The sequence below is a fragment of the Miniopterus schreibersii genome, assembly GCF_964146895.1.
Source record: "Miniopterus schreibersii genome assembly, chromosome: 2".
NCBI lineage: Eukaryota > Metazoa > Chordata > Mammalia > Chiroptera > Miniopteridae > Miniopterus > Miniopterus schreibersii.
Window position 1 is genome coordinate 144,745,033 of NC_138102.1, and position 288,358 is coordinate 145,033,390.

General features: G+C 41.5%; 2 protein-coding genes across 10 annotated transcripts; one reads left to right on the forward strand and one right to left on the reverse strand.

Moving 5' to 3' along the window:
* Window positions 1-98,577: 98,577 nt before the first annotated feature.
* Window positions 98,578-229,875, reverse strand: PCED1B (PC-esterase domain containing 1B). 9 transcript variants are annotated; one of them, XM_081128088.1, is made up of 7 exons: window positions 229,638-229,855; window positions 121,110-121,279; window positions 119,702-119,816; window positions 111,268-111,472; window positions 109,417-109,591; window positions 106,443-106,521; window positions 98,578-100,229 (listed from the first exon to the last, which is right to left on the reverse strand). In XM_081128088.1, exon 7 carries the CDS (start codon window positions 100,179-100,181, stop codon window positions 98,865-98,867), a length of 1,317 nt encoding a protein of 438 aa, XP_080984214.1. In that variant the 5' UTR covers window positions 100,182-100,229; window positions 106,443-106,521; window positions 109,417-109,591; window positions 111,268-111,472; window positions 119,702-119,816; window positions 121,110-121,279; window positions 229,638-229,855; the 3' UTR covers window positions 98,578-98,864. The 9 variants fall into 9 exon arrangements, with proteins under 9 accessions (XP_080984214.1, XP_080984210.1, XP_080984216.1 ...); XM_081128084.1 differs by having other exon boundaries at window positions 106,443-106,577; XM_081128090.1 differs by lacking the exon at window positions 119,702-119,816 and having other exon boundaries at window positions 229,795-229,875.
* AMIGO2 (adhesion molecule with Ig like domain 2) lies at window positions 229,455-233,054 on the forward strand. The gene is made up of 2 exons (XM_081128082.1): window positions 229,455-229,853; window positions 230,232-233,054. The coding sequence occupies exon 2, from the start codon at window positions 230,294-230,296 to the stop codon at window positions 231,857-231,859; it is 1,566 nt and encodes a 521-aa protein (XP_080984208.1). The 5' UTR covers window positions 229,455-229,853; window positions 230,232-230,293; the 3' UTR covers window positions 231,860-233,054.
* The last annotated feature ends 55,304 nt before the right edge of the window (window positions 233,055-288,358 follow it).

The following is a 288,358-nucleotide window of genomic DNA, read 5'->3' on the forward strand; positions in this document are numbered from 1 at the left end:
TTGAGTGTGTCACTCGTGGATGTGGTAGGGTTGTAATCCAGCGTGGTCGAGTCTGACCACCAGGTGCACTGTCTCTGGGGCCTCCCGGGAGGTGCAAAGTCAACCTGTGCCAGTGCCTTGCCCAGGGCCACCCAGCATGAGCTACTTAGCAAACCGTAGTTGGCTGCTAGTTGTGCTGGGCTTGGAGGTGCCCAGGAGAGGCCAAGCTATGAGCCAATGCAGCTGCCGCTAGTGCCAGGCCTGGGGCCCCTTATCAAGCCATGTGGGGCACGATGCTGCTTGTTTGAGAGATTTTAGGAAAGTCCTAAGCATGAGGCTTGAGAGGCCACTTGCATAGAAAAGCCCCTGGAAATGGCCTGGATGAGCCTGCAGGTGGGGAGGGGCGGGGCTTCCGGGAATCACGGGGCGGGGCCAAAGGTATGAATCAGATGCTGCAGATTTAAATATGGCGCCTGCCTGCCAGCTGTGTGTGGGGAGGACTCGCCACGGGAGCAATGGCCTCTGCCAGCTCCTCTGCCTGGGAGGAAGCCGCCCCTGCAGCTCTTGCTGCGACTTCAGGCAGGTTAGTTCCTCCCCGAGTGTCCCAGGTCCTTTCAGGCTGCTGCCCGGCGCTGGGCTCAGAGGGAGCGTCCGAGTGAGTCCGTGCCGGGCCCTTTAAGAGGAGCTGCTGGGGCTCCCGCAGCCTCCGCGACCCTCAGGGACAGTCCCCGCTGGTTTCACAGCCCGGAGTTGTGGGGACGTCTCTTCCCGGCCTGGAGCCCTGGGCTGGGGGCCTGCTGTGGGGCTGGGTCCCCTCACTCCTTTGGGAAACCTCCACCGCTGAGATGTCCCTCCGGGTTTAAACCGCGGCACCGGGTGTGGGCCCGCAGCTGTGTCTCCGATTCCGCCCGCGTCTGCGCCCCTCCTCCGGGTCTCGATGCTCCTTCAGCTCCCTGGTTGTGGGGCTTCTGTGCAGCCAGATCTCAGGAGGCTCTGAGTGACGGTGGTTCTGTATTTTAGTTGTAGTTTTGATGTGGTTGCGGGCGGCGCCCGACGCAGCTGGTACCTACGCCTCCGTCTTGTTTCTCCCTCCGAGGGTATCTTATTAAAAAGATGTACCTGGCTGTGCTTTCATTGCTCTCCAAACCGCCCAGAAACTTGGTGACTTCAAACAACCTCCCCTTTACTTGTTCAGGGTTCTGCTGGGTCGTTGGGAGTCGGCTGGGTGTTTTTCGCAGTCTCCTTGGGGCCGTTCACGCAGGCCAGGCTGTGGATGGGCCGTCACATTCAAGGTGAGCACACGCCCATGTCTGGAAACTCGGGGCGGACAGTTGGCCGGCGGGAACTCCTCCCTCTTCGCGTGACTTTCAGGGCAGGGCTCGCTTGGGCTGCTTCACCTGCTGGAAAGGCCTTCGCTCCCAGTGCTAACCGACCCTCCCGCCTCGCTGCTCTCCCCTTGGAGACGGTCACTGCGGGCGGGGCCTATACAAGGGTGTCAATAGGGGCGACGTGGATTTCAGGGGGCCACCAAAGTAAAAGCCAAGCGCAGTGGCTCTCTGCTCATCCTTCCCTGGCGTCACTCTGCCCTGTAACTGCTGGTTTATTACCAGACCGCAAGTGCCATGGGTTCCTACCTTAGGGAAGTGCCCTCAGAGCCCAGGCAGTAGCCTGTCGGTGCACAAACGGGCATCGCGTGAATGAGCGAAGGGAAGGGACGGGAAACACGTGGGGTGATGAGACAGGGCCCTGCCCGGTGGAGTCTGCAACCTGGAAACACGAGCAGGAGGGGAAGACAACAAACACGTGAGTAAATAAATCAGATACTTTCAGATAACAGTAAGTGCTGTGATGAAAAGAACACACACAGCAAAATAAAAAGAAAGACAATAAATAATGTGATTGTAAAGAAAGATGGTTCTTTAGCAGAAAAATGAGAATGAGCGAGCCATTCATTCCAAGCGCTGGGGGTCTGGAAGGCGGCCTAGGAGCGGTGAGGAGAATGCTCCAGAAAGGAGGGACAGGTGCTAAGCCTGAAGGGGGAACGGAGCTTTATATTTTTGAAGGACGGAAGGAAGGCCAGGAAGACTAGAGATTATTGGAGAGGGACAGAATGGTGGGAGATAAAGTTGGAGGGTGGCCAGGTCATGTAGGGCTTTGGACACAGAAAGGAGTTGGGATTTTATGCCAAGAACAAAGAAATGGACAAGTCTGATGCCAAGGCACCAAATGATGTGATATCCATTTTTAAAAGCTCACTTGGGTTGCCGAGTGAGGAATGATTCTCTCTAGGCCATTGTCCTATCTTATCTCTTTAATAGCACCCATCGCAACCTGGAATTAATTTGCCTATTTATCAATTGCCTTTTTATTCCCCATACCCTTCACCCTCACACCAATAAGAGGTAACTGCCTAATGTGATCATTTTGCCAGGTTTGTTCACTGCTGCACACCTAAGTGTTTAAAATAGTGCCTGGCACATAGTAGGTGCTAAGGATTGCCTATCGAATGAATGAGTGAATGTATTTGCTCATTTAGATAGTTAAGCCCGAGAGGAGCGCCTGTGGCTTATGAGCGGGTGATGAAACAGGAAGCAATAAATACTTGGTGGCCCTTTTCTAGTTGTACCTGGGGGCAGTGACTCCCTACACACCCCTGCCACTCCCACGTTATATACAGATGCAACGTGATTACAATGAACCAGAAGTCTGTCCCTGGGGTGTGGAGACATACAGACGTATGTATGTGTCCCCACACCACTCGAACGTGGAGAAGCGTGGGCAGAGCAGACATCTGAAGCTGACAGGTCTGGTCCAAATTCCTCTTCTGGCTCCTGCCGGCTGTGTGATTTTGAGGAAGGAGATTAGATTATGGGTGGTAAGCACACAATAGAATAAACACAAGATGCATTATAGTATAGAATTAAAACTTATGCTATTAACCAACATTACCCCAGTACATTTAATCTAAAAATACCAGTCAAGGGAATGGCATAGGGAATATAGTCATAACTATGTATGGTGTCAGATGAGTACTAGACTTACCAGGGTAAAGGTATATAAATGTCTAATCTCTATGTTGTACATCTGAAACGAATATAATTTTGTGTGTCACTATAACTGAAAAATAAATTAAAATTTTTTTTTAAAAAAAGAGTAAATCGTTTTAAAACCACCTAAACCCTGACCTTATGGCTTACTCATGAATATTCTCTATGAGCAGTAACCCTGTTCTATGCATAGTAAATAAACAAATCAGAGACTTAGGTCAATGTTGCTTGCCTTCCCAATGTGAGAAGAAAAGGATGATAGGCCAGGTTATAAATCAATCATAGAGACAGCTATGAGATACTGCAGTGTGTTGGCACGAGATAAAATTTCCAGCTCCATCCTACCTTCTACACCTTGAGCCACTGCACAACACCCACCAGAGCATACTAGAAAGGATGACCCAGGCTGCAGAACCTGTGGGTTCCTGAAAAAACAAAACCAGGGATCATCATGACAACAAATACTCATTGAGTGTTCACTGTGTGTCAGGCACAGTTCTAGGCATCGCTCCTCTCAATTAACCCAATTATTCCTCATACGACTCTCACTTTGCTGTGCAGGTAAGGGAACGGAGTTACAAGGGACAAATAGCTCACGCCCTGGCACATGGATGGTGAGTGGCTGAGTTGGGATTTGAACCCGAACAGTTAGGCCCCAGAACCTGATTCTCACCCACTGTGTTCTCTTCCTTCCCCATGGCATGATATGTGGTCTGAAAAAGTGGATGGACAACAAGTCTATAACCCATGTCTGTGGTCACAAATAGTGCAGTAGCAGCCTCTGCACCCCCATAGTACCCACTGTTGGGACAGGCTTCTAGCCAAGCACACTAGAGAAGTTTACTTCTAGATTATTCCCTGTGTCCCATGGCCCAGTGGTTGCAGAATGGTCCCAATCTGTGACACACTGTGTTTACATTCCTCTTTTAGGTAAGGGAAAAGCACGTGGTTTCTATGACTGGTGTCTCTCTGGGTCCTTCTCCCTTTTCCATCTGCCACCTCCCCCAGGACAGCAGGGTCGCCTTCCTCAGAACACCTGTGCTGCCATCATAAACCAGCTTTTAGTCAATGACTTACTGTCTTATATCACGGAGTGCCTAGCACATAGCTCTCAATGCATGCTCAATGAATAGAAAAAAAGAAGGTAATTTCAGACAATGATGAAGAGCAATTACAGGAGTCGAGCTCCTGCCTCCTGCAAGTCCAGGAGCTGTGCCAGTTGAAAGAGCTGACGTGGAGCCATTGGCACAAACAGAGAAGCATTTTAAAGAGCAGTGGCAAATTTAAACATTAAAGCATGAGAAATATTTTTATGACTGCACCTTGCCAAATGGAACTGAAGCAGATTTAGATATAAAAATCGACAGGAAGCAGAAGTGGAATGAATAAAAATAGAAAAGAAGTTACCAAGCCTTGAAAGGAAGTACACGAGGGAAACTGAATTGAATCTACCTTGGCTGGAGGAGATGGCGCAACAATGAATACATTGACAGTCTATTATCAAGCAATACATCCACCATCTGTCTTTAGGGGATAACAAAAGAAATTTCTGTTATCTCAATGCAGAATTTTGGTTGATTCCCCCCCCATTAGCTTCTGAAAAGAGAGGTTTAGTTTTATATAGAACTAAGTGTTAGGCTTTGCCCCGTTGACTGGGGCGCACAGGAGTCTGCAAGGTGTTTCTCTCAAAATCTCCCTGGTGCAACTATTTTCTTTTTTTAAAATATATATTTTATTTTTTATTGATTTTAGAGAAAGAGGAGGGGGGAGAGAGAGAGAGAAACATCAATGTGAAAGAGAAACTTGGAAACATTGATTGGCTGCCTTCTGCACACCCCCTACTGGAACTGAGCCCCAAACCTGGGCATGTGGCCTTCATGGGAATTGAACTGGTGACCTTTTGGTGCACAGGAAGATGCTCAACCAACTGAGCCACACCAGCCAGGACTGGTGCAACTATTTTCTTGGATAAAATTTTCTGTGAAGTTGAGGGTGATTATCGTGTGTGTGTGTGCATGTGTGTGTGTTGTTTGGGGATTTGGGAGATGGGACATTCCAGAGTTGAAACCTTAGAAGTCTGATATGGCAATTGCAGACCCAATTAGGAAACAGAAGACCCAGTTCTTTCCCTGAAGCCCACAGTAACTTCTCTTGAGCAAATCATCTTATCTCTGGGTCTCAGTTTCACTAATTATAATATGGACATGCTAATTCCTACTTTTCCTACCTCATTTATGAGGATCAAATGAGATAATGGACATGAAAATACTTTGAAGAGTCTAAATACAATGCTAATGGAAAGAATTATTGTCATACTTTTTTTTCTAAGTGATAAAATTATTGTATGTGTAATTCTAAGATTGCAAAGGTTTATTTTGAAAAGTAGAGAAATAGCAGTACATAGTAATTCCTTATGTTTATACAATATCTTGTAATTTTAAAAGTCCACAATCTACCTTCACCTACCAGATGCACCCACAAATCCCGCAGCATAAGCAGCTCTTTGGACAGATGGAAACAGGCTGAATGAATTGCACAAGGTCTCTCAGCTCTAATATGGTGGAACCAGCACTAGAGCCTCCATAATCCCACCGCTGGTCTAAACAGTTGCCATGCCAAAGTTGTGCTGTTCTTCATGGCTGTGTGTGTGTGTAAATATAATCTTCTACTTAATAAAGACAATAAAAAAGTGAGAATTTGGTTCCATGCTTTCTTCCCCATGTCTTGTTCTTATGGACATAATATGTCTTTTTTTTTGGACACTTGGTAGCATTTATTCAATAAATGTGTACTATCCCAGACCCCATGCTGGATGCCAGGGAGACCTGGTGAAGAGGTCATTCTTTGGTCTTTGGGGAACTTCTGGTCTAGGGGGGAAGACAGACACATAAGCCGGCAAGTACATCACATGATGAATGTTAAGACTGAGGTAAGATAACTCCATGTGAGCACCAAAGAGGGGTGCTTGCCCCACCTGTGGGACAGAGGAGGCCTCAAAAAAGAAGGGATTCTAAGGTGAACAGGAGTTAAGCTGGTCAAGGAGGAAAAAGTATCAGGTAGAAGCAGTGCGAGTATCAAAAGCCTAAGAAAAGCAGGATATTTGGGAGACAAAATATTTTAGAAATGCTGAAGCATAGTGTGTGGAATTAAGGAGTGAGGAGTAGGAGAGGGAAAGCTGCTGGTGAGAGATGAAGCCGAGACACAAGCTCTGGGTCTTGATCAGGTTTATCAGGAGGGTGACCGATTGTTCTGGAAGTGTTTGGAGAATGATATAGATAAAATTCAGTGAGCAAATGAGATCAGTGTCTAGGCAGGAAGGTAATGGCCTGGACTAGAGTGGTGGTGTGGAAGGGAGGAAACTTGAGAGACATTGAACCAGTTTTGGAGAGACTGAGGAGGTACACTTGGTGACTGGAGGAGCATTTTGAGTATATTTAGAGGTTCACCTGGGGGACTCCATGGAGAAGTGATTACAAGGGTGAGGAGAAAAAAAGGGAGGAATCAAGGATGACTCAAAGTCTTCGCTTGAAAACTGGGCTGCTGCTGTTTTCTGAGTTGGAGGGTGACTGGGGGAGGAGCACGTTTGGGGGGAGTATTGATCAAATGTTTTGTTTTGGACATGTTAAGTTTGAGATGCTTCTTAAACAAAATCCAAGTGGGTCTGGAGCTCTGAAGAGCAGTCATAACATGAGTTAGAAATTTAGAAATTTTAGCCTGAAGATGGTTTTACTCTGTGGAGGGACAGTAAGATGTCACTGTTGAAAAATTCTTCTTGACTGTAAAAGGAGAAAGAAAGATTTAGTCCCCATACCAATTAGTATTAATCATGTATTAATACCTTTTGGCTCATCAGACTTTTACTGTGTCCCTGAGAACTTTTTTGAAAGTGGGAAATTCCTCTATGTTCTAAGGCAATTTCACTATAGAGTAAAACAAATAGTTTAACAAAATATATTTTTTGGATAAATTTTCTCTTCACCAAAAAGGATTAAATCACTTATCTATATGTTTACTCCAATACTTAACAATTTAACTGCAGTAGGGTAAATGCTTACTAGGCATGTGTGTGTGTGCATGTGTGTGTGTTTAACTTTAGGGGTCATAAGCACACTTCTACATTGAGTGAGAAATAGTATTTGGGAGTAGAAAAGGAATCATTTCAGATTAATCTCCCATGTTTGAATGTTGGCACCCATTGCGGGTGAATACTTGTTTTTCAATCAAGGATAGGAGGCTGGAATGCGGCCATCCGTGGCGACTAAATTGAAGAACAAACATGTGCTTCAGATATTTTTGCAATGAACTCACTTATATCCAACCTCTAACAGATGTAGCACTTGAGGGGGAAAAAATAATTCTTCCTTCATGCCTAGATTTGTCTTCTTATAATTCAACCATAAGGAAAACAAAAGATGAAATATGCATCATCGCCTTAAGAAGAAACAGAAATGTAAACAAAATGGCACGACGCGCAGACCGACAGAGGCCAGGGGAACCTGCGCCCCGGCCGGCTTCCAGCTTATTGGGCTGCTCCCTTCCTCACCACCTCCCCCCTCCCCTTTCAGTCTCTGGGCTTTGCCCTGACTTGAGTCCCTCCGCTCTTTCCCATCTCCGTCCTGATGGCTATTCTCTTTCTCTCGTACAATTAGTGTTTTCACATTTCCTCAGGACAGTAGTGTGAAATAAGATCACTTTTCAAAAAGGAATTCTATATTCTGCTAGCAAGACCACAGATTGACAAGTTGATGAGGGCCTAACTGAGATGATTCTCGAAAACTTAGACATGGACAGAACAGCGGCCTTTCTTTCAGGAAATGCATGGGCATGTTTTTAACCTCTGGGATTCTTTAGAGACCCAAAGATATAGGGGAGGTTGAAATAGGGTAGGTTTTACTCACAGATGGGGACCAAGTGCTGCCCATAGAACAATTGATCTAATGAGCTCTAGAAAAGTCACATCCCCTAAAATATGTTTCCTACTTGCTCTGCCTCAGTAGCTAAGATTTCTACTTGAGAACAATATTAGTAATGCCTTATACTTTATTGGTGTTGTGGATCCTGCTGTCGTAAATATGTTGTCACGTTGCACATTTATCTGGCTCATTGCTGCTTATGAAGTGCCCTCCTATGTGCCACACACCGAGCTAAAGTGTGGTGTGCACTGTCTACCCCGGTTCTCATAACAGCCGTGTGAAGAAGCATCATTATGTCCACTTAACAGATGAGGCAACTGAGACTCAGAGAGAACTTGCCTAAGTTGGGCCTCATACATGGCGGGGCTGGGAGTTCTGACTGCACATCTGAATCCTCCTTGCATGCTAACCCAGTCAGGGCCTCACTATTTTAGCTCTTCATTGATAACTCCTGCTAAAACACAGGTGTGTGACTGCCAGGATAGCTCTGGCTTGTTCATCAGACTAGCTGTATTAGAGAACAATATCTTGAGATGAAATGGGCTGGGTGGGGAGTAGAGGGCAACTCTGGAGGGAGGAGAGAGGGGCAGGTCCCATAGGGAAGGCCAAATTTGTGCCTTGGGTGATCATGAGGTACCCAGTGTTCTCCTGAATATAGAAGAGAGTGGGAAGGAAAAAAAATGGTGTATTTTTGCTGGAAGCTGGCCTGGATGAACAGTTATCTACACTTCAAATAAGGTGACTGACACTGTGTAAGGTCCTTACTAGACCTTGGGAAACCCACATTCCTTGAACCTTCTATGGCTTTATCTATCTATCTATCTATCTATCTATCTATCTATCTATCTATCTATCTATCTATCTATCTATCTATCATCTATCTATCTATCTATCTATCATCTATCTATCTATCATCTATCTATCATCTATCTATCTATCTATCTATCTATCTATCTATCTATCTATCTATCTATCTATCTATCATCTATCTATCTATATCTATCCTCACCTGAGGATATTTTCTCCATAGAGTGGAAGGGGAGGGGGGAGAGAGAGAAAGAAGGGGGGAGGGAGAAACACTGATGTGTGAGAGACACAGCGATTGGTTGCCTCCTGCACACGCCCTGATGGGGGTTGGGGATGGAGCCTGCAACTGAGGCACGTGCCCTTGGCTGGAATCCAACCCCGGACCCTTCAGTCTTGGGGGCTGACACTCTAACCACTGAGCCAAGCTGGCCAGGGCTAACCTTCCATGGCTTTAGTCCTCCATCTGGTTAGAGCAGCTGTTGTTGTCAGGGCCTCAGGGTATCCTGTGAGCTTGCTAGCGGGAACTCTCTGCCAGTGTGTGGGGGTGTGAGGGCAGGGAGGTGGGGGACCACGAAGCAATGATGCATCAGCAAAGGCCCCCAGCAGAGGACTAGTGATTGGCTCAGTGCTGGCCTTATCTTAACAGATCCTGCAGTTGCCTCTCTCAGAGACCCTCAATTGTGGGAGGAGGTGGCCCAGCATTCCCTCTCTCCATCTTTCTCTCTCCCTCAGGTCTCCAGTGCCCATGACCCCCCATGCCCTTCCCTGTGAATCCCTGTGCGATCTTTGAACTAAAGAACAGAGAATAACTTTGAGCTTTGTCCTACCCAAAGGTGGATTCCCTCCCTCCCTCCCTCCCTCCCTCCCTCCCTCCCTCCCTCCCTCCCTCCCTCCCTCCCTCCCTCCCTCCCTCCCTCCCTCCCTTCTTTCCTTCCTTCCTTCCTTCCTTCCTTCCTTCCTTCCTTCCTTCCTTCCTTCCTTCCTTCCATTTTCCTGCATATTTTATTTATTATAAGATTTCCTGTGTAAACTGCACACAAGAAACCTTGCAAAGAAAGAGTTTCTCACACCGATCACCACTTTAATGTACTCTTATATGTAATAAAATTTAAATCTCAAAACAGGGATTCCCCATAATTGCTTTATTTCTAAAAGTTTCTTTTTGTTGTGGATTTCATAGTGTCAACTGCAATACATGCTGGGACATGGGTCACACGTGGATTTGTCTGTGTGGCAGAAGCCTTCCCCACACTTACTGCATGAGTGCTCTGCCCGAAGGTTAATAGTATTGCCACCCTCTTTACAGGAAGAAGCTCCCTCTCCACTGTCTAGTCCCAAGGTGTGCCTTATAAGTTACCATTTCCCCCATTCACATGTTTAAATGATTTTTCTGTGCTAAGAATTCTCTGATGTCCAAGAAGGCATAGGTTCTGCCAAAAGGGTTTCCACAGCAATAACATTTAAATGGTTTCCTCCCAGTTTCTAGAGTTCTTATATAAACTTCCACACAGTCATGACATGTATAGGCATGTATTCTCATATGCATTTTATGCTAGGATTTTTTTTCCAACATGATTTTCCACACTCACTACATATAGGAGATTTCTTCACTTTCCTAACTTTTTATCTTTTCTAGTAACTGGGGTTTCACATTTAAAAGTCTTATAGGTGTATACCCATGTTCGCAGCAACATTATTGACAGTAGCCAAAATGTGAAAACAACCCAAATGTCCATTGATGGATGAATGGATAAGCAAAATGTGGTTCATACACACAATTGAATATTATTCAGCTTTAAAAAGGAAGGAAATTCTAACCCATGCTACAACACGGATGAACCTTGAGGACATTATGCTAAGTGAAATAAGCCAGACACAAAAGGACAAATGCTGTATGATTCACTTATATGAGGCCCCTAGAGCAATTGATAGAGACAGAAAGTAGAACAGCAGTTGCCAGGGGCTGGAAGGAGGGGATGGAAAGTTATTGTTTAATGGGTAGAGTTTCAGTTTGGGAAGATAAAAAAGTTCTGAAGATGAATGGTGGTGATGGTGGTACAACAATGTGAATGTATTTAATGTCACTGAACTGCACACTTAAAATGGTAAATTTTGTTATGTGTAATTTTACCACAATTTTTTAAAACAGTAAAAATATAGTTTTATAGAGTCGATTCAGAATGCTGGAATGTATCCAATTTCTTGTTTCACATACTCTTCTTCTGGTGGGGTTTTCTCTGCTGGATGTCTGAGTTGCTGGAAGCTGTGCTGCAGAAGGGCCTTTTCCTTTTCTTTTATCTCTGCTATCTTTCCAAGCTGCTCCGTCTTCAGGGGACCCTCTGCAGGTCTGGCATATGTCTGCACTGCATAGGCACACATTCTAGAGTGGATGGCTCCTTCTTGGTCTGAAGCACTTCAGGAAGTGCTACTTATGTCAAGGTTCCATTGGTCAGTACCAGGAACTGTCTTCTAGCTCTTTGGGAAAGCAGGCCCCAGGGTTCTTGCAATCCAGAAATCATAGCATCTTTGAAAATTGGAAACACCAGCGAGACCCAGGTCTTGTGATTCTCCAGCATCTCATCTCTGGAGAGGTCCTTCTGGGAAGGATTCAGAAACAACCTCTCCTCCCACATCCTCAAACTTTAAGGAATCCCCAGATAATTCATGCCCACTGTCAATGGCCAGTTCCCGGGAAAGGAGCTGGATGTAGCCTGGCTGAGAGTAGGCTGCCATTACCAAGAATCCCAGACTTTCCAGCAGCCTGGGAGGATCAGGTGCAACAGCTCACCTGAGGCCTGAAGTAATATATCAGTACTGAGACTTGAGGGAGCATGGGTGTCCTGGAATGCTTCTCTCTAGGACATTTGCATTTTAAGAAGAAATCAAGTCCTAATGGGGGCATTTCAGGCTAGAACCAGCAGGTGGGATTATATTTCTTCTGGTAGGGGTTTTGCTGAAATTATCTATTCCACCTGTGCCCCAGCTCCAAGTTACAGGTGCAAGTCCAGAGCTAGTCACAAGTTTTAGCCCCTGGCCTGTCGCTATCAGTGAGGCCTTGGAGATGTCATTTAGTTTCATGGGTCTTCTGGGGCTAGATAACATGTACCTGCCTATTGAGATTGATAGAAAGAGGACATGAGCTATTTCAGGAAAATAGGGAAACTCTATAGAATTAAATTTTGCCAATTGGGTACGTTCTGTAAAGCTGACCACCTGAATCATTTAGCACTGTTATCTGGTGCACATTCTGGCTGATGAGATTTTAGGGAAGACATAGGCAGGCATGGTTGGAGATGGAAAATAGGATGGGGAGGCTGGTATACAGTGTGCCCGTCGGGTAAACTGAATTGAGATAATTTTATCATGTATTTTGGTGACTTTTGGGGACAACATTAAAATGACATAAAAAGTTCTATACAACTGTCCACCTCATTGGTTCCAAGTGGGTATACAGGAGCCTGGACAGGGGTTGGGGGAGATGGCCTTACAAAGGTCCAGGCATGCTCTGCTGGAGAAGATGGGAACATCCTTGGTGGATCACAAGCCAGGCTATAAAATGCTGTGAATCGACAGGAGGAAGAATACAAGAGAGAGGGAGTAAGTGACACCCCATGTCAGTTTCCTATAGCTCTTGTGGTTCAAAACAACACAGATTTCTTCTCTTACAGTTTTGGAGATCAGAAGTCCAAAGTTGGTTCAGTGGTGTCAACAGGACTGGCTTCTTCTGGAAGTTCTAGGGAAGAATATGTTTCCTTGCCTCTTCCAAGTTCTCTGGCAGCCTGTTCCTTGGCTTGTGGTCCCTTTCTCCACCTTCAAAGTGGATCACTCTCCAAATCTCTGCTTCTGTCAAATCATCAGCTTCTCCTTTGACTCTGAGGACCCTCCTGCCTCTCTCTATAAGGACCATTGTGATGCCATTAGGTCCATGCAGATAATCCAGGAGAATCTCCCCATCTCAAGGTCTTTAATTTAATCATACCTGTAAAGTCCCTTTGGCCATGTAAAGCAACATTTACAGGTTCTGAGGATTAGGACTTGAACATTTTGGGATTATGTTCTATTATCTTACTACACAGTTATCCTTTAATCATTAGCAGAAGAGCAACAGAAAGAACTGACTGTGGATTAAGAACAGAATGGAATCTCTAAGACATTTTACACTAAATTGGTTTGAGATCAATTCACTTCATTGCAATTTCCCAATTACCAACTTATCTAACTTTTAAATTTTACTAATATCCAAAGGGTTGTCTCTTTTAATAATTTGAATGTCATTTTTCTAGTTTTCAGTGTTTGGTATTCCTTGCCAAATTCCTCAAACGGTATATCAGCCTTAAGTTTGAGCTCCCAGTATTTAAAAATTTATGTTACATTAAATCAAATGATAGTAAAGCAATAAAAGCTTAAGAAAAAGGGATAAGTTTTAACTGGGGCTTTTCAGTAAGAAACAGCAGATGAGAGTGTAAAATTTAAATTTAAATTTAAATTTTAAGTTCAAAAGCACCTGAAAAAAATTAACTGTAGTCCAAACTATCCTGATAAGAAATGATGACATTGAAATTTCTAACAAGAACCAATTAGGATAAAATAAACCAAGGCAGCAGGAAGAGAAAGGGAAGAAGCCCAGAAGAGTGTATTATAATGATTTCTATGACTAATGCCTTATTTGATATTTACTGACTGTAAATACAAAATTGTGAAAAGATTTTGCTTTAATGGTTTAAAAAAAGAATCTTCAAATGCTAAAGAGACTGGTAAAGTGAGAAGTGAACTGGTAGGTACAGGAACAACCATATCACACAGTAAATTTGAATTATTAAATTGTTAGAGCCCTGGCCAGTGTGGTTGGAGCATTGTTCTGTGCACCAGAGGTCTTTGGTTTGATTCCTCATCAGGGCACATACCTGGGTTGCAGGTTCAATCCCTAGTTGGCGTGTGTATGGGAGGCAACCAATTGATGTATCTTTTTCACATTGATGTTTCTCTCTCTCTCTCTCTTTCTCTCTCCCTTCCTCTCTCTCTGGAATAACAAAAAATTGTTAGAAAATTTGGGTTAATAAAGTACTTGAGAAATTGGAACAACAACCACAAATATGTTTCAGTGGGGCTTTGGTGCTCACCAAGTCTGCCCCTTGAGTGTCTTGTTTGTGGAGGTGGTAGGATTGTAATCCAGTGTGGTCTGAAGCTGTCCACTGGGTGTACTGGCTCTGGGGCCTCCTGAGAGGTGCAAAGTCAGCCACTACCTGTGCCTGCCTGGGGCCATCAAGCAGGAGCTATGGAGTGATCTGCGGACGGTTGCTACTTGTGTTGGGCTTAGAGATGCCCGGGAGAGGCCAAACTGTGAACCAAGTCTGGCTGCTACTAGTGCTGGGCCTGGGGCCACTTAGTGAGAGGAATGGGGCATGCTGAGGTCAGCCGCTGCTTGTTTCAAATATTTTAGGAAAGTCTGAAGCATGAGGCAAGAGAGACCAGTTGTATGGAAAAGTCACTGGAAATGGCTTGGATGAGCCTACAAGTTGGGTGGGGTGGGATCTTAGAGAATCACCAGGGGGGGCGAACAGCACGAGCCAGGTTGATGGAGACTCGGAAATGGCACCTGCTTGTTGACTCTTTGGAGGGAAGGGCTCAACAAAGGGACAAAGGCCTCTGCCAGCATTTTGTCTGGGAGAAAGCTGACCGCCTTTCCCTCCCAGCTCTTGCCCTGATGTCAGACAATTTAGTGCCTCCTATATGTCACTGGTTCCTTTCAAGCTCAGAGGGAGTGATTCCGAGTATGTCAGTGCACAGGCCCTTTAGGAGGAACTGCCTGGGCTCTGGCCCGTGTGCCTCAGTGGTTAGAGCACTGGCCCATGCACCGAAAGACTGCGGGTATAACTTCCGGTCAAGGGCATATACCTGTGTGCCTGCTAGGGAATGTGTGGGGGGCAACCAAGAGATGTCTCTCTCCCTTCCATTCTCTCTAAAAAAAAAAAAAAATCAATGGAAAATAGATCCTTGGGTGAAGATTAACCAAATAAATAAATAAATAAATAAATAAATAAAACATTTTTTTAAAGAAAAGAGGAACTTCTATTCCAGCAGCCTCCATCTCATTCAGCCACAATCCCCTCTGGTTTTACAGTCCAAAGTTATGGGGACTTCTCTTCCCAGCACTGGAACCCTGGGCTGAAGGTTCTGGTGTGGGCTTGGGACCCCTTGCTCCTCAGGGGGGACCTTTGCAGCCAAAATATCCCTCCCGATTAAAAACCACCACATAGGCGCGGGACCACCCAGTTCCACACTGCCACCCCCCCTACCAGTCTCAATGTGGCTCCATCATTAATTTTCTAGTTGTAGGACTTCCATTCAGCTAAATTTTAGGTGGTTCTGAGCGATAGTTGTTCTGAAGATTAGTTGTATTTTTGATGTGGCTGTGGGAGGGTTTGAACACCACGTTTGCCTACTCCACCATCTTGACCAGAAGGCATGCATTTCTTATTTAATATTTGAAAACCACCCTGTATTTGTTCCAGTAGTGATGAAGGGGGCATGGTTTTGTCATAAGAGAGTCTAAAAGGGCTGCTGGTGTAAAACCCAAGTCACATTAAGGTGAATTAAGATGATGATTTCAGGTTTCTATCAATATTTTCTGAACATTTTCCCAAAGGCGTTTTCCATGAATCCTTCTTCATGGTGCTGCAGAGGGTTGTGTACAGTTCTTTTATGGCACTTCACGCATGGCTCTTGTTATTATTTACTTGTTTCCCTTTTCACAGACTGCAAGGCTGCTTAGTGCACTGAAAGTGCTCAATCAATGTCACTGCCATGGACTAAAGTCAAGGCGGCTTTTTCTTCTCTATTCTTAATAATAATACCAATAGCTAATGTTTAGTGGCTACATTCTATGTGCCAGGCTTTAAAGCAAACCTCACTTAATGCATTGTTTCATTTAATCCTCACTGCAGCTCTATCTGTAGCACAAATATTCTTAGTGTCTCCCCTTTTTACCAGGAAGATAGAGAGGCTAATTAGCTTTTCCAAGGTTACACAGCAATAATGATAGAGTGGGATATGAACCCGGGTTGGACAAACATGGAAGCTCTTATTTTAACATTACACTATACTGCTAAGGTGTGTCAGTTCACTGTAACTTGAAACTGTTTTAAAAGGCTTCCTCTCTATTAGCATTCTTTATACATATAGTCCCAACTTAGGATGGCTCGACATAGGATTTTTTTACTTCATGAGTGCTTTCAACTGTGTGTTAATGGTGAGTGCTCACACAACCTTTTTGTTTTGCATTTTCAGTACAGTTTTCAATAAATTACAGGAGATACTTAACCATTTTGGTCTGTGTTATGGGTTCACATGTGTCCTCCCCCAAATTCTATATGTTGAAGTCTTAACCTCAGTACCTGAGAAGGCAAACTTATTTGGAGATAGGGTCTTTATAGAGATAATCACATTAGAATGAGGTCATTAGGGTAGGCTATCATCCAGGGGTGGGGAAACTTTTTTCTGCCAAGCGCCATTTGGATATTTATAACGTTATTTGTAGGCCATACAAAATTATCAACTTAAAAATTAGCTATGAAAAAAGCTCTTAGATTTATTAAATTTTGAGTCCCTCCTGCAGTTGCTGTGGCAGGGCCAGACCAAATGATTTCACAGGCTGTATATGACCCACTGGCTGGACTTTCCCCACCCCTGCTCTAATTAAGTATGACTGGTGACTTACAAAAACAAGAAATTTGAACAGAGGTACACACAAAGGGAAGGCAGTGTGAAGAGACATAGAAAGACAAGCCATCCACAAGCCCAGGAGAGAGGCCTCGTACAGACGCTTCCCTCACAGCCTCAGAAGGAACCAATGCTGCCTTTTGTTCAGACTTTTAGTCTCCAGAACTAGGAGACAATAACTTTCTGCTGTTTGAGGCATCTAGTGGTACTTTGTTACTGCAGCTGTAGCAAACTAATACAGGTCAGATAACTCCGTGGTGAGGAACTGTCCTGTACTTCGTAGGATGTGTAGTCGAACCCCTGACCTCTACCCACTAGACGCAGTAACAAGTCTTTCCCCCACTTGTGACAAACCCAAATATTTCCTAACATTACCAAATCCCATGGGGTACCCAGATTAGACTCTCTGTGGCCTCGAGACAGATGCTGGTCACAGACATTAGAGGCACATTCACTGCCAATTTCACAGCACTCCTCGGGCCCTGGGGATTTCTGAAGCAAAGCAATGTGCTTAACTTGGAACATTTAACTTCCTCTGAGCAGGGCCCCCACACAAATCACGCTGTACAATGGGAAAAAGATTCTAATCAAGATAAGACAGGAAATCCTTTGGTCATACTCAAGAAAAACTGATGGGATTTCACTTCCCTCAAATTTGGACAGGACTTTGTAGACGTCACCCTTTGTAAAAGTGCTGGTCTTGCCATCTTACAGGGGTAACAAAAGAAGGAGATGGTGCTTCTGTGCGATACGAAAACACAGGCCACTGCTTTAGCATGGAAGCTGTGGACAGGGAGCTAGTGGACAAGAGATAGAGAGAGAGTGGACAAGTATGTTACTATGTATTTACATGTGAGTAGTTAGTTGTAATGAATGGAGCAGGACAGAAACAAACAGCAGCAGGCGTATTAATGATGTGGCTAAATCCTTTTTACATCCTTTAATTTCAAAGGGATTCGAAAAGGTCACATCTTCAGAGCTGCCGTAATTATATTCTTCTCACAGTATGAACTCCTCCTAATGGCAGTGCAGCAAGCTACTTACAAGTGACGGATTCTTCCAACAGGTCAATGCATCATTTAAACAACAGAAAATGCTTTCTCTTTTGCTGATAGTTTAAACATGTTGACAAAGTCTAGACTATAAATCTGTAAGTGAGCCTTTTGAGTAGGGCTACATACAAATTTAATTGACTTCGCGATTTACCTGACAGTACTAGTCTGCAATCAATCAGACATTCTTTGCATTGCCTTTTTTCTCACATTTTAAATGTTTTTGCTTCTTTCTTTCCTCATGCACATATTTGCATACACTAGTATTTCTCTATGTCTGAGTCTTTGTTTTATCATGAGTTAGAACTAAAAAGACAGAGCCAGTCCAATCCCCTCCATTTCTTTGACTTGGAAGCTCCCGGATGTGACCTTGGTGACCCCAGGCTTATCTCTCTCATCACGTCTCCATTTGTAAGGGTCACCAGAGCAGGAGACAGAAAACGAGATTCAGTTTTGGCTCTTCGACATCAGGCTGTGTTTCTGAGCTCCTGCTTCTCCATCTCTGAAATAGATGCACCTCATAGGATTGTGAGAGTCAGATAAGACGACACACATAAAAATGGTTTGTAAAGCAGCAAAGTGCTTCAACATGGAGATATTATTGTCATTGTTATGTCTCAGTTAATAGGGAACTCAAAGCCTATGAAAAATTTGAGTTGAGGGGATGACTGACCCAAGTCCCCTAAGAGTCACCAGAGTTCTGGAAGCAAACAGGACACCTTAGAGACATGTCTCTTTGGGCCATCAGGATAGAATTTAGCCTTCTGAGATAGAAATTTATAGCCCTTTGCTTCTGAAAGAGCTGCTTTCTCAAGTTTTGTAATTTATGTATACACTGAGATAATCTGATTTCTGCTTCTCAAGTAGGAATGGCCTTACTTCTCAGTGTGATACAAACATGCCTGAATTCTCAGAGAGGTGCTTCGTAGACCACACACTTGCTAGAGAAGCACTTGAAAAGTTATAGACATTCCCAGGCAGAGAGAAAGGGAACAGGAGCTTTACAGAGAAGCCAGACAACCAAATTAAGGACAAAGAGGAAAGCTAGAGCAATGGGAGGTCCAGGCTGGGGATTCAGTGGGGTTGGCTGAGGGTGGGTGCTCATGTGGAAACAGCTGCAGGTCTCAGCCTTTCTCGTCTCCAGGCCTCATCAATCTTACCCAGCATTTCCAGTGTGGGCCTGTTTACCCCATCCAGTCCCCACCCCTGCTCTGTAGCAGTGTGAACACTGCTGCTATTGGCCCTTGACTGTTTTACTAGTACTCTCCTTATAGGCTGTGAAAGGCAAGTGTTCTTCTTTCCCCATTTTACAACAAAAGCTAGGGAAATGCAAGAGGTTAAGACCTGGAAAGCAGAGTGTCTAGGAGATATTTGCACACTCATGTTCACGGCAGCATGATTCACAATAGCTAAAAGGTGGAAGCAACCCGAGTACCCGTTGACAGATGAACAGATAAACAAAACATGGTACATACGTACAGTGGAATACTACCGAGCCATAAAAAGGAAGGACATTCCGACACATTCTCCAACATGGATGAACACTGTAGGTGTTACATAAGGAAATAAACCAGTCACAAATGAAAAATGCTGCGTGATTCCACTTAAATGGAGTGTATAGAGTAGTCAAATTCATAAAATGGAATGTGGACGATGCCTGCTAGGGCCTGGAGGAAGGGGGAATGGGGAGCTGTCACTGAATGGGCGCAGAGTTTCAGTTTTGCGGGGTGAAAACGCTCTGGAGATCAGTTATACAAGAATGTGAATATACTTAACACTATTGAACTGTACACCTAAAAATGGTAAACGGTAAATTTTGTTATTTGTATTTCACCGCAATTAAGAATTAAAATTTAAAAGGAAAGTTAGGACAGTGCTGTAAAGTCAACTTGCCAGAGTTAAAACTATTTGACTCCACTTCTGAGGGGAAGCCTGTACCGCTCCGCTGCTCCGCAGGGCAGTGAGAGAAACAAGGAAACAAGAGGGGGACGAGGCGGCCGCCCCCCCTCCTCCCTCTGCATTTCCGAAGAGGGGGTCTGTACCTGGAGGCCTCTAGAATAAGACTCCTTTCAAGGGGTGGGATTATAATATATTTCTTTTTCTTCCCTTTGTGTTAGTCTGTATTTTCCGAAATTTCCATAATGACCTTTATAAATGGAGGGGAGAAGTGCTGATTCTCTACTAAAATCAAACATGGTACATAGTCTCTGAAATGCTTGAGTTCAACAGCTGAGCAATATTCCCCAAGGGGGCAGTAGCCCCATTGTTTCCTGGGCGCCACCATTCAACCCCAGGAAGGACCTGGCCCCATCACACGGCTGCTCCGTTCTACGAAGAGAAAGAGACTCAGAAATGGCAAATGACTTTCCTCAAGCTCCAGGCCAAGTGAAGAAAGCAGGTGAAGAAAGCAGGTCTCTCAGCCTCCGCTCCAGTGCCCTTTGCCCAATCTGACTCTCTCTCTGAGTCTGAGGCGCTTGGTGCACAGTTGAGCTTGCATTTTGGTGCAGTTCTGCTTCACTTACAACAAGGTTTCTCACCAAATGGATACCAGTTCACATCGTTATTATTTACATGCATGAAAATAAGAAAAGAATCCATAATCTCTTCAAGCAGAAATAGCAGTTAACACTATAGTGTAGATCCTTCCAGACCTTTTGTGAAAATGAAATGTACCCTTCTTATTACAATTATAATTTTGTAAAAACAGGTGCTGATGTAGGGTTAGGAGAGAGTTCGAGGGCAGTAGGTTGACCACATGGGAGAGGGGGCTGAAGGGGACAGTGGACACGTCTACATAGATGCACCCAGACTGCCAGCTAATTGGGTAAATCAGAGCAGTTGTTGAGCTAAAGTAGAGAAACAGTAAAACTGAAAACCACTCTGAGTATTTTACTAAAGTAAAACATAAATACACCTTCATTTGCCAATATTTTGAAAAAACAACGCCTCTTCTTTAGGTACATGACAGCTGATTGGCATTCTATGTGGACTTCTAAGAATAAAAGATGACTTACGTTTCTAGTCCCAGCATCTTTAAAGTGGAGAGAGAACACAAAGACAGTTGGGAAACAATCTGAGTTCAGAATCTTCTAGATTAAACAAAACTTACCAATTATTTTACATTTGTCTCACCCATACTGAACTCCAAGATTTTGTTTTTGTTTTGTTTTAAGCTACTTCCCTTTACTATTTACTAAAAGTGTTCAGTTTGGATTTTATACAACAGCAGTTCTTTTCCTCATTCACATTTCATTTGTTTACATAATTATAAAAACAAGTACCACTGGCTAGACCAGTTTGTGGACAAACATATCTCCTCTTGGTTAACCTAAACTGTGGGAGCAGAAGTGCCCCATTGACCCGCAGTCCTGCTTCCTGGGCATGAGCCTTCACTCTGTCATTAGTATGTTCAATTGAGAGCAAGGCAAGCACTGGTAAACTCAGTTTTGAAGATTTCTTATATACTGTAAATCCAGAAAAATAACTGTGTCCATGAGGATGCGTTTGCTGCAAGGAACAGGAACCTTGACTCAAACTGCGTGTCTTTTTTTTTTTTTTAAAGAGATTTATTGTTTCAAATAACAGGGAGTTTAGAAGTAAGGCAGGCTTTACGACTGGTTGAGTCAGGGACTTACTGTCATCAGGGTCCCAGAGTAACCCCATCTCTCCACACTGTGGGCCACAGCATCAGTTTCCAACAGCTGGGACATTAGGCCTTTTTCTTGTCAAGTGTGAGAGAGAAAAAACCTGAGTCCACCCATGAAATCAGGTCCTCCCCCATTCCATCTGATTGGCATGGTTTAAAACAAAAGCATCCATGACTGAACTGGAGATGAGCTCAGTTTCCCCATCCCGTGGATCTCACGAACTGGGTGAACACCTGAACAAATGAGCCTCTGCTCTGCGAGAGCGAGAGAGGAAAGGACGCTGGGGGAGATGCGGTGACTCCCTCCCTACCCCAGTGTGGCCTCCGTCAGCTCTTCCCTCGGATGCGGGAAATGTACACCCCTGAAGCATCTTTGTTCCTATTAAAAGTTCAACCATGATATCATCAACTGTTAGCTAAGCTGAGGAGCTAAAAGTGACAAAATGAAAATATAAAAACTAGTCTAACTTTAACTCATAATCACAAACATGGATGGGCTCTATGCAGTGCCCGTGACCTGCCTACATGTCCTTGGTTGTTCACTGTCCCACTTCACAGCTTCTCTGTCCTTGACGCTCCAGCACCTGCTTCCTCCCCTCCTTGTATTCTAGCTGAGGCCTCTCTCTCAGGCTTTGCTGAGAAAACAGGAGCTGTCAGGCAGTCAGTTATCAACTCTGCCACTGACCTGCCTTTCTTGAGTGCTCGTCTTCCCTGTGGCCACAGCAGATGACCGGGCTCCTCCCTCAGGCCAACCCAACCCTCCACTTGTGCCCAGATCCCATCCCCATCACCTCCTCAGGACCTTGCTCAGCACCCAGCCCTTCTCTCCCCAATTCTATTCAACATACAAACTCTATCAACATAAAAAAAAAAAAGGCAAAAAACCTCTTCCTTGACCTTTTCCCTCCTGCTAAGGCCTCATTTTCCCAGAAGAAAACATTTTTAAAGTGTTGATCAGAGTCTCTGTCTCCACCATCTCAGTCCTCATTCCCTCAACTCTCGGTAGTTGAGCTTTTTACCCCATCACGCTGCTGAACCGGTTCTGTCAAAGTTACTAATGACCTCCCTTTGGCTAAATTGTCACTTGCCGCATTTATCTGACTTGAGCCCTCAGCACTCTCTTCAACCTCTCACGTTCTTCTCGCAGCCTCTATAGCACAGCCTCTCCTGGGTGGGCTTTCTCGGTGGATTTCCCTCCTAAATCACTCGCTATTTCTCACTCTCTCCCTTTGAGCACTTCTGAGCTTGGTTTGGAGCCTGATTCTTTCCCCCTCCCCTCCCCTCCCCTCCCCTCCCCTCCCCTCCCCTCCCCTCCCCTCCCCTCCCCTCCCCTCCCCTCCCCTCCCCTCCCCTCCCCTCCCCTCCCCTCCCCTCCCCTCCCTCTGCCTTCTTTCCTCCCAGCCCACCCTTCCACACTCATTCGCCCCTGCTTTTCTGTTCTACTCCCCCTGTTGAGACTCATTCATTTGCAGGCGATCCTCAGATTTGGAATTCCAACCCAGATGCACCCATCAAGCTTCAGGCTTATGGAGCACACTGGCTGCTGTGCTCTCTACTCGGATGTCCAGTAGTATCTGCAAACTAATATGCCCCAAACTGAGCTTTTGGTTTCTCCCCCACTCTGTCCCTCACACTATTTCTCCTCTAGTCTTCACCACCTTGGTCTACACAACTGCTAGTCTAATTTAGGGATCTTTCCTGATTCCTTTTATCCCATGTTACTCTCTTCTGATACTCCATCAGCAAGTCCTGCCATCTTTTTCCCAAGACAGCCTAAATCCATGCCCTTTTTTTCTCCATCTCTAGCTCCAACTGCAATCATCTCATTGAACCTCGGTGATAACCTGATACTGCTTCTATTCTTGCCTTCTGCACAGAGGCCAGAGTCATCTTCTAACAATATTAAATCAGATGATCTCACTCTCTTGTGTAAAAAACCCTTCAGTGGCTTCCTATTGTGGATAGACAAAATCTAGATACCTTATCAAGACCTAGGATGCCTTACTAGATCAGGTGGTGGCCCCTTTCTGACCTTATCTGGTGGAACTGGGCTCTCAACACCCAGACATTCTTCCTGCCCATGAAAATGCAAACTCGGTCCCACCTATGGCCTTTCAATGTTACAGTGTAGCAGTTTGACCAATACCATGAGAGAAGGAAACATAGGATGATGAAACTCAAGAAGGAGCACCTAACCCAAAGAGTTGAGATCAAGGAAGGCTTCTTGGAAGAAGTAGTTCCTAAATTATCCGGAGTCTTAAGAATAAATAAGTGTCAGCCAGGTGAAGAAAGGATGGATGGAAGGTGGATATGAACACTCTAGCACAGGGAGCAAGAGAGGCATGGAAGCCTTGGGAAGCTATGGGGGGAAAGCAAGGGGGTTAGAAAGACTAGAGATTGAGTCCAAGGAGGACAGGAAGGGGACATGGAAAAGTATGAGACTGAACAGGTAAGAAGAAACCACATTCTAAAAGGCCTTGCAACAATAACCACAGTAGTTAATATTCACTGAGAGCTCACTATGTGCTAGGCACAGAGTTAAGCACATTGCATGTATTATCTCATTTAATCCCCATGACAACCCTGGGAGGTAGATTCTGTCATTATTCTCATGTTACTGATGGCAAATGTTAAGCCACTTTCCTGAGGACACCAAGAGAATAAGTGGTGGAGTCAACCTGGAAGCCCCATGAAAGCATATTACAAATGCTTTCAAACACGAACCTGGGTCTCTTGTGATATTTCTTAATTTCTCTTTCTGGCTCTTAGTTTCCTCACTGGTGGAATGAGGCTGAGAGCTGGCCCTACTGCATGGAGTTTGTGGGGGTTCAGTGAGATAATTCACGTAAAAGCACTCAGCACCAAATCCAGCATAGTCACTACTCAGTAAATATGATCTGTTACTATTATTATTGATTTTGATTTGGAATGTTGAAAAAGGCTATTGTTAGAACATGGGGATGTTTTCCTTGTGGTGGAAACAGGACTTGACAGTTCCTAGAGATTGTGGCTTCTTCCCTCATAATTATTGGTGACTTCGTTTACTCATTTATAACATATTCTGAATGTCTAACTATTTTTTTAAATTTACTAATATCTTTATAGCTACAGGTTGACAGGTAAAAATATAAAATTGATATTTGCTTGGAAGGATTTGATGGTTTAAATCTTTGTTTTTTTGTTTTTGTTTTTAATCATAAAGTAATGCCTGCACAAGTTAAATTCCAACAATACAAACGGGTATAACATGAAAAGTAAAAGCCCACCTTTTCACTTACACCCTCATATATAATGTAATTATAGCTGAACATAATCATAGCTAGAATTGCTTTTTCCTAGAAATTTGTATGTATATATTATGTACATGTATAGAAATATATTTCTAAAATATGATCCTCGAAATTTTCATACCTGTGTTTTTTTTTTTCACATAAAATAATTTAGTTTGGACATTTTTTCATGTCAATACAGGTACATGTATTGACTGAACAGCTACGTAGTATTCCATTTCATAGAGCCACAGGAGCTTATTTAGTCCTCTGGATAAGCACTCGCATTTCCTTTAGCTTTTTACTATTACAAACAACATTATCACGTTGTCCCTGTACAGTATATATTTGCCTCCTGGTGCAAGTGTTTCTGTGGGAAAAATTCCTAAAAGAGGAAATTGCTGAGCTATAGAGAATATGCTTTTTAAATTTTAATCATTACTGCCAAATTGTTTTCCAAAGACATTACAGCAATTTACATCCCATTAGCAATATGCGAGACTTCATGTTTCTCATGCCCTTGAGTATGAGCAAAACTTTATTTTTGCAAATATGCTAAGTGCAAATATTATCTTGTTTTAACTTAGTCCTTGATTATTTAAGAAGTTAACAAATCTTTTCATGTTTACTGTCTATTTCCCCTTGTTTGCTGCAAACTGCTTAACTTTTGCCTATTTTTCCATTGAATAGTTCATTTTTCTCTTGCTGATTTTTAGATCTCTTTGAAGTTAAAGAAATTAACCCTTTTCTGATATAAATTGCAAACATTTTTTTGTATCCTTTTGTTTATCTCTTAACTTTGTATATGGTATCCTCTGTCTTGCAGAAGTTTTAACTTTTACAAAAATAAGTTTGTCTCTTGATCTTTCCCAGTTCAAAATTATTTTTAAAAGTTATCAATGATTTTTCATATTTGACATTTAAGTTATTGATCCACCTAGAAATGAAGTGAGGTACTTAGCAATTTTTCCCTCAATGGCTATTTGTCACAACATTTCTGAATTATTCATGTTCTCCCATTGACTTAAAACACCATTTTATTTATAGTCACAATTCTCAAATGTATTTGGGTCTATTTCTGGGATATCCATTCTCTGTTAATATCTTTGCTATTTCCCGTACTCTCTCTGTGATGCTGTTCCGTATTTTCTATAATTTCTCTACCTATAAACTTTTGTTAATATTGGGTAAAATTAGTTCTTCCTCATTATTCCATTTAATAGTTGTACTGACTATTCTTGCTCCTTTATTTTTCTACCTTAGCTTTATATTATTTTGGCAAATTCTCCCAAAAAATGCTACTGGTATTTTGATTGGAATTACAGCTGCCTCACGGAAAGTATGCTATCTTGTTTCATTTACGCCTATGTTCTTTGAGGTCCCTGTATTAATCAGGACAGGATGAACTATGCTGCAAGAAGAATTAAATCTCTAAGTCTCAGTGGGTTAATGCAACAAAATTTTGTTTCTCACTCGTACAAACTCCATCGCAGGTCATACACTGTCCAGGACAAGGGTCCTCCCTGCAGTGACCCCACTGTGCAGTCCATTTTGATCTTACAGCTCTGTTCTCGCAGCAGAGGCCTGTGTGAGCTGTGGCAGAGACATTTACTGCTCAATAATTATCCATGTGCTCCCTGGAATTGCCAGGCCTCTGTAGTTAGGCGGAGCTGTCAGATGAATTTCCGGTCAATGGGCAAGCGGAAGTGATGTCTCACTTCTGGACCAAAGCTTAGAAAGGTGATGTGAGTTTTCCCTGTGATCTCTTCCCTTATCGGCTGAGCCCATCAGTGGCGATTGGAGATGACAGAGCCAAAGACTGACACCGCCTCAATAACAGAGTCACTTCATGGAAGGCAGTTGGCCTAGAGACTCACCTGGCTACTCTGAGACCTGGGGTGTATATGAAATAATCTTTATTGTATTAAGGCCCCTGATATTCACTGTAAATTGCTACTACAATATTTAAAAAAAAAACTGTACCCTGACCAATACCAAAAAAATGCACGATACCAAAAGTGGCATACTGCTGAAAAAACCCAAGCCTTAAAATATTGGCTTATCAGTGGAGCAGTAGCAATGAGGAAACTGATATCAGAGGCTGGGAAGAAAGCCAAACATTTGTTAAGGGGGTTGCTTGTGATATACTGGAAGGCAGAGAGCATTTACCTTTCAGGGGGAAGATGTTAGGAGACATACCCTTAGTACTCTATGTGGTTGCTACTGGTTATGTCAGGCAAAGTGTTGAGAGAGACAGACAGAGAGAGGTGGAGAGGGTTGGGGGCAAGAAAGCAAAGAAATAAAGCTCATATAAAGAGTCCCTCAAAGAGAATACTGAGTGTGGTTCCTGGCTCATGGAAATGTCTGGAAGGTGGGGCCTAACTATGTTTTTGGAGAGAGTTGTGCAGCAGTGACAAAGAAACAAGCCTGGTCTAAAAAGCCTGGGGCCCCAACTTTAATTTTGGGCAGGAAGTGGGCTAGGAAAACTGTGTAGTCCTGCGGAGAGGCAACACCCCCATAGTCACATCAGCTGTAGCCAAGGGAGGTAATAAAACAGGAGAACTTCCGGGGGGGGGGGGGGCAGGAGCTCTGAGAACAGCCTCCCAGCCTGGGAATGGTCCCTGAAGCTGTGTTTATACCCATGGTCCTGTCACCTGTCGGAGTTGTTTAAATCAGCATAGGGCAGTTGTCTTAAATTTGAGTAATAAGATTCAATTAGATATTTGAGACGGACTGCGATGCTCCTGTTAATCTGCGATGTTTTCTTGTTCTGATGTAATGAAAACTAAGCATATTATGGCAGCGGCCATCTCTCACCCATCAAGTGTGCTGAGAATTCTGCAGAGAAAGCTGATCTTTTCTTTAGAGAAAAGAAGAAAAAAAAAGCTTCTTGTGCGGAAGCAGAGATAAGAAATCATATTTATCGGGGGAGGAAGGAAAGAGAGAAATATGATTCTGCCTCGGTCCCCGAGAGCTTTCTAGCCCCTCTGGCTGCCCCTGGCTGCCTCTGGCTGCCGTCTCCGTGGGGCCCAGCTGCATTCCTGCAGGTTCCAGGGGACACCCCTGCATCGTTCTAGTCCATCTCCTTTTCCTGTTTAAGTTTCAGTGAATTGGTTTCTGTGTCTTAAAATCACAAGGACCTTGATCGAGGAAGTTCCCATAACTTATCACCGGAAAACATCTCAGGGAAGGGGCCTCCCCTTCCTTCCAGCTGAATAGGTTTTGGTCACAGTCAGATTTCTCAACCTGGTCTGTTTTCAAGTCATTATGAGGGAAGCCAGAAAATTGGCTCATGCTCCCATCCCCACCCACACTGGCCAATTTTACGGATGGCCTCTTCAGTAATAACATTGAGAAAAACAACAATCATATTAAAATAAACATAATGACTCCAATTTCCTTGGCGGAAACTCTGCTCTTTGTGTCTTCATCAGTGTGCTCGCCTGCTCTCTGGCAAGGCCCTTTCCTACCATGTCCTTCCTTCTCGTACTTCAATGTCCCTCTGTCTGTCGCACTCTCAGTTGATGAACTTACTTTCTAATCCACTGAGAAAAAAGAAATAGCCAGAAAACAACGTTCTTATCCTTCCAGCGCCAAATGAGTCAACCAACCAGCAACTGTACCCACTTCCTCTGCGCTCTCAGTTCCTCTGGGCGTTGTCCCGGAGCTTCCGGAGATGACGGAGGCCTGAATCTGTGTCTGTTCGGTGCAGAGATGACGGAGAGGCCTGAATCTGTGTCTGTTCGGTGCAGAGATGACGGAGGGGCCTGAATCTGTGTCTGTTCGGTGCAGAGATGACGGAGAGGCCTGAATCTGTGTCTGTTCGGTGCAGAGATGACGGAGAGGCCTGAATCTGTGTCTGTTCGGTGCAGAGATGACGGAGAGGCCTGAATCTGTGTCTGTTCGGTGCAGAGATGACGGAGGGGCCTGAATCTCTGTCTGTTCGGTGCAGAGATGACGGAAAGGCCTGAATCTGTGTGTGTTCGGTGCAGTGTCCACTCTCTGCACGTGGCTACTGAGCACCTGAACTGTGGCTAGTGCAACTAAGGAGCTGCATTGTACATTTTATTTAATTTAAATTGAAATAACCACATGTGGCTAGTGGCTGTCCTGGAGGACAGTGCGGGTGTAGAGAACACTCTTGAAGAGTTTTGCTATAAAGTGAACAAAGAAACGGGGTGGAGAGTCACAGAGGGATGGGAGTCAAATCAGCATTTAAAAAAAAAGATGAATAAATGATATTTTAGCGTGGCTGATGGAAATGATTCAGTAGAGACAGGGGAAAAAAAGAAGCAGTAGAAAGTAGATTCTATTATATAAACAAAGTTGATTCTAGATAGCAGCAGGCCATTGTATATGGCTGAACTTTCTAATATGACAGCTACTAGCTATGTATGGCTATGTAAATGTACACTAATTAGAACTTAATAAAATTTTAAATTTAGTTCTCAATCACGAGTCACATTTCAAGTAGTTTCATATTGGATGTAATTTCCATCATCGAAGAAAGTTCTATTAGACGGTGTTGCTCTATACTTTCTGCTTTCATTTCATATTATCATTAATATTTTTAAAAAATTTTAAATCAAACTTATATATGTGAAAAGTTTAGAGAGCCAAAAATCTTTACAATTAACTTTTCATCCCTTTTCCCAATTTATACTCTCCAATTCTTTTAGATTTTAAAAAACTATTTGTGTCTATAATTCTAAATAATTTTCTTGTACTGCTTCTTCTTGATTGCATTCCAAGGTCTGGGCATTTCCATCATTCCTTCACAGAATATATGGATTTAATACTCCCCATACCCCTTCCTTATCACACTTACACACACATACACTTCCTGTCGCCATCTCTCAATAAAGTAATTGTTATGGTTAGATCAGTATTCAGTGTTTTCATTATTATGAAATGCCATCTGTTAGATTAATTAAACAAGGAGGTCACTAAATTAAGGTGGCTCTAATGCTACGATGGCTTATATAAGCGAACCAAGATCTAAGCCTATAAAGGCTGCAAGGTTATGAAATCAAAAAGCTAAGAACAAGGCAATCTGCCCCCAATAAATTCAATTAAAAAATAAATAAGTCAATAAATAAAATGAAAACAATAGAGCATGAAAAAAAAAAGAGGCTAAGAACATCCAGTCACAAACAGCCAACCAGGCCCCAAACTACAGCCAATCAATAATGCCTTTTCTCTGTAAGAGCCTCTCCCCAGCTCGCTGGTGGAGTGCTCCTAACCACTTCCCAATTTGAATTGATTTTTGCTCAAATAAACTCTTACGATGTTTAATATGCTTCAGTTTATCTTTTAACACACCATTCACAACTGAGCGCATGATAAGTTAATGTTTCATTAACTTCTAGTTCCCAGTGTCTTATTAAAAAGTCCACAGCTATTCTTATTCTCGAGCCTTTGTATATAATCTATTTTTCCATCTCTATGTGCCCAATATGAAATTTCTTAATGAGAGGCCTCATCGTGAGTCTATGTTCATCCACTATGCTAGGCTCTTGGTGGGCCTTTTAATCTAGGAAGTCATGCAGTTCAGCTTTGGGAAATTTTCTGGAATTGTTCCTTTGATTATTTCTTTACTCCCTTTGTTTCTTTTGTTCCCTCTTTCTGGAACTCCTCTGATTCAGGTGTTAGACCCCTCAGGCTGATCCTTTAATTTTCCCTTTTCTCTTTCTCTCTTATTTCTTTCTCTTTAACGTTTTGCTCTAATTTCCTTAATTTATCCTTCAATCCTTATATTAAGCTGTCATATTTTTAATTTCCAAGGGCTCCTTTTATTTTATTAATGTTCTCCACTTTTTTTTTATCATCCTGTTTTTGTTTTGTAGATCCAATATGTTCTCTTACCAATGCTAATTTGTTTTCAAGTTTTTTCTGAGCCTCTAAGTAACTTTTGCTTGACGATTTTATATGTATTTTCCATGCTAGAGACTCTCTTCAGATGGATTGCTCTTGCTGGGAAATTAGCCTGAGCCTCCTATCTATGTCCTGACTTCCCCACTTACCCCAGCCAGTCTCTGCACAGCAGCCAAATGGATCCTCTTACAAACATTAGACAAATTAGGTTACTCCCCTACTCAAATCCCTCTAACAACTTTTAATCACACTATAAAATCCAAAGTCCCTACCCTGGTGTGCCAGGCCCTCCTTAATCTGCCCTCTGGCCACCTCCAGATCATTTCCTACCTTTTCACCCTGGCTCACTGTGCGTCACCTACACTACTGCATCCTTGCAGTTCCTTTAGTATGTTTCTATTTGGAGGCCTTTGCACTCGCTGTTCCCTCTGCCTTGAACGCTCATCTCACAGGTTTTCACAAGGCTCACTCCTCAGGTCATTCAAATGTTACCTCCCAGAGAGACTGTCCTTAGGCACCTTAGTGGACAGAGTAACTTCTGCCGTTCTCTAGATCTTTACTCTGCCTTATTTAGTTTTCCATGGCCCTTACTATCTGGCCTTATGCTGTGTATCTGTTTGTTTATTCTCTGTGACCTCCATTGAAATGTAAGCTTTGTGAGAGTAAGGACTCAGAATTTTGTTTTTCACTCCGGTGTTCCCAGCACTTATGTCGTGCACACAGTTTATACTAAAAACTTATTTCTCAAATGTTTAAAAAGTGAGTGAGTGAATGAATGGGTGAACATAGCACATTGGAAACCGAGCCGATTTTTGCATTAGCCTTGGTGAGGAAAGTGAGTTCTGTCCAGGCAAACCCTGGGAACTGACGCCAGTGCTGGCACGGACCCGCTTTCCAGGGGCCAGAAAACTGTCCTGGGCAGTCAGAGGGGACGTTCTGACATCAGCTCCTTGGCTCCTTATGATAACCTCTTAGAAGAGCACAAAACAGCTTGTTTCTTTTTTCTTCAAAATTAATCCTGTTATGGTTAGGAGGTAACATAAAAAGTCCTTTTTCATCATGGATCACTGGTCCCTTGCCAGAAAATCACTGTGCTCCCACTCTCTGTGCTGGCACCGCTCTGACTAAGTGGGATGGATGGGGTCAAGTTCCCTGCCCTTCACTCAGAATTAAGTGTTATGGTAGCAGCTGTCCATCCCTCCCAGTAAACCGGAGGCGGTATTCAGTGCTGCGCCAAGACGTGAGCCCCACAGTCCCGAAATGTAACTCAGCCGCACTGTTACAGTCTCCATTGTTGATAAAATCTCACAGGCCCTGAAAGGGTACTTAATGATCAAATCTTCCTCGCTAAAAACATATATAGGTCTTTGTGGACTGTGTAATTCTAGTGACCTGTCTGGAATACATTCTAAAACCTGAAACAAAACACATTTTCAAAGGTAACTTCTGTATCTTTAGCAAATGTAATTTTATTTTTATTACTTAAGCAACATGTTTTTATTGTAGAAATCTTAGAAAAGGTGGCTAAACAAACAGAAGAAAATGGACAACACCTATAATTCTACTACACCGTTAACATTTATTTGTATGGCTTCAAGATCCTCCTGAGAATAGGCTTGATGTCTGCACGGCATTTTAAACAATGAAGCTTCACGTTCTTACATTGAGGAGGTCCTTTGCAAAATATGAGTTATATGGAAAAATTTACGCTGTTGGATAGACACCTTTTATCATCATATTTCTTAGCCATTAATGTCAAGCCCACTATTCACGAAAGTTCTGACACTGAATATTGCTTTAACTGTTTTTTAAATGAGACAATAACAAAAGTGTATACCAAGCTGCTGGTAAGTAGCATCTGTCTACATAAAATAATGGCCCAAACCGAACCCTCAAAGCAACGCATGTGGCTGGTAGAATATCTATGGTTAATAATGTTTATGTAATCCAAATAAAGTTAATGGGTTTTGGGACCAATTCCAGAGATATTCAAGGTCAAAGAGAATTAAATGGAAACCAGGGTTCTCCGTATCTGAAAAGATTGTTGTTGCAGATTGCTACTTAACCAGTCTCTCGATTATATCCATAATTTGAAGTCCATTTCCTCTCCTTAAAGTGGGGCGCTTGAAATAAAACTGTGTACAAAATGAGAGCAAATTACAACAGCCTCGTGACTGCAACCCAAAAGTAAACACTATCTTTGTTTAAAACAGAATGGCAGCCAGAACCAATATTTTCTCTTTATTTTTTTAAACAACTAGTAACTAGCCATTTTGGGTTTTCTGTTTGTTTGTTTTTCAAAATCAGTGTTTATTTACATAGTGCATATCTCAGAAAGTTGGGGGGGGGGAAATGAAGTTAGTAAGGCATTTTGAACTAGTTTTTCCCCCCTAAAGAAGTACTGAACGTTCAAATATCACCTGGACTGAATCTAAGCTAAACTCACAGTCCACGGTCCATTGATTTTGAATTTCTGCTCTTGGGATCAGTGAGACTCCACACAAGCAGAGAGGGGGGAAGGGCTCCTGGGTGCCGCTCGGGGGTAGCCGCTGAGCTGTGCCCAGGCACACGCAGGGTGACCACAGCACATACTCTGTACCCACTTCTGCAAAGGCTTTGGGGACATGGAGTGAACAACAGAGAGGCTTTTCACCCGCATGGAGTTCATTGCCCAGGAGCAGATGAACATCAAACAAACAAGTATTTAGTCCCAATTGTGATGAGTTATAAGGAGAACAAATGACTTTACGAGTGAATAATCCTTGTGGCCAGGCCTGAGGGGAAGCTCCCCTGGAGCACCGGATCTGTTTATCCAAATTCCCGTGTGTCGTGCGCTTCTGTGACCTAGAGACACTCAGATGTAACATGCCCAAACAGAACTCAGTAACCCACCCCCAGCCTGAACTTGTTGTTCCTCTTAAGTTCCTTTCTTTTGTAAACAACTGCACCATCTCCCAGTTGAATCAGGCTTTACCCTTCCTCTCCCTTACCTTCCACATCCAATCGGTCACTAAATTCTGCTGTCCTGCCTCTTTGACTCGATCCCCATCTGGTAGCAGCCCCACTGACGCCGTCTTACCCACTTACTTCTTTCCTGAATTGTTGCCTCCCACGATTCGCCCTCCTGCCGGTCTCGTCTCCCACCGACTCATGCTGTGCCCCGCCGCCGGGCCCATTTTCCCATCGCAGCTGCAACCACGCTTCACACTCTCCAGCGGCGCCTCTTTGCCGAGGACACAAGCCTCTAGGTACGGCCTACAAAGCCTTTTAACATTAAGTCCCTCTCTCAATCCTGAAAGGTATTTCTTGTCATTTCTCCTTCTTTCGTCTCCATCTTGCCCTGCCAGCACCATTCACGCTGAGCAAGGATGTCCAAGATATATTTGGAATACATATTTCTGGGTCACATTCTCAGAGAAGTATGTTTTTCTTGGTTATGCAGGACCCTCGTGTTTCTGGGTAGAAGGGAAGGTCCTTGGAGCCAGTGTAGCTGATGATGATCTCGCTCTGGCTGGGACTTTTCTGAAAGTTTGCCACTTGATGGAAGGGGCAGAGCTGTGCCTTCTGAAGGAGCCTGTACAGACGAGTGAGAGGAAAACCTGTTTTGTTTTCAAGTTCATTGTTTCCAGAGAAGTGTAAGTCTTTAGTTTGTAGTCAGAGGGTCTGCCTGACATTGAGAACTTCCCCATATCACTGGGCCTGCCTCTGAGATGCTGAAATTGTTTCCACAAAGAGACTTCATGGCTATCTTTACACTGGTTTAAAAAGCTTTCAACTGGACTAGGGGATCTATTTACTCTCACAAACCTAAATGGAGTACTAGCCCCATGAGCAGAAGCTACAGTCATGCCTGCTCATTCCAATAAAAGGGATCCATGTCTGGAAATTGAGCTGTCCAAAAAATGAATGGGCGAAGTAATGACATCCCCATCACTAAAGGCATCCAAATATAAATATTCACTCTGTGGTTATTAGATGTTTCAAAGGAATCATATATCCGAACAAGTGTTGAATCAAATAAGCACAGATGTCCCTTCCCTTTTCTGATATTCTTACTTGTCTCTGAGTCAAAGGATAATTACACAACCCTCTGTTTTACTCTGGTTGTGCAGACCTAAACTTTGGATAACAGATGGGAAGACAGACTTTGAAACAAATGGCCCAGGAATTATTATGTCTATTTCTGTCAGGTGGCTTTGTATGATCCTGAGATTCAAAACAATACTCAGGAGAAAGTGGTTTGTAGAATAAATTTCATCACAGAGAGTATGGTAACAGTAAAATATTTTCATAATCAGTATATTGTCAAACAACAAATGGTGAGCCACTATGATGAACACCTTTCAATGCATTAAATAATTTAGATCCATACTCACTGTGATGAACACTTTTTTCCCCTTACATTCTGTTGGCTTGATTCTGTGAAATGAGCAGCTGGTTGTATCTAGATTTTTAAAACTCTGGGTTTCAAAATAAAAATCATAGAGCAGCTTTAAATTAGTTTAAGGATTCAAACTCTGAAAAATTATGTATAGTATTAGTCAGGATCTATTTAGGAAAACAAATGATTTAGATATTCAAACAGAGGGAACTTATTATAAAAATTGGTTACCAGGATGTTGGAAAGGCTGAAGGAACAAGAAAAAAAGAATTAGGTTACTGAAAGATTAGTAATCATAGGAAACCAATTTCTCCCTGAACCAGTGCCACTGTGACTCAGACTCTGGGGCTGGCCCTGCGGGGCCACTGCAGCTGCTGTCACCATCCTGCCAGAGCTGTTGATGTTGCCGCTGGAGCTGCTGCTGCTTTCATCCCACACTGACATCGAGGAGGGAAGAGAATCACTTCTCCCTCCTCTTACCTTCCAGGTCCCCTCTCATGGTCCCCTGTAGCAGGAATTCAATAGGGAGCCAGGGGCAGGGGGCCTGGGAAGCACAGTGGGCAGGATCTCAGCGCTTTACCACCTAGAGCAGTGCACGCAAGAGCAATTGCCAAAGGGCACATGAGCAAATGACCCAAAACTAGTGATGGGTAAATATTGTCCTACTTTTCAAAGAGGGGACAAAAGTGATTTCTGTCAAGAGCAAACCAATTAGACTGACACCGACCTCTAGCAAGGTTCTAGAATGGGTGGCTGAGGGATTGTTTTGAGTCTTTACCCTGGGAGGAGAGAAGCCAGCTGGGGACTACTAATACCTCTGGAAACCAGATCATTGCAAGGGCCGAATGTTAGTAATTCAGAAAATAGAAAATATAATAATAATAAATGTCTGAGAAACTTGTTCCAAATCAGAGAGAGCAGATATTTTGTGAGCATATAGTCACCTGTTCCATTAAAGCCCAAGCGTATGTGACATTTCACAGATAGAGAAGCTTCTATAGGTTCAGAAGGACCACAGAGATAGCCTCCATCATGGTGGGGGCGACTGGGCCTCAGCACCACTGGGGGCCCTGTCTGAGGCCCCGCGGCTGGTAGCTGCGGAGCTGGACCGCAACGCCGCCCTCGCAGCTCCCCTCCAAGGATGGGCATTGCACAGCCGCCCATTGTCTTCGCAAGGATGACTGGTGTCTTTCCTGTTGGCATGGAAGATTTGCAGGGAATTATCCAAATACTCATTCCCTGGCCTGCTGTGTGACAGACAGGCACCGGTGAGGCACTGCAGGGGTGGGGACAGGGGTTAAGGAGTGTCCTTGTCACCTGGGCTGCGCCTAGGCAAGCTGGAGCCTGCTGGATTCCCTCATCTGCATATCTTCTATCTAGTTGGAGCCAGAAACAGTGCTTTGAAACCATTGTTTACAGCAAAGTTATAGCTTCCTCAATCTATTAAAGTTGACCTGAATAAATTTAAGCATCTCGACTTTTAAGCATCTAGTTTACCTCTAGGAGAAGCTAATTTAATAAAGACAACTTGGAAAGAAAACTGGCTGTGCCCACTGCCTTCATCCATTTGAGTTGCTATAACAAATTATCACAGATTGCGTGGCTTATAAACAACAGAAATGGATTTCTCACAGTTCAGGAGGCTGGAAGTCCAAGATTAGGTGCCAGCACCGTCGGGTGAGGGCCCTGTTCGGTCTCCTACTTTTCCCTATGTCCTCACGTGGTGAAAGGGGCTATGGAGCTATAGGATCCCTTTTATAAGAACATTAATCTCATTCCCGAGGGCTCCACCCTCATGACCTAAGCACCTACCAAACGCCCCAACTTTCAAAACCATCACAGAGGACACTAGCATTTCATCATATGGATTTGGTTGGGGGTGGGGGCGGGGGACACAAACATTGAGACCATAGCACCCCCTTAATTGCCAGTCACTAAATTACCACTTGTAAAACTGCTATGTGCCTGGCTCTGATTCTGCGTCTTACATGCGTTACTTAGAATCCTTACCACAGTCCCATGTGTGTATAATGTGAAGATCACCTCTATTTAAGGATAGGAAACTGAGGTTTAGAGGGTTGTCACACAGAGTAGGAGAAGGAACCTCAGACTTGAACCCAGTCCCTCTGACCCCAAAGGGCATGTTCTTCCGGCTCTGAGACCCACTCTTTGTTTATTTAACATTTACCTAGCAAATACATGTGAATTTTTGTCTGGAAAAGCCATAGAAATTATACCTCAAGTACTCAAAAAAGACATTTGTTAAAAAAAAGAAAGAAATCCAATTTTAAGCACAGGCCAATGCCATGTTCTAATAAAATAAAATAGGATTATATGTTCCTAAAGTGAACTACTCTTTCTGAAATATGGTTACCAGAGAGAGGTTATTTAGCCAATAATGAGGTCCTGAGACTTCATTAACCTCAATAAAGTCAGGCCTGGCTCTTTAAATGAAACAAGAATATGCAAAGCTGAGGACGCTTCTGGAGCAGGGCAGCATGCTGCCCGTGGCTGGCAGACACATCACCGTAATGACACTTTTGGAAAGGGCTAGTGAACATTTGCAATCTGAGGTTAAAGGGAAACCAACTGTAAGACTAATTTACTAGGGAACAATTCTATTGAAGATAAATGATTTCTTTGGGTAGGTATTTTAAGAAAAGAGATTACATTTTTTCTTGCTACATTTCTTTCCAAAGTTTCCCCTACTGTCTGCTTCAGAGGTCGCCTACTTTTCTGTAAAGAACAAAAAAGTAAAAATGTTAGGCTTTGCAGGTCATATGGTCTCTGCTGCAACTATTCAACTCTGCCACTGTAGCGTGGAAGCAGCCTCAGACAGCAGGTGAAAGAATGAGTGTGGCTGTGGTCCAATAAAACTTTATTTACAAATGGGGGCCAGGGGCGAGGGCTGCAGTTGCCCATCCCTGGGCTACAGTGTGAGAAGCCACCAGATAATAAATGTTGCTTCTGCTTATATGCCTAAGAGACTCTCAAACCAAAGAAGCTAAGTGACATTTATTAATTTTTTATCTCACTGTGAATACTGGAGCATTCAAAGCCAACACAGAAAGTGACATTTCTTTAATGTGAATGTTACCATACTTATTTTAACTAATTTGGATGAAATCTTTGGTGTTAATTTATCTGTTGTATGTCTTAGTGGCTTTGCATAAAAATAGAAAAGAATCTAGAGGCAGGTGATGGAAAGATTCCAGGATGAGCCTCGAGGGGTCCGGGTTCATACAACAAATGGCAGAGCTGGGTCACTGTTTGAATAGCAGGTGAGGAGTATCTCTCCAGCTTACATACTTTGTTCTCTCTGGAACTCCAGAACTGTGCAGATTAGCAGGCTAATTTCACTTGAATAAGTTACAAGAATTTTCTGTAGCTGAAGTATAGACTAACCCTTCTAAAGTATCGATCAAGATTAAGCAATTTTTCATGAAGGTTCCTGGCTCTGTGTTTGTGTATGTGCTCGCGCACAGGCTTAACCACTGAATGGAAGTATTATTTTTTAGATAGCAAATAATAACATATTCAACAAGGTTTAGTGAAGCTAATAAATTAACTCAATTACAAATCTTTTCCCTAGAGAATTTTTCAGGGTTATGTTTCTTATAAAAATGATACTTGTTTTGCCCGGCCAGCAGGGCTCAGGGGATGAGCATCGGCCTGGGATTCAGGAGACTGAGGTTCAATTTCCAGTCAGGGCACATGCCCAGGTTGCGGGCTTGATCCCCAGTGGGGGGCATGCAGGAGGCAGCCAATCAATGACTCTCATCATTGATGTTTCTCTCTCTCTCTCTTTCCCTCTCCCTTCCTCTCTCTGAAGTCAATAAAGATATGTTTTTTAAAAAAATACTTGTTTTATATATTTTTATTAGTTATGTTGGGGAACCTCAATGTCATGCACAAAGGATATAACCAACATTAAATAAATGCAGAGGTGGGAAGATCTGTGTGGCTTCAATAAAAACAAGTTCCGAGTACTAACAACATTGCTACACCTTTTTAAGGATGAAAAACATGAAATTATCCAGGAATGGCACATTTGACAAGAAAGAATGTGAAGAGATGATTCCTGGACCTAAACAAGAAAAGATGGTACCTGGACATTTGCCACGACTGACAATCAACACATATCACAGTATCTATTCCACCTCTTCCCTCTGATCCTGAATTTTCATCAATAAATCACTATAGTCTCCAGGGGTCCACATATTTTGTAAAATATTTTTTAATCAAAGTGTTTAGTTAGACAGGGTCTTGCAGAAAAAAATATTGCCTGGGTCCCCATATGATCCACATAGGGGCAGCTTTTCTTGGCTGTGACCTTTTGTTTTAGAAATAACAAGTATTCATTGACTCACTATGCAGTACCGTGTTCTATGTCGAATGCTGTGACGCTACACCTCACAAAAATCTGTATAATGCAAGCACTGCCCTCAAGAGCCATGGTCTTGCTAGTTACCCAAAACTTAGACATGTGAAGCCTGTCAGGAAAAATGTTAGACCAGACATTATATAGTGCTTAATTAGATACATCTCAAAACATATGGCAGAAACGGTTCAATGCTCAGGGATTGGAAGGGGTGAGCTCAGGGTGGGCTGGTATCTCCAGGGAGGCCTGGTGGCCTTGAGATACAAGCTGGATATGACTAGGCTCAGAAGTACAGAAACAGCAGCCTGGGCAGAGGCAGCAGTTGTGGGGGGGCTTGAGGAAGGAGCCCCACTTTGAAGTCAGATTTGAGGACATTCTGAACTGGAGAAGGAATAGCCTTGGCTTTCTTGGAACTAGACTCTTTCTCAAGAGCATTGAACTGCCCTGGGGTGCTAGTGGTGAGCCCTTAGAGACACCCTCCCCTACCCTGTGAGCAGGAGACACTGACAGAACACCTTCCGGGGCAGAAGTCTCTCATTAGAAATAATCAGGGTGATTTCTTCAATACCAATTACTTGACATAGACTTAGCCCACCGACCACACTCTCGCCTATCCCTCTCCACCCTGTTCCTCCCCGACCCTGTTGGCTCAGGTGTGATTTTTATACTTGTCTGCCTGCCATGTTCTTGAAGCATGAATCCTGCTCTTCACCTTGCACTCCTAACCAAGCCTCAGCTCTGTGCTTATACGACAGCATGAGCCCTGGACTTGACTTCATAAGACCTATGGCTGAGGCTGGCCCTTGGGCAGGTCACTGGAGGCCTCAGAATGTCTGTTTCTTTATTTACAAATGGACATAATGATGCCTTAATACTTACTTCATGGGCATTTTGGGGAGAAAATGAAGTACTTTAGCTTAAAATAATAATATCGAATACTTAAATAGAGCCCACTTTGTGCCAGGCAATCGTCTAAGTGCTTTAAGTATATTAACTATTCTTACAATAACCTTGTGAAAAGGAAAGTCCTACTATTGTCACTTACAGTAGAGAAGTTTGAGCATAGAGAGATGGAATAATTTACCAAGATAAACACACTTATTAAGGGTAAGAGCTGGGATTTAAACCCTGGAAGTCTTGTTCCAGAATCTGTTCCCTTAGCAATTGCATTATACTGTTCATCTAATAACAAAAAGCTCTAACACTTACATAAGGCTCACTATGTGCCAGGTATTGTTCCAAAGGTTCAGTCAACTCACTTAATCCTCACAACAGGCCTCCGAGGTATCTATGAGGCAGGCACTGTTATTATCAGTAGTAAAGTGATGTGTAAAGACTTCCACATAAGGGAAGGAGGAACAGATGTACCTTTCCCTAGTCCTCCCACTAAGTACAACTGAAAACCCTGCGCACTGTTTGTAAAACAAACATAGGAAGGCTCTGCAAGGTGGAGAGAAGAAGGCAGATGGATTAGAGATCTCAGGATCCAAAGAGCAACATGTATGTGTGAGTTCCCTGGGCTTTCTTCTTTTTGCCTTATGTATCCCAGACATGGAGCTAAAGAAGCTGGCGGCCTGAAAATGCCAATGAGTGTAGACCGAAAAGCCCCAACAAAATCTTGCTCTTTCTAGCTGAAGGAGCAGCCCAGCAAGACACAAACCTGTTAGATAATAATTGCTCTACTTCAGCCAAACACTGCAGAAAACCAGTGACTCTATGCCCACCCCAGGGAGGCTGAATGAGGAGCTTAGATTTCCACCCTCACGAGGCTTTAACAAGGAGACCAAACCTGTCTGCCAGAGGGGTTCCAGCAAAGACTTACTAGAGAGCCAGGACTTTCCTCTCTCACAGGGAACAAGGCCTCCTCCATGGAATGCCAGAGGAGGTCAGTCAGGGAGCTGGACTTCCATCCCTACCTCGCAGGCATAAGGCTCCCCTGTCCACTCCCGCTGGGAGGCGTCAGAGGAGGCCTTATGGAGAGTCAGGACTTTCACGGCTGCCCAGCAGTAGTAAGGTCCCCCCACATCCTACCATGATGTCAGTGAAGGTCATCTGAGGAGCAGTAGTGAGGTACCCTGTGCTGCCCAGCCAGGGAGGGGTCAGTGGAGGCCCAGTGAGGAGTCCGACTCCCACCCACACCCAGCATTGAAGAGGAGCCCCCACTTCGGGTGTCAACAAAGGCCAAGTGGGAAACCTGGACTTCCACCCTCGCCTGGCAGTGATGAGGTGGTCTCTCTTTTTTCCCTGCCAAAGTAGTGTCAGAAGAAGCCAGAAAAAAAAGAAAAAAAAAAAAGGTCTTATAACATTATACCTCAAATGTCCAGGATTCAAAAAACAAAAAACAACTCTCATCATACCAAGGACAAGGGAGATCTCAAACTAAATGAAAAAAACAATCAATAGATACCAGCACCAAGATGACAGAGATGTTGGCATTATCTGCCAAAGATTTTAAAGCATTCGTCATAAAAATGCTTCTGTGGCTTATCTCACTGAGCATAATGCCCTCCAGGGAACCCTTTCCTAGGAAAGAGACTGAAGAGAAAATTAGGTCCATGTGAGCTCATTTTTTTCTTATTTTTTCCTCTAATATCTTGGATAAATGTACTTACATTGACAACTCCCTGAAATATTGCATCTAAAGTGTTTTTTGAATATAATGATCAGAATTTCTCTAAATCCATTAACTAGCTCTCTTAACAACTCAGAATGCATGTTATAGAGGCAGTGATTTAAAGATATTTCAATGTTTCTCATATCCCTTTTTTTCTTATCAACAGTTCACTTCACACAATTTTACGTTTTTATTTTCCCAAAATGTCTCTTTCTGATTTTAATGACAGTGCTGTACCCCTGAGGCTTCCAATGCTAACCACGTTGTTTATCCCTTTTATGTTGTTTATTTTTTGGTCTGTTCCCACTGCTCATATAGATGGATTAGTGAGAACTCGGTGTTTTAACAATCCCGGCCATCATCAGCATCAGCAATCTCCTGTTTTCCTCCTGGCTCGATATCTGCCGTCACATCTTCCTCCCACGGCAATCTTGCTCTGCCTTCTGTTTTCTACTTTATTTCCACCATGGGATTTTGCGGATACCCTTTTTCTGTCACCACACTGGAAACTTATTATTTATTATTATTTTTATCTCTGGCCCTTGAGAATAAGAACAGATAAGCAGATTTCAACACCACAGTGCACTTTTTTCTTTTTCCCTAAATCGCCTTAGAACTAGATGTTTCACGTCGAGTGCCTTAGAGAATGGAAATCTCAAAATGAAATTTTGTTTTTGTTTTTAACTGACATAAAGGATGCCAGGGAGATTATATAGAACTTTCTTTCTCACGTACTTAGAGAGTGGCTTCTTCTGAACAGGAATAACATCTAGAAACAGCTGGGATTAACATGAGATCTGCGTGGGGTCGTGTATCTCGGAGCCGGCTGTGGCCTGCGACTTGTGATAGACAGTGTCCCGCCCGCCCACGCCCGTGGCTGGCGCCGAAGCCTGCGGGCTGCAGCTCAAGATCCCTCACCCTTCACTTTCCGGGGAGGCAGCCTCAGCCGAGAGAGCCTTGGGGAACCACCATGTCCCAGCCTTCGAGGGCTCTGGGGTATTTATTCATGAGATCTGAACCTATCCCCCCAAAGCAGGCCACAGATTCTGAGAGCAAATCCCACTCAAATCAGCCTAAGTACAAAGAACTCATGTTAAGATCCAGGGGGCTTCTGGAATCCTAGAGAAGTCGGACCCCCTGAGAGAGGAACTGGGAACTGGAAAGATGGGATCTAAGGCGCTCTCTCTGGGTCCTCCTCTCTCCTGCTTCTCCGTCTCCCTTTCCCTCTCTAGCCACGCGGCCCCTCATGTGCATGTAGGTACTTGCTCTCTCTCTTCCCGCCCCCAGTCTCATCGAATTCTCCTTCCTTTCTCTGTGGGCCTGTGGCTCAAAATGTCCAACAGCCCCAACATCTCAGCACCACCTCCCTCCCAAGCTCCTCCTCCAGCGGACTCGGTCTCTCAGAGTTCTCATTTCAAAATCCCCGAGGAAGAAACTTGGTCCTGAAGCTCTCTTTTAGAGCCATGCCTTAGATGTCCGAAAAGGTGGGCTCCTCCCACGGATTTCATCAGCGACCTCTGGGCTCTGGACTTCTCACTCACCAGGGCAGGGACAGTGGGCAAGATAAGATTGAGAAAAAGATGGGGCAATACTTAAAAATTCCTAGTGCTCTCTCTACGGATAGTTGTTTATTTTATCCTGGCAATACTTTTCAAAAAAGCTTAGTATTTGCTGTGGAGGGAGAAGTCACTTCTGCACAACCCAGCCTGATCTAGATAAGAACTCTTCACTCCCTTCTGCACTCATCTGTGGGAGCTGCTGGGGACTGGTGAGCATTATGGTACTTGGGAGGCTGGATACTGGAAAGAGCAATGGGTTGGTGGCTGGGAGTCCAAAGATTACTCCTGGGTCCCAACATGATCCTACTTTACTCTGTGGCCTTGAACAAATTGAATAATTTTCTGAGCTTTTTATTATTATTATTATTTGTAAAATGAGGAAGCTGATGTGAATCAGTGGTTCTCATATTTTTAGAGTATGCAAACTCTTTTTAATTTTACAAAGTTATGGATACCACACAATAATGGTGTCAGTTTTGTGGCCCAGGGAAAGAAAACACACACCCTATAAGTATATATGGGTTCCAAGACTTGAAATAACTCCAGAGTCTCTGTGAGTCGAAGTGCCAAGGCCGGAACCATTTGTCTAGATGACTTTCAGGTCCCTTCTGGCTCTGGCATTCTGGGATTCAAGTCAGGGGAATTTGTGCTCCTTAGAAAACAGTCACTTATTCAGGAGGAAAGCTGACATTAACTATTACCAGATCCAAGGGCAGCATGGGAAGTTTTTAATAGAGATGCATTAAGGTGGATTGCAGGATCTAAGAGCCTGAGCTGAGAGAGAAGATGGAAGGTGGGATCAGTGCTAACAGCAGGGGAGGCTGTGGGGTGACATGATGGGCATGAAAGTTACATAATATGGTTCATATCAGGAGGAGGGCAGATGCCATGGTCGCTAACAGGAGGAAGCAGAGCAGTCAAGCCCAACTCCCAGGAAAGGCGGATAACTCTTTTGGCCTTAAATAAATATATTATGCCATAATATATTAAATGTAAAATAATATAACAATATAATGTAATAATATATGTCATATTAACACATATAAAAGCTAGGACAGTGCGTGGTATATAGTGGGCTAGTTGTCCCCTCTCTTCCTTAATCATAATGACAGTTGAAGTGTTACTTAAAGGCAAACTTGTCTAAAGATTAGTACCAACTGAGCTGACATCAAGAAGTTATTGGCAACGTCTTAAGTTAATTTTTATGATATATGTACTAGAGATATGCTCACAGGAAAAATACATTCTTGGAGCTGGTCCCCACATTGTGACTTTTATGTTTTTCGATACTTCATATGTTGAATATAAAAACAGAGATTGATTCCCAAAGACATTCTGCCTTACAGCACTCTTGCTGAAGTTTTAAGGAGATCTGAACTTGACAGTTTCTATTTCCCAGAGTTAAAAACATACCTGGGTGTTAGACTGAGGAAATAAGGTCAGATTTCTACCCCAAAACGTCATCTAACTGTAATGACAAGCAAGACAGGCAAAAGGGAAATTATCAAGAGTTTTTAAGGTTATTATTATTTTAATTCCCATATTCCAGCAAACATTCCTTTAGGAGACTGGAAGCTCCCTCCATTCCTCTGGTAACCTCGACTGTAGAAGCTCTAAGAAAAACGTCAAGCTCATGAGAAGGTGCTGGTCTGAATACTGATCGCATTAACACACGTGCTGCTTTGAGCAGCTCAGGTGTAAGAAAAGTCGACCTCTAAGGTCCCCCGGGGGCTGACCAAGGGGCCTGGCGGAGGAGTTTTAGTTCTTCCTTCTTCATGAGTCAAGCTGCGTCACTTGATTCCAGTGAACAATGTTCATAGAGTCATGTGTTGTGAGCGATGCATTGTTTCCCACCTTCAGAATCAACCTCTAGACAAGCGTGTTTGAATCTCAACCTTAACATTTTGAATTGATGAGATAGCTGACAGATTTGAAGGTGGGGGCAGGAGGAATAAGTAGGGGCAACATAGGGGCTCCCCCTCTAACACAGATCGGGGTCAAGACCCAGACCATTACAAATGGATTGGTAAATAGACGTTAAGGACTTCTAGTTTTAAGATGATGGGGGAAAGGCATTTCTATACTTTTCTCTTTAAATAATCACCCAAAGTAACAAAAAGAACAAGAAACAGACTCCAACTCTGCTGACACTAGATAGGAGACATTTGTACCAAACCATGGTATAGAAAGGTGGATAGCAGTGCTTGAGCTATTTTACTTAATAACAGCACATTACCATGACTTTTGTTACAGTGCATTGTTATAATTATTCTATGTTATTAGTAGTTATTGTTGCTAGTTTCTTACTGTTCCTAATTTATAAATTAAATGTCAAGTATAAATTAAACGTCATATAAATTAAATGTATGAACAGGAAAAAACAGTGTATATAAGGTTTGGTATTATCCATGGTTTCAAGCATCCACTGGGGGGTCTTGGAATATATAACCCACAGATAAGGGGGTCTGCTGTATTCCTATAAGGTTCTATCAAAACAGCCTCTTCACCTCCTAACTCACTTCCAGATCTGACACTGTGGGTTTCCTCACCCCAGGCCAGCTGGCCTCAGCTACCAGGATCTTTGCAGAGACTGGCTCCAATCTGCTCTTGATGCACGAAAACATTCAGAACGCCTCTTTTTCTACTACTTGAAGCCAAGTCAACCTATAAACACTATCACGCCATCGTGAGAATTCTCTCTGCCAATTCCCAAACCATGGACCCATCCACACAGCGTTACTATCAGGTAGAGAAGGTGAGGCAGCAAGAATCTGCTTCCATGACAGCAAACACATGGGTGGGTGGGCACTGGGCCTGAGAAGCACTTAAGAATGCAGGCTTGAATTTACTATTTGTACAAACTCAAAACCGCTTCCTTACTTTATCCGGTCCCTGCTTTGCCTAATTTCCCTTGTATTTCCCCCAGGGTGGTCTTACAGTACCGTCTACCCCAGGGTCCTACCGGGCTCCCATTTCTACTTCCTTCCACTATCACTTTATTATTCCACGGGTTTTTTGGTATTCCTGTGTCCTTATAGCCTGCAGATGCCAGCAACTGTTCAAATGGTCACTTTCTGTACCATTTAGCTTTTGCTGAATAATGAAAAACTTAGTGACTTAAAATCACAATTATGTTTCGCTCATGTATAGCTCAGCAGTTTCGAATGGATTCATCTAGGTAGTTCTGGCCAAGTTGGCGGGGGGTTGGCTGGTTGGAGGGCCTCAGTTGAGATGGGTCAGCTCTACTTTGCATGGTTTCTCACCTTCCAGAAGGCTCTTCGGGCATGGTCATGGGGTGACTGCATTGTTCCAAGAGCACCGTGTAGGAAGCTGCAAGGCCTCTCGAAGCCTAGATTTGGAACTCATATGTGGCCACTGCCGCCATATGGTATTAATTACAGTAAGTCTTAAGACCATCCCAGATTCAAGGGGACCCTATCTCTTAGTAGGAAGAACGGAACAGTATTACGGTCGTTTTTACAGTGTCCTATGTTTCAATGGAAAACAACTGCAAGTAGGGGAAGAGAGTGATGGACAACTTTTACTCTTCATTTAAAATAGTTTTGTTTGAATTTTTAAAACCACATTACTCTTGTAATAGTAACAATAATAACAATATTAAAATATGACTCCAAATATTTCTTGTATTACCTCAGTTGCATGCCAGGATAATAACCCATTGACATTTCGAAGGACTGTTATTTTGAGTCAAAACACCTAATTCAGGATATATCTTCAGACCTCCTCTAACTAGAAGGCTAGGTAATGGCAGGTTTCATGAAATCCCCAGCCTGGAGCTCAGCACTTAATGAATCCTTAATAACTGTTTGTTCAATCTGAATCTGACTGAGAAAACAGGGGGGGGGGGGGGAGTCTGAATCAGGGAAAAATAACCTTAAAATCTGTCCTTTTTACTTCAGTGTTTATAATTCGCCTATATCATGACAACTTGGACTTTAATGGTCAAGAAAAAAGCTTTGATTTAACCTGCATACACCAATAGCGTGGGCTATTGGATGAAGACAGCAACATGTCCATGGCTGTAATCAACAGTCGCTGCGAATTACAGCCAAGGGCGGAATCAAGAGGGTCCTTAACCTCTGGTCCTTAACCTCCAGTCATCAATGTAATTAAGGAGTGTGTATCTTTACAAATGCCAATGGTGCTCCTCAACTGTTTAAGTGGGACCTTGGAGGGGCAGCCAGAGAAGCTATTTTTTAAAAACCTCCTTACTTTAGCATCTACCACACAAATTAGCAAGAAGTAGAAAGTAACCTCTGCATTTTGTTAAATAGACCCCACATTCTCTTTAGTCTGGTGCTCTTACCAGTCTTTCTGTTTCTCCAAATTAAAACTTGATAAATAAAAACAGTAAGAATACATTAGAGAAATTCTTGCCGATTTTTTCTTGGCTGATTTTTAGCTAAAATTTTTTCCTAAGTCCTACTTATTAAACAATCCCAAGAATAGGCTGGCTATTTACTTAATGACCATTAGAAACCACCCTGACCCTTCCCAGGAAGGTCAAAGAGTAGCCTGTTATTTGGATGACTAATTTAACTGGATGAAGGAAATTGCTTTCATCATTTTTACTTTGCCCTTCCTAATTGGGTTGAATGTCAACTTTCCACACAATGTTCCCCGACACACATTCATGTTCCTAACTGCAACCAGATTAGATCAATCTGCGTTTGTCTCCCTTGTTCCCTGGGACTGCATAAACTTCAGATACATATTTATTCAGTGGATTTTATTTCGATGTTAATTAAAACGCAAGTTCCTGGAATTTCCGTTCTGAGTATGGTAATCTTCTTTCATTGAGCGTGATGGAAATAGCTGCTTGCTGTTTACTTTAGGAAAGACGGCCTATCTAAGAAAAGGAGCCAGCAGGAGAACATCCATTTCTGAGCTAGCAGGTCTAGGAAAGACAATGGAAAGGGTAGAAAAGTCAAATAGTCTAGTGTTTTTGCAACACTCATGGTCTGGGATAACTTTCTTTGAGACTAGAGAGAGTGAATGCTGCCCAGTAGACAACTCCTTTGGTATCTTAAGACTTGATACAATCCTAAAGTAGCAGATGCTTTTGAATTTATGTCAATTAAGGGTTAAGTTTGGCTGCATATAACAGAAAACCCAGATGGCAGTGGCTTTTAAAATGGGCCTCTGATTCTCTTTCACTTGTCCAAGGTCATAGAGCATGTCTGTCTCTCAGGCCTCATAAAATTAAGTCCTTTCTTGTCATAATCAGATCCCTAACCCTTTGCTGTCATCCAGAGTTTTGTGGGATTTACTACTGTTTGTTTGTTTATTTATTAGATCTGAAATTACGGTCAAAGCAGCATCTGTCTCCAAGGACAGCAGTCCTTTCTTTGCTCTAAACTGTCTTCCTGCAGAGTTTTCTGTCTTTGAATATGAAGGATTCACGTACACACTTAAATTATCGTTCCCGTCACTCTCTGGGCTTGTGCTTCAACCCCATTCTTATCCACAAAGAAAATTTCAGAAAGTCACTTTCACCTCCTCTCCCTGAGAGTGTGGAATTCTTGCCCCAAAATACAAAGTTCCCAAAGCAGCACAGCAAGAAGGTAGACCTGTTGCAGTGAACTGCTACCTGGTACGACTGAAACAAAAAATTGTGGGCCATTGGCCAAAATCTTACTTTTCATTCAGCCATTGTAGCATCACACTGATGAAGTACAGGGGTAGAAATACAAATTATTTAGAAATGAGGAGATAGGAGCAAGAGGCGAGAAATAAAAGGCTTGTGGGCAGATGGGGAGTAGGGAGGACTGTTCTTCTCCATCGAAGCTTTGTACCGTTACTTGTATTTTAAACCGGGTACATATAAACCACAGTGATAAGAATTAATTGAAATATCTATGAGATGAGAAAACACCTGGAGAGGTTACTGTTTTTCTAAATTAATGCTTCTGAAGATTACACATATCTATCCATCAAGTATTTGCTAAGTCCCTGCCATGTCCAGCCGTGTCTCTAGGCCCTGAATACGGTGAACACAGCAGAAAAAGTTCTGCTCTCGGGGAGGTTATAACGGGGAAATAACGATGAATAAATTAATATCTAACACATGAAATATAGAAGTACTATATAAAATAATAGAATGTATAAAATTATATGAAAATATGTTACGTAAATATATATTATGTTATTATATATTAATAAAATAAAGAAATAATATTAAATGTTATATAAAACAATGAAAATATACAATCAATCAGGTAAGTGATGTGAAGAAAATCAAGTAGGGCCAAGGGCACTGGTGTACCTAGTATATTTGACACCCAGAGCAGATCATTTCTGAATCTCTTCCTCCTTTATGTGGCAAAATGATTCTGTGAAAAGTTATATCTAAAAATCATGAAATGAAACATATGGCAGACAGGCTCTAAGGGGACCCCCAGGATGCCCACCTTCTGCTGTTCATGCCTTGTGTAATCTCTTCCCCTTGAGGGTGGGCAGGGACTATGACTTGCTTTTCACCAACAGACTAAGGCAAGGTGATGGGATGGGATAATGCCGCATAAGGTTGTTACTCATCTCTCTTGGAGGTTCTCTCTCTCCTTGGCTTTGAGGAAGCGAGCACCATGTTCCGAAGGCCCAATGATAAGGAGCTGAGGGCAGCCTCTGGCCAACATCCATGAGGAACTGGATCCTTCCAACGACAACCTGGGCGTGAACCCTCCCCAGACTAACCTCAGCTGACACCTGGATGGCAGCCTGAGACCCTGAAGCAGAGCCCAGCCTAGCGACACCCTCACTCCTGACCCTCAGACACTGTGAGATGGTAAACATGTGTTCTTTTAGGCCACTAAGTTTGTGATAATACTGTTATGCAGCAATAGATAACTAATACAAAACATATGTTAATGTACAGAAAAACAGAGAGTGAAATTTTTGTTTTGTTGAATGTCATATTTATAATCATGCCAGTAAAAAAAAAATTAATAAAAAATAATGAAACATAAATAACTAAAAACATAAAAAGGAAAAAGATTAAAATTTTAAAAATATTAATGTATTTTTTAGAAAAGGAGGAAATGTTGGTCTGTCATGAGTGAATAAATTTGTGGTTTCTGTTTTTAAGCCTAACTTCTGCAAATTTGTCAATGATTTAATCAAAATGGATATTTTTTGCATATTCATGTTCAATAGAATATACAGTAGTCTCCGCTTATCCGAGGGAGATATGTTCCAAGATCCTCAGCTGATGCCTGAAACTGAGAATTGTATTGGACCTATGTATGCTATGCTTTTCCCCATGCATACATACCTATGATAAAGTTTAATTTATAAATTAGGCACAGTAAGAGATTAACAACAACTAATAATAAAATAGAACAATTATAACAATAAACTATAATAAAAGTTATGCAAATATTGTGTTATTAAGTAACATAAGGGTTACTTGAATGCAAGCACTGTGATACCATGACAGTCGGTCCGATAACGGAGAGGCTGATAAGTGACTGAGGCTCGGGGAGCTACTACGGTGTGGATACACCTGAAAAAGGGATGATTCACATCCCGAGTGGGATGGCACAAGACTTTATCACATTACTCAGAATGGCATGCAATTTAAAATTTATGAGTTGTTTATTTCTGGAATTTTCCATTTAATTTTTGGGACCATGGTTGACTGTGGGTAACTGAAATGGCAGAATGCGAAACGGTGGAAAGCAAGCCCTCAGATAAGGGGGGACTGCTGTTACTAGATTTGTCCATTGATTGCTGCCTATAGTTGATCCTTACATAGGAATATGTCTGTATCATGGGGGCTGGGATTCCACCTACCGCCAAAGCAAGCTCGAATGACTCTGGCCTATTACAGACTTACTTACAAACATGAGTAAGGCCTGTCTACTCATGTCAGGCGCCAACTGTATAGCTTAGAGTTCTTTAAGTTAACTTCCAAATAGAACACCATGTTTGTTAAAGGGAAAGTAATAAAATGTGCTAATTTAAAGTGTACATATAGATTTTTATAACTCAAAAGTAATCACAGAAATTGTTTAGAACTTAGACTACAAAGTCTGTGTTTTTTTTTCAGGAGGGTATTCCATCACCAATGCTGTTGAGAATTCCTGGAGCTTTAAAAAGCAGGCTGAGTTTTAGCCTGTCTTCCTATTGTTGGCTGTGCGCAGGCGCACTCTGCCCCATCCTTGGTGCACTGTGATGAAGCAGATAGGGAGTAATGAGAACCACTATTCTACAGGGTTTCCAGGGATGGTGGTCTCTGATGAGGTCACAGTTGAGCAGAGACTGGAGGGAAGCGAGGGAATGAGCTGTGCTACTCTTTGGGGAGAAGGATTCCAGATTCTGAGCCCTGAATGTAGCTGATGTGTTCAGGCAATAGCAAGAAATCAGGTGACTGAAGCAAAAGGAGTGTGGGATGTAAGAGTTGAGGTTACAGAAGTCTGGGGTGGGGGAAGGAACACAGGCATGCCTGAGGCTCCTAATACCTGTTTCCATCACAATCCTTCACACCGGGTGAGCGCTGGCCTAGTGAAATTACACTGGATTTCCTGTTGGAAAACCCCATTTGAATCAAATTTTCCCACTTAATAGAACTCAGTTTCCCAGCGTAGAAAATGAGGCTAATAAAACCTATCTTGCAGGGCTACCGTGCTATTAGACTAAGTAAGATAATATTTGTGAAAGTGCTTTGTAATCTGTAAAGCACGGTAATAAGGCCCCCTCTTGTTGCTAGTAAGGGAGGTTGATGTTTAAGTTCTCAAGAACCAGGGATGTGGAGACGTCTTCTTTCCTAACTGCTCCAGTCCCTTGATTTCCAGGGCCTTTTGCACAGCCTCTCCTTCAGCAGGAGGCCTGGGGGAACAGTCAGGCAGGCGAGCTTCTCAGCAGCATGACAGGAGGTGTATAACCACCCACGGCGATAACATTTACCCAAGCTAAACAATGTAAGATAACCTTCATTTGCAAAGCTGACGAGCAAAATTATAGGGTTCAGCTCTAATGGAGGGGGGAAATGAAGCTCAAGATCATTATTTCCACATCTAAGGTTAGCAGCTGGAAAATATCGTACATCTATAAAATGACAGTGTCAAAGATTTTGCGTGGCACCAGCATCCGCACAAAAGGGGAATCACTTCAGAGAGTAGAAATGGAGACATTGTCCTCCGAGAAGGTCAGGTCAGATGGGCATATCTGAGTGTTCGCCACATACCAGACCAGGCCACCATGACATTTGTTGAACTACTGATAAATCTGCCACCCCAAAGGAAAACATGAGTTGTCTTTCCATTCTTTTTCTCTTTCATAGGTCAGAAGAAAGTGTTCCTTGCCTGGAGAAATACTCCCTTATAGAAATCAAGTAGGGAGGAAGGATGAGTGGGGAAGGAATAAACGTAGGAGTAAGAAGTTGTCTCAGGAGAAATTGAAAAACGTCTTCCCTACATTTCCATGGGCTATTTATTTCTGCATCATTGTCAGCAATTTCTTGGGGGTCTTCGCTTCCAACAGATCTTGGCATGAAACCTTGTTGTGAGACCTGGGAAAGCTCTTTAACATTTTTTAGGTTCCCACTCTCATTCAAGAAGAGGGGATAACAAGAGTCTAGTAGGTAGGACTGTGGTGAGGATTAACTGAGAAAATGTATATAATGTACAACACAGTGATGGGCACATGATAGTGTTCAATAAATGCTAGCCATTTCCATTATCACTGGGGGGAAACTACTGCAATGGGTTTATCAGAGGAGAAAAAATATAAGAATGAGGGAAAATAGTCAACTTTAAAAATCATGCTTAGTTTCTTAGAATTTATCTAACATATATCTGCTATAACGGTTAGCCTATGTGAACTATTTAAAAAGACCAAAAAGGAGTTTATTCAATATAAAACATTTCAAGCCCGGCCGCTGTGAGTCAGTGATTGAGGGTTGACCCATAAACCAGGAGATCATGGTTCAATTCCCCGTCAATGTACATGCCCGGGTTTGGGGCTCGATCCCCAGTAGGGGGCATGCAGGAAGCAGCCTCTCAATGACTCTTTCTTATCATTGATGTTTCCATCTCTTCCACTACCTTCCTCTCTCTGAAATCAATAAAAAAAAAATATTTAATATGAAACATTTCAAAATATTCTTGGTTTAAGATGTCTTAATATATTAAGATTCAGGAGAGTGTAAATTACTATTTAAGAAAAACATACATCATAAAGTTTAAATGACAGTATTAATATATATATTTTTAATTGTAATTTTAATTTTTTTTATTGTTCAAAATATTACAGATGTCCCCTTTTCTCTCCATTGACCTCTTCCACCCCCTCCCCACACGCCTCCCCAGTCCCTCATCACACTATTATCTGTGTCCTTGGGTTATGCATATCTTTGATTAATCCCCCCCCCCCCCGCTTTCCTCTGAGATTCATCAGTTTGATCCATGCTTCCATGTCACTGAATCTATTTTTTCATCAGTTTATTAAGTTCTTTAGATTCCACATGTAAGTGAGATCATGTGATGTTTGTCTTTCTCTGCCTGGCTTATTTCACTTAGCATAATATTCTCCAGGTCCTTCCATACTGTCCTTCTTCCTTACAGCTGCATAGTATCCTATGGTGTAAATGTACCACAGCCTTTTATCCACTCATCTACTGATGGGCACCTGGGCTGTTTCCAGATCTTAGCTATTGTAAACTGCATTGCTATGAACATAGGGGTACATATATTCTTTCTGATTAGTGTTTCAGGATTCTTAGGATATATTCCTAGAAGTGGAATCACTGGGTCAAAAGGCAGTTCCATTTTTAATTTTTTGAGGAACCTCTGTACTGTTTACCATAGTGGCTGCACTAGCCTGCATTCCTACCAGCAGTGTACCACAGTTCCCCTTTCTCCACACCCTCACCAGCACATGTCATTTATTGATTTGTTAATGGTAGTCATTCTGACAGGTGTGATGTGATACCTTGTTGTGGTTTTAATTTGCATCTCTCTGATGATTAGCAATGTTGAGCATTTTCTCATATGTCTCTTGGCCATCTGTATGTCCTCTTTGGAGAAGTGTCTATTCAGGTCCTTTGCCCATTTTCTAATTGGATTGTTTGTCTTCCTCTTGCTGAGTAGCATGAGTTCTTTGTACACTTTGTAAATTAGCCCCTTATCAGATACATCCTTGGCAAATATGTTCTCCCATACAGTGGTGTTCCTTTGTATTTTGAGGCTGATTTCTTTTGCTGTGCAGATTTTTAGTTTGATGTAGTCCCATTTGTTTATTTTTTTCTTTTATTTCTCTTGTCCTAGGAGATGTATCAGTGAAAATTCCACCACCTGAGATGTCTGTGACTTTACTGCCTATGTTTTCTTCCAAGATTTTTGTGGTTTCATGACTTACATTTAAGTCTATTATCCATTTTGAATTTATTCCTGTGTATGGAGTAAGTTGGTGACCTAGTTTCATTTTTTTGCATATACCTGTCCAATTTTCCCAGCACCATTTATTGAAAAGACTGTCTTTACTCCATTGTATGCTCTTGTCTCCTTCGTCAAATATTAATTGACCATAATGGCATGGGTCTATTTCTGGGGTCTCTGTTCTGTTTTATTGATATATATATATATCTGTTGTACAAATACCAGGCTGTTTTGATTACAATGGCTTTGTAGCACAGTTTGATATACAGTAAAGTGATCCCTCCCACTTTGCTCTTCTTTCTCAAAATGGCTGTGGCTATTTGGGGTCTTTTTTGGTTCCATATAAATTTTTAGAATATTTGTTCTAGCTCTGTGAAATATGCTGTGGGTATTTTAATAGGAATTGCATTGAATCTATAAATTGCTTTGGGCAGTATGGACATTTTAATGATATTTATTCTTCCAGTCCATGAATATGGTATATTCTTCCACTTGTTTATATCTTCCTCTATTTATTTTTTCAGTGTCCTATAGTTTTCTGAGTACAGGTCTTTACATCCTTGGTTAAGTTTATTCCTAGGTATCTTATTTTTTTAGTTGCAATGGTGAATGGTATTTTTTTTAGTTTCTCTTTCTGAGAGTTCATTGTTGGTGTATAAAAATGCTGTCAATTTCTGGATATTAATTTTGTATCCAGCTACCTTGCCAAATTCATTTATCAAATCTAGTAGTACTTTGGTGGAGTCTTTAGGGTTTTCTATATACAATATCATGTCATCTGCAAATAATGACAGTTTTACTTCCTCCTTCCCAATTTGGATGCCTTTTATGTTTTCTTCCTGTCTGATGGTTATGGCAAGGACTTCTAGTACTATGTTGAATAAGAGTGGTGAAAGTGGACATCTCTGTCTTGTTCCTGTTTTTTAGGGAAATAGTTTTAGTTTTTGACCATTGAGTATGATGTTGGTTGTAGGTTTGTCATATATGGCCTTTATTACGTTGAGGTATGTTCCCTCTAGTCCCACTTTGCTGAGAGTTTTTAATCAAAAATTGGGTGCTGGATTCAGTATTAATATTTTTAGAGCAAATACTTCTTTTCATATCACCAAGAGAAATAATTATTCTCAATAGAGTAGAATCTTATTTATCTGGAATCATGAATAAATTAAGAGTTTATACCACACAACTAAAATTTCTAAATTACTAAAACAAAACCCTTAAACATCAAAACTCTAAAAATATGTTTTTATGTATTTTATGTTATTATATCTATTATTTATTATAATGTATATACACACATGTATAGACATACACAATAAGTATATTATATATATATATATACTTTTAGATGGCCATATTGGACAATTTGCCTTATTCTTAGCATTTCCTTATTGATTTTGCTTCATTGATTTGAACATCAATTACTGAACAATTCTGAACTGGGAACTGCCCTTGGGAGCCACTCAATCTCATAAGATAGAAAGTCACCAATCCAAATGGCTTTGCACTAAAGAATTTTTCAAAAAGTACAATTAGCATTCTTTTTTGGTATTTTAGAGGAGGAAAAACTTTTCCATGACCCTCTTCAGTCCCTGGCTGGGCCCCAAAATTAAAATGACAAAGAGATTAACAGGTGAAAAGCATATACATTTGTTTAACATGAGTTTTATGTGACTTGGAGCCTTCCTGAAGAAATGAAGCCCTGAAGGAAAGGTTAGCCTGATTGTTTTTATACTACATTTAATGAAGAGTAGAAAGTCATAGAAAATATGTGGTAGGACAAAAGAGTAAGAGCTCATGGTAGTAAACTGGGGAAAGCTGGCAAGGCCTGTTCCTTCAGGTTCCTCCATCTTCAGAGATGAGAATGCACTTGTGCCGCGTCCTCTCCCAACCATGTCGTCTGACGAGATCTGGACGTGGAGAGGAAGCTTCACGGAAGGCGTCTTCTGGGGAGAGGACGTGGCATGTGGGTGGGAGTGATTGGCTTAAGGGGAATATCTCTTCTCCTCCTTGGAGGGGGATTTTGGGTCGTAAAATCAATAACTAACCTGGGAATGGCAAATAATGATGTGTCCCTAAAAATCACTTCTGAAGAAATCCCGATTTCCCCAAGTCCAGTCACCATCACATGTGCCGGATGCTTTAACAAATTGTTATTAGAAGAAGCTAGGAAAATTCCCCCTGGCGCCCCCAATAAGGAATTCATGGAGGAACTAGAGCAAGCTGAGCTCACGCAGGCGCCTATCCTCGAGTGCCCCCGCCTATGATTGCAAGATTAGTCGAGGACAGGAAAAAGGCCATCGCCCCTCGCCTACTGCACAAGGACCACCCTGGGTAGCACATAGAATAAATGGCAGATTGTGGCATCCCCCTAAAAGGGGCTAACAGTATGGAAAGGCTACCAGACCCTCCTCTGCCTCATACAGGTGCTTACAATGAGAACGGTATCAAAATAGTTAATGTAAATGGAAGGCATGTTCAGTATGAAAACTTGCCCTTCATGAAACGCTTGGCAAGGCAGCGGCCACGCTGGTGCTTGCTCCCAAAGAAACAAAAGAAAAGCATTCTTAAGCAGTTAATCAATAGCTATGGCAAAAGACACTCTTTTCTTAGAAGAAAATGGCAAGAAGAATATAATAGCTTAAGAATAGGTCCATAGTTAAAATATAACCACAAGAAGTAGTAACCACAGGCAAATATTATATAAAATATCTGTCTCACAAGCTAATATATTACTGCTGCAAACAAAGCCGCATCTATCACTCTATAGGTCACTGATTTTTCCTTTCTCCTCTATTCTAAAAAATAAAAGTCAAAATTGTTCCGTTCTGATGAAATCGAAACTTGTATTGTTTAACCTATGAGTAGTATTCCCTGCTTTACTAATCACAGAAGTGTAATTGTAGCCAAAAGAGAAAGTATAAAAGATTATGTTGATTCTCAATAAAGTGGAAAGTGTCACACCACCTCCGAGTCGTGCAGTCTGCGTCTCCCAGCGCCGACGCCTTGCCCACCTTCGGGACCCCTGACTCCTGCTGCGGCCGGACCGCGGCGCACTTGCCCTCCAGGTACAGGAGGGGCACTTCCCACAAGAGGGTCTTACACCAGCTTCAGGGAGGGAGGGAGGTCAAAGAGACCTTCCTAAACCTGTCATTTCTTGAATTCCTTCAGCTTAAAATATTCACTATGCCAAGGTGCTATATTTGGGGTAGAATGTTGTAGACCCCATCAACATTCTTATCTTCTGGCTCAAAGGGGAGGAAAATAGATTATTTTTGAGAGACAAATGGGAAAAGTGAGGGGCACAGCTGCCCCTCTGTGGGCAGTTACACCTCCATACCAGTTTCTATGATCCAGAACTACAGGATGGCATGTGACCTCCAGAGCAACCCGATTGTCGTATCTGAGCTTCCTCCAACCCAACTATTGAGTGGCCTTTTCCTACACATAGGATTCACTAACAGGGAATGCAGCTGGGGGTGGGGGAGGATCCCGAATCTCTTTCCAAGTCTTTGCCTGTTAGAATCCTGCCAAGGTGAAAATCTGAACGGCAATCATAGGCCAGCACATTACGGTTTCCATGACCATGAACTACTACCATTAGCACAGACAGAAGAAAGTCATCAGTCCAAACGGCCTATGGCTTCTTAATGACAACCACAGAGCAGACACTCGATGTGTCTAAGCTGAGTTAAAGAGTGATCTTTATTTTTTAAGAAAAAGAGAATACACATTATAGCATGCACATTTATAGCGCTTATAATGTGTCAAGCAGTTTTCTGAGTGCTTTACAGGTGTTAACTAACTTAACCCTTATTTCCTGTAAAGTCCACAGGTATTGTCATTCCCATTTTACAGATGCTTAAGATTATTTCATAAAGAGAACTTTAGTAGTTTGCTCAAAATCATTCAAGCTATGAGATGAAATTCAAACTAAGCAGGATTCATGCTTTTATCGCTAATTTATATCAAGTCCATTTTTTATGTATTAAAACTAATGTATATGCACAGAAAATATCTGGAGGGTTGCAATATGCCAAATGTACATAGTAGTTCTATTAGGGTGGTCAATTTCCAGCATTCTTTCTTATCTATTTTTTAATTAAACACATTTTTTAATTTTGTACTTTTTTAATTGAAATGTTTCATCCTGGCCTGGATAAATGCAGTGATAGAATCTGGACGGAATGCCTGGAGCAGCTAGGTGATGATTGAAAAGCAAACAGTGGCAGAGGAGCAGGAAAGAGGACTGGAATTCAAAGTCCCACCAAACAGGCAGCCAGTTTGCTTTTTTAACTCTGTTTTCTCCTTGGACTCAAGCAAGCCTGAACCTGGAAGGACATAAACAGAGAGAGCTCCAGAGCCTTTTAATTCTGCTTGAAGAGCAAACATTGGGTTCCTTAGAAAGAGTGGGAAAACTCTTCCATTATTTTTTTTCTTTTCTTTATTTTCTTGCTCTCCAATCCCCCAGCAACCCTGCAGCAGCGACAGGGTCAGGGACCTAAAACTTTAAAGAAGAGGAAGCTTTCTCTCTGATTGAAGAAGCTGAGATCTCAAGAAGGGAAGAACAACCCCCAGTTGCTGTTTTTCCCTCTTTTTCTCCTCTGACTCCCCTCCCATCTGTACCCAAAGCAGATGCCCTCATTCGAAGTGCGAAGAAGGGCAGAGTAACTAAAGCCCCAGTTTTCTGGCCTAAGCACCGAAAGGGGGAAGCCTGGGGCACTTAAAGTGTGAGAGAGTGCCGAGAGGAGTTTTGGAATATAACCCAATAAAATTTCTTTATGAACTCCTAGGTTTACCACTGAACATGGACTTAATCCTAACACCACAACTAAGGGATAGACCTCTATTCAGACCCCAGACTGGCCACCATGTGGTGCAGCCACAGGACATATCTGAACAGCACAACAAAGGCTTTGGAAGGAGAACTGATGGTGAAACCACAACCAACAGAACTTGCAGCCTTAACCATTTGGGCCAATTATCTGCTAAAACAAAAATATCAACATTATCCACAGGATTTAGAAAAGGCCCAGAGTCTCAGAGCATAACATTCAAAATGTTCAGTATAGAATCCAAAATTACTCAGCATATGAAGAAACAGGAAAATCTTGCCTACATGGGAAAAAACTCATAAACACGAAAACTGAGATGGTTCAGATGTTGAAATTATCTAACAAATGGAACTTGCTTACCTCCCGAAGTTTGGTTTTCTCATCTGCAAGGTGAGGGGTGGGCTAAAAAGTGTCTTCTGCCTTGGGTGGGGCCAGCGCAGGGAAGGAACTCTGAGCATCAGCCAGCAGCCTCCTAGTCTGTTCTCAGCTTTAATTCAAACCCTTTCTGTTCGAAAAACAATGTCAAAAATTAGTCTTAATTGCCTAAAAGCATTTTATATAAGTTTCTTAGAAGATTATTTATAGAAGAGCCATTTAATGTCATTAAGATAATTCCATTTAAAAAAAAAAACTTATTTTAAATTCCAGTGATGGCTCAAAATGTCTAATTTTTTAGGTTTCACTTGCTTAAAATAATGCTTACAAATTTGAATCGAGGGGCTACAGAAATTTTTGAAAAACAAATATGGAATTAAGAGTGAGTAAAAGTTTCACAACTAAATCCTAATTTATATCATACTATGGAGAAAACATTAAGCTATGTAGGCAGCCTTCAGCAAAAGTGCACATAATAACCTCAACTTTTTTTTTCCAGAGTGGGAAAAAATGGCTTAAAGATTGAATTGTTATTATGGACACTCATTTACTCTAAAATTTATGAAGGTCTTCCTTTGGGAGCTATCTGGGGTTTTCTAAAGTATAATAGCTTATTTTTGTGTTTTGTTATACATGATAAAGTTTTAAATTTGTATGTAGTAAAATGTAGAATTCTCTTTTTTGAGATTCCTTTTCATCTTTTCTATGACTAGAAGGTAGTTTCCCATACATGTCTCATTCATCTAATTAATCTTATTTATTTACTTAATAAATATTGAGTGTCTAATATATGAAACATCATTCTAGGTATTCATCAGAAAATAAAACAGACACTATTTCTTGCCCTCATGGAACTTACTTATAGAGGAAGGAGACAAAAACATAATAAGTATACTGTATTAGATGATCTGTAGAAGGTAGTAAAGGCCATGGGGAAATATCTAGAGCAGGATTATGAGATCAATGGTGCCAGGACAGGGGTTGAGGGGGAGGGGGCTAGGGGATTGTTGCAGCCATAAACAAGAGTAGAACACATTTAAAGAGATAACATTTGAAGAAGATGCTTAAAGAAGTGAGTGAATAGGGCAGGTAGATATTTGGGGGAAGAGCATTCGAGGTGAGGTGGAGAGCGTGTTCAAAGGCCCTGAGGCCAGAGGGTACCTGGAGTGCTCAAGGAACAGCACAGAGTCCACTATTGCTGGAGCTGAGTGAGAAAGTGGGTCAGAGAGCTTGGGGGGTCTCATGTGACATTGTAAGAACTCTGACATTTACTCTGAAAAAAACGGGAGCCATTGGAAATTTCATGATCTAACTAAGACAGGATCACTCTGGTGTTGTGCTGAAAATACAGTAGTCCACCTCATCAGCAGCATTGCTTTCCAAAGTTTCAGTTACCTGCTGTCAACTGCAGTATGAAAATATTAAATGGAAGGGTCCAGAAAGAAACAATTTATAAGTTTTAAATTGAGCAGTGTGATATAATCTGTGCCTCCTGCTACATACTCCCAGGAGCATAAACTATAGCTTGGTCCACTGTATCCACTCTGTACATACCACCCACCCATTAGTCACTTAGTAGCCACCACAGTGATCAGATCGGTGGTCACAGTATCACAGTGCTTGTGTTTAAGTAACCCTTATTTTAATTAATGATGCCCCAAAGCACAGGAGTTGTGATGCTGGCAATTTGGATATGCCAAAAGAGAAGCACAGAGTGCTTCCCTATGTAAAAAGGTGAAAGTTCTCATCTTAATAAGGAAAGAAAAAAGAAATCATACGCTGACGTTGCTGAGATCTATGCAAAGAGTGAATCTTCTATTTGTGAAATTGCCTAATTTATAAATTAAACTTTATCATAGGCATATTTGTGTAGGAAAAAACCCGTATAAATAAGGTTTGGTACTATACACTGCTTCAGGCTTTCATTGGGGGTCTTGGAACGTTTCCCCTGCAGATAAGGAGAGACTACTGTATACTCTAGTGTGACAAGGGTAGAAGCAGAGAGACGTGCTAAGAGGCTCTTGCAATAATCCCGGTGAGATGTGCTGGTGACTTGGACTACAATGTAACCGTGGGAGTGGTAACAAGAACGGCCAGATTTTGGACCATGCCAAAGGCAGAGAGTAGGATTTCCAATGGGAGGATGAGTTAGCGTCAACTAAGGTGAAGAAGAGTGTGGGCAGACGAGGGATGAACAACATTGGTTCCGTGTTTGACATGTTAAACTAGGTGCCCATTTGCCATTAAATAACAATGTTGAGTAGTGTACTGGGTTAAATAGTGTACCCCCCAAATCATGTCCAACCAGAACCTCAGAATGCAACCTTATTTGCGACCAGGATCTTTGCATATGTAATTATTTAGATTAAGATGAGGCCATACTGGATTAGGATGGGCTCTAAACCCAATGACTAATGTCCTTATAAGAAGGCCATGTGAACACGCAGGGGAGAATGCAATCTGAGGACAGGGCAGAGACTGGAGCGACTTGTCTAAAGACCAAGTCATGCCAAGAATTGCCTGCAACCACCAGAAGCTAGGGGAGAAGCATGGAACAGCTTCTCCCTCAAAGCTTCCAACAGGAGCCAATCCAGCTGAAACCTTGACTGTGAATTTCTGGCCTTGTGAACTGTGAGAAAATAAATGTCTGTTTTATGCCACCCAATTCGTGAGCATTTGTTGTGGCAGCCCCAGGAAGCTGCTGTGAGCAGGCACTGACAACGTGAGAGCGCAGCGGAGGGGAAAGGTCTGGACTGGAGATACAAATGTGCATGTCAGAGCCCTACAGGCAGCATTTAGGGCCATGAAATGAAGTTTAGAGAGAGAGCGAAGAAGACAAGTACGGAGCCCTGGGGCTGTCACTGGAAGAGTTTGGAAAGATGGGAAGGACCAGGTAAGGAGTGTGGCCAGTGAGGAAAGAGGGCAAGCGTGAGAGTGACAGCGTTTTCCTTATGAGGACTCCGATGTGCACAGAAAAATAGTAAGGAAAAGGTCTCTATTTTCTTCCTGTTCATCTGTCGTATGTCATTGCATTTCTCAGGCCCAGCCACAGGACCTGCGAAGGCAGAGGGAAGTGTTTCCTCCCCAGGCTATATAACATACTCTGCATGTTGGGACCCTCCTGTCCTCCCTTCCCTTTCACATGTATTCAATGTACTTGCCTGTTATGATACCAGATGAAATTTTAAGATATTTTGTCAAGTTCCAAAAATGATTAGGTAGAGATTTTGTCTGGAATTATTCTAAGGATTTAAGTTAATTTGCAAAACAAGTGATATTTCTACAATACCCAGTTTTGCCATTCAGTATCTTAGCACACTTTTTCACTTATTCAAATCATTTTTCTCTTCGATAATTTTATAATGTTCCTTACATAGGTGCCACACATTTTTTTTCTTTCTTGGAATTTTTGATTTGGGGCTTGTTATTGCTGTTACAGATGTACTACTTTTTTTTTTTTTTTTGCCCCCTCCCCCACCCATTTCTAATTGGTGAGCTCTAGTATACTGGAAAGTGTTGAAGTTCTGTATATGAAGCTTGTATTTTCTCTCTACAACTTGTCAGGGACCTACTATGTTCCAGGCCATGTGCAAGTGCCAATCTTCATAACAATCATGAGGAAACTGAGATTAATTTATTATTTTGATAGTTTTTCAGTTGATTCCTTGAAGTTTTCTTTATATGCAATTATATCGTCTACACAAAATAATAACCATGTCTCTATCTTTTCAATAATTACATTTTTTATTTCCTTCCTTTGCCTTCCTTCAGGGCAAACTGAACATCATTTAACCTCTTTTAATGACTCAGGCACATCATTACGGCAATTAGCAATTCAAATAAATTATGTTGGGATGTTTTGCCCCTAAATGAGATTATTGCCACTGCTATTATTTTCTCAGGTATCACATCTGTTTATTAGCCTCTAGGTACTCTGCCTTACCTATTCTGTAGCTTCTAATCTGGTAAATAATAAACAGTCAAGTCAGTAGGCTTAATTTTAGACTAATTTCCAGTCTGTGTGGTTGGAGGGTTCCATTAGGAAGTGGTGTTCATGACAGCTAGTTTATGCTCACAGACACTTTCCTGCTTGCTCTGTTAAGGGGAGGCTATCAAAAGCCTGCCCTTGGGACAAGGGATGCTCTTGCATGACTAAATTTTATTTAAAAGTCATCAGCATGGATTCCCAGTTCTATTATATTGCAATACTTACCACTTCTGCCCTTTGGGTTTCATCTATAAAATGGTTAGGAGTAAGACAATATTAATATCGTCCATTTCTATAGGTATGTCACAGGTTTTTAAACTTTATTACACGCATTGTTTTATTTGTTCCTTCTAATAACTTTTAAAAGTGATCAGGTCAGGAACTCTCATTCCCATTTTATAGATGGGAGAACTGAAGCCCAGGAGACTGGATTGCAGACTCACAGAGGTTTCTGGAGCTTGAGTCTGAGCTAGAACCTTGGTCTGGTGTTTTCTAGTTCACTGATGTTTCCGCTACCTCGTGCTCTTTTTATGCACAGGAGCCTTAAGCTCCATCAAAGCATTTCCCCTTAGTATGTCTAGTTAGTAAACCTACCATCGATAGATTTTTTTTCAGGGTTGCAGGGGGATATAGAGAACATTGTCCCCCTGGCCCCCCACCAGCACCCTAAACTGGGGTACTCCCAGTCTCAGTATCGATACTCCCCTAAGAGCAAACTAGTTCCTTATTCCCAGGGCCTGGGGTTGGGAGGCTGCATGTGATGAATCTAGGGCCAATTTCAAGGTTAGAGGACAGTCCCCAAGACTGTCCTCACTTCTGACACTAATTTCAAATTTAAGTGGGTCCCCAAACCACCCTCTGGCTTGGTATTATCTAGAAAGACTCATAAATGCACTGAAAGCTGGAACATTGATAGTTTTGGTTTATTACAGGGAAATTATACAGATTAAAATTAACCAAAGGAAGAGACATCTGGGACAAAGTCCAGGAGGGTCCCTAAGGCAGAGCTTCTGTTGTCTTCTCCCTGGGGAGTCAGGACATGTTGCCTGACACCAATGCGTGACAATACACAGGGCACTACCAACCAGGGAAGCTCACCAAAGCCTTGGTGTTTGGTTTGTATTGGGGCTCCATTACCTAGACTGGATTGATTGATCAATTGCCTACGTGGTTGACTCAGTCTCCAGGCCACCAAGGCCCTTGCCCTAAGTCATGTTGTAGACCTTTCTGGTGTGGCCAGCCTCCACCATAAATCATATTGTTAGACTATCTCCACTGCCCCCAGGAGAAGAAAGGCACTAGGGATTACCTCCCAGGGGCTGAGGACAAAGGTCATATTTATTTTGGTGGAGATTAACTCACCACTATACTGTGCAGCTGACTTTTGTTTCCTGCGCACTTAGGAAGGGAGCTCTAGAGCTTCAGCTCAGGAAATCTGGACTTTGAAGAGAGTAGCTTTGGCTTTGCCTGAAAGGCACCGCTCTTTAGTTCTCTGAGGGAAAATGAACTCACCCCGTGCTGGGAAACTGCCCTTAACCAATCAGTAACACAAACAGAATACTCCAGGAGGCCTCAGTTCACTAATCAGCAACCTGAATCATGCTGAGGAAATTGCCCTTAATGTGTCATTCAAATTTTATGTAGACCCAAATGTTTCATTTAAATGTAAAACAAAGATAACAGAGTGTACCCTAGTGAAATGCACCTCTCTTCCCACCACGCTGCTCTTTCCCTGGCACTCAAACCCTTTCCAGCCAGCAAAACTCTCATCAGAGAAAGCCAACTGTTTCTGAAATGTTTCTTCAATGCATTTCACAAGGCTAGTCAGTCAATGACCAAGAACCTACGTGGCCGCAGGCAGCAGTTGGCACTGGAGAATTCAGAGGTGAACCAGCAGTGCCTCCTGCCCTCTGGAACCCGAGAGTCTAGGAGGACAGGGACACACACAGAACCGAAGGTGGAGGAAGAGATGGCACCACACAGACTTCTAGGGAAAGGAAATGAGAAGTTTCTGTCTCAGAGCCTGGGCAGAAACTTTCCAAGACTTTCCAGTCTGAGCAGCCTTTCTGTGTAACCTAGTCTGAATCAACTATTTCCCTTTGACATCAGGCCTGTTTTTGGAAATTTTAGCTGAAAAGTCCAACATGGACCCATTGAAATGCATTCCCACCGGGGGTCAGGTTTTCTTTGCCATCTGCTTCCTCTGGGCCTCAGCGTGTCAGCACTGCCTGTGGCAGCGGGCTCATGAAGACAGGCCAACAGGACTGGGGGTGAAGGAAGCCCTGGGGCTTTCTCACCTGAGCAGCTCACAGCTGCAACCCTGGGAGAGTTGTGAGAGACAAAGGAGTTTGTGTTTCTGGAAAAACAAGATGAAGCATTGAGCAGTTAGCAAAGATGCTTCCTTCTCCCTGGCTTCATGGATAATAAAATTAAGTTCAAGGGAGTGAATTGTTCTATTTATGAAATTCTTCAGTGGAATTTGCATATTAGACGATCTTTTTAAAAAGCCAAGACATGGTTTCGTTTTTCTAGTAATATAAAATGTGGGTAGGGTGAGACTGTGGAATGAGGCCGAGAGGAGCTACTGCTAGTATTAAAAACAAGAGACCCAGAAACCCGGCCTTGGTCCATATGCAAATTGTGGGAAGCCACTGAGCTGCTACCTCAGTTTTCCCATCTATAAAAAGCAGCCTATGACCAGGCCACCCACCCACCCCCACATTAACCATGCAAACAGCCACGTCGACTTTCCAAAGCCATCGTTTCCATTTGGGCCAGTCTTTGATGCTAAATGGCTGACAATATGTTTCCATCTCACAGCCTCAGTCCAGTGTTCAAGGCTGAGCCAACCTGCATGCTCAACCCCATAAACTGACCCAGTCCTACTGTAGCCGCATAGTAAGAAGCTAGGAAAATCCCTGGGCAAGTGGAATGGGGAAACTGAGACAAGAAAATTAAACAAGGCCAAACAGTTTGGGTACCTGTTTGGACTGTGGAATGAGGCTGTCCAGTTTGAGCAGCCAGCTTGTGAACTGCAAGACCTTATCTTCCCCAACCAAGGACACTTGAGAGCAAATGGTTTATAGCTCTCCTCCCCAACCAGAAAATATACAGCTAAAATCACCCTGGCCTGGGAAACTAGAGAACAAAGACCCAATTAATGCCATTTGTGCCAGCTGAACCCAAGGACAGATGAAGCTGGGGAACAACTAACAAAAACCCTGTTAAAGCCAGACAGGCCTAAGATAAAAGTGAAACAGTGAAACAGACCAAAGACTAATCCAAAACTCCCCTATACACTCTGAAACTCTCTCCTAAGATTCTTGCCTGCAAAGAAAAAATTGGATAAAAAGCCCGGGACAAAGACTCAATGTGGGCTCCCTCTAGAGCATGCCCATGCCTCTTCCTGGGCACGAACTTTTTATTTCTTCCTAATTTTTAAGGACCCCCATGAGACTTGCAGCCAGTGGAGAAGTGGGCAGCAGCAGCTTGACCGGGGCTCACCCCTGATCCTGTCTCCAAGGCCCCCTTTTCTCTGACTTCCCAGTGAGCTAAAGCAGCCCCGCCTTGGCTCACTTCTTTGCTATAAATTTCTAGAGAGCCAAAGCAGAGCACAGCCTAGGCTCTCCCCTGTTGTTTCTTCTACCCTAAGTCCTTCCTTTGTTTCGCTGTCCCCAGCCTAATAAACATACTCTCAAACCCATCTGGACTCATGTTGCAAAACCTTTCCTACATGAAGTCAAGGACCCACACACTACAGGCCGGCCTGAGGCAGACCTGCTCCAGGCCAGACCCTTTCCAGTAACGCTATCACCCAACCTCATTTTTCTGCACCCCTCAGTGTTACCCATTCTCACCAGAGTTGGTGTCCTCCAGCGTTGGTGCCCTCCAGCGAAGACCACCAGGAACAGCCCTGCACAGGCCCAGCTGAGTACTCCCAGCAGGGAGAACACACTCCATGGGAGCCGTGGGTCTCTCAGTACCAGGGTGCTAGAAAGACTTACAGGACTTAGGTTTGTGTTTGTTGATTTGGGGGAACATTCGAGGAAGCAGGGCTGCTCTGGATTGGATGCTGTCAGGAAGCCGGGTAATTCTACGATTGGTGTGGTAAAAATTGTTAGGTATTGTAAGGCCAGACTGGAGGGAGACTAAAGCTGTAATTGATAAAGAACAGCTGTCATCCATTTGACCTGGGAGAGATGGTTGGTCTCGCGTGACTTGGACAAGGTTCATGTTTTGTCTGTATTCAGACATGATTAGGGAATGGTCTTGTTTTTATCTTGATCCATCAAGATCACAGAGCGGCCTCATCTGATGCGGATGTTCTGTGAGATTGTTTTCTTTCAACGGGAGAACACCAAAGCCTAGCAGTCAGTGCCAGGCCAGCTCCAGCTTGATGTCAGGGCTGCTTTTTCCATTTTTGGTCCCTTTGCTCTCTTCTGACCAAGTCGGTTCATGCCCAACCTTGGAGCTGAGATTAGGGTGAAGCAAGAGAGGCAAGAGGTGCTCAAAATGGAAAGAGGTGCTCCTCTCAGGAACCAGCCATGCCCTGTGCGGCCCTGACAGGGAGAGCTTCCTTAAATGTCACACCCAGCTCCCCTCCATTGCCTCACTTCGGTCCTGCTCTGTCAGATCCTCTGCCCTTCCTTCTCTCATCCCAAATACTACTGAACCAGATACAGACACACCAAGACCAGTGGCGTGTTCAGGACATGCTATCCCCAAATGTGGCATATTGGATATTTTAAGCTGAAGGAGTTTGAGAAAAGGGTACAAACAGAACCTTCCTCCTGATTTTTCCCCTGAAACAGGTCATAAAATCTTCATGTGAGACGTGCTCTCCCTATACCTGGAGGAAAGGAGCATATTTCTCTCCAAAGACAAAGGGTCACCAAGAAGAATCCTAACAAACAGGCCCTGCTGAGTTTCCCCCAGTTTGCTACACTTATCTCACACTGTCTGACCTACCATCCTCCTCACAACTGTCCACTCTCATCAACCCAGCATGAAAGTACTCAGGTCTATTTCTTTGGGTCTTCATTTCCTTATGAGGGCTCCCATGTCGCATAAAACTTATACTAAATAAAGTTGTATACTCTTCTCCTGTTAATCTGTCTTTGTAAGTTTCATTTTCAGACACAGGCAGGGACCCTAAGAGGGTTGAGGAAAACTTTTTCCTCCCCCGCTCTCCCTCCTCTCCTTTTTAATCCCCTCCCCCGCTCCCCTCCCTCCCCCCTCCGCTCTCCTCTCTGACTGTTAATGTTTTCATGGCCATTACCCTGCAGTGCAGCACCTAATAGTTTGCTAATTGCCTCGTATGGTTTTGTTTTGTTTCTCCACTTGCACCGTCAATCTTAGCCTGATGGTGTTTCTCATCATTCATGTCTCAGCTTAAATATGCCCCTGAGAAAGCAGTCTCCAGCCCACCCTAACTAAAGTATACCCACCCTCAGTCATTCTCTGCCTTTAGTTTTATTTTCTCCATCATTGATCACTACCTGAAATAATTTTTATATATTTTTATGTTATTTTCTGTCTTCACAAGCCACTCCAATGTTAGTTCTATAAAGGCAAGTATCTTGTCTGTCTTGCTCATCTCAGCATCTCTGGGGCCTTATCATGTATATGTTTCAACAATCAACATGCATTTGTTGCAAGCCCATGTCTGAGATGTGGTAAGTACCCCTTGAGTATGTGTTGGAGGGCAAAGGAGAGACTTTGGAAAAGAACAACAGAATCCTTGCCTTTATATGGTTTACAATCCAAGTTTAATTGGTGCTTGAATGATTTTGGATTAAGCAACTAGGGTTACAGATTATAGCACTTGTTCATATATAAATACGGCTAATTGATTCCCTGATTGCCAATCATTTCAGAAGCCTGGTGATCCTTTTTCAAGTTTCTGCATATCATTAGTCACTAAATGGCACTTTAGAAAAGAGAATTTTGAAATTTAGGATTTTCTTTTTCTAAGTTTTCCAAATTCATGAGGTTTTAAATTATAAATTGGTAAGGATTCTATGCAGTTACAGTCCCGATTCATCTCTCTCTTGAGGAGGTTTAAGTGATGAGGCTGGAATGGAAATAACTGCAGAATAAAATTTTCATTTGTTTGTTTAGGTCCTCCCTTTCCTATTATCGTCTTGTGTGACTTTTTATAGTGTTTTGCAGTGAGGAAATATCCGTTTTCATTGGCTGACCTTGTTCTCTGTGCTTTTTCAATTTAGCTGCTGTTTATTAGGCAAATCTGTACAGAGTTCACTGCACCAAATGGGGCAGGAGCTGAGCCACGGACAGTCTCTGCTCCTGGAATAAGGGGCTATATCACCTGTGCGCCTTTTTCTATTTTGGCCAAATGATTCCTTTGGTCTTTGAATTATCTGCTTGTTTATCCTTTGTTGGTGTTCAGTATTGGAGTGGAAATTAGTTGCAAGTATTTCTGAAATGTGAAAAATCTTACCCATCTATTTCAGTTCAAATGGTTCTAGATGGCAAAGCACTAAATATGGCTATCCATTTATACAAAACAATAAAATGGAACTGTCTCTATGTATAGAAATAGGTCTGAAAGGCTTCCCGAATGACCTTTGGGGAAGGAGCAGGATTTGGAAAATAGAGCCAAAGGCAGACTTTGGTTTTATTTGTACTGTTTGAAATTTTCACAGTGAGAATGCATTTGGATGTTATTTCTGTAATTAAAATAATTTTGAAAAGTAAGTTTGACAGAGAAAATACATAACAAATGCCATATTCTCAGCTTCTATATCAAGGCTGGAAGTAAGAGAAAAATCTCAGCTCTCAACGAGATTGTTCACATTTTCATGAAACTCACAACCATTAGAAAGTGTTCCTGAAGGTCTTCAGTGATTCCCTCGTCAGACGCTCTCTGATCAAAGCAGATGTTTTATTGATAACTCATGGTCTGCAGCTCATTTACCCCAAGCACTCTCCTTTCCCTATCGGAAGCCTTTCTGTCTCTTGCCAGGTCTGCCTTACCCCCACTCTACACAGCTACCATCTTGTGTCATTGCTGTTTTATGATCTTTCCCTATAGCTGCTGACCTGATATTGATGGGACATCAATTTTCATTATTGTCAGTCACTGCCTGCTGCCAAGTCCCTAGCTGCTCCTAAAGGAACTAGGTGTACCCACAGCCCTCCTGGGGTGACAAGACCCAGTTGGAGCCCTAACTCAAGGGCAGTTGAAACCTATAGATTGGTTCATAGCTCATGAGATATTCTGGCATGAAAAGCCTTCCCAAACAAAGATTAATTGGCTTCAGATGCCTGGTTCCCAGAGTTAGAATTAAGAAACACTGAGCCCGGCCAGCATGGCTCAGCGGTTGAGCATCAACCTATGATCCAGGAGATCACGGTTGGATTCCCAGTCAGGGCACATGCCCACATGCCATCGATCCCCAGTAGGGGGCGTGCAGGAGGCTGTGGATCAATGACTCATCATTGATGTTTCTATCTCTCTCCCTCCCTCTCACTTCCTCTCTCTGAAATCAATAAAGATATATTTTTAAAAAAAGAAACACTGAGAGAACAAGGCAGTCTGCAGTGAGAGTTGTTCAGAACATGTAAAAGAAAGAGGTCTTGAAGTAGAATGGGGCCATGAGGAGCCAGGAGCAAGCTGAAGTTGAGAGGAAGTAGAATCAATTGGCACACAGGTGCTGTAAGAAAAGAATGTGGGTAAAAGGTAGGAAAGCCACAGATCATGAAAGAGAATCAGAGATGCCTAGTGAAGCGAACCTACAGAGAGTGAATGGGTCATGTTCTTGGTGGCTGGCCACCCAGAAGACCCAGAAGCACCATCCCCTGTGCTCCCAGAACGGTCTTGGCATCTAGATGGCTTTCTCATTCCAGTCTCCTTGAGCCTGGCCTTGGCACCATCCTACTCTTCCTAAAGTTGCATTGTTCTACTTTCCCTGGGTACTCTGAGGCTTGGTACGAGCTGACATCACTGTTTCCTCATTACTAAAGGAATGTGTATATACATATACATATACAGCACATTATTCATTACTTGTGGGGCTGAGTCTTATTCTTAAGATCGAGAGAGCCTAACTCAAATGGTCAGCTCGCCAAGCAGGTGTCCCTTTGCCACAGAAGATGGACACTCCTGAACAGAGTGGAAAAGGCACGTCTTATGAGCGGACTGGTGTGAGCTGCAGTCCAGGATCTGCCAAGTGGGAGCTGTGAGGCTTTGCGCAAATTCCTTTGCTTTTGAGACTCGTCCTTTCTACCTGCAATGCCTCTGGTTTAGGATTGCTGAGGCTCAAGAGCAGTTTACGCAAGCAACTGGGTGGTGCCTGACACGGAGCTAGCACGCAGTACAAGTTCATGCCCTTTCTTCTTCTCTTTGAATACTTCCTCTTTCACAATAAGGCCCAGCCCACCTGTCCTCCTTCGGTAACAGCAGCTATGGTTAAAATTGTCTGCTTCCTGTCTCCCTGGGCTCTGTTGAACTGTTTTGTGCTCACATACTTAAAGAATGAAAGTCAGTCTGAGTCAGAGTTTGGGCCCATTTAATTTGATATCTACTGAAAGTTCCTTAGAAAAATGGTAAGAAGCCCCCTATAATGCAGTCAATTGTGCAGAACGTGTGTGTATGTGTGTGTGTGTGTGTGTGGGGGGGGGGTGTTACTTTTTTTATGCCTATGCCCAATCAGCCTGCCATGGACAAATATTTATTGAACTGATATTATGGGCAAAGGTACTGTAAAGCTAGGAGGAGCACAACACTGCTTATAATAAAATTGTGGTACAAAGCAATTGAATCACAGTAAATTTATTTCAAGTTTCACTTATTTAGGATTTGCAAATGTATGCTGATATTTAAACAATGTAATAAGCATTGAAAGGGTCTTGTGTAGATCTCTTAACTAGATCTTAACTAGGATTAACTAGGCTTTAATCTAAGAATGTCTCCTGAATAGTGCCATAGTATCTTGCTCCTAGACAGGGCTTATTAAACATTTATGGACCAGTGACTCAGTAGCTACTCTAGATACTGCAGGAATCAGCAAACATCTGCAAATCTTGCTGAGCTAAACTAGAGTATTACTATGTAGGAAAATATATGGTGGCATTGTAATTATGATGGTACAAAATTACCCTAAAATCATAAATTCAAGAGACATCTAAACAGATATTTTCCCTGAGAAACTAATCTGCTTATTTTCCCTGCTTAGACTTCTTTTTTCTGTAAGCCTACAGAGTATAATTTTTGGAAAGGAATCTGTAGAAATCTTTCTGGAGCTGTTCACAATAAATTCTTGATTTTCTAATAACCTCAGAGAAGTGGCTTTCTGGGTCCTGCTGAACTCCTCTCGAAACAAAACAAAACAAAACAAAACAAAAAGAAAACATAAACCGGGAAACTGAGCATCTTGAATAATCAAATTAGGCAATGTGAAATATGGACATTCCACAAGCACTGTCAATTACATTTTTAGGCATAAAAGGCAAATGCAAGTGTAATTATTCCAACAACTTAAAGATCTACTTTGGAAAATCACAAACCACAGCATCAACAATTCTCTAAGGACAATGAAATAAGAAAAATATTTTATGAAAAAATCAATGAGAAAACTCAATAGATAAGTCACTCTTCCTTACCACACACAAATGTTCTTGCAAAAAATATGTAAGTAAGTCAGTATAAATTCCAACTTGAGTAAAGGATAATACGTTCTGTAGGAAGGTCACTGTGACTCTCAGAAAGTCAAACAGAGTAGAGATAAATCTAGAACCTAAAATGACATTTACTTTCTCTGGGAGCACTTGTCATCTGTCATGTCATATAAGCATATGTTCTGTACCTCTGTCTAGATAGTTGGGCAGAACCTGTTTAAATGAGCAAAAATGTTGTTAATTAAAAAAATGAAGTGATGAACGGACTTTTCACATTGCAACCTTTCATTTGAGAAGTTCTTCAGCAAAACAACCCAAAATATCTTGCCTTGATGGCATCAAAATGCCAGTACTGAAGGGGAGAAAATACCTCATCAAGAAAAGGTCAAGTTGAACAAGGGTAATAAGACCTGACGTATAATTACCACCTCCTGATTCAACATTTAGTTGCTAGGTAAGTACCGCCAGACAAGGTAACGGATAGAAAGGAACAACGTAAAAGAGGGAAGAATCAAAATTACCAAAACTGTTCAAAAAAAAGAGAATGACCAGATATGGTCTTTAGGATCCATGCCTTGAATCTGGTCTCCTTACAATGCTGCATTAAATGAAATCCAGTTATTTCTCATGACTAAGTGACTTGGGATGGGAACCAAGACATACCATTTTTTATTTCATTTATGTCATTTTTAAGAAGACATGTTTTCCTTCCATCATCATCATTAAACAAGTAAGAAGGAACTGTGTGGCCCTGGCCAGTGTTGCTCAGTTGGTTGAGTGTCCTGTGCACTGAAAGGTTGCTGGTCCCATTCCTGGTCCGGGCACATACCCAGGTCGCTGGTTCCACCCTTGGTCTGGGTGCATGCGGGAGGCAACCCACTGATGTTTCTCACATTGATGTTTCTTTCTCTCTCTCTCTCCTTTCTTCTCTCTCTAAAAAATCAATAAAAATATTTTTTTAAAGAAGGAAGAAGTAACTGTGTTTCATAAGAAGATGGGCCGGAATGTCTGCCTGCTGACAGTAAGGCTCTTACCCTGTTCTCTGATTGTTATTGTTCTTTCTTTTCTCTGGAACAGACCCTTCTGTTCCCTTTGACAATCCACCCTGCACTGTTTTAAGTGTGGAATGCTCCATGTGACTTCCTCATGCCTAAAGCAAGTCTGGGTCTTACGTTGGAGCCCTACTTTTCTCAACTTTTTCAGCACAGCCCTGAGCATATCATAATCTTTGGACAGACATCCATAGAAGTGAAATCAGTCAGACACATAGGCTCTTCTCTCATTAGGGACATTTTCCTTCCAGAATCCTCACTCTTCCTTTTCTGCGTCTCAGGCAACAGTAATGCCATGGGTCCCATCAAGAATCCATGCAATGAACCTTACAGAATTTTTTTTTCAGACAGGTCATCTAAGTTTTTCCTTGAAGTCGCTTTGTTTTCCTAGAAATCTTTTGTTTATGTTCCTTCAAGGAGCCTTAAGTAACTGAGCAGTGCATGCTTGCCTGTTTACTGTGCTGTCTCTACTGTGCCCACCTCTTTTCTCCTTGGAGCTTCTTTTGAGCTTACAGAATCATTGTGCGTGGACAGACACACTGCCTGGAGTGATGAAAAGCTCTGTGAAAGGCAGCTTTTATTTTTATTCAATGAGATTAATCTGATTAATTATAATGCTATCATTTTTTGAAATAGCACCTCAAGAAAACAGCAGAATGAGATAAGTAACACTTTATGGGGTTTCAGAGTTGCAAAGCATATTCACAACACTAGTCATTATTTCCTGGAAACTGAAGTTCAGCAAGTCGTTCTTTGCCTCCAAATTGCTGGATTTCCCTCCCCATCAGCCCATAGAGAACATGCCCTTTCCTCACAGAGTGTTCCCAGTGCACCCTCTGTCCATTTCTTTCTGCCTGGTGTGGTTATTTTTGTTTGTTTGTTTGTTTGTTTTGAGAGAGAGAAACATCGATTGACAAGGGATTGAACTCAAAACCTTGGTATAACAAGACGATGCTCTAACCAACTGAGATATCTGGCCAGGGATAAGTGTGGTTATTAATTAACTAATTAGTTCAATGGTTTGTTAATTTATTTATTCAATACCTGCTCCCAAACCCCACTGCTCATCCCCAAAAGAGTTTCAGGTAGATTGTCATCATTGATGTGAAAACACAAAAGGACAATATTGTTCCTCACCATTTCTTCACAGAGCCCTTTGTCCCCAAGCTGGGCCTCTGCTCCTATTGCTCTCAGCAGAGACTATGTTTTTGGAGATGGTTTTACCTTTCTCTTCTAGGGCAGCTTTGAAGTAGCTGGTTAGAACAGGAAGAACACACCCTCTTTCCCCTCTAGGACTTTGCTCTGAAAATAAATGGTTTATAAGTACAGCCATGTGCCTCTTAATGATGGAAATGCATTGTGAGAAATGCGTTGTGGGGTGATTTGTGGTTGTGAGAACATCATAGAATGCAGTTATACAAACGTAGGTGGTCTAGCCTACTACACACCTAGGCTGTATGGTACAGCCTAGTGCTCCTAGGCCACGAGCCAGTACAACATGTTACTGTGCAAAACAACATGAGATTGAATCAAGCACAAGAGAAGACGATGCACACGAGAGACTTGGTGAAAAAGGTGAAGGGATTCAGAATGCAAATTGGTAGTTAAAGAATAGTCACAGGGCTGAAAAGAACAGTGTAGGGAATTTAGTCAATAATATTTTAATAACTATGTATTGTGTCAAGGAGGTGCTAGACTTATGGGGTGATAATTTCGTAACTTATATAAATATCTAACCACTATGTCGTACATTTGAAACCAATATAATATCAAGTGTCAATTGTAATTGAAAAATTTTAAAAATTCTTTCAAAAGAGAGACTTGGTACACATGAGATACATGAGGCTGCTGCCGGTGTACACAGCATACTGTTTTACAGCAAACTTTTTTTATAAGTAGAAAGAGTACACTCTAAAATAACAATAAAAAATGCAGTATAGTAAACACATCAACCAGTAACAGTCACTTATTATCAAGTATTATGTCCTATATAATTGTATGTGCTCTACTTTTTACACGACTGGCAGTGCAGTAAGTTTATTTATACCAGTGTCAGCCCAGACACGTGAATCATGTAGCACAATGTCACCAGCTGATGGAAATTTTTCAGTTTCATTATAATCTTATGAAAGCACCATCATATATGCAGTCCATTTGACTGAAACTTTATTATGTAGCACATGACTGTATTTCCTCTGAGGTTAAAACCCACATGTACAAAACGTTTGACAAAGAAAAACAAATTTCAAGCAGCCTCCCAGTGGCCTTCCCTATTAACACATTAGGTGTCCAAGCATTTAACATGAATCCAAATCATGACAAGTTGAATCATGGGCTGGGCCCACGAGAGTTTGTTCACAGACATGGAAACTGACAAGCGGAAATTTATCTATACATTTTCCACATATGCTTGTTCATTTCATGTATGAGAATTCTGGAATGACAGCTCTTACAGAAATACGTGGCTTTTTAAATTTCACCCCTTTCGATGACCATAGTGAATTCTAAATTCCTCTTGCCTGAGATCTAACCGTACCGCACAACTTTCTCTCATGTCCCCGTCTGCTTTAGGAGAAAGCCTCTGGTTTTCTTGGGGATGGTTTTCCTATAGAAAGAATTCAAAGAAAGGGAACAACTCAGTTGATCAACGCAATCATCTTCCACTTCAGCATGGACATACTCTTGGCCATATGTCGGGAATTGTGGAGAGATTCTTTATCATCTCATTACGCTCAGCTGTTGTTTACTTTTTACAAAGTGAATGTTGACAATTATAGTTTGAAGGATTTTTTTTTTAACAGCATATGCTGAACAAGATAAAATATTTAGAACAACTTACTTTGGACTTAGTAATTATGCTACATTCTTTCAGCCCATTTATGACTAAATTAGAACATTTAGTAATGTTTGGTGACAACTCCCACACTTTGTAAGCACCAAGGGAAAAAAATATAATTTATTCCATTGGTTTTTTCATTTGGAAGGGAAATAACCCCATTTCAAGCATCTCAGTGTTAGGAAAGGCGCTGTATATTCTCCACAGAAATATGCAGATGCTCCTACATTTGGAAAATTAACATAGATCTTCCACAAGGAAACTTATGAAGGCGACTTCATTACATTACAGCCATTTCTTTCAGCCAAGTATTTTTTTTCAGGATCGCTACCAGTCGTGTTCTCTTCCCTTTACATATTGTTCACCAGAAGCCCTGAACTTCAGAAAGAGATGAGGTAATTAAATGGTGGTTGGTTTCCAGGGCCACCATGGACAGACGGAATGGCCTCATTCATTTAATAAGCACTTAAGGAATGCCTACTCTGTGCCAGGCCTGTGCTGGGTGCTGGGGCTCTGAGATGAACTAAATGTCGTCCCTTCTTCAAAGGCCTCATGACTTAAAGGCAGAGACAAAGAAGAACATGCACAATTACAATTCTGCAGGACAGAGGGAACACACAGGGCACCTTAATGAGCCAGAATGGGGAGAGGGAGGCAGCGGAGCAGCTGAGAAATATTACCAAGAGCAGATAATGTTTGAGCGAATAAGGGGAGAGAGGAGTTTCATGCAGTGATGCCTCCGCTGACCCAGATGCAAGAGAATATGTCCCTAATGGCTACTGGTTCACTGGTGAGCTGAGGGGAGAGGGGATTTAAACTGAAAAGTTAGGTGCAGAGCAAATGGTGCTGGGTTTTGCATTTGAACTTTTAACCTGAAGGCAGTGGGGAGCACATGAAGGATTCTGCATTTTCTCTGGTGCACAGTCCAGGAGCTGGACAGAAGGCAGTCTGTGCTGTATGAACCTGAACTAGGACTTGTGGCAAAGGGGTGCAGAGGAGACGACAGACGTGAGTGAGCTTTCAGGGTGGATCAATATGTTTGAAGTGTGGAAAGCCTTGTTTGTAGAAAGCCGAGGCAGAAACACTGGAGGAAAAACAAACAGGCCTCGTCCCCTTTCCATGCTGCTATGTCTGGGCTCCAGTCCTACAATGGAGGGACAAATTCTACTTGAATAATAAATGATTATCTTGCACTTAATGTGACCAGACCTGGTGCTAAGGACTTTATGTTACCGAGGATCAGGATATACCACCCCAAAATATACCACTTTGGCATAGGAATTACTTTGAGCTGAAGGTAACTGAGAATCAAGAGACACAGGAAGCCTTCTCTGCCCTCCCCTTGTCTGCCCAAAAGCAGGCCATAAATTTCTCTTTGTGAAGGGGCCTCCCTGCTCCAGAAGGGAAGAGCAACTCTAATCCCTGAACATGGAAAGCCAGCGTGGAGATGTCGCATAAACAGGCCTTACTAAAATAGCCCTTAACTTCCACTAATTTCCTCATGTATTTCCTACTTATTTCCCCACAATTCATCATCCCTTGAAGCCTAAACCTTTCCTTTGTTAAAATGGTACATAAGCCCCTGAGTCTATCCACTTCTTTGAGTTTCACTCCTTTTCTGTGAACTCCTGTGCCTGTAAATATTAATAAAAATTGTGGGTTTTTTCTCTCCTTTTAATCTATCCTTTCTTGGTTTTAATTTGCAGGGTCCCAAACACTGAACCAAAGAGGGTAAAGAAAATGTTTTCCTACCTGACAAAATTCATCGTCTTGTTGAATCTCCATTCCTCTTAGTGAGAAAGGTAGTACTATTATCCCATTATATAGATGCAGAAACCAAACTAAGAGATGTTAAGGAGCTGGTCTAAGGTCAAGAAGCTAATAGGTAGCAAACCTGGGATTTGGACCCATGCTTTTATGACCACATAGCCTGATCATCTAAAGACTATGCTGTAATCAGAGCATGACGGGAAGACGGCCTCACGGAGCCAGCAGACATGAATCAGGGTGCCAGGAAATCCATATTCTGATCCTGGTCCTGCCACCATCAACAATAAAGTTAACTGTGTACATATCAGTGTTGTTCTCTGTAGTTCAGACAATAAGGTCATGAAATGAAGTATAACTTTGAATTATGGGCTGAGTTGTGTCTCCTTCCAAATTCATATGTTGAAGTCTTAACCCCTAGTACTTCAGAATGTGGCCTTATTTGGAGATAGGATCTTTAAAGAGGTAATTAAGTTAAAAGGAAATAATTAGGGTGGGCCCTAATCCAATCTGACTAGTGTTCCTATAGACAGAGGACATTAGAACACAGATTTACACGCAGGGAAGAACCTGTGAAGACACAGGGAGAAGACAACCAATTACACACAAGAGAAGACGCCTCAGAAGAAACTAACCCTGCAATTCCTTGATCCCAGGCTTCTAGCCTCCAGAATTATGTGAAAGTAAGTTTCGGCTGTTTAAGCCACCCACTCTGCGGTGCTTTGTTATGGCAGCCCTGTAAACGGATACAACCATATAATCTATCTGTGTTTTATCAACGCAAGTTTTTAAGTTCCTATTATGTCCTCGGCACCATTCTCACTTTGTCACCTACGTTGAAATAGCAATGGTTACCACCCTCCCTCGGTGAGCCCACAGGCTAAGTCACAGATATTTAAACTCTCTGGTTCCAAAGGAAATGAAACTGAAATCCTCTCTGTTACATGCAAAACAAAAGCCTGCGCAGGCCAGGTGAGTGCTGCAGGGGCCGAGTTTTGGCTTAGGCTGTAACTAAGATGTCAGTTGCTGTAATTGGAGATAGGAGAGGTAAACAGCAGAGCCCCCGCTGATGACCTTATTTTGAGCCAATCTCTCTCCTTAGTTGGGTAACTGGACTGCCTCAGGTTTGACCAAACCGTGATGACCAAGTTGGTTACGTGAATACCATTTACCCACTTGCCCAGTCGCATAGCCCTAAGCAGTTGCCCAGGGAGGCCTGGGGAGAGCCATCTTTGATAGAGAAGGTGAGGAGGGGTCCACTGAAGTCCCCAGCTTACGAGCAGAGCTTTTGTGGAGGAGATTCTGAGAGAGGGATGGGGGAACCAAAGGACGAGAGGCAGCGGGGTAGAGACAGAGCTGAGAAGGGGAGAAAAGGTGAAGAGAGACGTGGCGGCTGCTGCAGGAGAGAAATTTGATGAAGAGACATTGAGAAAGGCGTTGGTGTGTGATTTGTGGTAGGAATTCCTCTCTGACCTATCTACAAAATTGTTGATAAAACTCTTCCGTGTTGAAGGTTGCGCTGCCTACTTGCCTGTTTACTCTCAGACCCTCCCCTGCCTGTGCTGTCTGACTGTTGTGAGCTGTGATTCCCAAGCTCTCTGGACCACCAGCTCCAGACTAGGTTTGCCAGTGAGAAGCACTGGTGGAGACTGGAGTTTCCCTCTGCCTTGGGAGGCATATCTGGCAGCAGTGGCAACTCCTGTGTGACTCTAGCTCTTGCCCCCAAAGGCCCCTAATGATGCCAGTGTCAACCAAGTGTCCCCAGCTCCTGGGCTCAGGTTACACCATCTTCATTTGTCCCTCCAACCCTAAGGATGGGTAGTGGCTTCTCAGCTGCGAATGTTTGGGATGACTCATCTACCCAGGTTATTCTTGCTGCTCTTCTAAGACCCTTGTGACTAATTCCTTGTGTTAATACCCTGTATTCAATAACTCTGGTGTGGGTTTTGTTTTCCAGAAGAACCCTAATTGGTACAGAACGGAGGCACCTTTTCTCCTCTCCTGGCTTCTATAATGAGGATTTCCCTAAATGCAGGCTTTGCCTCTTTTTGCCCCTTGACTCATCCCACCCTTGGGGCTCTGCAGTGAGTAATTTGATGAGAATTTTGGAAGAATTTCTGAGCCTGTTGGATCAGCTCTGCTTCTTCCTTTGCAGAGTGAACCTTCCAAGAGCACACAATGTCTCTCTGTACTGCAAGTCTTGCCTGTTCATGCCTCCCCTGATCTAGCAAGTATCTGCCTAAGGGCAAGTCTGCCTCATTTCAGTTCACTTGACCACCAGACCTAAACCCTAGTCTTCCAGACTGGTTTCTAGCAGTAACAAAGGTGATTTCTATTTGCTCTACGTTCATTGTATTTCCTCAACTGTTCAGAACCCAGGTGGGAAAGAGGAATGCTATCTATTGAGGCTTCTTCAGAGACCTTAACATTATTCATCAGTTCTTTTGTAACTGGGGTTATGGAGGAGTATGTGTGTGTATGTGTGTGTTAGATGCTGCAACAGCAGAGAAAGGCCTGAAGGCAGGGGAATCTGGGCTTACCTGATTAAACAATGTTCCTCTCCTCAGCAATTTCTGGAACACTCCAGTTAAGCTCACATGTGTCCATGGATCGGCCCTGCTTATGGTTCACTTCCCAACTCCTCTCGTCTGACAGTCTACAGTGGTGCCACTGAGCCAGAATATGTTTCTGAATGCTAGGTTGATGTGGCCAAAATTAATGTCTGCCCATGAGGTTGGAATGCCATCATCTGTTGCTGCCAGAAGTAGAGTCCTGCTGTATCTGGGTGTCAGTAAATCTGACTTCTAGTGTAAGGCTCCTCATTTCTAGAACCACCAGCACCCTGAGCTCCCAGGGCCAGAGATTTCCTCCCCCATGGTGCATTCTTCCTTAATGACCCTTGTCATTCATTGACTCTGTAATCTGACATTCTTTACACACACACACACACACACACACACACACACACACACACACACACACACAGCCCTAATCCCCTTGGATGTACATGGTTCAAGTCTTTTTTCTAGGAGGCTCCTCAGCTCCCGTATAAATCAGAGATCGAGGATTCAAATATATGTTCCAGGGAGGGTTAGTCCCAAACTTCACTCTCAAGAAGCATCTGAGTCTCAGCCATGGCCTTGTATCAATGTATATTTTAAAAGTTGAGCCCAAGGTGAAGAGTCCTGCTTCTAGGTATCCCCTGAGCTGTTTTTCCATTCTCCATTCTCTTTGATCAAATGACATGAATGTAATGGAGAAAATTTGAGCTCTTGGAATGAAGTCAGATAAGAATATCTTACAAAAGAGCATGTTTCTTCACAGTTTTATTTGAATGCCATGATGAGGCCAGGATTCCAGGACAAGAGGTAACTATATTGAGAAACAGATTAAGACTCTGCTGCAGAGCATAACTTTGGCTCCCAGAGTGATGGAATCTGAGATAAGATGAGGTCCTTTGTGATCATTCTACAGAGAAGCACCGCAGGCTGACTTGAAGCTCCCTGCATTTATGACAAAGTGCAGTGGTAGAGAACGACTTGCAGTGGGGACTCTCACTTCCTTCTTGTAGCTTTTTGCCCAGCACTAGTGCAGGGAGCACCCAGTAGGTGAGCAATCAATACAGTGCTCCTAACTTCCAACAAAGTATTTTCAACTGTCCTTTCATCTCCCATTGATGCTTTGCCAGGAGATTCATAAAACTGAGTGAATCACTCATTCACTTATTCCAGATAGATTACAGCATTCTAGTAGAGAGGCAGCCAACCCTGGTATAGCAACAAGACTATTTGTCTTTTTAAAAAATGCTAGTTTAGCCGTTTCCCTCTTATTTCTCATACCCTATATATTTTTTCATTCTCTTTACATCTTTGTCTTCTTATTTTACCTTATTTCTCCCTTTAGACTCTTATCTAAGGACCACAAAATCTTTGTTCTGTGATATGGCTGGAGAAGAGGGAATTCTCTTCTGGTTAACAGTCTCCAGAAAAGGTGGAGCAACTCTTCCTGCCACTACCATCCAGTCTGTCCTTGGACCAGGTGTTTATCCAAATTGGGACTCCAATTTCTCACCTCTAAGTGAGGTTAGTAAGAACAGTTTTATGAATCTCCTGGCAAAGCATCAATGGGAGATGAAAGGACAGTTGAAAATACTTTGTTGGAAGTTAGGAGCACTGTATTTTATGTGCTGATTATTGTTCCCAGTGTATCCAAAGAGGGCCAACCGTGATAACTGAGTGCAGCGAGAGCTTGTCGCAGTAGGTTTCTTTCTCTGAGGTCCCGGGGCCCCCAGAGGTCCTGTACGTTTGCATTTGTCATCAGCATCTCATTCTTAGAACAAGAGACACAGAAAAACCACCTCCACGAGAGAAACAGATGGGAAAAGTGTGGTTCTGATGACAGTTCAGGAAGGGAACGCCTGTTTTCCAGAGTAACAGGGGGTCACTGGGAGCTGGAAGGAAAAGGCCCTGTGTGGTCCTCATGATCTCCTGGGCAGGACTGTGTGCTGTGGCTGCTTCTTTATTGTAGGTGGAGAATAAATAACTGAGAAAGAAAAGTAAAAGATATATGTGAAATTGGGGGAAATTGATGGTGTCATGAAAATGAGAACTACTATTATCAAGTGTCTGCCAAATGCCAGTGTTTTACTAACTTTGTACTATATTCATCTCTCATCTTCCCACAGCACTACGAATTAGGGGTTATTATTCTTATTTTTTAGATCAGGACATAAGCTCAGAGAGGGTCCTTAACTTGCTCCCAGTTATATAACTACTAAGTGGTAGGACAATGATAATGAGCCCAGATCAGCTTTATCTCCTAAGCCTGCGGTTTTGATTTTGATTTTTACTTGGATAGACTGCAACTTTCAAGCTATACTAACTATGGAGGCCAGTCATCTTGGAAAGGAAGAGAGAGGAGAAAAGGGTGCGGGGGTGGCAAGCACACCAAGAAATGTTCCAACGCTTTCCAAGCGCCCACAGGGAGGAAGCTGTGTCTGTCTTTTCACTGCTGTATCCTTAGCACCTAGTCTTGGCACAAAATAGATGTTCAAGAAATATTTTTGAATGAATGAATGAGCAAATGAATGAAAAAATAAGTAAAATGTCACAGAGACTTCTTGAAGGGTCCAGAAGAGAAAATGAGGAACTTTGGATTTACTTTGCCCTGTTTCTTCTAAGTCTTGGGAAAAGATGTGAGGGCCTTAAAGAAGTAGATGAGATTCAGAATAGCCCTTTGGGGAATATGGTAGGGACTCTTTTTAAAAACATACCACAAATAATCACAATTATTTTAAAAATTAATAATTATTTTAATGACATCAAATATCCAGTTGATGTTCAAATTTCTCCGAATTTAATTTTTATAGGTTTTTAATCAAATCATGATTCAAATATAATGCATACATACACTGAAATTAGTTTATATAAACCTTTTAATCTGTAGGTTCTCTCTCTCAACTTATATATAAAGGAAACAAAATTTTTTATCCGTTGAGTTTCCCACAGTCTGGATTTTGCTGAGTGTGACCCAAGATGTCATGTAATATGCTCCTCTGGTCTCTTGTTTTATCTCAAAATGGTATATGAGTCTAGAATCTTGAAGTGATTTGATTTTTTGGCAAGTACACTTCATAAGAAGTGATGTGTGCTTCTATAGAAGAAAATTTAGACATCTTTTGTTGAGAAGTGTGCATCCATTGAAGATCATGGCTTAAATTAACTATATCATTGAGGGTTACAAAATGATTATATTCTAATTCTAGTAGTCATTCATTTATTAGTTGAATTCTCCTAGAAAAATAGATTTCTTCTCATCTACGAGTTATCCTGAGGTACAGTTTATACACATAAAGGCAGGATAAATGCTTGATTCTTTCTCAATTTGCCATTCTTAAAAGTAGTGGCCTAGTTCCTGGGAATCCTCCAGAGGTTACCAGTGAGGGTGTTCGTTGTGGCTGTTGTATTTGTTTGATTTTTGTTTTCTGAGAAGAGACTCTGAAGCCAGGCTGCCTGCAATCAGAATCCTAGTTTTGCCACATGACTCTGAGCTACACACTTAACTTTCCTGAGCCTCACGTTCCTCATTTGTAAATTGTGGATACTTAATGGTGTCTTCCTGACACCATTTAATCCTTCTGAGGATTAAATTAGAATATATACAGAGCAATTGGGGAAATGTTTGGGATGTAGTCATCCCGATATAAGTGTTTGCTATCATTAGAGTTGCTGTTGTTTTTAAGTGGTCTTGAGTGGATGCTAGGCAATAAGATTGTGTAAAATGTCCCCAAGTGATTTTCATGTGAACCCAAGGGGGAGAACCACAAGATTGCAAGGTTTAAAGAGATAATGTTTACAAAGCAGGGGAGTGGAATGACTATATTTGTATTTTAAAAAGATAGCCCAGAGATTGACTCCCTGCTGCTTCACTCACTAATAGTATGAGGTTTGACCGGCAAATTTCTGTCTTTAAGCCTCAGTTTCTTCATCGGAAATAAGATTAGTAATTGGCAGGGCTTATAGAGTGGCTGTGAGGATCAATAACTCTGTATACATCTGGTGCGTAGTAAGTGCTTAATAAGTGTCAGCTGTGATATGTAATAAAATTGCACCCCAGGTCTCAGTCCATGTGCCCAACTGACACTCCTCTCTCTGTGCTGGGATCTGTGTCTGCATAGAACTAGTTTGTTCTACCTTTTCACCATTTCTTTACTCAAATAAAAAAGGCAAGCACCAGAAAGTTGCGAAAAATCTATTCCACACAACCAGCTGCAACAGAAAGGTATTTGTACTCAGTGCAACGAACAGCTATGTAAACTTATACCCCAGTCGTTAATAGAACATTTTAATTTAAATGGTATCTTAGAAGAGAGAAACTTCAAACGGGCTAAGCACATAAATGAAGGCCGTTTGAACAGCTCCACGCTCTAGTCCAGATGGATTTTCTGGTATCTTATTTGTACTTCCTGCCTTATCAGATTTTTCCTCTCTCTTCCTGTTGCACAGCTTTCAGTCATTTGGTTTTGTTATCTACACAGCATAAATCTGGGGCATTTCATTTGAGACGTTGAAAAGAAGGTATTTTGTTTTTCCAATATCCTAATTCATAAAGACAACAGATAAGACAGTCTTTAAGAGACAGATGCTAAGGGATGAATTACTGACCAAACCATAAACAAGTTGGAAGATGAAATGCATTTGCTAAATCAGTTTTTTTAAATCTTTTCCAAACTGTTTATCCTCTTACTCTAGAGACATATCAATAATAGAGAAAAATGCTATATGCACAGGTAGGAACAACAGAGGCCATATTTTAAAGGCAGTGGTTCTAAATATTTTCAATACTGAGATCCCTTTTGATGATTTCCTGTCCCCATGGGTCCTGTGTTTTGAAAACAGAATATGCCAAACTGCATTTATCAATATTTAATTCATTTCCTAGTTTCTTAATAAATCAAAGTCACCTATAACTGCTAACCAGAACGTCCAATTTGAGACATCTGGCCTCATCCAGCATGAGACAACCTGGGTTACTATACTGTATTGTTACCTTTCCCAGCTAACAGCAAGAAAATATTTGAGCTGACACCATCTTTAATCTGAAAACACACTGTGTTTTCTCTCCTGGCCTGAAGAATGGGGATGACACTCCTGACACTCGGGGCCATTTAATCTTTGGTTCCAACCTAAGGGAGGTAGAATGGTCTCTCAGAGATGCCCGTTCCCTAGAACCTGTAAATATGCTGGATTTCATGACAAAGGAGAATTAAGGTTGCACATGGAATATCGTTGCTAATCCACCTGACTTTGAGATGGGGAGGTTACTCTGGATTACCCAGGTGGGCCCAATATAATCACAAGGGTCCGTAAATGTGGAAGCGGAAGATAGAAGAGCCGGTGTCCGAGTGACGTGATGATGTGATGTGATGTGATGTGATGATGTGTTGTGATGATGTGATGTGATGATGTGATGATGTGATGTGATGCGATATGATGTGATGATGTGATGCGATGCAATGTGATGCGATGTGATGCGATGTGATGATGTGATGTGATGCGATGCGATGTGATATGATGTGATGATGTGATGCGATGCAATGTGATGCGATGTGATGCGATGTGATGATGTGATGTGATGCGATGCGATGTGATATGATGTGATGATGTGATGCGATGCGATGTGATGTGATGATGTGACGTGACGTGACGTGACGATGTGATGTGATGTGATGTGATGATGTGATGTGATGTGATGATGTGATGTGATGTGATGATGTGATGTGATGATGTGATGTGATGATGTGATGTGATGATGTGATGTGATGATGTGATGTGATGATGTGATGTAATGTGATGATGTGATGTGATGATGTGATGATGTGATGTGATGATGTGATGTGATGATGTGATGTGATGATGTGATGTGATGATGTGATGTGATGATGTGATGTAATGATGTGATGTGATGATGTGATGTGATGCGATGCGATGCGATGCGATGTGATGAAGACTCAACCAGCTAGTGCTGGCTTTGAGGATGGACGGGTGTCGGGTGTGTGCCGGGCAGGGGCTGGGTGTCCCGCCCGCGGCCCGACCACCCCGTGCGTGGGCACGATGGCGCCCTGTGCAGTGCTGACCCAGCACGGTGCAGCCGCGCAGTGGCATTAGCGCGCTGCTGGCCGGAGTCCATGCAACCAGCACCGCGCACAGTGAAGAAGGAACCGTTCTCCCGATGCCGGCTCCGTGGGCCTTTTCGCTGGGGACCTCACCTCTAACACCCCTGGCAGCCTCCCTCCCCCGACAGCAGGCCCAGGAGCCATGGAATGTAGGAGTGTGAGCGCCTTTTGGCTGAATAAGACAAGAAAAAGCCTTCTCCTTTAGAGCCTCCAGGAAAGAACGCAGCCCTGCCGGCGCCTTGATTTTGACCAGCGAGACCAACTGCAGATTTCTTGCCTCCAGAATTGTAAAGCATTTGTGTTACCTTAAACCACCAGTTTGTGGCAATTTGTTACAGCAACCAAGAAAACTACTACATAATCTCTTTCCACAATTACTGACCTCTGTGCCCCGATGGGCCCTGTGTTCTGACCAAAGTGACCTCCTGGTGCACCTGGCCATGCCCCTCCACCTCCTTCTGGATCCTTGTTTGTGCTCCCTCTCCTGAGGCGTCACGCTCCCCAATGCCAGCCGAGGCAGACCCTGTCCACCTTTCAGACGCCGCCTTCCCACGAGCTCAGCGGCTCCCGCATCTGCCAGGTGCGCGCGGCCTCTCCCTGCTTCGAGCGCCTGCGGTGCCGTCACGGTCTCTCCGGGCGCTTGCTGCGCTGTCTCTTGGAACAGTGATTTGCGCACATGTCACATCTTCCCTGCTGGATTTTAAGCTCCCTGATGACAAAGCTAGTGTTTGACTGATTTCTAAATCTTCTACAATGCCTAGCCAAATGCATTTATGCTCTATAAACTTAACATATAATCATAGTCCTGTATGTGTGTATATATGTACAGTTTATGTAAATGACATAATAGAACCACCATATGCCCTCATGGGAAGAGGAGAAAAAAGAAAACTAAGGGTTTTTACAAGCTGTCACAAAAATGGTAAGGATCCCAGGCACACCTGTTTTTTTTAGGAATAACTGGAGCACTTACCCCTTCACGAAATGGAGGCTGAAGAACTAGTGAGTATGGGGGAGCAATATGCGTCTCCTCAATCTCCTTGATTAGAAATGGAGAGCTGTAGCTGAGATGCCTCTGTGCTCATACAGGGGGTTTGAACTGAGAGAGGGTGTGAGGTCCATGAGCAACAGTAGGGAGGTCTTGGTCCTATAGCCTAATTTTTAATTTTATTTGGAATCCAGCCACCAAAATAAAAAAAAAAAGCAAAACTTTTTTTCATGCAGATTTTGATCAGTATCTTTCTTTCTAGAAAGAACCTAAGAATGAAATTAAGCCACAACATCAAGGCTGATGGCACACTTGGCTTGTACATCTGCAAGACAAGGCCATTCTTAATATAAATGAATGAATGAATGCATGGCTTCATCTCCAAGACAAGCTGGTATCTTTGTGGCACCATAATTTCCAGTTCTGTAAAAATAGCAAATTGTTTTTAATATTTTGCCTGTTACAACAATTATTTTTAGCAATGTTTTAGCTTTTCTCTTTCTAAAATAAACATTAGAACATTAGTACCAGGAATACACATTCCTCCTAAGACTATTCTAATCCTGGTACATTTCAGTTCTTTTCTTCTGAGTAAGGAAATAATACATCACAGAGGCATTTTTAATTAGTTGTATTTGGGGGGGGGGGGGTGGTATTTATTACATGCCAGATATTATGCTAAGTGCTTTACAGATGTTCTGCCATTTAAACTAGTAAGCCTGTGAGGTAGGCACAGTTATTTTCATTTTAAAGTTTAGGTAGCTGAGCCATAAAGAGTTTAGGTTCTTGAACAAGCTCCCATCCCCAGTAAGGATAATAGACCCAACTGACCCTGAGGAGTTTGCATCCCTAGGCCCATGTTCTTGACCTCGATGCCATCCAGACCCCCTCTGTGGACTACTTCCCAGAAAGAGGGGGCAGCTACATTTCTTCTGAACACAGACAGTGGCTTCTAACCTTAGATACTATAATTATAAGAAAACTCTAGAGGACTTTCCAACGTTTTTGACAATAACCATAATAAAAATCATGTTTAACATCTAGTTGCAGAACATGCACACACACATGCCATGAAATAATACCATTACTACTTGATGCGTATTCTGATCTCTCTCGTTCTAGCTTATTTCATTTTTTAAAAATTCTGGTCAGGAAGAACTGGATTGTTTCCACAATTCACTAATGGGTCATTACCTTTATTCTGAAAAACATGGCACTAGCCTATAGCTAGTCTATCTTACACAATGACCTTTTGAAAGAGAGCTCTACCATCTTTGGGAAATTTAATTGCTGAGTCCTCAGTTTTCTCATCTGCAAAATGAGGACATTGGGCCAATTAGTGATTCTTAATCCTGGCTGCACATCAGAAATACTTAAAGAGCTTTTTATTACATCTATTTTAATAATAAAAAAGAAAGAATTATTTAGAGAGCTTTTAAATGCATGTATGTCCAGGGTTTTGCCCCACAATTTCTGATTTAATTGTTTTAAGGTAGGATCTGTGTGCTTGTATTAAAAAATAAAAACTTTAAAAAAGCAAACTCCTCAGGTTACTACATGCCACCAGTTAGGAATTACTGAACTCAATGGTTGCTAAATTTTCTTCAAGCCATAAAATCTAGGCTATTCTGATAGGATGAACAAGTTAAATTAAAAAAAAAAAAAAAAGTGTTTTTGTTTTTGTTTTCTTGCAAGGAGAAAAGGGCATTAACCTTGGGCAATATCCCTTCCAACATTTGTTTTCACATTCTGTTTACATAAGGAATTGGCCCACCCCCAGCAGTTCAGTTGTGTACATCCTGGGTGGGGCCAAATACTCTGCATTTTTAACAAACGCTTTAGGTGATTCCGATGGAAGTGGCCTTAGAAACACTGCACATCATCCCAACACCTGCCTGGAGTTCCCACAGTCTCCTTGCTTGGCACAGGCCTGCGGCTTGTGCTCTGAAATGCTTGCTCAGCGGCTGTACCACCAACCTGCCTGGGCCCTCTGTTGCCTTGAGCCAGCTCCACGGCTTCATGACCATTTCCCCTCACTTCTTAGATCCCTTTTCTAACTGAGTCCAAACATTCACATTCTCTTTTTTCTCCTACTCCAACCATAATTATGGTCTTAAGTACTCAAACTGCATTACTAATACACTGGGAAGTGATTATATGGTGGTATAGTTAAAACAATAAAATGACTTTGGAACAAATCTTATTTTAAATTTAATTTTATTTAACAGATATTTTTATAGTGCCAATTATATGTCAATTACAATTGTAAGGGCTTTATAAATATTAACTCAGTTGATGTCCTACTTTACAGCTTAAGACCCCAAACCCGACTGTATTTTGTAGCACTGATTTGACTTAATGTTTTGGAGAGCGTTATTTTTTAATTAAAAGAAATAATAAGACTGTATAGAGTTGAACACAGAATTTCAGTTAATATTTTAATATGAGGCATAAAATAAATTTAGTTTTTGTGGTAGCCTGCTGCAGGCTGACCTCCTGCAGGTCCAAATCTGTACATCTGTAGAGACAGATTCAGTGTACCTCCACCATTAGAAGTTTTTCAGTGGAAAATAATGGAGAACATACTATTAAGGGAATTACTTTGTATTCATCCAAGTAGCAATTTTCTCGAATAATCTTATGTAAGATGCTTATCTAAATTTTATCTCTAGCCTTGAAAATTTAATGTATTGCCCAATAAACACTTTTTGTTGAGTTAACAAATATTTCCCAATAAACTAGTAAGAGACTAGTATATTATTTGCCAGCTGACATACATACACAAACACCTTCACTTTGATGTGTATTTTGGCTGATTAGGAAAGATACATTCCCAAAATGAAGATGACTTCACAAGCAAAGGAGTATTTTACACTTTTAATGCCCCTTTATTAACGGGTTCTTTGGGTTGGTTTTAGTCTTACCCAGTCCTCCGTCGGACTTTACCTCCTTCCCATCTGCAAAACCAAGACCACTTGTTCTCTATCTGCAGGCTCAACTCCACCTGGTCTACATCCTTGCTGCCTGTCTAGCTCTGAGCTTATTTCCCAATATTGGGGCTCGGGTTGTTTCACGGACCTGACTTCTACCTAGAACCACATTTCAGATGATCAGTGTCACATCTTTTTTCCTGTGCCTGGTCCTTGTTAGTAGAGCACCAGGATATTGAGATGAGGGCGTCTGAGAGTAGACGCCAGTTGTACCCACTGTCTTATTTCACGGTGGCCAGGCTTTTCTGTAGGAAATGTATCTCAGAGTAACAAAATAGCTCTCACAGATGAAAAAAAAATCTCTTCTTTACAGAAGGATGTCAGCTAAGAAATGTACAAGGAATGGTAAAATCAGAAAAAATCATCAATTTTCCACCCCTACTGAAATCACCATTTCAAGAAAGAATCATCAACGGTGCCATTAAGTAAGAGATTGATGAGGACCTGGAACATCGACATGGTACCAATGCATCATCCACAGGACACTCACCGGTTGCAAGTGGGAAAACAGAACTTTGAAATGCAGGCTTCCCGCCCTGGCTGGTTGGCTCAGTGGTTAGAGTGTCGGCCCTCAGGCTGAAGGGCCCGGGTTAGATTCCTGCCAAGGGCACATGCCTCGGCTATAGGCTCAATCCCCACGTGAGTGGGAGGCACACAACTGATGTGTCTCTCTCACATAGATGTTTCTCTCTCTCTCCCCCTCCCCTTCCACTCTCTCTGAAAAGCAATGGAAAAAATATCATCCGGTGAGGGTTAAAAAATAAAAATAAAATGCAAGCTTCCAACTGTCACCCTTTACTTGGTGATCAATCTAGCAAAAAATATTGGGAAACTGGCTTATATACCTCTTGTTATGGCACAACCTCTTGCCTGTGACATATTCTACCAAAAATGTTTAACTTGTGACTAATCAAAACTTTGGACTTAACACTGACTTTATATGAAATACATGGGATAAAGTAAAAGTTAAATGGCACCATGATGAAATCATGAGACAAACTCAGAAAGTGGAATATTATACAGGACAAATCTTTTCAAAGAGTCAATGTCAAGAAAAAAAGAAGGGCATGTTGTGGGTTCTCTAATAGATTAAAAAAGATTCAGAGACATAATAACCGATGCAATATGTGATTCTTTAGTGGGTCCCAATTTGAATAGTTGTAAAAAACATTTTGGGACTGAGTACCTGTCTTAGTTTGGGCTGCTATAACAAAGTACCATAAACTGAGTGACTTATGAACAATAGAAATGTATTTCTCACAGTTCTGGAGGCTGGACACTGAGAGCAGGGTGTTAGCATGTTTGGATTCTGAAGAGGGCCCTTTTCCTAACTTCTTGTATCCTCGTGGGAGAGAGCAGAGAGAAGCCAGCTCTCCTGTGACTCTTATAAGGACTCTAATTCCATTCATGAGGGTCCATCCTCATGACTCATCTGATCCTAATTATCTCCCAAAAGCCCCACCTCTTAATTACATCACTTTATGGGGTAGGGTTTCAACATATGAATTTTCAGGGAGGGGGACGGGACACAAATATTCAGTCTATGAGTGTTATAGTCAGATGGTATCAGCAAGCTGTTAGTTTTGTTAGATGTGATACTTACCTTGTGCTTATGTAGGAAAATGTCCTTATTTCCCACACATGAAATATTTAGGGGATAAAATACTATGAATTTACTTCAGAAAAAAGATAAAGAAAATATGGCAAAATGTTAGAAATGGTTATAAATTTAGGTTATGGCCGCATGAGTAGAATTACACGATTCTTTTTACATTTTTGTTTCTTTGGTGGTTTTCAAAGTGTGACACTAGAAATGCAACATCTTGGGCCCCACTCCAGACCTACTGAATCAGAAACCCTGGGGGGAGAAGCCCGCCCATGGTGTTTCGACAAGCCCACCAGGATGCCTGACGCACTCTACATAAAGTTTCCGAACCACTGCGTTAGGACACGGTGAGGTCGGGGGAGAGTAGACGGTAGGGAGAAAACTCAGCCTGGCGGTGTGACGGCATCACTGGGATGAAACAGAACATCAAAAATGAGCCCGAGCTGTGCAGACGCGGGCCCAGGGAAGACAGGAGGCGGCGCTCGGAAGGCCGGGCATGAGCCGGCCTGGGAGCCGCACTGAGCAGGCTGGAGGCGCCGGGGCCGAGCCCAGGCTGGCTGTCACCGGCCACACGGAGGCATCTGGCTCTGCCACAGCAGCTCCTGCGAGTGACCTTATTCTTTGAAGCCAGGCACGTTGACAGCGATCCAGTCCTGCTCCTACCGACGCCGTGTCGTGGTGCCGGAGGGCGCTGCGCTGGTGGCCGCCGGCTGTTCCCGAATGCTGTTCGCTGGCATGTGCCCTGGGATGGCCTTTCCCAGGTCTCGAACGACTGGGGTGAAATGCCCCCACTCCACCCGTGCTCTGCTGCTGGACCCGACAGGCCCTGCCCAGTGCCTGTCATCAACCCGGGCCGTCCCAGGACCTCCCCCATCTCAGAGGACAAGGGCAATCATTCCCGCCGCTTCCTCCCATTCCGCCAACCAGCCAACCTCAGGCTTGCCCCAGGCTTACCTAGCGAATATTAGCTCGTATCTGGGCACAGCTTATTATAATGCTCCTTTAAAAAGCTCCGTATATAAAATGTCACCAACGAAACTTCTTTTCTCTTCATTTACCCATCTATTTTATCTGGCTTTTTCTAGAACAATATAGGGTGGGCAAAAGTAGGTTTACAGTTGTGAGCACACAAAACATAGAGTTTATTCTTGTATTATTATTTATTAGTTATTGTATTATTTTCCATGTGAACAACTGTAAGCCTACTTTTGCCCTTACATGTATTTCCCAAAACGTGTGTGTGTTTTTTTATACATCTTTATTGATTTCAGAGAGAAATCAATAGGAAGGGAGAGACAGATAGAAACATCAATGATGAGAGAGTCATTGATCGAGCCCGCAACCCGGGCATGTGCCCTGACCAGGAATCGAACCCCAATCACCTGGATCCCAGGTCACGCTCAACCGCTGAGCCACGCCCGGCCGGGCCCAAAACATGTTTTTAAAAGATCGTGCATATGAAAATGGTCTGTGGTTAAAATCCATCTGGGAAATGCTAAACACTTTAATCAAGTTTATTTCACTCACAACTTATCAGAGCCTCTCATCCATTAAAGCTCGTCGTGAATTTCCACATGGGGCAGTTACAGGATGAACCCCCCTTTTGGTAAGGACACATCCTTGCCCATGAATGAATGAGTAAAGATTATGATGGCTGAAGGGACGTGGTTTAGAAAATGTATCTTTAAAGATCAATGGGTAAAGTCTTGTGAAATATCTATAAATGAAGCATGCAGTGATAGAGGCCTTTCTTGAAGTGTGAGAATGAGAATATTATTTCTAGAGTTTATAGATACAAACATAGAATAATTTAAACAATAGTAAATCCTTTCTCTGACATGAGTCTTAATGATCTAAGTTTTCAAAACAACTCACCTTTGCCAAATTCACGAACATAAAGCCGTCAGGGACGGAGCCGTTACTGCAGACCAACTCCAGAACCTAATGTGACTGTCGCCTCCAGGGTCACATACCTCTAGGGCCCGGAGGGCAAGAGCTCAGTGGCTGACCAGGGAGAGGGGCCTGGTCCTGTTCCATGGCAGGATGTAAGATTCCATTTGTTTTCAAGTGCAGAGCTTTGCTTTGTTTGTACTTACGGAGAAATATAGTTACAGTTTTAAAGTTTCAGTCTTTGGTATAACATAGTTTACCTTATAGAATATTGTGAGACACATAAGCTGCTTGGATAATGTCAATTTAACCATTAATACTACTTTTGTTTTCTTTTTCCAGAAAACTTGATACAAAAGTCAAGTCAAAAAAGCCTTGAATGCTGTCATTTCTTGAGGCTGGAGAATAGACCGTAGAAGCTCTTCATTTTAAGACTTACAACAGAGCAATAACTTCTCTCGCAACCGTTGCATAATTTGTCTCTTTTCACCAGACAATAGCCTGACTGCATTGCTAGGTTTCCTGATTTAAAGAGCAAGGTGACAACAGCAAAAACCGGCAAAGAACAAAGCTCTAAGGTGGAAGATAAAGGCCAGAATATGTGTAGAATTAAATGCAAGCATCCACTACACTGTTATCAGCCTCTTACCTACCCTCAGTGGAGCTGGGAAGGTTAGGAGGACATTAGCCACCCAGAAGACTAAGGTAAAGTTATAGGAGAGTTCTAGACATTTTCTTAAGAAATGTAGTCAAATACAGCTTGATTTAATACGAACTGCCTTCTTACTTGAGTACACAATGTGAATTAATTCTGTTTTTGAACACCTAAATAAAGTAAATATGCTTGAACATCTTTGCCAGGCATTGTGCTAGTAGCCCCTGGGAATGCAACAGTGACTTATAGACTTACATTCTAGGAGAGACTAAAAGCACCTACTGAAGCCACAGCCGAGCGGGGTCTGCGACACAAAGGAAGTGAGAAGGACTGTGATAGATTGCAACAGCACCTGTAGATTAGATGATCACAGCAGGCCTCTTAGGAGGTGACTTGGGAGGTGTGGATGGGAGGATGAGTGAAGAGTTAGGTATGCAAAACACTAGCAGGTAGGGGATGTAGATTAGTTATGAAAGAGCTTGGCATGTTTTATGAACAGAAAGAAGTCTTGTGGGGTTCAAAGCATAGAGCAATGAAGAGAGTTCCAAAAGATTATGGTTGCACAACCATGTGAATGTGCTTCATACCACTAAACTGTGTGCTTTAAAAGATGGTTACGATGTTAAATTTTATGTTATGTGTATTTTACCACAATAAAAGTAAATAAAAGAAGAAGACAATGATGACAACATTGTAGAGGCACGTAGAAGCCTGATCATGTAGGACAGAGTAAGGGTTGTACTGTGGGGTCATGGATTTTGGACTTTTGAGCTCCGGAACTGTAAGAGAATAAATATGTCTCATTTTAAGTCACCAGGTTTGCGGTATTGGTTATAGCAGCCATAGGAAATTAACACACCTGGGAAGGAAAAGATAGTCCCTGTCTGAGTCTACCTGCCCTCCTGCCCATTTGTGAGAAACAGGACTGTTCAGAGATTGGTGCAATTTAACCCATAATAGAGAGCATTCATCATTGATTCGGTGTCTGGTCTTCAACCCTGTACATTAAAAACTCATTCTCCATGGTTCATCAAGTGTGATCAGGTTAAGGAGGAATACATACTAACTTAACTCAAGAGACATATAAACCACCACACCGGCTGATTGGTTTATTCATGGAAATGTGAACACTAAATGCATCAGCTTACTCAGATTAGCAACTAAATGCAGCTGTCTTGCTTGGGAAATGTAAAGTCAGAATAAAAGCAACTAACTAGCTCATCTTGAAGGTTGATGTTACCAAATCCCACAGCCTGGTGCACAAATCTCCATGGATTAGAACATTTAGATTGGTCAGACAGACAAGTCCCCTCTCTCCTGACTTTGCTGGGACATTCTGGCAAATTCTCACTGGTCACTACCTTTCTGGAGTCCTTGAAGGTCATCATAATGCTGTTTTGGCAATATTCCTTCAGATGTGCTACAATGACTATATGTCAGTTTATGAATCTCCTTAGAGACTTGGGTTGTGTTCTCACCCTGGAACATATTTACACACCACCTCAGATTCATTCACTGATTCATTCAAGAAACATCACTCAGTACTTACTAAATGCGAGACATTGCACTAGGAGTTGAGACATAGAGATAAGATAAAGGCCTTCCTTTCCAGGAATCTTATGATTTTTGGTAGATTAAAAGCTGCTGTGTATTTCTTCTGTAGGTAGCTGATCTCATCCACTTCTTGTGATTTCATGAACTTCATTTTTGCAGGACATTTCCTGACCCTCGTTGTCAAATTTAGAAATGGTCCAATTGAGGACCTATAAGCCAGTCAAATAAATTCAATTAAAAAACCAGACTCTTCCGACAATACTATTTTGATTAGCTTATCTAAGTATTCACATTTTACTAATCTAGCATGACAAAGGGCCCAGCATTTAAACACTCTACTTGATGTTAACATTCCTACAAAACAGAGGAAAGATGCCATGGCCATTTGTAAGTTGTGAACTGAGTGGTCCCTTCCAACTCAGTTTTATTTAATGGTGACTCAACTCATGTAGTCATTGATAGCAACTTTTTTCCTAATTTTTTCAAGTCCAAAACTCAAGATCATTCAAGAAATCATAAAGTCACAAGCATGTCATCCACTCTAGTTTACATGTATATTTTATTGCACATCTAACCACCAAACTTCTGATCATGGAGCTAGAGGGGTTTTTCTGCCTTGATTTTCAAAGAAGGACCATGTTTGGTAAACATTCCTTCTTGGTTTGTTATTACTGATGTATAAATCAGTCCTGCGGTTTGAACGTTAATATAAACTGGAAAGCAGTATAAACTAGGAAAGGCCAGTAGAGGAGTGATTTTCTGTGTGACCTAGAACAGGTCACTTACCTTTCTGGCCTGAGTTTCCTTGTTTGTAAATGGCAGTTAAATTTTATGCCTTTAGTTTCCAGTTCTAAAATACAACGATTCTTTAAGAATCTCTGGAAAATATGATCATAAAGTTAGTTTTTTGTTTATCCAATCTATGTCATGGAAACCTTCAGAATTATTGTAGACAAATTCACTTGGAGTAATTTATCAAGTAGAAGCCATGACCATTCAATCAGCAGCTATCGTCTTTGCTCTTACAAAGCTAGTTGTTTAATGGAAGGGAGAGACACCATTAAATACATACACACACAAAACCCACAACTACTTCTGTGAAACAACTTTTTAATTCCCATTTTCTGTTTACAAAAGGACAAAGAGAATAAGGAGAGGGGAAGCAGGAATAACACTTGGTCACCACCAGAGGGTGGATGAAGAGGCCATTGTCAACAAGATTGGGCCAGACTGCTCTTCCCTGCCATTAGGTAACAGCAAAAACGCAAAAGAAGTCCAATGTGGGTCAATGGCTAATGCTAACAAGATCAGTCAGTTTAGGCAACATTGGATGATCTGTGAAGTCCATGTCCATGAGAGGAAAAAGGCACAAGTCAGACTAATGGGGCCTTGGCTCCGGGTAAGCTTGGGCTTGTCTTCTGCAAGGTTTGGGCAGCTGTCTCCAGGGCACATAGGGACCACGAGGTAGATTCCGGGGAAAACCTCTATGAACCACAGGGGCCGGATGCTGATAATAGGGTGCAGGCAAGGGGGCCATTGGCGGCTGGGGATCAAACATAAAGTCAGTTTCTAATTCAAATCCTGTCTGGGTAGATGAGGGGACATCTGAACGGAAATAGTTTAAGAAGAATTGACCCGACTGGAAAGGTTGGTCTGAGGAAAAATAGGTATCTTGGGGACAGAACAAGACCTGGGGGCGCATGGCTTGGGGACAGGGAATGGGAAGAGGCTGTGAGGGCAGGAGTGAAGCCAGAGGTGGGCGGGGAGCTGGGTAGGGCAGCAGGGGGCCCTGCCTGGGAGGAGGCAAAGATGGGGGCAGGCGTAAGGCCCGTTGATTTCTGCTGCTCTGGGATTGCCTTTCAACTCCCTGGCTAGGTCCCGTCCTTGCAGGGTCAACCTTGATCCACTGGCTCATGGGTTGGCGCTGGGGCAGCTCTACGCCCCAAGCGTTGGCCACGTGGGCCAGCAGCAGCTGGGAGAGGTGTCGGTGGGCGCGCTCGTTCCAATGCACCCCGTCTACGTGCCGGTTCTTCTCTGCGTGGCGGAAGTGGAAATGCAAGTCCAACACATCAAAATTGTGCTTCTTTGCCTCGACAGAGCTGTAGAAGTTTGCTTCGATCACCTTTTTTCTCCGGGTCAAGAGCAGGGTGGGCTGCTCTGGAGGGAGGAAGCCCCCAGTGATCTTCTCGCCCAGGGGCATGGCCGTATTCCACACCAGGAGGCAAGACTTCGGCAGCACCCGGGCCAGGTGACTGAACAGGTTCTCCAAGTTCTTGCGGTAACTGCTAAAGGCGTCCTGCCCATACCTGAAGATGTCCCAAAGACAGGAGTTCATGATGATCACGTCCGGGGTGTGCTCGTGGGACAGTAGCTCTTCCAAGACGGCCTCGACGTAAGCACTGTAGGCGCGCGTGAGGAAGTAGAAGCGCACCAGGTGGTGGCCGGTGCAGAACTCGCGGACCTCGCGGTAGTTGGTGCCGTTGTGCATGGTCGCCATCTGGCCTCCATCCACCAGCTTGTCCTGTTCGAAGCTCAGCTCCCCCTTGGCCCTGAGCTGCTTGTAAGTGAGCAGGCAATCCTTCTGCAGCAGGAGCACCAGGTCCTTGTACACACACCTCTGGACGGAGTCTCCCAGGATCACGATGAACTTGTTGTGGAGCAGCTGCCGCACTTCAGAGGACAGCAGGTGGACCATGGTGCCCCGGTCAAGTGGCCCAGCTCCTTCCTTTGCACACGGGTGGTTCTGCAGATAGTTAGGACAGAAGGAGAGAGCAGCTGGGAGGAAGCCACCCTAGGCAGGCCTTCTGTGTGGGTAGGACTCAGGGCTAGGGATGAATTGGGGCCTGGGAAACCCGTAGGGTGGAACTCCACCACCTTAAGGCTGGGAGTGGGGCAAGAGAAAGAAGAAGGGGGCCTGGAGCCAGAAGCCAGAAGCCAGAAGCCTTGCTTGGCCTGGCCTCAGCTTAGGCCTGGGACTTGACCTCTGAACTGCCCGTGGCTGCTCTTGGAGGCCCAGTTTCCAACTAGCCAGGAGGGGCCAACCTGGCCCCGTCCCCCCCCCCCCCCCCCCCCCCCGCTGGAGGTACAAACTGCCATTGGGAAGGCAGCCCAGACGCCTGACAACTGCACAATGTTTAGGCAGACTTTGCAGCTGCTGAACAATGAGTGTGAGTAAGCAAGAACATGGAGAATGTTTGTGATATGTTAAAAGTTGAGGACGTTACAGACCATGTGTGCCCCACATGACTGAAACTATATGAAACAAATATGCATAGATAACATTGAAAAATATCTGCAAAATAGTTTTTAATAATAGGATTAAAGCGAATTGCCTTCCCCCTTTTAAAAAATATACTTTATATAATTGTATATTACTTTTAATAACTTAAAAAGAATTCAATGGAATGCAACAGAAAATAAGAGTACATGTGCCAATAGGTCTTGCACAAAAGAAATAACATTGGGAAGAATTTACATGTGTTTCCAGTGTAATACTCTTTGCTTTCCATTTGAAGATCAACTATGCTACCCCCAAACATGACACTTCGTCATAAGGATAACTTTGAGCTGAAGGCAACTAAGAATCAACAGACACTTCCCTTATCTGCCTAAAAGCAGTGCGTAAATACCCTTTGAGGAAGGTGGCCCTATCCCAACCAGAGAGAAGAGTGAAGAAAGAAGGCAGGGTGTTATCAACACCAAGATGAGGTTGCATGTAGAGACCTTACTAAAATGTAAAATAGCCCAGATTTTCCATCAGTTTCCTCATATATTTCCCCACATTTATCATCCCCTGAAGCCCCAGCCCTTTCCCTGTTAAAATATTATATAAACCCCTGAATTTAACTGCTTGTTTCAGTTTCATTTCTTTTCTATAATCTCTTGTGCACATAAATATTAATAAAAATTGTGGGCCTTTTCTCTTGCTAACCTGTCTTTTGTTAGTTTAATCACAGGGCCCCAGAGACTGAACCTAAGAGGCAGAGGAAAAGCTTTTCCTCACCAGCACATTGAGTAAAAGGTTAAAAGTTGTGAAACTCATCTTCAAAACTTCAGATAAAGTTTATTTCAAGCTGCCATTTACAACCACATCTACTAATGAATAAAAGGTAGAAACATACGTCAGTACTATTAACACATCTCAGATGGGTGGGAAGATGGCATCCACTTACACAGAGCCACTGAAACACTATGGCTTGATATTTGTAGGCTTTTATGCATTATTCAACATCTTAATAGGTGTGGGTGGATAGCTATTATTAAATGACACATTCAGTTTTTAAAAGCTATCTGATTTGTGGTTTCAAATGGGTAGAAGTACAAAAATAAAACCATGAAAATGAGTAGAATGTAAGAATTGCCCTAAGACAACAGTTGAAAATACTGGCTTAATTTCCCCCAAAGAATCTCCATTCAAATTTGGTATTTTATTGATGTGTGTATGTATGTGTGTGTGTGTGTGTGTGTGTGTATATATATATATATATATATATATATATAATGTAAAAGGATTCTTTCTCATGATGTGAAGAGCCTTAGACTTGGACTCAGATGTGTGAGTCAAATCCACTACTTAAAAAAGCAGTGGGAAATACAGGCACTTAAGTATACTGGAGAAGAGCAGTATTTGAAGCCAAGTTCTCTAGGTTTCAATACCAGGTCTTCTATTTGCTAGCTCTTTGTCCTTGGGCAGTTATTTAGCCCTTCTCTGCCTTAATTTTCCTCATCTATAGAATGGGACTTTTAGTACCCTCTTCACAGATTTGATGTGAGGATTAAATGTAGTGTTTAGAACAATGCCTGACAAGTAGCAAGCATAGATAAGAGCGGCTATTATTACCAAGCAAGTTTCAGAGCGCCAGGTCAACCATCCCTAAAAGGGGGATTGTAGTATTTCTGCTGCTGCTTGTCTAGCAGGGTTCTGTGAAGATCAAATGAGATGATGCTAGTGAAAAATTTTGAATAAAACAAAATTAATATTTATTGAATGGCTACTGGATGCTGGGTGCTTTACAAATGTTATCCTATTTATGAGGTAATTCTATTATTCAAGATAATTTTATTATTCACCTTTTATAAGGAAGGATATTGATGTGATGTGATGGAGCTAAGACAAAACCACTTACTCCCAAATCTGTCTCTGTAGGAGACCTCCTTTAGACCAGAATCCCCTGCGGGTCAGTCTGAATCCTAAAGCTTGGCTCATGTCACGGGGATGAGATAGGAGAAGGGTCTTTGGTGTGCCTCCAAACACAGGCAGGCAAACAGTTACTCTGCCTGCTCAGGAGAGGTGGTCATGTGTACCTGACTGTGTGTATGTTGGGGGTGGGGTGGGTGGAAGTGGGGGTTTAAATAAGAGTATATTGTTCTCATCCCATACCATAATCTCAAGCAAGAGACATGTAAAAATTAAAAGATCTGGATTTTAGGATAACCAAAACAAAATCCTACAGACTCCTGAGCTGCCCTGTATCCTGACCAGAAAACTTAACCCACCCAGATGCTGCTCCAAGGGCTCAGAGCCAAAAATCAGGCTTAAAAATGTCCATCTAAGAATGTACTGTTCTCCTGCAGTGGAACATGCAGATAGGACCATAGAAAAGAAGGGAAGGGGAAATGACTGGGAAGAACCATTCCAGTTAGAAGCCAAAGCTAAAAGGAAATTCATGAAATTCTTAATAAAGAGTGCCACAATTGTAACAGGGTTAACAAATCAGACACCCTCAGGACTACTGTTGTAGGGAAGAATCCTTTAAGCTAAAATGCCAAACATTAAAAACAAAACCAACCAAAAAAAAAAAAAAAAAAAAAAAGAAGGGGGACTTTTTGTGGGGGAGGGGTGAGTAGAGAATTTGGAGACCTAAATCTCTTCTCATCTTAAAAAATGGTCAGTTACTTCCATTTCAAAGCTCTATTTATAAAACTGAAACAAAAAAGGGATTTGAAAACAGATCAGTGGTCTTTTTAGCCTAGGCTTCTTTACTTGTTTCAAATTTGCTAAGCTCATTTATTAGTTTTGGTAGCTATTTTACAGATAGATTGCCTCATTCATTCATTCATGCATTTAATAAGGATCACCAAGAACCAGATACTGTGCTAGGTGTAAGTAGTAGAATAAAAATGCAATCTCTACTCTCAAGAGGAGGGGTATGGAAACAGACATGTAAAAATATCAAAGTAGGGGCTAGCAGCTAGAATGGATGTGTGTGAATGAAGCACCAAAGCCTGTCAGAAAGGTCAGTGGGGAAGAGAGAAGGTATCCCCAGATCACAGCAATCTGGGATTCCAACATTGAATGAAATCAGGTTTTCAGAGTTTCATGACGATTCCTCAAGTCATAATTATAAGTAGTGCCATGATTTTCTGTTTTCAAAGTACAATTTGGCTTTTGGCTAAAGTTCTAACAGAAAAATGCATTAATAGTGGCTGCTACTATAATAAATTACTTTCAAGCATCTTGCTTAGATTTCTATTTGGGAATAATTAATTTTTTAATAGCTTCATAAGCCATGACTTATAAATCATTGACTAGTGCTTTATAACTATTACAAACCAAACACATAGCATTTGTTTTCCATTAATCAATGTGTTGTAGAAATTAGGCTAATTTTTTTCTTTTCTTATTGATTTTTATTACAGGAAGAGTGACATTTAATAGGGCAGTAGCTCCAGAGACCCTGCAGAGAAGTCTTAAATCACAGAGGTAATCACTAACAATTAGGATGCTATTTCAATTGGTTAGTTAGTTGTAGGAAATACTTGTAACTAGTTTAGAAGTTTCTTGTATATGACTAACCACCTTAATGCAGCATTATACTGGGAATATAAAGAGTTCATTTCCTTCTAACTGCATTTTTGGTGATCAAGTCAATGCTTTGAACTTTCCAAGATCCCCTTAAATTTTACGAAATAGATGATACAAATAAGAAAATAATTATTTTTCATGAACTTAACTCTACAACTTAGCTATGTCTTGGCATTTGCTTAGTTTTCTAAATGGAATTTAAGCTTGTCAAAAATTAAATTGCATGTCATATAAAGTTTTCAGGGAAAGAAAAGCAAACAATTCAAGCTTCTCTTTGGGAAAGCTTAATGAATGGCCTATGGATTGGGGGTTGATTTGCGACAAGTCAATTAACATTCACTCCTCTATATAACCTGAAAATGGGGAAAATAATTCAGGCCTCCTATTTTAAAAAGTCGTAGGAGCAAATTTTTAAACATATATAAAAGTACTGTGAGATACTATGTTAAGTAATGCAACAGAAAAATTATTTCCAAAAAGTCATTGGAAAGACCGATTCCAATTCTGTACCCTCGATAACCGCACCTCTAAAACAGGCCTCAGTTCCGCAGCCCATTAAGTAATTCAGTAAAAATTTAGAGAACACCTGTGTCTATCCGGGGTTGTAACAGTTGTCTTTCTGCAAATCTGACTCACACCTCCAACAACTATAATGGTTCCTCTACCCCATCCCCAACTTACCCAACCCTACCTTACCTTAGGGCACATATTTCTAACTTGGCTGTTCAGTTAGTCCTTAAACATATCTAAAATCTCAGGTATATGTGGCATAAATGGAAAATTAAAACTGCATTAGTGATCTTCAAACTGGGCTCCATGTAACCACAAGTTTTTCTTGTGGAGACAGGAATCATATGGACATTTTCAGTATGAATCTGTACCATCCCTACCAGGCCACAGTCTTAAATTTGACTCTTCTGCAACAATGACAAAAAATCAACAGATGAATTCCACACACTTTAAGAGTCTAAAAATTACCAAGTTTAAAAATCCTTAAGGCAGTATATTTTTCCCAAGTAACGGTCTAATATAAAAATTTTGTCCTGGCGGGGTAGCTCAGTTGGTTAGAGCATTGTCCTGATACACTAAGGTTTCAGGTTTGTTCCCCGGTCAGGGCACAAAAATCAACCAATAGCCCGGCAGGCGTGGCTCAGCATTCGAGTGTCCACCTAGGGTCCAGGAGATCTCGGGTGGATTCCCGTCAGGGCACAGGCCGGGGTTCGGGCTCGATCCCCATGCGGGGCGTGCCGGGGGCAGCCGATCAATGATTCTTATCATTGATGTTTTTCTCTCCCTCTCCCTTCCTCTCTCGGAAATCAATATAAGACATATTTGAAAAAAATAAAATAAAATTCTGGAACTTTAACTTCTATTAAAAAAAATTCAACCAATAAATGGAACAACAAATCTCTCTCTCCCCTTTCCTCTCTATCTAAAAATCAATCAATAAAAATTAAAAAAAAAATTTCCTATGCACAAGAGAAAGAAATGCAGGAGACATCTTTATGAATGAAGTGGGGGTTCATAATAGCTGGTGTGCAAGTAACTTCTATAAAAACAAAAGATAAACTGTGGAGCCTTTAATCAAATAGCCCCATTAAAAAAACCTAACAAACACAAAAACACCCTTTTAACAAAAGGATTCCTTAAAGTGAGAAATCAAATCCACTCGCATAAACAGCATATGATGCGGGCCACGCACTGGCCACGGCAGACGTCGCATCGCGCCCCCAAACCATTCCTTCCTCCCTGTTCCTCTAAAGCGAGCAAAAGCCGTCGGGAGGCAGCGCCCTGGCTCCCACTTCCAGGGACACCGAAGTCACGCTTGAACTCTGGCCCTGAACAGCTGTGTGCTTGGGGCTGGCTGCCCGACATCCTGAGCCAGTTTTTTTGGCATGAAACTGGGGTGGCATCACTAGCCTCACTGCCTAATAGTGAAGATGAAGAGAGGCCACCTCAGTGCCTGTCAGGGGCCTAGGACGGGGCCAGCCGCGTGCGGGCACCTTTAAACCTCGGCCGGGGGACCGCTCCCTGCTGGGACTGCAGAGGAAACCCGAGTCCACCGACGGCAAGCACCTCGCTCTGTTCCCTCCCTCAAACCTTCAAACCCGCAGGCCCCCCTTCCTCCCTCCCGCGGAGGCAGAGCAGTACCTTCTCAGACGGGAAGGTGATCCTCAGCTCAGGTGGCCCGTCCTCAGTGCTCCTCGGGAACTTTGCTCCAGGATGTCCCCTGGAGAGGGGATAATTATGCATTCCAGTTTTCCTTCCCTCTCCACAGCCTGGCTCCTGCCGTAAGCATTAAATACATTCTAGTTTCTTTCTTCAAGAAAGAAAGGAAACTTCTTAGACTCCACCTCCAGGACAGTCCTATCTTTGGCCTCCCCTTCAAGGCCACTTTTTAAAAAGAGTTGTTGGCACTGGCTGTGTCTGGGTCCTCACCTCCCACTCACTCTTTTTTTTTTTTTTTTCTTCCTTTCTTTTTTCACTTTAATTTGGCTTCCAACTCCATCAAGCCAAAGAAATGTTTGTCAGTAAATCACCAATGATTTCCTTGTTGCTCCTTTCAATGGCCATTTCTTGGTCCTGGTTGAATCTGTAGATTGCCAGCTCTGGGGGCTGGAACACCGGCAATCACTTCCCTCTGAAAAACTGCTGAAGTCTGGCACCTTCCTCCCCTCTCTCACCTTCTCCGCATCCCTAGTGAATTTTCTTTCTTCAGCAATTCCCCAAATGTTGGTCTTTCTCAAGGTCCACTGATCGACTCCTTTCTTCTTTTCTCCAACATTCTTTCCCCGGTAAATCCATCCACTCTCCCAGAGCCCGTCAATAATGTGGCCACAAGGCCCGGTTTGCCCGAAACTGTTCAGGTTTACCCTTGTTTTCCCAGCATAATCAATAGCTCTCCCCACCCCACCCCACGTCCCAGTTTAGATGCAAACCAAATATACGCTTCCCTTATCTATTACCATTTGTATGCAGATGACTCCGAATTGAGGCAATAAAGCCTGTGGCTGAGAGGTGGGCCCTGGAGCCAGCCCCTGGGGTTTATATCCTGCTCCAGCATTCACCGGCCTCTGAGACCCTGGTTAAGTAATCCCTTTGCACTTCAGATTCCTCCTCAACAAAATGGGTATGACTAGGGATTTCTCTCGAAGAGAGGGCTAAATGACCACATCTAAAGTCATTAGCATGAGGTCTGCCACATTTTTAAGTGCTCAATAAATTTGGCCAGCCCAAACTTGTCTCCTGAGTTCCAGACATATCCAGGTAAGTACAATAAAGTTCCAACGGGGTGAGAGGGGAAGGGCAAGGAGTAGGTTAGCCTGTGTGGGCCTCTTATCACTTCTAAATTCTCTAGACGCCCATTTATCCCTCCAACAGACTGTGGCTGAATTCCTAAGATAATTCTTTTGTGCCAGCTGGGCATATGGTTAACTTTTTTATTTTCTATAAATTACTCTTAATCCTTAAGGAAGTGTCTTAGTTTGATTGAAATACTTTCTGAAATGGTATTTTTATTTTATATGTGTTTTCAAATTCCCTATCTTCACTTTCATTTGATATACTAGCATAACTCCAACGATTTGCATTTATAAACTTGGTTTTTTAACCTAGGCTCTGATCCTTCTGTGCATCTCCCCCAAGCCTGTGGGTGAATTGTAGAGCTTGTGTATACTCAAGAGGGCTTTTTCTCACCTCTTCATGTTTGCTCTGCAACTCAGCATTGAATGTCCCCTATCCCCTTCCTCTATTGAAATTCTGCTCATTTTTTAAGACCCAGTTTAAAATGCAATTCTGTCTGAGAACCTTCCCTATTTTCCCAGATAGAAGAATCTCTTGGTCCTCTGACGGGATGCCTCTATTTAGCACGTGGTTCCATTTTGTACTATAGTTAAATGCCCATTTGCCTTTCGACCTCAGTTTATTTCAGCCCTGGATGGCCAAAGTGGGTTTCACCCATCCTTGTACCACTCACAGCCCAGTGTTTTATGCATAATAGTTAGCATTCATTGAGCATTTACTCTACATCAGGCCTATTTTATTCTCACAGACTAATGAGGTAGGAGCTATTACTGTCTTCATTTTATAGATGAGTAAACTGAGGCTTGGAAAGGTTATAGGTAAGCAGCCCACGGTTGTTCAGCTAATAAAAGGCAGAACTGGTCTTTTACTGACTGAATCTTCTGACTGATTAGGTAAAACGAGATTTTGTTTTGTTTCTTTAGGAGGAAATATGGCTCCAGAGCCTGAGCTTTTAACCTCAGCTATAAATATTTGTTGATATTTTGAGGAAAAAAAGCCTTATTTAGAAAAATAATGTCTGCATGTAGTTTTTCTTTTTATTCCGTGTTGAAAAACAAAACAAAGCAAAGCAATATTTTGTGCACAGCTTTAAATTTTTTCCCTGAGAAAACAGCAGATATGAATTCAACTTAGGTCAATTTTTATCACTCTGATAGCTAATTTCTATTAATGTGTCAATGGAAAACTCAGCTACTGCACTAAAGCTATATTTTTATACTTATGCTGACTACTCTAGATTCTAATCAGTGGTTAAATAAAAAGTTCCCTTGGTTGAAAAGGAAGGGTGATGTGGAGCTAATGATGACTGAGTTGCTTTCAGCTGATGAACAGGTTGAATTCTGAAAACCCTGTCTCCAGGAATGGCCAGAAAAGCTCATTTAACCAGTGAACACCAGGCTGAGTCAGCAGGCTGGGGTTTCTTCCACCTCTGGAGCTCACTTCACCTGTTTTCATCCTTTTAAATGGGAGAGATGATCCCTATGCTCCTCTAAAGAGATTACACAGAAGAGGCGGGTTTTTGTTTTTGTTTGTTTTTGTTAATCCTTACCTGAGGACATTTTTCCCACTATTAGAGAGTGGAAGGGAAGGAGGAGAGAGAGAGAGAAATATTGAAGTGAGAGAGACACATCAATTGGTTGCCCCCCCAAATGGGTGTCCCAGTTTCTCTGGAGACGTAAACGCAGGTGGTCTAACTCCCAATACGTGGCTATACCACCGTGAGGGTGAGAGACACTTTGGTTCAATGAGACCGAGCCAATAACTCAAGTTCAAGAAGGGAGACAGAGACGAACATAAAGCAAACCACACAGGGTTCATTTACCAGTTCCCGATGGTTCTGGGCACCAGCAGGCCCCCTGGAGGATCCGCCGAGAGACACACACAGGTTCGGGGGTGCGGCCCCGACGGCGTCGGTCACTGCAGCCCTCTGGAAGTTCCCGCAGAGAGATGCGGGGCAGAGCAAGGCAGGGCAGCTTTCCCGGAGCTGGAGACGAAGCCTGTGGAGGGCAGACAAGCGTCCAAGGATGTGGCCGAAGAGCCCCTGCTTTTAACAGCTCAGTGGAAGGGTGTGGTGCATAATGACATCTTCAGTGTGTCTTATCGGGGTCCTACAGAGCGCAGGGCCTGGTCGGAAGCCGGGGCTACAAAGTGTTAATCATATCGTGGCAGCAGGCCTCACAGTTACACTCAGTCACACAAAATGGAGTTACTTATATCAAGTCTAATACACACATCAAACTTATCTTCCCGACTCTAATACACACACAAATCTATTTCTATAACAATGGGGCAGGGAACGAACCTGCAACTCAGGCACACGTCCTTGACCTGAAATCAAACCCAAGACCCTTCTTTCCGAGGGCCGATGCTCTACCACTGAGCCACACTGGCCACGGCCACTAAACAGCTTTAAAAATGGATATTATTTATTGTTGTTGTTATTCACAATGTAGTATCTGAATACTAAGTGCAATAGCGTTTCTATGGGGAAATAAAACTTTTAAATTAAATTTATTTATTATTTTTTAAAATCCTCACCCAAGGATATGTTGAGAGAGAGAGACCTCGATCGCTTGCCTCCCATATGGGCCAGGACTAGATATCGAACCCGCAACTTTTTGGGTGATGCTCCAACAGCCACCCTGCCAGGGCTTTTTTTTTTTAGTTTAAAATTGGGATTCTAAGAGCCAATCTCTGTCTGCCTTGCTTCCTTCCCATACTATTTCGTAGAAGGATCTGGAAGATCTGGGTTCCCAGTGCTGTGTGTGTTGGTAGCGGGACTGAGGATGTCCCCCAGTTTCAAGCCCTAGGACTGGGTACAGGAGGAGGGACAAGGTCCAGGAGGTGAGGAAGCTGACAGAACTAGAGTCTACGCTGGGGAAATAAATAACACCAGGAACTAACTTCTAACAGTAGGCTTTTCCCAAGTCCCGTTTTCCTCCTTTCAGCTCTAAGTTTGGACCTGTGAGCTTCTCCCTCAACAGCTCAGCACTGACTACCTTAGGGTGAATTGTGGAAATCAAAGGAAATGCTCCATAAACTCTACAAATGTTAATTATTGTTTTTCTGAGCCACCTTAGCACTTTTGGGGATGGGATTTAGTAGGTAAGGGAACTTTCCAGTAAATGAAGTATTTAAGGTATTACTGAGTAGCACCAATTTAACTTGTCATTTAGTGCCCACTCCAGCAGTATGGTACATGTTTCCCCTGCTTACCTATTTATTCCTCTTAAGAACCCTATGAACTTGGTACGTCCCCCCCTCCATTTTACATGTTCGAAAATGAAGTTTGGCAGATTGAGTCATCTGCCCAGGGTCATCCATTTTCTCAAAAGCAGAGCTGGGAGTCAAAACTGATGCCAAGCCTTTGTGGTCAACCACAACATACACGACTGTGTGTGTAACAGACACTTCACATCCTTTCTGTTCACAGCCCGCTGTTTCCTTTCACTGTACAGTTTTAGAGATTTAGTAGTTTATCAATCCTTCTTATTATAAAACAATACTTGTCTCTTTAGGGCTGTTCAGTTAAGTGGAGGTGGGATGGAGTGGGCTAGGATGGTGATTCCTTCCCCCTACAGAAAGTACTCAAGAAATGAGAATGCCAAGAAAGACTAGTCACAAATGCAAAAGTAATGCTTAAAATAAAATGGGAAAACTGGAAAGTACTTACTCATTAAAGAAACTGGTGATTTAAAAATGTACTTCTCAGGTGATTCTAGATCTTTTTCCTAGAGACTCCTTTCTCGGCTGCAGATCAGAGTCCCAGGTCGGAGAGAGAGCCCAGAACCTGGGCTACAAGGCAGATACGTTCACGTCTGGGTGCTGCTACATTTGTGAGCCAGCCTCAGGGGAGAGGATGCCATTTCCGGTGGCATCTGGGGCAAATGACACGAGTCAGCATTTATTTTCTCGCATTAGGAAGCGGAAGACTAATGATCGTCGCTTTAAGAGTTGGCAAATGTGAAAACGCAGACTGGTTAGCGAGTCCAAAATATAGCACCTTCCTGGAATTTGGCTCTGCACTTGTTTTCATTTCACGTGTCTCAGTCATTTGGGTGTAGCTTCTATGGACTCTTCCTTTGTTTTCTTTTCACAGTTCAAACCCCCTTCTCTTATTACCCCCAGCTTATGTGGTATGTTCACAGCTGAAAAAAAAACATTAGAGTGGGGAGGGAGGAAAAGATGGTGAGGGGAGAGAAAGGGGAAGTGAGAAAAGAGAGATTGGGAAGTGACAGGAGGAAGATTGCTCCTTTTTCTAATCAACTTTTTAAAAATCCTCATTCGAGGATATTTTTTCCATTGCTTTTCAGAGAGAATGGAAGGGAGAGAGAGAGAGAGAGAGAGAGAGAGAGAGAGAAACATCGATTGGTTGCCTCCCGCATGCACCCTGACCAGGGCTGAGGATCAAGCCTGAAACTGAGGTAAGTGCCCTTGGCTGGAATTGAATCCAGGACCTTCAGTGCAAGGCTGACACTCTAACCATGGAGCCAAACCAGGTAGGGCTCTAATGAATTTTTAGCAGTAATAATCCTGTACTTTCGGTGCTCCTCCCAACACCAAAGCTTCCGAAAACGACAGGCCTGAGCTTCCAGTTTCAGGTAAACACAGAAAGTGGCAGGCCAGGACCCTTCAGGTTCCTCCTCCAGTTTCATTTGACACCAACAGGTAACTAGAAGGGGGGGCAGGGAGTGGTGTCTGATTGATTAGATATAGATAAGCTTGGAACTTTGTTTTCATTTCTTTGAAAAGATATGCTTTGGAGGAGGAGGAATATCACCTCCTTCACAAATACCAAGATGAAAGAGGAGGAAATGAATCAGAAAAAAGAAAAAAAAATGAGAAAATAAACCTTTAAAAAAGCTTCTCTCAAATAGTGAACCTTCTATAGGTGTTTTAAACACTTTAGGAAGCAGCATTTCTCCATTACATTAATTGATATAAAATAACTAAAGCAAGAGGAACAGATTACAAAACAGTCCTGAAATGCATGCCCTTTGTACTTAGTTTTGTTTTGTTTTTAATATTATGCTATTTGGGGAAACTGGCCTATAAAGCAAACATGGTTCCCTTTTCTTGAAAAACGTTATTTTATTTTACTTCATTGACTACTCAATGTGTGGCTTAAAAATTCCACACATTAGACATTGTTTTTTGTGTGTGTGGTGTGTTTTTTTTAATCTTCACCTGAGGATATTTTTTCCATTGCTTTTCAGAGAGAATGCAAGGGAGAGAGGGGGAGAGAGAGAGAGAGGAAGAGAGAGAGAGAAACATCAAGGTGAGAGAGACACATCAACTGCTTGTCTCCTGCACGAATCCTGACTGGGGGTGGGAAGGGAACCCACAACCCAGGTACATGCCCTTGACAGGGAATCGAATCCGGGACCCTTCAGAGCGTGGGCAGACACTGTAACCACTGAGCACGCCGGCCAGGGCATTACACATTGTTTTTATTGTCTTATCAATAGTCACAAATCAAGTTATTTTGCACTTTTTTTTCATGAATTTTAATACAGTTTTAATTGTGTCTCAAGGAAGGACTTCATCTAGAGCCCAACTGATCACTCTAGTATCTTAAAATTTAGAGCAGTCTATTACATAACTTTGAAATTTTGCCATTATTTGATTCTAGCATTTCTGTGAGTCGCACAGCTTTCCAGTCCTTTAGATTCCAGCTGGTCTGTGTGTACTGTGAGAATATGAGGGTAATCTAGGGGAGAATGCATAATCGTCACAGGACCCGAGAGCAGGGAGAGCTGTAATAATGCAAATGATAATCTTGATTATATTCGCTGAACTTAAAGTTGTTTAGGGCCAAGCAACAGATTTTCTACTGATTTTCTTACTTCCAAGAACTTATCCTGCTACACAGACAGCTATCCTCCTGCTGTTCTGGCCCCATTTCATGCCCCGTAGCTCAGTGTGCCTGCTTGCTTCCTTACCCACCAAGCTTGGCTTTTCCCTAAAGGACAGTGAGACCTTCTGGATGTCTAATGTTCTGCACTTAGAATGTGCTATCTCACAACAGGTCCCCCTTCCTAATGTAAGGCGAGCTCTCACTGTCGTCTTTACTTTGCAGAGGTGGAACTGAGGCTCTGAGAAAGCGGGATGGCGCAGCTCAGGGACTTGGAGCCCTTCTGACCAGGGTGTCATTTTCGCTGCCCTCTCCATGGGCAGCCAGACAGGGTACACTGCCATGACCGTCATTCTTAAATTATTTTGCTTATTTTTAGAAGGCATTTAATGCACATGGCACAAAACTTCAAAAGGTGCGAGGGGTACGAGTGAGAAGTGAGTCCCCTCCCTTTCTTGTTCCCCAATGTCTCGTTTTTTCCTTCTGGAAGCAATACTGTCATGGGCTTCTTGTCTATTCTACCAGAAATAGTCTATACGGATATTCTGAATCTCTCTGAAATATTTTCTTCTCTCTTCCTTCCTTCCTGAAAGTGATATTAGCCGAGGAATGAGAAGTCTGATTCTGGATCTACTTTAAAGGCAGAAGTGATAGGATTTTCCCCGGGGAGAGGAGGTGGGTGTGAGCAAAGGAGAGGAGTCCAGGCTCGCTCCATGGTTTCTGGCCTGAGCAACGGGAAGGATTCAGTTGCCCTTTACTTAGATGGGGAAATCTGGGAGACACTGGTTCGGGGAGTGGAGGTCAAGCGTTAGGTTTTGGGCTTGCTGGGTGAGATGCCTTGGGCACATCTGAATTGAGGTGCTGGCGGGGATCTGGATAGGCCGGTGCGGAGCTGAGGGGGGAGGCTGGAGATATCAATTTGGTTTGGATGCTGTTGCCAACGGAGAAGGTGAAGCTAGAGCAGAAAGGAGGTCCGGGAATTGAGCCCTGGGGTGCTCCAGGCGTAGGTGGTCGGGAAGGTGAGGAGGGAGCTGCAAAGAAGACGGAGAAGGAGGGGTCAGCGAAGCGGGAAGAAAACTAGGAGCGCGGGAAGTTCTGGAAGCCCAGAGGAGAGAGTGTTTCAAGGGAGGTCGCACTGGAGGCTCTGTCTGCGTCAGATGGCTGGTAAGTCGAGGAGGATGTTTGAGCATCGGCTGCAGCATCCCGTGGACACTGGTGACCTTGATAGAGTGGTGGGGACAAAAGCCAATTAGAGTGGTTAAGAGAGAACGGGGGAACTGGAGACAGGACGCCACCCTCCATGAGCTTCGCTCCAAAGAGAAGCAAAGAGTGAGAGGTCAGCAGGAGGGGGAAGCCGGGTTAAGAAAGTTTTAACTTCTTTCATGGCGGGAACGATAACAGCATGTTTGTATGCTTATGGAGATGATTCAGTAAATAGGGAAAAACATGGTGCAGGAGGAATAGGGGGAAGTTGCTGGGGCCATGCCCTTGAGGTGGTGACGGGTGGGATCAGCGCCCAAGAGGAGGGTTTGCCTTGGAGAGGAGCGAGGACAGTTCAGGCGGAGAAAGGATGGGGAGGACTGGGCGCAGGAGCACGATGCTGGCGTACGGGTGGGTGTGGGTGCCAGCTTGGGGGGGTTCCTGGCTGTGTTTTGTTGGCGAAAGAGACAAAAAGGTCAAGGTCATCAGCTGAGAGTGAACCTGGGGAAGGTGGTGTTAGAGGTTTGAGGATCAAAAAGTAGATATGAAATAGTCGGCTAGGAGATGGGAAAGGCTGTAATCACTGAGCAGCATGCAGACCCACTTAAAGCTGGGCGCCCTTATTTGAACTGAGCATGCTCAGCATGGACGTTTGCTTTTCTCTAGTCTGTTTCAGCCACATGGGTGCAAGTCCACAGTAGGCAAAAATTATATTTAGTCAGGATTGGGGTACTACCTTTTGGTTTCTATTAGTGTATGTTAATATGCATTACAAATTTATAATTTATTTTAAGCCATAATTTACTTAAAACCAAACCCATAAAAGCCAAATATTTTAAACAGAAAAAAAAAATTCTAAACATAAGGGCAAACATGTTTCTTTACTATTAATAATCCTTTAATAATTCCTGACACCAATCAATTTAAACTTATCTTTAAAAGAGCTATTAGCACTTTATCCACATTTTCTATTTCAAGGAACACTGTTAACTTTCTGATGTTCTTGGAACAGAGAGCTTCAAGTGGGCCAGAAATCAGACCACTAAGTATTTACTTATAAATAAACTTAGTTCAGTCACCTGGTGTGTGTTTGTGTTCTATGCCTGGCCACCTTAAGAAAAAGGACAGAGTTTGGCAATCACAAAACAATATGTGTTTTACTTGCTTGTCTGACTTGAAACATTTTACATATTTTTGATATTTTCTCCTCAAAGCACTTGCATGTAGCACTCTTAAGCACATATGAATAATTTGTTTCTAATGGAGCACAGGGACTTCTCTGATAGTATATTAAGAATTTTGAGACTCGAGATTAAAACTTCTCATAAATTCAGTTTAGTAACTGAACTAAATCCTGTACTAAGTCAGTACATGCAAAGTTTTGTGCTGTTGAGCAGCAAGGCTGTTGCAATTTGGGAGCTTACGGGTTGACAAGAGCCAAATTGGTGGTTACACCAGGATGGATGGAATTCAAGAAGTGAATTTATAAAAGACCCCATTCTGTTAGACTTCTTTAACTTCTCCACAAACTTTCTTAGAATTCTTACATTTTATGCAAGTTCTATATTCTGCTCCAGTTTAGCTTAGGGTTCAGAGCATGGCCTTTGCAGGCAGAAAAATTTAGTTCAGAGTCCCAAGTCTGCAACCCACAAGCTGTGTGACTGGAAAAGTTACTTAATACTCTCTGGCCCAACTCTAGTTGTGGACATTGAATATGCAAAGTGCTAAGCAGAGTGCAAGGCATTTAATAAATGCTCAATTTATTCTAGGAACTAGTATACATACATCCATGCTTTAGTAATATAAAACAATTACTATATTACTAATTTAGCAATATAAAAATATACTTTAAATAGCTACCACTGAAAAAAATGTAAACACTGAAAAGTACCTTGTTGGATGGGCACAACTCTATGGACTGGTTGCTCCTATCTCTGCAGAAACAGGTTCTAAAGGTCGGAGGGGTGACGGATCATCCTTAGGCCAAGTTGAGGCTCAGGCATGTCAAGCGACCACCCACCCAAATCACACAGCCAGGCTTACCACTGAGCTTGGGTTAAGAACTGGCCTCCTGAGTGCCATAGTTCCAGAGCCACAGTTGAATTTCAGAGGGTGGGGGTGGGAGGTGAGGGTGGTTATAGACCCTTCACAAAGAATAATTTGCTACCCTAGGAGAATTTGGCCTTGAATTATTTAACAATGTTCCTCGCCTCTAAATAATATTACATGTTATTAGAAGACTCCAAACCACTGGCTTAGTTCTCTCCCTCTCTCTCTCTCTCTCTCTCTCTCATTACCATCTTAACCATTTTTAAGTGTATGTTCAGCAGTGTTAAGTATATTCACATTGTTGTGAAACAGATCTCTAGAGCTACTTCTTGTAGATCTGAAACTCTATATCCATTAAATAACAACTTCCTTTGTTCCTCTTTCTAGCCCTTGGCAACCACCATTCTACTTTCTGTTTCTATGAATTTGACTGCTTTAGATACCTCATAGAAGGAAACCATACAGCTTTTGTCTTTTTCTAACTGGCTTAGTTCACGTAACCTAATGTCCTCAAGGTTTCTCCATGTTGTAGTATATTCACATTGACAGAATTTCCTCCTTTTTAAAGGCTGGATAATATTCCACTGTCCAGTTCTCTAAGTTCACCTAATTACCACATATTTAAGAGCATAGCTTTGTAAAAGCCCAGGCCAGCAGCTCTCAGATACTCTATTTATATTTTATGTTACCAATTAGTTGATGTAGCTGTTTTTTCCTGTCCTCAATCCATGTTAGCATAAACTATGCAAATAAAAATCCTTCATCCTAGACCAGAAATATGCTAGGAGCATCATCTCTCTCTTAATCAGAGAGTCTGGCAAAGAATCTATGTCTTTCACATTCATGATCTGCATTTTTAACATTTCTCTTTAAAATGCCTTATCTTTTTCTTCTCAACTCGTCATATTTGAAAGTGCTATCCATAACACTGTCAGTTTTTAAAATATGGTATTTCAAAAAAATGCATGTTTATAAGTTATTACAAATTAATTCTAACAGTGGTAACATTATTTTTTGCTAAAATGCTAACCCTTCATATATTTGCATGGTGGGATTATGGATGCAATAATTTTCTTTATTTTCAAAGCTATCTGTAACTCAGTCATACTACATTTATAAAGAATAAGTTCCCAAATTTTAGGTAGTATTAATTGCTAAATTCCTGAAATACAGTTGCTTTGTCCAAGGAGGTAGAAATTGCTTAATGTTTTTGGTGCCCGCTACTTTCCTTTGTTTCTTCACTGGGTAAACCCTCAGTGAGCCTCCACAGGCCAGGCACAGTGGTTGGCACCCAAGATACGAGGTTGAGTGAGGCAGGGTCTGTGTGTTCAGGAGCCCACAGTCAGTGAGGGGAAAACACAGAAGCAGATGATGATAATTCAGTGTTGGAAACACAATTATTTCCTATGTTAGGGTATCACTTCTATTTCTGAAAGAGGATTTTTAAAATTTTACTGAAAACAGGGCTGTGAAAAGAGGCTTCTGGCCAGACTCTTTTCAGATGGATATTTGCTTTGTAAATATAACGACTGACCCAAATTGCATAATTTATTTTAAAAATCTATTGTGTATCACTATTCAATTCTTCTGGTAAAATACCAGCCTTTTAAATATTTTCCAAATTATTTACAAAAATTAATGTTACTGGTTACTTTCCTGTTGCTTTCCTCCCTCCTTTAGGACACCCCTTTTCTTAATATATTTCATTGTTGAATCTCTGGAATACATCTAAATAAATGAAGGAGTACTGTGAATTACTTTCACTTCTCTGACTGATGTTTACCAGTTTATTTAAGCTATGACTGTAAACCTTTGAATCATATGTCAGTGTTCTATTTTCTTAGTAATGCTTTCTAAGTGTTGCATAACTATAGGTTCCGTCGCCTTGCATATTGGTTTCAGAAAAAAGACTCTGTGTTTATTTTCCATATATGCATTTATTCTTGGTGGTGCATGCTAGTTAAATCATGGAGTAGTTTTAAAATACATGACAGCAATAGCTAAGCATAAAGAAATGTCTCTTTGCTGCTGATTGAATAAACGCTGAGACTATGCCAGGATCCAATTTAGAATAAATCCTAAACCAGTGATCTAGTCCTCGTTTCTCCTTTCAGTAAGGGAAGTCACTGTTCACCTAACTGCCCCTGGCAGAGCCGGCCCAGTCCTCTGTGATCCCTCCCTGGCCTCCGTCTACCAGGAGCAGAGTCGAGTCCAAATACCCTCTGCTCCGCCGCTTCTGTTCCTACAGCCTCTGCCTCTGCAAATCTGAAATCCTGCGGTGGCTTCCAGTTCAAATTCCCACACATGTTCTTTCCTTCCCCTACGCCATTCTCTAACCTGCAGTCCTTGCTCTTTCTCAGATGCAGATCATCTAATTTCACTTCCCTTTCACAGCGTGAATTTAACTTGTTAAATCATGTCAGAATCTTTCTGAAAACACCAAACCCTCTGCCTTTTCTTCATCAAGCATATTAGCCAAATACAGAGCATCACCTCAGTGAGGCCTGAAGATCCCAATGGACAAGGCATCTGGGTTCCCTTGGATCGAGTTAATAAATAACGAACACTTACTGAGTATACTGTTCCGAGCACTTTAAGTGTATTAACTCTTTTTACAACATCAACAATAATAATTATTGCTATCATTTATTGGGAGTCTACTTTATGTTCCTGACATCTTATGCCCATTGGTTGTTACCTTTTATATCACTCTGCAGGGTAGGTATTACTTTCTCCAGGAGGAATAAGAATGGAAGGAAAGGGCTTTTAGAGGGTTAGGTCTGGCCCCAGGCCAGTCAGCTAGGAAGCAGAAGGTTGGGATCCAGCCCATGTAGGTCAGGTTTTGCCCCTGCTCTCTGCCCATCCCCAGCGCCAGGCACCGTGCGGCCTCCTGGACAGGCACCACTGTTGGGGGCAGAGATGCTGATCATGCTGTTAACCGTGATTGTGAAAGGGGGAGGGCACCTAATAGGAATAGGACCATAGCTGTTTAATGATTACTCACCTTACTAACTATAGATAAGAAGTTTTCCTACAGACCCTGGGAAACTGGAGGATGTACTGCAAGCAGAAAACAGCTGTAAAAGTTGAGGCACCTTGGGGCCTGGATGGTTCCATTGCTTAGGAAAAAAAAAAAAAGCATTTTGAGAACAAAGAACAGGATGCACTTTGATTTGGTTGCTGTGCCTGGAGCCTGAACCCCCTCAGGAGTTTACCTCAGGAATGCCGACCATTCTCAGGTCCTAGGAACTGGCAGAACTGGGTTTTAACACCATTGATATAACTACCTTGTTATCTGGACTTCATGATCCTGGAAGGAGACACAGGGACCACAGACCCTGCGGCCATCCTCCCACTCAACTCCTTCCCCCTTGCGGGCAGCCCTGTATAACCAGCCAGGTAATAAAGGAAGGGCAGAGCAGATTTTATGGGACAAATCCCACTGCTCTCCCATTTGCCGGCAAAAATGGAATAAATGCTCCAATATGATTCAACCTTGTCTCTGCTTAATTGGCTGAAGTAGTGACAGGCAGCCAGGACCCATTGTGTCAGGTTTCACCATTTCTGTGCCTACTGTGGTGCCATATAGAGAATGGTGATGTAAATAGAAATGAAAACGTGGCAAAGGCAAGCAGGCTATTTGTTATTGCATGTAGGGAACAAAGGCTGGCACTGAGATGAAAGCTCCGAGTCCATCACCTAATATGTCACTGCTTTGGTTTCAGGCATGTGTCTGGTGACAGTGGGCTCAGGAGTCGTTGGCATTTGGTGGAGTCACAGAATCGAGACCCTGGGAAAATTTCTTATACCTCGTTTATTTAAAATTTTATCCTGATTTCGCCTGGCTGGGTGTGGCTCAGAGGTTGAGCGTCAAACTAGGATCCAGGTGATCAGGGTTCGATTCCCGGTCAGGGCACATGCCTGGGTTGCGGGCTTGATCAATGACTCTCTCATAATTGATGTTTCTATCTCTCCCTCTCCTTTCCTTTCTCTGAAATCAATAAAGATATATTAAAAAAAAAAATTATCCTGATTGCTTATACTCCTCAGAAAAAACCACCAAAACAATAAAATGCGAGATATTATTCAGAGAGCTATATTAGCCTGCAGTCTGAAGGAGAAACTGTCTTTTGCAGAGCTTGATTAACCACAGATTTAAATTTCAGGAGGAAGTAGGCAAAGAAAAACCTGCAAACCTTGCCTGTCATGTGCTTTAGTTTTAAAGAAAACTAAAGAGCTTATTGTTTCTGTAAATGGAAAAGCTTCATATAAAAAACACACACCAAAACCCCAAAATGTTTTGTCTGAATAAGTTCTCTCAGTGGACATCTTAAGAATAGGGGGCCCGGCTCACAAGTCTGATGCAGGTTCTTTACCTTGCAGTGTGTCTCCTGAGGAGGACGGGTACTTACATGTTTATGCAAGGGTGAACTCCTTGTTGGCATGTCCCTTCATTGCTCAGTCCAGAAGAGGAAGGGAGAGAGCTCAGTGGGCATGGCCCGCTGTCACCCGAGCTAAGAGGAGAAAAAGGCAGTTGGGAGCTCCTCTTGGCTGCTTGCCAAACTGCCGGGTCATTCTTGTCCTATCGGAAGAGAGATGGCACTTCTGTCAGCAGGTCTGGATGGGGGCACAGCCTCAGCCAGCTGGAGGGTATGCCCTTGTGGCCTCAGACTGCTCTGTCCAGGTGGCTCAGGGCTTCCTCTTTCAGAGCTAATTACATATAGTCTGCAAACTCCCCACTTCATCTCAACCAATCCAACATGCTTATTCAGACCAACACTGCTGTTACACCAATCATTTATTTTACATATTTGAGACGAAGACTTAAGCTAATTTAGCCCTCAGTCTGTCACCTTCAGGCCAAAGGCCTTCTATTTTTTGGAGTTTTGACCATGGGGTCTCACCTAGGACCTGAAAAGATTTTTCCCCGAAGGCCCACAGCTAGGAAACCATCAGGGTAACCTCATCTGCACCTTCTCCGAATGAGAGTTTTGGCATTATTTGCTAACATCCCGCTCAAAGCCCCTTCCAACATCTTGCTCCAATGCAATGAATGAAGTTGGCTCCACCTCCAGTTTTTCTGTGTGAGTCTGTCAGAGTCCCTCGCCATTCAGACACCCATCTGCTTATGGGGGGAGCCGACACTAGCTAAGCCATCTAGTCACCTGGGGGTGTTGGCATTTGGGGGTGCACAGTGGCAGGTGGGGTTAGAGGCCGCGCCCATGACCACACTAAGATCTATGTCCTCACTATCTTTTCCAACATACATGGTCCTTTAAAAGTTCTAGTATTTTTTTGCCCAGCCGGTGTGGTTCAGCAGTTGAGCATCGACCTAGGATCCAGGAGATTGCGGTTTGATTCCTGGTCAGGGCACATGCCCGGGTTGTGGGCTTGATCCCCAGCAGGGGGCGTGCAGGAGGCAGCCGATCAACGACTCTCATCATTGATGTTTCTAATTCTCTCCCTCTCCCTCTCTCTCTGAAATGAATAAAAATATATTTTTTAAAAAAATTATTGGATTTTAAAAATAATTTCATGTAAAGGGAGAGTACAGAAAATGGAAATGAACTTTTGCCTTGTCTCTAGGAGGCTGAAGGAATTACCAAGGAGAAAGGAGGTAGAGCAAAAAACCCTGGACCTCAGGCCAACTATTGATAATATTATGCTTACCATTTATTGAGTGTGGTTTTGTTTCTTCTTCTTCTTCTTTTTAAAAAATATATCTTTATTGATTTCAGAGAGAGGAAAGGAGAGGGGGAGAGAGAGACAGAAACATCAACGATGAGAGAGTCATTGGTCGAGCCCACAACCTGGGCATGTGCCCTGACTGGGAATCGAACCCCGATCGCCTGGATCCTAGGTTGACGCTCAACCGCTGAGCCAAGCCCGGCCAGGCTGTTTCTTCTTTATTCTCTCTCTTCCCCTCCCTCTCTCCCTTTCCTTCTTTTTCACTAAAGATAAAAAACAGACTAACGATTGGCTAAATTAGTTGATAACTATAACATAATCTACACATGACCTCAGTTACAAGGAAGATGAAATGAGTAGGGAGGAAGAGCTCACATATCCAGGTTCTTTTATACCCCAAATCACAGAATATAGAGCATTCATTGCTAAATTAGAAGGAAATGTTATGGCCCATCTATAGATATCAGCTTATTTGCAGACAATGAGGCAGGCAAATGAGAACCAATTAGAGCCATCAGAACCTTTACTTTCTAGGTGCCTCTCCTGGCTGCAGGCAGTAGTAGATTAAGGAAACTAGACAGCAAGCTAGGACTGGGGATAAACCCAAAGCATAATACACATTCTGAGAACACCTGGATGTCAGAACCAGACCTGGAATTACCAAACTCCAGTGGTGATAGGGGTGAGATATTAAATATAAGACAAAATGAGCAGGGTCTGTTCTTTGTTATGTACACTCACTTTGCATGTTAAACATGGAGAAATAGTCTTTGTTTCCTCCACAAATTATATTGTATATTTTTTTTTCTTGAAATTCTTAAAGCTCCTATTATATCTCTTGTTTTGCTACTTCTCCTGAGAAGAGAGAAGGAAAAAACAAAACTACGGTGGTAAATGAAAATTAATACTTGGCCTCAGTGTTGGAGCAGTAGGGAACAGAGGGGATTGTGGCAAACTGAGAACATATGTGCCACTTAAGTGAGCAGAAGCCACTCTGCTCTAGCAAATTGCTTCATGAGGAAATATGGCTTTAGTATTGCCAGCTATTCCAATCTTTCAAAAAGAAAAAGCTGTAAATATAGATTTTCATGAGATACATCCTGTTTTTTTTAAATGTTGGCTTTTTGGTAAAACCAAACATCTTTTGCAGTTACTGTTTTGCTTTCTAATGTCTGTCTCGACAGTGAGGGAGCCAAATTCAAGCAAACATCAGGGAATCAGAGACTACACAGAAACTGATCAAACTGGGGCAGTGGGTAGAAGACAGGTAAGCAGAAGCTACAGCAGGCCCAGGGACAGCTCTGAAGCATCCTTGCCTCAGGAACACTTTTCCTTCTAGCTGTAACAGAAGCCAGTTTCCCAGGCAACGGCCAGCCTGGCAGAGCCTGAAAACACGTGCTCCTGCAGTCCAGCATCGGTTCTGGATAGGCGAATGTTGGCACAGGTTCTCACAGTCTGACCAACTGAGAAGGAAGCTGAGATGGTGCTGAGTAGCAATTCCCTGTTGTGGCAAGTTTTATCCCTTCTGTTAACTACAGATTCCCAATGAATTTTCATTTCTTTGTAGATCATTGAAATCAGGTTCTCAACGCCTTAATTCTTCATAAGTACCTTTTAGTTGTTTTTATTTTATTTGTGGTACTTACAGTGAATATAGATAGCTGGATATTTGTAACACCAATATACTGATATTGTAGTTGATCTGATGGCTTTTAATATTTCTTCACAGTTGAGCAGAGCTCAATGGCCTGTTTTCAGGTAGATGCTTTGAGTAAGTTTATCTTACTCAAAGATAAACTTTAAAATATTTGTTTCCTTTGTTAAGGAATAAAAATAAAATACCGTTAGGGCAGTATTAATAATCATACTATTTAGAACTTTAAAAAGTCTTCCGAATAACTTCAAACAAATCTCTATTTTGATTTTAGGAACAGTAGGGAAATAGAATTCAAATGAGCAACTGTGCCTTTTAACCCACATCTCATGTGCCCTTGCCTGTTTGCGTCACTATTTTTTCCACTCTCTAGCGAGCTGAACTGAGAGGGGTTGAAGTTGCTGTTCTGTGTAGCAGGGGAATGCATAGGCACACTGTATCCTGATGCCAGAAAGGCGGTTGGTAACTCCTGCGATCGCGGCCCTATAAGAAGATGGAGAAGTATGTGTGGGCCGGATGACAGCACATTGCGGGGCGCTCATGGTCATCTCCATCCAATATTCGACGTGTTATTCAGCACCGATGTAGCAAATATTTATTTCATACTACAATGGACGAGGCACTGCTCTGGCTCTACAAATTAGAAGTGATTTGAAATTTTTTTGTAAAGGACACAGAGGAGCAGATAGAGGTTTTAAAGCAGGTACTCCCTCATACACACACATACACAAATTTATATATTTGTGTATAAATATATATGTAATTTTAAAAAAGATTACTCTAGCCTTGAGTGCAGACTAGATTTCATCACCAACAGTGGATATTGCAATTAAAAATAGTTTTAAAATGTCGTAGGTAAAACATATTATATCACCATATAAAATAATATATAAAACATATATTAATTAGGTTTACAGAAAAAATTAAGCAGAAAGTACAGAGAGTTCCCATATACTTCCCCACTCCCAAAGATTGCCCTATTATTAAATTTTGCATTAGTGTGGTACATTTGTTACAACTGATGAACCAATATTGATATATTATTTTGACTAAAATCCTTGGTTTACATTAAGTTTCACTTTGTGTTGTAAATTTTATGGGTTTAGAAAAATGTATATTTCTATCCACCGTATTTCATGATGTCATGTGTCATCATGTATCACTGTATCACATGTCCACCCATTACAGTATTATACAAAATGGATTCACTGCCCTAAAAATCCTCTCTGCTGCACCTATTCATCCTTCCCTTGGCTAGAAACCTTGGCAACCATTGATCTTTTTATTGTCTCCATAGTTGTCCTTTTCCAGAATGTCATATGCCTAGTGGGAATCATAGAATATATAACCTTTTCTGACTGGCTTCTTTCACTTAGCAACATGCATATGAAGTTGATCTACATCTTTTCCTGACTTGAGAGCTCATTTTGTCACTGAATACTAATCCATTGTTTGGATGTACCACAGTTTGTTTACACGTTCATCTACTAAAGGACATGTTTGTTGCTTCCACATTTTGGAAATGAAGCTAGGGCGTTCAAATACAGATTTGTGTGTGGTCATAATTTTCAACTTATTTGGGTAATTACCAAGGAGCATGATTGCTGGAGTGTATGGTAAGACTAAGTTTAGCTTTGTGAGAAACTGCCAAACTGTCTTCCAGAGGGGCTGCATTCCCACCAGCAATGAATGAGTGTTCCTGTTGCTCAGCATTCTCGCCAAGCATTTGGTGGTGTCACTGTTTTGGACTTTGGCCATTCTAATAGGTGTCTCGTTACTGTTTTAGTTTGCCACTCCCTAATGACTTTCGATATTGAGCATCTTTTCATATGCTTATTTGCCATCAATACCTTCTTTGGTAAGGCAACTGTTTAGATTTTTTGCCCAATTGGATTTGTTTTCTTATAATTGAGTTCTGAGTTCTTTGTACATTTTGGATATAAATTCTTAATCAGATATGTCGTTTGTAAATATTTTCTCCTAGTCTGTGGCTTATCTTTTCATTCTTTTAACAAAGTCTTTGTAGAAGTCTCATTTATCAACTTTTCTTTCATGGATTGTGCTTTTAGTGTTGAATCAAAAAACTCACTGCCAAACACAAGGTCACCTACGTTTTCTCCTATTTTATCTTATAAGAGTTTTATAGTTTCGTATTTTACATTTTTACTTTAGGTCTGTGATCCATTTTGAGTTTTTTGTGAAAGGTGTAAGGTCTGGATCGATTCCTTTCTTTCTTTCTTTCTTTCTTTCTTTCTTTCTTTCTTTCTTTCTTTCTTTCTTTCTTTCTTTCTTTCTTTCTTTCTTTCTTCCTTCCTTCCTTCCTTCCTTCCTTCCTTCCTTCCTTCCTTCCTTCCTTCCTTCCTTCCTTCCTTCCTTCCTTCTTTCTTCTTTCTTTCTTTCTTTCTTTCTTTCTTTCTTTCTTTCTTTCTTTCTTTCTTTCTTTCTTTCTTTCTTTCTTTCTTTCTTTCTTTCTTTCTTCTTTCTTTTTCCCTCCCTCCCTCCCTCCCTCCCTCCCTCCCTCCCTCCCTCCCTCCCTCCCTCCCTCCCTCCCTCTCCCTCCTTCTCCCTCCCTCCCTTTTGCATGTAGATGTCCAGTTGTTCCAGCACCATTTGTTGAAAAGACTATCCTTTCTCCATTGAATGGCCTTTGCTCCCTAGTCAAAGATCAGTTCATTATATTTCGTGGGTCTATTTCTGGGGTCTTCATTTTGTGCCATTGATCAATTTGTCTATTCTTTCACCAATACCACATCACTATAGCTTTATAGAAAGAATTAAAGTCAGATGGTGTCAGTCTTCCAAATTTGTTCTTCAATATTGTGTTGGCCATTCTGGGTCTTTTCCCTCTCCACATGAACTTTAAAATCAATTTGTCAATAGCCACAAAATAACTTGCTGAGATTTTTATTAGAATTGAGATCAAATTGGAAAGAATTGATATTTTGACAATATTGAGTATTTTCATCCATGAGCATGGGATAGTTCTCCATTTATTTAGACCTTTTTTATTTCTTTTGTCACAATTTTGTAGTTTTCATCATATAGATCTTGTACATATTTCCTTAGATGTATACTTAAGTATTTCTTTTTTTTCTTGGTGCTAATGTAAATGGTGTTGTGCTTTAAATTTCCAATTACAGTTGTTCATTGTTGGTGTAAAGGAAAGCAATTACTTTGGTATATTAACTTGTATCTTGCAACTAATAAATGCAAATAATTACTTATTAGTTCCAGGATTTTTGTTGATTCTTTGGAATTTTCTACACAGATAATCATGTTTGTGAGCAGACAGTTTTATTTCTTTCCTCCCAATTTGTATAACTTCTATTTCCTTTAAAAAAATATTATTGCATGAATTAGAACTTGTAGTACAATATTGAAAAAAAGTGGTGAGAGGCGACATACTTGCATTGTTCCTAATCTAAGAGAGAAAGCATCTAGTTTCCATTAAGTATGATGCTAGGTGTAGGTATTTTGTAGATATTTTTTTTCTTCAAATTATAAAAGAAAGTTTATTTAGAAAGTTTTACAGGTAGTAGAAGTGAGCCAGCTGGGCTGCATAGGCTCAGGAAACAAGTTACAGAAGGGCCCTTAGAGCTTAGGAGAGGAAAAGGTGAGGTAATGCGCCTGGGGGGAAGGAGAGGGGGACAGGAAAGGTGGGGGTTTTCCCCAGAGGGAGTGACTTGGTATTCCTTATTAAGTTGAGGGAGTTTCCCTCTATTCCTAGTTTGCTGATTAAAAAAAAAAAAATCATGAATAGGTATTGGATTTTTTCAAACGCTTTTTCTACATTTATTGATATAATCACATACTTTTTTCTTTACATTATTGATTTTCAAATGTTGAACCAGCCTCTTATACCTGGAATAAATCCCACTTCATCATGGTGTATCAATCTTTTCATACATCGTTGGATTTGATTTGCTAATATTTTGTTGAGGATTTTTGCATCTATGTTTATGAGAGACATTGATCTGTAGTTTTCCTTTATTTTATTTTTTAAATATGTTTTTATTGATTTTAGAGGAAGAAAGGAAGGGAGAGGGAGAGAGAGGGAAAAATTGATGTGAGAGAGAAACATTGATATGAGAGGGAAACAGTGATTGGTTGCCTCCGGCACACACCCTGACTGGGGATCAAACCCACAATCCAGGCGTGTGCCCTGACTGTGAATCAAACTAGCACCCCTTCAGGGTGATGCTCAACCACCTGACCCACACCAGCCAGAGCTGTAGTTTTCCTTTCTTTAATGTTTTTGTCTGATTTTGCTGTTAGAGAAAAGCTGGACTCACAGAATGAGTTAGGAAGTGTTCCCTCAGCTTCTATTTCTGGAAGAGATTGAAGAGAATTGGTATCATTTCTCCCTTAAATATCTGGTACAGCTCACCAGCGAACCCATCTGGGCCTGGTACTTTCTGTTTTGGAAGATTATTAATTACTGATTCAATTTCTTTAACAGATATAGGCTTATTCAGATTGTCTGTCTCTCCTAGTATGAGTTTTTATATATTGTGTCTTTCAAAGAAAGTCCATTTTTATCTCAGTTATAGTATTTGTGGTCATAGAGTTGTTCATAATATTCTTTCATTGTTCTTTTAATGTTTATGAAATCAGTAGTGATGAGCCTTCTTTCATTTCTAATATTAGTAATTTGTGTCTTCTCTCCTTTTTTTTTTCTTTATCATTATATTTTAATAGTTGTTTCTTATTTTTTTAAAATCCTCATCCCATGAGGTTATGTTTATTGAGAGAAACATTGATCAGTTGCCTTCCATACATGCCCTGGCTGGGGATCGAACCCCCAACCTAGGTATGCGCCCTGACCAGAATCGAACCCACAACTTTTTCGGTGTGTGGGATGACACTCCAACCAATGCAGCCACCCAGCCAGGGCAATACACAAGTTCTACTACAAGAGCAGATATGTTTCCATTTATCCAGTTTTATTTCTTTCATAAACTGCCAATGTATGTACTTTGCTTGTTTTTCTATTTTATCTAAGGCTTATTATATAGTAAATATACTAACCCTTTGGTCTCTCATACATGCTGCACATGTTTTACTCCAGCTCATTATTTTCCTTTTAACTTTGTGTACCTATTTTTTCCATACATAAGTTTTACATAGTCTTTAAATATTTTTTTAAATAACTTCTTCCTTTGCTGTTATGTTAAATAATACCTAACATTTACTGTTTATTTACTGTGTCGGGCATTGTATATAAAGTGATTTATATATATTACCTAAGTTAAACAGCAAACAATCCATGTAGTAGGTACTATTATCTCCATTTTACCTGTGAGAAAACTAAGGACTAGTTGGTGAGAATCTTGGTTCAGTAAAGCCAGGTGCTTTAACGCCAGAGACTTGGTCTTTAAGCCCTACTGCAGCCTAGCAATGTACTCCCACTTGAAATGGTATGATTTATGTACATTTTTTATGGTTTTGATATACTTTTTTAAAGATGCTCATAAACACTACTTTGAAAATGTTGAGATTTTCTAATGTCAAAACAGAGCTGTATGTTATAGCCCTTGCAAATCCAGAAGGATTCATTTTTTCGAAATTGGAGCTGATATGTTACCTACTTTGACTGACCTTGTAGAAAACTGGACTGATAGAATATTGGAAGGTGTGAGAGGAATTATAATAGAGACAATGAAAACTCAGCAATTTTTTAAAAACACAATTATTACCTACAGGGAAAAAAGCCAATGATAAAAAAACACACAAACCAAACAAACACAAAAACCAAAAACCAGCATAATTACAGTGCCTTCAACATTAAGTTGTAAATACTATTTGCATGGACATAATAAAGTGAAAAATGAATATTTAACTTCACACAAAAAAGTGAATGGAAGGTGTGGAATTGGAGAATGGAAAAACTGGCAACAGACAGCTCTGATGGACTCAGGTATGATTTTCTCAGATCTTCCGAACTTGCCTCAACATCTGATATTAAACTGTACTGGGCCTGCTGTGAGCAATCATCTTGTTCCTGGACCTCACTGCGACACACTCCAGGAACTACATCTTCCATAACATAATGCCCACCCCTCCTCGATCTACTATCATGTCGTTTTTCAGGAGTTGTTACCTCTAATGAGGAAGACAATCAGAGGAGGAAGGAGGGTAGGTAGAAGGAAGCGGAATAAACTTGGACCATCAGTTATTAGATAGCATTGAACTGTAAACATAATGAATGAGGAAAGAGACTATTTCATTTTCTCATGATCCTCATTTTCTCCTGAGACAGTCTAGCTCCAACTTTTCGAAGTATTCCTAACGGCTAATTCCAAAAGACTAAAACAGGTTTCTTTCTCTCTCATACAAGAACACATTTCTTCATTTAGCAAGTTAAATATATAATGCTAATAAATAATTCACAATACTCAAAATGAAGACAATAAGTTTCAATGGAATTACAAAACAGAATAAATGGCCAGTGTCATTGTTGAAGAGAACAATTTCATTTGCTATCTTATCTTGCCACATTGTACCTTTCCCTGCCTCATTAAAACCCTGGCCATACACTGCTGCTTGCCCATCTAAGGAACATCTATTCTTTAATAACACATGGAACTCCTACCAGTGTGACCTTTCTGCTTGGCAGGTCATCTGAGGATATTAACTAGAGTACTTTGTTCCACGGTTCCCAGAAGAGCAAGAGACCTTAATATTTGGAGAAGTGTCCTTGTTGAAACAGTCTGAGCAGTCTGCCAAATATGACTGACTTTCTTTGCTCTGAAGAAGTTTCTCTTGTGTTTGCAAGAGGTAGATATCAAAGGGACATTTATGGGTCTAAACTAGTTCCAGTGCTTGTAAGGAAAGCCATCCCTGAAATGAGGTAGGCAGTGGGGAGACTGATTTCAGGAGCATGGGAGGAAGTGATCTGAAGGGTGCTGGCAGCAAAGGGCAAGCAGCCAGTACTGCAGGGAGTCTAACACATGTGGCCAAGTGTCCCTACAGGTGGCAGAGCACAGCAAAAGGCATCAGAAGCATGTGATATTTATTCAATGTCAAGGTAGGGAGGCAGGAAACCAGAAGTGCAGCTTAGTGAGGGCAGGAGCAAGGCAAAGGCCTCAAGCCTGGAGGAACTGAGCAATGAAATGAGTTAAAAACAACCCAGGAAAACAAATGCAGTTATCAAAATTGGGTGAGAAACGGCAGACTCTGAAATAATCTGGTGAAATGCAATCAGCAAACGAGGTTAGAATTTTGGAGACTATTCCGTTGCCGCATATGACTTATTGGACTTGAGCAGCATGTGATCCCATAAGGAAATTTATATCACAAGGTGAAAATGAATTCTAACTTCCCAGTGAACCATGATTTAGGCTACTCAGGGCTGAGTGTGTGGAAGTACGTCATTGTCTCCAAGGGAGATGATAAGAAATGCTTGTTTATAAAGGTCTTCCATAATTTTTTATCTTTTTGTTTTGGAGGTCAGCCAAAATTCCAAATCTTTCACCTTACCTACTGTAGTAACCCAGGTGAGTGAAGATGGGGCAATCTGAATTATGGTGGTGATCGAGGGTGTGGGGACAAGGTGATGGACTGAACAATGGCTGGAATGGAGTGGAGTAGTAGGCAAGAGCCACGAACAGGGAAGTATTGTAGACAATGGTTCCTGGTGTTAAAAGATAAACTGATGCATATTAAAATTTTTAAGAGCTTATTTGAGCAAAAATCAGTTTGAATGGGGCAGCTCTAAACCAGAAGTGGTTAGGAGTACTCCACCAACAGGATCCCCTGGAGAGACTATAGAGAAGAAAGAAGCAAAGTAAGGACATTATTGGTTGGCCATAACTTAAAGCCCACTTGTCTGTGATTGGTTGTCCTTAGCATTTTGATTTCACAACCTTTATAGACTTAGAGTTTGGCTTGCTTAAGTAGGGTGCCACAGCATTAATCTAATGGCTTCCTTGTTTAGTTAATTTAACACTGGTTTCTAGATTGGTTTGGACAACTAAGTGGACCGTGATGCCAGCATAGAGTCGGGACAGTCTGATGCCTGGATCCAAACCTGTCTCCACTTTTTACTTCTTGTGTGAACTTGAGCCAGTTACCTAACCTCTCTAAGCCTTTACCTGTAAAAGCAAGAATAGTCCTACTTACAAAGTTGTTGTGAGGACTAAATGAGACCTTATACCACTAACTTGGCACGTATGTTGAGTGTCGACTAATTACCAAGCCCTGAATTCAAAGTGCTTTCAGTGTGCTAGGGGAGACATGCAAAAACATTTAACACACTACTGAGGCAGGTTAGTGAGAAGCCAGGAAATTCCTTGACAAGTGGAATGGGGGAAACTGAGACAGACAGTCAAACAGACAGTCGAGCAATTAACAGCCAGCTAATAAATCACAAGATCTTATCTTCCCTAACCAAGGACACAGGACCAAATGGTTTACACCTCTCTTCCCTAACCAGAGTGAGTAGCTTAAATCACCCTAGTCGGGAGAGAGACAACAGAGACCCAGTTGGTGCCATTAGTGCCAGCCAAACCCAAGAACTGATAAAGTTGGGAATAAATAACAACAACAAGACAATTAGAGCCAGACAAATCCCAAATAAAGGAGAAGTTGACCAGAGAATGATCCCAAACTCCCCTCCATGCGTGTTTGGACGCATCAGTGAATGTGTATCAAGAGACACGGTTGGAAAGTTGTTGAATATTCTGTTAGACTCCCCTAAAACTCCCACCTTTAGGAAACAGATAAAAACCATTAAGACAAAGGATGCCAGTGCTTGCTCTCCCTTGAGCATGCTCGCACCCCCAACGACCCCCTAAAACTCCCCCCTTCTTTCCTCAGGAGTGTATCTTTGCTTGCTTTCTCCTAAGGTCTAAAGGCTCCCATGAGACTTGCAATCAGGGAGCAGTGGGCAGCAGCAGCTCGTCCCAGGCTAAGCCCCTGAACCCATCTCCAAGAGACCTCTTTTGCCTCTGTAATTTGTTTCCTGAGTCCATGCATCCCAACATAGCTAATTTCTGTCTCTGTGACTTTCTTCCTAAAAGGGCCAAGACAGCTCTGCCTAGGCTTGATTCTTTTTGTGTGTCCTTTTTTATATGTTTTTACTGATTTCAGAGAGAGGAAGGGAGAGGTAAAAGCACTGATGAGAGAGAAACATCAGTCGGCTGCCTCCTGCATGCCCCCTCCTGGGGATTGGTCCCACAACCCTGGAATGTGCCCTGACCGGAATTGAACAGGGGACCTCCTGGTGCATGGGACTGCGCTCAACCAGCTGAGCCACACCGGCAGGGCTAGGCTCGATTATTTTCTTCACATTTTCAAAGGGCCAAGGCAGCTCTGCCTAGGCTCACTCCTGTTGCTGTGATCTTGCCTCTTCTATTTTAAGCTTTTCCTTTGTTTCACTATCTCCAGCTTTAATAAATGTACTCTCAAAATCATCTAGACTCGAAACTTGAAATCTTTCCTGCAAGAAGTCAAGAACCCATGCACTGTAGGCCCACTTTGGCTCGGTCCCTTTCTGGTGACACTACAATGGGAGAAACACTAAAATATCAGTGTAAGTGAATTATTAGAGGAGCCCAGAATCATGCACTCTGCTTGAAGATGTGGGGAGAAAGGAATGAGCATTTGAGCTAGCCTTGAAAGAATACATTTTCACCAAAATTATCCCCTGTGATCTTGGATAAATTAATCTCTGTGAGCCTGTTTCCTCAGCTGGGGATAATAATAGTACCCATTTCAAGGAAGGATTGTGAGGGTTAAGTGGAATAATGCATGAAAAATGCTCAGCACAGTGCCCAGTATACAGCAAGTACTCCATCAATGTTAGCTATCTTTATTAACACTACTATGGAGAACACTGGGAATCAATGCGTTCTGATGGACTCAATGACATGTCAAGGTTACAGCTAGTATCTGGGCTGCCAATTTTATGCTCAATTATAGTAGAGCTCTGGATTTATCCAATCCTACGTCTTCCACTGGGGATTCTAAAGAGAGTGTTGGCTTTGTAAAACACAGAGACTCCAGTAACTTTCCCCAAAGGAAAGTTTTGAAGTCATTTAACGTTTGAATGAGCTCATGTCTAAAAGGATTACCCACTTTGACAGGTAATCAGTCTGCCATGTGTAGATATAAATTCACTTTTGCTTACTAGACGTACTTGGGTTTTTTTTTCTTTTTTCCAGGCTACATATTTCCCTTACTTCAGCCCTTCAAACACCCTGTTCTCTAGCTTATTTGACTTTAATATCAAAGGAAAATGAAAGCAAAAAGAATACATTCAACTTGTAATCAGCATCCATTTACTGTAATTGTGGTTTAAAAACTCTTTGCTGGCACTATGAAAAGAGGCAAAGAACATAAAACAAAGCCTCCGTTACTGCAATAGTTAGCATTTTGTTAAGTAAGCCAGATATATATGCATTAGAAAATAATTCTTGAATAATGTGTTGTTATTCCATGGTGATAGGGGATAGCTTGGATACACAGAGGAGACAAAGTAAATTGGTATTCTATTGGGCAGGAGCTAATGAGGATATGGAGAGAAAACAATGATCTCTTTGGCAGGGGCTGTGCTAGATGTTCCAGACAGTATCTGGATGATTCTGAGTCAGCTCTAGAAAATGGTAATGGATGTGGGTTGGCAAAGAGAAAACCAGGCAGGGGTTCTTGTTAGAATCAGCTGGTACTAAAAACAAGCAAACAATAAAAAACAACCCCAGCCCAGCTTGGCATGGCTCAGTGGTTGAGCATCAACCTAGGATCCAGGCGATTGGGGTTCGATTCCCGGTCAGGGCACATGCCCGGGTTGCAGGCTCAGTCCCCAGTGGGGGGCGTGCAGGAGGCAGCCGATCAATGACTCTAATCAGTGATGTTTCTCTCTCTCTCTCTCTCTCTCCCTCCCTCTCCCTTCCTCTCTGAAAGCAATAAAGATATAAAAATAAAAAATAAAAAATAAAATAAAAATAAAAAACAACCCCAAAACAAGCCCACCCAGGCTCCACCCCCAGAGATTCTGCTGCAGTTCCCCTGGGGCAGGGACCCCAGGTATCCACACCTTATGAAAACTCCCAGGTGATTCTAGCATGCAACCAAGGCTGAGAACCTCTGCTTTAGGGCAAAGACCATATGACAAATAATTCCAAATCTGTGTGAAGTGCTGTAGGCTTGTGATGAAAACTTCTTTGACCCCGTTGTAGTGGAAACATTGCTTCTTCCAATTTACCTAATACGAAAGTAAAGTGAATGCACTGGGCTGTGAATATGCTAGTGTTTGCTTGGGAAAATCAAGGTGAGGATTTGGGAGTGGCGATCCTCTAAGATCCAGTAGGATTGCTGGAGGTGATAGTGGGGTACCAAATTGGGAAGACACCTCGGGATTTTAAGAAAAACTGTGTTTCCATGGATGGATTTCATTACATTTATGGCATTGTGAAGCTGTCAGAAGATAAAGGGGTAAAGGGAGTCTGCAAATAGGCAGCTCAGGGCTTTGAAGTCAGCTGGATGCTCTTGTAAATGTTGCTTAAATTCAGTCTCATCTTCCTCATTTGTAAATGGGCATATCTTAGTAGCTACCTTTCATGTTTGTTGTGAAGATGAAATGGGATAATAGGCGTAAAGCACAGAGTGCCATGCCTGTCACATAGACAGTAACAAGCATTAGTTAATATTACTGTTGTTTGAAAAGAATACAGGACTGTGTGAACAAATCATGCATCCCAAAGTCAGGATTTGGGTGGCTGCAGATAAAAAGGTTTCCCTTGGAAACTGGTATAGACATCAGGACCTACGTTTCTAGTACAAAGGGAGCTGGGAGAAATTGTTACCTAACAGGAATCAGGCCCCCAGCAGGTCTGCCTTGGGCCAGCCGATAGTGTGTGGGTTCTTGACTTAGTGCAGGCAAGATTTCACAACACTACTCCAGGTGATTTTGAGAGTATATTTATTAAAGCTGGGGACAGTGAAACAAGGAAGGGCTAAGGGTAGAAGAAGCAATAGGAGAGAGCCTAGGCGGGGCTGCTGGCTCACTGAAAAGTCAAGAGAAAAGGGAGTCTGGGATGAGCTGCTGCCTCCCATTGCTCCCCTGGTCACGAGTCTCATGGGGATCCTTACACTTAGGGAGAAAAAGTATGCCTGAGAAAGAAAGGGGGAAGAAAAGGCATGGCCATGCTCCAGAGGGAGCCTGTGCTGGGTCCTTCGTCTTAAGGGTTTTAAAGGCTGGTAGTTTAAGGGACAGTCTCAATAGACTATTCATCAGCTTTATGCTGATGCACCAAAATGAGATTTATTCCCTTAACTTCATCTGTCCTTGGGTGTGGTTGGCGCAAATGGCACTAGTTGGGTTTTTGCTATGTCTCCCTGAGTAGGGTGATTTAAGCTATTTGCCCCCTGGTTGGGGATGAGACCGTAAACCATTTACTCTTAAATGTCCTTGGTTAGGGAAGATAAGATTTTGTAATTTACTAGATGGCTGTAAACTACCTGGCCGTTTAGTAGCTATCTGCCTCAGTTTCCCTATTCCACTTGTCCTGGCTTACTAGCCTGTCTCAAAATCACTTCAGCCTAAGCCTGTAGGGAGCTGGAAGGAAGAAAGGCCTGGAAGAGGAAGCCAGAGTGAAGGTATGGGGGCCACGGTCTCGGAGACCAGGGCAAGAAGGAAGCGGGTCAGAACAGATGGAACTGGCATGAGATCTGCACCCACTTTGGAGGCTGAGACTCAGATACTGGGGCCACACTGGGGCAGGACTTTCACTTAAGCCTTTTTATCAACCAACCCACACTTTAGAAAAGGATAGGCTGGGATAGACAGTTTGAAAAATAATTGAATAATACTAGTCTGCGTTCATGCAATGTTGGATGATAATTTCAATTCAGGAGTACATGAACTAACACCTGTGGAAGTATTTTCTAAATAACAAAATACTGTGTGAATAAAGTCTTATTCTTGTTTTTCTGTGTGGAGTTTATACCTATAGACTTCCTCAAATGATAGTGAACTAATCTGTGTGTTTCAAGCAGGTTTCTGAGCATACTCCATTGAAGTGGGTACCTGGGTTTGCAGGGCGGAGGGTCAGAGTGACTAAAAGGAGTGCCAGGCGCGGCTGGAGGAACTGACCCAGGAGGTCTCTTCTGTGGATCTCAGGCCTGGAGCAGCAGAAAGTTACGCCGAGGGCTTTACAAACATCTTGGGAGCCTTCTTCTTGGAAATTTTAAGGATGCTCATTTTGTCATAGGGCTACCTGAAGCAAAAATGCTAAGCCGGAGAGAAACAAAAGATAGGAGTTTGGCTCACACTTCAGGCTCCTTCACTGTTTGCTGAAATGAAGACAAAATGTGCAGTGGTGGTGTAGCCAAAAAGAAGAGATGGCCCACCAAGTGAGTCCATGGTGTTTGGGTTTGATGTTATGGCAGCAGAAAGCCACTCTGTAGCCCTGAGTGCTGTTCAAGGACCTATAAACTATGACAACTGAAGAAATAAATGCACCCCAGGTCACCCATCCATTAAGTGGACTTTAAAGAGGAATATGCTCATCCTGACAACAATGGTCACTCTAACGATTTATTTAAGCAAGACTATGGACTCTTCTGAACAGGACTGTGTGGGGGAGGAAAGCTTTTCCTTTCTGCTCTTCTAGGTTCTTTGACTGGTCTATCAACTAAATCCACATAAGACAGATTAACTAAAAAAAATTAATTTCCTACCTAAGGGAGTCCATAGACATATGAGACTTGAAGTGAAAAAGCAGACAGCTTTTATGAGTTATGCACAAAGAAACAAAACATTTGTGAAGAATTGACAAGAAAAAGGGGTTTAGGCCTCGGGTATCAAAGTAATGAGAAGTAACAAGGTTTGTGTATATAGCCACCCTGGCTCTAAATTTCCTATCTCTGGCGATGAGGATGCCTTCTCCCCTCTTGGTACAGGGTGGGTACTTTTCACATGGGAGACTTATGTCCTGCTTTCAGGAGGACAAAGGAGGGTCAGCGTGTCCTTGCACTGGCTGTTTCTTAAGTAACTTTAATTCTAAATAATCACTAGGTCAAAGTGGCATACTTTGGTGCTCCCTGTCAACTGGACATTCTGGTTGGGCAGGTTGTTTGTGGCGCAAGAGTGAGCATAGACTTGGTCCTGAAGTCAGTCTGCTCTCTGCTCACCAAGCGTGCACCCTCCTGTGGGGCTGTACCTGCCCGGGAGGGAAGCCTTTGTCCAGTTTCACACAAAGGTGCCCCATGGAGAGGTGGCAGCTCGTCTCTGAAGGTCTGAAAACAATGCATGCTCTAAGGTCATATCCAGACTCTGGGGTAGGAGACCAATGATGTGACCAATAAAGTGGGGTGGGGGGTGGGGAAATGAAGACAAAAATGAGCAAAATATAAGGTAGAGGAAGCGAAATAGAATAGCAAAGGGAGGTGAATCATGAAGAATGGTAGGAGGTGCCGTGATGGGCGGAGGTTCCTCCCTCCATATATCTGGTATTGTGAATAAACATGGAGAGAAACTTCACAGTGACCTACTCAATGGCAGAAATCAAAACAGGGCCAAAGTCAATGTGGAGCTTTGCAGTAAGCAGCAACATGAGTCTGGCATCTAAACGCAGCAACTGTATAGCCAGGGCTGGAAAAAAGTCCATTTTACCAGCAATAAGTCTGCACTTTCATCCAAACTCCCTTCCCCCTCTGCCCATGCCAGCACCACAGTGGAACTGATGGCAACAGTTCATGTTTCACATTTCAGTTTGGATGATGAAAGTTTCTATATTATTTTCATATTGCCGAGGTCCTGTCACTCTTACCCCTAACTGCTATCTTCTGGTACACATTCAGAGAAGAAAGTCCTTAATTCTGGGAAGCAGTTTGGTCTTGCAGCTACCTAAGAAATGGTTCAAGTTCCTTTCTAAGAAAAACAGAATTTTCACATTAGAAATGGAGATCACAACACCTAAACATAGAATTTTGTAGAAATAAATCAGATTAGTTCAAAGGATTTTTGCCTTACGGCTCCCTGTATATCCCATGCTTTTCCACAGACCAGGAATATCTACAGCCAATACCCTTCCTGGATTCTTGTCCATATAAGACTTTTGTGCGAGACTTTACTGATCCTAGGAGTTCCAGCTGAGGGATTTATAACACAATCTGTTTCCCTTGGGATTAGCCTTCAATAATTTATTTATCCAACATTTAATTGACCCCCAACTATATTAGATGCTGGGAACACAAATATAACTAAGGCATGCCTACTTCCTTCAAAGTCCTTGATAAAGGGAGACAGGCATGTAATTTAATTAATGCCACAAAATTTATGGTGCTATAAAGAATGTATGTGGGAGGAAAAGAAGGGACACTAGGAAGGGGAGGTGCTCCCAGGCAGGGCAAACTGGAAACAAGGCAGCCATGGGTCAAAGAGTTTGTTGTGGTCAGGAAGCTACAGGTAGATCAGTTGGCCCATTAAAACCCTATACTGGAGCAGGTGGGATAAAGGATAGGTCTGTCAACGGTGGTCAGGGTGGCCTCTGGCCAGAGACAGTATTCTGCATCCTCAGTTCTTGTCATCTTGTAGAAACGAATTCAAATAAGAGACAACAAAGAGCAGCAAAAGCAGGAGAGAACTTATTTGCAGAAAAGGAATACACTCAGAGTCTGACCAGAAACTCAGCTGGCCAAAGCCAAACCAAGTGCCCTGCTCACTTGGGGGTTTGGGAAATTTATACGCCTAGGCTGAAGAGTCCCTAAGTAAGTCTCTCTTCCCTTATTTCTCAAAAAAATACATATCTTCGAGCTATAAGGCTCCTTCACCCAGGTGTTATGCCACCGGTTAGACCACATCCAGGAGGTGCTCTAAATCTTCTCACATAGGGGTCTGTTGCCTTCATTATCTAATGTTGGCTTGTCACATCTCACACGTATCCCCTCCGAGCCCCAACTGCCTTACTTAGCTCATATTTTTCTAGGTGCCTACTCTAACACTGAGGCTACAAGCATGAGAAAAAAAGTTTATAAACTAAAGATGGTGGAAAGGAAAGCTACGGAAAGGGTAGATGTCTGCCAGCAACCACGGACTTTTAGACCTGTTGATATATAAGAAAATAACCCTGAGCTATTAAGCCACTGCCAAGTTTTCTGTTACTTATACCCAAAACTACCCTAATGAATTTCCCTAGTTCATAACAAAATTAGAAAAATAAGTAAAGCAATAACATTTTCATAGATCTAGATTCATTAAATTCCAAAGTTATGCATTCTCACTTTTTTGTTATTAAAATATTCTTTCTTTTATGAAATGATGGTGATTGTAGATTGTCATTTGTTTTTCAGTGTCTTTGCTCGGCAAAGGATGGAAAAAAGCAAGGAATGAAGAAAAAGAAAGGAAGGAAGGGAGGGAGGAAGGGAAGAAGGAAGAAAAGATTTTAAAAAGTAGTCTTTCTCTAATTCTCAAGTATTCTTTTTTTTTTTTAAAGCTTGTGAAATCCAAAAGTCTGTGACATGAAGAGTGCTGGCTGAACTTGCCTTGAAAGCCTAGAATTGGTGGTGCTTTGGAGTCTCTGGCACTGGCTCATGAGAGCAGATGGTTAAATTTCCAGGAAGTGGCTTGGCATCACCTTGGTAGCTTGAAATCAGACATGGTGGGAGTAATTACACCATGGAAACCTGCAAACGCTATAAATCAACCCTCTTTTCCCCAGGCTGGTTGTTTTCCAGCACACCACTGCCCTGACCTTGCCTCTTGCAAGTGTCCAGGGGGTGATCACGTGAGGCACAACTCACATCAACTAAAATACACATGAGGTTGAGATGGACTTCATTAATTTAAATTTTTACAATGAAAAATATTCTCTCATTGCTTGTTTAATGATCTGATGGTCCATTTCCCTCACTAAATTATCAGCTCTGCCTTGGCAGGAACCATGTCTGTTCTACTCACACAATATCCACCCTGCCTATCAGCACGGAGTGAGCACAGAGACTCTGGTCTTCCTACGAGTCCTAATCAGAGATTTCGCAGTCATCAGAATGTCTAGGGGAGCAAAAGTATAATATTAGGATATTCACCAAAGAGAGAAGTCTGTAGACAATAAGTCCCTGTCCTCACGTGGTACATACTCTCAGATGGCTGGCTGAGTAAGAATATGAAAGTAACAAAAGTACGATGTAATTTCACATAGTGAAAATAACCTGGGTGTGAGTTTTAAACAAATCACTGTAGTATGCTCAGTAAAACACTAGTTTATTAGATGGTTTATAGGTGTTAAAAAAAATTAAATGGTAGCCAATTTAGTGTTTGGTAGCCAATACATTTGGGAAATGACGGTTAAAACAAGTTATTTCTTTATTGCTAAACTTCTCAGAGCCTTTAATATGATGCTGACATGCTTGTGAATCTTTACTTTGACCATGGAATCCATTTTTGAGTGCAGCAACTACAATGAGTGTTCTACAGAGCACATTTTAGGTATCAAGTGACAAAACTAAAACAATTTAGTATTGAGTTCGATGTTCTTTATTCAAAGGAAAAAAGGACATCGCAATCTCTGGAGTGGTGAGTATTGAAATCTTGTTTCTTTATATGTCCTCATTTGTTTGCATTCTTATGGACAGCTGGATGTTTCTGCTCTCAAGGCGGTATGTGCAGTTACTGAGAGCTGGGGCTCTGGGGCCACCTTGGGCTCAAGTCCCAGCTATTCTATTATTAGCTGTGTGGCCTTATGCAAGTTATGTAAGCCTCAGTTTTCCTCAACTGTGCAATGGGAATAATAGCAATGACTTCCACCTGAGCTATCAAAAGGCTTAAAAAAAATAATACATATAAAACACTCAATGTCAAGTATTATTATAATTTTAGCTTTTTCAGTGCTGTGGGTCTGTTGCTTACAGTGACCCCCTGCCAGGCACATTCGAATTCTTCTAAGTCCACTCTCTTTCTTACCCTACCAATTCAGAGAAATAAATTCAGTTCCTCTAGCAGCTCCTTACTGGGAGGGTCTCCCAAGCTTTCAGCCGCTTCAGCTGCTCTTTTCTGTACTATAATCAAGTTTAACTGATTCTCTTCAGTTTTAAGATTTCTAACGGAGCTCAGTCCTCAGAAAAATGCCTGCTCAGAGAAACAGAACCATTTCTGACTTCCAAATGACATCAAACTGTTCTTTGAAAAGGTTTGTGAAGCCTTCGGCTTTCCCATTATCAGTGGGAGTGAACTATTATTAGCACCCAGTTCTGCACTGATCTTGAATTTAGTTCTGATTTTGAAGGGAGGAAATTACAGGCTGTTTCTTGCAACAGGACTGAGATCGCAGAAGGGTTGTAATGGTTGGTAATGATGTTCTGTCCTCTGTTCAGCATTGACAGAAAGTTATTTTATTTTATTATTTTATATTTTATTTTATTTTTTATTCAGTAGAGGGGATAAATTAGACCAAGGGGGCAAAAAAAGTTCTAGATTTGAAAGACTTTAGAGATTCAACATTTTTTTTCTACTAAATATGGTTTTTCTTCCTCATTGTACTTACTCAAAAGAAATATAAATATTGAAGGAAAATACCTTCAATAGCCAAAACCTAACTCTCTGGAATCATGACTTAAATATGGGATGACCCAAAAAAATGTATACATACACTTTGAATAATTATAAAGGCAGTGTTTATTAAAATACATTTCATTTTCAAAATTGAGCTATCAGGTGTTACAGTGTATATATATTTTTGGGGACACCCTGTATATTAGAAATACTGTATATATTTCAGGAGAAAACATCAAATAAAGCTAGACTGACCTCAGCAATTAATAAAAAATCATCCACTAGGGTATGTCCTCATATAAGTCAGCCCGACCTCTTATTCCTTATACATATAACATTGCACTAGAATTTAATCTCCATGGAAGAAGAGATTTTTGTCTGTTTTCTGTTATGCCCTCAGCCTCTAGCAGAATATCTGGCATGTAGTAGACAGTCAATACTTGTCAAATTGATTGATGAATGAATGAAAACAATGTGCTTGGTACTAGGAAAATGGGAAGTGATAGTTCAGAATTATGAAGCAGAGGCCCTGGAAGGTCTGTGATTATGAACATAATATCAATCATGTCAGAATGGAACTCTACCTCTTAAAGCAAAGCAGTGGACTTGGAAAGGATTTAGAAAGATGCTGAAAAGTGCTGACTTAAAAAAAAATCAGAACTAATGTTTCATCAGAATAGTCCGCCAACTGCAATTAATTGAGCCTTTAAAAAAAATTATTTTATTGTTGAGAGTATTACAGATGGGGGCTTTTTTTAGAGAACAAAGGTGTAGGCACTGAGATTATGAATTACTGTAATCAGTGCAAACTGTGCATTTGATAATAGAGCTGTATGAAAATCTCTCCCTCAGCTAGCATTCCCAGATGGTCTGATGAGCTTTGATGGTCCCTCGATTCATCTTTGAGAAGACACTACCCCATATTAAACCCCATATTAGTTTTCTTGCATTTAATTGTGACTAACATTGGCACAGAAGGTCCCATATGAGCCTTTCAGAGATGGAGAAGATCAGAGGCAGAGAAAGAAAGATGGAGATTAGTTGTTAGGGTCTAAATTGTGGTTGCAACCACATGGTAAGTAATTGGGTACTTCATAAAGCAAATTATGTCAATACTTCTGTTTGTAATTTGTATCTTCTAGGTAAAATTTTATACCATGAATCCTCTTTTACAATGATAGTAATTGCAAGTTTTAAATGATGGGCAATTGCCTTGGGGGCTTTGTAAACAATGGTAAGGAATTTTTATATCACTCAGCATGAGGAGTCAGTCTTACATTAAATTCCCGATACTGAGACATTTAAGGTACCTTCTCCCTTTTCTCTTTCTTTCTTTCTTTCTTTCTTTCTTTCTTTCTTTCTTTCTTTCTTTCTTTCTTTCTTTCTTTCTTTCTTTCTTTCTTTCTTTTTCTTTCTTTCTTTCTTTCTTTTCTTCTTTCTTCTTTCTCTCTTTCTTTTTTTTTTGAGATGGTGGCAAGAGCCATGTGAGATATTCAACTGTTGTCACTCCATGATTTGAAAGTGCAAGCTTGGTGTTATCCGACCTCACCAGCCTACGGAATTTTCTGGGCCAGTACTCCATGTTATCCAACAGTAACTCAGCCACCCCCCACCAACTGCCCCTTTCTATTTTGGAGGCTCCCCAAAGAGGCGCTTCCCGTTTGCCCACAGACCTGTCTGTCAGACACAGGTACCACCCAGCGCCCACCTCTGCTGGCCGCACCCCTTCATGTCTGCCTGTCCGCTGCCAAGCGCCCTAGGGAGTGAGAGCGACAGGGTTCATCCAAAGGGGCCAGGGCTTGGGTGAGAGGTGCTGCGGGCGTTTTGTGCAGAGCAGGGAGAAAGGCCCTCTCTCTCCAATTCCCTGCTACACATGGTCATGTGGCCCTTTGGCAGATCTGATCGCATCCAGAGTCCTTTCTATTCTTCCTGCTTCTGGCCTTTACCCTCACTTGGAATCTTATAAAGTCTCTCATGAAAATAATTATGTGACTATCTGGCACTCATTCCTTGACCAGAGTCTCAAACATTCCTTTGGAAACATTCTCTGTTTCCAGTTGCCACCCCACTCCCCACCTCCCCGCCCCCGCCCCGGCTGGGCTAAGGCTTCAGTTGGGGCAAAGATGCCACAATCTCCATCTCTCCTCTCTCCTTTGGCACTCTCTCCAAGCAAACTCAGTCATGAAGCAGAAGGCTCCGCGGGCATCACTTGGCACATCACTTAGCGTGAGCGTGATGGGCACACGGTGAGGTGACAGGGTGAAAGTGCACAGGAACAGTCAGTCAGTTAAATGCTTCCTACAGAAGAAATATCCTTCTCCTGTTTCTGCAGCGATGAAACAAAACTTAACAAGTAGGGCTCCCCGCACACAACATAACTTCCTTCAGTGCCCTGTTCAGCTGGGTGCTGCCTACCATCCCTTCCAGTGCTTGGGGTTGGTCATCGCTTTATTGAATCTAAAGGGCCTTTGTGGAAATTCTTCTTGAAGTTCACAGCGGACACTGCATCTCAGACTGCTTGGCTTGTGCCTAAAGGACGGTCCTTTTATTTGTCTTCTCTCCTTCACTTCTTTCTTTACTCAGCTTTAACTGTATCTCTTTGCTATCCCCACTGGGGATAGCCCTGCCTTCTCTTCCTTATGTTTTTCTGATTTTAGCTGGTCTGAGATCCAGACACTTTTTAAAAAGGAAAAGTACTGAGCAATAATATTATCTAGAGAGCCAGTGGCTAGGCAGGCCAGTATTAAAAGGAACAAACAGATGGGTCTCTGAATTCCCAAATGGGATTCCTATACATTAGACATGTCTATGACTGAACATTTAAAAATCATTATAACAGTTTAGATAATGACCAAATAAAATTAATTATGAGGTTTGGCTCCTTTGGAAAAAAGCCTTGAATTAATTTAATTCAGGGATATGAGGATACTGTGTAAGTTAATATCGATTTACCAACTCAAATAATACGAGAGCCCAAGAGTAAATAAATACTTTTACATCGAACTTGGTTTTGTTGCTCAGATATTATGGGCACTTGGCCACTTTGCTTCTAGGATAATATAATGTTAACAAAAGAGAGAAAGGTCAAATTAAATTTCTAAGATCAGGTTCCTAAACAAAGCCAATGCCATATGTTAACTGTAAATATGCTGCTCAACTAGCAATTCAATTTCTCCACAGTTTGTGATTCATTCTCCTCTACTCAACATCAATAATGCGGAACTAGAGGATTTTGATCAGGGTTGTTAAAGGGACATCTTAAAATAATTATAAGTGTTATAGTATCTGGATATATGAAATTGTATAGTTTTATATACAAGGTACATAAAAAGGTATATAGTTATAAGTATTATAAGTAACAATAATAAGTATAATTTATTTAGGCTTACTAAATACCAGAGACCTTTTCAGAACTCTACTTACATTATCTCATTTAATCTATGCATTAGTTTTAATTCCCATTTTACAGATGAAGAAACTAATGCTCAGTGATACTAAATAACTTGCCCAAGTTAATACAGTCTGTTAGTGGCAGGCCCAGCATTTGAGCCTACACATGTCTGACTGCAGAGGTTATGCCCGTAACCCCTATGCTATGAGACGGAAAGCACAGGAAGCCACTTTAAAACAGGGATTAAATGTATATAAATTATTTCTTTATAGTACTACACAGAGTATAAATAAGTATATGTAAGTTACTTTTCTATCCTCTCATAAAATTGTCACATTCATTCAAATTAGCTATGCGTCTGAGAAAGTAAATGCTGGAAAAGACACGAGGAGCTGAGGAAGGGGTGTGGTGTAAGCGGAGACCAGTAGGCCAACGCGCAACCAAAGGCAGGAGTCTGAGTCAGGAATCAATGCAAAGGGCGAGGCGGGCAGAAGGCTGCTGCTGCGGGACGGTCACGCACAAGATCAGGGGCAGGAGGGGCTGCAGGAGGTGAGAAGGCATCAGGGGTAGCCAGAGCAGAAGCATGTACCAGGGAAGTTTGATTGTGGCTGTTTCTGTCTGTGCATCTACATTTTCGAAGAGTTCCCCAGTCAGTAGCCAGTCCCAGCAGAATCAGTCTAAACTTCTGGCATTGGAGTGGGAACAGGCGGCTTGAGGCACTAAGCTGAGGCAGAAGAAGGATCCACAGCATTTGTCCTCAAGAAAATCCTGGCTAAAGTCTGCATTTACAAGATACCAGGTACACTAAGTACTAGGACATAGGACATTCAGGGCTTTTGGCTTTGTTAACCCCCGATGTTCACTGCTTCTAGTAGATTATACCCACGTGTCTCCCAAGGTCAGAAATCAGCTCTCAGAGATGGTTCAATCTGAACCCACAAAGAAAACATTTTCGGAGCTATACTGTAAATTACAGGGCCCCCTCTCACTGGCTGCATTCAGTGAGTCACAAATTCAGTGAGCCAAGTACATATGACCGGTTAACCCTTATCTGTTCCCATCTTACAGGACGTGCTTTAACTGCCATTGGAATGTCGCACTGGAAACTACATGTTTCACTCTACACGTGGCTTGACCAGCAGCGAGAACAATGAGTGCTCCTTCCCTAAACCGCACCCTAAGCTTCTCTTATCATTTAGATTTTATTAGCATTGTAAGCCGCCACATCCCACTTGTATTGAGCTGGCAGCCACAGAAAACTGCTATACCTTTTCCACTTAAAGGGCAGCTATCAAGCCAGATATCCAACCTATATTTATGAAACCCAGTTAAAAACAACTTTTACATGGGTTTCTGCCTGGATTCCTGTTAATTTCTTTGTGGTTTTAGTAGCCCAATATTCCAAATTGCTAGGTTAAGGTTGCATTCCAGCTTGCTGATTATGTCATCGACATCAACAGTGTCAGCTCTTCAGGCTTGGTGACAGCTGCATGTATGGTTAATCACCTTCTATGTCTTCAGTGAACAATTTTTAATCAAAGCCAACAAGTATTTATTGAGCACACATTCTGAGTTAGCCACTCTTCCGAATGCGAGGATGAATTATACGTACTGATGATGTTTGGATGAACTAGGCTCATGGCACATGGGAAAAACAGGTGTGGATATGGCCAAGTACAGCATGTTATGGGTAAAGTTCTATGAAAGCATAGAACATTCAGCAACTTACTGAATTGCTTTAGTAGTTTTAGTTTCTTATGTATATAATAATCTCCACTGAATCTCTCTGTTTTCACATTTCTGATTGGTTAGTATGGTACCAATTCAATCTGACTAGGTCTTCCCAGAGCAACTGGACCAAGGGCTTGACTGAGGATTTTGTGTCACATGTGCCGATCACAGCAGAATGTGTGAATTTGATTTTATTAAGAATGTTGATGGACATGACCAGTATGTTAGAAATACACAAATACCTCATCATACCGTCTCCTAGTGTGATCTTAACGTTACGACAACAACAATGTGAAAGACAGTGCCCAAGAGAGTCATCCAGCATATGCTCTCTCCTCCAGAATGCAAAGATAACAAGGAAGCGGCAGGGAACGAGGGGACCTCCTTCTGCAGGAATGAATGCGCTCATGGTGAGGCGGCTCACTCGCTGCTTCACAGCCCCAACAATAATTCAGATATGCCACATCTCTAGATTTCTACATTTTGTAGCCAGTCACCATCCACAACCACACAATTTTTGGCAGCTGAAGCTAAAAGAATTATTTGGGTGGCTGACTAACTGTTCCTTTCTCTTGCTTTCCAGATAGAAGGAAGAGGAAGAGCGGGAAGAGGAAAGGTTTCTGCTCTTGGTGTTTGACTAGGCTGCCGAATTTTCATTGGCCTTGGCGCATAAACTAATCCGAGACTTAGCAAGAACAAGAGGTTAGCTACTCAGGTGGGGGGCTCTTGAAACTAATGACTCAAACCTGGACATAACTGAGAGGGGGAGAGAGTTCTTGCCTGGCCTCCAGCGCCTGTTCAGAGCCTTCCTTTCTCTGTTGACACCCTCTTAGGCAGGTGCCTTGACGGTGCCTTCCCCGGGCGGGGCCAGGCCAGGCCTTTCCTGCAGCCTGGGCCGTGTGTGAGGCAGGTGCTTCCTCAGCCAGGAGGCGGCCAGGGCCAGTGGCCCAAAAATTTGCAATTAACTTTCTGTTTTGCTTTTTATTTCCTTCTTCCGCCCCTTCCTTTCCAAGTCATTCAAATGTTTTATTACTAACGCTCAAAACTCAGTTCTTAGCCAATGCAAGTGTGAAATACAATTCCTGAAAGATATAATAAAGATAAAATAAATTGTTAATAGACAGCCAATAGAAAAAATGGAGTCAGGGAACTGAAAAATGGTGCTGGAACAGTTGAACATTCCTATGCAAAAAACAAACACCCCCCCCCAACACCACAACTCAACGATATTTTGAACAGTATATAAAAATTACTTTAAAAACCTTCGTGACCTTGGGTTAATCAAAGATTTCTTAGATATGACACAAAAGCACAAACCATAAAACAAAAATGATAAATTGAACTTTTATCACAATTAAAAGCTTCTTCTCTTTGAAAGACACTTGTTAAGAAAATAAAAAGACTAGTTACAGACTGAGAGAAAATATTTGCAGAGCACATAGCTAATCAAGGACTTGTAGCTACAGTATATAAAGAACTTTCAAAATTCAGCAATAAGGAAACAAACAACCCAGCAAAGATATGGGCAAAAGATTTGAAGACCATCAAAGAAGATATACAGATGTCAAATAATCACATGAAAAGATGCTCAACATTGTCATTAACTAGAGAAATGCAAATTAAACCACAATGAGATACCACCTATTATAATAGCTAAAATAAAATGAAACCGACAATACCACATGCTAAGGAGGTTGCAAAACAGCTGAAACTCATACACTCTTTGTGGAAATATAAAATGGTATAGCACTCTGAAAAACAGTTTGGCACCCTGGCTGAATAAAAATCATATTTACATAGAAACTTGTACCCTAATTTTACAACAAGTCTATCCAAAATTGCCAGAAACTGGAAACAACCCAGGTATCCTTAGGGGTAAGTGGATAAACAAGCTGTAGTACATCCATACAACAGAATACTACTCAGCAACGAAAAAGAATGAACTATGGATACAGCCAATGACTCGGATGAATCTCAAACATATTACACTAAATGAAAGAAGCCAGACTCAAAGGGAACATATTACATATGAGTCTATTTATATGAAAAGGCAAAACTATGGTCACAGAGAACAGATTGCCAAGGGTTGGGGTATAGGGAAGGGAACAGAACTACAAAAAGTACTGGGGAACTTTTGGGGGTGTCAGAAATGTTTGTATCTTTATTGGAGTGGTAGTTACATGGACGCATACATATGTGAAAATTCATCAAGTTGTACATTAAGACTTGTGCACTTTACTGAAGGTAAATTGTTCCTTAATTAAAGCACTTAAAAGATGAAGATAAAACAAAAATGTTTTCAGATAAATGAAAACAGAGAATTCATTGCCAGAAGATCTGCTCTAAGATAAGCTACTAGATGGGAATTTGGATCTTCAGGAAAAAAAGAGAGTGCTGAAATTGGTAAATATAAAGGTGAATGTCATTCACATATACGTATACACTTCCTCAGTTTTCCCTTTACCTGCAGTGGGAGCACGTAGAATACAAAATAATTACATCACGGAGGTGGAGGGTGATAGGGAAGAATTTTTTTTTTTTTTTTTTAAGAAATAAGGGGAAAGTCACTGAATCCATTAGGGATTTCTAGCTCCTAAAAATGTAATTCTAGCTTGATGCCACTATGCAGAGTATACTCAAATTAGGTCTTCATAACACCAAGAAACCTGACGAATGAAACAAATTTGAGCCAATTACTCTCCACTGTCACATGTTGAGCATTTGGTATCCATGACTTGCTGTTAACAGGTTTTAAAATGTTTTTTAGGTGATTATAACCTCAACTTCTAATTCAAGTCTTTTAAAAATTATTCTACAATAGGTAGAATTAGCAAACTGAGGCCCAGTAAAGGTAGGAAATGACAAAGGCATGGGCCAAGATATTAAATTGAGGTCAGTTAGATTCCAAATGACTGACACTGCACTGCGTTTAACCCTGACTGCGTTTTCTCATATGTAAAATGAAGGTGATTAATAGCACTTATCTCATGGTGATGAGGGTTAAAGGAGAATATGTCTGCAAAGTACCTGGCACGTAATGAGAGCTCAACAAATGGGAGTGTGCCCACAAAAAATATGATCTCTAGTTAATACGTCTTGTAGTCAGCCGAGACTTCAGTGAAGAGGAGGCTTGGAATCCCTTCCTCGGCATAGACCAGAGATGCCGTCTTTCTCCTGACAGCTTCCCAATCAACCATGCCACCAGGTAATCGTGGGCTTCTAAAAGGAGCAACATCAACGTCCTCCTTGTAACCCATTAAGCTGCACATTAAAAAAGGAATTTCAGCCCTGGGCCCTGGGGCTCAGTTAGCTGAGCACCGTCCCATGTACCAGGAGGTCACTGGCTCAATTCCCGGCCAGGGCACGTACCCAGGTTGCAGGCTCGGTCCCCAGTAGGGGGTGTGCAGGAGGCAACCCAGTGACGTTTCTCTCTAATCAGTGTTTCTCTCTCCCTCTCCCTTCCTCTCTCTCTAAAAAATCAATAAAAACATATTGAAAAGAAAAAATAAAACAGAAAGATGGAACGAATTCCAAATAATTGTCAGGCTGTCTCTAGGAGCTTAGAATTAGCATTGGTTACCTCTGAGGCTTACCCCAGCCACATTTTTGGACCAAAACCTGCTCTAAAGCAAAGTTTGTCTGATAGTACCTTGGATTAAATTTGGATACAGGATTTAATTGAATTCCCCTAACATTTACTGATCTTGTCTTTTGGCTGGACATCATGCTAGACATTTCCGCATATATATTTATTTTAATTTGTTTCAATAAGAATACTTTTTAAGGCGTCTGCTGCATTTCCCCCAGATGATTCCCTCAGTGTTTCAAAACATGAAAAATCTGAGAAGTATTTGTGAGCCTCTTATTACAGTTTTTCTAGGGTCTGAAATCTTTCTTTTAGAGTAATATTCCAACAATTGATGAAAATAGTCTGTTATGTGGGTATTACATTTTTCTTCTAGTATCTCAGAGATTAATCATGCTCATCCTAAAAATTAGTGATTGTGAATCTTTGGCAGTATTTCTCAAACTCCATTATAAATATAGACATTCTGTCCTTCCTACCACCACCATGACCATGTTCAAGGGGGAAATTTTACTTGTTCGTGTACAAAACTAAAGAAATAATAATTCTGAACTTCCCAAGGGGTACTATAAGTTACATATTAGCTTTAGGGGAGATCTCTTTACACCTTTTTCGATGGTTGGTTTCTTCTTTCTGTGACTTGCCATAGTTTAAACCATTCACTTTAACTCCTGAAAGGCCATTCTGTGCCGCTTGCCCTGTCTTATACATGGGTGGCCCTGAGTCAAGAATGCAAAGGATGGATGAAGGGGTCAAAAGGTACAAACTAAGTTATAAGATAAATAAGTATTAGGGATGTAATGTGCAACATGATACTGTATCGTATATATGAAAGTTGTTAAGAGAATAAATCCTCAGTTCTCATCCAAGAAAAAATACTTTTCTTTTTTTAAAATCTTTATGAGATGATGAATGTGAACTAGTTATTGCGGTAATCATTTCATTATACATGTAAGTCAAATCATTATGCTGAACATCTTAAACGTACACAGTGCTATGTATTAATTATATCTCAATAAAACCGGGCGACATGCAAAAGAAATCTTAATGTTCTCTTACTTCACTCTCTCAGTTCCTTTTCCTCTCTTTATTGTCCTGTCTTCTTTCAACAACTTGTCACCTCAAAAGCGGCCTCCACAAACACACAAGGACAGTTCGGTGCCTTCCCAGCCTTGTCCATTTCACTGATATCCTCTTGCCACTTTCTGGGGTCTCCGAGACAATTCCTCCCCTCCAGCATCACCAGGAAAGGAACGAAGGTAGTTCGCCCTGTGCTGGTGCTTACCTTCCATAAACATGATCTCCCAGTGAGAGCTCTGGAAGAAGCATCATTATATCCACTTTGCAAGATGAGGGTCAGAGAATTTAAGAAATTTGCCCACGTTCACAAAGCCAGAAAATCTAGAAACGATCACAAAGCTCATGCACGCAAAATGTATCAGTCTAGCACTCAGATTTCCATGATCAGGACACAATTTTAGACAGCCCATTTTATATTAGCCCAAAACTCCATCTAGGCTCACCATATGGCTTTCCTGATTTTATCTTAAGGGAACATGTACCTGCTGGCCTGGAACACCCTTCCCTCCTGTCCCGAGATTACCCATTCTTCAGGGCTCACCATGTTCATCTTCCATAGGACAGATCTGGACCCTCCAGTTCCAGCTTTTCTCTCCTAAACACTTGAGGAGTTTAAAAAATAATGTTCCTTGTCCCTCCTCCACACACATATCCAACTGCCTCTCCTCCTGAGACGACTCGTTTCTGCAGCTGATAGGATGGGAGCCTGGAGGATGGGAGCACAGCCGGGGTGTGAGCTGGGTTCGACAGAGAAACCTGGTAGCAGGTACAGGACTTCTGACCTCTCACCTCAATCAGACCAGCTGCAAGGAGCCCTGGTACTAACAGCAATCAGCACAGAGGAAATTTGTAGACCTCTGAGGGGAAAGAGATGGCACTAGCACACATGTGTGCTCCTGGGATGCCTGCTGGTGTTCTGGATCCTTCAGGTGAGTTGAATAAATGTGCCAACTCAGCTTCATCCCTGAAGCTGAAAGACCACTGGCATTTGCAGCCAAGGAGACAACCAGAATGAGGAAATATTCCTTTTGGTATCCTGGCTGGAGCCTGCAACTTGCTGGACTTGTATACCACCCACCTACCTGAGAGAGCCAACTGTAGATCTACCACTGGCTAGAGTGTCTGAGCATAAGGAATCCCAGCAGTTCAATCTGAGTTTTATCTAGAGTAGTGGTTCTCAAAGTGTGGGCCACGCACCAGCAGCATCAGCATCACCTGGAAACTACTTAAAGACACAAGTTTTCAGGTGCTGTCCCAGTCACACAGAATCAGAAACTCTCGGAATGGGGTGAGTAATCTGGTTTAACAAGCTTTCCAAGTGATTTGAATGCAAAACAAAGTCTGAGCAGCCTGGCTATTGAAAGTGAGGCCATGGACTAGCAACACTGACATGACCTTGTCAGAAATGCAGGCACTCAGGCCACACTCTAGATCGGAGTTTGAATCTATTTATTTAAAAAAAGCCCCAGAGTCTGGCCGGTGTGGCTCAGTGGTTGAGCATCAACCTATGATCCAGGAGATAGTGGTTTGATTCCCAATCAGGGCACATGCCCAGGTTGTTGGCTCGATTCCCAACGGGGTGTGCAGGAGGCAGCCAATCAATGACTCTCTCTCATCATTGATGTTTCTATCTCTCTCTCTCCCTCTCCCTTCCTCTCTCTGAAATCAATAAAAATATATTTAAAAAAATAATAAAAAATAAAAATAAAAAAGAGCCCCAGAGAAAACTGGACAAATACATGCAAAAAGGAAAGAAAAGAAAGAAAGAAAGAAAGAAAGAAAGAAAGAAAGAAAGAAAGAAAGAAAGAAAGAAAGAAAGAAAGAAAGAGAGAGAGAGAGAGAGAGAGAGAGAGAGAGAGAGAGAGGGAGAAAGAAAGAAAGAAAGAAAGAAAGAAAGAAAGAAAGAAAGAAAGAAAAAAAGAAAGAAAGAAAGAAAGAAACTAGACCACGTTCTTACACCATACACAAGAATAAACTGAAAATGGATTGAAAACTTAAATGTAAGACTCAAAATCATAAAACTAGAAGAAAATATAGGCAGTAAAATCTGACATCTCTCTCAGCAATATTTTTTCTGACATATCTCCTAGAGCAAGGAAGACAAAAGAAAAAATAAGCAAATGAAACTACATCAAACTAAAAAGGTATTTGCACAACAAAGAAAACCATCAACAAAACGAAAAGACAACCCACTGAAAGGGAAAAGATATCTGCCAATCATACATCCAATAAGCAGTTAATATCCAAAACTTATAAAGAACTCATACAACTCGACACCAGAAAGCAAACAATCAAATTTAAAAATGGGCAGCCGTCCTAAATAGACACTTCTCCAGAGAGGACATACCGATGGCCAATAGACATATGAAAAGATGCTCAATGTCACTAACCATCAGAGAAATGTAAATTAAACCACAACGAGATATCACCTCACACCTGTCAGAATGGCTGCCCTCAATAAATCAACAAACAACAAGTGTTGGTGAGGATGTGGAGAACACGGAATTTCGTGCACTGTTGGTGGGAATGCAGATGGGTGCAGCCACTGTGGAAAACAGTATGGAATTTCCTCAAAAAATTAAAAATGGAACTGCCTTATGACCCAGCTATTCCACTTCTGGCTATACATCTGAAGAAACCAAAACGCTAATTTGAAAGAATATATGCACCCCTATGTTCATTGCAGCATTATTTATAATAGCCAAGACATGGAAGCAACCCAAGTGCCCACCAATAGACGATAAAAAAGTGGTGGTACATATATACAATGGAATATTACTTGGCCATAAAAAAGAATGAAATGTCACAATTTGCATTAGCATGGATGGACCTAGAGGGTATTATGCTAAGAGAAATAAGTCTGTCAGAAAAAGACAAATACCATATGGTTTTGTTTATATGTGGAATCTAAAAAACAAAACAAAACTGAAACAGACTCAGAGACAGAACAGACTGATGGTTGTCAGAGAGGAGGCAGTTTGGGGGACTGGGTGAAAAAGGTGAAGGGATTAAGAAGTACAAATTGGTAGTTATTTTATAACAGGGATGTAAAGTGCTGCATAGGGAATATAGTCAGTAATATTGCAATAACTATATATGATGCCAGGTAGGTACTGGAAATATCAGAGCAAATAATTCATAAAGTATATGATTATCTAATCACTATGCTGTACACCTGAAATTAATACAAAATAATATTGAGTGTAAACTGTAACTGAAAAAAAAAGATCCCCAGAAATATAATAAAATAAAAGACTTCCAGCTGAACCATATCATTGATATAGAAAACAAATGGCCTAAGGCTACTGAACAGCTGGTGGGAGGATATAATAACAAAACTTTCACTGTAGGAGCTCCCGGCAATTCATAACTGCTGGGGAAGGTGCAGAAACTTGAACTGGAAAAATGAAAGTGACTAAGAATATCACTTAAAATACTTAACAAAACAAAAACATCAACAAAAGAACTGAACAATAAAAAGCAACACATTATGTTTTAACTAAACAAATGAGTGAATGAATTGGGTGACTAGTGTTGCGCTCAATTTAGTGCCCTGGAAGATCAATTGGAAGAAGTATCTCAAAATATGAAATAAAATTCAAAAAGTTAGAAATCATGAGCAAAAAGATAAGAGACTTGGAAGACAGATCCAGGAGATCTATATACTAATACTGGAACAAAATAGAGACACATTGAGGAGAGGCAAAATTAAATACGTATTGGATTTCTCCAAGTGAGCAGATGCAAATGTATTACCAAGATCCACACAATTAGGCATATCCTGGTAAGATTTTGCAACTCTAAGGATAAAGAAAAAAAATCTTATAAACTTATAAACAGAAAAACAAATATCAAATTTTTTTTTGCCTTCTTTTCAGTTTCTCTCTCCGATCCCAGGGGAGAGGAAACGGGGATGGTGAGAGATCAAAAATAAACCTCTTATGTCAAAAAAAAAAAAATTTTTTTTTAAAGCAGCAGCATTGGACTAAGATAGAATCCCGTCATCCATAACTCTGGAACCTAATAAGAAGGACTGATAATACTGGAGAGAAAAGAACAACAGAAAGATATTATTATTCATTTGTCTGGAGAAAAATATTGTATATTTTTGGCTACGCAAGGATTCAGAGAAAATGTCACTCTCCTAGTTCTGCTTAGGGAAATAATAAGATCAGAGTTGAGGGTGAATAGGAGAAACAAAAATGGCAAGCAGCATGTTCTGCAGTAAGTATAGTTAAATGCAGATAGATACCAATAGAGTGAGATTGTAAAATATGAGAACTATCTAAGTAGTCTTTTTTTTTCATGGTATAAGGGAACTATCTAAGTAGTCTTTTTTTTTCATGGCATCTTTCATGGCAATGCCCTCAAAGATGACACTAGCACTGCTGGTTAAAATGAGTTTCTGAACCACAGCCTCTTTGCAAGTTTCAATGACGTTCTTGGTGCCAATGTCATTCACTTTATAAAAGAGTTCCTTGTTGTTACTGGATGTTGGGGGGGGATGCACAGTGGAAAACTATGCTTACTCCTTTCAGAGCTGAGTATGGATCCTATTGGCTACAGAGGTGGCCTAGAAAGAACTGCACCTGAGGATTGTGGAACCCCTACTGTATATTGAATACATTTACAGAGTAGTCTCTTGCCAGCAACTGCTCCACCATGTGCTGGCCCAGGAACCCAGATCCTCTGATCACCATTCACTTCTTGACTTTTGAATGTTTTCTGCCAAATGTGTCCCAGTGAACTGGTCTCTCATTGGTTCACCAACTGCTTATTCCATTGCAGCTCCAAATATGGTCCTGTTTGTGATCAACCCTTCTTTTCCTTCAGTAGATGTCCCCCTTGCTGGTCTCAGGGGGACTGCAGCTTGCACCCACTGAGCCATGGCCGTTGGCCCCATTACTAGTCTTTAACAGGAGGAATTTACTGCAAGGTAAGTCTAATAATGGCCTGAAACCCAAAATATTAAGCCATATCAACAAAACAAGCATTTGGGAGTAAAACAGATCTACCCTGTAGAGTAAAAACATTTTAAAGGTAACATGGTAGGAACAAAGGAGAAGTAAATGTTTCAGAGGTCTCATTTATTGGTAAGAATAATGAGAAAAGAGTGATTTGGTTGGGAAGAAATAGTATGTGGATTTCATATAATAGTCCAGAAGCTTATGTATGATAAGAAAGGGGAGATAACTACCAGTAAAATGGAAAAGTTCAGTAAAACTTCCAACTAACTAGGGGAAGCTGGAGAATGTGGAGTAACTTGAACAAATCAGCAAAAATAAATTAGGAGAAAAGAGGAAAAGCAAATTAAGACCAAGAAGAAACATTAAGAAAGATAGCATGACCCTTAGCCAGTCTGGCTCAATGGTGAGAGAGTCAGCCCATGGACTAAAGGGTCCTGAGTTCAATTCCAGCCAAAGGCACATACTTCAGTTGCAAGGCTTGATACTTGGCCCTGGTTGGGGCTCATGAGAGAGGCAACCAATTGATGCATCTCTCTCACATTGATGCCTCTCTCTCTCTCTCTCTCTCTCTGCCCCCTCCCCACTCTCTCTGAAAAGCAATGGAAAAAATATCCTTGGGTGAGGAGAAAGAAAGAAGAAAGAAAGAAAGAAAGGAAGGAAGGAAGGAAGGAAGGAAGGAAGGAAGGAAGGAAGGAAGGAAGGAAGGAAGGAAGGAAGGAAGGAAGAAGAAAAAGTTGTTGTACTTAATATGAACGTCCTAATTTTTTCTGTTGAAAAACGGGGATTGGCAGGTTGTGTTAAACAACAAAACTCAGCAATATATTGTTTATTCATTTATTTTTTTAGTGTTTAAAACAAAGTAATTTTTTTAAAAAGACTCAAAAATAAAGGGATGGACAAAGATATCGCAAAGAGAAAGCAGAAAATGTTAATAATTTAAGTTTAAAAATACCATTGAAGATAAAGATGAGAATTTTATTATGATAAAAAGTACAATTTATATAAAAAAGATGCCAGTCATAATCCTGTATTAGGTAATATAGTAGCTAAGTACATAAAGCAAAATATTAGAACTATAAGAAAAATCTCATTAAAAAGACAATTAAAAATTAATATTTTGATATATTTTTTTCAGATCTGGTAGACAAAAAAAAGTAAGAAAAATTAGTAGTAATGAGAAATAGAAGTTAAATAGTAAAATTATTAAACTGTATATCACTTGGTAGAATGCATTAAGTAGAAAATATTAATATTTCTCTTCATGGAGCATTACAACATTTGGTCATCTTCTTGTTTACGAAAACAACTTTAACAATTTTCTTAATGAGATTTTACAGGCTACATTCTCCGATAAGATAAAAATGACCCAAAAAAAAATCCCAAATATCTAAGAATAAAAAACAAAACAAAAAAACCCCACACCCACTTTAATAACTCTGGGTCAAGGAGAAACTAAAAACCAAAATTTAGAAATCAAGTACAAGGAACACTATTCATGTCAAACCAATAAGACATAAGGAAATCTTGGAGAGGAATATGCATAGTTTTAAATGCCTTTGTCATTAAAGGTTAAAGACTAAAAAGTAAATGACAGTCATACTCATCTTTTAAAAATTAGGAAAAGAAAAACAAACACAACGAAACAAAAGTAGAAAAAAATAAAATATTAAATAATGAAAATAATAAACAAAAAAGCAAAGAAATAAGTAAAATAGTAGGAAGGCTATTTAAATCTAATAAGGTAGATGAACAGCAATTTGATTAAGGAAAACACATAAAAACTAAGGAATAGGAAAGATACAATCACAGATAAGGCATTAAAACATTATAGCAGAATATTAGCTTCAATGATAACATTTTTAAAAAACTAGAGGAAATAAATAATTTTCTCTCAAAATATAAACTGACAAAATTGACCCAAAACTTAACTATGGCCATAGAATATTCATAGGAGAACAAATGCCATAGGAGAGAGCAGAAGAGATTTAAAAGAGCTGCTATTTTAAAAATCACCAGGACCTGATGGATTCAGAGGTAAGTTCTAGCTAATCTTTAAATCTAAACAAATAACCCAGATGATTCAAAGGTAACATACTTTTCCAGAATATAGAAAAAGAAATCTTTAGTATCCTCTTACATCACCCTCTTCATCATTTTTCCTCTGTTTAATGTTCATCTCCCCCTCTAGCTCACCCATAGCTGCCTCACCCCTCACCCCTCACCCCTCACCCCTCACCACGAACACACAGACACATTTAACTGCCTTCACAGAATTGCTGGTTTTAAAATTACTCCTTGTTCCCTCCCCAACCATCTCCCCTCATCAAAATGTGTCCTCTGGCGGCTGATCACGCCCAATCCTAGGAGGCCTATCTTCCCCTGCTCAGATCCACCGACAATTTCACCCCTGGAGGGGGGACCCTTGAGCTAAAAGGTCCCCCTTTCCTCCCTGGAGAACACTGCTTCCCTCTAGTGGGTAGGGTTTCTGCTAGTGGAGAGGGAAACCTTGCAGTACCATGTAGATTTGTGTCTCAATTAAGATGTTTCTGGCTTCAAGTAACAGAATACCAACTTAGAATGTCTTTAACAATAAGAAGATTTGTTATCTTACGTAACTTTGGGCAGGGGTAGGTTATAGTGGTGGTTGGTTAGAGTCTCAGTAATATCATTTGGAATCCGGTGTCCTCCTATTTCTCTCCACTCTGCTATTTATGCCACTAACTTCATGCTAAGGTTGGTTCCCTGGTTGCCATAATATGGTTACCAGCACAACTGGATCCACATGTGTCCTTGTCCATGAACAGGATGTGAACCCCACTGGCTTTTTCCTCAGACAACACACAGCTCATTGGCCCAGTCACAGGTAAGAGGCATGGCTTTGACAAATTATCTGAGGAGGGGCTGCTGAAGAGCCAGTGACAATGTCCACTTCAGCCCCCACCTCATCTCCCCCGTTGCAGCACAGCTTCACCCACCCCCCTAGAATGCACAACAGAAATAAAGTCATCACCAACAGAAAAATGAACCCTTTTGATAAAGGAGATGCCTGTATATTTGACTGTAATTCATCCTGATTAGTTACTTGTTTGCAAAAAGACTTCCCTCTTGGATTCTTTCATCTTATGGTGGGAATGATGGAGATGAGCAGAGCATTATTTCAAATTCTTGTGCTAATGGGTTATACATCACCTGTTGTCATGAATGTGGCCGGAGGCCATTCTACTATAATTAATTCAGAGATAGTTGCTATTGATATGTTTCTGAGGTGAGCTAAAAGTTTCTATACATCCATATTTTAATTGGTTTAGTTTTAGTTTGGGGCTGGATATGTTAAAGAAAAACAAAGTTGAACATTAGTTAAAGGTGGTAAAGACAGACTTTCTTGGGTGACTACTGCAATAGGGGAAAAGACTTCAGTAAGGAACTGAGTTCAACTCTAATCCTGCAGAGACAGAGACCAAGTGGGGGCTTGAGCAAAGTCAGAAAGTGGAAAACTACAAAAAGCAGGTAGGGGGCGTTGGCCAATGTGATTAGGCCCTCTGGGTTTGTCAATGGGAGCTTATGGAAGTGAGGCTTCTACCCTCCCACAGGCCCTATCTTGTCAGCCTTGAGCTTTCCCAGGCAGGAACTTAAGGGGACCGGCTTGTCCCAGGGACTTGGCCTTGAGCTGTTTAGAAGCCATGCCAGCGTTTGCTCAAGATCTTAACGCAGAGGGATGGGGGAGGTGTGTGTATGAAATTATTAGTGATGAGAATAAAGGACAGTTCTCAGATATGTGACCTAAAGAAATATGCTATAATAATGATCTTAATATGTACAACTGTTACCATATGATTCCTCTTTGTCGCGAATTTAAAATTTCAAAGTCAAATTAATACTACGTACTGAACTTTTTAATTAAGTCGAGGACCAACTGCACATTATGCCTCAGTGGCTTCTGAAGACATTGCTAAGTAACAGCATAAGATGTACATAAACAGCTCCAGAGCATGGTCTTGAGTCAGCCACCTAAACAACTTTTTAAAAATGGTTTTGTGGGTACATAACCCAAATAGTCACCTTTTGCCCACCAACTTTAAGTGGTGATAGAAAATCAAAGAGTTAGTCACAAAAGCCTATACTTAGGCACTTGAAAAAGTAAACATAGGGTGGAAAGTTTTAGCCTCCTGAATTCTTTCACTGTAGAAAAATTATTCAAACAACTGGCAATAAATGATCTATGTTCTCTCTGGAGTTGTAAAAGATTATGTGCCAAATTAGTTATCAGAATGTTTTCCCAGGACACATACACTCTGGAAATATTTATGTGAAAATATGAAAACCTTCATAAAGCTGACAAAAAATGAAAAGCAATTCTAGAGAAATTGCCCATCATTCATTCACTATTGGTTGTGAAATTATTTTATCTTTGCAATCACAAGAAGCACTACATGGGATAATAAAGCTATAGGGAAATGAAATAAATGTTTCAATAAATCAGATATTCCCCTGGCGAGGTTGTTTCTGTACTGTATGCAGAAGGGCCAACAAGAAAAAATAAAGTCATCTCATTACAGATCACAGTTGGGCCCAGATGATGCCTGCAGATCTGGGTGAAAATTAAAGAAAACAATTCTAGTTAGGAATTTGCAAACCCATAGTCAAATATTTACTGCCTGGAACACAGTAGGCATTCAGGAAATAAATGTTAAGTGGAATTTTCAAAATGTGTGTTTTGGCCACATGTAACTAAAATATCTAAGATATTGAGCAATATTTACATTTCACCCAGTTGGATCACCTCCGTATAGGCATTTTTTAAAAAGAGATGACAAAACGACAGCTGACAATGTTCAGTTAAAAGAAGCCATATTGTCAATGTCATCCTTTCTCACCATTACAAAGGAGCATTTAATGCAACTGGATACTCCCAGCACCAAATTTCCCATCTAAGAAACAGAGATGAGAGCAAAGAAAGAAGCAAGAATGCCTTCTGAAGACCCAACTGAGGGTCCTGGAGTCAGAGCCAGCAGGTTTGGAGTCTTTATCATAGAAGAAACATCCTGAGCCCCAAATCGAAGCTTATTTAATCTCATTTAGCACAGGACTTAAATAATTTTGTTTATCTGGTTTCTATGCCAACAGGTTAGAAGGTTTTTACACAATGCTAATTTCCTGGGTAAAATTTTAAAGCAACGATGCTTTGAGAAATACTAGAGCCTACTTTGTTTTTTTTACAGATCACTTTATTTTTTATGATTTAAAAAAATATATATATCTTTATTGATTTCAGAGAGAGGAAAGAAGAGGGAGAGAGAGAGAGGTAGAAACATCAATGATGAGTCATTGATCAGCTGCAGCCTGCAACCCGGGCATGTACCCCGACCGGGAATCGAACCCGATCACCTGGATCCTAGGTCAATGCCCAACCGCTAAGCCACACCCAGCCAGGCACTAGAACTTACTTTGAAACCTGTTTACTTTTATTCTCAGGACTTCCTCCTTTCCCCAGCTGACTCTTGTATAACTGTTTACAGATCTATCTTCCCTTTCAGGCAAGGTTCTTCCTATGCCCAATTAATATTCCTCTTTCCTTCAAAATCATTCCAAAACACTTGCACACTGTAGGCACACAATAAATGCTGATTAACACAATGAATCAAAAATAGAGAATTAGAAGAGTTGGTGTCTTGTTGGAAGCAGCTCAAAGTCACCTATGGCAGTTGACAGTGTAGAAAGAAAACTAAAGCAGAAGGACCGATACAGGAGAAAGCTGAGCCATCCAGGACCTTTCAGTGTAGGGACAAAGAGCTGTGCACACCTCATGAGCCCCAGGGAACTGCAAGGAGATTCAGAGGGATGAGCTGCTTGATGCTCAGAATGTCCACACCGAGTCATCTGGTTTAAATGAAGAGCTGTGTGATCAGTTTACAGGGGGTGGGGGTGGGGGTGGGGTGGAGAAATGAGATATTTTTCATCTATCAAATTCGCACAATGCTTTCTTAAAATAAAATCCAGTGCTGACAAGGGCACTGTAACATGGGTATCTTATAAACAGTTGGATGGTGGGAACAGTCCTAGAAAAACCTTTTAAGAACAAGGCAAAATGCCTGCAAAGTCGTATGACACAAGGATGTTCGTTGCAGTATTAGCACACACTATGAAAAATTGCCCATCCATAGAGAAATCGTGCCAACAAATATTCTTAAAAGTTAAATTAGAATAGGCGAGTATAATACAAATGTATACATGTTCCTAAAAAGATGATGCAAGCGTGTGTGAAAAGAGATACACTAATGTAGTAACAGTGGATGGTGGCATCACAGCTGGTTTTTATATTGTTCCTTCTAATTCTGTGTTTTCCAAATTTTCACCAACAGTTATAAATTAATTTTTAATTAGAAACAAGATGGGATTTTCGGTGTGTGTGCTCTGGGGTAAGCTTTAGTTCTATGCAAATTCATTGATGTGTACACTGCAGAGGAACGGATCCTTGAGCATACTGTGTGAGACTGCTGGGAGATGCCCGCCACGTGCCTGGTGTTTGCCAGGTCCTGAGTATTCAAAGCACAAGCTGTGGGACCGGCCGCCCTGGAGCTTGGACTTTAATGCGTGTGGAACCTTCACTGGTACTAAGCATTTTACTGGCATTTCTCATTTAATTCCCACAATAATTCCATGAAGTAGAAGTTATTATTATTGTCCTTTCACATAGCAAGAAACAGGCTGAGAGAGGTCGAGTGATTTGCCCAAGGTCACGGTCAGTATGTAGTGAAGGAGAGTTTCAAATCCAAGCAGACCGGCTCGACACTTTCTTCAAGACTGTCCCGAACAGTATAATCAAGAGGCTATGCGCTAAGACGGCCGTAAATGCAGTGGCGGTGGAGCACTCGGGACATGGTTCTGACTCATCGTGAGTGGAGGAAAGGCCGGGAAGGCTTTCTGGAGGAGGTGCCTTCTTCACAGTATTGAACATGAATGGGGGTTGGGTCTAGGGTGGGTGGCACAGTGTGTTCCAGGCAGAAGAAGCCACGTGTGCCTGTGCTCAGAGGCGTGAGAGACATCGGAACACCAGGCCTGTGCATGTAGTTCCTGTGGCTGGAAAAGGGTGGGAGGGGGCTTGATGACCCAGGGAGCAAGGCTGGGACCTCATTACAAAGAGACAGACTTGTCACATCCAATACTGTTGTGCAAAACAAAAATATTTTCTTTCAGTCTTGCACTGCTAGGTAAGAAAAAGGGTTAAGCAGGCTTTAAAAATCCTACTCCTGTTTGAGTGATCACTGCCATGGTAACCCAGCAGCAGCCAGCACTTGTCAAGGCCTCTTCTCAGGATACAATAATAAACAGTGATAAAATATTACCTCAAGGCTTTATATTTTTGCCATCAGTTAAAATTCTGTTCTCGGCTATGGCAAACACTTTTTCAAATCAACCCTCCCTCCCCAAATGAGGTACATTTTAAATAACGTACTAGAAATACTTAATGCATATGCTTTAAGAATTTGAGGCCCTTACATTTCAGGTCCTTGAAAAGGCCAAAACCCCTGTCAACACTGAGAGCTGTGAAAAGGCTTTCTCAGTCCTCGGTAGAAAGACTTGACAGAGGTAAACAGTGAAGCTGCACCTCCTGGCTTCACAAGCATTCGCCCCATTATGTCCGTAGTGATTTCTGTGCAGGTGAGTAGCCACCCCCTCACCCCTCCTTTCACTTTTAACTCTAGCTGAGAGAGAAGCACTGAGTCTCACAATTATTGCTGTGTGACAGCTGTGTGATGAGTGGGAAGTTGTTTCTACAACAATCCACAAATATTTAGATTTGGTACTGTTCTCAAAGCCACTCTTACCTCAGGCAGCTTCTTCAAAGAGACAAAGCCTTAGAGTAACTGAAAGCTTCTTGGCTTGGAGACGAGACTCAGCTGGATTCAAATTCCAGCTCCCACTCGGTACCTTACCTAACTTCCAGGAGCGCAGGCTCCTGCTTTGTGAGATGGGATTTACACTCCGTCTTTGCAGCACAGCCCAAAGGACTGGAGATAATGAGTGTAAATGTGGCAGGCACATAACAACTGGTCGTTATTATTTGTTCAGTGCCACAAACTCAAGTGATAAGTCAGATAACAAAACACTGCCAAATGGCCTAGGCGAAAAGTTTGCAACCCCTGATTTACGTATCATATTTCATCAGTTCCTAGATGCACTGGGTTTTGCATTTTCACACCTCTGAAATTGGGATGTGTCGTATAATACAGGATGTGTCATAGTTCAACTGGCAATGATTTTTCCTTCTTTGTGGATAATAAAATAATGGGGCATTTAACAGTGGAGGAAATCTTAGGTTAGATGAAGTGGGGTAGTCCCTTTCACCAGACAGAGCATTTTACTTTGGTTGCAGGTGGACAGATAGAAGGAGCCACCCCCCCCCCCCCTTATTCAATAAATCTCTGACAGAAAAGATAAGATTCATAGCAACTATGCATCTCATCTTTCTGAGCTATTGCAACCTGGCAACACATCAGTCCCTAGGAGAACATCAGAATCATCCATCTACTCAGTCTCCTATGTGATCTACACCATCTGGCACCACCTTTCCCTGTCTCCTCAGCTGTCCTTGCCCCATCACAGGTGCTGCTGTTTGACTTAGTCTGAGACTTTCAAAGCTGTTTCTAAAATGAAACAGGCAGGAATGTAATGAAGTAATTTTCTGGGCTTGCAGAAACATGTTGATCACAGCGGCAAGGCTTACTGTTGGGGGAGGAAGTGGGAAGATGTAAACATCCACTCACCACCCCCCACACATCCCTCCTCTGTCACATACTATGAAGTTCTGCCCTAAGTCTTCATATGACCCCCGAAACCAGAGTTCTAAGGGAATGTAGGTGATTGGGACTCTAGAGTAGCTGGTGTCACCTGTTTGGAAATAGGAGGCGCGCGCGCGCGCACACACACACACACACACACATTTCTTTCTTTCTATCTATCTATCTATCTATCTATCTATCTATCTATCTATCTATCATCTATCTATCTATCTATCTATCAATCTATCATCTATATCTATCTATCATCTATCTATCTATCATCTATCTATCTATCATCTATCTATCTATCATCTATCTATCTATCATCTATCTATCTATCTATCTATCTATCTATCTATCTATCTATCATCTATATCTATCTATCATCTATCTATCTATCATCTATCTATCTATCATCTATCTATCTATCTATCTATCTATCTATCTATCTATCTATCTATCTATCATCTATCTATCTATCATCTATCTATCTATCTATCTATCATCTATCATCTATATCTATCTATCTATCTATCTATCTATCTATCTATCTATCTATCTATCATCTATCTATCTATCTATCTATCTATCTATCTATCTATCTATCTATCTATCTATCTATCATCTATCACCATCTATCACCACGATTCACATTGATATCTCTGATTTTAGTCCAACATGTGACAGGGTTCACTGTAGTCTCCTGCTTTCCTTATCTGTAATTTCTTTCTCCCTTATTAAGATACCTGGCTCTCATTATCCAAGGTTACTTACTTACTTGCACAATCACAATCCTATAATGCACATAAAGTAGTTTCAGAGTTGCTAACCCATCCTTCTGTGAAAAACAAATTTACCAATCCAAATAAAATATTTCTGTATAGTTCTTTTTGAGTTTTAGCCTTATAGTATGTGACGGTTAATTTCATGTGTCAACATGACGGGACCACGGGGTGCCCACATGTATGGCTAAACATTGTTTCTCTGTGTGTCTGTGAGGGTGTTTCTGGATGAGATCGACACTTGAATCAGTAGACTGAATAAAGCAGATCGCCCTTCCCAATGTGGAGGTCAAGAGCAATCTGCTGAGGTCTGAATAGAATAAAAAACTGGGTAAGAAAGAATTCTTCCTCTCTGCTTGGCTGTCTTCGAGATGGCACGTTGGTTTCCCCTTCCTTTTCACTTAGACTCAGACTAGAATTATACCATCAGTTTTCCTGGTTCTCAGGCCTTTGGGCTCAGGCTGAAGCTGTACCACAGGCTCTCCTAAGTCTCCAACTTGTCAACTGCAGATCCTGGGACTTCTCAGCCTCCATAACTATGTGAGCCAATTCCTTATAATAAGTCATAGATAGACAGATCGATAGATATCACACAGTATATTTACCTATATCTATATTTATATCTATATCTATTGTAATGGTTCTGTTTCTCTGGAGAATCCAGACTACTAATACACACTATGTAGTCAAAATACTCTTTTCCAAAATTACTTAGATTAATGCTTTTCTTCTATATTCACTCTATTTTAGTCATGTTGTTCATTTGTAATTGTCCATTTGTTACCATTTACATTCCTTTTAAAAATTAAGTCAGATCGTATCTGCACAAAACCCTCCAGGACTTTCCATCTTACCTGTGCCCTTGCTCTTTCCCAGATATCAGCACAGGTGAGGCCCCCACTTCCTTCAGGCTTCGGTTCAAGAGGTGCCTTATATATTTATTTGTCTGTCTTAGTTACAAGGATGTAAATCCCACGAGGGCTTCGCTCTGGTCACTGCCACACTCCCTGACCTAGACTAGTCTCTGGAACTTGTATATATTTGTTGTCGAATGTTTGTTGAATTAACCTGCGCCCTATTTCTTTAAGAAAATATTGTCCATGTTTTGGATGCCAGTGATAAGTGTCCATTTGCTAACAAACTGCCAGCTAAGGCCTGACAATCTGCCTTTCTGCCCTGAATGCACATGGCAGTAACTGCAAGTGCAGTATGTGACTCAGCCTTACTCATTGGAATGTTTGCCTTCAATACACTCCTCCACATCTCTTCTAAGAGCTGCCTTTTTCTCCTAGATTCTCCATAATGAACATGTATTATTTTTATAAGCAGGGAAAAAAGCCAAGACTGTGAAAACTACAAGTGCATGCATTAACGTGTAAGTCCTTGTCAGAGAATTATTGTGATACCTTCCTCACTTCTCATTCTCCTGAGAAATCCTTTATGTTGACAGGCTCCCGAATCAACTCTTAAAGCCTCTGTCTTTAAAAAAAAAAAAAAGATCATGAAGGGCTTCTTCACCTACCGATCAACCATCTACTGTTGGGTAAGCCAGCCTATAAAAAGGCAGCTATCCCAACTCATTTAACAAGGACAGGCAGAATGAAGACACCACAGAAAGCAGAAAGTGTGAGGCAGCTATTGTGCCAGTTTTCAGGGAACTTGACAAAGGGAGAGAAAAGTGTGAAGAAGAAAAAAAAATCGAGCTCTAATGGGGGTGAGGATGTCAGCGTCTCCTCCTGCATTTCAACACGGCCAAGGCATTGGGGCTGGAGCGGCTCCGGGGGGGAAACACTGAGGATTTAAGCGATGTGTGTTGTCAGTTCCAGGTTACAGTGTTTGAAAGCCAGACACAAAGTAGTAAATTATGAAAGCAATTGTGTGATTTCTAAACTGAGAAATAATAGCTAGAAAGTTGTTTCCACCAGTTGAGAGCACAGATTTGTTTCTGTAAATTAAAAAGACTGGGAAGAGCCAAAGAAAGAGTCTGTAGATTAATAGAGTCTTCCACTGGGATGTTACCAAACCTGAAGGTATGTGAGATGGACAATGACATGGGTGAGGGGGAGAGAAAAAAAGACAGAAAGTCCTAATTTGATAAAATCTCATGGGTTAAGGGAAAGACTCTTAAGGGTGACACATGTTGAAAACACTTGTGGTACTGCTTACTGGTAAGAGATATGTCAGAAATTTAATGGACTCCAGAATCTGGCCAATGAGGTATGCACATCTGAATGAGTGATGAATACATTTGTGAAATAAAGGGTGTTTTCTTCCTAGAGGGCTTTCCTTTGTGGAGGACACCTGGACAAAAAGTGGGAAAATAAAGCTTATAGGAGCAGCAGACATGGCTCTTTAGGCCTATGCTTTTTTCTGCCAAGAATCAATTAACTTCAAGAAACTGAGGCAATAAAGGACCCCTGGAATCTTGCATGAAGACTAGGGATTTCAGAAGCCGTGGAGAATGGCCTCTGACATGTTACTTTCTACTTTTGAACTTGCTGCAGCAGAAAGCTTTGGTTACCTGCCCAATAGCAATTCCCTACTCCCTCTCTTCTAACAGACCCTGAATTTGTTCTAGTATTTACACTTTTCCAAGAAACCGTGGGCTTTAGGGAATGTTGGGCCCATTCCCAGTCACAGGTGTTGAAGTTTAATTATACTAACCCAATGAAGAAAAAAGCATTCTTTGCCAGTGATTGGCTTAGGAAGAAGCAGTTTTGGCCATCAGAACATGAAGGGAGGCTGGTAGGGAAAGGTTTCTTAGCATTTTGAAATAGATACAAGGAAAAGTTCCACTTTTGTGTCTGTATAATGAAGTGTGAGGATGTGATGCCTGGACCTGCTGCAGCCATTTTTTAACCATGAAGAAAGCTAACCAAGGCACTCAGGACAGGAAAGCAGAAGAAAGAACTTGAGTTCTTGATGATGTTGTCAAGGTGCTTAAATGAACAACCCTGGGAATGTATAACCTTGGGGCTTCTTGTTATATACAACAATAAATACATTAGCTGTTTCAGCCATTGTGCGTTGAGTTTTCTGTTACCTGAGCCCTATTTCATTTTCTTACTCTTGGAATGAAATTTTGAATGTGCTAACAATAAAATCCTTACTTCAGAGTAGATTACTGAAGGTAGTAAAGACTCTCACCCTTTCACTCTGTGGGAGGTCTCCGAAAGTGGGGAGAGTGTGACACTCCCAGAATGCTGAGGAGCCCAAAGTAGAGAGATGGTGCTCCCAACATAGCTAGAATGAAAGGCAGCCTTTCCAGGTTCTAGTGGCCCACTGCAATAGCTGAAAATGCGCATTGGCTCAGGGGGTTGATATATGGATCAAATTTAGAAACTGGTTCTTAGGCCGACATTTGGGCTAGGTCTGCCTCTGCATTACCTCTTGCTGTGCTCTGATATCCTCAGGCTGCCCAGACATTACACCTCTGCTGTGCAGTAAAGGATTAGCTCAGCAGGCTAGAGGTGCTCAAACCTTAACACATTCTAAAGAAATGGCCTAAACATGTTCCCGGGAGTCCTTGGAATATCCTTCCTGATAAGAGTGTCTTTGTATAATTGAGACCTTGGGCCACATCAGATAATTTATGCTAACAATGTGATTTATGGTGAATACATGTTTTGTTTGCCTGGGGCCCTGGGCCACACACTGTATCAGTTTGACCTCGATTCCTGTAGACTGAGGAGTTAAGGTCAGTCTCTCGGGTGTTTCCTGCCTGCATAACAGAACAACCCTGGACACCAAGGCTCAGGGGAGCTCCCTGGTTGGCAATAACACTTTGTATGAGTTATCATGTTCTGGGGTGACCCATGACAGGCGACCACCAGAGTTTGTGTTTGAATTTTTGGAGCCTTTATTAGTTGCCAGCGGCTACAGTTGCGGAGTCTCACCCGTGTCAGAGCCGAACTGCAGCCCTGACCCTCAGTTCTTCTCTCACTTTATGCTCAGTAACCACAAAGGCACTGCAGTAAAGGGGTTTCCAATAATTTGTCAGGCTGTCAGCTTTTGGTAGAGGAAACAAGGGGGAACCTTTAGCAACACAAAAGGAACGATTTACACACAATGTCTTACAATGAGTAATGGGGTTATGCTTGGCTGAGTGTGACTGGTTTGTTCTTTCTATGGGAACTTGCGGGGGGGGGGGGGCAGCAATTATTGGGCTAGCTTGTCGGGGACTGTCCTGTACAGTAGGGATCTTGTTCTATCTTTACTATTAGTTCCTTAGGTATATTCTTCTGGCCATGGTGGCCAGAACAATCACACATTGTTGTTGGGAGAATTAAGCTCTGACTGTACAACACTGGAACAGGACAACTGGGAGCTTGTGCCCTATGCCTCTTTGCCTTTACTGATTTTAACCTATATCCTTTCAGTGTAATAATCCATCACCATGTGTATGACAGCTTTGTGAGTCCTGTGAGTTCTTCCAGTGAGTCATTGAACACGAGGGTGATCTAGGGGATCCCCAGCACTCCCATTACACAGAAACCTAAAACTCTGTTGGGATCTCTTTGATTCTTTCTATAGTCACTTATCAACTCAATATTATACTGGGTCAGTAGGTCTACTGTCCCATTTGGCAAAAGAGGACAGATTAGAGAAGATCTGTGATGTCCCCAAGTCCCTACCACTAGTGTGGTAGCAGCAGCAATGGGCAGCAGCAGCTACCACTAGTGTAGGGACTTGGGGACATCACAGATCTTCTCTAATCTGTCCTCTTTTGCTAAATGGGACAATATCTGCTCTGTCTACAATAATGGGTTATGTGAAGCACATCAGAAAACGTATGTGAAAACACTTTAAAAACTGTATGTGTTAGATGGGCCAGGTACAGAAACCTAGGTACAGTAGCTAGGGTACAGAGACTCACCAGGGCAGGAAGCCCTGGATGCCTAGCAAAGGGCAAAACTGGGAAAACAAGAACTTTGTCCCCAGGGTAACCTATCCTTCCCTAGCATATCACTGGTCATGTGGTTTAGACCTCCTGAGTGTTCCTCCCTAAAGATAACATCTTGGCCTCAGTTGTACTTCAGCTCCAGGCCCAGATAAGCAGCGAAACCTGATAAGTGGCCCTGTGGCTGACTCATGACCAGATACATTGACTAATGACCCTCTGCCCTGGCACCGACCAATCAGTGGAGACCACGACCCTGAAAGAGCACACCTGGAAAGCTGATGAATATTCTACTGAGACACTCCCCTGACACCTTCCCTAAGATTCCTGCCTCCAAGAAAGAGATAAATATGCTCAGGACAAAGGACCAACCCAGCGTTTGCTCCCCACTAGAGGGGAGCAGCCAGCACCATCTCCATCCCTCCGAGGGGACCCCACAAGACTTGCAACCAGGGGAGCAATGGGCAGCGGCAGCTCATCCCGGGCTTGCACCCTGAACCTGTCTCCAAGGCCCCTTCTCTCTCTGACTCCTCAGTGAGCCAAGCAGCCCAGCCTGGGCTCTCCTGTTGCTGCTTCTATGCTCTTCCTTGTCTCACTGTCCCAAGTACATTTTGCTGCCATCATGGACCCAATACCCTTTGACTCAGTGCTGTGTAGCCCTTCCCTGTGGATATCTCCAGCCCTTTTTAATAAATTTAATTTTTCTTTATTCACCTGTCTGAGATGGCTATTTAGCCTGCCCATGCACCACCGACCGTTAACCTTTCAGTATGGATTTTTAATTAGGTATTATATACTTTTAAAACTTGACACAAAAGTGAAATATCAATAGCTAACACTGAGTGCTGAATTTGTTTCAGTTACTTTACGTGTACTGGCTCATTTCATTTCCACTCTCTCATCGGCCTCATGCTATATCTTATGCAGACACTTTGTGAGGAGGAAATGAAACACCCTTCCCAAAGTTCTATAACTGGTAAAGAGCAATATCAGGACTCAAGCCACAGTCTTCTGATTGTATTATCAAGCAATCAACGCTTTTACATTGCAATTCCATCCTTTTAAGTACCTCCAGCAAATTCAGTCTCTTAAGTATGAAACACCTTCAAGATGTGTAGTCTGTCATCTGAGAGTACGGAGAATGTCTTAGAAACTGTCCTTAGATCAAGGCCACGCTAGGGTATGCACCAGTTTTACCCAAGAAGGCTTTGTTTTGCTTTGGGTTAGGATATTCAGCAAGTAAACATGTCTTGGCATGCTTAGGGACACACCGGTCATTAACATATAAGACGAGGGGGATTCGCTGTCCTTGCTCCCTCTCCCAGCTTATTCTGAGTATTTTGGGCAGATTTTCCTTTTGCATACAACCCTCACAATTATGACTAGGGGGAAAAATCTCTTATATCACCCGTCAAATACATGAAGCATTTTTCACAACTTTCTGAGATAACTGATCTCTTGGTTGTGTTTTCTATGTGGGTCAAGATGGAGGCGGTATATCCTTTCATTTCACTGATTAAATGAAGAGAGAGGTTTTGGGTACGGATATTAATGCCTAAAACAGAGTTGAAAGTGACAACGTATTTTCCTGCCCTTGACACTCTGATACACATTTCTTGGCAGCCCAAGATGCCAGGGGTATAAGAGACTCAATAATATAGGTCAAGAAAACTTGGGCTTTCAAACCCACATTCCTCCCTCTACCCCCACCACCTTTTCCCCCACTGTGCCCTCTACCACCTCCACCCATCCTCCTCCACCCCTGCAATCACCACACTGTTGCTGTTATCCATGTCCATGAGCTCTCTCTTTTTTCTCTCTCAATTCCTCCACCCCACCAACCCAACCCAACCCACATTTTTACCAGAATTATAAACAAATAAATCTTCTAACTCTGTACTTATTTAAAATGTGGTATGGATTTGATATGGAATCTGTGCTTTGTTGCATTATGAATTTACAACCGGCTTTAGGTATTAGATTTCAAAGGTCATGATGATGTAGCAGAAGCAAAACAGTGTTCTTTCTCAGAAAGCATCACTGCATTATCTTAAATTTGGATTATTTCAATAAGCAAAATTCTATTAGTACCCAAGAACATATGCAAGGTGGTCTTTTAATCCTGTGAGCTTGTTCAGAAGGAAACAATCAGAAATAGAATGTTTCTTTTCTTTTCAAGCTGGGGTTTCAAATACCTTGGCAGGATGAATTTGGCCAGCTTTTGTTGTAACAAGAGTTGTAACTTAAATACGCATGTACACCACCACACACATGCACACACACACACATAAACACACACGTGCATCATCTGAGGGCATTTGCCACCCCAAAATATGCCGTTTTTTGGATAGTGATTATTTTAAGCTGGTTATTTTTTTAAAAAAGTGTAGGGATTCAGAACGAGTCCCCAGACCACGCCACCCTGGCATGCAGACTATTTTGAACTAAAGACAATTAAGGCCCAACAAACTCAGGAAGAGCTTTTACCACCCCCTTACCTGCCTAAAGGAATTCAGATGGAGAAACCTGTTCCAGGAAGGAGCTATCACCTGTGCATAATATGAAACAATTGTGGCAGACAGGGAGGCACTTAGCAAAGTGTTTGTGAGACTCCCTCTGTGTACCATGCGTACCATTGTTTCTGGGGAGCTCAGCAAGAATTTGTTGACCAAGCGTCTGCTCTTTCTCATCTACCTGCCAATTTCCTTCCTCCCCTTTGAAACCGAAACCACTACCTCCCTTTCTCCTTATATGCTCGAGGGGGCATATGAACCTGTACTGTCTTGCCATGGAGCCCATCTTCTTATGGAACCACCATATGTAAACATGCGGAATTAAGTTTTGTTATTTTCTCCTGTTAACCTGTCTCATGTCAGTTTAATGATTAGACCAGCCAGAAAAACTAGTGGAGAAAAGAGAGGAAATTTTTGCCCCTCACTCCACATGTACTCCCCGGCCACGCCAAACACATGTGCACAAGCTACACATCATACATATGTACACATCCCATGCAGAGCATATCACACAGTCACTACACATACTATACCACTCAGATCGGCTCCCCTCTCTACCAAGCACAGATAAATATACGACATACATACACCACACCATTGCAAACACATCAGAACACACACACATATATCTCACATCAAGCACACACATACACACATCACACCCCACAAACACAAGATTTCATCACACATGCACACATGTGTGTACACCATACCACACACATGTTCCCTCTCACACCAAGCACACATACGCTCCCCCATCCTCACTCCCCACAAAAGTGATTTGGCGGCTGGCTACCTCCCAGCCTAGTTCCTAACCCTCCCTCCCGTTTACTGCTTCAACCGCACCCTCTTCCTTGCCATTTCCTGAGCACGCCAAACACACTCCTGTCTTTACATCTGCAGTTCCCTGTGCTGAATTTCTCTTTCCCTGGGTGTGCACGTGGCTTCCTCAGCTTTCTCTCCAGGGCAGCATGCAGATCACTCCCTCTCTGTGTTATCTGCCTGTCCCCATCGCTCTCCAGACTGGTCTGAGTTATCCACAAGATGTGAATGGTCCTTAGAAATCATCTAGTCAAGTCTAATGCTCTTATTTTGCAGACAACAAAATGGGAATCCATTCAGCAAATATTAGTCAGCTCCTTTGTGCCAGGCACTATTCTAGATACTAGGTATGGGAACGGTAAAAAAAAAGGGCAACGAAACTTACATTCTATTCAGGGAGACAGGTAACAAACAAATAAATACATAGTGTAATGTTAGGTAGTGATTAATGTTTAAAAAATAAATAAACAAAAAGCAGAGAGGGAAAAGGAGGCAGAAGAAAGAAAAAGCCAGGAATAGTTGAGAAACATTATCCCAAGGGCACTTGGAAGTATAGCCTGTTGGAAATTATCCAGATGTGAACACATCTGTTCATTCAAGGTGGCAGGCTAATTTGTGAATGCAGGGGGTTTAGCAAGGGGTTTCTTTGGATTTGAAAAGGAGGAGCAGCTTTTGAATGTTAGCCAAGGCAAGAAGAATATGAAAGACCTTAGATGGTATAAAGACTTTCCCTGCAGCAATAATTGCAGTTAAGATAAATGGCGAAATCTAGACTGAATCCATTCAAAACATTGTGCATAATGAACCATCTTAGAGTTCAGATATTATCAGTTACTGGTAGTGGCTAGAGATAACTTGAAATCCAGAATCACACAGAATCTTCTGAGAAAATAACAGCCTAAAAGTGGAAGCCAAAGGCTACTGAAATTTGGGAGGTCAAAGGTGGTCATGCACAAGGCAGGACCAAAATCTGACTACCCATCTAGGAATGTCCCAATCTACACTTACCCTAAGATAAAAAGTTCGCTGGTGCCATCAGGAGATGAGACAAAGTAATTTAAAAGCTAAGAAGGGCAGACCAGATCTGAAAAAAGAGACCAAGGAGCAACAACTCCTGAGAAAATAACCTACCAGGAGCTCAAGGATTCCTTTTCTCGCCTCATGCTTGAGGTGGAAACATCTGAGAGTGGGTGCATGCGTGTGTGTGTGTGTGTGTGTGTGTGTGTGTGTGTGTGTGTAAAAGAGATGAAAGAGTAGACATGTTTTGGGGGGTAGTCCTTACATGTTTACTCATATGTCCTGTCTGTCACGACTGGTACATTTAACTCGTCATCTTTTTAAGAAAATTCTCTTAGGAACAGCAGCCTGGGTTTTTATGCTATATGAGCCTCCAAATGAGGGCTGTTTCTCAGAGCAGCAGGACTGTTCACTGGCAATCTCCACAAAATGGGCCATTTGCACTTAAAAAATAAGGCCCTCTTTGGTGACAAGCTTAAGTGTTTCCAAGTGAAGTTTCAAATCTCTAAAGTGGCCCAAACCTCTTAGTTTCAATATAAACATTTCCGGGTACAATGTAGATTTGGGGACTATACAATCCTTATAATTTTAAGCATTAAAAAGATTCCCTTTTTTTGAAAGACAAAAAAGCTTTTCCTAAATGTTTAAAGATTAGAATAAAAACATTTTAGAAATACTTCTTCTATAGAAATCTAATATCATTCTTGTAGGTTGTACTTTATAGAACTTAAATATTTTATTTCCTATAACATATAAATTATTTTTGCAAAGGACTGCTTTGAATTTGTTGATGATTCCAATTCTAACCATTGCTATATTTAAGATATATATTGACCATGATAAAATAAGAAGGTAAAATGTACACATTTAATCAAAAAATGTCATTGTTTAAATACGAATGAAGTAAAATGAAATTAAGGCTATGTTTGTGCCCACTTCATGGGAAAATTTTATGTTAGGTTTGGTAAGCAGTATCACAATCTTTCACAAGTCAGAGAACAACCAGGAAGCCAGTGAGACTTTGCTGAACATAAGAGACAGATATGTTACTTTCCAACGATTAAAGTAATTGAGTTCTTTAATTTCACAAACCATGAGTTCTTTAATTTCACAAACAACCTATTTGATAGGTAGAATGTTATTATTCTCTTTCTTTCTTTTTTTTAAATGTTACAGTTGGTTTTATTTTATTTATTTATTTTTAATATATCTTTATTGATTTCAGAGAGAAGAAGGGAGGGAGAGAGAGAGAAACATCAATGATGAGAGAGTCACTGATTGACTGCTTCCTGCACACCCCCACTGGGGATCGAGCCCACAACGAGGGCATGTGCCCTGACCAGGAACTGAACCTTCTTTTCCTGGCTCATAGGTCAATGCTCAACCACTGAGCCAAGCCAGCCAGGCGAAATGTTATTATTTTCATTTTATAAATGAGAAAACTGAAACACAGAGAACCCGAGGGAGTTACCCAAGGGTTATATGGCAGGAAAGTGACAAGAGACAAGTCTAGAATCCAAGTCTATCCACCCAAGTCATGATGACCTTTCTATAACATGCTGTATTATGCCTTGTCTTCTAGTATAAGTTGATATCATTTTAACTTTAAAATTTTCTTAATACTATTTTGCAGTGATGCTGAAATGCTCAAAATGGAACTAAAAATTTGTCAGCAGCATCACTTACAATTTGGAAGATTCAGGATTCTGAAAGATATTGAAAATCTACTTGAAAAAGTACAGCAGAGGAAATATAGTCAACAAGATTGTCATAACTATGTATGGGTACTGGAAGAATCAGGGAGAATACTTTTTTTTTTACTGATTTTAGAAAGAGAAGAAATGGGGAGGGGAGCTTTCCGAGGGCGGCTACGGGGTGTGTGAAGCCGCCCTAGAAGCCGGAGCTGTCGTATCCCCTACTTTTCCACTTGCCGTAGCAACCAATAAAGGCCGTTCTTACCGTTGTAGGAAAAAAAAAAAAAAAAAAATGGGGAGGGGAGAAACACTGATTTGCTGTTCCACTTATTTATGCATTCATTGGTTGATTCTTGTGTGTGCCCTTACCGGGGGCTGAACCTGCCACCTCGGCGTATCAGGATGATGTGCTAATCAACTGAGCTAACAGGCCAGGACTCAGGGAGAAGCCTTGGTAAGGTATATGGTTGTCTAACCACTATGCTGTACACCTGAAACTAATACAAAGTAATATTGAATGTAAACTGTGTTTGAAAAGATTTTAAAAATTAAAATATAAATAAATACTTGGGGAAAAAAGAAAAGCTACATGAAAGAGTCAGTTAGTTCATTGAAGTTCTTGTGTGTAAGATTCATGCAGATTATAAAGGCATGAATATTTGCTTGCTTCCCAGCTCTGCTGGATCAAATTTTCCTTGGGTACACCATGCCGCCGTCCCACTGCCTACTTATCCTTTAAAGTAAGTATTAGTTTGGCCTCTGTCATCTCCTATATCTCAGTTTTAAATGGATCCAGGCTGAATTTTTTTATAAGAGGGCTTAATAATTCCACCTGCTATGATGAAGAAAGATGATTTATTTTTACCATTAGAAATTTTGACAGATGGACAGGCTAATTTTCTTGATTTACAAAGAGCTCATTCAAATAAGTTAAAAGGTGAGCAAACCAGTAGACAAATGGGCAAAAGATACTATCATGAATCTTTTTTTCTTTTTTTTAAATTTTATTATTGTTTAAAATATTACAGATGTGCCTTTCTCTCCCCAATGACCCATTCCACCCCGTTCCTTCCCCTCCCCAGTCCCTCTCCCCACCATTGTCCACGTCCTTGGCTTGTGCATATATGCATATAAATTCTTTGGTTACTCTCTCCCCCTCCACCCACCCACCCTCCTCCCTCCCTCTGACATTCGTCAGTCTCATCTATGCTTCCATGTCATTGAGTCTATTCTGTTTATCAGTTTATTAAGTTCGTTAGATTCCACATATAAGCGAGATCATGTGATATTTGTCTTTCGCTGCCTGGCTTATTTCACTTAGCATAATATTCTCCAGCTCCATCCATACTGTCCCAAATGAATCTTATAATACAAAAATATAAATGGCTAATAAATATATGAAATATGCTTATAATAAAAGAAATGACTAGCAAAATAATAAAATACCTATCAACTTGGGGAAAAAAGTTAAATGGCACTCAGTCCTATGAAGTTTTAAGAGAAGGTTTAAGAGAAAAAAGGCTCTTGTGTCCTATTGATAGAAGCATAAATTTGAATACCTCCTGGAGGGCAATTTGTCATTATCCACAAAAATTTTAATTGCACATATTCTTTGAAGGAGCAATACAATTGCATGGATCTTACTATACGGATATATTAATAGAAGTTCACCTAGATCTACAGACATCAAAATTCATTAATTACAGCATTATTTTTAATGAAAAAAGCTATAAACAACCAATTTCTGTCAGTAGGGAACTGAAGAAATAAAAGAAAGACAAATACATAATGCAAATACTGGTTCCTAAAAGAATGTAAATATATATTAAACAATTTTCAATATTTGGTAATAAGTAAAAATACAAGAGGTGATATAGTATGATCCCTATTCTATAGTAAAAAGTAGAAAAATAAATTTATAATCCATATGAACATATGTACATGCATAGATGCATACATGTATTCTTTTGAGTCATAGATGAATCACAAGACACTTTTAAATAGATGTTATCTGTGAGGTGAAAGATTGGACGGGGAGGAGTCAATTTAGCAGGTGAGAGGTGGCTTGTAATTTCCATTTTGTATAGTTCTTGCCCTGTTTTAATTTTCTATTTTCTAATAGAGACATGAACATTTTCCGTTTGTTTTAAGTGTTAATAAAGGATGTCTTCTCTGCCTTTTACTGAATTGGAAAAAAAGGGAGAAAAGGGGAAGGGAGGAAGGGGCTCCATTTTAATAAGGAAAACAGATAAACTGTCCTATCTACTAAGTAAATTGACAGTATTGCCTGTCCTAATCTACTAAAGGCCTTGCATTTTCTTTTTCTTTTTTAAAAAATATGTTTTTATTGATTTTACAGAGAGAGGCAGGGAGGGGGAGAGAGAGAGAGACACATCGATCAGCTGTCCCCTGCATGCCCCCTACTGGGGATGGAGCCCGAAACCCAGGCATGCGCTCTGACCAGGAATGGAACTGGCGACCTCTCGGTGCATAGGACAAAGCGCAGCCTAGCTCAGCCACACTGGCCAAGGCAGCCTTGCATTTTTAAAATCTCCTCTTTCTTGTTCAGTGTGGCACAAAATGCTCATCATGTTATAGTAAACATTCTTGAATATCTGAAGATGTCCTCACATCTGGATAGACTAGTCACATCACGAAGCAGTCAAGGATCTTGGCTGCTGGAAAATGCATCTTAAAAGTCATCACTAGGATTTCCTCTCTCCCTTGCCCTGACAAGTAAGATACCTGCTGTGATGTACCTTATGCTTGCCTGTGACATTGGCCTTCAAGGAGCTATGATGTACTTAATATGCAATAAGATTTTATTAATGCATACTCTGAGCCATAGCAAAGAATCCTTCCTTGACCAAATTCTAGTCGGGCCCCCATGAACCCTCTGCTGGACCAGACCTCACCTTTGGCCTATAAAAACTGCAGACTCTCAGCACGATTTCATCCACTCCTGCCCCATTTGAACCGACACTAGCACAGTCTCTAACAGCTCAAGGCTGTACTCCTAGGGTGACTCCAGCTCCTCTAAAGTACCTGCCTGAAAAAGCACACACTTCCAGAATTTACTGTCTGTTCCAGGCCAAAACCTGGTGATAGGTGGGTAGGCCCCCAACCCCCTCTTTGAACAGATATTTTAGAAAGCTTGCAATTACAAATCCTTTTTCTACCTTTGAGATGTAATTCTACCACCCAAAGCAGTTTTTTCCAAAGACCGCAAACATTCAGGAAGGTAACTCTCCCACAGTTCTGTAGGATGATCAGGACCTAGCTTCCACCGGTGCCTTGCTTTAACCCGCACCACTGTCCTTAGAGATAGGAGACACTTGTTTCTCTTCTGGATGAGCACCAACTAACATACCTGGATCATCCAGCCACAGGGACCAGCCCCTTTAACACCCTTCAGCCCTTTCCCTATGCACACCCCAGCCTTAAAAAAGCCTCCTTCCTTTGGTTTAGGCAACGTTGAGTTCAGTTCATGCTGGGCCCTGTTCCCTATTGCGATGGATTATTAGTGAATAAAATCTCTTCTCACTGTTTTACCTAATGTCTGGTTTTGTTTATCTTTAACAACAGGTGTCAGTAAATGATCAGGTTATCCAGCTCAAACCCAGAACTCTCAATCATTCTTCCAAATCTCACTGGCATGATGTCCTGCCCTCTCCTTTCACCCGTCCCCTCCCATAATTAAACCTAAGCCATTATTATTGAACTGAAAATTACGTAACTGCTTTTGGTCCAATCATCTGCTCATTTTGTTTCTTTTGTTTCAGGGCCTGGCATTAAGGATGCCACATCAGGGCATCCAGCAAAGTAAACAGTTTTAGGACAGGGACAGAGTCGTCTTTCACCTCTTAGTGCTACAGAAATCCTGGACCTGAGGGACTTGAAAATGTGTTTGCTGATGTTGTGTTGCCTTTTTTAGTCTAGCTTATCAAGGACTGAATTCCACAACTTGTGTGGATTTATAAATATGTGAAAATAGTCAGCAAATAATACTTGTGTCTCAGTGATTTAAATTAACTTTATTATTTTATGGAATGACATGTATAGAGAATATTCTCTAGATCCTCTTTTACAAGAAAGAGGGAGAAATCAAGTTTTAAACTATGTCTTTACTCTTTAAATATAAAGCTTTTAAACATATATAAAAGTAGAATAGTATATTGAACAGCTGTCTACCCCCCAGTGTTACACGATTACCATATTGTCATATTTCTTTCATCTTCTCCCTCCCTCTGAATACTACTATATTTCTAATGATAACCGTTAACAAAAAGAACTTCTAACTTAAACTGCACAGATGCTGACGGGGCACCAGATGGGTGTCGGTTCTCCTTTGGTAGTGATGCTGTTATCCAACTTTAAGAGGATGTTACTCGCCAGCCTCTGAAGGTCACGATTTGGGTTTTATTCCAGTAACAGTGATACATTTGGGCTGAGTCATGTGCAGTGTCCTCCCCAGACTCCCTTCTAACTCACAGCACAGTTTCTGAAGTAGATGGGTAGGGTTAAGAGTGTAGTTAAGCCATCGACTTACAACACAGTTCAATGGCTAAACTGACGTTAACTGTCAGATTTCACCGTCACCTGCCCTTTAGCCTAATGACCTCACATAAAACATTCATTCACTCTAACAAGTTTCTAGGAAATAAGACTAGTTGAATAATTTTCTGCTTAAACCAGAGATACTCTAAGGTTTTGAGAAGAAAAAAAGGAAGGTTGTTGCCTTGCATTGGTTAAAAAGAGCATTTGAGAAATAATAAATAAATACATACATACATACATAAATAAATAAATAGGCATTTGGGGGGCCTCTTAAGGAGAAGGATCTGGGGATGTATTTGCTCAGCCTAAGGAGTGGAAGACTTAGAAGAGAGTTTCGGATAGTTTTCTTCACCATGTCAACAAGTAACATCGGCTTGACATTTTTGTTGGATGAGTCATCTATTAAGGAAGTGACAGGTATTGGGATGTACTCACAGAATAAGGACATGGTTCTTCAATTTAAAATGTAATTCATTTTTATAAATACCATCAAGATGCCTTCAATTAAAAAAAAAGGTCTTGGCAGATGACCATTCCATGCGAAAGACGGAACATAACAAATAGGATTGTTATAATAAAATATAATGCATGCTTTGATCTAAAATGTATGTTATGTGTGTGATTGCTGTGATGTATCCCAATTCATCATAAACAGCAAACTTACTGGCAATTAAATAAACTTTTACCCTGATGTGGCAGTTCTGCATCTGCAAACACAATCAAGACAGCTGCAATATGTTATTTTAACACTTTGAATTTGTAATCTGTTCATTGGTATAAAAAATTTTATCCTACTCATCAAATATACTGACAATTGTAATTAAACAATTTCCCATGACAACATCCAAGACACAAAAACACTTGAGATGAAGAATATAATGTTAAATAACCTTATTCTATTTTCCCATTCATCCTTCTCAGAAGTTTTTGACAGAAAAACTGGGTAAAAATTAGCAAGTTTTCTGTAAAAAGTGACATCTTTATTTCATTTTTATCTTACTAACTCTTATTAGTCTTTAAAAGTGAAAGTCTCACTACTTAAAAAATATTATCCAAACAAAAGTTTTTGTGCTGCTATAGCTCAGTGGCACTCAGTTCACTATTTGTGAAGCGTGGAATCTTACCTTTGAACGAAATTTCATTTGAAAATCCAGTATGTAAAAGTGAAACTGCTCTGGCTTAAAAAGGGCAGAGGGGGCTTAGAGTCCTACCTACCAAATGTCTCCTCAGGGGGAAAGTTTAAGACTTTCTGCCAAGCACAGTCTGAGAACCATTGCTTTAGCCCATCATGAGGACATTTGTTCTTCATTGGACATCAAGCAAGCCCAGCCAGTGTACACTCTGCGGCTGAAGACGCCGGTGGCGGACAGGCCTGGCTCCCGGCCTGCGAGGTGCACTGCCCCCTGCTGGGGTTCTGCAGAGTCCCTGCCCACACATGGTCCCTTCTTCATCCTTTGTACCTTGTGATTCTGCCACCTTAGCCACAGGTGATTAGGCTAGGGTTGGGTGCCTGACCTAAGGACAGCTACCTATAGGATGCCCAGGGACATTTAAGTAACCTGAGAATACTGCCCAAGGGGACACTCCATTCTGGAAGGTCACCGGTTAACCTATCACTCTCTGGGGATTTTAAACTTGAGATGCACAGAGAGGGATGTAGCGAGGAGATGTACAAAAAGAAGGCAGAAAGCAGGAGCAGTGAAAGAAAAGGAGTTCTAACGATGGCAGAGCACCGGAGAAGAGAATGAAGGGCACCTGTTTCAGAGCTCCGGGCCCAGTCGCTGCGGCGACTCACATGCCACAGGCGAAACACTGAGATGGCTCCCACACTTCCTCACTTTCCCATGTATTCTGATAAAAATCTCTGTTTTACAAGGTTACTTAAGCATTCTCTGTTGATTTCAATTTTGGAAAGTCTAACCCCACTGTATAATTTTCCTACTTTACCAAACATGTAATTCAACTCAGGAGATAATCACATGAAACCAGGTTTAGACACCGGATTTGTCAATATCTCAATACCAAAAATATCAAATGCATGGCATGTGCTCCTCTAGTTCCCATACCTGAACCCCAGCAGACATCAGTAATTGAACATGAACCTTTATGTTACTGCGGAGACAGGAATCAATTTCAGAAATTTTGTCAAACAGCTCACTGGGCAGTTTACTAATCCATATTGTTGATGAGAAGTTGAAATCTATATACCACTCAACTTCAGTATTTTGAATGGCATTATGTTTTCTTTTCTTGTTTAGCACAGTATTTGGGTAGGTCCATGGTTTTCAATATTTTCCATGGTGTCTGAAGGCTTCAGCTAAGGTACATCAGGGATTGCCTCAGCAGGAAGGAGAGTGAAGCCCAGAGTGAGGTTGAGCAATTGGAGTCCAGATAAACATGAAATAGCTCCACTTTTATCTGCTATGTGTATTGAAGTTTCTAATAAAATTTTATTTGAGGAAAGGTTTCTACAACTAAGAAAAAAATTGAAGTCACTAAAACTATTATATTGTCAGCATTTGGGTCATAGTATTCAGAGCATTGAATTATTTCATAGATGGATCTGACTGAAATTGTCAACTAGTATAATCAGTCAACTATCTAAACATCTTATTTCAAGATCTAAATCTGCAGAACAACATTTATAAGTACTGTTTTCAGTTTTCTTAATTAATGAAGTATGCTTTCATACCTGAACGATACCAAGATTTTCCATATGGCATTCACAGCATCATTCTCTTTCTAAGCATTAATGAAACATAAAAAGGTATCAAATGCAAAAAATGTACGTCCACTCTCTCAATAATAAATAGACCTAATAGACAGAAAATAAGTACATTTGACCCTGAACAATGTGGGGATTAGGGGATCCAACCCCTGTGCAGTTGAAAAACTGTGTATAACTTTTGACTCCCCCCAAAACTTAAGCTGTCCCTTGGTACCCATGGGGGATTGGTTCCAGCACCCCCTCATCGATACCAAAATTTGTGGATGCTCAAGCCCCCTGTATAAAATGGTATAGATCAATGCATACAGATGAACCTCCCCATATGCAGACTCCCAACTGCTGGTCAAAAACAGTACACATATTTAGTGGAAAAAAATTGGGTATAAATGAACCCGGGCAGTTCAAATGGGTGTTGTTCAAGGGTCAGCTGTATACAGAAACTTGAACAACACTATCAACCAATTTGATCCAATTGTAACTTACAGAACACTTCACCTAGCAACAGCGGAATATACATTCTTTTCTGGTGCACATGGAACATTTACCCAAATACACAATATTCTGAGCCATAAAATATGTTTAGATAAATTGAAATGGATTTAAGTCATGTAAACAATAATCTCTTATCACAACCTAAAAAAAGGTTTTAACAAAAAAACTTAGAGCTAACATCATACCTAATAATGAAAGACTGACTGAATGTTTCCCCATAAGATTAAAAACAAAGTAAGGATGTCCATTCTCACTGCTTCTACTCAACATTATACTAAAGGTACAAACAATGCAATAAGAAAATAAAAAATAAAAATGGAAAGGAAAAAATAAAGCTGTCTTTATTTGCAGATGTAAAAAATCTTATGTAATCTATTAGAAAACTAGAAGAACTAATAACTGAGTTTAGCAAAGTTGTAGGATACAAGAACAAGGTGTAAAAGTCAATTGCATTTCCACATAACTATAGACAATCAGAAATTAAAATTAAAAATGCAATATAATTTATAATAGCATGGAGAAATATCAGTTACTTAGGGATAAATCTGATTAAAGATGTGTAAGACCTGTACACTGAAAACTACAAAACACTGCTGAGAAAAATTAAAGACCTAAATAGATGGAGAGATATATTATGTTTATGTATCAGAAAACTCAATATTAGTATAGTAAGATGTCAATTATCCTCAAATTCATCTACAGACTCAACACAACTTAAATAAAAATCCAAGCAGGTTTTTTTGTTTGTTTTTTTTTTTGGTCAAAATTGACAAGCTGATTGTAAACTTCATATGGCAATGTGAAGGACCTAGGCAAACACTTTAGAAAAAACAGAAGTAAAGTGCTAACACTACCTGATACTAAGACATATTATAAAACTACAGTAATCAAAACATCATAGAATCATCAAGATAGACAAATAGATCAATGGAAAAGAATAGCAAGTCCAGAAAGTCCATACCCACACATATACGGTCAATTGATTTTTTACAAGGTATGAAAGCAATTTACTAGAGAAAAAATAGTATTTTCAACAGTAGTGGAACAGTTTGCAATCCACATGCAAAGAAAAAAACAACAAAAAACTTCATTCCATACCTTGTACAGTGTACAAAAATTAGCCCAAAAACCTATCATTTACCTAACTGTCAAACCTAAAATATTAAACTTCTAAAAGATAATATAGTTACCCTGAGTTAGGCAAACTTGAGTCTCTCAAGTACAACACCCAAAATATGATCCATACAGTAACACTTAATGAATTGAACTTCACCAAAATCAAGAATATCTGCTATTTAAAGAATACTGTTTTAAGAACATAATAAACAGCACCAGCAAGTAAAAAAATAAAAAAATAACAGATACTGTTTTGTTTGGCTGAAAATACAAGCCAAAGACTGGGGGGGAAATATTTGCAAATCATCTATCTGAGAAAGTATCTGTATCCAGAATATATAAAGAATTCCCAAAATTCAGTAAGAAAATAATGCAATAAAAAAGGGGATGGGGGAGACTTAGACAAGCACACTACCAAAAATGATAGACAGATGGCCAATAAGGACATAAAACATTGTCCAGCATTTTAGCAAAATGCAAATTAAAATTATAATGTAATATTACTATACCCTATCTGGATATCCTGGTGGACTTATTATAGGACTTATTACAAAATGTTGTTTTGTTGATTTTAATAAAAATATGTGTCTGTTAACCATAGATCAAATAGGACCTTTCGAGGGCAATGTTTTTGCAATCTCTGTTCCCCATAGATACTTGGCATCATAAAAAGTTAAGAACATGGATAAAATCTGACTATGCCTGGGCAGACTTATATATATATATATATGGCTGTGTTTACACACCACTTAGGAGGGGCATTCTAAGCTCAAATAATACGGTTATAGCTTTAGTATTCAGAAACATTAAAACATTTGTTTTTTTACCTAATAAAAGTTGTGGGAAAGTTTTTTCAACTGCTAATTATAACTGAATATAAATTTCTTAAATGTGACTGCTGTCAAAGGTAGCACCTTGTTTTGCAGAAAACTAATTAGTTTCATATTTGGTCAAATAATGTAGGCATGACATAACTGTGTCATTAGGCTAGAAAGTAGGATTTTTCAATCGACAAATGTTGAATTCTTCATTCTATTCTAATAACTTTATTTTCTGCTTTCTGCTTCCCATACTATGGTATGCTTCCCTTGAAACTCAGATGTTCCCCACTCTGAGAAAATAACAAAAGAAAATGGGCATATGGTATTTGTCTTTGATTTAGGAGGTTATAATCTCCCGGAAGTCAGTGACTAATTCTTTTGTGACTTCTCAAAAATGGACAGTACAATGCAGAGCTCTTAATAAATCTTTAATCATTGAACAGGTTTTTGACAAGATTTGCACTGTACCGCCAAGCTCGATAAGTGGGGACAAGATAAACTTGTAAATCAATTATCATCCAAGCACCAAGGATTATACCTGTCTCCAAGTTTTTATTTTCGAGATTTGAGGCACTTAGCCACAGCCTACAGAAAAACTGCTCAGTGCCTTGGGGAAATGTTCATTTTCTAAATAAGAATGGTGGTTGTTGAGAACAGAGTCAGAAGGACAGAGGCTCCATAAACCTAGCTTTCATACTATATATCTTGACTAAAAGATAAGCAGCTGCAAAATTATTTAGTGACTTTCTATGAATGTGAACATAAGGAAAGCATTTGTTTGTTTAATCTTCATGTGAGGATATGTTTTTTTATTGATTATTAGAGAGAGAGGAAGAGGGGAAGAGAGAGAGAGAAACATCAATGTAAGAGAGAAACATCAATCAGTTGCCTCCTGTATGTGCCCTGACGGGGGATCAAACCCACAACCTACGTATGTGCCCTAACCAGAAATCGAACCCGCAAACTTTTGGTGTATGGAACAGCACTCCAATCAACTGGGCAACCCAGCCAGGGCGAAAGCATTGGTTTTTCACACAACAAAATACAGTTTGAGAACTTATGTCACACCTCAACAAATGAAATATCAAGTTCTGGATCCAACCGTGTGCAACTGTTTTTCTGCCCATCATTAGGGAAACATCAGCTCAAATTACAAGTGAAGCCAACTGTCCATGATATAAACATTGAAGTCAGTGGCAAATCTGCCATGGAGCTTAAAAAAAGTGGCGGGGGGGGCAGGCAGAGTGAATCACTAGATTATATGTTTTTCTCCAATAGAATGTGTATTAGGCCAAATGATGAATGCCTAATTAAAAATAATAATGATGATAATTATTTAAAGTGCTTATTATATACAAAGTGTATCCATTTTATTTTTTCCAATAATTTTTTTTATAATTTCATGATGACTGGACTATAATTATACCCGTTTTACAGATGAAGAAAGGAAGGTTGAGAACGTCATTTTATAGCTTATTTTGACAGAGCCAGGACAGACGCCCAAGTCCATGGATCTCTTAACCACTTCTCTACTGGCCCCTATCAGCAGGCGAGCCAACTTAACATCTTAAACATTCTCTTTGAATGTTTCATTAGATTAAATTATTGACTTATCAGAAAATGTATTAGAACATGTTAATCATGCATTCTTGTTTTATTTTTAAATATATATATATCTTTATTGATTTCATAGAGAGAAAGGGAGAGGGAGAGAGAGAGAGAGAGAGAGAGATAGAAACATCAATGATGAGGATCAAGCCTGCAACCCGGCTGTATGCCCTGACCGGGAATCAAACCATGATCTCCTGGATCCCAGGTCGATGCTCAACTGCTGAGCCATGCCGGCCAGGCTGCATTCTTGTTCTTGAATGTTGAGAAAAATGACAAAGGAAGGTTTCTTTAAAAAAGAAAACTCTAGCCCCGCCGGGCGTGGCTCAGCGGTTGAGCATCGACCTAGGATCCAGGCGATCAGGGTTCGATTCCCGGTCAGGACACATGCCCGGGCTGCGGGCTCGATCAGTGACTCTCATCATTGATGTTTTTCTCTCTCTCTCTCCCTCTCCTTTCCTCTCTCTGAAATCAATAAAGATATATTTAAAAAAGAAAGAAAACGCCAATATTTTAAATTAATTTAAAGACTCAATTTACTATGGGCTTCATTTTACTTATAATATTTATAAGATCTGGAAGTCGTTTGAAAAGAGCCAGTGGTTTTTTGAGCAGGTTCCTGCTTACAGGACAATAAGTACCCACTAATAACACAACTTTGCAGTCACGAAAAGAACCTTGGGAAACCATGGTAGAGCCCCTAACTTTTGCCAAAGCTTCATTTACAGACCATCCCCCACAATGTATCACCATGATGGTTTCCTTCCCAGTGTTTAAAGAATACATTTTTTTTCACAGCTTTACTGAGATATAATTTACATAGCATATAATTTATCTGTTAAAACTGTACAACTTAGTGGGTTTTAATGTATTCACCATATGTGAAACTATCCACAATTTTATACTTTTATTGCTTAGCTTGTACCTTTTAACAATCTCCCCTCTATGACTCCAGTTTTCCCAGCCCTAAGCCACTTCTAACCTACTGTCTGTCTTTATAGAGTTACCTATTCTGTACATTTCATATAAATGAAATCATATAATAATATATGGTCTTTGTGACTGGCTTCTTTGACTTAGCTTAATTTTTCAAGGTTCATCCATGTTGTAGCATATATTATTACTTCATTCTTTTTTATGGCTATATAATATTCCACTGAACAAATATACAGCATTTTGTTTAACCATTCATCGATTGATGGATATTTGGGTTGTTTGCACTTTTTGGTTATTATGAATAATGCTACTGTAAACATTTACATACAAGCTGTTGTGGGGACATACATTTTAATTTTTCTTGGGTATATACCTGGGAGTAGAATTACTGGGCCATATGGTAACTTTATGTTTAAATGTTTGAGGAACTGCCAGATTGTTCTCCAAAGTGGCTGCACCATTTTACATCCCATCAGAAGTGTATGAGGGTTCTGATTTCTCCATATCCTTGTCAACATTTGCTATTATCTGACATTTTTACTCTAGCCATCCTAGTGAGTGTGAAGTAGTACTTCATTATAGTTTTGACTTGCATTTCTCTTATGACTGACTATTGATATTGAGCATCTTTTCATGTGCTTAATGGACACTGTATATCCTCCTTGGAGAAATGTCTATTCAGATCCTTTGCTTATTCTGTAATTGGGTTATTTGTCTTTTTACTATTGTGTAATTAGGGGTTTTATGTATTATGGACACAAGTCCCTTATCAGATATATGATTTGCAAATATTTCTCCCATTCTGTGTGTTATCTCTTTGCTTTCTTGATGGTGTCCTTTGATGTACAAAAGTTTTTAGTTTTGATGAAGTCTTATTTATTTATTTATTTATTTATTTATTTATTTATTTCTTCTATTGCTTATGCTTTGGGTGCTATATCTAAGAATCCATTGTCAAATGTGAGAACATGAAATTTAACCCTATGCTTTTTTCTAAATTTTATAGTTTTAGCTTTTTAGTTTAGCTCCTTGATCTGTTTTGAATTAATTTTTATATACAGTATGAGGTGAGGGTCCAATTTCATTCTATTTCATGTAGCTATCCAGTTATCCCAGAACCATTTGTTTAAAAGATTATTCTTTTTCCTTGAATGATCTTGGTATCCTTGTCAAAAATAAGTTGTCTATAGACATATTGGTTTACATCTAGACTCTATGTTCTATTCCATTGATCTTTAGGTCTATCTTTATGCCAGTATTGTTGTTTTGTAAAGAATAAGACTTCACAAACAGTCATGGTTGACACAGTCCAGGACCTCACAATTCTAGTATTTTCAATAAATGATTAACTAGCATTTAAAATGGCAAATAACTGGGCTCAAATGATCCAACTACCTACTCAAACCTTCCATCAGCAGTAAACTGTTTTAAAGTTGCCTGCTATCTGCTATGTTTAGGATAAAATTTATATGACAAAAGTAAGTCAAATTTTATCTGATTGTGCTATTTGAAAATAAAATTCTCAAAATACAGTAAATTATACAGTTTTGAAACTGGAAAAACGTACACATTATCTCTAGGCCAATCTATTTGTTTTGGTCTTGCTTTTACAGATTAAAAAACAGACCTTGACACTTTTCAAAATAAAAACGCCATCTTTTCCCAAACTGTAACCTAAAAAGTATTTCCTCTATTAAATTTTTTTGCAGACTAGAACTAATTCAGGCATTTTGGCAGAGTGCATACCTCTCTAAAGGGAACAAACAATAATTGATGTGTAGAGGGCTCATCAACATCTCTTTTGTAGTTAAGACCCATTACATAGAGGATGTATCAGCAAATATTTAGGTGAAATAATTCTGTATTTGTCTTCTGGATACTTGGTACCATGTAGACCTACAAAAAATCTTATTAGTTGTAAAGGTAATTTTAAAATAGAAACATATTGAGAAAATAATTGTCATATTCTGAAACAAAACACTAAAGAAATAACTAATAAAATCATGGGGTGATTGATTCAGGAATGTTTTCTTCTTCTGTATATATTTTTTTCATTTGTCTATTTAACATAGATTTCTAGTGTGTTAACTTAAGGGTACACGTTTGGACTGATATTGAACAAAAGCTCAAGTGCTCTGCTATAGACTGAATTGTGTGTCCCCAAAATCCTTATGTTGATGTGCTAGCCCCCAACATGACTATATTTGGAGACGGGGTCTGGGAGGAGGTGATAAAAGTTAAATGAAGTCATTAAGGTCAAGCTATAACCTAGGAGTGGGGAATTTTGGATATTTATAACATCATTCGAGGGCCATACAAAATTATCAACTTAAAAATTAGCCATAAAAAAAGCTTCTAGATTTATTGAATTTCGAGTCCTACCTGCAGTTGCCTTGGCAGGGCCAGACCAAATGGACATTCCCCACCCCTGTGAGTCTAATCCAATAGGGCTGGTGCCCTTGTAAGAAGAAGAAGAAACACCAAAGCTCTCATTTTGCCATGTGAGGACATACCAAGAGACAGCCATCAGCAAACCGGGAAGAGGTTCCTCACCAGAAACCGAATTGGCCAGCAACAAGATATGCACTTCCCAGCCTCCAGAACTACAAGAAGCAGCTTTCTGTTGGTTAAGCCATCTAGTCTGTGGTATTTTGTTATGGCAGCCTAAGCTGACTAATATATGCTCTTAGATGCAAAAAAGCCCCACAAGCCAATTTATATAATTTCTCTGGATCAGAACATAACACAGCAGCTGCACATAAGGGTTATATAAAGACATAGAGGTATAAATCAGAAAGGATGCCTTCAATCTGCTGTCGATAACCATCATATCACTTAGAGAATAAAAGTTTTCACAATGGGTGAATATAAAACTTGATCTCTATGATGAATAAGGAGACTCAATTTGTACCACTTTTTTTTTTTTTAACAGAAATGAAACAGATTATTTTCTAACAAATATTTCTAGAAGAAGGGGAGAAGGAAATGGAAGAGGGGGGAAGGTAGTGGAGACCAAGAAGAAAAAGGGAGAAAATAAATAACTTTTTTCTTATTTGCTTGTAGACATCAGATGGCTATGCCCTTGAAAAAGTTAAAGAGTACATTACAGTATTTAAATACCATTATAGGAGAGCTGACTCAGTAATATGTATAAACTCAGGCTAAGAACTTAGAAATTCCATGTGCGCTCATGCGTGGTGAAACAAAAGAGCCCCACGGTTATTGAATATTTTTAAGGAAATTTAATCAACACTAAGAAAAGGAATTTTAATCTTAAAAAAGGAAGCTATTTCTGGAACTACAACAATGTAGTTGAACTAATGCAATCGAAGAAAAAAATCTTAATAATCAAAACTCTGGGAGCTAAAAAGCCATTGAAAAATTCTTTAAAATATTAAAGATGTTAAAATTCCCAGTAGGCATGTCAAAGGAATTGGAAGACTGCAGGCCAATTGAATAATGCCATCCTGTATACCTTACTTAACTGCTTAATTTCTTCACCTATTAAGCCATTCATTTATAGACTGTTCTGGGAGACTCTTGGTCAAATTCCCTTTTATAGGCCTGACTCCCTTAACACATATGACCCAATGAGGGATTATCTTTCCCCTTGTGAGAAACAAGTGGGATTAACAAGTGGGGCCGCTATAATTGCATTGAAGACTCACTAACACTTTTCCAGAGGACATTAACAATTCCTACAACATACAGACTTTGCTATGCCTTTAAAATTCCTATGAGAACTCCCTTAGTGTCCAAGTGAGGGCCTGCTCATTGAGCCTACCTCCAATGAGGCAAAAGAATTCTGCCCAAGAGGAGGTCATCCAGTAATCGCAACACCTTCCTTTTAAAAAGCTGTTTGCAGTTGTACCTTGTGAGCGTGGCTATGGCTTTGAGACAAAACCTCTCACGTTTGCCCCCTGAAAAGTGCAAAATGGAAGGTCTCGATAGTGGCAGCTGTTGCAGGAGGAGCAGGGGGTGAGGGGGATAGAAACCACACCATCAGAGGCCAGAATGGAGTGCAGATACCACGGGAAAGTGGTTTAATACTGGTTTCGGCAGGGAATAAAGGAGCACACAAAGAGGCTTTTAACGGCTCTCTGCTTCTTGTGTCTGAAATTTCCTCCATCATTATTATAAAGATTCCAAATTAGGCCTAATCCAGAGAGCACTGTCACCCTTGGTTTTGACAAAGTCCTTTTTAGTATATGTGCTGCTGAAGTGAGCACAGCAAAGTCCTAAAAGCACTATCCATCTATTCATTTATACAAACATTTACTGATAACCTATGTGACAGGTTTTGAACATCACGTTATATTCAGACCACAATGATTCAGAGTAGAATTGATGTAATTTGCTGTACTTTTTCTTTTTTAAAAAAGATGTTAACTTGGAAGTAATTCAAACAAAAATTACAGCCTTAATTTTCACATAGTCTAAGTTCCCAAACTTTCCCACCTGTATCTCCAGACTATGTCATTAAATCTTGCTAATAGACAGCAGGAAATATGGCAGCAGAATTTCTGAAAAAAATTTGCTGTGTCTTGGAGTAAGCTGATCACGATGGAACGCCAGGTGCTGACATCATGCAGTTCTTGAAAGCTTACCCTGAGGCCTGTCCCTTGGTGGCAGTCCCTGACAGTAAGAGCCTCCATTCCAGCTCTAGCTGGAGGCTTGGTGGCAGCAACCTTAAGGCTTCTGGCATAAGTACTTTTTTTTTTCTTGAGAAAGCCCTACAGGTCAAACGATAGCAGAAGTTGCAGGCTGGCCGCCTTGGCTAACCCAGGGCAGCCTAATTTTGAGCAAGACTGTACACACGTGCTATGAGCCAGACATAGATCTGTTCTCAGGAATAAAGTTCTCTGTCTCTTGCCTTGTGTGCTAACAGGACAAACCAGAGTGCGGAGAAGGCTGTATCAGCAGCTTTGAAGGGCCAGATTGTATTTAGCTGAAAAGCCTCTGCCCAGATCTCAAACGTGTCTGCTTTTAAGGCATAAGCTGCACTGAGTTTGAATCTAAGTTCCACCACTTGCTATTTATCAGGGCCTCAGTTTCCTCATTTGTCATTGGGGGTCAGAGAAGAATTAGCATCTAGCTCCCAGGTTTGCTATGATGATAAAATAGTAAAAGGTAATACTGACACTCAAGAAGGTATGCTGCATCTGAATTTTGATCATTTCTCTCTCTACATAAGTGTGCTTCTCTATTATGGCTTCTTATCTCTTCCTGTCCCCAGAAAAATCTTTAGTTAATTAACCAAAGTCCCAAATTTAGTTTTTTTCTTTCTAACTGGAATCACAGGAAGAAGAGAAAATGATGCACACGCAAAGGGTTTCACCAATGTGCCTCTCTAAATAAAATATGTGACTCTCAAAACCACATTTTTTAAAAAAATTCACATTTTGGCTACCCTTTTCCCCACATATATTACTCTGCATACATGTCCCACAAATTTCTGATGCAAACTAGAAGGCAGTTCAGATCTGGTAAGAGTGGATTGTCTCAAGCCTTCCAATCTTTCCTCTTCTTTTTTTTTTTTTTGTGTGTGAAGGGTAGGATTGGGGTCAATGACAGGACATGAAGCAGGAAGTGTTACCAGCAAGGAACAGTGCAGTGAAAAGCATAAAAACTGAGCAATCACACCTGGACAAGCCTCAGTGTCCTCATTTCTAAATTGGGGGTAAAAATGCCTAATGGGTGTGAGGACTGAACTAGATAATATATGTGAACTGCCTAACACAGTGCCTGATACACAGAATATGTTCAAGAAAAGTTGGTTATTTTCACTCCCCATCTGTGAATCCTAAATTCAGAGATCTGCTTATCTTTTGAATCCCCGTAGCCTACTCTTATAACACATATTATACCCTGACTTGTATTATAGTGATGAAGTGTAAACCTCTCTCTGTTCCTTTAGGATGAGGACTCCATCTGATCCATTTTAGGACATCCCAGAGACGTACCTCAGTACCCAGCATTCACTTATGGGATAAATAAAACATCCTGTTTAACTGGGAGGAGACTATGTGTGATAGTAAAGAAAGCAAGTTCTATTAGCCAGTTTCTGGTAATAGACTATAAAGACAAACCTACCACAAGTGGGGGAATGTTAGTTAAGAGAAAGGGGAAGTCTTGAGATGCAGGGTCAAGATGTAGAGCAAGTAGATCTTGAATTTGCCTCTTCTCACAAGCACATCAAAATTACAACTAAATATATAGCAACCACCCCCGAGAACCACCTAAAAACTTGCTGAACAGAACTCCTATAACTAAGGATATAAAAGAGAAGCCATGCCGAGGGTAGGAGAGGCAGAGACATGGCCTGGTTCAAGTGTAGCAATTCACAAAAGGGAGGTATAACACAGCTGTGGAGGTACTCCCAAGGTGCGAGGGGTTCCAGTTCTACAAGAGGCTCCCCAGCCCAGGGCACCTGTTCTGGGAAGAGGAGTCTCCCTAACATCTAGTTTTGAAAACCAACAGGGATTATGTCTGAGAGAGATGAACAGTCATGGGGGATGGAGATACTGCTCTTAAAGGGCTCAATGCACAAACGCACTTGCTCTAAGCTCCAGCATAGAGGCAGCAGTTCAAGAAGTGCCTGGGTCCTATGGGGAGGAATTGAATGGACTAACATTAGGTAGAGGGCTGCAGGGGCAGAGATTGGTGAGAACTCTCTCTGGGGAGGGAAGTGCTGACAGATGCCATTGTACCTTTGTTTCTTTTGCTGTGCTCTCCTTCCACCTGACTGACCTGGAGCAGGAAGGAGCCAAACCTGTCACTCTCCATTAACCTGGCTAATACTTCTCACTCCACCCCAGCATTTCTAAGATCCTGCCCCACCCAACCTGCTAACCCCAGCTGGAGCCTTCCCCAAGTGTGTTCCAGACCCTCCACACAAGCAGTGCTGGCCTCAGGTCCAATCATAGCAACTACCAAGTGGTCACAAGTCCAACACAAGCAGTGGCCAGTGTAGACCAGCACCAGAGCCCCACCCAGTGGCTCCACAATAGACAAACCTAACAGAAACCTGGGCCGGCACTGGAGCCAAAGCAATTCCTACTCTATGGGGTCAGCCCTGGCACACCAGGTCATCCATAGTAATCTTGGCTGGCCCTCACAGTGAGTCACCTGAGAGTCAACCCCACCCACCAGGACACCTGCAGCAACTGAAGTCCAATGTGGGTTGTGTGTACAGGAGCACCTGGCTTTGGTGACCAGGGGGGATTGTTCCACTGGACCCCATAGGGCAACTTCTTTATAAGGCCACTTCTTCAAGACTGGAATATGTGGTGAATCTACCTAACATATAGAAAGAGAGAGAAAGAGCCAAGAGAGGAATATGTTCCAAACAAAAGAACAGGACAAACCCAGAGAAAGAACGAAAGAGAACAGATAAGCAATCTACCAGATAAAAAGTTTGAAGTAATGGTTATAAAAATGTTCAACAAGCTCAGAGGTAGATAAACTCAGAGAGAAATTCAACAAAGATACAGAAAATATAAAAAATAACAAATCAGAATTGAAGAATACAATAACTGAAATGAAAAATACTAGAGAGAATTGACAACAGATTAGATGATGTAGGAGAACGAATCATCAATCCAAAAGTTAAGGTAGTGAAAATCACCCAATTAGAACAGCCCCCCCCAAAAAGAATTTAAAAAAATGAGGATACTTTAAGGGATCCTTAGGACAATATCAAGTGTACCAACATTTGCATCATAGAGGTTTCAGAAGGCGAAGACAGAGAGAAAGGGACAGAAAACCTATATGAAATAGTGGCTGAAAACTTCCCTAACATGGTTAGGAAACAGACATCCAAGTATAGGAAGCAAAGAGAGTTTCAAACATGTGAACCCAAAGAGGCTCACACCAAGATACATCATAATTAAAATGCCAAAGGTTAAAGACAAAGAGAATTTAAAAGCAGCAAGAGAAAAGCATCTAGTATGTGCAAGGTATCCCCCATAAGAGCACTAGCTGATTTTGCAGCAGAAACTTTGCAGGCCAGAAGGGAACAGCATGATATATTCAAAGTGATGAAAGGGAAATGATAACCAAGATTACTCTATCCAGCAAAGTTATCATTCATATTGAAAGACAGATAAATAATTTCCCAGAGAAGCAAAAGCTAGCAGAATTTTTTACCACTAAACAACACTATAAGAAATGTTAAAGGGTCTTCTTTAAGCGGGGGGTGGGAGGGGCCGAGAAGCTAAAACTAAAAATAAGAAAATATAAAAAAGCCCTGGCCGGTGTGGCTCAGTTGGTTGGGCCTTATCCTGCACACATCAAAAGGTTGCTGGTTCCAGGTCAGGGTACATGCCCAGGTTGTGGCTCGATCCCCAGTAAGGGGCATGCAGGAGGCAGCCAACTGATGTTTTACACTCACATAGATATTTCTCTCTGTCCCTCTCCCTTTCTCTTCTCTCTAAAAAAATCAATAAAGATATTTTAAAAAGATAAAATATAAGAAAGAAAACATCTCACTGGTAAAGGCAAACATTCAGTAAAAGTAGTAGATCAAATTAGTAAGATCATGTGTAACTACAATAAATGATTAACGGAGACACATACACACACAATACACACACACACACATACTTCTGGGTATTTATCTGAAGAAATTGAAGACAATAATTCAAAAACATATCTGTGCCTCTATGTTCATCGCAACATTATTTACAGTAAACAATTATGGAAGCAACCTATGTGTCCATTGATAAATGAATGGATAAAGATGCAGTACACACACACAGAGGAATATATTACTTAGCCAGAAAAAGGAATGAAATCTTGCCATTTGAGACAACACAGATAGACCTAGAGGGTTTTATGCTAGGTAAAATAAGTAAGACAGAAAAAGACAAATACTGTATAATCTCATTTACATTTGGAATCTAAAAAACAAAACAAACACAACACAACTGAAACAAACTCATAGGTACAGAGAACAAACTGATAGTTGCCAGCCAGAAGGGAGAGGATTGGGGACATGGGCAAAAAAGGTGAAAGGAATTAAGAAGTACAAACTGCCAGCTATAAAATAAGTCATGGGGATGTAAAGTACAGTAAAAGGGATATATAATATTGTAATAACTATGTATGATGACAGATGGGCACTAGATTTATCATGGCCATCACTGCATAAAGTATATAAATGTTTAATCACTATGTTGTACACCTAAACTGATATACTATTGGATGTCAACTATAATTTTAATTTTAAAAAAAGATAAAGAAAAATTTCTATTTGGTTTTGCACCCAGCAGGGCAGTAGGATGTGCCAGGGGCTGATCAAAGACTATCTCTTGTAGAACCAAGAAGTTCTCTGTACCGTAGAAATGAAACTTTTATCTCCTAGTTAAAGGGAGAAGCATTTGAATATCTCTTACTCCCTGGAGGCCAGGGGAGAGTTGGGGGCTCTTTTAAAGGGCATAAGAGAAAGGCAAGTATTATGTCTGTTGTGAACATTTACAAAGAATGTGACTTCACAAATGTTTGTTAAAGGCATTGTGGTAAAATAATGTACCTTAGAAGTGGTTTCATATACGAATTAAACACAAATTTCTACTCAGTTGCTTCACTTCCTGCACTAACACCATGGGAAAATGGGGGGGGGGGGTATATTTTCCTCTAAGACAGAAACCTACTAAAGTATAGTGAAATATGCCCAGAGACTCTTACTGAAATAGCACTTACTTAAAAAAAAAATTGTATCACTGCTTTTGAAGTTTAAACAATCAAGGCTCTGTATTTGAAAGGCCTTAGGAAATAAGCTCCAACCCTCTGAAGCAAGTTTGGCCAAAGTGTCTCTTGTGTAACAGAGACTGTATTGAAGAATCCCAGGTTTATGCTGTGTTTGGTACATTGTTGGCTACATAACAAGTGTTAAATAAAATAATAGCAGCATGTGACATGGAGAGCCTGAGCCTCTCATTCTTACTGCTGAGCCCACAGACCAGATGGTTAGACACACCCGTAATCCAGTGCGGAGCCGTGTGGGCCGGGGGCTGGCGAGGCAGCTCTGAGTCAGGCCGCTGCCTTCTTTTCCCCTGTGGAAGAGCTTCACAGCCTCCACAAGCGGCCACAGGAGCAGTGCTGGGGCTTTTGAGAGCTCACAGAGCCTTGGCTGTGTCCAGACAATTCATGAAGGATTTCGATTTCCCTCAAGTATGTGCAAAATGACATCTTATCAACTCCTTTACCACCACGAGCAGTGACTTTCTTTTTTTAAATCCTCAGGGCTGGGTATGGAGCATGCAACCAATGTACCCGCCCTCGGCCGAAATTGAACCCAGGACCCTTTAGCCCACAGGCTGATGCTCTAACCACTAAGCCAAACAGGCTAGGGCAAGAGCAGTGACTTTCTAATAAGACCTGTAAATAAGCTGGTACACCTCATGCAGAACAACTACAGTTGGTTGTTTATGAAACACTTGAAAGAATTAGCTCTTTAAAAACAACAACTCTACCTTGAGGACATTATGCTGAATGAAAAAAATCAATCACAAAAGAACAAATACTGAGTGATTCCACTTAGATGAGGTCTCCAGAATAGTCAAGTTCATAGAGACAGAAAGTAGAATGGTGGTTGCCAGAGGCTGGGGAAGGGGGGATGGTGAGTGAGTTTAGTGTGTACAGTTTCAGTTTTACAAGATGAAAAAGAGTCCCGCAGGGGGATGGTGGTGAGTAGTAGCACACTTAGAAAATGGTTAAGATGGTAAATTTTATGTCATGTGTATTTTACCACAATTAAAAATATATATAATACACCTGTACATAAAAATCTACTAAGCATCTATTCTTCTGAGGGTCATGAAAACCAGGAAGATATTCCTTCTCTCATGAAAAGAGCAGATGCATTTTGAAAGCAGTCTTCTTTCATGTTGGACAGGTGCTGGTTGCTCCTAGGGACTGAGCTCTTCTAGGACAGGGTCTTTCATCTCTGTGTCCTTGTGACTCAAAATATGAGGTTCACAGTGTCCCTGGGCTTAAATTATTAAGATAAACAAAAATTAATTTTAAAAAAATCAGACTGCTTCTAAAGCAACTGAATTCAGTGGGAGAAGAAATGTATTTCTCTTTGAAATTTGAAGTTATATAAGTTAAACTTCAAAGAACGGCAGCACATTCTCTCATGCTGCATATGGCTTTTGAACTGAAGAGCTCAGACCTTTGGTGCTCTAACCTCACGTTCCCCCTGCCTCTGGAGCTGGGGAAATCAAGCTTCACGTTGGACCAACCTCTGGTAAGTATCGGTTGGTTATTGACTCAGCAGAGATGAGCCTGGTCAATAATTACCTGAAAGAAAACAGTCGCTTGATCTAAAAATGAAGCTCATGTTTTTGTGATCAAAGCAGCTTCTCAGGAAGCCTGTCAGACCCTTTCATTGATTATGCTCCCAAATGGTGACTGAGAGAGCTCCCGAAACATTTCTCACTTGAAGTCCAAGGTAAGACGGCTTCTTTGGCACTTACGGTCTCTGTCATGACATAAAGAAGAGTGGCATGGAGTATCTTTGCGTGTCTTAAAGGTGTTGTCCTCCCAGTAACATAGTTCCTTGTGCAGCAGAAATATCATATTTTGTTAGTAAATTTGGGCTGCATCCTGTGTTGGACACATCGTCCTTGTCAACCACAAACTGTTACTGGATGCTTCCTGAGTGAAATGTGCTTGTATGTCATAACTAATTGGTTGATTGAATGGCCATTGATTGCACAGAACTTTTTTATGGGGTCTTATTTTAACCATACAGTCCTTTCCTCTTCATTGGCAACCATGTCTGCAGAATGCACGTTATACCTGCCAAACCCAATGTTTTTGTTTTTAATCTCAAAGCGGAGGCAGAAGTGATGTTGGCTGTCATCTAGGTTAGTGACTTATATGACGACTGACCATTTATTTATCCCTCTCTGTTTACCTACTTGAAATTTTACTGTGGTAAAGTACACATAACACAAAATAAATCATCTTAACCCTTATATTTTTGGACATGGAGAAATATATATCTGTGGAAAATCTTAACCATTTTTAAGTGTGCCAGTGAGAGGCATTAAACACATGCTATATTATTGTGTAACCATCCCCACCATCCATCCGCAGAACTCTTTTCATCCTGTAAAACTGAAACTCTACCCCCTAAACGATAACTCCTTACCCCGGGCCCCCTGCCACAAGTCGCTGGCAACCACAATTCTACTTTGGTTTCTATGATTCTGACCCTTCTAAGTACCTCATATATGGGGAATCATACAGTGTTTGTTTTCTTGTGACTGACTTACTTCACATATAACATCCTCAAGGTTAATCCATGTTGTAGTGTATGTCCGAGTTTCCTTCCTTTTAAGGCTGAGTAATATTCCATTGTATATATATATATCACATTTTGCTTATCCATTCATCTGTTGTTGGACACTTGGGTTGCTTCCATGTTTTAGCTATTGTGAGTAATGCTGCCATGAACACGAGTGTATTTTCATTTACTTTTTAGTTCAACAAAAGCCCATAACAATGTTTCATTTAGAGGCATGAACACCAGAGGAGTGGGAAAATCAAGAGGACTCATGAATGACTTCAGCCACTAGCAAGCGTCCTACAAACCATCTATTTTGGCCAGTTCTAAACACCATTGCATTATGTGGATAAACAAAGTAGAATCTCCATTTTACTAGATTAAAAAATCACTGAAAGGTTTGATACACTGCCCAAATCCCAATATGCTTTAGCATCACAAAGATGTTTGCTACGAGGGCTATTAGAGATCATCAGGTTTTTAGTTGCACATCAAAATCACCTGAGACTCTTTAAAAAAATACTGATGCATAAACCCCACTCCTAGAGAGCCTGATGTAATTGGCCTGGGATGGGCACCAGTTGTTCTTGTTTTTGTTTTTAAGTTTTTCAGGTAGTTAAAATGTGTAGCCAGGGTTGAGAATCACTGATATAGCTTAACCCTCTCACCCGTTCATTTCCATTTAGAGAAAAAAGGAAATGACTTGCCGAAAGTGACACAGATAATGGAAAAAAAAAAAAATGCAAACAGAGATTTAAAAATCCCAAATGTAGTACTCTAAACTTCCTGAAACTTTTTACAATATTTTTGCCTCTAACTCTGTTCTTTAAGAAGTGCAAAACTAAAGTATTATCAAATAGGTGATTTTTATTCAACCCAGACTGATTTAAATTGAGATTAAAGGCATGCTGGGAAAGTTTATTTTAGTTTTCATTTCAACATCTGAATCGTGATGAAACCAAATTTGAAAGAATTCTACCTATAATCAGAGACCTGCCGAAGGAAGACAAAATCTGTGTGAGCCCTGAGATGTTATATACACTTCTAAAATTAAATAGAGTACTCAGAGGCATAAAGTTTAAAGAAGAGAAGAAAATTGAAATAAAATAACAGGGCTGATTCTAAAGAAGATTCCACTCTATTGTAAAAGTCAAGTAATGGAAACCTAAGAGGAAATGCAAACGGCCAATAAACATGTGAAAAGATCCTCAGCCTCTTCCTATGGTCGCAGCAAGGTGACTGCTCTGACTTGGGACACCTGGCACAGACAGTCACAGTTCTGAACTTTGAGAATCTTTCACAAATATCAATCAATAATGAAGACTTTCAGGACTGACTCGACCCTCCTCCCCCAACCAACTCAGAACAAAGAATTAGGATACTCAGTGTAAGGAAATTTTGCTTCAAGGAGATTAAGCAATTAAATCAGAATTTAAAGGATTTCATTTGAAGATATGCCCAGGCAGCCCGGCACGTGGAATAATCCATCCTAAGAAATATTCACAGCATTAAGTACTTGCTTTCTGTGTTCACATGGACTCATAGTTAGCAAGTGACAGAAATTGACTCAAACTCACCTGAGCTGGAAATAAGAGTTTAAAGTCCCCTGTATCCAAACCAGAGATACAGTGGGGAGGTTGAGGGGAGAGGGGAATGGGCATTTCCTCCGCTCCATCACCAATAAGGGGAAAACCTTCCCAAGAGCTCTACTTAGAAAAATCCTGGAAAAGGGTTCAAATAGTCCTCTTTTGAATCATGCAACCATCTCTAATAACTGGAAGGGGCTTTGTTGCAATACGAAAGAGAGGAGTGCTGGGCAGAAAATAAAAAATGGCATGGCAATTCTACATAATGAATAAGTGTTTTTAAAATATACATTTATTTTAATTTTTATCATAATTTTTAAAAAAGTTTAAATAGGTTTCCACAGAGAGTTCCAATTGAGAAAATTGTAACTATTGGAAGGTGTCGTAACTTATTTTTCCTGTATCTCATTTATCACAATTTTAATTAGGTACTTATTATAAGGATGATCATTAAAAAAATTTTTTTTACATATGTTTTTATTGATTTCAGAGAGAGAGGAAGGGAGAGGGAGAGAGAAATAGAAACATCAATGCTGAGAATCATTCTCATGGAGATCGAGCCTGCAACCCGGGCATGTGCCCTGACCAGAATCGAACCGAGATCTCCTGGTTCATGTGTGGACACTCAACTACTGAGCCATGGTGGCCAGGCCTGCCTGATCATTTGATTATTGCTTATCTGCTTAATTAACAAGAATGTAAACGCCATGAGGGCAGAGACCCAAAGTATTTTTATTCGCTATGATATCCTCAGCACTTAGAACATTCTTGGCATGTAATTTCCATCCAACACATCCTGTGAATGAGTGAATGAAGAATCAATTCAGCCTTGATGCTGCGTTCAGCATGATGCTGGGTTCAATATGATGCTGGATTCAACATAAGTCAGCACCAGATGATTCCAAAGTTAAAGAATCGTAAGTTAAGAAAGACCAATGGAAAGAGAGAGGAAGTGAGGAGAATGACTAGAAACAGAAGGTCCAGCTATCCTCACCATTCGCGGCTTGACAGGAATCTACAGAACAGAGACTCGATAATACCGAGGAGTAAGTGTCTGATGAACCAAACATCAAAAACTGAAGCCAGCCATAAAAGGGAAAGGCTCAAAGTTCTAGCCAACTCTGAAAAAAGGAAAAGTTTACAGAAAAAGTGGACATTTATAATATGTGAAGGACAGATCTAAACTTAAGAAACTTACCACCCATCACTATATCTTTTTGACCCAATTTTGAAATGGAAATATCGTAAAGCCAGGCATCCAGATAGACATCATCATTGGCCTGTTTCACGGAACAGCATCCCAGTGAAAACACGCTAGTGTAGTAAGGCCTCCGGCAAGTCACTGGCAGATTCCGGAAAGTGCAGTGGGACTCTGCACAGCAAAGCCAGTCCTCCCACGGCTCATGGACGTGAACAAGACTTAAGTTTCCACAGCACCTCATCAACGCTGTAACAAAACACTGAAGAAATGATGTCATTTGAGGACCTGCTGTACTTGCGTACCTCACTGGGTTGTGCTAACAATGATGGCCTTTCAAAGGCCTCAACTGCACATTTTCTTGCCCTATGTACACTTGAACATAATACAACTGTTTGAGTTTCTGTTCATTAAGCCCGCAGCTTTCCTTGAACAGGACTCCCTGTGCCTGATGCTGGGCCGGGTCACTGAGATGGTGGAAGACAGTAGCAGTTACCTTTGAAGGTTCTTAGGGCACCCCCTCCCCAGCAAAGGCTCGTCACATACAGAGGGAAGCAGTTCTGGGGGAGAAGGTGCCATGGAGAGGAGGAGGAACCAGGGCCCTGAAGTATGTGCGCCTATGGTGGAGAAATGCAACGGCACCTGGATGAGAGGCAGGGCCCGAGAAAGAAAACAAGCATGCGCTGACGCGATGCATTTATTTTTTCTTTAAACTTTTTCTAGGAAGGGTAGACAACAGGGAATTGAGGCTGATGGGTGCCCTGTAGGAAGTGGAAACTTCTGCAAGGACAAGAGGAGGGGCCCTGTGATAATGGGATTTATAATAAGAAATATATATTTGTTTTTCATCCCCAGTCCCTGATGCAAGGCTTCTAAAACCCTTGTAAATTCCTAAGTGATAAGAGGACTGGGAGCATCTGTTTTAATGAGGTGACTCTGGGTGGGCTCCTGGATGAGGGCTGGGTACCAGAAAAATGAAGTCATAATTAGAAATCTGGAATTTTTAGCCCCACCCTCCACCTCTGAGGAGGGGAGAAGAACTGGAAATGGAGTTAATAAGTGAATAATTGATCATGCTTATGTGAGAAAGCCTCTATTAAATCCCAAAAGTATAGGGTGGGGGTAGGGGTTGGAGAGCTTCCAAGTGGGTGAACACCTGGAGATTTGGGGAGAGTGGCATTCCTGGAGAGGGCATGGAAGCTCTGTGCCCTTTTCCCATGTCTTGCCCTATGCATCTCTTCCATCTGGCTGTTTCTGAGTTATATCCTTTTACAATAAACCAATAATCTAACAAGTAAAATGTTTCTCCGATTTCTGTGAGCTGCTTTAGCAAATTAAACAAACCCAAGTAGGTGGTAGTGGCAACCTCCAATTGGTGGGTGGGTCAGAAGCCCAGGTGACAACCAGACTTGTGATCTGCATCCGGAATGGAGGCGGGAGGCAGTCTTATAGGACTGAACCCTTAACCAGTGGGATCTGATGCTATTTCCAGGAATTGAGTTGAACTGTAGGATACTCAGCAGGTGTTGGAGAACTGGTTGGTGGTTTGGAGAACCCTCTCCCATGTTGCAGCTGGGACTAGAATCATCTTGGAACCCCTCCAAGAACAGAGAAGAGACTCACACAGAGGGAACGGTGCAGCGAGTGGCTTCTGTGACTCCCTGGCAGGGGGCTCCATGCCTCTACTCAGAGGCCTGGGATGACAGTCCGCATGGCACATGTGAGTTTCAGAGACAGTGGTTCGCTAATGCTTTGTGAATTCACCTTGCCCTGAACCCAGGTTGAGCAGGCTGGCCAGAGTACTTTCCTATAAACACCCACTTTCCTTCCCTCTATGCACCGACCCCCCTCTTCCCCCAGGGTTAAGATATCTTTAACAGAAGGATTACTTCACTGTTAATTATTTAATTCCACAAACAGGAAAAAATTATGCAGTAAGGAGAAATGCAAGGACTATATCCAATAAAACAGTTCTTAATTTTAGAAAGAAAAAATGGAAAACACCGACTCTTCTGTATCAGCAATAACATGGCCTTTGGGGATTCTTGGAGCAAAGCAGAAAGAGCACTAGACCAGGAGTCAAAGCCATTACGTTCTAGCAATGAGTCTGGCACACACTGACCGGGTGGGTTTGGGCGAGTTGTTCACGCTCTTGTCCTCTCTCCTCTTCTATAAAAGGATGAAAGGATATTTAAGTTCTCTTCCAGATTTAATTTGCTAACTTCCATATAAGTTTTTCAATTAAAAATGATAAAGCTTGTTAACTGCATCATTATTAGTATATTTTCTCTACACTTTATTGGAAGATATAGAAAGTATTTTCCAATATTGATGAGGGAATAAAATAGCTACGAGACAGTACCTTCCCATTAAGCATCAGCTCATGGTGTGTTCTTTTAAAAAAATATGTCTTTATTGGTTTCAGAGAGAGGAAGGGAGAGGGAGAGAGAGAGAAACATCAATGGTGAGAGGGACATGGATCGGCCGCATCCTGCATGCCCCCTACTGGGGATCGAGCCAGCACCCCGGGCATGTGCCCTGATCAGGAATTGAACTGGAGACCTCTTGGTTCATGGGTTGACACTCAACCACTGAGTACACCAGCCGGGCTGATGTGTTCTGTTGAGAGACACCATCACTTTGTTACTCTTTCAGTCACTCATGCTTCACTCACTTTCCCCTGTGACTTCTTTTCTTTCGGAAGCAGCTTTCAAGGGTTTTCCCCACAAAAATCCAATCAGGATTTACTGAATGAGAGTTTTGGGTGAAGCATTGACAAAATAAAATTTAACCTAATGCTTTCTCAGCAGCCCAGCTACCATGACTCCCTTACACAGCCTGTGGTCCAGGCTCCGGGAAGATTCCCTGTTCGTGACTCATCCCAGACCCTTCCCACTTCGCTCATTCTCCTCACTGACTTGAACGTCTCCCCTCCTTCTCTCTGGCAATCCGAATGCTACTGGTCTTTCAGAATCCAGACGCGATCCCCCTTCCTCTATAGAGCTTTCCCGAACCCTGCATCCTGCAGGGTGCTATCCCTACTTTGTACAGACCACTGCCTGGCACAGCAAAAGAAAATGACCACGTTAGACTTGGAGATAATCCCTCAGGGGGCCGGGACTTCCTTAGTAGGGCTGAGTCCACTTTTGGTCAGCACGAGCTTCAGGTCTCCCTAAAACAGGTGAGACCGGAGGCACAGCACAGAAGAGGCCCCCTGACTAGTCTCAACAGAACAAGACTGGGAGGCATAGGGTGAGCGGCTTCCAGGGAGACGGGGGACCAGGCAGGGCAGAGGGATCTTCCCTCACCAGGTGTGCTCTTCTGAGTCCCATCCACTGTGTCTTTCTACCGCCTCCATTCTCCAAAAAATCTTTTCAGAGTAACTTGAAATCCCTGAGGCCCTAGAGGCATGGCTACCTCTACCTCATGGGTGTTTTTTTCTCTCCAGGGCCTAACGTGATTTAACCTGAATCCTTGCCTCAGTGGGTCAAAAAGACCCACAAAGTGAGTCAAGTTAATGTAAACAATTCTCTAAATTGGTTATTATTATTTCCAGTTTACAAAAAAGAAAACCTTTCAGGTCAAAAGGTTAGCTGCCTTTCCCCATGTCAAAGAGCCAGTGAGCGGCAAAGACGAGCCCAGTAACTGTTTCTATTTTCATGTTGTTTTGTATTAATTTCATGGAAGAGTCTTAGCTGAACCTTCTTTATCGTGAGACCAGAGAAGAGAAACCCACGTGCCTGCAGGAAGGAGAGTCTTCAACATTTTCCTGTTTTCTCACATGGCCCCTCTAGGATCTTAGGTCCTCTCATTATCTGACATATGAAAATGGCAGGCGTTTAATTATTCATTTTCCATCACCCTTAACGAGGGGATTAACTGCCATGTGAAACAAAAGGAAATAGTCTGACCTTCAGGTTGTCGGGATGTGATAATTAACTAAAACCTCATGTCAGTTTAAATGGACAAATGAAAGTGTTTTACTGATCTTGACACAAATGGGGCTATCAGGGTCCCTAACGGGAGTCACAAGATGGAGCAATGACAAGGAGAAAATAAACATGTGCTAAAAATAGACATGTTTTCTTAATTACGGTCACAGGTGCTCTTCAAGAGTTTCCAATACTCCTGACTTACCTGGTCCCAGGGTTTTTCGTGGCGGGGGAGGTTGCAGGGAGGACGGGAGGGAGGCTGTGCAGGGGGCAGTCAGTTCAGTCTCCAACACAAGGAAGCCTCAGGAAAGTAAAGACTAACTGGGAGACCCATTAATCACAGCTTCAAGACCAACGGGTTGGTTTTTCATTAATTGGCTGGTCGAGTTGACCAAGCGTTGCTGTGGGAATGATTCATGGAACCGTTCTGCACGGCATGTAAACACAGCCTTCTAATCTAGAGCCTCGCTATTAAAATGGTCATAAATAGCTGCGAATTACTACTGTTGTGCAACTCGTGACTTCACTGTGGCTCTGGCGGAGCAGATGGGAGCCGAGTTCCAGGCATTGCTGCAGCCCCCAACTTTCCCTTAGTGTTTCACGAGTGCAGCGTGGCAGGTGCTACGCACAGGACAAAATGGCACCGTCCTTGCTCTGCTCTGTTCCAGAGGAGCGCATTTTTCAAAAAGCCATTGAGCCTTGAAAGCCTCGCACACACTGTATGAAAGATAAATATATGACTGCCCAAAATATGGCAAAATGAGCCACTATTAATAACTCAGAGTCATGGGGATTCAGGCAGTCCAATTCGTCTGCCAAGAGTTCAGAATGTTTGCTGGGTGCTTTTATTTTTTTTAAAAAAACTCTGTTCTTCATTTGCTTCAGTACATTTCCTATTTAGATATTCCACCCAGTATGTGTCAAATTTTATCTGTGACCTTACTAGGACATACCAGAGCATTCGGGACAGGAATAGCAGGCCTTTAAAGCTACTGGGGCTTTAAAAATTATGCTGGCCTAACATTTTCCATTTCTCTCCATCGCAGCAACCATCACCTTCGCCATATATGCAGAAATTGCTAAAGAGAAAGTGAAGAAGCTCCCTAAACGACTTACATTGATAATGATGTTGCGTTATTAACTATTTGTGAACATTTACGATTGCCAGACACAGTGCTTCTAGACGTCATTGCTAAGCCTCACACCAGCCCTACAAAGTGGGTGCTGTTCCCATTTTACAAACCAAGGCACGCCTGCAACTTGGGGCTGGAATTCACACTCACAGCTCTTTAGCTTGAGCCACACGAAACTGCCAGTAGGCAATCCTTTCTGAGCGATAACGTTGATTTTATGGTTCAGCTACTACAATGCGCTGGCCCTGAACGGAAACCTAGAATCCCTTCCTGATGTCACAAAGACTACCTACAGACTGGCAGTGTGCTAACTGGAAAATTGTACAATGCAGCCCTGAGGGGAGCAGTGGGGAAAAAGGTAACACAATCTATTATCTTTGCACCATTTATTATTATTATTACAAGCTGATGAAAATAGCACACGAAAAAGGTAAACCATGTAACAAATGCTTTAATCTACTTATATTCCCTGATAGATTGTCTCTGAAAATCTCCATATGTAATCATCTCACCAGACTTTTCCAAGCATTGAAATTGTTTCTAATGTTTAGAAGCTAATGCTGTTAAAATGCGCTTTTGGTAGACCGTGTGTTTTCATGAGCAGGTAGTCTATGAGTCTATAATACGAATATATTGGAAAGATAATTTGGTAAGAGCAGTTTAGTTTTTTGGGAATTACCTGGCAGTCAATAGCATAGTGGTGTGAGATAGAAGCTACTATCTATGACAAATTATTTCTCTGAGTTCTTTTCTTAGAAATAATGCATGCTAAACCCAAACCTCCCTTTTAATTCACAGTTTTTTCCATTGATATAATCAGAATGGGAAATATTAAGGCAGCTAATAAAAATTATCACATTTAATATATAATGGCTACTGAACAGCGGATTGTTAAATGCATAATAATTAGGAAGATTTATTGTCACAAGTGTGGGTCAAAAGATAAATAAAAAGGAAAGGGTCGATGAGTCTTAGAATGAAATTTCAGTCACGGGAAGTATCCATTTTACTAAAGGGAAAACTGAGGTACAAGAAAACCAAATAAATAACATAAAGTATTCAACTCATTGGTGATGCCACAGTGACTAGTATTCAGTTCTCTTGACTCCCAGGCCAGTATTATTCCTGCTAAAATTACTGGTGGCTCCAAGTAACATTTTGTTCCTTACTACCTACATTCTGTTTTTCTTTGGAGCCATCTGGAACACACAGTGGTACCTTGGTTTCTGAATGTAATCTGTTCCAGAAGACTGTTCGAGTTCTGAAACGTTCGAAAACTGAGGGATCCACAGCCGACAGCCAGGCCTCAGGATCTTGCCCTCAGCGGAAGCCGTGTGGCGTGTTCAACTTCCGAGGCGTGTTAGAAAACCAAAGCATTTTCTTCCAGGCTTACGGTGTTTGTAAACCGTAATGCTAGTCAACAGAGGCGTTTGAAAACCAAGGTACCACTGTATAATAAAGGATATGCCTCACAAGTTAATATATTAAAATGAACTTAATATCGTAGGTGATTATATTTAAGATGGGATAACTACATTCTTCAGATTTATTGAAACAAGATCATCAAATGACAATCAAAGTCAACTGTGAAGGATTTAGCACCAGAATCTAAAGAGTAATTGGCCTTTCTCAGACCAGAAAAAATTTTCCTTTCTATTCCACCCTTTCTAGACTCTCTGTGTATCTCCCACATGGAAGGCATCTCATTGGAGACACTGGAGGATTGTACGTGACTCATTTCTGACTCAATATTATGAACAGGAATCTGAACCAACACACAGTTCATGATAGCTTTACCGTATTACTTGTAAACCAAACAAAACAACGAAAGGGGAAAAGTACTTCAAAGGAAAACATTCCCAATATCGTTTTTAGTAAACTAATAAACACAAGAAAAAGAAAAACAACTATATTGATTGATGGACAGATGATTCCGCTGGTTTCTACATTAACAATGACTCATTCTGTAAAAATTGAAATGTTTAGAAAATAAATACTATTGTACCAGAAAAGATAAATACATAATATGCTAGAGAACCAACATGCTGAAAACATAATTTTCTTTTATTTCCATATAGGACTTTTGAGGGTTCTGAATATGACTCTTGCCTTTAATGACATAGAAAAGGGAAATAAAATGTTAACAGTAGTCTCTCAGCAAAAGCAATCCTTTATGCATGAGGATAATTTTTCTAAAATAGTATTTTTTAATAGTCCTGTATTCGAGAGTTTATATTAAAAGCCCTCATTGGCCTTAATTAAGATCTGTGAGAATGCTCTGTTTGCTAAGGAAAGAGTTGAACAGTGCACAGTGCAGCCCTTTGCAGCCACTGGGTTTATATGCTGATACCTACATTGATGTGAATGTGCAGTATGCCTGCTGTGTCTTTATCAGAAAGTTGATGGTTTTATGACTGGCATGTAATGGATGTGAGCTTGTGAATTTGGGGGCCAAGTGTTGGGAGTGCCCAGATGGAATGAGAGGTTGTGCAGTTGGCTCAGAAAATCTTTCAATTGCCTATACTGGCTCCTTTAATTATGACTTTATGAATGTGGCTGGGCCATCACTAAGTCTTCTTGTCCTGGGCTAAGTAAAGGCTGATACTGCTTTCCTGTTTTCCTTACCTTCTTCAAACAATTCTTGCAGAGCTCACATAAGTCCGAGGATAGATGAAAGTCCAGAAGGAATGGTAAAGGGAAAAGGGGGGTTTCCAAAAAGGTGATAGCTGAATATCAGGCCCCGACGTTCTCAAATATTCATGAGAGGTAGAGAAGGAATATTTGTTCAAATTACACATATGACATGTATCCATTCAAATGAATGCTATAGTTGTTAGACACTGTACTAAAGTCCTAAGTATGCAAAAGTGGTGGAAACATAAGCCCTATTTTCAAGGCACTTACAGTTTGATAGAAGAGCTGATATAGTATTACGTGAAGTGTGGGGGACTGGGAAAGGTTTGTCTGTAATAAGTAGCCTTTTTAGGCAGAATAAGTGGTCAGCTCCTAAGATCATAGAAGGTACTCTGGGAAGACTCCTCCTAAAATATATCCCAACTGATGCTAAAAATAGTATCATGAGTTGTTATTCCTTAGTATCAAATGTTGCCTTCTCACTGCAGTGCTTTTCTAAAATGCTACCAGAAAAGTCGGCAAACCAAGTATTTGCTAGTGAGAAAGGTTTTCAGATCACTTTTCTTCCTCACAGCAGAGAGAAGGGCTCACCAAAGCACTGGGTGCCTAGGGAAAGAAGGGAAAGAGATTGTTTGTGGCCCTGGCCAAATAGCTCAGTTGATTAGACCATTGTCCTGATATGCCAAGGTTGCATGTTTGATCCCCAGTCAGGGCACACACAAGAACCAACCAATGAATGCATAAATAAGTGGAGCAACAAGTTGATATGTGTGTGTGTCTCTCCCTCCCTCCCTCTCTCTCTAAAATCAATAAATTTTAAAAAAATTTAAAAGAAGAAAAAGAGATTGTTTGTTGGTTGCTAGGAATCTTGTTGGAATTAACTCAAATTAAAAAGAGGAGTTAACTGTGAAGATAAAGCCAGCAATCTTACAGACGTCCAGAGCAGGAAACAAAGTCCAGATGGACTTCATAGCGATGGAAGCTGGGAAACAGAAAGTCAGAAACTCAAGTCGGTTGGACTCTGATTCCTTCTTTCATTTTTTGACTCTTCTCCTTGCCTTTTAAAGCATGCCTAATCTTTTCTCTAGAGACTTGGCTTCCTCTGATTATTTATAATTTTGTTCTCAAATAACTTTGGTTGTACTTGACTTTGGCGTGTCCTGGAGCCAACCTCAGCCCCCCTTGGATATGAGCACTCAGCGGTAGTCCTTAACCACTGATTGTAGTTTCTGTAATTTGGCTCAAACTCTTGAGAGAGTCTGATTGTTGTCCATGAGTCTGCTCCTAGTCTATTCAGAATAGGGTGAGGTGGACCCGGGTTGAGTCAGGGCCATTTAAGCCTGTCCTTTATAGTGGAGACTGTGAACAGCAGGAATTCTCAGAGACAAGAAGTGGGAAGACAGCACAAATGTCCCAAAGCATGTCAACTACGACCCCAAACCAAATGCTTTCTCCTCCTTACTTGGAGAGGGTCAGGACCCTGTCTGCTATAACATCATTGGAGCAGCAGTTTACTGTCTGTTAAATTTGTAGTAGGAGGAGAAGTTGGAGAATCAGAAACCAAATTTTATCCAAACACTATCCTACTTTGTTTTGTGTCAGGACTTTGGGTAAACCGAGGAGATAGAGGTAGATACTGAGGTATTTTTCATTTGTTTAATTACCCTTAGTAAGCACCTACTCTGCCTTATGCTAGATGAGTAGAAGAGTCTTAATGTACATCAAAAGTTTATACTATTAATGGCTCTTTATGGTACATGTTTGTTGGCTCTCCCCTGAATACAGTCTAGATTTCACCAGTGAGAAGTTCCCAAAATAATCTTGGAATCAATTGTACCTAAAAATTTCTATGAGCAGAGTATTAATAAATTTAGATACATAAACAATCATCATTTCTGGCTCTGAAAACCAAGTTCAGTCCAGTGCCTGGAAAGGAAAACTGAGCAGAAAGACTAAAATAAACATTGTGTTATCAGCCTCACTTTCCCTTCCCCCATTACGCGTGGCTTTAATGTGAGTTTCCAGTCATGAGGAAACTCACTATGTTTGCTACAGGCAGATGTTTATGTATATTTCAATTTTTAAAAATCAAGTGATAAGGAGCTATAAAAAGCAGGAAGAAGGTGGTCATTTAAGAAGTTCGAATTAGCCGGGCCGGTGCCGCCCAGTGCTTGAGCATTGACCTATGAACCAGGAGGTTGCCGGTTCAATTCTCTGTCAGGGCACATGCCTGGGTTTCAGGCTCAATCCCCAGTAGGGGGTGTGCAGGAGGCAGCAATCAATGACTTGCTGTCCTCATTGACGTTTCTCTCTCTCTCCCTCTCCCTTCCTCTCTCTGAAATAAATAAAAACATATTTAAAAAACGAAGAAGTTGAAATTAAACTGTGTGTTTTGAGGGATGTATTTTCTAGAGGCACATTTATCTTTGTAGATGCAAGTTATTTGAGGTATATTTTTAGTTGAAACAGATAGAGGACTTAACTAGGCATGAGGGACTTGAGTTCAATGTAAGGTGTGTAAATGTGGGCAAATCCCTTTCCTCCCATTATTCCTACTTCTTTGCCGAGTTGGCTTATCCATCAAGTTATTAATGGGATCAACTGAGGGCTGAATGTTAATGCTCTTTGAAAACTGCAAATACTACTCAGTAAGTGTTTGAGTTTGACTGAGTAAACTCAGTACTTTATTGAAAAGTCAGTATTATTGCCTGACCTCCATACTGAAGTTGTTTTACACAAACTTACCATCTATTTTTGGTGATTATATTTAATCAAAATTTCATCTCAAATGTATTTAAACTAGCACACTTAACTTACATGGTGGCTGTGTTGCAAGTTTATTTCCTAAGAAAATGCAGGAGGAAAGTAAAACATTGAAAAGGGTAAATATATGGACAGTTATAAAACATCATTGTCTGTACGAAACAATAATTGTAATGCCGTTTGTAGTATAAAAGCTACATAGAACTAAAATGCCACGCAAGAATAACACAAAAATCATGAGATTTTTAAGTCCAAAAGCTGTGTCTTTGAAACGATTAACAAAATTGATAAAACACTAACAAGAGTGATAAAAATAAGTAGAAAAAACACAAACTAGCAACAGCAATGAGAGCAATGAAACAACAATATCACTATAGATTGCACTATAAAAGTATTATTAAAACAATGTTATACAGGTAAATTTGCAATTTGAATGAAATAAACAAATTCTTTGAAAAATACAACTTACCAAAGCTGACAGAAGAAAGAAAATATTAATAGTTCTGTATGTATTAAAAATTTGAGCCTATTATTTAAAAATTTGTCCTCAAAAGCCCAGGCCCAGAGAACTCATCAATGAATTCTTTCAAACAGTGAAGGAAAAATAAAACCTGTTTTGCATAATTCTTCAAGAAGATAAAAACAAACGCAGAGCTTTTCAAACACTTTAAAACATAAAAGCAGCATAAACTTGGTTTTAAAAATCTGACAAGCATTCTAAGAAAGAAAGCTGAAAACCCACCTTTCTTGTAAACCTATTAAAAAGTTCTTAACAAAATATTTGGAAAATCAAATTCAGTGACATAGTAAACTGAGTACAGTTTATCATGGGTGTGCGAGTTTAGCATTCAAAAATCATAAACTTTATCACATTCACAGAAAGAGTAAAACTACATGATCATCTTAAATGCAGAACAAGTATTCGATTAATTCAACATTCATCTGTGATGAAAACTTTTAGTCAACTAAGAATAGACCTTCCTTAATGTGATAAAGAATATCTACAAAATACCCACAGCAAACATCATTCTCAATGGTAGAATACTGAAAACGCCTGCATCATATCAGGACTGAGTCAGGAAAGGCCCCTGTAACCACTTCTACCCAACATTGTAACTGGAGGTCTGGCAGCGCAAAAGGCAAGAGAAAGAAATAAAGGTCATGGCAACTGAAAAGAAAGAAATGAAACTCTCATTTCCAGAAAATAAGATTGTGCACATAGAAAATTTCTGAAGAGTCTATAGGCAAATTCCTAGAATTAATAAGAGAATATAGGAAGGATACTGGATATGAAGTCAACATACTAAAATTATTTGCATAGACTGACTGTGTGCCATCCAAAATTCATACTTGAAATCCAATCCCCCAAAGTGATGGTATTAGGAAAGGGGGCATTTGGGTGATGATTAGTTCATGAGGGTAGAGCTCTCATGAATGGAATTACTGCTCTTATAAAAGCCACTGTTCGTGAATGAAGAAGAGGGTACTCATCAGATACCAAAGCTGCCAAACCCTGATCTTGGATTTCCCAGATTCCAGAACTGTGAGGTACAAATTTCTGTTGTCTGTAAGCCACCCAATTTATGGTATTTTGCTACAGCAACCTGAGTTGACTATATTTGTATATATTGGCAATGAACAAAATGGAAAATAAAACATTTTTAATAGCATTCACAAACTCACACACCTAGAAATAAATCTAATTCAAAATGTGCAAGGTCTGCTGAAAATTACAAAATATTTTTGAGGAAAAAAATAAAAAAGAGCCAAATAAGTGAAAGTATACACATTATGATGGATTGGATGAGTCAATATTGTAAAGATGTAAGTTCTCTCCAAATTAATACATACTTTTATGCACTCTCAATCAAAATCCAAGCCATGGGTTGTGTTTGTTTGTTTTTACCAGAAATTTACAGTGAATTCTAAAATTCATATGAAAATGCAAAAGGCCAAGAATAGCAAAGGCATTCTTGAAGAAGAATGTGGAAGACCTAACACTATGAGATATCAGGAACTGTTATAAAGCTATGAGAATAAAAACTGTGGCCCTGGCGCAAGAACACATAACTGTGCAATGAATAGACCCACACGTATATGATCACAGGATTTATGACAAAAGCGACCATGCGACACAGGAAGGGAAAGGGTGGGCTTTTCAACACATTGTGCTGGGTCAACTGGATATCTACATGGAACAAACTGGAAATCCACATGACTTCTACCTCACATCACACACATGAATCAATCTATTCAGGCTGCTATAACAAAAACACCACACGTGTTGGTGTCTGGAAAGGGAGTGCTTCCAGCTCTGTCCTCATATGGTAGAAGGGGACAAGGAATCTCTCCCAAATGCTCCATCTCCTAATACTATCACCTGAGAGGTTAGTATTTCAATATATGAATTAGGGGTGAGGGTGGGGACACAAATATTCAGACCATAGCAAAATGGATTGGAGATACCAATTGACAGGTAAAACAATAAAGTTTTTACAGGAAAACATCTTCATGACCTTGGAGTAGGCAACGCTTTTTAAAAATAGGAAATATAAACAAACAAACATAAACATGTACGAAAAAATGTGATAAACTTGACTATATTAAAACTAAGAACTTCTCTTCACCAAAAGTGAGTACAAAGGCAAACCACAGGGTGGGATAAAATATTAAATATATATATTTACTTTAAATTATTTTTATTTTTCAATTACAGTTGACATACAATATTATATTAGTTTCAGGTGTACAACCCAGTGATTAGACATTACATAACTTACTAAGTGATATATATTTATACATACATAATATATATGATGAAAAAAATAAATTCAGAATATATAAAAAAAAGTCCTACAAATTAGTAAGAAAAAAACCCAGACAGCTCAACAGCAAAAGGGGCAAAAGATTCATAAGAGAGGATATGTAAATGGCCAATAAACATGAAAAATTACCCCAGTTTATTACAGTTGTCCCTCCTTATCTGCAGGGGAAAACATTCCAAGACCCCTAGAGGATACCTGAAACCATACATAGTACCGAACCCTATACATATAAAATATATACATATTTGCTGTTCATGTCTTCCACCTGCAAATTTAACACCTTTCCATCTTAATTAAGCACTTAACACATACTGTGACTATAACTCTTGCAGTTTGAGGCGCAACAGCAAAGTAGCACACATTTCTTCTCAGTTTCACAGATAGAAGACTCGTTCTGACTGTTCTTAGCAACCTCAGCATATGATTTTTTCTTTCTTATTAAGTCGAGAACTTTCACCTTTTCACTTTTTAGAAAGCATTTTATGGCTTCTCTTTGATATTTCCAAATTGCTAGCATCACTACTCTTGGGCTTTTGGGGCCATTATTAAGTAAAATAAGGGTTACTTGAATATAAGCACTGATACCTCTCGACAGACAAACTGATACGCAAGACGGCTGCTGAGAGACCCAGGGGTGAGGGGCCCCCACAGCGTGGAGACGATGACAAAAGGGTGAGTCACATCTGGGGTGGGACGCAGCTGACAACTCGAGATTTCATCACACTACTCAGAATGGAGGGCAACCTAAAATTTATGAATTGTTTATTTCTGGAATCTTCCATTTAATATTTTCTGACCATGGTTGACAGTGGGTGGCTGAATCTTCAAAAAGCAAAACTGTAGATTGGGGATGGGGTGGGAGGGCTACTATAGTCATCAGTGAAATATAAATTGAAAGCACAGTGGACCACTACCACCTACCTACCAAAACTGTTAAGATAAAAGAAGATAGAAAATATTAGGTGCTGACAAGGATGTGGAGGAATAGGAATTCTCATATACTTCTGTGGGACAATAAATTGGTACAACCACTTTGGAAAACTGGCGGTTATTACTAAAGTTGAATATGTGCATAACCTGTGACCCAGCAAATACACCCCTAGCTACATACCCAGTGGAAATGTGTGATGTGTTCTTTTTCAAAAGATGTATTAGAATGTTCATTGGCACCAGTACTTGTAATAGGCAAAAATTGGAAACTACCTACACAAACATCAACAATAAAATGACCAAATAAATTGTGATTTATTTAGTCACCCAGTGGAATATTACAGAGCAGTGAAAATTAGCTACAACTACATGCAAAAATATAGATGGATCTCTCAAGTATGATGCTGAACAATGGAAGCCAGACACAGAGTACGTATTTTATTTATATAAAGCATAAATGCAGGCGGAACTAATCTATGTCATAAGAAGTCAGGAGTGTGCTTATCATTGGGGGGTTAGTGACTAGAAGACACATAGAACTTCGAAGTGCTGGTAAATGTTTGTTCCTTATTTGGATGACATTGCCCTTGTTCTGCTAATCTTCTTCTGTGCCTGTTACATGGTTTTTGTCTCAAGACTGTCTTTGGTGGAATTTTTTTTTTATCAGAATGGTTGGACAGAACTCAATTTCTGCGTATGTAACTATTCAGTTTACTTTCACTATACATATTTATCATTATGTTTTATTGAGGTTCTACAAAATGCCTGCTTCTCAGGACTGGCTTTTCTCTCCAGGTGGCTCTGCAGCTTTCTGGTATCTCTAGTACGAGTTCTGTGTTCTCTCTCCATCTGCCTCTCTTCTGCATGGATCGCCATTCTACCTTACTTATGATGTTGTCCTACCTTTGCATTTTCTGTTATTGTACTGATGAAGGACGAGGGAGAGACTGTCTTTAATAGAAAGAGTAATTTTCTGATTGGGACAGAATCATGATGCCACTGTATTTCTTGTATAAACTAAGATTTCACTGGATAACTGCTTGGCACTTTCTGCTCAGGGATGACAATGCCATATCCAACCAACCTGAATATGTGGTCTTATTGGCAGACATAGTGCTTTTGTGGCAATGGATCTGTCATGCCAGAATAGCTTGATGCCGCTAAACATTAAGTTAATCAAACTCTAACTACATATTCTTCTCAGTTTTCCCACTCACCAAACATTTATGATTATAAAGTTGGCTTTCCAAAATTTTCTGACATGCAGAGAATATGATTAGGTTGATATCGAGTTCAGACCCACTTTATTTTTGCTTTAAATTTATAAGTAGGTATTCTTTTGCTTTATATTATAATCATTCTACATGCATCAAGATAACCCTGAGATATAAAAAATATCAAGTTTTTGGACCTGCCAAGCTGGCCTATATTGATGTTATCAAGGTGACCTTGGAGAGCCCACCATTCAGCTTTACCCCAGACATACCCTACAAACAAGCAAACAAGCAAAAAAACAAACACAAACATTTTGATACTGGGTCAACGCATATTCTGCTTATGACAATATAACTAAGATTCTCAACGCATATTCTGCTTGTGAAAATATAACTAAGATTCTCAGTGCCTTCTCAGTAAAGGGAATTTAGAAAAGAGGAATTTAGATGTCTAATAGTTTTAATAAATATAATTGAGTGGATGAAAAATTCTACTTTGAGATAAATGTGGACAGCTGCCACAACAGCATATTTTCTTTCCATCATCCTGCTGTTTGTGTAAAGTAGGAAATGTCAGTGAGCAGACTCATCCTCTAGCAACTTGTTTAGATTTGCGCCCGACCTCTTCTGCGCAACAGCTTCCAAGGAAACCTTCCTTGGTTTCCTACCATGCATTTTTATCACAACGCAAGAGGCAAGCAGAAGCATGTCAGAACTGTTCTCCAGAGAGAGCAATTATTTTTATTTATTTATTTTGCCTTTTTCTGTAGTTCAGAACCCCTTTGGGTACTCTCCAGTGTAAACTGAGATTGCCAGTCATCGCTCCTAACCAAAAGTCTCCACCCAGGATGTGTCCCCACAACATGCCAGCTTCAAGAAGCAGCTTTGAGAAGCCCAGGCATACAGCCCTGTGCCTCCCTCCAGCACGCAGCAGCTGAGAGAGCACCATGGACAGTAAGGCAGGGCTGAGCCAACAGGAGGTAATCCAGATGAGGACACAGGACCTGCTGTACTCTGGGACAACTGGGCTTGGGAGAGCCACATAATTAGTACAAACATCATTGTGGAGACACTTCTCCAGCTCTGTTTATTTTGTACATAAACCAGGCTTCGGTTCCATTAAGTTCAACAAACATTTGTTAAACATTTGTGCGGTGTCAGATCATGTCCAAGGCACAGGACAATAAAGATGAATAACACATGCTGGGGACTCACTGTAATACCCTTTTACAGCTTTATAGTTCCTGAAGCACTTTTCACATGTGTTATCTCAGTTAACACTGTGAAATCCAACGGTGCATATATTGGTGCTGCTTTTCCATTTGAGAAGTGGGGAAGCTGATAATCTCAAAGACCCCAAATCATGCACACAGCTAATAAATGCAAGTTCTGGCACCAGAACCCAAAGATATGACTCTTTATTCAATGCTCTATTTTTTTATGCATTGCCATTTGGCATATAATTAGAGGATGTTTAAACCCTTTTTATGTGCCAGGAAAGAAATACTACTTTCTTTCCTCACAGTTCATCGTGATGGTCATAGATAAAATGAGCAATAGGGTTCACATTATCATTACTTAATTCTGAGGTTTCTTTTCATCCCTGACCATTCAAATGGTTTCTCCCAGGTTATATTTTCATATGCATACAATTCACTTTGTTGAGTCAGATACTTGGTGAACAAGAAATGAAACAGATATAAAATTCTGCTTGTTTTGGAACTTTTGAATACCTAAAGTACATATTTTCTTTTGCAAATATTTTGGTTCTTGGTTATATCCAATTTGAAATTGAATTATATACTGTCTTATATCCTATAATGATTTCAAATAAGACTACAAGTTCCTAGAGGAGAGCAACCCTATGATGGCTCTGGGCATGTGGCCAGGACTAAGAATATTTACTGAATGGAATTTACATGATGGCCGACCCTTCTACTCCCTAATGGGAAGCATTAGAGCTAATCGTTCAGTAAGAGATCGGAGTGAGACAGACTTGGGTGAGAGATCTGGTTCTACCACTAATCCTGGGCAAGTTATAGAAACCAAAGCCCCACTGCCCTCATTAGAAAACAGGGATGTTAATGGCATCTCTTTGAGCTCGTAAGAACTAAGTGAGAAGTCTGGTGCATAGTGAGAATGCAATAAATGTTGGGTCTTATTACCAAGTCTACTTTCTTGGGTCTTTCCAGAAGTCCTTTTGCCTTCCCCTATAGGAATGTAATGTTTCTTTTCACTATCACATTCTGAAAGAAAGGTCGGAGTTCCAGAGCCAATTACCCATGGAACATCCACTACAAAGGCCTTGTATTTGCTGAAAATAATTGAATAAGTATTTGTAATAGTGCTGGCATATAAGAGTTTGTTATTTTTCTCTCTCAATTTTATTTTACTTTATTTTGTGTTAATGTTGGCTAATAATTAATGATGGTTTCAAATCAGATATTTATTTGAATAATCAGATGTCACCTTTACAAAAGTATGATAAATTAGTTACTGTTACAGGAAAGCATTTTTTTAATTGACTTTTTTCTTTTTAGAGGTGGGGGAAGGGAGAGAGAGTGAGAGAAACATCGATGTGAGAGAGGTACATCAATTGGTTGCCTCCCGTACAATCCCCAATCAAGGATCAAATCTAGGTATGTGTCTGACCAGGAATCAAACCTTTGACCTTTGGTGCACAGGATGATGCTCCAAACAATGAGCCACACCAGCCAGGGCTGAAAAGCATATTTTTTAAAGGACATAAAATAGGAGTCAAATGCTGCATCTACTTCTCTAAGCTGGGTTTGTTAAATATTATCTGTATTTATCAGAGAGATAAAATTTGTCTCAGTTTTGAGAGATATAATAGCATTTAGGAATTCAATTAGATGATCCCTTCAGGCTAATAATGAGCAAACTGAAAATTAGAACACCTACTACTTATAACCAAAATCACAAGAAATGACTATAATGCTAGATGCATAGCTTTGACACACGGAATTCTATAAAGCAAATTTTCCTCTGCTGAGAATTCCAGAGTATTAAAAAAAAGGTCAGCTTGTTTCTCTCATTACATAATTATGACAAAGAGAAAATCATCTTCTTGCAAACTTCTCAGGTTCCTCACCGAAATGGATTTATTCTTTGAGCAGAAATGTAATTTACCAGTAAGATGAATGGCATTCTCTGGTTCTTTACGTTTTTTCTGTATCTTGCAATTTTTCTACAGTGAGCACATAGGATTTTTAGAATAAGGAAAAAAGGTTTTCAGTTATTTTTATTTTTGTTTCTCATTGAAAAACAAATGGTGGTGTGGGGCAGGGGACCATGCCACCTTCACAGAAGCTAGTCTAAGAATGTGTTGTGGGAGAGAATTCAGTTGCTGGGAGGTGATCCCAACCAAGGATGTTGAGTCCCAAGCCTGGAAATGTGGATAATTGGCCAATAAAAAAATAATGTGACTATATGTGCCTCATTCTGGTAAGACTTGTGTGGCTAGTGTACATTATGTGTTGCTATGATTCTCAGACTAAAGAATAGTGCCCAGCACATAGTAGATGCTCAGTAAATATTTGCCAAATAAATGACTGTATTGCTAAGAGGGAACAGCAATCACTGTACCTCAAATCAGGGGAAATCAGAGTCACTAGCTGCCTGAGAAGTAAGAAGAGGGTTTTGCTCTCTGAAACTACAGGTGATGAATATTAAGTAGGAATCCCAATAAAGCAGAAATATTGATGCACATGGCTTGGTCATAGGTAACTTTAGACAATTACAAGTTCTCCTTGTGCTTTTTCTTATCACAAAAGGAAATCAAAATACAGATAAGGAAAGAGAAGAAAAAATTTAAAACCGTTTTGACATAGGTATGTACTCTTTCAGATGATCTTTTATGCATATATATATGTATTTTATTTTTTTACAAAAATTGAAATAGTACCTTTTTGTAACTTTTACCTGTGTCACCAGATATTTCTCTGACATTATTTTTAATGACAATATAGTATGACACCAGATGGATGTACACTAATTTATTCACCTACACACCTGTTGCACATTAAGGGTATACCATATATATTTTTTCTGTTAGAAATAATGCTGCAATGAACATGTGCTACCCCATCATAATAAAATATTTAATAGAGTAAAGCGATATCTCAACTATAGAGAACTTGCCCTAAGTTACTTTTCTGGGAGCAGCGGTGGGACTGACACCATTCACCAAGAGGAGCAGGAGGAGCAACTATCTGACCAGTGCAGGGATAACTGACCCAAATGAGGGACTGAACCTAGATCTGCTCTAACTGCTGGTACCTGGGTTCTAACACTTTGTGTTCCTGGGGCCTGGAAGCAGCAGACACACTGTTATCAGGAAATCAGATTAATTTTTTGAAGTTGAAAGGAACTTAAGAAATCATTAATTGTTATATCCTTAATTGTTTCTTGGGGTTTATGGAGAGATGAAAGCATTTTTTCCCAAGACTAGAACATAGATCTCCTCAGCTCATAAAACTGCCAGGTCTCTGCAATCTGCACAGGGGGTCAGGACTCTTATAATTGAAGACTCTGGGTAAATGGGACTTTGGGCCGAGACTGACAATGATAAGGGGTAGATGCCCACATTCTAAGCTCAAGTGTAGCTATACCAGCTGTGCAGGACTTTCAAGGGGATGACCCCAGCTGGTTCTACAACATTTAGCCGAAGAACACAAGCTGAACCTTGAAAACATCTTGCTAAGTGAAAGAGGCCAGACACAAAGGCCACATGTTGTATGATTCCATTTGTATGAAGTGTCCAGAACAGGCAAATCCATAGTGACAGAAAGTAGGATAGTGGTTGCCAGGGGCTGAGAAGTGGGGCCAGGAAATGGGAGTGACTGCTTGCTGAGTATAGGGCTTCTTTTGGGAGTGATGAAATTATTCTGAAATGAGTGGTGATAGTTCCACAATAATGAGAGTATATTAAAATCACTAAATAGAATACTTTAAAATGATCAAATGGTGAATTTTATCTCAACTAAAAAATTTTTAAAAGAGCTTATCAGTGAAGTCCTTGGGGAGGGCATGTGGGTCTTGTACCGCCCCCAAACCCCCACCCCATCCCATCCAGTACTAGTCTATGTAGTTTCCAAAGAACAAAGCCACAAGTCGCCATATGCCTCCTGGAGTTCAGACAGCACAGGCGCTGGAGCTTGAGTCTCCATACAGTGAGAAACACAGTACTGGGTGAGATACGGTTCTACCATAAATCTTGGGCAATTTAATAAATAAGCTGGAGCAGGCCAAAAGAAGAGGCTGTTGCAGGATTGGAGTGGGCAAAGGTGTGTGTTATCTATGGGCCAAGACTCCTGCCACATTGTAAAACCCTACCAAAATTGCCAGCCCAGGGTGAGGACACCTTAACAGAGAGCTCCAGTGTGCACTGTCCAGTGTGCTCCTGCAGAGCTAGAGACCCCAGTGAGCACTGTCTCTGAAGAACACTAATGTGCCCCCAGGTTACAAAAGAGCCAGCATTAGCTATCAAACGGTGTTCCAACTACACCTGATTGCAGGATGCATGCTATGATCTAATGGGATATGGCATATGAAAGCCCTTCACAAGATAGAAAGTGCTATTAAAGTGTTCATTATTAGTAAATGACTCAGAATTATCAGCCTAGTGCTGTAACAATTTCTTGTCTCATATCTCTAACTTCTTAACTTTTTTAGTGCAACCTGAGATATTTTGTAAACCAAAGGGCCAGAAGAACACCAGAGATTTCATCTACTCAAATCCCTGCTCCCAGGTGGGAGTTACTTCCAAACCCAGTCAGACACTCCCATGACCCACCTTCAACACACTAGATTCATACATCAAACATCAATCCACTTTCTACTGTCTGTTGGAGTCATCACTAAATGGTCAAAAATACCAATAGATTGTGCCATGTGGGAAAGGCCAGAGGAAAACCTATCTGTCCTATTTTAAACTCCTGAGAAGGCAACTCAACCATCTGTCTTAGCAATCCATTCCAGGCTGGAACCACCCTGTCAGAAATTTTTTTTTTTAATTTATCTTTATTGTTGAAAGCATTACAGCTATTCCCCCCTACACACACATTTCCCCCAGAAATGTCTTTCTTCTATATAATCTAAATCCTTCAAATGGAGCCTCAAGCTAAGTTAGTCTCATTCCATTTTCAAATAATTTGGAACACAGTTACCATCTGGAGTATAGGATTGTACACTGTCACAGGTTATGGTGAGCAGTAAATGAAATAATGCCTGTAAAACACAGAGCACTGTCTCTGGCACATCATTACGTCCCAATACATACTTACTCTTACCATCGTTATATACTAGGACTCTGTCAGCACAAGTGACATAAACACACTCAAAATCATCTGGGCCAAGAAAAGGGAGGGAGTGGAGGATGTCATTTAAAAGGAAGTATATTGTGCAGTGGCCTTCAGGCTCTCCTGGATCCAGGACTCAAATAATGTTTGCAGGGCTTCTCTTTCCCTCTCTTCCCCTCCACCTTTCACAGAAGCTTTTGAAGTACAGAGAGCAGGATGGCAACCAGAAGACTCAGGTGGAGTAAGCCTAGAATAGGTTCTCTATTTATGAGTTCATTCATCAAAAATTTTGAATGCCAAGTAAGTGTCAAGCAGGGTTCTAGGAACTAAAAAAAGCAGTGACAAAGGCAAAATTTCTGCCCTCGTGGAATTTACCTTCTGGTTGAAAGAGTAGACCAGGTAGGAGAAGGTGAAGGGATGCTAGAAAGATAAAAAGTTATCCTCCACAAAATAAGGCCACACCTCATACCATTATTAAGGTGAACTCTTAGTTTTCTCTTTTCCAAGCTAAGTGAACGCACCCTTTTTACAACTCCTTTCCCTTTGACAAATGTGCAGAATCCCAAAAATCAGGTACTCAAATAGAGAAATAAACTTGGCTGTAGATTTTGAGTGCATTTAGTCTATTTATACTGTGTATCTTTGCATGATGTTTCTGTGATGCGCCTGCAGCTATAACATAACCTTCTGCTTCCATTTTGAAAGTCACTATTTTTTTAGACTGTTTTTGTAAGTCTTTCACCTTCATGGTTTCCTTTGAATAAGATGATAGTAAAACACTGCAAAAACCTTGTTATTTATTAGTCATTTAAAAATTATTCCTCTGAGTAACTCGAATTCTATTTCTCTGTATTAACCATTCTAACTGTAAAAATGAAGACTTAGAGACCAAGTTTTTTGAGAATCCCAGGAAGTGTTGCCTGACTTGAGAAAAATCTCAACTTCTGCCTGTCCCCGGGGAGCTCCCAGTGAGGAATGCTTTCATGAAGCATTTAAGGCTGTATAATCTTTTTAGGGTAAAATTCAACTTTTCAAGAAACTGAAACTCATCTGAATCAAGCTGCTCTCACCTGAAAAATCTTGATTTATCAGTGCTATTCCAGATTTATTACACAAACAGGCTCAATTAATAATGCACACAATTCTCTTTAAAACATGGCATTGGAGATCTGTGCTACCACGTGAATTCCTTCATGGGCAATGCAGGGACCAACTCTCATTAAATTCACGTTGCTCTAGTGTGCGTGGAGGAGAGGGAGGGTTGGTTGTCATAATTTTTATTCTTTTAAGTAATGTTACAAGTTATATGCCCTACCCCCAATTGCTTTTTCAATTGGTCCTCTTTTCAGTCTTCCCTGCTCTCCAGCTTTGGCTCTCTTGTCTGGCCAGTAACTTCTTTTAATCAGGATAAAATAGACAAATGGGCCATTTGTCCATTTGACAAATCCCATCGTTAAGCTGATCTTGGAATTAAACAAAAATGGATTTTTAACCTAAAAGCTCATCAGCCCCACGTCCTCCATCTCATATTTGTCCACCCCACCCTGTTTTGTTGTTTTTTGTCTACCCGGGCTTGCAGCCCTCCTTGCCCGCTGAACCAAAGCACGCTGGAGTCAGGCGCCCCTGTCCCCACGCGTCTCAGGAAGGGATGAAGAATCTCCGAGCCGCCACTCCAGGGTTCAAGAGCAGGATACGTTTTAAAGCTTAATACCCTTATCTTTGCATTGCAGCCGGAAGGTTGGCTCCACGCCGTTTTTCCGGCGCTCCTCCTTCGGCAGTTGGGCACTATCCCTGATGCCATTTCCCGAGTTAGGAAAGGGAGAGAACTTTTCCTGGGAGGACCGCAGCGTCCCCGCTGAGCCTTCCCGGTTCCTCAAGTGGGGATCCCTGTCGCACTGCAGCGAACGTGCCCGATTTCCCTACCTCACCCTCACCCCCACCCCTCCCCAATCGTGGGCGAGACCGAAGGCAGCTTCAGTGTTTATTTTGTAAACCTTTAAAACCAATAGCACTTAGCGCCGTGGAAGCCCGCTTGGCCCTCACTCAAAGAAAGACGCCAGAGGTCAGGGAGCACAAGGGACTTGAGGGCAGCGACTAAGTGGGGTTTTCAAGGGTGCTCTCGGACTGGGCATGTCCCCCTAATCTCCCAGCACCTGCCCACCCCCCGGTTCTGCCCTGGACAAACGGACGCACTTGGCGGGAGTGGGCGAAAGCGTCCTCTCCCGGGGGACTCCAGCCCCGGCTTCAGCGCGGACCCCTGCCCCGCCCGCGCGCCCGCGCGCCCCCGCGCCCCCGCGCCCGCGCGCCCCCGCTCTCCGGCGTCCGGGGAAGAGCCGGAGGAGGAAGGCGGGCGGCAGCGGGACCGCGGGGTGGGCGGCCGCCGCTCCGATTGGCTGCGCTGTCGTCCCTTCCCGCGCCGCGTGCCCCCTCCACGCGCCCAGCCCGCTCTCGCCCCCAGCCTGGGAGCTGGTTCCCGCAGGAGGGAGGGCGCACAGGGGCGGGACCCGTCTTCCCGCCCCGCACCCGACCCCGGAGCGCGCGGGGATAAAACCGGGCGGCGGCGCGCGGGAGCCCGGGTCCGGCAGCCTCCGGAGCGCGGAGAGGCGGGAGCCCGGGTCCCGCAGCCTCTGGCTGCGCGCGCCTCCGCCCCTCGGACCGGGCTCCGGGAGCTGGGCTCCCGGCGGGCGGGCACTGGGCGGCGGGAGCGCCGAGACCGTACTTTCAGCGGAGCCATGAAGAGAGCCCCGGAGAACTCACCGGAGCTGGCGGAGACGCTTCCTGCGCCCGGGGTCGCTGCCGCCGCCGCGGCTCCTTAAAACTCCCAAAGTTGTGCGCCAGCGAGAGGCTGCCGCCCGCCGGGAGCTAGAGGGAAAGGAATTCGGAAGATGCGACAGTGACAGACAGACGCACAGACCTTCGGAAGACACCACCGTAGGCAGCCTATCCCCAGAGTCCGTGAAGCTTCTCAGCTCTGTGAGTTGTGTTCTGGACGGGTGGCTCGCTAAGTATTTCCGTTTAATTGTTTATAGAATGCGTTTGTGTATTTTTGCGTGTGTTGGAGGGAGTTAAAAAAAACAAAGCAGGATGCACCTTAAAGCAATATTGAATTTCTGATGTTGAGACGGTTGTATTGATAGATTGTGGCTGGAACTGTCCGTAAGCAAGAGTAACCCAGGAAAAATTGCATTTAGCAGTCAAAAGGCTGCGTAGGCTCCCCAGTGTGAAATAAACCTCCATTTCCAAAGTTACTGGAAAGAAAGCATTGTGTGACTGTTACGGGTTAATTGGTGGTAGTTAACTTTGCTTTTTTTTTTTTTTTTTTTTTACCCATCTTTATATATTGTTTATTAGATTCACTGGTGGGAGGCCGAGCTGGTGGTGAAGAGCCTAGAAGAGACTGACAGGCGATCATAATGTCTTTGCGTTTACACACACTGCCCACCCTGCCTGGAGTTGTCAAACCTGGCTGCAGGGAGCTACTGTGTTTGTTGGTGATCACGGTGACTGTGAGCCCTGGCACCTCTGGGGTATGCCCCACTGCTTGCATCTGTGCCACTGACATCGTGAGCTGCACCAACAAAAACCTGTCTAAGGTGCCTGGGAACCTTTATAGACTGATTAAGAGACTGGATCTGAGTTATAACAGAATTGGCCTTCTGGATTCTGAGTGGATTCCAGTATCATTTGGAAAGCTGAACACCCTAATTATTCGTCATAACAACATCACCAGCATTTCCATGGGCAGTTTTTCCACAACTCCAAATCTGAAGTGTCTTGACTTATCCTCCAATAAGCTGAAGACTGTGAAAAGTGCAGTGTTCCAAGAGTTGAAGGTTCTGGAAGTGCTCCTGCTTTACAACAATCACATTTCCTATCTCGATCCTTCAGCGTTTGGAGGACTCTTCCAGTTGCAGAAACTCTACTTAAGTGGAAACTTTCTCACACAGTTTCCCATGGATTTGTATGTTGGAAGGTTCAAGCTGGCAGAACTGATGTTTCTAGATGTTTCTTATAACCGGATCCCCTTCCTGCCAACACACCATATAAATTTAGTGCCCGGAAAGCAGCTGAGAGGCATCCATCTTCATGGAAACCCGTTCGTCTGTGACTGTTCCCTTTATTCCTTGCTGATCTTTTGGTACCGTAGGCACTTTAGCTCAGTGATGGATTTTAAGAATGATTATACCTGTCTCCTGTGGTCTGACTCTAAGCACTCCCAGCAGGTACTTCTGCTCCAGGATAGCTTTATGAATTGCTCTGACAGTATCATCAATGGCTCCTTCCGTGCACTTGGCTTTATTCATGAGGCTCAAGTTGGGGAAAGGCTGATTATTCACTGTGACGGCAAGACTGGTAGCTCAAATACTGATTTCCTTTGGGTGGGTCCAGATAACAGACTGCTAGAACCAGACGAAAAGGAGGGAAACTTTCGTGTGTTTCACAATGGAACGCTGGTGATAGAAAGTCCTCGTTTTGAGGATGCTGGAGTGTATTCTTGTATTGCAATGAACAGGCAACGCCTGTTAAATGAAACTGTGGATGTCACAATAAACGTGAGCAATTTCACTGTAAACAGATCCCATGCCCATGAGGCATTTAACACAGCTTTTACCACTCTTGCAGCCTGTGTGGCCAGTATCGTTTTGGTACTTTTGTACCTCTATCTGACGCCGTGTCCCTGCAGGTGTAGAGCCAAAAGACAAAAGAGTACCCAAAACCAAAGCAATGCCCATTCATCTATTCTCAGTCCTGGCCTGGCTAGTGACGTCCCAGCTGATGAACGGAAGGCAGGTGCCGGTAAAAGAGTGGTGTTCTTGGAACCCCTGAAAGATACTGCAGCAGGGCAGAATGGGAAAATCAGGTTCTTTCCCAGTGAACCAGTTATAGCTGAGGGCATCTTAAAGTCCACGAGGGTGAAATCCGACTCAGATTCAGTCAATTCAGTGTTTTCAGACACACCCTTTGTGGCATCCACTTAATTTTGTGCCTGTATTTGTACGATGTAGTCACTTAATCTTTCCATCTTTAACTTTGTGTATAGTCTGCAGAATAAACGGCAGGACTAAAAATGATTTTTGGGTTTTGAAATATAACCAAATGGTCTTTTACATGGTTGACAGGAAACGTGGTAAAGCACTTTGGTTCCTTGATGTGCCAGAGAAAGATGGGGTTGTTTTCCAGTGTTTAGGTTCTAGATAACGATATCTTAGTCTTACCACTACTGATCATTTCAAAGCTGACCTGGAGGTGATTTGACTGACATTGTCCTTTTATTCAGAATTCTTGAAAGAAAAAATAAACTGTATTATTGTTCTTTAAAAAGAGACTTGACTAACTTAGGACCAAAGTTAAGTTATTTTAAAGAGAAGTGCTAGCTTCCTATTTCATTTAGAAGAACCAAATAAGCATTATGTATACAGCACAAAAAAGTTAGATTTGGAAATAATTTAGCCAAATTCATCATTTCAGACCAGAGTAAACAGACTTCACTGATAAAATTTACCGGGTACTGCTACATCCCATACGATGTTAGATAAATAGTGCAATAAAGGTACATTTGTTTGTCTTCTTTCCATTCTGTAAATTTCCTATCCTTGTACAAAAGATCTTATTGAAAGTTTAGTCATCATTATTTGTTGCCATAAATATGTAGGTGTCAATACCAAGATGTCTGAGTAACTTCTTACACCTTTGTTCTAGTAGACTAATATTTGTTTATATGCTTGTGTGTATGTAAACCTTAAATTATATTAACTATTACATCGATCTTACTGTATTGTGCTTTGGACATTTGAATTAATGTAAGTATATGTATTGTGTAACTTAATGTTCTGTTTTATTTCACTATTTAAAAACATGAATCTAAGATGTTTTATGTGATCAGATTGTTCTACTTTGTTTAAAGCACCTGCTTTATAGCAAATATCTCTCCAGAGTTCTTGGAGTTACAGTATTGAGTTTATTTTTTTTAAAGGGGAAAAAAGGCTCAATTTATACCTTCTATATCGCATTTTACTCTGATACTATTATGCATTTCTACCAGGTTTGGAAGACGTGAGCTCTGATTTTGTAACATGTGAGAGCCCAGGAGACTTCTTTTTCTCCATCATCTGCTGTGAGGTAATAGAGTAGCCACTGTGGACCTAGGTTTCCTCAATCATAAAATGAGAGTTTCAGATTATGATGTTTAAAGTTCCTTCCCACTCTGGAAGTGATGATTTCCTGGTGGTCTTAGCTCCATCACAGATTTACACTGGCGCTCTGAAGCTGTACCACATGCTGATAGAATACAAGAATGAGATTAGGATAGACTAGCATAGCACTGCAGAGCTCGAAGGGACAGTTTGCATCACTGTCCACCTTCCCTTTCTCAGGGACAAATGAGGCCCACAGAGGGTTGTGGGTTGGCCTAAGTTCACACAGTGAATTAGGAGGGCTCGGGTTTAAGCTTCCTGCCAAAGATAAGAGAGTCAAAGAATGGCCATTTTTAACAGTGGGCATGCAGAAGGAATCACAGAATAATACAAAAGAGGGTCAGAAAATGGCAAATGAGATTCAGAGATGTGTTGTCACTGGGGCTAAGAAAAGAGGGTTTTTAAAAGATGGAAGTGGGCCCAGCTGGGCGTGGCTCAGCGGTTGAGCATTGACCTAGGATCTGGGAGATCGAGGTTGGATTGCCTGGGTTGCAGGTTCAGTCCCCAGTCAGGGCCGTGCAGGAGGCAGCCAATCAATGATGACTCGCTCATCATTTATGTTTCTCTCTCCTCCCTTCTTCTCTCTGAAATCGATAAAGATATATTAAAAAAAAAAAAGAGAGAGATGGAAGTGGGCAACAGTGACAAATACTGCAGGGAAGTAGTAGATGAGGAGGGAAACCTGACTTGCAATGGTGGTTTTGGGAGAACAGTGGGCACTTGGTGACAGCTCAGCAAGTGCCCAGCTGGCTCCCAGTGGCAGACACTGGTCAGCAGAGGATTAAGGAGTAAGTGGCAACGGTATGTGCCTTAGGGAATAGGCCGCAGAGCCACTGCTCAGTAGTGTTGAAAATTCTCTGTTGTTTGCTGTTAAAAAATTACTGCCTCTGCCTTTTCAACACAGACCTCACCCTTAGATAAGATCCTTCAGTTCCAAAGATGTTACAGGCAAACATTTTATTCCAGTTACTGCCATGTAAGTAATTAGGAAGAATTCTGTGATTTGCATAATCTTTAAAATCATCACTCCTCTCAGAAGTTTCTGAGGTTTAATAGAAAAACTCAGACTTAGAGATGCTGTGATTTGTTCATCTTCACACAGCTGGTCTGGACACAAATAAAAATTCTTGAACCACTGACACTCTCTGGCAAGGGGAGGGCTGCATCCAGGGCCCATGAGGACCCTGACTTGGGGAGTGCAGCCAGCAGGGCCCAGCTGCTGGCAGGAAGGTTACAGAGCGGATCTCTGAATTAAATCTTTTCTGGACAGATCTCTAAAGTCCTCCAGCCCTCAAACCATCGATCTTAGGAAACGCCTGTTGTGTTTGCAGGGGAACGTGGATACTGCTGAGTGGGGAGTTTGTAGGGTCTGGTCTTGGCTGGTCCTAATGAGCCTTGAGTAAAGGACAGGCTGAACTGAGATCAAAACTAACACGCTTATCACCAAAGCAAAAGAAAACCCCAAATCCTGAATACTGAAAAGAAAGCTGCATTTTGAGTAAAGGTAGGAAGTCATGGTGAGGAAAAGGCTTCAAACTGAATGTTATTCTGTGGAATTTTAAGTTCTTCAGTGTATCTTTTTTCGGTAGGAGCTTGATCGTGTGTTTTATTTATTTATCTATTTAAAATATATTTTTACTGATTTCAGAGAGGGAGGAAGGGAGAAGGGGAGAGGTAGAAACATCAATGATGAGAGTCATTGACCAGCTGCCTCCTGCATGCCCCCTGCTGGGGATCAAGCCTGAAACCCAGGTATGTGCCCTGACCAGGAATCAAACCTCCATCTCCTGGATCATAGGTCGATCGATGCTCAACTGCTGGTCACTGGCCAGGCAATCACATGTATTTTAAATACAGGACCAGAACGAATATGTGCTTTATAAATTTGTTCCACTCAAAACTTTTATATAATTTTTGTTCCAAATAATAATCTGGATTTATGTAACTGGGTTATTCTTTTAAACTGCTTAGTATGTTTTATTTCACAGTTGTGAGGTGAATACTCTTTGGAGAAATTAAGCAAATATAATAGACAAGAAATTTTCCTAGGCTTAGAGTATTTTTCCACTATAAGTAGAATATACTGGTTTATGATAATATACTCTTTAATTAATTATGGGTTAAATTTCTTAAATATACATTTAAGATTTATGATCTGAAAGAATGGCCTAAAACAATTTCTTATTTATAGTTAACTTCTGCATTAATCCTCACTGTTTGGCTGGTAGAGATTTAAATATATTTATTTTTAGCTTTAATTGTTTGAATTATTTGTCAAGAAAAATGTTTTTTTTTATTTTTCTAAATAAACATTTTTCTAAAATGTTAATCAGAAGGGATGTAGGTGAAACTTCTGGGGGTGGAAAATAAGAGAGACAAGAAGACACACTATCAGTCCAAATTCTAAAAGGACATCTGACTTGGATCGTCCTGCTAAGCACTGTTGAAACAGGATACAGCCTAGCCCTGGCCGGTGTGGCTCAGTTGGTTGAGCATCGTCTCATGCACCAAGAGGTCACCCGTTTGATTCCTGGTGAGGGAGCATGCCTGGGGTTGCAGTCACAATCCCCAGTAGGGGGCATGTAGGAGGTAGCTAGTCAATGTTTCTATCTATTTAAAAAACAATAAAATGAATACAGCCTAAACATCCTCAAACCTTGTAGCTTTTCCCTTGCCGTGACTGCTGCTTAATTACTGTCAACCTTCAGTGTCATCTGGTTTGCCAAATGACCCAGCAATAGGTCTAAAACCAGGCTTATCTATAGAATCACGGGAAAGTTAGACGAGCAAGGATTTCTAGTAACCCTCCACACATCCCCTCACCAGAGATCTGGTCCAGGCAGGCTGGGGTAAGCCTGCCCATCATATAAATTTTTTAAAATTTCCATGTATTTTTGATTCTGCCTATTTTAATGAAATACATACTAAAATGAGACCATAGTAAATTGGTGTTTGGGCTATGTGACAATCCATTATTATTACTTGCCACTGGATTTATTAATAAAAAGAAGTCTCGGAGAAACAAGATGGCGGCGTAGGTAGCAGCTTCGCCCACCGCCTCCCGCAACCACATCAAAATTACAACTAAAATACAGAACCACCGTCACTCAGAGCCTCCTGAGATCTGGCTGCACAGAAGCCCCACAACCAGGGAGCTGAAGGAGCACCGAGACCGGGAGGAGGGGCGGAGACACGGGCAGATCCGGGCTGGATCCCGGAGACGCGGCCGCGGGCCCACACCTGATGCCGAGGTTGAAACCCAGGAGGGAATCTCGGCGGTGGGGGTTTCCCGGAGGAGGGAGGGGTCCCAGCCCCACAGCAGGCCCCCAGCCCAGGGCTCCAGGGCTGGGAAGAGACGTCCCCATAACTCCGGGCTGTGAAACCAGCGGGGACCGTCCCTGAGGGTCGCGGAGGCTGCGGGAGCCCCAGCAGCTCCTCTAAAGGGCCCGGCACGGACTCACTCGGACGCTCCCTCTGAGCCCAGCGCCGGGCAGCAGCCTGAAAGGACCCGGGACACTCGGGGAGGAACTAACCTGCCTGAGATCCGGGAGAGAGGTGGAGGGGCGGCTTCCTCCCAGGCAGAAGAGCTGGCAGAGGCCATTGCTCCTTTGGCGAGTCCTCCCGGCACACGGCCGGCAGGCAGGCGCCATGTTTGAATCGCCAGCACCTGACTCCCACCTTTGGCCCCGCCCCGTGATTCCCGGAGGCCCCGCCCCTCCCCACCTGCAGCTCATCCAGGCCATTTCCAGGGGCTTTTCTGTGCAAGTGGCCTCTCAAGCCTCATGCTTAGGACTTTCCTAAAATCTCTCAAACAAGCAGCAGCAGGCCCCATACGGCTTGATAAGGGGCCCCAGGCCTGGCACTAGTGGCAGCCTGCATTGGTTCATGGTTTGGCCTCTCCTGGACACCTCCAAGCCCAGCACAAGTAGCAGCCATCTACAGTTTGCTGTGTTGCTCATGCTGGGTGGCCCTGGACAAGGCACTGGCACAGGCTGACTTTGCACCTCCTGGGAGGCCCCAGAGACAGTGCACCTGCTGGTCAGACTCGACCACACTGGATTACAACCCTACCACATCCATGAGTGACACACTCAAGGGGCACACTTGGTGAACACCAAAGCCCCACTGAAGTAAATGCTGCTCCATAGGGGTGTCTCCAGCACAGCAGCTCTTTGGCTGTAGTTGCAGCTGGTCCTCACAGCTGATTGGTCTGGGGTCAATTCCTCCCAGTGACCCCCAATAGCAACCAAGGCTCAACTACAACAGGACAGTGCACACAGCCCACACAGGGGAGCACCTAGAAGGCCCAGCTCAGGGGACTGGGGAGGCTGAGCCACTGGACCCTACAGGACACCTACTACACAAAGCCACTCTACAAATTCCAGGAGACATAGCAGCTCTACCTAATACATAGAAACAAACATCTGGAAGCAGCCAAAATGTGGAGGCAAAGAAATATGTCACAAAGGAAAGAACAGAAGAAATCTCTAGAAGAGGAACTAAATGAAATAGATCCAAGCAAGCTAACAGATACAGAGTTCAGAATTTTGTTTATAAGGATGCTCAAGCATATTAGTGAGAGCATTATGAAAACAACTGGGAAAATCGATGACATAATAAAGTACCAATTTAAAATGAAGGCTACACAAACTAAAATGAAGAATAATTTACAGGGAATCCACAGTAGAGTAGAGGACTCTAAGAATCAAATCAGCAATTTGGATCATGAGGAAACAAAAAAACACCCAACCAAAAGAGCAAAAAAAAAATAAAAAAATCCAGAAATATGAAGATAGAATAAGGAGCCTCTGGGATAACTTAAGAGGCCCAACATTCATATTATTGGGGTGCCAGAAGGGGAAGAAAGAGACCAAGAAATTGAAAACCTATCTGAAAAAATAATTACAGAAAACTTCTCCTACCTGGGGAAAGAAATAGACTTACAAGTTCAGGAAGCACAGAGGGTCCCAAACAAGAGGAAGCCAAAGAGGCCCACAGCAAGACACATCATAATTAAAATGCCAAAGGTTAAAGACAGAGAATCTTAAAAGCAGCAAGAGAAAAGCAATTAGTTACCTACAAGGGAGCACCCATATGACTGTCAGCTGATTTCTCAACAGAAACCTTGCAGGCCAGAAGGGAGTGGCAAGAAATATTCAAAGTGATGAAAAACATAGAACTACAACCAAAATTGCTCTGCCCAGCAAAGCTATCATTTAGAATTGAAGGTCAGATAAAAAGCTTCACAGATAAAAAGCTAAAGGAGTTCATCACCACCAGACCAGCACTACAGGAAATGTTGAAGGGTCTTCTTTAAGAAACTAATGAACAAAAGAATCTGATGAACTAAATAGATCCAGAGACATTGACACATGCAACAGATGATCATATTTCAGAGGAAAGAGGGAAAGAGGGTGGAGGGTGGGAAGAGATTAATCAAAGAAGTTATATGCATATATGCATAACCTATGGACACAGTCAATAACGGGGTGAAGGCCTGAGGAGGGGATGGGAGTTAAGTGGAGGGGGTCAATTGGGGGGAAAAAACGGGACACCTGTAATACTCTCAACAGTAAAGATAAATTTAAAAAAAATAATAAGAATCTTAGTGCTCTCTTTAAAAACTAATATGTTGGGAAAACAAAAGTTTGATTTTCTGACACTAAATGAACTCAAGAGTAGATTGTTGGCTGTAAGTTTTGATTCATATTTTTCTGAATTATGAAATGTGGAAAAATTACTTTGCAATGACTAAACCTCAGATTCTTTCATTCTTTAAACTATTTTTGGTTTGAAAGCAGCTCAAACAGCTTTGAAGCTTTCAAATTTGATTAGATCAAAGTGAGGGCATTTTCCAAGGATGTTTGAGTGTAGATCTACTCTACGGAGAACCAAGCTCCTTTGTGTGTTTTTTAACATATGAAAAGAATGTTGTTTTAAAGAGAATACTAAGATTTTTTTCATGGTTCTCTCTGCCCTCAGGCCAGCCCCTAAACCCATTTTTTTTTTTATAATGTGAAAGTGAGTGTGGATGACTAGTTTGCCCTTGAAAGTATTATTGGATAGTAATACATAAAAAGTAGAACTAAGAACTCTTATAATAACCTCCTGGATAATTGAGGGGACTGCTTATGGGACCACTGTTGCTTGTGGGCTGATTCCAGGGAGGGGAGCATTTACAGTGAGGAAGAGTCAGTGGAGTGTAGAAAAACAGACCCTTGGCAAATTGTAGAATGTGATATATAGGACATTTATACTGGCTTTATTAAGTACCTACTAAGTGTCAAACACACTGTGAGAGGTGGTGTTTGTTTATTATTCTCATCACAGCGGCCTTGAAAGACAGGAAATATTACCCCCAGTTATAGGTAGGAAGAAGAGGATAAATCATTTTCAGCAGGGATAAATCATTTTCCCAGGTGACTCAGCTAATAAGTTGTTTTTATCCTGATAATCATTTAAAAAATAACTCTCGCCCGGCCGGGCATGGCTCAGCGGTTGAGCATCGACCTAGGGTCCAGGAGATCAGGGTTCGATTCCCGGTCAGGGCACATGCCCGGGTTGCGGGCTAGGCAGCCGATCGATGTCTTTCTCAGCATTGATGTTTCTATCTCTCTCTCTCGCCCTCCTTTCCTCTCTCTGAAATCAATAAAGATACGTTAAAAAAAAAAAAAAAACTACTTTAAAAAATAAATATATAAAAAATAACTCTCATGGTACTCTTACAGGTGTTCTACCGATAGTATGACTTTGTAAAGTATGGGCCAGCCATAAATAATGTCAGATTATGAATGAATTAATGCTCACAGCAAATCTTGGAAGAAGGATGGAAGATCAGGGCATCGTAAGTCATTCAAGCATAGTAAAGGTGGAAATGATTTTTTTCCCTTTGTAAAACACAATGCATCAGAAGTTGTGAAATTGAAAATCCTGAGAAGGCCTCCTCCAGTCAGTATACTGGCTCTTCTTAGTCTTAGACATGCCCTTTACACATGAAATTGCTTAAAATGCAAAACAAATGTCTGCTTTATCATTATAAGCTACATATTCAAGATATTTAAATGATTAAATTCAATAGTTTTTAAATTAAAAATGACCTAAATTTCCAGGGTAAATAGTCCTATGGGGGGGGGGTATCTAAGAATTTGTTCCAAATTTCTAGAAGAGTGGTGGGGACAATTCAGACCCCATGGGGAGGGGGATCCAACTAATTTTAAAATTAGATTTCTGAAAATAATTTTAAAATTATTTCACAAGGGAGCCTTGCTAGCTTACCTGGTTAAATTTCTCTGTTAATATGTCCGCAGGATATCAAATATCATACTCTCAGGGAATTGTGTAGTGTCTACAGGACCTTAGTGTCATAGGATCAAGGGTCAAATCCTTGGTGATGAATAGCCAATGGTAACCAGGAGAAGATCATCGAGCTTTGCTAAGCTACTGTGCAGGCCATAAATGATGTATATAATATCCACTCTCTTCCTTTAAAGGAGATCACAGCACAACTGGGGGGGGGGGGCGGACACATAAACTTGAAACAATTCAAAAGGAAGAAACTGATTTGTCCACTAGTGACTATATTGCCAAATAGGAAATGAGATAAGGAAGATCATTGGCAGAGACCTTGCTTTACCCAACTGGACAAATGGCACAGGCTTGAACACGAGATAGCCATCCCATAGATACCCCGAATGCAACATTAGCTGGGATCCTTACCTTCAGAAAGCTGATATCGCAGGGAGGTGGTGCAAGCTAGTTAATAGTACTCTGATACGAATGTCAGCGGTGCTATTCAGAATTCTACAGCTGACCTGTTATCATCTGCAAACAAATCTAGATGAGAAAGGGACCTTAAAATTTTACAGTGATCCTCTATTTACACTCACAGCCGCAAACCTCACCTCCAGCACAGGATGAAGCCTTCTAAATGTGTCCTAGCCGTGTCATGAGGAATGAGAATCATAGCAATAGCAACAGTAATAACACTTTTGTATGTGAGCTCCATGCTCAGGGCTTTACCTGTTCTGTCAAGGCTTAGGAATGCTGCGAATCGCCCAAGGAACACGTAGTAAAGGAGTCAGAATTTGAACCCCGTTTTGTCTGGATACATCAGACCCAGTCTCTTAATGTCTGCGCTGTGCTGTGCTGACCCGCAGTGCTTTTCAGCTCCCTCAGAGGCTTCGTCATCCCCCCTTTTCCTCCTGCCTCCTTGTATCTGCTTTGGGCTGGCTTTCCTTCAGGGGTCTGCCTCTGCTTTCAAGATTCTGTTCCATACCTTGTCCTGTAACATGCCCCTCTGGCCCAGGCAGCTCACTGCTCTTGCCCTTATCAATGCTGGGCTTTTACTGTTCTGCTTCTCTTTACGTTGCCTGTCCTTGTGCCCAGATCCTCAGCTGCCAGAGACTGTCTCCTATCTCTTTACCCAGCACCTAGCACCTAACAAGTATTTGTATGTCTTAGCTTTTCGGTTATTTTCATTCATTTCTTCAACACACAGTATTGGATACCTAATCTGTGCCAGTCCCTGAGCTTCACCTGGAGACCCAAGACCATCAGCCTACACCCAGGCTTTGAAGGGGGGCAGACAGAGTTTTATCAAGAGGCGAGTGTGCTGATCTAGAAATGCCCAAGGCCAGGGAGGCCGGGGAGAGATTCCTGGAAGAATGAATGTCTGAGCGGAGACATCAAGGAGGTCCCTAGGTTTAGAGAGGCCTAGTTTGTTTTCCACAGTGGGACACACAGACACAGGTGGAAAGTAAGACAGCAATTGTGCCCCGGCCCCTTGGGGATTTAACTAAAGTGGCTATAGGAAACAGGATGCTGGTGCCTGCGGAACTGCCTCGGAACAGGTCCCTTGGGTAGCGTGGTTCCTAGGCCCTGTGGACGGGTCCAGTGTGCACCTTCCTCGTTTCCCATCCCGCTCTGCCATGTAGTCGTGCGTCAGAGCTCTTCAAGGACGAGACAGATGAAACTGACTCTTGCAGGTGCTTATAGCTTATTTTATAGGTTAAAAAGTTCGAAATATTAGCTTCTCTTGTGTAACAACATGAGCTTAATACCGTAATGATGAGATAATCCTGTTTAATTCAGTTATCACTCTATAGACCAAGAAATGTCTTGGAGCCAATGTTTATCCAAGCCTCATGTAATTAAATTTATATTGCTAGCCTAGATATTGATTTGACTAAGCCAATTTTATAAGAGTGAATGATTTGGGTGGGAAGAGACAGAAAAATGTGATTTCTAAGGGGGAAAAAAACAACACATCAGAGTGAACTGCAGAATTAAATTACAATAGTTCAGGCTGCTTCGTGAGCATTTGTGTATATTTTTGCCCCAACTCTGCTTGGTTAAATACTTCTTCACAGCATTCAGGCTTAAGTGAATTTTTCTCGAAGGCGAGATTTATAGAGTTGTTGCACAGGTTTTTAAAAATATCCTTTTTAAAAAAAACCATATCCCTTTTTGCAAAGAAAAGTATTTTGCCTGAGGTGGAAACATAACGAAAAGCCTGTGATGTGAAAGCCTAAAAGAAGTTGTTTATTTTTTTATATGTTCTTAGTTTTTTAATATTCATACTTAGTTACAACCGTAGGGAAGCCTTCAGCTCTCAATCTGACCTACTTCAAATCAGTGGAGAACATAGAAAATATCTCCCCCAAGCAACCATTTATAATAACTTTGGCTTTTTCCTAAAACCCAGAGGAAATGTAGTTCTTGATCCTGGGCCAAGTTTTTCAGGAACTATTTGTGTTAATAAATCTTATTCATAAAAGGATTCAATCGAAAAATCATATCATTAATTGTAACATAAAATGTGTAATAAGGACCATAAAAGACCTTAATCAGTGATATAATATGTAATGATTTGAATGACACATGTTAATTCCTTTTTTTTTCTTTTCTTGTTTAATTGGTCAACATTAACCATCTTAGGAACTTGGCAGGGCTTTTGAAAATGTAATCATATGCAGCCCATACAGAGTCTGAGATTTTCCTAAAGAACTGGACCCAGGCGTTGCTCTTTAGGGATTTCTGTACTCATAACAATGAGGCAGCTGACTAGCTCCCCTGCTACTTGCCACTCAGGGTATTTCCTAACTCTGTTTTTAAGTACTGCACACTCAGGGAGATGGGAGAGTCATCTCTCATCTCATCCAGTGGCAGACTTCCCATACAGCTCTTGAATTTAGGGGCAGTTGCCAGGAGTCCTGCCAGGGAATGAAGTTTCTTCCCATAGGGTCTAAAGATTTAGAGGAGATGGAGGCAGAGGCATTTATGGGAAGTTTTTTCTGGCTATGTTTTCATCTCCTCTACTTATTTCTGGAAAATGCTTGAAACACGTGTTTATTACTTCCTAGCAAACCACCTTAAAGATACTCAGTGATAGAAACTTAAACTTGCCCTCCAGTCCACACACTTTCTCTTAAGAGTGTTACTGACCCCTGGAAAGTGCCAGGTGCCAAGCACTTTACTGTCTATGGGCATTTCCATGCAACGTGTTTGCATCTGACCTAGAAATGCCTCTGGATTGTTGCATAAATGTGGTTCTTCCCGTGGTCTTTTTCATCTCAGTCAAATGGCAACTCTATCTTTCTAACTGCTCAGGCCCAAAACCTTGGTGTCACACCCTATATCCGATCAATGGGAAAATTCCCTTGGCTCTACCTTCAAAATATATCTGGAGTCTGATCTCTTCTCGCTACCTGCACCCCATCCCCACCCAAGCCACCAGCATCCCTCGCTGGGTTATTGCAGTGGCCTCGTTGGCCTCCCTGCTTCCACCCGGCCCTCCTAGGTCTGTTCTTAAAACTGTAGCCACCATGACCCTATTCCTCAGCCGGCTCATGTCCTTCTTCTGCTCAGAACTCTGTGTCTCTCAAAGCCTGACTACCCTCTGGAGGTGCACAGGGAGGTTTCAAACACATTCCCAGGCCCCACTCCAAGTCTACCTTCCCTGCCCTTTCCCCTGTTTTATTTTCCTCCATTGCATTCATCGCCATCTGATATTCTATGTATTTTACTTACTATGGAAGTTCCCTGAGGGCAGGAATGTTTATGTTTTGTTTTTTTAATCCTTGCCTGAGGATATTTCTTCCATTGCTTTTCAGAGAGAGTGGAAAGGGGAGAGGAGAGAGAAACAGCAACAGGAGACACATTGATTGGTTGCCTCCCATATGCGCCCAGATCAGGGCAAGGGATTGAGCCTGCAACCGAGGTAAGTGACCTTGGTCGGAATTGAACCTGGGAACCTTCAGTCCGCAGGCCAGTTCTCCAACCACTGAGCGAAACCAGCCAGGGCTATCAGTTTTATTTCATGTTGTGTTCTCAGTGCTGAGAAGAGAAGCTAGTCCAGCAAATAAACATTTACCCAGTGAGTGAAACACACGCAGGAAGGAGCTAGAGGACTGTCCTCTGTAATGAGCAGGAGTTGAGGCACGTTTTCTGCTTTGTCCCACTGTTCGCGACGCTGTTCTTTACCCCTCAGAAGAGCATGGGAAGGGATTGGCCATCTTCAGCGGGGAATAAACTGTCTAAATACATCTAAGTGCCCGTTTCTCCTGTAGTTCCCACTTGTTTATGGCTTCCTGTTTTGTATTTATGAAAAGATGTCATGCTAAGTACCCAAGAATCAGGAAGCTGGTGCCTGTCTCCTCTCGGTGTCTGCTAACAGAGAAATGCCAATTAGCATGTGTCAAGGGCCTGAAAGGAATCAGACTGGGCTTAAAAGGTTAGCAGGCGGTAGGCCTGACGCAGATTTAATAAGCTGCCTCCTACCTTTGGAGCAGGTTATTTCGGAATCTAGTTCTGTCAAGGGAAAGTCTGGCTGCTTTAGTGGATAAAGAGCAGAGAGGCTGTGATTACTCGGTGATATCGAGCGCAGTCAATGATGACCCCTGTGGAGGTTGTGTGGTGTGACAGGCCAATTAGCTGTTCTCCTCGTCAATACGTGGAAACTTCCAGCAACCTCCATGACAGCATATTTTCTGAATTAGTTCCCTGTATGAGGAAAAGACCACACAGAAAACCAGGCAAAAGAAGAAACCTGAAGGGGGCAGGATGCATAACATGAGGGTGGGCTGCTCAGAATGCCCACCTGCTCCAGGTGAGGGTCAGGTATGTGATAGTAGATGTGAAGAGCTTGGTAAACCATGGAAAGCAAGATGACAATGGTTATTAAAAATGGTAGCTAGGCCAGTTTCAGTGGCTCACGGGTGGGTCACATCTGCTGATTGGCCCTCTCACCTTCCTCAGTGTTTTCCAGAACAGCTATTGCTCCTGTCCTCCACCTGGGCCCCTGTTTCTGTTCCACTGAGAGTCCATGTAAACTCAAGAGAATAGGGCTCAACACACTGCTTTCTGTAGGTCCTCTTGCCATATTATGCTTTATATTGTTCAATCAGTTTTTCACCTCTGTTTCACTGTTATCTCATGGACTAATTTCTGGCTGTTAATAATATTGATGAATAAGAAGTGACAATGAAAAAATGAACACTCACCATGTGCCAGCCACTGTTTTAAGGGCTCTCCGTGAGCTAATCCTCATGGCACCCTCTGAGTTGGGGGTTACTGTGAAAGCCATTTGACTTTCGAGTAAACTGAAACATAGAGAGAACTTAGAAACTTGCTCAAGGTCACCCAGCTAGTCAATGGAAGAGCCAGTATTCATACACATTATTGTTTAGTCTAGACAAAAACACACTGAAATAAGTACTGTTGCTCCATTTTACATAGGAGAAAACTGAAAGAAATTAATAACTCACCCAAGGCCATGTGGCCATTAAGTACGATCTTAAGATCAGAACCCAAATTTGTCTGCTTTCGAATTCCCTAGCTGTGCTTTAATTAGCTTCTTGGGTATAGCTTACATTTTTTGATTCATTATTAATTTTCTAAATTTGGTACTAGCATAATTTTTGCTGAAAGTAGGCATCCAGATATCACTAAGTGTTAGATAAAGGTCTTACAATTTTTAGTTTCATTATAAACATAGCCAATCATCAAAATCTGAGCAGCGACATATTAGAGTTGCAAAGAATAACTGCTGTGGGCCCCAGTGACTGTGGTCTGTGTGTTTGGCACTGTGCCAGGGTGTGGCTTACGTAACTGCAAAGAAGTATGCCATCCTTGTGAGGTAAGCATTGAGAGATCTATTTTCAGATGGGAAAAACTGCCCAAGGTTACATAACATAGCTAGTAAGTAGCCCACATGGGATGTGATCCCACGTCCCTTGATCCAAAGCCTGTGCTTGGCCTACCATCCTCCGGCTACCAGTGGTCAGTGCCAAGGCCACACGCTGCCAGGTACCTAGGTAATTTATCCACACCATTTCCCCCTTTGTGATAGAAGAATTAAGAATGCTTGCCGTTGCATTGGGGAACTTTCAAGTGTGAGCTCAAGAGCCAAATCGCTCCCTGAGCTTGTCTGAGTCAATCCACTCAGACAGCAGCCTGGTTCTCTGGTCCCCCCAGGCAGCTCAGGAAGAGATGCTACTCTGAGCCCCAGGAAGACCCTTGAAGATTGGAGATGTTCATCATAAACCTAACCTTCCTGTTGGAAAAACAATTTTGAGAGCATAGCCTACACATACCAGGTCTAGGAGCACCTAGATACTTGTGCCAAAAAGTAGGCATTGAAGCTACTTAGTCCACATGCTCTTCTTTATGCTTACGGTGTATTAAGATGATTTATTCATTATTTAAAATATTCACATTCAATTCACCTTCTGGCAATTTCCAAAAAGTATTTACTGACAACTGGATAAAATTAACTGAATATGTGCAGTTAAAATATTTCTGAAAATAGGAGCAGCATTACCATTTAAAAAAAAAAAATGTTTTTATTGATTTGAGAGAGAGAGGAAGGGAGAGGAATAGAAACATCCATCGGCTGCCTCCTGCACGCCCCCTACTGGGGATCAAGCCTGCAACCCAGGCATGTGCCCCGACCGGGAATCAAACTGGCGACCTCTTGGTTCATGGGTTGATGCTCAACCACTGAGCCACGCTGGCCCTGCAAGAGCAGCATTATTGTTTTGACAGCAATTATGGAATTTGTGTTCATACATATTATTCATGTTTATAGTCTTATGTTTGCTTTTGTTCTCATAGAAATAGAAAACGTCCACTGAATTTGGCACCAAGTATTAAGTCAGTTCTTTTTCACCTTTTTCTTTTCCTTTCCCACGTATCTTTTTCATCCCTCCCTTTCTTTCTTCCCTCCCTCTGTCTCTCTATCTAACTTATTCTTTCTTTTTTTATTAAATCACTATTATTTATAATAATTTTTGGTTCCAGTTGAGAAAAGCTTTAGTACTACTCCCCCAGACAATTATATTCTTTAGAATCCCATAGTTTGGAGTCTGCTAACATATGCCATTATTAATCTGGAAACTCACTGTGTTTTACCCTTCGCCTCAATTTCTGACATCTAGTCATTGCCATCACCAGCCTTTCTTAGGTGGTGTGTTACCGGCACAGATTACTTCTGAGGCTGCTGCCCTTTCAGCAGATGTCATTCTAACGAGGGACGGAGGGAGGTAATCACATTCAATCCACCCCACCTTCATTTTACCTAGGCTTCAATGTTCCTTCCGGCTCATAAAATATCCCACAATATTATCACAACTCACATTCAGAATCATGATAGCTAATATTTAACATGTACCTGAGAAATAACTATATAACCTTAAACTAGTTTTACAAATTTTATAGATCATTAGCATGTTGATATTCAGATTTATTTTAATGGCAAGACATCTGTTGACTGGTTGACATAATGCAACAGCATGAAGTTCTTCAATCACTGTAGGTCTGGGATTTTAATCCAGGTATCGCCATTCTCAATTCATTGCCTAAAAAAGCCTTTAAAACTAACAACATAAACTATATTAATTCAATCTTTTCTAGTCTGCAAGTAGTTTAAAAATTAAAAATCACTCTTTTAATGATTAGCCAGTTGAAGATGATTCATACTATCAAAGGGCACCTTCCCTACCGCAGAGCTGTTTATTTTGTGGCACACAGAGTAGGGCTTTCTCTGAAGCATTCGATAACCCAGCTTCTACACAACAGAGTTTCCTCTTAAACAACCTGTCATTTTCTCTGAAGGCAAAAATATTTTGTAACACATTTTGTTTCTCTTTAAATCATGGCACTCTTTTTTCTAACTTTATTTCTTATTCTTAATGGTTAAATTATTTTTTGAGAATATGGTTATCTGAGAATAGCATTGATATACAGTTAAATATTAAGCATTTAGACAGGCACTGGCTTCACTGAAAAATTATTGTGGCTAATGGTTTTCTTTTCAAAAATTTTTCCAATGTCAGTCTATATCTCAGTAATTTTCATAACAGGATATTAAAATTGCAGCTCTTAAAAGGATTTCTATCTGCCCCCTCAGTTCTTTCATCCCAACATCTCTCCTGGCTTCTCTCTGCCATCACTGTGACGTTAAGTTTTCAGTCTTTTAGGACCTTGTGTATGACCTTTCACCTAATAACTGCAATTAAAAATAATCCCTTTCACTTCACATTTAAGTTTCCTAAACTGTGTTAGTCTGAGGTAGGGAAATTAGAAGGAGAACTCAATTTTGTCTTGCATAAAACACATTTAATGGTGCAGCTCTTTAGGATTGCAAACAAAATTCTCCTTACATTGGCTCCCGGCAATTTTTCCAGTGTTCACAACCCCAATTCTTCTGTCTAAACAATGCATTCCAATCTGGCCTATTCAAGGTCCTTAAAAAGGTAGTCAAATGTTCTCCCTGGCATTTTCCACTGATTGATAGTTTATCAATCCTGAAAGACCTAGCAAAAAATCCCACTTCTATGAAACCATCTTTAACCTCATTCATTTCTTCACATGTTAAAGCAACATGTCCTGAACCACTTCTGATTTAAGCCCTCCTTAAAAGAGCCTTTTGTAGTGGGGCAGGGATATTAATTCAATTTGCATCTGAAGAAGATCCTCCTGGAAGTGATGCTGAGATGAGCTGAGCATGGAGAAGACAGGAATGGAAGCAGGGAAACCACAGAGAGGCCTTTACAGTGGCCCCGCAGCAATAGGACAGGTTGTTGAAATGATTAAAGAGGCACAAATTCTAGGACTCCAATGATTGAAATTAGGCAAATCATTTCAGACTTACACAAGGTAATAATAAAATTATGCACAGAGCATTATAGGAGAACAAAGAAGAGCTGATGCTGAGTGTTCAAGAGAGTTTTCCTAAGGATTTAACACCCCAAGACAAGCCCTGACCGATGGGTTCGTAAGCTGAAGTGGACTTGGGTTCCAGTCCAGGCGAAGGGAATAGCATGGGAAAGGCTGAGAGTCTAGAGAGCATGTGGTACATCCAGTGAATGACAAGTAGTTTGGCTTTGTCAGAACTATAGCGGAGGGTGGGCAGAGGTGGGAACGCTACAGAGGGGAAGCTAGAAAGTAGGTGACAGTCAAATCCCAAAGGGTCCTGAGTGCCATCCCAAGTCATTTCAACCTTATTCTGGGAGTGATGAGGTCAGCCTATGACTGATTTTAGCAGCTGGAGTGATATGGACAGACTTGTAATAGAAGGGTAGCAGACATGTCACCTCAAAAATTCTACTTTGGTATAAGGATTATTTTGAACCGAAGGCAACTGAGAAGAAGCAGATGCCAGAAAAGCTCTCTGTCCTCCCCCATTTGCCTAAAAGCAGGACATAAATTTGTAAAAGTGTCCCCGTTCCCCTCTCTATCCAAAAAGACAGAAGTAAATCACCAGAGACAACTCTGGATCTTTATCAGCCCAGGCACAGCACCGGAGGAGTCCACATAACAAATTGTACCAACCAGCCCTTACCTCCCATTAGTTCTTGCTTCCCACAATTTACTGCCCTAGGAACTCAACGTCCTCTTTCTTTATCTTGTTACTTCTCTAAAAATGTATTGTTCTTTTGTTAGGATGCTATATGAGCCCAGACTCTAACCACCCCTTTGAATTAATCCCCGAGGGCTCCCCCGTGGGTGCATGCTGCCAGTTAATATACTTTCGTTCCTTTTCTCTTGTTAATCTGTCTCTTGCTACTCTGATTTGCAGGGACCCAGGCAAGGAGCCTAAGATGGGTAAAGGGAAAACATTGTTCCTTCCCCTGCATAATTTAGAAGGAGCCTTCTGACCGCAGTGAGGAGAGGGTAGCAGACTAGTTAGGGTACTAGGAAGAGAAGATGCCACCGGAATTGAGACACGGGGATGGAGGTGGAGAAGGGGGCACGGCTGGGGTGTTAAAATGCTGGGATTGACAGGGTTGCTGCCTGATGGCTAAGATCAAGGCTTACTGTCTGATTTACAGTTTAGGCGGCTCAGTCAAGGGTGGTGCCCTTCTCCCAGACGGGGGATATGTTTGAGGGAGACGGGAATGAGTTTCACTTTGGACATGTTGAGTTTGAGGAGCCTCAAGGGCACAAAGAAGAAATGGATGTACGGAGACGGATGAAGATTCCTGGAGCTCGGAAGAAAGAACTGAGCTAGACATTTAGATTTTGGTGGTTAGTTAGCATTTAGTTAGTGTTTCAAGCCCTGGGAGTAGAGAAAACAAATCAGAGACTATGCAGCCAGGGAAGAGGGTGGAATAGTGGAGACAGCAAACTCTAAGGAGTTGGAAGAGTAGGGGCTAGAAAAGCAGGAGTCACAGAGGTAAAGTCACAGCAGAACAGGAGGCTAGAATCTCTGCAGCCTAGTGAGGAAGAGGAGGTGGCATCCAGTGGGGCCAAATGCATTAGATGGAGGAAGAGAAAGCCTGCCAATGTTAGCTGGATTTAGGAAGAGGCGACCCTGGCACAAGTAGTTATGTGGAGGAGGCAGATGTATGGCTGTGGGTGGAGGAATGCATGAGAAATAAGGAAGTGCTGCCATTTCTTTCAAGAAGTTTGGGTGTGAGGGAAGGATAACAAAAGATCGAACCTGAACTACGGGGGGGCTTGCAGAACCTAGAGAGAGCTGTTGCAATTCGGAAGGTCTGGGCATATTTAAATGCAGGGGTGGAAAAGCCAGTAGAGGAGAGAAGGAAGATCTAGTTAAGACAAGGCATAAAGAATGGAGCAAAGGCATGAGACCAAAGGAGGGAAGACAGGAGGAAGGGAGGGAGGGAGTCAATGTATACAAGGGATGGGGAGAAGGAAGGGACATCTCTTCTGTTTAGAGAAGAGGGAGAAAGAAAAGGTTGGGTGTGGACACAAACTGGATTTGGAGGCTTGGGTGGGACGTTAAGGAAATCTTTGTCTGAAGATCTCAAGTTCTCTGTAAATAGAAAAGGGGGCCACCTGATGAGAGAGGAGAAGTGATAGATTGGGGTGCAGCTTAAAGAAAGTGGAGAAGATTTGAAATAGTGGTTGTGGGTGTCAGGGAAGAAAACCTTTTCCTTTACCCTCTCAGATTCTATGGATTGGGTCTTGTGAATTAAATGGACAAAAGACAGGTTAGCAAGAGAAGAGAAAGGTTTTTATTCACATATATACACAGTTCACAGAAAAATGTGGCTAAAGGAAGTGATTAGAATTTGGGGCTTCTATACCATCTTAATAGAGAAAGGGGCAGGGAGACGGGCACTTAGAGGAAGACAAGTGACTTTTAGGAAAGAGAAATTAACCCCCTAGGAGAATAGATGGAAGATATAATAGTTTTGTGACAATGTCTTTTAGGTGACCTCTTGTCCTGGTGCTGTTCTTAACTTCCCTCCCGTAAGAGTTAGTTCTATCCCCAGGAAGGGGATTTAAGACAGCAGAATTCCTTGGAGAGGCTCTTCTTCTTCTTTCTTTTAATTTAAAACTTTTATTTTGGCCCAGCCAGGCATGGCTCAGCAGTTGAGCATCAACCTAGGAAACAGGAGATCACGGTTCGATTCCCGGTCAGGGCACGTGCCCAGGTTGCGGGCTCTATCCCTAGTTGGGGGCGTGCGGGAGGCAGCCGATCAATGACTCTCTCTCACCATTGCAGTTTCTATCTCTCTCTCCCTCTCCCTTCCTCTCTCTGAAATCAATGAAGACATATTTTCTTTTAAAAAACAAACTTTTATTTTGAAAACCTTTTTAATCTAAATTTATTTTCCCTGGAGAGGCTCAGAAAAAACACTTTAGCTCAAAATGATTTTTATGCCACAGTGGCATATCCTGGACCCCTTCATGGGAAAGAGATGACAAGACAAGGGAAATGTAAACTAGGGAAATATAAATGGTCTTCAAGTTGAAAACAACAACATGTCTACACATTTGTGTGATTTTTCCCCCCCTAGCAGTACCAGCAGGGTAGGTGTCGGAGCAGAGAAAGTGGGCCCTAGGATTGATCCATGTTTAATTTCTCCAATTGGTGTGATGGAAGGACAAACAGTCAAGGGAGTTAGGGTACTAGTTAGTTCAAGAGTGAACTTATGGGTCATTGAGAATAAGATGGTGTTATGACTGAATGTTTGTGCCACCTTAAAATTTGTATTTGAAGCCGTAACCCCCAGTATGGATGCACTTGGAGATGGGGCCTCTAAGGAAGCAGTTTAGGTTTAATGAGGTCATAAGGGCAGAGCCTTGATCTGATAGGGTTGGTGTCCTTGTAGAAAGAGGCACGAGAGAGCTCTCCCTCTCTCCACGAATATGCACTAAGGAAAGGCCAGGCGAGGACATGGCCAGAAGGTGACTGGTCCACAAACTAGAAGAAGGGCTTTCATCAGAAACTGAATTGGCCAAAACCTTGATATTTGACGTCTAGCCTTCAGAACTATAAAAAATAAATTTCTTTTGTTTAAGCCACCTGTTCTGTGGTATTTTGTTGTGGCAGCCAGAGCTGACTAATACAGATGGGTAGCGAAGGAAGTGAAGGCAGGAGAGTATAACAGAAAAGTGGGTAAGAAATCTTTAGGGGGTTGAACAAGTAAGCGGCTGCACTGCAGAGAAAGGTAGTTGTGATAGAGAGTGGTTGTTGGAATTTGCCATTGCTGAGGAATAGAAGCTCTAGGGAATGATAAGCTCTAGGACTGTCAATAAGTGGCAGTAAAGGAAATGGGTCTATGTAGGTTAATGGGGTTAAGAGGAAATATGAGACTAAGGCTTTGAAGGGTCATTCATTCATGTGGGAAAGAAGTCACCTAGGATGATGGCAGGACCTGAGATGAAAAGGTTGTATGAGTCAAGAAAAGCAATGCTTGCTGCTGTAACAAGAATCCCAAAATTTCAGTGGCTTACCAAAATAAAAGTGTATTTCCTTCTCATGTCACAGTTCTGTCTGGGTTAGGCAGCTCTCCTGGTAGCTGTCCTCCAAGTAGAGACTCAGAAATAGGGATTCCTGTGTGTGGCTCTACCACCTGGGGTCATTCGTTTCCAACTGGTATAACCCTGATACAAAACAGAAAAGGTAGCACACAAAAAGGATACCATTATCTCAGTTAGGAATATGGATACGAACATTTAAATAAATGCCAGCAGTAATAAAAGAAAAATACAGCATGACCCAGTAGAGTTTATTTCAGAGTGAAAGAGAGAGGTTATGTCTAGGTGGGCCTGGCTGAACAGGGTGGAGTAGAAACATTCGCTTTGCTCAACCTTCTGCAGCTCATCCAAACATTTGTATGTAATAAAGTCAGAAATATTGGCCCTTCACTTCAGCAATCAAGAGTGAAATAAATCTGTGAAGACAATCTGTAAATTGAAATGTACTCTGTAGGAGTGAGGTATTTTCGAGCACTTAGGGCCTCATGCTGGGTGTTGTTTAGGACAAGAAGTTTAAGATGTGATTGCTTTTCTCTTGGATCTTGCCGTCTGGTTGGGAAAGATAAGTCATGAAAAGATGCACATAGCTTCAAGTGGTAAAGGTCCAATAGAGGGACAGACCGTGTTGAGAGGGAGAGAAGATAATCTCCAGGCACTGTCTGTTGCAGAGAAACCAAACCATTTCAAAATCCTCTTGGGCACAGGAAGACTGCCTCTCCCAGCCCCCACTGGTTCTAGGGAAAATCAAGTAATGGGTCTGGCCCTTGAATATGGGCAGAAGTGATGTTCGCCACCATTAACTGTGGCCCTTGGATATCCCACTGGTTCCTATTTTCTTTCTCTCCCCTATTTGTGCAAAGACTAGGCAAATGTCAATCTTACACACATACAAAGCCAACTTGTTTTATAATGTCCTGTTTTCTTATTCCAGTCATTAATTTAAATAGTATTTATTATGTGCCTATTATATGCCAGGCACTGTGTCCTCATGAAGCATACTTTCTAGTTAATTTGTGAGCTCTAGGGATTTTTTTTTTTCCATTTTATTTGATTATTTCAAAAGCAGAGATCTGGGCAGTACCTAGCACATGGTGGGTACTTAGTACATTTCTGATGAATTAGAAAACAAGTGAATTCTGGCTTCAAATCATGTGCTCTTCCTACCTCATGCTCTCACAGTGTTGTTGAGAGGCTCAAATACAAAACGTGAAAGAACTTTGCAAATCAGCCATGTTAGGTATTTTTATCTCATTGTAGTAGGTATGGAGATGGCCCTATATCCTGTGATCCTAAGGTGTTATGGTCGACAGAACCACGAAAGGGCAGCAGCCCCACTCTACTGCTCTGAAACCCACTTGATGGGGCACTTTTTATTTTTATTTATTTGTTTATTTATTTATTTATTTTTAATATATCTTTATTGATTTCAGAGAGAGGAAAGGAGAGGGAGAGAGAGAGATAGAAACATCAATGATGAGAGAGTCATTGATTGGCTGCAGCCCCCAACCCGGGCATGTGCCTTGACTGGGAATCGAACTCTGATCGCCTGGATCCTAGGTCGACACTCAACCGCTGAGCCACGCCCGGCCGGGTGATGGGGCACTTTTTAAATGGAAAAGGAAAGGCACTTGCTGGATCTCTCAATTCACCCAAAGCTCATTAAAAAGATTTTGTTCTCAATACTCTGTAAGATTCCCCAGATTTAACCTGCCCTTCACTTACATAAGGTGGCTGAAAAATGGGGAAGGAAGAGGTCAGACTTGGTAGCATCTGGGTCTCATCCCTCTCCCCACACCCCACCAGCTACAGATGGGGCTGCAGAAAATGTTTATTTCTTCATCCCCCTAGGCTAAGCAACTTTTGAGTAAGTGATCAGTAGATCCACAGTCTACCATAATAGAATTATTAATTTGTGCTTTTATTTCCCTTAACATTTTAGGACTAATTATCTCCTGTGACATGATCTCATAAAAATAAATAGCATTAATTCAGCAATTACTTTGTACCAGGACCTGTTTTCGGTTCTTTATGTGAGGTAGCTATGATGATTATCTCTACTTTATACGTGAGGAAATTAAAGTGCTGGGCTGTTAGGTAATTTGTCCAACGTTGCCCAGCCAGAGCCAAGTTAGGAAGCTCTATGGTTTGGCTTCAAAATGTGTAATCTTAACCACTGAACTATACTACCCTTCAGCAATGAAGGCTTTTCCCAAATCTCATTACTGCAGCTAAATTACTGGGGAAGTTTTGCACCTAACTCTACATGGCTTCATACTGAAGGCACAGATTATTTTCAGATCCCCAAAAGGCTTCCTTGTAATTGGCACTGTGTAAGCAGTAAAGTCTGATAGGCATTACAGGCACTCTAACAACTTAGGTACTGTAACTGCAACTAATAGAGGCATAACTTTCCACAAAGCTGAAATTGTGTGGCTAAAACTTATTTTAAAGGAATGATGACAGCTTTCAGGATAGATGATCATAAACTTTAGAACTTGAAAAGGGACCTTAATGATGACTTTGCTCCACCTCTGAGGAACTCAGTGATTTGTCCAAGACTCCGCTAGCAGAGTCAGAATTTGAATCCAAGGACTTAAAATTCCCAGTCTGAAGTGCAGAAATCTTTTTAACAAAGCTTTTTTCCCTTTCAACAAATTTCTCATTCTTCTCAGCCCTCTTCCAGGGCCTTTAATATCACATAGAGAGAAATAATTGAGATGTCTTTCAACATGAACTCAGCAAAATGAATAAAAGAACTTCCTGAGGTCCCCACTCACTTTACTAGACTGTGTGCCTTTCCTTAGTCCCTTCTGTTAGTGAGCAAATAAAAGTTTCAGATATGTGTCAAGAATGGCAAAGGGTCTGAGATTTTATCAACCTGCAAGCTAACCAGTTCTCCTGCCACAGTCTCATGGATACACAAGTCTCTCAGGTCAGAGACAAAAGGACAGTTTATTATGAACAGAAACAGTAGTAGCCAGAATATTAGCGTTTGTGCACTAGTTTCCTAAATCCCAACTCCAAAGGGCAACATGAAAAGACCAGATGATACCTGCACATGCAGGATAGTTCTGACCTGAATTTTTTATAATGGGCAGTAAGCGTAATTGTTTTTTGATTCAAAGACAGACATTTATTTTTTACACTGGAGAGCAGACATGCCTGTTCTTTGCTCCAGGGGGAAACACCATCTTTATCTGTCAAGGTTTTTCTCTGTACAAACATCCTTGAAAAGACAGTGCCTCTGTTTGCTAGAGACTATCTAGCAGGCTTGAGATCCATGGGGAATTGCCACCCAACAGCATGCATCTATGAAAACTGGCCCGATTCAAGTCACCAAATGTTAGTTCATTTTAAAAGTGCTTAAGGTAACTGAATTACTTGATATCAGACATCAATTTCATATTGTTTCAATAAAGCTTTGCAGCAAGAAAACTAATTTTTTACCCACTTCAGCAAAAATAATTCAATACTAATGAGATCATTCTGATAATTTGTTTAAATTATGGAAATAGATTTTTTTCTACGTATTTCCTTCTTCCAAAGAAAGAAAGAATACTTTCTTTAATGCACAAGTGTACATAAAATATTTTCTGGTTTGGGAAGTGGTATGGGGAGGAAGTGTCTGTGATAACCCAATTTCTCAGCAGGGGCATGAGTAGCCTGAATTTTCATGTATAGTAAGTACACCACTGGGGTGCTGTTTCTATGCTGATATATGTAAATTATGCCCATGTTATGAAAATTGTTTATGTTGATAGATTTTGCATGATAAAATAAAATATACCATCATAAGTTCAAAAGTGCATACATTCTATGTAAATGGTTCGAAATTATGACTAGAATTTTGGCCTTCATGCAACAATTTCTTTTCTCTTTCCTAGTTATGAATAATACCAGCAACCATGTATCATGCACCTAATATTCAGGTACTTTGCATATTTTATCTCATTTGAATTTTAATTGAGGAACAGACACGCACAGCCAGAGACAGAAAAGTGAGGACTCAGAACTGCCTGGCTGAGGAGCTGGCATGTTTCTGTCACATTACTCTGCTGATTGTCCCCGGGCCCCCTTTGGCCTGGGGTATGGATCTCCAAGACCTTGGAGCATTATCCTCCATGTTGCTAAGCCGGTTGCCTTAGTCTTCCTCACCTGGGCATGCTGGCATCTTGAGCACGGCTCAGGAGCATCCTAGAGTCTTAGATGAGGAAGGGATCTCAAGAGTCTCCTTTCTATAGCAGCCCCAGCAGTGGCCCATCTGTTTTTCGCTTCAGTGCTTCCTTTGTTGGAAGCTTTTGTAATTAGGAGTTTTTAAAATGTTGATCGGCCACTCTGTAATTTGCACACATTGTTCTACATCTGCTCTTAAATCTCCTTCCTCTTCTAAAAAGATCTCTCATGGAACCCGAGAGAGGTGTCTCTAGAGAAGCATGCTGAGCAAGAGGGGACAATCTAGGAGGGTTGCATAGTTATATCTTTAAATATATTACTAAATATTAGAATGTAGCCACTCTCAAGCATTGATTAAGGTGAAATCATGCCAATAAATCACTCTAGAATCATTAGCAACTGAAAGGATTTGGGGCTGACTTTAGAAAATGCTTAGCAGTGCCAATCCATTTTCTATCATGCATCTAACAGAGTTATTAAAGTTAGTTTCAGCAGAACCCAGGATTGAATAAATGCTGAGGAAGCATTTTTAATTGCCTCATGGAGACTGGATCCTTCTTATTTACACTTACACATTCAACTATCTGGCAGGTTTCATAGATGACCTGATAGGTGACTGTCCTCTCCAGAAGCCACCAAGCCACCATCTATAGCTGTTAACGGTCTCTCATCTGTGGCCTTTAGACTCTGACCCATCTATTTTTCCCAACTGAGTGCTTTTTATAAAGAAATTCCACCTTAAATATACTTCGTTACCTCAGATCCAGTACAAAGTACTAGGAAATTCAAGTCTCATTTAGGAAAGCTATTTTTTCATACTACTTTTGATCCGTGGTTGGGAATTCAGGTATGTAGATGGCCAACTTAAAAATGGATTTTTGACTACTGGGGAAGTCAGCACCCCTAGCTCTGGTGGTGTTCAAGGGTAGCTGTATTTTAGAACTATATCAGGGTTTTTTCCAGCAATTGTGCTGGATTGCATAGTGTCCCTTAAAACTTCAGTTCATCCAGAACCTCAGAATGTGACCCTTTTGCAAATTTATAGATGTTATTAGTTAAGGATCTCAAGATAAAATCATCCTGGATTCAGACTGCACCCTTAATCCTGTGACTATTGTTCTCATAAGAAGAGGAGAGGGCACAGGGAGACACAGAGAGAAGATGTGACCATAGAGGCAGGGATTGGAGATAAGTGTCTGCAAGCAAAGGAATGCCAAGGATTGCCAGCAATCACCAGAGGAAGGAAAAAAGCGTAGAAAGACTTTTCCCTCAGCGCCTCCAGAAGGAACCAACCCTGCTGCCACCTTGATTTTGGATTCTAGCCTCTGGAACTAGGAGAGAATACTTTCCTGTTATTTAAAACCACCGAGTGGGTAGCAGTTTGTTACGGTAGTCCTGGGAAACGAATACAGCAATATAACAATTTAAAACTGAAAAAGCCTAAGTGTTTATTAATAAGTGATATACTAATCAAACAAGAGACACTGAGAAAAGTAAAATGGTTGGTTGGGAGATGTTAGTAGATCTGAAAATATGCTGCTGCTAGGACTGCCTTAATTAAAAACATTCTTCGTCGATAGCCTGTGAGGACAAAGGGCCGCTTGGCTTGTTCTCTGTTAGTCTCCGTATCACTGTCACATAGTCTTGAAATCATGTATGTTCGCCAAGGATGCTTTCTCACGTGAAGCTCTGTGTCCTGGCAGAGGGACTAGAACACATTGATCGCAATCAAGGCTAAATAGATAGGGGCCATGCTATCTTTCTCCCACTTGAATTCTAGGTCCTGAAGTCGTTCCTGGCATATATCAAATAGGTCATTTTACCCCAAATGAAGAATTCAGCTCACTTTCAGAGGAATAATGAGATGAATGACTGATTTTTTTTTTGATTAAATGAATGACTATGATTATTGTTACACAGTTACTCTCAAAATGCTGCAGAGAATTTCACCCTTAGTTTCATGTCAAATCTTTTTGCAAATTTTCCTCACTGGAAATCTTCTAACAAGTATGTTTTTTATTGTTGTTGTTTTTTTAATTTGTCTTTATTGTTGAAAGTATTACAGATGTTCTGCTTTTCCCCCCCATTGATCTCCTCCACGCATGTTTTTTCCACACTATTGTCTGTGTCCATAGGTCATGCATATATGCATCTAAGTTCTTTGATTAATTATTTTTAAATGATCAATGTACCATGAAGTTTACAAGCTAATTTGTAACAAAAATGACATGAGCAATATTATGATTTCTTTACTGGTGACATTGTGAACCTAATTGTAAAACACTAAATCCATGAACAAAACACTTGGAACTGTGTTGGCTTAGGAGTTTATATAGAACTCTTCATGACTCAACTTCTGCCCACTCCTCCATTTTCTGTTTGAAATTTATTCCCATTCTCTAATAAACCAGGGTTTCCCAACTTGAGATGTACGCCCAACACACACACACACACACACACACACACACACACACACACACCTCTACCTGAAATATTCTTTCCTGTCCGTTTCTTGGCTAATTTCAACCCCTCAGAGGGCTTTAACGTCACTTCCTCCTAGAAGCACTCCCTGACAAGCTCTCAACCTCCACCACCCAAATAGGAACCAGGCCCCTGTAATGTATCCTTCATCAAATTTCATTTATTTGCTTGTCTCCCTTTAAAACTGTAAACTCTTAGGGAATGGGCCATGCTATCTTTCTCCCACTTGAATTCTAGGTCCTGAAGTAGTTCCTGGCATATATCAGGGGTTTAATAAATATTTATTGAATGAATGAACAATTAAAATCTTAAAACCATCTTCTATTCCTGAATTATTAGTGTTAACCATGCATCTTTCTAATGACTTAGAGCTGGCTGCAGGGGCCTACTCTCTGCAGCCTGAAGAGCTCCTGAGATTGTAACTTCCCCCTAGATGAAAAGAGGTAATATACTGAGTCCCTGCTTAATGCCCAGTGAGAGGCAGACTGCCTGGGTTTGAATCCCACTACACTATTTACCAGCTGTGTGACCTTGCACAAGTGACTTAATTTTTGTCATTAAGTTGTTGTTGAGGGATTAAAGATGCTTAACACAGTGCCAGGCACATAGTGAGAGCCTAATGAAGGTCATTCCCGTATTTGACAGTAAGTTAGGGGATTGTTGGAGTGCCTGGCATCCCCAGGAGGGAGGAAGAGCATCCCGTTGGGGAGGAAATACTCAGTTCTCATGTAAAGAGATAGTGGGACACCAGTGACAGGGTGACGTGTCAGTCATCTCGCCTGAAAATCAAGTTGGAGCTACTGAGTTCCCTGTAGCCTAAAACAGATACTGAGCACCAAAGAGGGAAAGGTATTTGGGGAAACACAGTGACTTTTCTCTAAATTTCTAGTTAAACATTGAAAGACTACATGTAAAAGGAGAAAATTCTCAAAAAGATGAACTTCCTTGTTCATCAGCTTGCTGCAAGGCTACTTACTGTTTTGAAAGAGCAATAACCACAGGCACATCTGGGATCAACCCCTAGCCTTTCCCTGCCAGTGTTCAGATGAGAGGGGACAGTGGTTGCTAGAGTGGGTGGGAAAGAACAATGGAGAACTGGAACTAATGAATGTGTCCTGCACTGTGGGCTAACTTGCCTAATTTCTAAGCCAAGCCCCCTTCCCACTACCCACTTTCTGCCAGGGATGGACACAGCTCTAACAAATGAGATATAAGAGAATCTTTCTCTTCTTGGGCCTTTGGAAATTTTTTTTTTTTTGCTTTTCTGATAAAAAAGACAGAATAGGCTAGCATGTCTCATTTTGCCCTTTGCTCCATGCCAGAACATGGGGAGACGTGATGTCTCGAGGTGTAGCAGCCATTTGGTAACCATAGGGTAATGATCATGAAAGCAAATACCTTCAAGCTAAGGATGGCGGAGGGAAAGGTAGTAAAGTCTGGGCCCCTGGTGGCATCATGGAGTCCCTGTGCCAGCTTGGACTGCTCACCTCTGCCCTTGTGGTTGTCTAAAGACAAATAAACTCCTTTTTGTTCAGATGAGTGTTGGTTGGGTTTTCTTGCCTTTGAATGAGAAAAGCCTTATTATGAGAAAAAAAAAAATGCTAATAAACAGAAAAGTTGATATTTTTACTGGTAATAAAAACATATACTCATCTCAGAAACAGAATTAACCTTAATGGGAGGAGTGATAGGACCAACAAAACAGAGGAAAGGGCAAAATCATTTTCCTCCCCTCCCGAATGTGGCTGCTCACTCATGAAATGGACAGCTATTTTACTGGAAAAATTTCCAAGCACTTGTATTTTAAAGAATCTGGCGCCAGCACTGATTAAGAAATAGCCACTCAACCTTATCAGCTTCATTCAGGGAACATTCAGGGAATGTTCAGGCGGCTGCCTCAGGACACAGATGTGCTAGCAAAAGGTTATTTCTCAGGGCTCTGTCTTTCCGCATCTGCCTTCCTCTTTGCCTGAGGCTGATTGAATTTCCAGCAGCATCACCAGGCTCCTGAGCCAATTTACCCTGAGCCTTTGGAGCCTTTCCGTCGTTTGCATTTCAGCTGCCCAGTTCTTCTCATATCTTCTATTTTAAAATGCTTATGTAAGGACTTTGGGTCTGCTGGGGTCTTTTGTCTCTTGAAGATTTTTAAAAAAATTATTAATTTGAGGGAGAGAGAAAGAGAGAGAGAGAGACTGACCTGTTGTTACACTCATTTATGCATTCATTGGTTGACTCTTGCATGTGCCCTGACAGCAGATCGAACCCACAACCCTGGTGCGTCGGGACAACGCTCCAACCAACTGAACTACCTAGCCAAGGTGGCTCTTGAAGATTTTAATCAAATTGGCTTGAATACCTGCTTCATTCCCTGTGGAACATCTAATATCCTCTCCAAGATTTCTCCCGGTTCCCAGGAGGCTCAGTGCCAGCCTAAGGAAACTGGCTCTTACTTCCTACAGCTGAGCAACTGGTGCTTCCCACTCTCTACTTGCGCTAATGCCTCATCTCTGCTTGGGCATCAACACAACCATGGGACCCAGGACCTTTCCTTAATTAGTATTTCTGTTGTGAATAAGCCAGCTAACTTATAGCACTAATTGTGACTTCTTCCTAAGTGACATACAGAACTTTAGCACATCTGTGGGAAGCACCTATCCTATGCCCTGCACTGTCATGCCAGGGACACTTTATGACCCATAAAGTAGAGGATGGGAAGATAACTGAACAAGAGAGCCCCAGTCCCTGACCTGCAGGCGGCAGACAGGCCAGCGGGAATACCACTGAAGGGAGGAAATAACTTGGTATAGAGCACCGTGGGACACGAGAGCCAGGGACATCCTGGGTACACTGCAGGCATATGTTTGTAAAAACTCTGTGTAGCATTTTTTCTTGCTTCTTATGCTGATCAACTCAACTGAGTTGCAGACTCACTTAATTTCACTTTTTCTTATAAATTGAATTTCTTTACTATAAAATTCCTGCTTAGAAGCTCTAATAATCAGGTAAAAACTGGAGAACAAACTTCTTGTACATTAGTACCTAAAAAATCACTCACTTTGAAGATAAACTGGTTGTTATGGTACGTACCTGTATGTTCCCAGAAAGAAAAACGCTACTATACCAGAAAAATAAAACTTGATTTTCTTAAATAGTTAAGTAAACACAGGATCAACCTTCAGCCTTTGTATGAATTGTGGTGTGTTTTTTTCTACTTTTACTCAGGAATAAGTGACTAGATTTTTTTTTCTTCTGCTTCTTGCCAACTTATATATAACTGTATATCAATCACACCTTTTGAACTGAACATCTTCTGGATTTAATGTGGGCTTTAGTGCCCTCTAGTGGCTTTTTAAATGTGAAATACTAAAAATTACCATTAAGCTGAATAAGAGGAAAAAACCCTGAATATAGTCTCTTTTTGAATTTGCTACATATTAGCTCTTAGAAGCTTTAATGACAAATATTAGAACACTTGTGGCAGCTCATATATATCCTTTATGTATTCCCAAATGAAATATGTTCCATATTTGCATTCCCATAATAGTTATATATGAAAATAATCCCTTGCTTGAGAGTATCTTACAACATGAAGATCTTATATTTTCATATTTAGAATTAGCATGCTCCATTAGTGCAACAACACTTTAGAAGACCTGTCTTACCTTTTTAAGTGGCTCGTTCAAATGTGAGTTCTTGGAACTAGTAGGACTCCCACCTGACGTCTAATATGATGACTTCATGCTACTTTATCAGCCCCATTTCTGAAGTTAACATGCTTTTTCTGATCTTAAGTAAGCTGTGTTTTTGAGAAAGGAAGGGTGCAATGTGTCAAAGAGATTGCATCAAACATTTGTTGAAAATGACAAGACACAGACTTTATTTGAACTACTGCAGTAGAAGAGAGAGACCAGTAGAGAACTGAGCTCAACTCCAGACACAGCAAGGGCTGCTGGGGATTTATAGCCAGAGGGTAGGTTGAGGGGATCAGTAGATGGAATTTAATGAGACTTGATTAGATATCAAAAGTAGGGAGAAAGGGGCATGATTAGATATCAAGGATGGTGGGATTCTCTTCATAAATGTTTGTATTTCTGGCATCCCGGACTAGGGGAAGTCCTACAGTTAAAATGGCTTAGGAGGCCAAGGCCTAGGCATAGCCAAGAAGAGCAGTCAGAAGAGCCCAACTAAAGTTAGATCAAGGAGAGAGTCCTTGTCAAAGATGGGAATATTTGAAAATAATAACACTGGAGTGAGTGGGTGAGCGTGGGGATTCTGGTTGTGTGGAATCCAGCTCCCTTTCCTTTTGTTCAAAGGAAGGTCAGTCTCTAATTTAAGTGCCCCCCACCTTCCCAGAGTCTAGCTTGGTGTTAGAAGTTTGCAGCAGGGCAGGAGTAGTGGTACAGAGAGTAAGAGGCCATTAGGCCCATCTCAAGTGACGCTGTCATTAGAGCCATTGCATTTGTGTGCTCTAAAGGCATTAATTTATTTTTTATTTATTTATTTATTTTTTAAATAGATCTTTATTAATTTCAGAGAGAGGAAAAGAGAGGGAGAGAGACAGAGACAGAAACATCAATGATGAGAGAGTCATTGATCCAGCCCACAGCCCGGCATGTGCCCTGACCGGGAATCGAACCCCGATTGCCTGGATCCCAGGTCGACGCTCAACTGCTGAGTCATGCCCAGCCGGGCAAGGCATTAATTTATTAAACGCAAACATTTAAACTATACCCCAGTTTTATAACGTTGTTTTGTCATTTTCTTGCTTTTTAATATACCAGGAACCTCAGTGTAAGATGAGTAGTCTGCACCCCTCAGTCTTCTCAGAGAGACCTTTTGTGGGTAGTTTCTGGGACACCGTTCATCAGTCATATGGATACCAAAGAACCCAAACACCTGCGTGTTAGTCAATTATTCATGCCTTCCCACCATCCTCTCCCTAACCCGTCTACGAACAAGCTAACCATGTGGTGAACTGGAAAGAGTCTGACGTGAGGACCTAGAGCCATCATCATAACGATGGCATTTAAAGTCGTATGACCAGATAAGATCACCTGAGGAGAGAGTACAGGTGCAGAGAGGAGTCCAAGGTGCGGGCCCTGGGATGCGTCAACATTCAGAGGTCTGGAAAAGGAGAATCCAGCAGAGGAGATGATGAAGACAGAGAAGGAGGACTATTAACGATTGTGAAAAACACTGTTTCATTAATGACTCTTCACTAATCCAGGTCATCCTTTCCACAGACACGGATTCCTCCTATACCTATCAATCCCTCTGTGTCTGCCTCACATGCTTTAAAAACACAGGACATATGCAGAAGTACCACTCTCACAAACAGACCTACAGTAACCCTCACCCCAGTTCTGGGATCCATTTTCTGACCTAGAGCGAGGGTACAACAGAGTTGGTCATAGATGCTGAATCATGTTTTTTCCGTAATAAATCAGGCTGCTTCAAGCTACTATTCAGATGTAACATCAGTGTTCAATGCATGAAATAGAAACCAGTTCAGATTTTTCAATTAGGAGGAAATTTAATATAGGCAATTAGGCTCTTACACATTCACTGGAAGGTTATGGGGCTGCCACAGGACTGCTGGTTTCCAGGGCTCACCGCCATTGCTGCCACTGCTATTGCTGTCACAGCTGCTGCCACATCTGCTCACATCCATGATGCTAAGACCTAGACAAGAGAAGAGTCCAGCTCCCACAAACACTTGCAGCTGAGGGAACTTGCTTTCCATCTTATACGCCGCAAAGGCGGGCTTCCCTGAAATTCTACTTTCTGCATCTCTAGAGTATATGTCAGTGGCCAGACCCAAATCACATTTAAAATTAAGCTCTGAGTGATTCTGAGATATGTAGTTTTTAGACTTTTAGTCCTTAAAATTCAGAGGACTAGATTTACAAAAGAAGGTGAGGCTAGATTCCAAGTAAGACTAGCTAATATCCAGCCCAAATGTGTTTAAAATGTAGAAAGTCTTGTAAAAGGTTGTAAGGCTTCATTTTCTGAGAACTGAAACTTCTACATACTTCATAAATATTTATATTTCTAGTGTCCAATAGTAGGGGAAGGCCTATGGTTCTGCTTGTATTCTTTGCTTGGCTTCCAAAGAATTCCCACATCTTTGTCAAATATAATGTCTTTTACTCAGCACTCTATTAATGTACTTTAAGTAAAAATGTTTTGGACAATTTATATCTAAGTGCTTCTCAAACTAGACTATGGTATTGGTATAGTGCAACCTCTTTCCCCTGGCTTTCCGTCTGCATAAACATATCATTAACCAATTGATCAGCTGGCCAAAAGATCAGATATCAAATGGTTACTGAGGGGAAGGCTCATAACAGAGTCGAGTGCAAGAGTATAGGCTGATCTCGCACACTGTTTCCGGGTTTCTCTCTCTCACTTCTCATTTAATTGTAGATTAATCTTCTTCTAACACTGCCAACCCGTGAAATGTCCAAGCTGAATAACGTACAGAGTAATAGGTAGTGCTTAATTCTTTTCAAAAATAAAATGTCTTTTGATATTTCATTTTTTGTTATTTTTGTATCTTCAACCTTTTAAAGAAAGAACACCAAGAAATAAATAAACCAAAAGCCACACCTGCCAAAGAAAATAAAACTAAGAACATTAGTTCTGTTGTAAAAATACCTTACAGTTAGTTTCCCAGTAGACTTGACAAGTGAGGAGAGTTATAAGGTGCATCTAGAAACACACACCATGGCAGGACTCCTTGACTAGTCGAAGTATTTTCACATTTAAAACATAGCAATCCAAGTCATGATGTTTTCCTTTGCGAATACTATAAGACTGCTTGTATGTCTGTGAATACAATAAGACTACGCATTATGGAATTGTAAGATCTGTGATTTGAAAACAGGAATTGCCCATTACTTAGTTTAGTTGCCTCCTTGAGGACAGCTGTGAGGTGGGCTATGCCCAGATACTGTGATAGACCGGACAGGGCTGAGACATGCCCCTTGGAAGCACTAGTAGGAATTAACTACATAGAAAGGAGTGAGTCAGCACACTCCAAGCAGAAAGCAAAAGCATGACCTATTTGGGAAGGTTTAGGGGGTTTAGTAGTGCCGGACTGTTGGGATATCTAAGGGAGTGGGAAGAGAAGGCTGGGTTCACAGTACATAGGCCCAGGGTTGCTAAGAGGTGAAGTTCAGCTTTCTCCTGAAAGCCACAGGGAGGAGCTTGATCAGACTGATGGTTTGGGAAAAGCACTCTGTCAGCTGGGCAGAGGATGCACCAGAGAGTGGGAAAGAGACCAGAGACAAGGAGATCAGTGAGGAGGTTATTACTGTGAATCTAGGCAAGAACTGATGATGATCTAAACTAGTGTTAATTCTACCAACGCTGTAGGATGGGACCATAAAGATGTTAAACATTGGAGACGGACGCCCTGGGTCCCAATGCTACAAGCTCTGCCACTGTAGCACAGCTTTGGGGAGTTTCTTAACTTCTTTGCATCTCAGTTTCCTCACCTGTGAAATAGGGGTAGTAACTTAACACACTGGGTTATTGTGGGGATTTAATGAAACAATACATAAAGGGCATTTAGCTCTCTGCTGTTTTCACTGCTTTATTAGGACTGGAGACTCTAAGGACCCAAGAGCGTTAGGAGAGACATATCCTCACTTGGACTGCAAGGGAGCATAATGAAAGAACGGTCTGAAGGGATGCGGCTGCAGAGCTCCGGTCTCTGTCTGAGATTCACAGGCTTGATATTACCATCATTTTGCTAACTTTTTTTTTTTTTTTTTTTTAATATATCTTTATTGATTTCAGAGAGAGGAAAGGAGAGGGAGAGAGACAGATCGAAACATCAATGATGAGAAAGTCATTGATCGAGCCCTCAACCCGGGCATATGCCCTGACCAGGAATCGAACCCCGATCGATTGGATCCTAAGTTGACGCTCAACCGCTGAGTCACGCCCGGCCGGGCTGCTAACTCTTTTTAAAACAAAAAATACACTATTACACATTGAACAACACAACAACTTCAAAGCGAAAATCGAAGGTTGTTTCTGTTTTTAAGCGGCATTTAAACAAAAGAAAAGGAGATGCTCAATATATGTATTAATGGCAATTTGGAGAAAGACATCTGACAGGCCCACATACTCATGGCATTTCTGGAATAAGCAATCCCACCCAAGTGGTCCCTACTCTCAAGAACTTCAGCACAACACATTCAGAGATTAGAATCTTAAGTCATGGCTAAAAATAATAGAAAACAGGGATGGGTTTCAGAAGTCACTGTGGTGCGTCTTTCTTGAAACAGATGATGCTTGTGAGTATAGAAAGCCACGAGGGAGGCCACGAGAGAGAACACGTGAGCTCTCCAACCTCCCTTTCTCTTCTCTCTCCCCTTTGCTTCACCAGCCTCTTAATCTCTCCCCATTCTTCAAAGCCCTGTTTCTTTACTACCTGTTTCTTTACTAAGACTTTCCTGCCTTAAGTCCATGTTCATGTCACTTTCCTCTAATTTATTATCTTTCTCCTTTTATGTTTGTTTTACATATATTAGTATCAGATATTTTTCTAAAGAAAACAAATAAATGATTTATAACACAAATGGGTTTAGCTTTAGCATAAAAAATAACATTTTAGCCTTGGCCGGTGTGGCTCAGTTGGTTGGGCATCATCCATGAACCAAAGGGTTGCCAGTTCAATTCCCTGTAAGGGAACATGCTCCAGTTGCCTCTGGATCACCGCAGGGGGCCTGCAGGAGGCAGCTGATCAAGGCTTCACTCTCACATCAAAGTTTCTCTCTCCCTCTCCCTTTCTCTCTCTCTAAAAATCAATAAAAAAATCTTTTTTAAAAATTAGTATATTTAAAAAATATTTTCAGGACTGGAAGGCATTTTGGTTTCTGCCCAGGCCAGCGTGAATTAGCTAAAGGAGACCTTTCCTTGTGTCATTCTTCAGTGTCAAGCACCTGCACAGGAATGGAGCTTCTGGTCCCGCTCCTCAGAGGTGAGCTTCCTGGGTCTAAAGGGCAAGCCAAGGTAGTAACGAATGACTGTGCATGCAATTCTGGAGATAATCTCTCAGTAGGACAAGGACATATGAAAAGTAGTGCAAAGACTTTGCATTTGATACTGGTGGTCTGTTCGAGCATCTTAGGCTGTGATCAGGCTTAAACTAGGAAGAATTTTAATTATTTGTTGGCTCAGTTACCTAAAGCTAATGAAAAAATCAATGTTTGAAAACTAGAGTGTTATTTGGCACTTAACAGCTAGAGACAATGAGTTTAGCTGTGACTTTATAAAGGTCACTGCCCCAAATGGAAGCCAAATGTTTCATCTTCTTTCATTGCCACAGACATACTGCTCTAAAAAAAATGAATGGCAAAATGAGGGACATCATGTTTTTCTCTCTTACCCATTCTTTTAGGCACAACTAATAGACTTAGAAAATAGATGTGCTAGTTGGTTAAACAAAAAAATTGTGTTAAGTATTTTTTTGTTTCCCTAATGGCTACTACCTTACATAGTCTTTATTCTTTCTCATAAAATCTAAATGAGTCAAAGGCTAAAAACATGCAGTCCCAACACCAATTTCCCCAAGTTCTAATTGTGGCCTTTTCCTCATATCTTTGTTTCAACTCTACAAAGAGAAATAACAATGGGAATAATAAATGACTTTCTTTTTTAAAAAAGATTTTTAAGATTGGTTTTTAGACAGAGAGGTAGGGAGAGGGAGAGAGAGAGAAACATCAATGTGAGAACAATACATCAGTTGGTTGCCTCCCGCACACCCCTACCAAGGACCGAGCCCTCAGCCTGGGAATGTGCCTTGACCAGAATAGAACTGGCAACCTTTTGGTGCATGGGACGATGCCCAACCAACTAAACCACACTGGCCAGGGTATAAATCACTTTCTAACATTAGTGCAGCCCATCATACACAGCAAAGAGGTGTGGCCAGGGTGTAGGTAGCGGAGCCGGAGTTGGCTGTGCTTCCAGCTCACAAGCGCTGATTGTGCACATCTCTTTCCAACTCCTGGTTTATTGACCTCAACTTAGTAGCTTGAAATGGTAATGTTGGGGTACTTCCACCACAGAAATCAGCAAATGCTACAAATCAGGGCTCCCCACCCCTCAACAAGCTGGTTCACCAGCTCACCACAGATTAAATATCAGAAATACTCAAGAAAGTCCTATATTGGGTGATACCAGGTGTCCGGAGAGAGGGAAAGAAGAGGTTTGACCATTGAAGAAGTGAAATGGTTCTTAATTCCACATCAATTCGTTATATTGGTTGACCCATTTGAAACATCTCATCTTTAACAATTTCTGACCTAAAAAAAAATGGCAACTTCATATGGTTCAACCTAATATACAAAGAAGGTTGCAGGTAACAGAAAACTCAAACAGCCATGGCTTAAACAAATAAAGGTTTGCCTCACATGAGAAATCCAACGTGGCCAGGGGAAGATATAGCTATTTAAGATACTGTCAGAGACCAAGGGTCTTCCTACATTTCTGCCCTACCATCCTTAGAAAGTTGATTTTTGTCCCCATGTTTGTCATCTCACGGTCATATACGTCTGCTGGGATCTCCAGGCACCATGCCTTCATCCCAGGAAGAAGAGCAGGGGTAAACAGAAGGCTTTGCCCACCAAGTGTATTCACGTTAATCAGAAAGACAAAAGTTTTCCCTGAAGCCCCACTCAAAAATTTCCATTTACATCTCATTGGCCAAAACCTGTCACATGGTCACCCCAGACAAAGAAAAATGTAGACCAATCATGATTCATCCCTGGCACAGGGTTGGGGTCTTTTCTCTCTGAGAGGAAGAGATCTCAGCTGCCACCTGAGCAAATTGAGGTTCTACTGGTTGAGTAAAATAGAGAAGGGGTAGGTGAATACAGGGAGGACAGCAAATGGTATATATCATGATCCCTTTCTTGTTATTAATTCAGACATCTTCGGCTTTTTAACAAACTCTGCCAAGATTTTCCATTGCTGGTGTAAATGTATAAAGTGTTATGAGTTATATATAATCTTTTACACTGGTTGCTTAGCATTGTGCCTAATTAGCATGCAGCTTAAAAAACTATTCTGTACATATTACTCAGTTTTGCATGTTGATATGATCACAATATTAGAATTCATTCTTGAAAGCTCAGCCTTCATACTTTGGTCTACATATGGTGCAGTGGTCTGTTTATAGCTTCAAGTTTTGTGCTTTAAACAAAAAGAAGATTAAGGGGGACCGCGACTTAAGGTAAAAATCAGTGGCCTGGCACCTTGGTCTAACAGAGAGTTGAAAGAAGCTAATGATACAAAGTAACAGATGTTATGTTATAAATCTTTCTGAATAAAAAACCTAATGCTAATCATTTTGAGGAAGCCAGAAAAAAACTACACTCCTCTGTGGTCATGATTATAGCCTTTAAACAGTCTGACGTTGCACTGAACTACCTTGATATTTAGGAATCACGTTCCTTAAGTGATTGGTAGCCTTGCTTCTGCAATAATGAAAGGCTGGCCGCCAGGTACTACACCAGTCTGAGTTTTAACTACCGTTTATGCTTTGCTGTCCCATTGATTTGCTTATGGCAACTTGGAGAGTGCATGGCCGCCATGCCTTTGGCTGGGCTTTGCTGAGAAGTGTGGATGACGCGAGCTTTCACAACACGGTTATGAAATACCTCTTGTCACATTTATGAGCACAATGCCCAGAATCCGACACACTCTGGTTCTATCCAGAGGAGGCCCTTTCCCGGCAAGGTCACCTGGAACAAGTGACTTAATGCCTCAAGCCTCAGTGTCTTTGTATGATGCTTTGTCAGGCCATTGGGTGAAATAAGACAAAGCAAGTAAAGCACTTAGCATATACTAAGAACTTCGTAAGTGGAAGTTGTCATTCTTGTATTTCTGTGTCTGATTCAAAGAAAGTCCTTCAGAAATGGTTGTTTTCATAACTGATCCCTTAATAATAATAAATGTGTGTTGTTTTCTTGTAGCAACTGCTGCTTCCAAGGGCCAATATGTAATAACTTACTCTTATACTTCATTCCAATATTATCTATTTATGATTTTGCTTTTTGTCCTCTTATCTTTAACAGGAAAACCACTCACTCTCTCATGGCTTACCTTTGAAAAAGTATATAGCAATGAAAGGAGTCTCTTCTCTTTCTGTGAGCTCACTGAAAAACAGGGCATCTGGAGGCATTTCTGCAAATGAAAGGTGAACACCGTGATCATGACCTCTCAGTCTTTGTTGAATACTCATCAGGAGTAAGGCACTATGTAAGATCGTGTGGTTATAATTCTATAAAGGATCAACTAAAACAGTGGACTTGCCGTCGCTCACACTCACATTGATTCTATAGGTTTGCTCCTTTATAGATAGAGAATCACATTTAACTTTAAACCCAACCAGAAAACTCAAATATACATTTTAAAAAATATTCAAGTATATACCTACTGGACCCTAAAGGATACGAATAACAAGAGTGAAAGTAAAGCTAACTTACATTTAGGGTTAAGTTTATTTTATTACATTCTGGTTTTTGGTAAACTGCCAATGTGCACGTGGTTAACAAATATACAAATTAACAAATATATTCAATGATCGTGAAAGCCTCATTTCTTAATTATATTGCCTAAATAAGAATTTACACATGAGCTACTATAAATTTTGGATGACTCAACATTATGCCGTTGGCTCACACTCACTTATTTTATATAACAGTCTTATCCTTCCATTTTACCAAGCAAAGACCCTCATTGGACCTTTCCATATGGCACTTAAGGAATCTTCTACCTTAACAAAGAATGGAAAACAATGCAACATGAGCCACTAGATGGCACAGTAATAGCAGTGATGGCACTCTAGCACTAGGAGGAAAGCCAACATTTTTGAAATCTAAGGTTAGAATTATATGGATATAACTAGATTACATGGAAAACATTATATATTATTGGATGGAAGTGAACATCAAAAAGTTGACTACGAAATGAATTTCTATACAATAAATTTCCTTTCCCACTGACTTCTATTATAAAATCAAAGATATGCTTCTCTGGATAATGAAAGTTAATGTGGGAGATATAAATTACCATGTCGGAAAGCAGCATATTTTATACATATTTAAAGAAAAATTCTATTTTAATACTTTAACAAAGGTATTAAAATGTCAAAATTCAAATGCTGTAAAGATTAATTTCATGTTTGTCACAATATCATATAAGTCTAGAAAAATAAATGACATTTTAACTACACCAAATACATAGGGCTAAATTCCCATCCACAATACCTTTGAGGCTCTCTGAAGTGGTTCTTAATATCTGCTGGGTGCTGATGAGTTTTAGAAATAAATAGTCTGGACCAAGAGAAAGGAAGGAAACCAAATACAGCAGAGGCGGCCATTAGTGGGAAAGGAAACGAACAAAGGCAGCAGCAGATCCTGCAAGTCCATAGAAGTCCCTGGAGCGACGGGAAAGTCACTGGTTGAAATGGGTAGTTGGAAGGGATGTGAGAATTCTGCGACTCCAGGCCCTAGTGATGCAATGATTCATTTTATTTTTTAACTTATGAAGTTATGAATGAAAACCAGGTTCATTTTCCAATGAAGTAAACATTTTTCTGAAGCTACAGTATTTGACTTAAACATCATTGTTTATGAAGTAACTCTTCTTCAAGGTCTGATTTATAGCTGTCTCTTAAATCAAAATAAAAATTCATCACGATGAGGTCCTAGGTCCACCACCACCGGGCTCTCTGTCCTTGCCTAACTATTCTCACCCGCCATGAGGCTCAGTTCATAGTCTAGGCAGGCAAGTCTAGAATTCTGTTCTCCCTACTGCTCCATCCTCTCTCTCACCTTCTGCTTTGCTGTGGCAAACACGGTGAACTCCCTTTCCATGGTCTAGGGCTGCCGATGAGAAGCCCTGGCCAGCCAGGGCCCACGTTTCCCAGCCCCAGCCTCCCTCGTATCCAAGCGGCACTATGTGCCTAGTTCTTGCTAGTGGGATGTGAGCAGAAATGCTGTGAGTCACTGCTTGGCCAAGGTGATTAAGAAGTGGTTGTGGTGGTCGTGCCTTCTCTGTGTTTTCTCTCCCCATCTGCCAAGTGGATATTAACAAACAAAATGATGTTGGAATCCAGGGGGGAAGGTGGTGAACACTCCAGCTTAGGGCTCTGAATAATGGTGTGAAGCGGGGCCTTCCTCCACTTTTACACCCGCCTTTCCAACCAGGAACGTCTGTCTTGGATTTTATATGAGTGAGAAATAAACTTCTACTGTGCTAAATCATTATAGTTTTTTTTAAAACAGCATGCAGCCTTACCTTATGTAATTTATTTGCAAAAGCTATTTTCCTATCTTTAATGCCTTTTCCAATATAAGGGGAGACAGAGAATGTTTATTGAGTACCTATTATGTACTAAGGATTAAGGACATCATAATGGTAACATCATAGTGATTAATGCATGGTGTCATTTTTAAACCTCCCCAATCCCAAAAGCTAGTTATTATTACATTATTGGCAGAGCCTTGACATAAGCGACTGGGTAACTCTGTCGAAGTGTAGACAGTCTCTGACTTGTGAACATTTTACATTAGAAGGTCCAGCTGGGGACTCACTATCGGGAGTGGGATTGAGTGAGCCAAAGATTGATGAGGCAAACTTAGAATCTGACCACCTGGCACTCTAAAATATTTAAGTCTGGCTGCAGTGTAGACATAGGCTTTGGGCTACATAAAGTGATAACAGAGAAAGATTAAATTGATAGGCATGGAAGGTTCCAGACCAAGAGTGACACTGAATGCCAAGCATTTGGACTTTGGTCTATAGGCAATTTGGGGGAGGGGTGTTATTAACTCTTTTGTGCAGACAAGTGACATGAACCCAGTCTCTGCTTTAAGATTCATTTAGCAATAATGTTATGCGTAGCCAGCTTACACATTCACTTTTAGAGAAGCATCTTTTGTTGTTGTGATGGGATTGTCCTGTTGTGATAGGATTGCATGGTAGGATGTTTAGCAGCATCTTTGGTCTCTACCAACTAAATAAAGTAGTAACCTCCCCCTCCCTCAAATTGTGACAACCAAAACTGTCTCCAAGCATTGCCAAGTATCCCATGGGGAATAAATCAGTGAAGGCCGAGATGCACTGTTTTAGAGAAAAAAAAGTTCACCAAGTGGAACTTGTCTTTAATTACCTTTATTTGAAGATACATCACTGCCTCACCCTCTTATATCAGGACACAAGAAACTCCTGTCCTTGGTTCCTCTCCCCATCCTCACTCATTGCTTTCATCAGGAGGCCCAGATAGAGGTGGCCATACCCCTCCCACAACACAAGGAGTCTTGGGACCGCAGGTCTATGGCCACCCATAGCTCCTGTCCTCCCTTTACATATTCTAGGTGCCTGTGACACTGCACTTCTTTGCCCAAATAGCCTCATCTTCCAAGGGATGGTGCACGGGGGTGTTGTGCATTGAGTTGGGACATGCATGCTGCTGTATCCACGTGCCTGCATGAGGCCGCTCATGATGCTGGACAGATGGGGAAGGGGTATGACTCCTTAAAATTCCAGTCAGGAACTTCAAAAAGCCTAAGAATTCTAAATTGGAGTCTGACCTCCTAGTCTTGGGCCCTTTTGAGAAACTTAGAAAGACAATGCCAGAGATAATGGGAATGAGCAGGGGCTCCTTAGAGCCGAGGTTGTGCTCAGTTGGACAGGGTGGGGAGAGGAGAAACTTGCACCATGGGGGTCACAGTGGCTCCTGCCTCAGAGTCATGACTTGCATTCTGTAATCCAGTCATGGTGACATGGCTTCGAGGAAGAGTTTGGGACTCTAAAACCATATCTGTCTAGCTTATAACCTGATTCTGCCTATCACATCTGTGTGGTAGCTGAGCAGGGCCAGGGAAGATTGTCATCTTTCACCAGGCAGAAGGAAAGAAGGGCATCTGGGAGTGTGTGCAAAGGCCAGAATATGTTTGCAGAAGGCTGAAGTGTTTGGAAGTTGTTTGAGGAATGGGAAGACTGAGGATATGATTGGAGGACAGTGTGCTTGGGGAGAAGGGGAGGGGGGAGTCTGCAAGGACCCTGAATGAGGGTCCTCAAGGCCTCTCAAAGAACAGAGGCTTCCTGTTACAGAAATAGAGAGTTCTGGGTGTTGCTGAGCAGAGTACCTGGTTTAGCTCTGGATGGAAACAGAGAGACAGTAGAGGCTGGGAGATGAGAAAGTTGTTTTTAAAATTCTGACAGGAACCCTAGCCAGTTTGCTCAGTGGTTAGAGCGTCAGCCTGCAGACTGAAGCATCCTGGGTTCTATTCCAGTCAAGGGCACATATCTCAGGTGTAGGCTTGATCCCCAGCTCCACTTGGGGGCGTTTGGGAGACAACCAATCATGTGTCTCTCTCACATCGATGTCTCTCTCTCTCCCTCTTACACTCTCTCTAAAAAGCAATGGAAAAATTTCCGCAGGTGAGGATTAAAAAGAAATTCTGACAAGAGATGCTGGGCTGAACAGAAACATTGGGCCTAGGAGAGAAGGGGAGGGAACGGAGAGATTTTGTGAAGGCAGAATTGCTCATAAGAATGTTGGCTATTAGTATAACCCCAAACATATTGCCACATAGATCTATGCTTTTGGTTTTTAAGATTTTTGGCATAAAAGATTTTGGGGTCACACAAGATTAAACTTTCAAACAGATTTTTAAATTTTACTTTTCTTTTCAGGACTACTTTGTAGACACTTTGTGCCTCCATATGTTTTAAAGTTTTTGCATTTCACTCCTGTGTGCGTGTGTACATATATACATGTGCATGTGTGCATTCTTTTTAACCAGGTGTAAAACTGATTTTCAACCAATATAATCCCAAAAATAGGAACTTCAGGCTGAGTGAAAAACAGAGAGGTTACATTTGGAAACCATGGGGATCTTGATGTCCCTGAAATCACTCAGCCGTTGAGTCCCCACTGCTGCCAACACAGACACCTCTCCATGTCACTGTCCTGTGAAGGAGTAACCTCTCATGCATTCATCCAATATATGGAAATGAGAATCAAAGGAGTGTAATATTCCAATTTAAATCAAGAGAACAGATTCTTTTGGGCTTCATTTTTGGGTAAAATTCATCTGAAAGGAACATTAATTTGAGTCTATATATAACTGCTTTCAGCTACCTTCAAAAGAAGGCAACTTGGAAAATTCTCACAGGCAGTTTATTCACATGAACCTCTTTTAGGGGCAGCTACAGGAGTGAAATGTCTGAGTTAGTAGCATTCTTCTCTATGGCTGGAAAATTCCATCACTTCCAACAACTTTTCAGACGGTCTCCTTTGGGTCCAATAACTGTAAAATGCCCGTCAAACATTGCAAACAATGGGCTCCCAAGCCCTGGATGAATTCCAAATGGTGTCGTGGGCTCGTCCAGCCTCCTTCTGGACAATGGGAGAAATGTGGGCAATGCAGCAGCTCCTTTAAAAGCACCATTGTTCAGCACTGAGACCCTCTGTGCAGTGTGTTTGGATGAACTTTAAAGTTCATAGAGTCAGGGCAGTTCGAGTCTGAAGAGGCCTTGCACTGTCATTTAGATCTGCCATTCTATCTCCCATTTCATCACAAATATATTTAAACCAATATGTACTTTCTAACATTTACCCTGTGCAAGGTAGGGAGTAGTGTGACATAAAAGTAATAAAGCTCCCTTAGACTGTCCTGGCGTGGAGTGCCCAGCAAAGCCTGAAGAGGCAGGAGGTGAAGTAGAAGGTGCTGTTTAGATTGGATCCGGGTGGCTGTACTAGAAGACATGTGAGGCAAGGGTAAAGAGATGCAAAAATGTGTGGAGGTGGGAAAAACAAAGCCAGTCAGTAGGACACTAGTAATACCAATCTGACCTGATAGAAGTTCACATAAAGAAAAGGAGGAGATAAGGTGACCATGAATTGGCCAGTCTGGACTATTCTGAAAGCGATGATGAATATCAAGGCTTTTTGACCAGAGGCATAAACAATAAAACGCACCCAATGATCAAGGAATTTACTCAAGGAAAAATATTGATCCTGATTTAAGAGAAACTATGGATCTGATATTCCAATGAAAGAAATCTATAATAATGACTTCATTTATGCTCAGTGAGCCATGCTTCTCACAAACTAATTTCTAGGAAACATGTCCCTATCCCTGCCATGTATCAGAAATAAGGAGAAGTAGCAGGCCTGGGGAGAACTCATCAAAACTCAGAACATATCTTTTCAGGATAGAGCTAAAAGAGAGCGTAGAGTAGATGGAGGTTGTCTTAGTCTGTTCTGGCTGAAATAACAAAATACCACAGACTGGGGAGTTTAAACAACAGAAACTTCTTACAGTTCTGGTGGCTGGGAGGTCCAAGATTAAGGTGCTAGCCAATTCAGTGTCTGGTGAGGTCCCTCTTCCTAGCTTGTAGGTGGCTGCCCTCTTGATGTATATCTTCACATGGCAGAGGGGGTGGGGCTCTCTTTCTCTTCTCATAAAGCTACAGTCCTGTTGGATGAGGGCCCCACTGTTATGACTTCATTTAATTTTAGTTACCTCCTAAAGACCCTCTCTCCAGATATAGTCACATTGGGGGTTAGAGCTACAATATTTGGGTTTTGGTTCACAGCAGGGGGTTAGGTGCAGCCACTGAATCAACTGAACATTGGAGATTTTTCATTCACCCACGATTTGATAAACTATGTGAAAGTTGTAAAATCATCATTGTGGCAGGTAATATTTTCTGCCACATTATCTCACTATTTTGTAGAGCTTTTCCATAATCCTAAAACTGATAAAGACTATTTTTTTTATATATTAAAATTATGCAAATCATAGCACAGGATTAACCAGTTATTTTCAGATAGCTGCATTATACTTACATGGGATAAAGTAGGCTGCCCAGGCTGCCTTTTGCTATACTGTAATAGTTCTTACTTACTTGATCACTGGACATATGCTGGAGTTTTATACACATCAGCTCATTGGTCTTCATGGTAACACTATGATGTCAAGATCTCCATTCCACAGATGAGAACATCGAAGCTTGGAGAATTCAGGTCATAGTACTAGACTGAGCCAGATTTCAAACTCTGGCTTGGATAATTCTCAAACTCAGAAATTTTCCTGTACCATCCTGCCATTCTTGATACTATATTGTATTTCTTTGCATTGATGATGTAACAGATAAATCAGGACGTTTTCAAAAATCAAGATCTTGAAAGGATGGGGATGACGACCCTCAAAATCATCCAGAGGGTTTTTTTAAACTCTTATGTAGTTTTTATTATCTCCCACCACAAAACACAAATGTGCACACAGACCCAGTCCATGGAATCAGAATCTCTAAGAATGGGGCATAGGATCTGTATTTTATAAAGTTACCTAGGTGATTCCAGCGATTGGCCAGCTTTGGGACTAGAGCAGGTGAATGGTAACCTCCCTCAAATATGTCTACATCCTAGTCTCCAGAAACTGTAAATGTGTCCTCATTTGGAAAGAGCCTTTGCAAATATAATTAAGTTAAAGATCTCTAGATGAGATCATCGTGGATCATCTAGGTGGGCCCTAACTCCAATGACAATTGTCCTTACCAAATGACACAGAGATGAAGAGGCAGCCACATGGAGGCAAAGGCAGAGATCAGTTATGTAGCTTCCAGGATGGCCTGGAGCCACCAAAAGCTGGAAGAAGCAGGAAGGATCCTCCCTTAGAGCCTCTGGAGGGAGCACAGTGCTGCCCACACCTGGTTTCTGACTCTGGTCTCTAGAACTATGAGAGAATAATTTTGTGGTTTTGTTGTTTGTGGTAGGTTATAGCATCCCTAGGAAACTAATACAAAGGCCTACTGTTTTAGGTGGCATAAGGTAGCAAAAATAATTAAGGCAGGATTAAATGTGGGAGTGAGAGAGAATATAACTGGAAATAATATAGGACATCTTTTGCTACTCAGGAATGCTCATAATTTAATAGGCAATTTTGATTTTAGTGTTCCGCTGTTAAAGCTCCATCTATACATTTTTGACAACTTCAAAAGCATTGAGCAGACTTTTGCAAATTGTATTTACATAAACTGGAAAAGGAGGTTCCAGTCTACGTAGTAAACCCATAGTGCATGTAGGCTTTATGAGTCTTAGAGCCTTGGGAAAGCATTAGAACTTAATTATAATGATAATTTAATGCTTTCCTAGGCAGGTAGTGGTAGGATTAATATAATAAAGTAGCAAAAGTAGACAATAACCCAGAGAATATGCATCCACTAAGAGGGCAGGAGATTAGGGGGAGGGAAACAGTGAGGTACCTCTTTCACTTTGTGCCTCTGGGGGTGCAAATGCCATTTTCTTCTATTCTTCAGAAGTAGAGCCCCAGTGATGAAGGCTTTCCTGCTCTTTGGCAGACAATACAGGACAGCAACACTTCTGTAGTTAACATGACTAAAAACAACAAGTAGAGGACAATTAACATGGTCTTCTTGGGTATTGGGCCAATAATTCTTTCCCTCTACAAATGCTTTTAAATATTATGTCATCTTTTGAAGGACTCAGAGCTGGATACCAATTACTGCTCTACATGTCAACTAAACAAACAATACTATTGTTAAGTCCCATTTTATTGCCAGTTAGGAAACTATCCAGCATTATGTTGGGCTAATTTAACATGACATTACCTCTATTTTACCTTGATTCTTGGTTATAGAAGAACCTCTGGAGATTATACTAGTACATTGTGTTAGACATTTATTAACTTGATTTCCCCAAAGTTATATTTCTATCCCCAGCATCTTCCATAAATTCCAGACTGAATACTCCTAAACTCACTTGACCTCTCCACTTGTATGAGTAGCCAAAAAAGGACTTTTGATTTCCTTCCCCAATCTTATTTCTTCCTCAATGTTCCTTATCTTAATTAGTGGTAACACCATTTGCCCAATTGCTCAAGTCAGAACTTGTGAGTCACTCTCTTTTTTCTCTTTCTGGCAACCACCTTACCTCACATCTATATCAAATAACATTAACTCAATCTTTCAAAAACATCCTGTATCCCACCACTTCTCTCCTCCTCAACCTGCTCCACCATTGGTTACCTAATTACTGCAACAGCCTTTTAACTGGCCTCCCTGTTTCTACTCTGGCCCCCACAGTTTATTCTCTGCCCAGCAACCAGAATTTTAAAATATAAACCAGGTTATATTTAATTATGTTTTTCCTACTTAAACCTTGCAAAGACTGGTTTATTTAGCATATAGATAATTGTTGAAATTGAGACCCAAAATGACTGCAGCTTTAGCAAGATGGAAGGGCTGTTAATGATGCCTTCATAGGTTAGGGACCCAGGATACCCATATCTTATTCTACTATGCACTATAGTGTGTAACCTTCATCTATCTGATCTAAGATGGATCAATGCTACCACATCTTCCAGTAAGAAGTGGAAAAAAGGAGGGCTTACCCCTTCTTGTAAGGACATAATCTTGAAAATGTGCATATCACTTCCACTCACACCTATAGGCGATAAATTAGTTGTGTTGCCACACTTAACTGCAAGGGAGGCTTAGAAATATTATCTTTATTCCATGTAGTCATATGTTGAGCTGGAAATGAGGGGTTCTATTACAACAGCTAAAAGGGGGAATGGATATTATGGGGTATTATGGTAGATTAGGTTGTGGTAAGACATAGATTGAAATATGTTATGACTCAACAAAATGGAAGTTAATTTTTTCTCACATAAGACTTTCAGTGAGTGAGCTAGTTGTTGGCCAACATTTCTTAATGTGGTTATTTGGGTTCCAGGTGACGGAGGCTCTGTCATCTTCAACATCCCAATTTGAAGGTTGCCATTGACATTTCCATTCCAGAGAGCAAGAAATGAGAAATTGCACAGGGATGCATGTGTGGATGACTTGTATTGGCCAGTTCTGGAAATAGTGCACCTCACTTCCACTCATATTCCACTGGCCAGTGCTCATTCATACCACCACACCTAAGTGCAATATATACTGTGAAATTTGGTCAGGGTATATGCCCCATTGAAAGAGAAGTGAGGTTTGGATGAACACCTCATACAGAATCAAATTCAAAGTCCCTATTAGACTTAAAGCCCTTACAAAACCTGGCCCATGGCTGCATCTCCAAAGCTCCTTCCATGCTCCTCCTGCTGATTTTGATCCAGTCTCATTGGCTCTCTTCTTGGTCCATGAACTTAAGAAGTCTGTTTCACCCCAGGGTCTTTGCAACGGCTCTTTGTTCTATCTGGAACCTTCTTGCCCAGATTTTCACTAGTCTCACTCTCTCACATCATTGAGTTCTCAACTTACAAGCTATCTCCTCAGAAAGACCACCTGTAGCCACCATTTCCACACCCTCCATGCATGTCCTTGACCATTTCCCATCACTATCAAATCCATCCCGTCACATTTCATTTTTCTTTATAGAACATACAACTTGTTCATCTGTTTATGGCCTGTGCCTACCAATATTCATTGTGATGATATTACCTATTTTGTTCATTGTATATCCCTAACTGCCTAGAAAATTGTCATAAGTAGGAACACAATAAATATTTTTAAAATGTAATGAATTAATGTAAAAACTCTTAGTTTCATATAAGATTTAATTTATCATAGCATTCTATGAACCAATACCTTTCCACCCTTATAAATTTTCTTTCTTGAGGAATATTCTCCAGATGTTTGATATTTGTATCCCTTATTTGCAGAATGAGGAAAACCATGTACCTATGCCCTAGAATGATTATCAAGATTATGTGAGATGGTTGGAGGAAGCAAAATGGCGGCGTAGGTCACAGCTGCACCTGCCGCCTCCAGCAACCACATCAAAATTACAACTAAAATACAGAACCACCGTCACTCAGAGCCTCCTGAGATCTGGCTGCACAGAAGCCCTACAGCCAGGGAGCTGAAGAAGCATGGAGACCAGTAGGAAGGGCGGAGACGCGGGCGGATCGGGGCTGAATCACCAAGACGCGGCTGCGGGCCCACACCCGGTGCCGAGGTTGAAACCTGAGAGGGAATCTCGGTGGTGGGGGTTTCCCGGAGGAGGGAGGGGTCCCAGCCCCACAGCAGGCCCCCAGCCCAGGGCTCCAGGGCCCAGAAGAGACGTCCCCACAACTCCGGGCTGTGAAACCAGCGGGGACTGTGGCTGAGGGTCGCGGAGGCTGCGGGAGCCCCAGCAGCTCCTCTTAAAGGGCCCGGCACGGACTCACTTGGACGCTCCCTCTGAGCCCAGCGCTGGGCAGCAGCCGGAAAGGACCTGGGACACTCGGGGAGGAACTAACCTGCCTGAAGTTGGGGAGAGAGGTGGAGGGGCAGCTTCCTCCCAGGCAGAAGGGCTGGCAGAGGCCATGGCTCCTTTGGCGAGTCCTCCCCGCACACAGCCGGCAGGCAGGCGCCATGTTTGAATCGCCAGCACCTGGCTCACACCTTTGGCCCCGCCCCGTGATTCCCGGAGGCCCCGCCCCTCCCCACCTGCAGGCTCATCCAGGCCATTTCCAGGGGCTTTTCTATGCAAGTGGCCTCTCCAGCCTCATGCTTAGGACTTTCCTAAAATCTCTCAAACAAGCAGCATCGTGCCCCATAGGGCTTGATAAGCGGCCCCAGGCCTGGCACTAGTGGCAGCTGCATTGGCTCATAGCTTGGCCTCTCCTGGACAACACCAAGCCCAGCACAAGTAGCAGCCAACTACGATTTGCTGTGTAGCTCATGCTGGGTGGCCCTGGGCAAGGCACTGGCACAGGCTGACTTTGCACCTCCTGGGAGGCCCCAGAGACAGTGCACCTGGTGGTCAGACTCGACCACGCTGGATTACAACCCTACCACATCCACGAGTGACACACTCAAGGGGCACACTTGGTGAACACCAAAGCCTCACTGAAGTAAATCGTGCTCCATAGGGGTGTCTCCAGCATAGCAGCTCTTCAGCTATAGCTTATGCTGGTCCTCACAGCCGATTGGCCTGGGGGTGAATTTCTCCCAGTGACCCCAACAGCAACCAAGGCTCAACTACAACAGGACAGTGCACACAGCCCACGCAGGGGAGCACCTAGAAGGCCCAGCTCAGGGGACTGGGGAGGCTGAGCTGGACCCTACAGGACACCTACTACACCAAGCCACTCTACAAATTCCAGGAGACATAGCAGCTCTACCTAATACATAGAAACAAACACCAGGAAGCAGCCAAAATGTGGAGGCAAAGAAACATGTCACAAAGGAAAGAACAGAAGTAATCTCTAGAAGAGGAACTAAATGAAATAGATCCAAGCAAGCTAACAGATACAGAGTTCAGAATTTTGTTTATGAGGATGCTCAAGAATATTAGTGAGAGTATTACGAAAAAAACTGAGAAAATCGATGACATACTAAAGTATGTCAATTTGAAATGAAGGCTACACAAACTGAAATGAAGAATAATTTACAGGGAATCAACAGTAGAGTAGAGGACACTGAGAATCAAATCAGCAATTTGGAACATGAGGAAACAAAAAACACCAAACCAGAAGAGCAAAAAGAAAAAAGAATCCAGAAATGTGAAGATAGTATAAGGAGCCTCTAGGACACCTTCATATTATTGGGGTGCCAGAAGGGGAAGAAAGAGACCAAGAAATTGAAAACCTATCTGAAAAAATAATGACAGGAAACTTCCCCTACCTGGGGAAAGAATTAGACTTACAAGTATAGGAAGCACAGAGTGTCCCAAACAAGAGGAACTCAAAGAGGCCCACAGGAAGACACATCATAATTAAAATGCGAAAGGTTAAAGACAAAGAGAGAATCTTAAAAGCAGCAAGAGAAAAGCAATTAGGTTACCTACAACGGAGCACCCATATGACTGTCAGCTGATTTCTCAACAGAAACTTTGCAGGCCACAAGGGAGTGGCAAGAAATATTAAAAGTGATGAAAAACATAGAACTACAACCAAGATTTCTGTACTCAGCAAAGCTATCATTTAGAACTGAAGGTCAGATAAAGAGCACAGATAAGAAAAAGCTAAAAGAGTTCATCACCACCAGACCAGCACTACAGGATATGTTGAAGGGTTTTCTTTAAGAAGAAGCTAATGAACAAAAGAATCTGACGAACTAAATAGATCCAGAGACATTGACGCAGGCAACAGACGATCATATTTCAGAGGAAAGAGGGAAGGGGGGTGGAGAGTGGGAAGAGATTAACCAAAAAAGTTATATGCATATATGCATAACCCGTGGACACAGTCAATAACGGGGTGAAGGCCTGGGGAGGGGGTGGGAACGAGGTGGAGGGGGTTAATTGAGGGGAAGAATGGAACACCTGTAATACTTTCAACAATAAAGATAAATTTTTAAAAAAAGATTATGAGATAATGTATGTGAAATGCTAAGCACAGCGTGTGGCATATGATCCCATGTTCAGAGTGCACTCAGCAAGCACCAGTGAGCTATGACTACTGCTGCTGCGGCTGCCACCTCTAGATGCTTACAGAGAAAGCACTAAAGGTATGGAAAAAAGGTGAAATCTCTTAATCATCAATATATTCCTAAAACATTACATTAACTAAATTTAGGGGGAGAAAGAAAGGATCTAAAATATAGCTATCTGTTACCCTGATGGCATAGCGACAGTGGGCAAGTTCTGAATTGCCCTTCATTTGCTCAAGTTGTTATTTTATAAGGAAACATTAGACTCTAACACTTTTCCAGCACCAGTTTGATTGCAATAATATAACAGTTTAGAATATTACAGTCATTCTTTCAACATGACCTATTGAAGGGAAAGCAGAACAAAATCCTTCTGTAACAGTCTGTACTGCATCCAATGCATTATTGAACACCATAGGGATTTCCACTGGGTTTTTATTTTCAAGTGAAGAATACATTTAATCATAGAGTAGACAAATTCCCTCTGCTATATTCAAGTTCACAGAAGCATTAAAAGTGATATAGTTATGCTAGTTAATACAGTACCTTGGATAATTCTTGCAAAAAGCTGTGATCAAAACAACCCATGTGAGCGGAATCAATCGGGAAATGGCTCCCAAACACTAAAAAAGTCTGAGAATATTTAGCTAGTAAAAACACTGAAGTAATTGTTTTAAAATAATCATTCTATTTGTTTTTGTAGCAATCATTTAAAAAATAAGCTCTCCTTTGTTTAGTATAAGTGTCCCTTTCTCTGATGTTACTGAATAATTTCTTAGGCCTTAGTCAGTATTGGATTACCAATAGACGAGGTGACTCAGTTGGTCTTAGTTTACCAGAAAAAGTAGATTTGGAATTTAGAGTTTTCTCCCTCTCAGATCTAGCCAAAAAAGGGTTAAGATGAGAGTTAAGGGTCTGTATATAATACTTTATAGGCATAGCATACAACTTCCGGAAGGAGTTGAGATTTCTGGCAGTGATTGGAATATAATTCCTATGAAAGTCTAGTACATGAAAGACAGCACTCCCACCCACCCCCCAACACTCCCCACAGTTTTTAGTGCAATTCCCATCCCCACCCCTGCTTGGTATTCATTACACTATTACCTAGTCCCCCCAGCTTCGGGCTGAGCTGCACTTTGGGAAATATAGTCTCTGAACGGATATAAAAATAGAATTGCTGATGGGAAAAAAAGAGAGGTTATGACTTAGGCTGGCTCAGGTGACAACTCTACTTTTTCTGGTCAGTACAACCCCTTGTCCTGGAGTTCAGGGCAGGTGGTGGGGAGAGTCAAAGTCTTCTTGCTTTGGGGTTGTTGTGGCTGTTCTGGTTCAAAGGGTAGTGTATGTGCCATCCGAGAATGTTTCTCAATCCCTCCCATTAGTGATGCAGTTAGTGGAAAGTCCCTCTGAACTTTGACAGATCTTCTTCTCTTATCTTTAGTTTACAATGCTGGTGCCAAATTTTTATACTTTTTCATATTCTCATGGGTATTTTTACAAGAAATTGAGAGAAGGTCTGTTAGGTAATGCTAATTTGCTGCCACATTAACCTGAAAGTTTGTCTAAGTTATTTGTTTTATTATTAAGAAAGATCAATTGAACAGAATAAATGGACCTCAGGTTGAATGGATCGTAATGACCCTCTAAGGATCAATCTCAAATATGCTGTCTCTTTGACTTCTGGACATTTATTTGAGAAAGTAAAAAGCAAAAAGTAAGGGATCTTTATTTCTAATCACCAGACTATTTGTGTTTCTACCCAGTGTACCTCCTAGTAATACTGAAGTAACTGGGAACCTGAGTTAGTTAGTAGGAAATCACTTTGTAAGTTGGGAGGCTATTTTATTAGGAGATGAGGCTCTGTGAACTATCCCCTACCTCAACAGGGCACGTGCATTTAAATAATCATATCTGTGTTCAGCCAAACTCCTCATAGGATGTAGCTTGAGGATTTTCATCTTATGACTCTTGGGCTTTGCTTTTCTATGCTTTACAGTGGCCACCCCCTGTGTTTCTCATGGTCTTCCATAAGACAGGATAGAATAAAGTTGGCTAAATTTCTCTTTACGTTATAGTTCTGCCTCCCTGAGATTACACTGTGTCCTTGACTGGAGTTTTGGTTGTTGCCAAGGCTCTTCAGGCAAATACTTACAGTCTTTAGATTACCACCACAGCGACTAATCTCATTCATTACATGTGGATTAGACCACTTTTCCCTCCTACAGGACCACCTTACTTATTTCCTGTCCAAAATTTTAGCCCTTACTTTATTATCTTGCCCATATATTTACCTCATAGATCATTGTGGCAATGTAATCAAATGGTAAGATGGCCGGGTGTGGCTCAGCGGTTGAGCATCGACCTAAGATCCAGGAGATCGCGGTTCAATTCCTGGTCAGGGCACATGACCGGGTTGTGGGCTTGCAGCCGATCAATGATGACTCTTTCATCATTGGTGTTTCAACTCTCTCTCTCTCCCTTCCTCTCTCTGAAATCAATAAAGATATATTTTTTAAAAAATGGTGGGATGAGTTGAAGTCACTTTCTCTGTGTTAATCACGAGCCCACAGCTTTATAAGAGACTGTAGGATGCCAACTTGCCCAAGACTCTTCCATTAGGTGAGTGAATGCATTGTATCATGCACATCATGAGCTCATCTCTCCTCTTAATTAAATCCAGAACTGACACAGAACAATTTCTTTGAAAATTAACTTCAGCCAACATTTTATTTTATATTTTATTTTATTATAATTTTTCCAATTATAAGAGAAAGTTTATTTAGAAAGTCACAGAGGTAGAAAAGGTGAGCCAGATGGGCTGCATGGGCTCAGGAAATAAGTTATAGAAGCAAAAGAAGGGCCCTTGTTGCTTAGGGGAAAGAAAGGCAAAGTTAATGTACCTGGGTGGCATTTTGCATTTCTACAGTTATTATCCAGTTTGAGGAAAACACACCAATAATCACTCCCACTCCCCTACCAGGC

What these genes read in the sequence shown, in the direction of transcription:
- PCED1B (XM_081128086.1), bottom strand. Translation starts at nt 106,544, where the DNA reads ATGCATAATTATCCCCTCTCCAGGGGACATCCTGGAGCAAAGTTCCCG. An exon ending in TCACCTTCCCGTCTGAGAAG is followed by an intron (nt 100,230 to 106,442) that starts GTACTGCTCTGC and finishes AACTATCTGCAG; the next exon opens with AACCACCCGTGTGCAAAGGA.
- AMIGO2 (XM_081128082.1), top strand. Translation starts at nt 230,294, where the DNA reads ATGTCTTTGCGTTTACACACACTGCCCACCCTGCCTGGAGTTGTCAAA.